The sequence below is a fragment of the Chelonia mydas genome, chromosome 7 (genome assembly GCF_015237465.2).
Source record: "Chelonia mydas isolate rCheMyd1 chromosome 7, rCheMyd1.pri.v2, whole genome shotgun sequence".
NCBI lineage: Eukaryota > Metazoa > Chordata > Testudines > Cheloniidae > Chelonia > Chelonia mydas.
The window spans coordinates 659,252-910,974 of record NC_057853.1 but is presented as its reverse complement, the minus strand read 5'-3'; the positions used below and the strand labels follow the sequence as shown (position 1 = coordinate 910,974).

The 251,723-nt window shown below is 60.0% G+C and overlaps 11 protein-coding genes and 1 long non-coding RNA gene across 41 annotated transcripts; 3 read left to right on the top strand and 9 right to left on the bottom strand.

Moving 5' to 3' along the window:
• Nucleotides 1-12,076: 12,076 nt before the first annotated feature.
• Nucleotides 12,077-33,782, bottom strand: IL17RE (interleukin 17 receptor E). Of its 2 annotated transcripts, none has more exons than XM_037905318.2 (16): nucleotides 33,584-33,782; nucleotides 30,208-30,223; nucleotides 29,462-29,617; nucleotides 29,086-29,192; nucleotides 28,632-28,755; nucleotides 28,078-28,217; nucleotides 27,777-27,845; nucleotides 27,342-27,408; nucleotides 26,271-26,452; nucleotides 20,072-20,119; nucleotides 19,374-19,419; nucleotides 16,265-16,413; nucleotides 16,049-16,117; nucleotides 14,576-14,627; nucleotides 13,874-13,981; nucleotides 12,077-13,481 (listed from the first exon to the last, which is right to left on the bottom strand). In XM_037905318.2, the coding sequence occupies exons 1-16, from the start codon at nucleotides 33,686-33,688 to the stop codon at nucleotides 12,766-12,768; spliced, it is 2,154 nt and encodes a 717-aa protein (XP_037761246.1). In that variant the 5' UTR covers nucleotides 33,689-33,782; the 3' UTR covers nucleotides 12,077-12,765. The 2 variants fall into 2 exon arrangements, with proteins under 2 accessions (XP_037761246.1, XP_043407788.1); XM_043551853.1 differs by lacking the exon at nucleotides 33,584-33,782 and adding an exon at nucleotides 31,385-31,573.
• A 1,573-nt stretch (nucleotides 33,783-35,355) lies between these two features.
• On the bottom strand, nucleotides 35,356-39,692 carry JAGN1 (jagunal homolog 1). Of its 2 annotated transcripts, none has more exons than XM_043550520.1 (3): nucleotides 39,551-39,692; nucleotides 37,488-37,596; nucleotides 35,356-36,570 (listed from the first exon to the last, which is right to left on the bottom strand). In XM_043550520.1, exons 2-3 carry the CDS (start codon nucleotides 37,574-37,576, stop codon nucleotides 36,108-36,110), a joined length of 552 nt encoding a protein of 183 aa, XP_043406455.1. In that variant the 5' UTR covers nucleotides 37,577-37,596; nucleotides 39,551-39,692; the 3' UTR covers nucleotides 35,356-36,107. The 2 variants fall into 2 exon arrangements, with proteins under 2 accessions (XP_043406455.1, XP_037761436.1); XM_037905508.2 differs by lacking the exon at nucleotides 39,551-39,692 and adding an exon at nucleotides 38,549-38,708.
• Nucleotides 39,693-40,142: 450 nt separating this feature from the next.
• Nucleotides 40,143-49,756, top strand: RPUSD3 (RNA pseudouridine synthase D3). The gene is made up of 9 exons (XM_037904666.2): nucleotides 40,143-40,298; nucleotides 41,191-41,342; nucleotides 44,889-44,933; nucleotides 45,139-45,235; nucleotides 45,622-45,729; nucleotides 45,992-46,076; nucleotides 46,233-46,359; nucleotides 46,583-46,722; nucleotides 47,610-49,756. Exons 1-9 carry the CDS (start codon nucleotides 40,231-40,233, stop codon nucleotides 47,790-47,792), a joined length of 1,005 nt encoding a protein of 334 aa, XP_037760594.1. The 5' UTR covers nucleotides 40,143-40,230; the 3' UTR covers nucleotides 47,793-49,756.
• Nucleotides 49,739-63,763, bottom strand: TTLL3 (tubulin tyrosine ligase like 3). Of its 14 annotated transcripts, none has more exons than XM_037904639.2 (16): nucleotides 63,647-63,763; nucleotides 62,356-62,441; nucleotides 61,456-61,557; nucleotides 60,767-60,876; nucleotides 58,723-58,888; nucleotides 58,056-58,117; nucleotides 57,327-57,455; nucleotides 57,024-57,138; nucleotides 56,496-56,696; nucleotides 54,951-55,143; nucleotides 54,723-54,871; nucleotides 54,110-54,353; nucleotides 53,591-54,026; nucleotides 52,183-52,705; nucleotides 51,882-52,086; nucleotides 49,739-51,133 (listed from the first exon to the last, which is right to left on the bottom strand). In XM_037904639.2, exons 2-16 carry the CDS (start codon nucleotides 62,417-62,419, stop codon nucleotides 51,013-51,015), a joined length of 2,820 nt encoding a protein of 939 aa, XP_037760567.1. In that variant the 5' UTR covers nucleotides 62,420-62,441; nucleotides 63,647-63,763; the 3' UTR covers nucleotides 49,739-51,012. The 14 variants fall into 14 exon arrangements, with proteins under 14 accessions (XP_037760567.1, XP_037760571.1, XP_037760570.1 ...); XM_037904643.2 differs by having other exon boundaries at nucleotides 56,496-56,630; XM_037904642.2 differs by lacking the exon at nucleotides 51,882-52,086.
• Nucleotides 63,764-65,108: 1,345 nt separating this feature from the next.
• Nucleotides 65,109-74,432, bottom strand: ARPC4 (actin related protein 2/3 complex subunit 4). Its single transcript, XM_037904670.2, has 6 exons — nucleotides 74,135-74,432; nucleotides 73,373-73,491; nucleotides 70,822-70,933; nucleotides 70,617-70,712; nucleotides 70,269-70,439; nucleotides 65,109-65,960 (listed from the first exon to the last, which is right to left on the bottom strand). Exons 1-6 carry the CDS (start codon nucleotides 74,243-74,245, stop codon nucleotides 65,955-65,957), a joined length of 615 nt encoding a protein of 204 aa, XP_037760598.1. The 5' UTR covers nucleotides 74,246-74,432; the 3' UTR covers nucleotides 65,109-65,954.
• Nucleotides 74,433-74,966: 534 nt separating this feature from the next.
• On the top strand, nucleotides 74,967-92,668 carry TADA3 (transcriptional adaptor 3). The gene is made up of 8 exons (XM_037904656.2): nucleotides 74,967-75,816; nucleotides 76,788-77,038; nucleotides 77,360-77,465; nucleotides 79,653-79,794; nucleotides 80,237-80,340; nucleotides 80,437-80,546; nucleotides 89,108-89,293; nucleotides 89,362-92,668. The coding sequence occupies exons 1-8, from the start codon at nucleotides 75,610-75,612 to the stop codon at nucleotides 89,552-89,554; spliced, it is 1,299 nt and encodes a 432-aa protein (XP_037760584.1). The 5' UTR covers nucleotides 74,967-75,609; the 3' UTR covers nucleotides 89,555-92,668.
• Nucleotides 92,669-93,970: 1,302 nt separating this feature from the next.
• Nucleotides 93,971-111,191, top strand: CAMK1 (calcium/calmodulin dependent protein kinase I). Of its 8 annotated transcripts, none has more exons than XM_037904658.2 (12): nucleotides 93,971-94,104; nucleotides 95,786-95,979; nucleotides 101,781-101,912; nucleotides 103,320-103,394; nucleotides 105,560-105,698; nucleotides 107,121-107,247; nucleotides 107,582-107,657; nucleotides 107,929-108,041; nucleotides 108,174-108,252; nucleotides 108,521-108,608; nucleotides 110,049-110,232; nucleotides 110,411-111,191. In XM_037904658.2, the coding sequence occupies exons 2-12, from the start codon at nucleotides 95,894-95,896 to the stop codon at nucleotides 110,476-110,478; spliced, it is 1,167 nt and encodes a 388-aa protein (XP_037760586.1). In that variant the 5' UTR covers nucleotides 93,971-94,104; nucleotides 95,786-95,893; the 3' UTR covers nucleotides 110,479-111,191. The 8 variants fall into 8 exon arrangements, with proteins under 8 accessions (XP_037760586.1, XP_037760591.1, XP_037760590.1 ...); XM_037904663.2 differs by having other exon boundaries at nucleotides 93,972-94,104; nucleotides 110,106-110,232; nucleotides 110,414-111,191; XM_037904662.2 differs by having other exon boundaries at nucleotides 93,972-94,104; nucleotides 110,106-110,232.
• OGG1 (8-oxoguanine DNA glycosylase) lies at nucleotides 111,148-117,806 on the bottom strand. Its single transcript, XM_037904657.1, has 7 exons — nucleotides 117,647-117,806; nucleotides 116,940-117,277; nucleotides 113,837-114,016; nucleotides 113,461-113,639; nucleotides 112,545-112,692; nucleotides 112,352-112,401; nucleotides 111,148-112,197 (listed from the first exon to the last, which is right to left on the bottom strand). Exons 1-7 carry the CDS (start codon nucleotides 117,742-117,744, stop codon nucleotides 111,904-111,906), a joined length of 1,287 nt encoding a protein of 428 aa, XP_037760585.1. The 5' UTR covers nucleotides 117,745-117,806; the 3' UTR covers nucleotides 111,148-111,903.
• Nucleotides 117,807-117,960: 154 nt separating this feature from the next.
• Nucleotides 117,961-140,330, bottom strand: BRPF1 (bromodomain and PHD finger containing 1). Of its 5 annotated transcripts, none has more exons than XM_037904637.2 (14): nucleotides 140,195-140,329; nucleotides 138,955-139,563; nucleotides 136,511-137,470; nucleotides 132,966-133,122; nucleotides 131,706-131,837; nucleotides 131,052-131,198; nucleotides 129,793-130,105; nucleotides 127,470-127,772; nucleotides 122,660-122,947; nucleotides 122,419-122,566; nucleotides 121,526-121,662; nucleotides 121,314-121,432; nucleotides 119,081-119,235; nucleotides 117,961-118,903 (listed from the first exon to the last, which is right to left on the bottom strand). In XM_037904637.2, the coding sequence occupies exons 2-14, from the start codon at nucleotides 139,551-139,553 to the stop codon at nucleotides 118,720-118,722; spliced, it is 3,642 nt and encodes a 1,213-aa protein (XP_037760565.1). In that variant the 5' UTR covers nucleotides 139,554-139,563; nucleotides 140,195-140,329; the 3' UTR covers nucleotides 117,961-118,719. The 5 variants fall into 5 exon arrangements, with proteins under 5 accessions (XP_037760565.1, XP_037760566.1, XP_037760563.1 ...); XM_037904638.2 differs by having other exon boundaries at nucleotides 131,070-131,198; XM_037904635.2 differs by having other exon boundaries at nucleotides 121,314-121,662; nucleotides 140,195-140,330.
• Nucleotides 140,331-144,276: 3,946 nt separating this feature from the next.
• CPNE9 (copine family member 9) lies at nucleotides 144,277-188,192 on the bottom strand. Of its 2 annotated transcripts, XM_037904654.2 has the most exons (21): nucleotides 187,992-188,192; nucleotides 178,991-179,031; nucleotides 173,283-173,329; nucleotides 171,830-171,933; nucleotides 168,682-168,721; nucleotides 167,926-167,928; nucleotides 164,039-164,115; nucleotides 160,042-160,105; nucleotides 159,608-159,711; nucleotides 159,381-159,485; nucleotides 158,641-158,682; nucleotides 157,862-157,937; nucleotides 157,442-157,495; nucleotides 156,131-156,192; nucleotides 155,417-155,463; nucleotides 154,055-154,236; nucleotides 153,494-153,621; nucleotides 152,877-152,979; nucleotides 151,865-151,922; nucleotides 145,271-145,344; nucleotides 144,277-144,789 (listed from the first exon to the last, which is right to left on the bottom strand). In XM_037904654.2, the coding sequence occupies exons 1-21, from the start codon at nucleotides 188,066-188,068 to the stop codon at nucleotides 144,637-144,639; spliced, it is 1,641 nt and encodes a 546-aa protein (XP_037760582.1). In that variant the 5' UTR covers nucleotides 188,069-188,192; the 3' UTR covers nucleotides 144,277-144,636. The 2 variants fall into 2 exon arrangements, with proteins under 2 accessions (XP_037760582.1, XP_037760583.1); XM_037904655.2 differs by lacking the exon at nucleotides 167,926-167,928.
• Nucleotides 188,193-188,900: 708 nt separating this feature from the next.
• On the bottom strand, nucleotides 188,901-242,665 carry MTMR14 (myotubularin related protein 14). 3 transcript variants are annotated; one of them, XM_037904650.2, is made up of 19 exons: nucleotides 242,434-242,663; nucleotides 241,896-242,044; nucleotides 233,187-233,295; nucleotides 224,900-224,975; nucleotides 223,740-223,800; nucleotides 222,164-222,286; nucleotides 221,355-221,428; nucleotides 218,415-218,485; nucleotides 217,185-217,259; nucleotides 214,023-214,089; nucleotides 212,770-212,855; nucleotides 212,250-212,326; nucleotides 211,924-211,960; nucleotides 210,799-210,869; nucleotides 209,918-209,967; nucleotides 209,572-209,710; nucleotides 206,113-206,280; nucleotides 193,522-193,677; nucleotides 188,901-189,260 (listed from the first exon to the last, which is right to left on the bottom strand). In XM_037904650.2, exons 1-19 carry the CDS (start codon nucleotides 242,563-242,565, stop codon nucleotides 189,080-189,082), a joined length of 1,902 nt encoding a protein of 633 aa, XP_037760578.1. In that variant the 5' UTR covers nucleotides 242,566-242,663; the 3' UTR covers nucleotides 188,901-189,079. The 3 variants fall into 3 exon arrangements, with proteins under 3 accessions (XP_037760578.1, XP_037760580.1, XP_043406997.1); XM_037904652.2 differs by lacking the exon at nucleotides 193,522-193,677 and having other exon boundaries at nucleotides 242,434-242,661; XM_043551062.1 differs by lacking the exons at nucleotides 217,185-217,259; nucleotides 218,415-218,485 and having other exon boundaries at nucleotides 221,317-221,428; nucleotides 242,434-242,665.
• LOC122466549 lies at nucleotides 198,088-200,562 on the bottom strand. The gene is made up of 2 exons (XR_006292161.1): nucleotides 198,914-200,562; nucleotides 198,088-198,341 (listed from the first exon to the last, which is right to left on the bottom strand). It is a non-coding gene; the product is annotated as an uncharacterized LOC122466549 (long non-coding RNA).
• Nucleotides 242,666-251,723: the final 9,058 nt, after the last annotated feature.

The window sequence follows — 251,723 nt, the reverse complement described above, 5'->3', positions numbered from 1 at the left end:
CGGCTGAGGAGCCTCTTTGGCTCCCTCCGGTCTGTCCTGCTCTGTGCAACGCAGAGCAACGTGCAGGACCATGCATTGCCCTAGACGTGCAAGTGTCTACAGTGAAACTTGCCGTCCCCCCCACCCCGATGGAAGGGCCCCGTTACGCCGCCAGAATAACGCCAGCTCCCGAGTGGCGCTGAGCCACACTCGATGCACCGAGGCTGACACTGCGTTACCTACGTCAACTCTGACAGGCCTCCAGCAGCTGTCCCGCAATGCCCCACGCTGACCGCTCTGGTCACAACTGTGATCGCCACTGCCCAGGGAGCCCCCTCCCGCAAAGCCCCTTTTCCTGGTTGTCCCGCTTGGCGAGAGCACCTCTATCTGCTCTCCAGTGATGTGCACAACTTCCCAGACGACCCTCTCAGCTCCGCGCTCCAGCCACGCTCTCCTGGCCCCGGGGGAGAGGCAGCTCCAACCAGCCGCAGAAGCAGTGACATCTAGGAGCAGATTGCACTGGGGATGCAGAAGCAGGGGCACGCCGGGGCTACCAGCCATGCCCTGTGACAGCCAAGGAGCTGCGGCAGGCAGAGCAGAAGGCCGGGGAGGCCAACAAGCAATCAGGTGCAAAGCACGCCATCCTCAGCAGAGCCCCCTCTGCCACCCCAGAGACCACTGGGAGCCCAAGTCCCAGGGCCCTGCTATGAACAGCAAGCAGGAGGAGGAGCATGTGTTGTGATGTGTATGTTGTAATATGCTAGAAGCCATATGGGCCTCGTATAAATGCTGTATGCTTGGCATGAGTATGTGAGTTGTGTGTTGGCAACTGAAGCAAAGATTTAAGGTTATGAGCTGTCAAGAATTGTCTGTGCAAAACAAACTTTGTCACGTCCATAAGAGAAAATGGAACGTCTTGGATTATGGCAGCCTGCCCGGAACTGCTGTCCTGGAGATATGGATGAAAGGCTTAGTAAACAGACAAACAGCTAATGACGTGATGGTCTGGTCTGTAGAAAAGGTTGCTGGCTATAGCTGAAGTTGGAGTCAGACTCCAACCCAGAGCGCTGAAAAAGAGGCGTGTACTGTGGGGCTCCCCACACCTTGTGATCAGACTGAATTTCAGCTGGCCATCAGGATTTCCTTCAGATCATCAGACTCTGGCGTAATGTGAAAGGAGTGGGAATGTGGACTGAGTGGGGTTTATATTGTAATCAATAAAAATATTTAGAGTATTATATACCAACACTGTGTCCGGTATCTGCCTGCTCCCGCATCCCGTAGGGAGACCTCTATCAGAGCCAAACATTTGGTGGAGAATGCGAGCAGCGATCCCGGTACCTCTCGCATTTGGCGGAGAATTGCAGAGGGGGAGGGAGAGATATAAGGAGTGCCGGATTGTGAGACGGGGTCTGACAGTGTTGGGGGAGTCTAAAGGGTGACTCCTTATTTGTGGGATTTGTAAGACTAAAAGTACGCGTGGGGAGATACTGCGTGGAGTTTTGGGAACGTGCTATATTAAGTATAAGTGAGTGCGTGCGGGGAGATACTGTGCGAGGTTATTGAGATAATGTTTAAAAAGCATAAAGGGGTAGAGGAGGCACCCCAATGGATTAAAGTTAAAGCCCTTCTACGTTAGAGAAGGAGATTATTGCATTTGGGACCTGCCCTTGGATGAAGGGTGCAGTGGAACCTGATGTGATAATCGATACATTAGAAAACATGTTGGAGAAGTGTGTATAGCTGTACAAGCCAAATGCCAGCAAGAAGCAGGCAGCTGTGATATGGCTGTTGTGGTGGGCTACGAAAAAGGTCATTGAATACAAGGGGGAGGCGTGTGCAGGGCTACTGACCCTGCAAGAACGTTTTAAAATCTGCCAGGAAATTTTAGAGAAGAAAGTGAGGCAAGCACAAGTAATGCAGACTCATTTGGAACAGCTGGGAAAACAAACTAGAGAACTGGAAAGGAGAAGGATGGAATGGGGACACGGGCAAGGCTCTCCAACATCAGCTGGGAAGGGAATATTGGGGAACAGACTCTGCCCGTGTGTAGCGCTATGAATATGTTTGCTTGGAATTAACCCCAATAAACATCATTTTGCCTGCACTTTGGACTTCTGGTCTCTGTCTGTGTAACAAGAGCCAGGGGAGAGGGTGAAGGAAAGGAGGCACTTAAGGCAAAAACAAAGTTAATAGACCATCTTAAGAGACAGGAGCTGTGACTTGCTCGGAGTGAAGAAAAGAAAAAAAAAAGGTTTTGAAGAGAAAAAGGGAGAGTGAATAGGCTAACCCCTGAAGTTGCTCAGAAACAATTAACTGCAACAGAGAATGGCACTTCTGCAATTCAACTGAGGTGCAAACAAAAGCAAAGAAAAAAAAGCACAGGGTAAGGCAGCTGTACTGCCCCTTAAAGAACCGAATGCAGAAGTGAGGGATTTAAAATAAGTGAAGAGTTACAAGTAGCTTTTGAAAAAATGAATACTACAGACTCTGTAGGGAAGGAAACACTTAGGAGTTGTGAAAACGTTAAAAAGTAACAGTTGTGGTGTTATAAAAAGGGAATTGATTATGTATTATTATTTTATGATGATTGATTATTGGTTTAATATAAAACCTAGTTATGTCAATATAAATATATGTGAGGTACAGTCACACTGAGTGGAACCGTGGTAGTTAAACAAATTATCCAAGGGGGTCAGGTAGGGTGGCTACTGCTACCAGGATGTGTTATCCCCAGAAGGCTTTACAATATTCTGAGGGGAAATGGGCCCTTTTCCCACAGGAATAGTTTGTAATCAAAATCACTAGATATGTATATATATATTGTGACGGAGCTGGGAGTGGGGCAGATTGACCTGGGAATGTCACAGGGAGTTTTACTGGGACTGTCTCCATGGGGGATGGAATAGCCGGGGGGGGGGCTTCACTTGAGGGACGATACCTAAGCCTGTAACCTGAGCCAGGAGGGGGGTTGGGGGCGTGGCGACACTTTTTGCCCTGGAAGCTGGACAAAGGCTGGAGGAGGAGCCGGGGGGAGGCTGGGGGAGTCGGCTGGAGGGGGTTTTGAGTTGGGAGTGGACTGGGGAAACGGAGGGGACCCCAAGTCTGAGGTCTAAGCTCCCTGCCCCCCAGAAGACCTGTCTGAGGGGTCCTACAAGCTTGTACCTACAAGCTCTGTTTGGGACTGTGTTCCTGTCGTCCAATAAACCTTCTGCTTTACTGGCTGGCTGAGAGTCATGGTGAATAGCAGGAAGAGGGGGTGCAGGGCCCTGACTCCCCCACACTCCGTGACATATATATATATATGGGTAGGGGTGTGTGTGTGTGTGTGTGTGAGGTTTTTATTGGAACTTGACTGCCTTTGATTATACAAGATGGAAATGTAATCTGGTACCGTATTATACAAAAATAATTAAAGCATTGCAAGTGATATTAGGCAAAAAAGAATTTGTGTATGTAAATATTTGTGTGTAATTATGTAAGGTTTTAAGGACCTAAACCAACACTCATGGTTTGTAAAATCCTGTTTGTAGGTTTAAGATAAATTGGGTTTGTTTTGTTTTTAAATAAAAAAATAATGCCACTCAAGCTCCATTTGAATCTCGCATCCAAAGTTGCAGCATTGCCAGACCTTTTGCCAGACAGGGCCAGATAGTGTGAGGTGGCTTTGGTATTAAGCATTTAGCCCTTTGGGTACTTCGATGTGTTTATAAAGTTTAATATCTTTTTAAATGAGGACCAAAGAATATGGCCATGGCAGGGGCAGCCACAACTGGGAAAACGGAGAGAGATTCTGGATCCCTTTTTTTTGTTTGTTTTTTTGTAATAAATAGCAGCTAAGTACTGCGGGAGGGGCACAAAAAGTTAAAAGACAGAGAGTGTTCCACCTCTGAAGCAAGAGCAGGGGTGAAATGCACAAGAGAAGCAATGTCAGAAACAGGAGCCTTGAAGTGGCGCTAAGTAATCAGACTGTCACAATGTTAAACCTTGAAATAAATCACAGAATCACAGAATCTCAGGGCTGGAAGGGACCTCAGGAGGTCACCTAGTCCCACCCCCTGCTCAAAGCAGGGCCAATCCCCAACTAAATCATCCCAGCCAGGGATGCTAGTGAGTAACCTTGGAACAATGTATAATGTGTGTAATTTTGGGGGGGAAATGTTAAGCATGCTAAAAATGGTAATTGAAAATAAATCTTATGTTCAAAGATCTCATAGTAATACTCTCAGTTATTACCTGTGAATAAACGTAAAGCTTTGCACAGCAGAGAAGCCATTACAAACCTGGTATGCTGTACAAGAAGGGAAACTGAGGTACACCACCTCATGAACTTCATAAATGAACAGTGGGATAATTCACCATTTTCTTTAAGGGTAAAAGCCATTTAAATCTGTCCTGTCTATAGAACAAATCACAGGAAAGTATGGAGATAATTCCTCTGTTTTTCTTGCAATCAGCAAAGAGATTTGTAAAAGAGAGAGAGATTTTTAAGCAATAATCTGTCCCCACGAGGGGTGGGGCTAGGAAAAGTTTATTTTGTTTTTCAAACACTACAGGCAAGCTGGTGCCAGCAGAACAACCCAGAAGGCCGGGTCTACTGTTGTGACAAAAATTATGTGGTGTGTTTTGTTGTTGTTTGTCTTGTTATTACCATGGTTTTGATGGATATTGTACAAGAAGCGTTAACACATTGCAGCAGGAAAAGTCAACGCATGGTACGATCTGCCTAGAAAGCAGATCATACCATGGTGGGAGCTTAACTGATACACCGAATTCCAGGAGAACACCATCTATTCCGAGCCTGCTGCTACTGGGAACAGAGAACGGGGGGTGGGAATAGGTTCCTTGTACACAGTGAACAACAACAACAACAAAAGGACAGGAGAGGTAAAGTGGAAAAAAAATGCAAAGGGAAGAAATGGTTAATGTCTGCCACTCCATGGCCCATCAAGGAATAGAGAATATGCTTTTTAAGGTAAAACAAATTGGAGTTTGGCCTAGAGTATGGGAAGATGTAGAGAGATCTGTTAAAAATTGTATAAAATGTGTGTCAAACAGCAATAAAACACCTAGTGCGGGGCCGTTGTTACATCAGAGAATTGTAGGGCCATGGAGTAGGATACAAATTACTCTATCGATAAGTTGCCGAAAACTTCCCGAGGAAATCAGTATTTTCTGCTGGTGGTGGATTCTTTTTCTGGATGGGTGGAGGCGATTCCCACCCGGAACCACACTGCAGAGACAACCGCTAAGAAACTGTGGGAAGTTGTTTTTAACAGGTATGGAACTCCGAGAGTAATTGATTTGGATAATGGACCGGATTTTGGGGGAAGTAGTGAAAAGCTTATTGAAAGCTTTAGGGATAAAGCAGCAGTTACACATTCCTTACCATCCTCAATCATCAGGATCAGTAAAGAGACTGAATCAGACAATTCAACAGGCTCTACGAAAGGTGGGACAGGAGACAGGTAAAGATTGGGATGAGAAATTGTTACGAAGCGTGGGGGAGTCAGGGTCCTGTACCCTTCTTTCCTGCGATTCACATTCACCGTGACTCTCGGCTGGCCAGTAGAAGAGCAGGTTTATTAGAGACGACAGGAACACAGTCCAGACCAGAGCTTGTAGGCATGAACAGGACCCCTTGGTAGGTCCTTCTGGGAGATAGAAACCGTAGACCCCCCACTCTGGGGCTCTCCCCTCTTCCCTAGCCCATTCCAAACTGAAAGAAAAACCCTCCAGCATCCCAACCAGCCTCCCCCCAGCTCCTCCTCCAGCCATTGTCCAGTTTCCCTGGCAAAGGTGTCACCTGGCCCCAACCCCCCTCCCGGCTCAGGTGACAGGCTCTGAGGTATCCCATCCCCAATGAAACTCCCCTGCCACGTTCCCAGGTCAACACTGCCCCAGGTCAACACTCCCCCCTCCGTGCTGGGTCACAGAAATTACCATTGGTGTTGGCAGCAATTCGAAGTAGTGATCGGTTAGGTACAGGGTACCAGCTGTACCAAATTCTCTTTGGAAAGCCTATGAGACTGTGGAGCCTTCTACTGTACCCAGGAGCGGGGGAAGTACCGGGGCTCTGAACTGCCAGGCCCAGAGGTGCCGGGGCTCTGACCTGCCAGGCCCAGGGGCGCTGGGGCTCTGAACTGCCAGGCCCAGGGGTGCCGGGGCTCTGACCTGCCAGGCCCAGAGGCGCCGGGGCTCTGAACTGCCAGGCCCAGGGGTGCCGAGGCTCTGAACTGCCAGGCCCAGGGGTGCCGGGGCTCTGACCTGCCAGGCCCAGGGGTGCTGGGGCTCAGCTCTGGCAAGTTCTGGCACAAAGTAAGCCCTGGTGCTCACCCCCAGCGTTCCACATAACCTCAGGGCCAGCACGCCTACCCTTGCCAGTCCACCCCGAGGGAAAGCATGGACAACCCAGCTACACCTACGCAGGCCTGGGAGAGCCGTAGTTGATGTATAAAAAACTAGCTGGTAACTAAATTGGCTGGCTATATAAATACTTAGAGCAGCTTGCTATTAAATAAATATGCTTAAAAAAAAATATAAAAGCCTGTGTAACTTCCTGCTCTGGGTGCAGGATTTGAGATTCTGTTCTCCCTGTACCTTGTTTGCAGCTGCAAATAAACTTTTCGGCTTCTCCACCCCGTTGTGATGATTGGGTGACGCACACCGGGCAACGAACTTTGCTGTTGTTCGCCTCTGGCACTGGGTGCCGGCAACAATGTTTAGCTACAATGGGCATCAGTGTTTATTACGGCTCCTGCATTTTTTAAGTTAAAACCTATTTACGGTTAATTCTTCACTTGTTTTATTGGAGCTGTTTTTGCAAGTGAATAAAACTTGTTTGTTTGGAGAGTGATTCATCCCTGTTAGTTCAGTGCACGTGTTGGCAGTGAACACAGTGCTCTTGTGCGCTCACAACGCCCTTGCCAATCAGGACAGTCATCACTGGTGTCCAGCAAGCAGCCCAGCACTGTCAGCGGCCCTGGAAGTGAGCTACGCAGTCTGCAGCAAGCACCACCCAAACTGCAGGGCCAGGGGAGCACAGTGCCCACCGCCGCACAGCACCTCGGTGAACTCCTCCGAGAGCCCTGGGGCCTGGCTGTTCAGACCCAGCAGGCAGCAGCTCCACCTCCACCCCAGGGCAAATTTCCCCCTTTGCTTCACAGATATTATGCAGCACACAACAGGCAGCTCTAACCATTAGGATCTTTTCTTGCAATGCCCAGCGCAATAGTGCAGCACCATGCAGACAGACTCCAGGCCCCTGTCAGCCATGGCAGGCAGCAAAATGTCCCACACGAGGGCATGAGAAATTGAAAATAGGAGCAAAATTTATGGGCTAGGGCTGATATTATGGGATGGAGAACACTGCATTATGGGAAGTTTACCCCTTGCTCCCCGTCATCCTGAACACCTCATTCTGCCCCATCATGCATTGCCCAAACTGAACGGCGGCAGGCTGCACACTGGGGTACCCCTGGTGCACTGCTCTGTGCATGGACATGGGCATGCATGCTGAGAACGAGCAGCACCGACACAAGGAGCCAAGCGTACACACGCACCAGCGATATACTAACCACGGCAGCTGTGTGCCGGCCTAACATGTCAGCAAACCTTTGCAGTGCAGACGTGGCCAGAGGAGGCTGTTAAACCGTCTTGGCTAGGGCTAAGCAGGCCTGGCTACTGGACCCTGCTTCTCTTAGCAATCCTGCTGGGCCCAAGACCGGCTAGAACACGAGGGGTCTGCAGCTGGGTTTGTGACCCACTCAGGTAAACTCCCTTGGGGAGCCAATTCTCCCCTTTCCCCGGGAGCCACTGAACTCAGGCTGGAGCACCCCTCCAGGGCAGAGGAAGCCAGCATGGCTCCCTGGGCCTCGGCTGGGGCGATCATGGCAGCTCAGTGCTGGCATGGACCAGTGGGTGCCAGCAGCGTGCCAGGTGTCCCACGACGCAGACAAGCGGCTAGGCCTTGCAGGCGCTAGCCCGGGTGGTTCCACCCACCCCTCAGACCAGGGCTAAGTGAGCAGGTCTCTCACTGGGGGCAAGCAAGCGAGAGGCTGCACCCACCCTAGGGACAGATATGTCAAAGGCCGCAATAGTGGTTCACGCTGGGCAACCCCAGGGCCCTGAGACCCAGCCAGTGCTCTGGCCATGCCACGGCCACGTGCAGGGTGCACGGGGCGCCGCTGGCTCACGCTGGCAGCCTGAGGGGCAGTGCCATGCCCAGCGCCCAGTGGTATCGAGTCTGCTGCAGTAGAGACAGCCTGAGACTTGGAGCCTGGTGCGAGGCCTAAGGCCCAAACTAAAGCCAGGCCTGGGTACAAAGCAGAGGCCTGCTTGCAGCGCCACTGTCCGGTACACGAACTTGGCAAGAAGAGGGCTGGCATTGCAAAAACCCTCCTCGTCACATTCCAGAACACCCCCATACAGGATTATGGGGTAACCAGTGGGTCTTAACCAGGGGTACGTGTCTTCCCGGGGGTACATCAGCTCACCTAGAGATTTGCCTAGTTTTACAACAGGCTACCGAGAAAGCACGGGTGAACTCAGGACAAACTAAAATTTCATACAATGACTGGTTTATCCTGCTTTATGTACTGTACACTGAACTGTAAATATAATATTTATGTTCCAGTCATTTTATTTTATAATTAGATGGTAAAAATGAGCAAGTCAGCCATTGTTCAGTAACCGTGGTGAGGTGTGAAGTGAAAGGCAGTCGAAGGTGGCCCAGGGACACAACGACCCCTGCTCAGGCCAAGGTCAGGATGACAGGGTGGGGGATGAAGGTTTTGGTGCAGGGTTAGGGTGGGTGCTGGTGCAGAGTGGTAACTGGCCCTGTCAGAGGGGCGATGCATAACTTGTATCAGGGTATAAAGAGGGGTCACGGGGGTGATTGTCCAGCTGAGGGGGGAGCAGAAAGTCCCATCGTTCACTGGGTTGTATCCATTGCAGCGGGCAGACACGGGGTGGACCGGTCACCATTAAGCCAGGCACTAGGAACGCGTTTCCTTGGCAATAAACTTGGTCGGGCACCTTCACCCAAGAGTCCATGGTGTCCTTGGGCAGGTCACTGGGAGCCCGCTCGACAGGCACCGCGGAGGGGGGCAGCACGCACGGAGAACACCCGCAGCCAACGGACATCTGCAAGCGCCTGGACAGAGGGGGAGGCACCCCCCCGCACCCGCGTCCCCCCCGTGCCCCGTCCCATCCCAGCGCCCATGTCCCCCCCCGGGCCCCGTCCCATCCTCAGTGCCCGCATCCCGTCCCATCCCAGCGCCCGCGTCCCCCCCGGGCCCCGTCCCATCCTCAGTGCCCGCGTCCCCCCGGGGCCCCGTCCCATCCCAGCGCCCGCGTCCCCCCGGGGCCCCGTCCCATCCTCAGTGCCCGCGTCCCCCCCCGGCCCCGTCCCATCCCAGCGCCCGCGTCCTCCCCGGGCCCCGTCCCATCCCAGCGCCCGCGTCCTCCCCGGGCCCCGTCCCATCCTCAGCGCCCGCGTCCCCCCCGGGCCCAGTCTCATCCCAGCGCCCGCGTCCTCCCCGGGCCCCGTCCCATCCCAGCGCCCGCGTCCCCCCCCGGGCCCCGTCCCAGCGCCCGCGTCCTCCCCGCGCCCCGTCCCATCCCAGCGCCCGCGTCCCCCCCCCGGGCCCCGTCCCATCCCAGCGCCCGCGTCCCCCCCCGGGCCCCGTCCCAGCGCCCGCGTCCTCCCCGCGCCCCGTCCCAGCGCCCGCGTCCCTCCCCCGGGCCCCGTCCCGTCCCAGCGCCCGCGTCCCCCCCGGGCCCCGTCCCGTCCCAGCGCCCGCGTCCCCCCCGGGCCCCGTCCCGTCCCAGCGCCCGCGTCCTCCCCGGGCCCCGTCCCGTCCCAGCGCCCGCGTCCCCCCCGCGCCCTGTCCCAGCGCCCGCGTCCCCCCCGGGCCCCATCCCATCGCAGCGCCCGCGTCCCCCCCGGGCCCGTCCCATCCTCAGTGCCCGCGTCCCCCCCGGGCCCGTCCCATCCTCAGTGCCCGCGTCCCCCCCGGGCCCCGTCCCATCCTCAGAGCCCGCGTCCCCCCCGGGCCCCGTCCCATCCCAGCGCCCGCGTCCCCCCCCCGGGCCCCGTCCCGTCCTCAGTGCCCGCGTCCCCCCCCGGGCCCCGTCCCGTCCTCAGTGCCCGCGTCCCTCCCCCGGGCCCCGTCCCGTCCCAGCGCCCGCGTCCCCCCCGGGCCCCGTCCCGTCCCAGCGCCCGCGTCCCCCCCGGGCCCCGTCCCGTCCCAGCGCCCGCGTCCCCCCCCCGCCCTGTCCCAGCGCCCGCGTCCCCCCCCCCCGGGCCCCGTCCCATCCCAGCGCCCGCGTCCCCGTCCCCCCCCGGGCCCCGTCCCATCCCAGCGCCCGCGTCCCCCCCCCCGGGCCCCGTCCCATCCCAGCGCCCGCGTCCCCCCCCCCCGGGCCCCGTCCCATCCCAGCGCCCGCGTCCCCCCCCCCCGGGCCCCGTCCCATCCCAGCGCCCGCGTCCCCCCCCCCCGGGCCCCGTCCCATCCCAGCGCCCGCGTCCCCCCCCCCCCCGGGCCCCGTCCCATCCCAGCGCCCGCGTCCCCCCCCCCCCCCGGGCCCCGTCCCATCCCAGCGCCCGCGTCCCCCCCCCCCCCCCCCGGGCCCCGTCCCATCCCAGCGCCCGCGTCCCCCCCCCCCCCCGGCCCCGTCCCATCCCAGCGCCCGCGCCCCCCCCCCCCCCGGGCCCCGTCCCATCCCAGCGCCCGCGTCCCCCCCCCCGGGCCCCGTCCCATCCCAGCGCCCGCGTCCCCCGTCCCCCCCCCCCCCCAGCGCCCGCGTCCCCCCCCCCCCGGGCCCCGTCCCATCCCAGCGCCTGCGTCCCCCCCCGGGCCCCGTCCCATCCTCAGTGCCCGCGTCCCCCCCCGGGCCCCGTCCCATCCCAGCGCCCCCCCCCGGGCCCCGTCCCATCCCAGCGCCCCCCCCCGGGCCCCGTCCCATCCCAGCGCCCCCCCCCGGGCCCCGTCCCATCCCAGTGCCCATGTCCCCCCCCCGGGCCCCATCCCATCCCAGCGCCCCCCCCCAGGCCCCATCCCATCCCAGTGCCCGCGTCCCCCCCCGGGCCCCGTCCCATCCTCAGTGCCCGCATTCCCCCCTGGGCCCCGTCCCATCCCATCCCAGCACCCGCGTCCCCCCGCGCCCCATCCCAGCCCCTGCGTCCCCCCGCATTCTCAGTGACCGCACCCCCCCGGGCCCCATCGCATCCTCAGTGCCTGCATCCCCCCAGGCCCCGTCCCAGCATCCGCATTCCCCCCCGGGCCCCGTCCCAGCGCCCGCGTCCCCACTGCTGCCCCAGCCTGGCCGAGCTCAGGAGCGGCCAAGGGCACAGGAGCAGTGGGCAGGTCGTGGTCAATGCCCACCCAGAGCCCACGAGGCAGTGGCTGGCTGGGCGCTGGCACCCCCGAGGAGTGCTCTGTGCCACTTCGGAGCTGAGGGAAGGACTCAAGCTCCAGGCAGTCTCCCTAAGGGGACAGCACCTGCCCTGGAGGAGGCAGGCAGGCAAGCTGGCAGGATGGGGGGAAGGCGACTCAGGCCAGAGCCCCCACACAGCTGGGTATTGGTGAGCCTGCGACAGACCCTGACCCGGGTCAGCAGTGGGGGACTGTCAGCAACATGCCCAGGGTGCACCATGATGGGGAGAAGGGAGGAGGTGTCCATCAATGCCAGAGCTCGCAGGAGGCTCGGGGCCATCTAGCCGGAGCCCACACATTCCTTGCGGGAAGCCATGCTCCCCTGAGGACACCTACACAGGAGACCAGGGCATGGGGCGGGTGCACAAGTGGCCCAAAGTCCCTCCCAGGATGGGCTGTGCCCAGCCCCAAATACAGGGATGGTCAGGGGCTCGTTCTGCCCAAGTCAGCCAGGGACTGGAGGCGAACGAGTCCTCGGGTGCCATCAGCCTCACCCCAAATCCCAGCCTCTTGGAGCAGCAGCACCAGCTGCCTGGGCACCCAGCCTGGCAGGACACCTCCTGTGGGCTGCAGGGCTTGGTCCAGCTTGGGCAAGGCCAGGAGCTCCACAACAAACCCTGCCCTGGGCCCCCCCACGGTCGGATGGATCAGCTGAGCCCTCACAGGTCATAAACTCATTTATTCAGTGTCCAGACACCTCCTGCACCCAGCCGGCTGGTGGCTCTGCCTGCCGCGCGAGCTGAGTGGGGAGCGGGTTCTTGCCTGCCGGGCCCCGGGCCGGCTGGGCGTGACGGGCACCGGCCATGCTGCAGGCAGAGCCCCTGAATTGGTCACCTCCGCCGCAAGCCTGCTCCCTCCGCTGGGCAGGGTCACAGGGACAGCATGGCAGGGGGCTCCCACAGGACTCTGCCCCCTCGGGGCCAGGGACAGGGCCAGCCCCACCCCCTCCACAGGGGCCCAGCCCCTCCCCCTCAGGGCCATAGAGTCTCTCCACCCTCACGGCCATGGCAACAGACCCCACAATGGTCACCAGAGGATGAGGCAGGCCCTGCCCCATCGCCCCTGCCAGACCTTGCCCCAGGCAGTTTCCCAGCCCCGAGCAAACCCAGGCTCACAGGCTGCCCCTTGTCAGGACACCTGGGTTCTCCTGGGCCCCGTGGCTGCCAGCCCCTTGCAGACACGTTTGGTCTCAGGGGAATGGATGTGGCACCCTGGAGCCCAGCCACGTTCCACCAGCCCCGCTCTGGCGGCTCCAGGGCCCCTGGTGAGGGCTCTGCCCCCTGCCAACCACAGCGCCCTGGCCCCTTCCCTGGCCCAGGGCCTTGGCACGTGTCCCACTGCAGCATGCTCAGGTGCAGCTGGGTCTCTGCAAGGTGGGCCTGGCTGGAGGGGCGCGGGGGCTGGGGCCCACAGATCCCACTGGGGGGGCTGGCAGCCTGGCCAGGGGCGCCCCCTTGGGCTGCTGCAGCCGGCACAGCTCCACCCTGCCTTGCAGGCCCTTCCTCTTCTCTGACACGAGCAGCTTGTGCAGCGGCGGGCGGGGCCAGGGGCAGGCGGGGGGCCGGGCGCTGCCCTGCAGCAGGCGTGCCAGGCCAGCCAGCTCCCGCGGCAGGCGGTAGCAGGGCAGGGGGCACAGGGCAGGCGGCACGTCTCGCCGGCTGCACAGCTCGCCAAAGTAGGCCAGCGCCCAGTCGCCAAGCTGCCCTGCCCCCGCGGCCACCTGCAGCTCGCTCTGCAGACAGGACATGGCTGCACCGAACAGGTCGTGGGGGTCCGGAGAGCCACTGCTGCCTGCGGCCGCCCCCCGCCACAGCCGGTACAGCCGGGCGCTGCCCTGACTCCACAGGAGCAGCACGGTGCCCTGCTCCCGGGCCACCACCTCCCGCTGGACGTGGAGCCAGGGCATCACGCCCAGCCGCCCCACGCTGCCCGCCTCCCACAGGTCCAGCCGCACGTCGCAGCCCAGCGCCGAGCGCAGCACGTCCGCCAAGGCGCAGACCAGAATCTTGTGCTCCTCTGAGTCGGGGGAATAGACCAGCAGGACGGGCCGACGGCCCCGCGGCGCTGTGGGGAGAGGGCAGGGTCAGTGGCTGGGCTGCCCCCGCCCAGGGCTCGGCAGCGGGCGGCTCCTGGGCAAAGTGCTCCAGGCCGCCTGGCTGAGCTCCCACGCAGGGCCCTCCCCAAGGGGTCACAGCTCCTGCTCAGCCAGCAAGGCCCCCACCCTGCTCCCTTCCTGTCCAACTGTGTCTACAGCCCCCCAGGACCCCGTCCCCTCCGCTCCCCAGATCCCAGCCCCCAGAGACTCGTCAGATCCCGTCCCCTCTGCCCCGCCCCAGATCCAGCCCCCTCCGCCCCCGGGATCCCAGCCCCTCACTGGCTCCTTGCCCCAACCCCCCAGGGATCCCAGCCTCTCCGCCCCCCAGGATTCTGACCCCACCCACTCTGGCACCCCTCACCTGTGGCGAGTTTCCGGAGGCTCCGGTAGTTCAGAAGCAGGACGGTTCCCAGCAGCCCCAGAGCCAGGGCCAGCCCCAGGGCGAGCAGCCCAAAGCGCCTGCGAGCAACTGGAAGAGAAGTGGGGTGAGAGGTGCTGCCCAGTGCTGCCCTCTGGTCCTACAAGCTCATGCTTCATCCCTGCAGCCGAACAGCGGCGGGGTCAGGAAGGGATCCCCTCCCCCAGCACATACTCTGGGGTTGGTGTTTTTGGCTCCTTCCTCTGAAGCATGGGGGTGGCTGTGGCTGGAGATGGGGGCACTGGGCAGGGCCAGGGCCCTGAGGGGCACCAAGCGGTCTCCGTCTCAGTGCTGGGCGGCTGGCTCTCGCTCACCTGCTCAGGGGCTAACCGAGCACTGCCGGGCGTGGGGAAGGAGTCTCCTGCAGGGCAGGGGGCAGTGACCTCGGGGGATTTCGCCTTCCTCTGTATGTGTGTGTGTGTGGGGGCGCCCTCAGGCACTGTTCTCTGCTGGGGGCACACGTCAGCCGTGCTCCTGCGGGCTGGGACACCTGGGTCTCACTCACCAGCTGGGTCAGTGTGTGGGGGTTGGCTGGGGTTGGGGCTGGTGACCTATGCGGGGGCAGACGGGCACATCTGCTTCCTCCTCACTATGACCTCTCTGCCTCTGGCTGCCCCCCGGGGTTCTGCGTGGGGCCATACTTACCATCTGGGCACAGGAGCTGCTTCCGGGCAAACTGCACGTCGGAGCGCCACACCTGCCAGGCACAGAGAGAGCACGTGGGGGGTTTGACACCAAGGGGCTCTGTGGTGCGGTGGGGGGAGAGGGGTCTTGTGACCCTGCAGGGGGAGGGGGGCAGGGGGCTGTGTGACGTGGCAGGGAGGGGGCTCTGTGACGCAGAGGGCAGGGGGCTCTGTTAGGATTGCCAGATGTCCGGTTTTCGACCAGAACACCCGGGGCCCTGGCGGCTCCGGTCAGCATCACCAACTCGGCTGTTAGAAGTGCAGTCAGAGATGCTGCGGGGCTAACGCGGGCTCCCTACCTGTCCTGGCACCGCGCTGCACCCCAGAAGCAGCCAGCAGCAGGTCCAGCTCTTAGGAGGGGGGGAGCCACCTAAGGGGCTCTGGCCTCCTGCCCCCCAAGACGGACCTGACTGAGGAGTCCTGTTCTCTGTACCTACAAGCTCTGTTTTAGACCATGTTCCTGTCGTCTAATAAACCTTCTGTTTTTCTGGCTGGCTGAGAGTCCCGTCTGACTGCGGAGTTGGGGGGCAGGACCCTCTGGCTTCCCCAGGAGCACAGCCTGAGCGGACTCACTGTGGGAAGCGCACAGTGGGGCAGGAGATGCTGAATGCTCCGAGGTCAGACCCAGGAAGGTGGAAGCCGGGTGAACTTCCTGCCCTGGAGACAGTCTGCTCACAGAGAGGAGGCTCCCCAAGAATCCTGCCTGGCTTCGTAGGGAGCAGGTCCAGAGCATCGCCCGGGGAATCCATGACAGGCGGTGCCTGCAGGCAAGAGCAGCGTGCGGAGCCTCCTGGCCCCCTCACCTAGGAGCTGGACCTGCTGCTGGCTGCTTCCAGGGTGCAGCGCAATGCCAGGACAGGTAGGGAGCCTGCCTCTGACCGAGAGCCGCCCGAGATCAGCCCGCTCCCCAACCCCGAGCCCCCCCACCCAAATCTGGAGCCCCCTCCTGCACCACAAACCCCTCATCCCCAGCCCCACCCCAGAGTCCGTACGCCAGCTGGAATCCTCACCCCCTCCCGCACCCCAACTCCCTGCCCCAGCCTGGAGCCCCTTCCTGCACCCTGAACCCCTAATTTCTGGCCCCACCCTGGAGCCACCCCCAGTTAGAGCCCTCACCACCCCCACACCCCAACCCCCACCCCAGCCCAGTGAAAGTGAGTGAGGGTGGGGGAGAGCGAGCCACCGAGGAAGGGGGAATGCAGTGAGCGGGGGCGCCTCGGGGAAGGGGCAGGGCTAGGGTGTTTGGTTTTGTGGGATTAGAAAGTTGGCAGCCCTAGGCTCTGTGGTGTGGCGGGGGTCCTGTGACCCTGCGGGGAGGGGGCTGTGTGATGCCAGACGCTCAGATACCATGGTGATGCGCACGAACATAAGAATGGCTGGCTAAGGTGAGGGCAGAGCCATCTGAACAGGGCAGCAGCAGGGGTGGGGGCCTTACCAGCACACAGCCCCCCAGGATCTGCACCGGCAGCAGCAGGGTCAGCTCCCTGGGTCCAAAGCTCTCTGGCTGCAAACCAAGAAGGACGCCATTAACCAAAGAGCACCCCCTCCCCCTCCCTGCCCCCTGGCTGGGCACAGGGGGCTCCGATCCTGCCCGCTGGCCTGCGAGCACACAGGGTCCCAGGGCGCCAGGCCCCTGGGCCAAGCCACTTACGCTTGTGACGGTGTAGACGGGCAGCTCTGGTTCACAGCGGCTCCCCTGCCACCGGCACAGGGCTGCGCTGAAGGATGCCGGGACAGGGGAGGTCACGTGCAGGAGAAGCTGCAGGAACTGGACGCTCAGGGACACGTTCCAGGCAGCGTCTACAGGGAGAAAACAGGAGGGGTCACTCATGGGCCCGCCCGGGGCCTGCTGGGCCCTGGCTCTCATGCGAAGCAGGGCCAGGCCTGGCCAGCACCAGCAAGGGAGAGGTTAGTCAGTGCCAGGGACGTGTAGGCGGCTGTGTGTTATTTGCACTTATGCTACGTTGTGTAACTAGGAGCCAGCCTCCCAGCAGGCTTTGCACTCATGCCAGCAGAGAGCGGGCATGAACAAGCAGGTGACCCGTGCAGGGCCTCCAGCAGGAGCGAGGGGCCAAGACGTGTGGTTTGGGAAGGGTCGCACACTGCAGAGCGTGCTCAGCACAACTCACAGAGACAACTGCGGGACAGGGGAACTAAGGCACCGGGACACAGGGCTTGTCCGTCTGCTGGAAACAAAGGGTAGAATATCCCGGGTTCCTGTGATCCCTTTGTAAGCTGCAGTGCTCCTCCCCAGATTGGGTAAAGCATTAACCCTTTCTGCACTGAGCTGATCTCCCTTGGTCAGACTGAGCTGAGCTGACAGCTTATCACTAAAATAAGTGAATCCTCAACGGAGACACCCAAGAAAAACACAGGCGGCTGCAGGGAGTGGAGCTCAGCAGGGGGCGCTCTCCCCCGGCAGGCAGGGCTGGCCCCAGGGGGCGCTGTGCTGAGGGGAGCAGGGGGGGGCTCAGCAGGGGGCGCTCTCCCCCGGCAGGCAGGGCTGGCCCCAGGGGGCGCTGTGCTGAGGGGAGCGGGGCGGGGGCTCAGCAGGGGGCGCTCTCCCCCGGCAGGCAGGGCTGGCCCCAGGGGGCGCTGTGCTGAGGGGAGCGGGGCGGGGGCTCAACAGGGGGCGCTCTCCCCCGGCAGGCAGGGCTGGCCCCAGGGGGCGCTGTGCTGAGGGGAGCGGGGCGGGGGCTCAACAGGGGGCGCTCTCCCCCGGCAGGCAGGGCTGGCCCCAGGGGGCGCTGTGCTGAGGGGAGCGGGGCGGGGGCTCAGCAGGGGGCGCTCTCCCCCGGCAGGCAGGGCTGGCCCCACGGGGCGCTGTGCTGAGGGGAGCAGGGCGGGGGCTCAGCAGGGGGCGCTCTCCCCCGGCAGGCAGGGCTGGCCCCAGGGGGCGCTGTGCTGCGGGGAGCGGGGCGGGGGCTCAACAGGGGGCGCTCTCCCCCGGCAGGCAGGGCTGGCCCCAGGGGGTGCTGTGCTGAGGGGAGCGGGGCGGGGGCTCAGCAGGGGGCGCTCTCCCCCGGCAGGCAGGGCTGGCCCCAGGGGGCGCTGTGCTGAGGGGAGCAGGGCGGGAGCTCAGCAGGGGGCGCTCTCCCCCGGCAGGCAGGGCTGGCCCCAGGGGGCGCTGTGCTGAGGGGAGCGGGGCGGGGGCTCAGCAGGGGGCGCTCTCCCCCGGCAGGCAGGGCTGGCCCCAGGGGGCGCTGTGCTGAGGGGAGCGGGGCGGGGGCTCAGCAGGGGGCGCTCTCCCCCGGCAGGCAGGGCTGGCCCCAGGGGGCGCTGTGCTGTGGGGAGCGGGGCGGGGTCTCAGCAGGGGGCGCTCTCCCCCGGCAGGCAGGGCTGGCCCCAGGGGGCGCTGTGCTGCGGGGAGCGGGGCGGGGGCTCAGCAGGGGGCGCTCTCCCCCGGCAGGCAGGGCTGGCCCCAGGGGGTGCTGTGCTGAGGGGAGCAGGGCGGGAGCTCAGCAGGGGGCGCTCTCCCCTGGCAGGCAGGGCTGGCCCCAGGGGGCGCTGTGCTGAGTGGAGCGGGGCGGGGGCTCAGCAGGGGGCGCTCTCCCCCGGCAGGCAGGGCTGGCCCCAGGGGGCGCTGTGCTGTGGGGAGCGGGGCGGGGTCTCAGCAGGGGGCGCTCTCCCCCGGCAGGCAGGGCTGGCCCCAGGGGGCGCTGTGCTGTGGGGAGCAGGGCGGGGGCTCAGCAGGGGGCGCTCTCCCCTGGCAGGCAGGGCTGGCCCCAGGGGGCGCTGTGCTGAGGGGAGCAGGGCGGGGGCTCAGCAGGGGGCGCTCTCCCCCGGCAGGCAGGGCTGGCCCCAGGGGGCGCTGTGCTGAGGGGAGCGGGGCGAGGGCTCAGCAGGGGGCGCTCTCCCCCGGCAGGCAGGGCTGGCCCCAGGGGGCGCTGTGCTGAGGGGAGCAGGGCGGGGGCTCAGCAGGGGGCGCTCTCCCCCGGCAGGCAGGGCTGGCCCCAGGGGGCGCTGTGCTGAGTGGAGCGGGGCGGGGGCTCAGCAGGGGGCGCTCTCCCCCGGCAGGCAGGGCTGGCCCTAGAGGGTGCTGTGCTGCGGGGAGCGGGGCGGGGGCTCAGCAGGGGGCGCTCTCCCCCGGCAGGCAGGGCTGGCCCTAGGGGGCGCTGTGCTGCGGGGAGCGGGGCGGGGGCTCAACAGGGGGCGCTCTCCCCTGGCACGCAGGGCTGGCCCCAGCATGGAGAAAGGGGGTGCTGTGGGGCAGGTGCCATTGTTCTCAGGAGAGAACCCCCCTCCCCCTTAGCCAGACACCATGGTGATGGGAAGCAGCCCCAACTCCTCGTGTCAGGCCCTGGTGCTTTGTGTCGTGTGGGGATGGGAGCCCTGGCTCCCCTCCTGCCCACAGGAGGTGCTGTTCTGTGCAGTGCTGCCAGGCGGTAGCTCCCGCCCAGAGCAGGCTGCATCCTGGGGCTGGGGGAGCCATTGCTGCGCTCAGGCAGCTCAGAGGCGTGGGTGGCGCAGGGAACGCAGCCCGTGGGCACTGGGGGACCTGGCACAGCCAGGTTGTGCAGAGGGAAGTTGTCAGTCTAGGGCTCAGCTGAGCTGCTGGTGTGCTGCACCCCCCCTTCGCTGCCCCCCCAGTCCCCGTGCCCACCAGACCCTGAACCAGCCCCAAGAGCCCTGTGGGGCACCAGGCCCTGTTGCCAGCCTGCTGCAGGCGTGTGGGGCAGCCGGCGACCACGGTATGGCTCTGGGCCCCCAGCCCCCCGAACACCCGGCAGTCCCCATGCAGAGCGGCAGGGCAGGCTCACCTGGCCAGTGTGGGCACTCCACGTGGCTGCTGTTGCCGTAGGAGAACTGGAGAGAAACAAGGAAAGTCACTGGAAAGGCCCTGCCTGGAGAGGGTGTTTGAGGGAGGCCGGGCCGGGGGTCAGCACTCGCCGGCGGGCCCCTCTGGCTGGGCACTGGGAGCAGAGGCTCCGCTGAAGGGCACGGCACGGGGGGCTGCCCGGCACTAGTGCACACCAGCCCGTGCTGACCCCAGCCCGTTCCCACGGACGCTGGGCAGGGCGGGGAATGGGGCTCGGGGGCCCGTCAGCCCCTCTGGGTCGGCTCTGGGGCAGGGCCGGAGCCATTCCTCTGTAAGGTGGCACCGCAAGGGCATCAACATGGGGCTGGGCTTCCCTTACCCACCGGGGGCTTGGCCAGCAGCTGCCTGCCCTGTGTGAGACGAGGGCCCAGCTCTGCAACCCCAGCCCGCTCTGCCCCGACAGCACGCGCCTGCCTGCCGCTTCCCAGCTGGCGACAGAGGGCAGGGGCCAGGCTCCGGCTCTTACCTGGGCAGGATCCCCTGCAAGGAGGCCCTAGGGTCTCTGGTGGGGGTGCCAGGAAGGGCAGGGTGGGTCGCGCTGGCACTGGGCTCAGCGTGTGGCTCAGGGGAGATCCCAGTGAAGCACCAGGACTCCTGCCAGTGGGGGGGCTCAGCCGGGGAGCGCGCGGGGGGGCTCACCTTGAAGCAGAGCAGAGGGTGAACATCCACCTTCTCCACGGTGTAGGCCTAGACCAGAGCAGAGAGCATGTCACAAACTACCAGCACCCCCCCACCTCCTGGGGGACTCCCCCACCTCCCTGGGGGGCCCAGCCCACCTCTTCCACCTCTTGGGGGGACCCCCCCATCTCAGCTCCCCCACCTCCCTGGGGGGCCCAGCCCACCTCTTCCACCTCTTGGGGGGACCCCCCCACCTCCCGGGGGGCGGTGCACCTGCCCACCCCACCCTGCCATCCTGTCCCTAGCTCCCAGAGGCCCCAGGCCAGCCCTGGGAGAAGCAGGTCACCTTGCAGAGCGGTGCTGCAGAAGCAGTTGGATGGGGAGAGGCAGCTGCTGCAGCTGGGGCACCTGGGGGTCCCTCGTCACCTGCCTCAGCCCCTTCCGTTGGGGGCGGGAGTCAGCCCAGGCCAAGCCCTGCCCCTCATGCGACATGGGGAGCCTGCCCACTCTGGTAGGGGGCCTAGGCTGGGGGAGACTCCACTCCACCTCCCTGGCCTGGAGGGGACAGCCCACAGGGGCCCCACCACTGGAGCCGAAGCCCATCCCAGCTGACCTACAACTGCCAGAGCCCAGGGACAGCTCTCAGGGGAAGCCCCAGGGGTCTGCAGCCCATCCCTTTGGGGGGGACAGTGAGTGCTCATGGCAGGGCCCCAGGGCCAGGCAGGCTCTGGGCCCAGCACTGGGGGAGAGGTGCCCGCAGCCCCAGGTACCGCTGGGGCAGTGGGATGGGACAGAGGCCCCTCCAGCTCGCCTCACCCTTCAGAGACTGAGAGATTCATTGTGATCCCCTCGTCTGACCCCTGCGTAACAGGCCAGGGCCCTGCCCCCCCGTAACTCCTAGAGCAGAGCTGTTAGCATTGTCCGCTCCTCACTGAACCAGTGCCAGGGATGGAGAATCTGCCACCATCCCGGGAAACTGGCCGGCAGTTAAAAACATACACCTCATTTCCCGTCTGACTTTCTCTGGCTTCACCGCGCGGCCCTGGGGCCGCGTCTGACCTCCCTCTGCTCGACTGAGCAGCCCATTAGCAAACCTGTTCCCCACAGAGACACTAGCTGACAGCCCCACAAATCTTGTTCTTTGGGGAATTCTGGGCACTTGGTTTTATCCACGTGGGGGTGGGGCAGGGGACATGTTGCAGAACAAACCCACATCTACCCTGCCGCAGCAGACCGTGTCCCGCAGGGCTGGGCCCAGGTGTGGGAAGCTGGGCCCGCGACCAGGTGCAGGGGGTGGCAGGGCTGCTTGGAGGGGGTGAGCACCTGAGCAGCCCTACGCACCACGTTACAACACCCAAAGCGGGGGCGGGGAGGAAGGTCTCCCTTCTAGCTGTTGTTTTGGTTTATATCGTGTTATTCGTATTTGCAATAACCACGGGACTGGGGTCCAGGCAGCCCTGAACGTGCTCTGTTAAGCTGCGTGGACGGAACTCCTTGAGCCATCACTGTAAGGCGTCTTGTGAGCCTTTAATGCCCCTCGTGGCTCCTCTCTGAGCCCTCCCCATTCGTCAACAGCCGCCTGGAACTCGCCCCAGGCCCCAGCAGCGGTCACCCCAGTGCCAAACATGGAGGGAAAATCACCTCTGCTTTTCCCCCGAGAGCGCCCTGTTTATGCACCCAGGGTGGCACTAGCCTGTTTGGCCAGAGCGTCACATGGGGAGCTCATGTTCAGCTGGTTACACCCCCCCCCAAATCTTTTCCAGCCCCTGCCCCCAGCACACAGCCCCCTAGCCGTGGCCGATGTTCTTTGTTCCTAGATACACACATTTACATGTAGCCGTACTAAAACCGCACAGGCCTTGTGCACACTAACGGTGGAGATGCCCACTGGAGAGTTAAACCAACAGAAGCTCGTAGTGGAGACCAAGCCACAGTGTTTGCTTGAGCCCACCTTGCCCCATGATCCAGACCCAGACTGCTCTGTATCAGTGACCTGGCCTCTGCGTTATTTATCGTTCCCCCAGTTTGTCTCATCTCCAAGCTTCATCAGTGATGATTTCATGTTTTCTTGGAGGTCATTAATGAAAATGTTAGTTAGCGTAAGGCCAAGAACTAATCCTTGCAGGACCCCATTAGAAACAGACCTGCTCACTGCGGAGTGCCCGTTTACAGTTACATTGAGACCTATCAGTTAGCCAGTTTTCAATCAATGGAACATGTGCCATGTTCATTTTATATCGTTCCTGTTTTCTAATCAAAATGTTGACACTCTAGAGAAGTCTAAGGGCTGGTCTACACAGGGAACTGACATGGCATAGCTGCGTCTCTCAAGGGTGTGAAAAAGCCACCCGTGAGAGATGTAACCATGCAGAGCTAACCCCTGGTGTAGACAGCGCTGGGTCGATGGAAGAATTCTGGCAACCTAGCTGCTTTCCCACGCTGCCATCTACCACTCCTGTCGGCATCGGTGGCATCTGCACTGAAGCACTACAGCCATGCAGCGACAGCCGTGCCACTGGAGCATGTTCAGCGTAGACAAACCCTTCGTCTGTTACATACGCTGGCTTCCGGTCGTCTGGAACTTGCCCACTGTTCCAAGAATTATTGAAAATCAGCGCTAAGGGTACAGTTTGCTGCTTAGCATGCTGTTTTAAACCTCTTGGATGTTAGTTACCTGGAACTGCTGATTTAAAAATGTCTAACTTTAGTAGCTGCTGTTTAACATCTTGAAATACTAGTGGAATAAAAGTTATCTTCATCGCGTGATATGACTACATCATCTGTTTTTTTCCCCAAATACAGAACAGAAATATTTATTGAACGCTTCTGCCTTTTCTCCATTATTATTAATAATTCTATCATTTCCATCTAGTAGTGGACCAATACCATTGTTAAAATTCTTTTGCTCTTAATCATCTTAAAAAACTCTCTCTTATTATCCTTAACTCTGCTGGCCATAGATTTTTCCTTGTGTACCTTTGCTTCCCTTATCAATTTTCTACAATTCCCAGCTTCCGATTTATATTCATTACTGTCAGCTTCCCCTTTCTTCCATTTGTTATGTGTATCTATATCATTCATTTTCTGTAGCTGCCATCATCTTCCTTCTAAACCAGGTCAGTTTTTTAACCAAGGCCTTTTGGGGCGTCTAACAAAGTGTTCTTAAACAATTCCCAGCTGTCATTCACATTTTTTTGATTATTCTTCCTCTCAGCTGATTTGGCTCATAATTATTTTCAGCTTTGTAAAATTAGCCCTTTTAAAGTACCAAGTATCTAACACACTGGTCTGGACTTTATTCTGTTTGCACATCATAAATGTGACCAGTTCACGCTCACTTGTACCCATTAATGTTTAGTGCTGTGATCAGTTCCTTTCCTCTGCAAAGACAAAGTGGAATATAGAACTCCCCCGATTGGATGCAAGGCTTTTCTGGTTAAAGCTCAACTCTTCTAAGTGTTCTAAAATCTACAGGATCCCTTGCATTGCCGTGAACCGTGGTGTACCTCACAGAGGAGCAGGGTTCTGTAAGCAGTCCACAGTTAGGGCCATTTGACCACGGAATTCCTGAGCTACAGCCCCAAAACTCCCAGCCTCTTTCAAAGTGGAGAGATTCTGACAACCTTTCTTGGCTCACAGCTAGAGCTCAAACCAGGGCTCAGATCACTGCGCCAAGGTGCCCAGCACTCGAGGGCCACCTCAACAGAGGGCACGGCCCACCCAAACTTTCAGGGCAAATCTAATTAAAACGTTGTTTCAAACAAATGAAGCTGGTCACGGTCAGCACATTGCAAGCCTCCTGTGCCGACCCCCAAGGGCAGATGTGGGGAAAGGAGTGAACAGGGCTGCTAGCCTTCAAAGCTCCAGGGGATGTGCAGTCATTCTTTGAACCTGAGCCAGCTAGCCACGTGAGGCCAGGCCCCAGGCAGGCCAGGCATCTGGAACAGAGGAGCTGGCGTATTGCCAAAATCCAGCTCCAGCAAGCTGCTTGTTCATTTATCGGGGGTGTGTGTGTGTGTGTGTGTGTAATCAAAGTATTTTTGTAATAAATAAAGTTCCCCCTGCGAATGCTTGCTGGCAGGGAGGGGCATTTTAGGGGGTGGAAGAGTGGGGGCCATAGGGGTCAGAGGGACTTGGGGCTGTATTGAGCGGAAGGGGAATAAATGGGGATGGGTGGTAGGGAAAGTGAGAGGAGCTGGGAAGTGAGGGACACATGGGGGTGAGTGATGGGGGGCCCCATATTCTCCCCTTTCAGGTGGGTGCCAGGATCTGGGGTGTCTGTGAGCTGGGATCTGGGGGCCTGTGACAAAGTGGAGTTTTATTCACCTTGTTATGTTGCATGTGAGTCTCACTGTCCTGTGCGAATACTGTGTGTGCCTCAGTTTCCCTGTGTGCTGCACCAGTACTGGGGTGGTGGGAACTGGGTGTGTGATTTTTGCTGAGGCCCTCAGGGAAGGTGAGTCTGCCCAGCTGTTTGCAGCTGTGTAACCTGAGACCCAGGAGGGGGGTGCAACCCGGTGACACCTTTTGCCCGGAAAGCGAGACAAAGAGAAGGGGGAGCAGCAATGGTGGGGGGGTGTTGGAGGTGGGGTGGCTGGAGGCTGGCAGTTTGGGTGGGGAGACTGGAAGAGTGAGAGTCCAGGGCGTCTGGCCCAGGACTCCCAAGATGGACTTCACTGAAAGTCACTGATTTCTGTGCTAACGAGCTCTGTTCTATGCTGTGTTCCTGTCGTCTAATAAACCTTCTGTTTTACTGGCTGGCTGAGAGTCACGTCTGACTGCAGAGTTGGGGGGCAGGACCCTCTGGCTGCCCCAGGACCACCGCCTGGGCGGACTCGCTGTGGGAAGCGCATGGTGGGGCAGGGGAGGCTGAATGCTCCGAGGTCAGATCCAGGAAGGTCTTGCCCTGGGGCAGTCTGCTCCGAGAGAGGAGGCTCCCCCAGAGTCCTGCCTGGCTTCATAGGAAGCAGTTCCAGAGCATTGCCCGGGGACTCCGTGACAGGGCCCCTGCCCCCGAGGTGTGTCTGAGCTCTGCTCCCTGCCCCCTTGTGTGTGCCCCACACTTTGGGGGATTCCTACCCACCTATGGGGGGCTGACCTGGCCTCTTACACGCCCTTGTGTCAGCCAGGGTCTCAGGGCCTGCCTTTCGTGGAGGGGGCTGAGCCCCTCTCTCTACCCCCATGAGAAATGGGATCTGTGGGGGGTCTCTGTGCCACTCTCCCAGTCTACACTGCATGCATGCCAAGATCTGGGCAGGCCTCTGCCCATCTATGGGAGTCAGCCCCCCCCACACACACACTTCCTGTGCTCCTCATGGAAACCAGGTTCTTCAGCTGGAGGGGCTTGCCTCACGGTGAGGATCTGAGCCCCACTCCGTACCCCCCCATGTGAGCTGGGAAACCTGCTGTCCTGATCTCTCTCTCTCTCTGTGTAAGTAACAGGCAGGCTCGGAGCACGTGCTGAGAGCACACTGCGGGGCGGGGCGGGGGGGGGGGGAGTGTTGGGGGGAGCTAAGAACAGGCACCCTGGACACATACCAGAAACGCTTACACACTGGAGAGGGGGGCAGGGAACCCCTGGGGGAAATCTGAGAATGAACCATGAACATCTGGGAACAGCTGCCTCCCTCGGTCACTTTATGATTCTACTTTGTTGTGGGGAAATCTGAGGACGGCAGATTCTCCAGAAGGGCCTGACATGGATTCTGAGAGGTGAATGCTTGCGGGGTGGGGAGGGGTGCCCTGGCAGGTGGGACTAGGAGAAGAGGGATTGGATCTGCAGCAAGGGATGGATGGGGCATTATGGGGAGGGGGATAAATGGAATGGGTGGTAAGGGACGGAGGAGGGGTTGGAGCCTCAGGCAAGGGGGAATAGGGCGGGATTGGGGGAATGGCAGGGGAGAAGACCGGAGGAGTTGGAGAATATAAGGGGTAGCAAAGGGGTGGGGGTGAGCCTGTGAGCCCTGAATTCCCCCCTTCCACATGTGTTCTGAGAGCTGGGGGACCCTGCTCCTCCTGGGGTGCTGAGCCCCTCTCCCGGCCCGCAGGGGGCTCTGCCCCTCACGCTGCAATGCAGCGGCAGTTTGAGCGTCGCAGGGCTCGGTGCTCTGGGGGGCTCGCAGGTGCACTGGCACCGCAGGACCCAAGCTTTTGCCCGACTCCCAGGCCGGCTCAGTCCCGGCAGCACGGGCCCCCCATGGGGACCGCTGTGCTTTCTTACCTGGTTGGACTCCATGGCTGTGGAGTTGGGGATACTGTGGCAGGCCCCAGCGTCACTCTCCTTCCAGCACAGGGTGGCGGTCGGGTGGAGCGGGCAGCGGGCACTCAGCACCATGGCCATGGTCGCCTCACTGCTGGCACTGTAGTCATGGAACTGCATGGACGCCCACAGTTCAGAGCCATCTGGGGGGCAGAAAGGCATCAGCCAGAGGCACTGGGAGGCTCAGCCCCAATTGCCTGCACAGCCCGACTACACCCTGCATCACCAGCACAGCCAGGGGCCCCAGTGCCTGGGTCTGGCAGCTACAGACTAGTTTGCCCTCGGGTGTCATGTGAGGTCTGTACCAAAGCCAGCGTCCCCCGGTGCTCACAGCCCCTGCGAGGTGTCTGGGCAGGCGACATGGATGGAGACCCGGGTATACGCTGAGCATTGCGTCCTAAAGCTCCGTCACTGCGGCATTGCTCTGGTCACCCGGACAGCGACTCGGCTCTCCCCAGTGCGAGCTCAGCGCTGATCGGGGGCCTGCAAAGGCTCCGGGGGGGCGCTAGCCAGGGGGTGTTGGGCTGGGTGCGAGGGCAGCGCGGCTCATCTCCCGCACGGAGCCCGGCCCAGCCTGTCGCTCTGACGGGATGCTGACCAGTCCAGCCAGGCAGGGCCCTGGCACGTTATGTCTCTCTGCTGTATGGCCCACCCGTGGGCACTCCCTCTGGGCGGGCCAGCGCTGCGCTTTGCTATGGTACCGCTTGGCACTGGACACCGGGCCAGGCCGCAGACCATGTGGGCGCTCGGGGCACTGCACCCATGGGAGCAGCGGAGCTGTGAATCCTGCCAGCGCCCAGAGGCCCAGGTGCCCGAGGGAGACGCTGGGGGCTTGGCGGGTGCCTTCGCCAGGCTACCGTGCTTGCCACGCTGCCGGCAGGGCTTGTGCTGCCAGGGCCGGGAGGTCGGGGTGCTGAGTCAAGCAGCACGGACAAGGCTCAGGGCAGGGGCAGACCCACCCCCTGGACTCCAGCCCCAGCCCCCCACCCAGGAACTCCCGAAGGCCGGCATGCCCCAGCCCAGGCCACTCACAAGCTGCCGGCTGGGCCTGGAAGGGGCACAGCTTGGTGCGGAGGCTGTCGCGGTGCAGGTAGGAGGCCTGAGGAGCCAAGGGATCAGATGCTGCGTAAGTGGCTGCACAGGACCCCCAGCCCCAGCGCCCAGGCCCCCCCCTCCCCAGACCCCCACACCTCCCCCCCGGCCCCAGTGCCCAGGCCCCCCCCCGGACCCCCACACTTCCCCCCCGGCCCCAGTGCCCAGGCCCCATCCTCCCCGGACCCCCGCATCTCCCCCCCGGCCCCAGTGCCCCGGACCTCCCCTCCCCGGACCCCCGCACCTCACCCCGCCAAACCAGCACCCAGGCTCTGTCCTTCCCGGACGCCTGCCCGAGTGCCCAGGCACCCTCTCCCCTCCCCCATGCGAGTCGCTGTCGGGCCAGACCCAGGGGCTGGGGGCCGGCAGACGTACCTCAATGCAGAGACAGGGCAGCAGGAACTCATAGGGCAGCACAACGCTGTGACCCCCCGACACCAGCGCCTGCAGGCAGGGAAGGAGGTGGCAGAGGGTGAGGGTGGCAGAGCCCAGCCAGGCCCCCAAGGGGCACTGGGACCCTGTGCCCACCCTTGGCACCCCCAGGTACGGCCGGGCTCCCTGCTGGAAGGGCAAGTGCTGGAGGTGCCCCCTGGCCCATCAACGGCGGGGCCCCTCCCCCTGGGGCCGGCCGCCCCCGCCCGGCATGGGGGGAGCCCCTTGGGGCCGTGCTCCTCACCTGTCGGGGAAAGGGGGTGGACAGCTCCTCGCACTCCAGGGCCAGCTGGTGGCACAGCCGCACTGTCAGGTCAGGACCCTCAGGCACCGACACCTCAATGGCCCGAGCCTCCGGGTGCCAGGCGTAGCTGAACTCGGGGCCTGCAGAGGCAGAGAAGGCAGGGGATGGGCAGCACAGTGCAGCTCGTGCCCACGTGCGCCAGCCTATGTGGGGCGCTGCCCCCCAGCACAGGGAGCCCTGACTCACACCGGCAGAAGAGCAGCCACGGGGGGCAGCCAGGAGCCGGGGGCGGCAGCTGCTGGGCCAAAGCCAGCTCAGCTTCAGGCCTGGGACCAGCAGTGCTCCAGGGGCAGCCTCAAGACACAGCACTGCACCCCCAGAAAGACCTCACTCACAGCCCCCCCGTGCTCCCCCACAGCAACCCTGAGAGACAGCCCCCTCAGCCCCTTCCACCGAGAGCTGGTGAGCAGCCCTTCCCATTTCTACCTGGACCCGGGTCTCTGCAGGGAGGCGGGATTTCCAGCGCCCGAGGAGGGAGAACCCCCTTATCTCACCTGCCGGCTCTGCAGGGACCAGGTGGCTCTGGTTCAGGCTCAGCCCCCGGTCAGGGACGGTGCCAAGCGAGACCAGAACACGGCGCCCGCTCTCCACCGGGAAACAGTCAAACTGCACCTGCCACTGCAGGGAGAGCACAGGGTGAGCCCCCGCTAGTGCCCCCCCCCAGAGCACCCCTCCCCTCACTCTGCAAGCCAGCCTTCCCCCACCCTGCCAGCCCCCCCACCTCCGGAGCCTCCCCTGCCTCTACCCCAAGAGCTCCCTTTCCCCCCCAGCACTGCCGTGGGAGCCCCACCCCACCCCAGGAACCCCCGCAATCGTCGTCCCCCGTCCCCCGCTGCAGACCCCATGAGCAGGCACGGCTCCAGGGGCACCAGGCCTTGGGATTGGCACCGCGCAGCGGCCAAGGAGGGAATGAGCCAGGAGCCCTGGGCGTGGTCTGCGCTGACTCACCAGGGAGCCTGCAGCCTCCGGGTGCCGCCTCCAGACCTGCAGCCAGCTGGCCCTGTTGGAGCCCAGCACCAGGAAATCCAGCTGCAGCCCACAGACGCTCCCCAGCCCTGGGGGAGAGAGAAAGGGGTGAACTCCAAATTCACAGCAGGACCTACCAAGGGCCCCTCTGCAACACCCCACCTCCTGGGGAAGCTCCCCAGCCCCCACCGAAGCCAGCCCTATGGGTCCCCCTCCCCGGGGTCATTCCCAGGAATTCTGTGAGTGTCCCTAGCCTGAAGGGGGGCTCAGACAGGGCCCAAACTCCATGGTCATGGGGCCAAGCAGGGCCCCAGGAACCCACTCTAAAACGGGGTTCAGGTGTGGCTGGCCCACCTACCTGCGGTGTGCAGGGCCAGGCGCACGCGCACACACGGCTGGCAGTTGCGGGAGGCCTGGCACAGCCGGGCTGTGCTCAGAGCTAGGGCTGGCGGGGACAGGGCTGCTCCATCCTGCTCCTTCTGGTGGCACCGGGGCCTGGGGAGGGCACTGTCCGCTGGAGGAGAGGAGAGCGGTTAAAGGCAGCCAGGACCCACCCGGGCCTTCCCATTGCAGCTGCCTCCCAGCCCTCTCCATGGCATGTGCCCATCACCATGCCCGCCGAGCAGGGATCTCCTGGTCACTCTCTGTGGCAGGCGAGGGCTGGCTGGGTCGTGCCCAGCACTTACATTCCCCAGCGCTCTGCACTCCAGACACGTGGGGCAACCCCAACCTCGCCAGACCCCCGCTGGGTCCCTCCCCTGGGGCCCCACCCCACCCCCACAGTGCAGGGACCCGGCGCTGCACTGGGGTCAGCACCCCACTGAGTCCCCCCCCTGCAGCTTGGCAGCCCCTCCGCCCCGCGCGCACTCCCGCAGCCCGGGACCCCTAGCGCCACGCCGGGGCCGGTGCTGACTGCGTGGCACTGGCACCACCACTGAACGCAGCGTCTGGTTTTCCTCCAAGTCTTGCCCCATCCCACCGCACCCCAGCTCGGTGGAGACGTGACCCAGCCCCAGGTGGAAGGAGGGAGGGACTGAGCAGTGCTGCCCCCTAGCACCCTGCCTGCCCCACAGCCAGCACCACTAACAGAGCGGATTTACTTACCCCTGACTCTGCAGGCCTGTGAGCAAAGGACAAGAAGCTGGGTTAGTGCAGGAGGCCTTGAACAACAAATAGCACCCAGCACCCCCGCCCCCCGGCAGTCCCCAGCACCCCTCACCCTGGTGGTCCCTGGCACTCAGAGCCACCCCCCACCCGATCCCAACCCCGGCGGCCCACAGGGCCCAGCACCCCCAGGAGTATTGTGCTCGGGGACAGCTGCAGTGGTTTATCTCCACTCCCAGCAGACTCCCCTGGCCGAGCAGTGCAGGGCTGAGACTGGGGGTTCAGCACTGCCTCCCCGGGCTCTGACCAGCTGAGCCGCCCTGCCCCACGCGGGGCTCAGGCCTCCTGCGGGGCCCACGGCAGGGCGCTGAGTGCCTGGCCCATGTTCTGCTGGCTGCCCTGACGGGCCTGCGGGTAGGCACCAGGCCGCGGGAGTACAGGCCTGCAGCAGAGCCGGGTGAAGGACAGCTCTCCATGCAGGTGGGATGCCAGCATGAGCGACGGGCCCCAGGCCCGTGGGCTCAGGAGAAGCAGGCACTGGGGTCCCTCCAGCAGTGACCTGCAGAAGTACCAGGCTTCCCTTATTTCCAGGTTGGGGGGAAGTGAGCGGAATCAGACACGGTTCATAGGTGCAGCCAATAACTGTCTGGGGAAGAGACTGGTCTCCTGGCCCTAGCCAAGGTCTGACCCTTGGTCAGGGCACCACCAGTTTGCTAAGGGGGTAAGAGGTGAACTCGTGCAGCGTCCAGTGCTAATTCCTGCCTGCCTACACCGGAGCGACTACCATGGGTCGAGGCACCCCACATTAGTGCCTGGATGTGGGGACCTGCCTTTAGGGAGCCACATTTCGAGCACCTGAAACACCATTCGGCCTTTGGAGCGAATCAAGACCTTTGTGGTCAAACTATCGCCGTCAACACCCTGTGCAAACAGTCATTCCAAGTGGGGAGCCCCCAGCGGGACCCCGGGGTGCTCAGGGCAGGGCCAACCCCAGCCGCTTTCTGGACTCATGAGCAAGCTAACAGGCCCCTTCGCTTCTCTAACTCCAAGCCTGCGTCCCAGACAGGGTCACTGCCCGCCTACCTAACGCAGGCGCCTGTGGGCCCCTTCTGCCAGCCACCCACTGGGCAGATGGCCAGGGGCTGCAGGGAAGGGCTGGCTGCCCCACACCACTTACTGGCTGTGGGGTGAGGGGCAGGCTGAGAACTGAGCAGGCCGAGGACAGCCAGGAAGTCCAGAGGCCAGGCCTGGCACTTAACCTGTGGAACTCCTTGCCAGAGGATGTTGTGCAGGCCAAGACTATAACAGGGTTCAAAAAAGAACTAGATAAGTCCATGGAGCGTAGATCCATCAATGGCTATTAACCAGGATGGGCAGGGAGGGTGTCCCTAGCCTCTGTTTGCCAGAAGCTGGGAATGGGCGAGGAGATGGATCACTTGAGGATTACCTGTTCTGTTCATTCCCTTTGGGCCACCTGGCACTGGCCACTGTCGGCCGACAGGATACTGGGCTAGATGGACCTTTGGCCTGACCCAATCTGGCCTTTCTTATGTTCTTATGGCATGGTCAGGCCACAGAGCCAGAAACAGACACACGGCCCCCTGGGAGCCCCCCCACAGAGAACAGTGCTAAACCACCTGTTGTGAGGAATCCATCCCCTCCCCCACATGGGGATCCCAGGGAATCCACCCCTCTTTTCCCCCCTCCCTGGCAGTACCCAGCATCAGCTGCTCCCAGGCAGGAACAGGAGCCCCCCTGGCATTTCTGGAACACTCCCCTGGCCCCAGCAGCACGTGCCTGGCTCACGCACAGCTCTGCCCACACACTGTAACCACGGGCACCCTCATTCTTCACACAGTGTCCCTGAGCTCACGCTTGGCTTCACGGATTCCATGTGGCAGTAAGTTCCACCGGCTAGTTACGCCCAGTGTAAAGAGGTTCCTTTCCTCCATTTTAACCTGCTGCCCAGGTTTCAGTCCTACGTCCCCAGGCCAGCAGGGACCACTGTGACCACCTGGTCTGACCCCCACACCCAGCACAGGGCAGAGACCTGCCCTCCAGTAACCGCTAGAGCAGGGCTGTTAGCAAACACCCGCTCCCCACTGAACCATGGCCAGGGATGGAGAATCCTCCACCCCCCCAAGGAAACTGTTCTAATTCATAGAATCATAGGATATCAGGGTTGGAAGGGACCTCAGGAGGTCATCTAGTCCAACCCTCTGCTCAAAGCAGGACCAATCCCCAACTAAATCATCCCAGCCAGGGCTTTGTCAAGCCTGACCTTAAAAACTTCCAAGGAAGGAGATTCTACCACCTCCCTAGGTAACGCATTCCAGTGTTTCACCACCCTCCTAGTGAAAAAGTTTTTCCTAATATCCAACCTAAACCTCCCCCACTGCAACTTGAGACCATCCCTGTCCAAAATTGGCACCTGGAGACGTGTAGCATCAGCCTCCAGCCGCAGGGTCAGGTACACCTTCGCTGCCCCTCGCCCACGATTTGTTCCCCAGTCGACCCAGACACGCTGGGGTCCCTCACCCCGGCCCGGCTTGTGGCGGAGTTAACCAGACTGAGCTCCTTGCCTCTGTCACCACAAGGCAGGTTTCCAACCCTCTAATCGCTGCCCTGGCGCTTCCCTGGCCCCTGCAATGTCGAGCTGACCTCTGCCCTGTGGCCAGGCAAGCGGATTAATGGCGCTGGGTCCCTCCCCCTCCAGAGTTTGTCCTGGTCTCATTTTACCCCATTTCTTGCTAGCTGCTAAACCAGGCGTAATGAAACAACCCGGCTGCTTACGGCACCTGCCACCCCGTCAACCAAATTCTCTTCATCCCTCCGACGGGACCCAAACCTGGAGTCCCGGGGCCCTGGCGCTTCCCTGGCCACACTGAACACACACAAGCAGGCCTTTTCGATCACCTGCTTTGGGGCCATGACTTCAGCTAACACCCAAACTCCACTTACACCCGCCCGTGCCCAGGTGGGGTCAGGCCTAGACCCCTACAACCGCGCCCCAAACCCCGGAGCCCCCCAGCGCCTCAGGGGCGCCCCCCGTTCCTTGCGGCCAGCGTTCACACGGGGCTGTGATCACACGCGGTTTGCCTGTGCCAGGTCACAAAGCGACACTTGACCCGGCCGCTGCACGACGCCGCCTCCCGCCCCAGCCCCCCGGGACGCTGCCCCAGCCCCGGCCGGTTCTCGTCCGGCGCCGGGGAGAGCCCAGCCCTGCTCCCCGGGCGCCGCTGGCCGGCGAGCTGGGCACGGCCCCTGCCGCCGCCCCGTCCGCGGGGTGCCCGGGCTCCGGCGGGGTGCCGGATTCACCCCCGGCCCGCGGGGGGCCCCGGGCGCCAGGACCCCGCGCCCCCTCCCCGGTCCTTACGAAGTTGGCGGTGACGCGGGGGCGCGGCGCTCCGGCGCGGGGCCCGGCCAGCAGCAGGGCGGCGGCCAGCAGGAGCAGCGGGGCGCCGGGCGCGGGGCGCCCCATCAGCGGGGCTGGCACATGGCGGCGCGGGGCGCACACGGCCCCGGCCCCGCAGCGCTGCGCCCGCCCCCCGGCCGGGCCGGCTCCGCCGCATTCCTGCCCGCCCCAGTTAATCATCGCGGGGCGGGGCCGGGCGGGGCCGCCCCCCGGGGCCCTCCGCCCCCGGCAGCCCCGGACCGGGCTCCCCCCGCCCCCGGAAAGCGGCCCCCGCCGCAGTGCTGCGGCCGAGCTACCTGGCGGCCCCAGGTGCGGCGGGGGTGCCCAGGGCGGGCAGCCCCGGCGGCAGGGGGCACAGCTGGTGCAAGGGGGACGCGACCCCCCAGGGGTGGCTGCTGCCAGGGATCTGGCCCCAAGGTGTCTGCCAGAAGCTGCCCCAGAGACCCAGCAGCTGCCCCAGAGACCCAGCAGCAGCATGCAGCTAACGCCTGGTTCCTGGCAGCTGGGACAGGGGGACCAGGCCTGGGACCCTGGAGTGGAACAAACATATGGGCAGGGGGTGTAGCCCCCTGCTTCACTCCAGGGCCCCTGGCCTTGCAACAGAGGGGGTCGCTCCCCCCGAGGGAGCGCCCCTCTCCCCCCAGGCCCAGTAGATGCTGATGAGAATTATCGCTAGCACCCAGCGGATCAGAGCCCCGGTGCAGGGCGCTGCCCCCCTCCCCCGGATAGCCCGTGCCCCATTAAGCTCCCTGTGTCCCCACTTCCCCCCTCCCCAGGGCGCTGGTCCCGGACAGCCCATGCCCCAGAAACCTCCCTGTATCCCCATTGCCCCCGCCCAGGGCGCTGGCCCCGGACAGCCCATGCCCCAGAAACCTCCCTGTGTCCCCACCAAGGGCGCTGGCCCAGGACAGCCCATGCCCCAGAAAGCTCCCTGTGTCCCCACTTTCCCCCTCCCCAGGGCGCTGGCACCAGACAGCCCATGCCCCAGAAAGCTCCGTGTGTCCCCATTGCCCCCGCCCAGGGTGCTGGCCCGGGACAGCCCGTGCCCCAGAAAGCTCCCTGTGTCCCCACTGCCGCCCCCGCCCAGGGCGCTGCGTGCGAGCAGGCAGCTGGGGCAATGGGAACACGGTGGTTGACCTGGTTTATTTCAGGCTTCCTGTGAGACTGCGGCAGCCTGCACAGAAACCCACACAGCTGGGCGGCACGTGCAGCTGCAGCCTGCTCCTCACACGCTCGCCTCCATTCCGGGCCCACATGGCAGCTGGGCTCTGTCCTGAAGGTCCTGCTGGGTGGGCAGCCTGAGGCACGGCATCCCCCAGACACAGAGCTGGCAGGGAGCCCCTTGTTTGACAGCAAACAGCCCAGCCCTCAGCACCACTTAGGGAGAAGTCTGTAACATTGGTATGAAGCCTGCATGCCTCAGTTTCCCCTATGCATTGTTGCAGGGAGGGGGAGGGCTGTGTGCTCTGGGGAAGGCTAGCAGACAGAGGGAGGGTGTCCCCAGCTGCTTGGGCCTCAATCCCCCTATCAGTGGAGCATGGGGAAGACAATGGGGAATCCAGCACCTGGCAACCAAGATCAGCAGGGGTCTAGGCACTGCCATTCCCAGGGTTTCTGGGAACCCAGCAGCAGGACAGACTCGGGGGGCAGCTAAGGGACACAAATCAATGCAGGGCAGTGAGGGGTATCGGCCCTTCCCCCACCCCCTGGAAGACAGAGTGCTGGAGGCTACATGCTCAGCAAGGCGGCTCTTTATTTCATCCCTTCTGGTCACTCCATGTAGGAGAAGCAGCTTGTGCCATCGCTGGGGGCAGGGGCACCTGGCCTGAGACCACTGGCTCGCTGGTGACCTGGAGCTGTTCATTCCCTGGCGGAGCATGGAATGCACCCGGCTGCGGGGGAAGGGAGAAACCTGCATGCCCCCAGGGCAATCCGGGCAGGGCACTGGTGCAGACTGGGCCTCAGACACAAACATCAGCCCAGCACAAGCCACTGTGGTAGTGGGCAGTGCCACGCCAACCAGCGTCTGCAGCCCTGGGGCTGTGCCATGTCATCAGACTTCAGGACAGAGGCACTGGGATCAGGGCACCTGTCTGCTCCATGAAATGGGGAGATCAGTAAGGGCTGGTGGCTGCCCCCCTTGTGCCACACCTGGGCCCCTCTCATCCCAGCCAACCGGGCAGAGGCACCAAAGCCGAGTGCTGCCGGGGACTTCTGGTGAGGGCACCCTGGTCGCATGGCGAGCTGCCCCCCTACCCAGCTCTGGCCCATGTTCGGTCACTGCAGCCAGGGCTAGGGTTGGAGGGGCCCTGAGCACTCTCCGGCTGGCTGCCTGGCAGGGCAGCCCAGTCTATAGGGAGCTTTCAGTGTTTACCAGCAGAGCTGCCCAAAAATGGGGACCCCCACCATGGTGCCATCCAGCCCCCTGGGGATGTGGCATCCCTCCCCCCCCAAGTCACGCAGGTGTGTGGCTCCCAGTCCCTCTTCATTTCTTCTTCTTCTCCTGCGTGCTGGCGAACCAGGAGTCCAGGAGCTTCTTGCTGTAGTAGAGTTGCCAGCCATGCACCTGCACGGCCACCACCACCAGCAGGTACATGACGGAGACGGCGGAGAAGCCGAAGATGAAGCGGTAGGCCTTACCGTGGCGGTAGAGCTGCTGCGCCATGGGGAACATCTCCATGCTGCCGTAGATGAGGGGTGCCACTGAGAACAGGCCTGTGCTGATCATGGACAGCACCAGGTAGCTGATGTTGTTGCGGGGGAAGGACATGAGGCCGAAGAGAGAGGGGATGATGCTGAGCAGATAGGGGTACTCCCACTGGTAAGGCATGGCCACCTGGTCATGGGGCAGCAGCTTCAGGTGACCCACACACATCTGGGCCAGGAGCAGCAGCCAGATGGCCACCTGCATGTAGATCAGCTTCTTTATCTCGGACTTCAGGGCCACACTGCAGAGAGGGAGAAAGCCAGGCTCAGGCTGGCGCTTCGATGGGCTCCCTGGCTTTGCCTACGGGGGCTGGGCAGGAAGGACTCAGACAGGAAAGGTGGCAGTCAGGCTGCCAAGAGCTGTGGACAGAGCCTGAAGCCTGCCTGAACCTCAGCTGGGCCCCAGGACCCCAACAGAGCAAGGCTGCAAACCAGCCCCTGGCAGCATGTGTCTCCCTGGGGTACAGCTGAAGTCACCAGCAGTGTGTGATCCTGGAGCACTAGCCTAAAGGCTATGGAGCAGGGTGAGCCCGGCAGGAAGGGCAGATTCCTCTGAGTAGGTCCCAGGGGGAAGCAGCTGCTGGGTGTGAAGCCCAACTGAGCCGCTTCCCCTGGCAGACGGGGGGCCTCTCCACCTGACTGGGGCTCGGGGCAGAGTGCTCCAGGACAAGCACAACAGAATTAAACTGCAGGTCAGCCCGGGCGCTCTCTGGCCATCTGCCCCCTGCCAGCCAAAGCCACAAGCAGCCTGGTTTGTGGCAGGAACACCTATGGCCATGGGGGCAGGGCATCAGCCTACAATGCTCACTCTGGTGGGAGCTGCTCGTGACCCAGAGCTGGTGTGCACAGCACCTCTGGCTTTCCCGTGGGCTGGGCAGGGAGGAGGCTGCACTGCAGCATAAGAGACCTGCCCTGGACACACACACCCTGCCCTGGCTTGGACCTTCAGCTGCTCAGACAGGTACAGTGACCCTTTGAATCCCAGCACACAGTGCCCTGGGGACAGACGTATTCCAGGGTCCAGGGAATGCCCAGCCATTCATGGACACCAGCTCGGCCCTGCTGGGCATCTCCGCACCTTCCCCCAGCTCAGTGGGCATGGACCCAGAATGGGGCGCAGGAACTCAAGGGGCTCAACCCAGCCTGCACTCAGACCTACCTCATCTGGTAATGGGAGGCCACCCTCTCGCGATGCTGGTAGTCACTGCCATCAGTGCCCTCAGCCCGGGGGCCCGCACGGGAGGCCATTGCGCTAGGCACCCCAAATCCTGCCAGAGAGATGGGCAGGGTGAGCCGGGGGACACGCTGCCGTTTGGGGTACGGACACCAGTACCCACAGGAGCTCTGTGCCCCGAATCACACGGGGAGAACAGGGCAGGAATCCCGGGTAGGCCCAGCTGGGCGCCACAAGTGAAAGCACATGAGATTACATGGATCCCATGACCGCAGGCAGCCACCCCCCATGGCTGGGGCTCCCCCTCCCTCCCCCAGCCAACCCCCCCCCCCCCGCACACAGCCCATGGCTGGGGCTCCCCCTCCCTCCCCCAGCCAACCCCCCCCCCCGCACACAGCCCATGGCTGGGGCTCCCCCTCCCTCCCCCAGCCAAGCCCCCCCCCCACAGCCCATGGCTGGGGCTCCCCCTCCCTCCCCCAGCCAAGCCCCCCCCCCACAGCCCATGGCTGGGGCTCCCCCTCCCTCCCCCAGCCAAGCCCCCCCCCCCACACAGCCCATGGCTGGGGCTCCCCCTCCCTCCCCCAGCCAAGCCCCCCCCCCCCCACACAGCCCATGGCTGGGGCTCCCCCTCCCTCCCCCAGCCAAGCCCCCCCCCCCCACACAGCCCATGGCTGGGGCTCCCCCTCCCTCCCCCAGCCAAGCCCCCCCCCCCCCACACAGCCCATGGCTGGGGCTCCCCCTCCCTCCCCCAGCCAAGCCCCCCCCCCCCCCCACAGCCCATGGCTGGGGCCCCCCCCCCACACAGCCCATGGCTGGGCCCCCCCCCCCCCACACAGCCCATGGCTGGGCCCCCCCCCCCCACACAGCCCATGGCTGGGGCCCCCCCCCACACAGCCCATGGCTGGGGCTCCCCCAGCCAAGCCCCCCCCCACACAGCCCATGGCTTGGGCTCCCCCTCCCTCCCCCAGCCAAGCCCCCCCCACAGCCCATGGCTTGGGCCCCCCCCACAGCCCATGGCTTGGGCTCCCCCAACCCCGCTCTCCCACCTGCCACGGACGCAGCCGGCGCGCCCAGGACACTCTATCACCTCGGCGTTACTCTCTATGGTGTGCGTCAGACCCTTCTTGCTCGCAGGAGGCCAACTCTATGGTTACCCTGGGGCGGGCTCGTCTCCACCACGTGAGTCCCGGATGTAGGATTGTGCCTCGTGCCCAGTACGCGGCAGGGGCGGAGCCAGGGCCGTGGGCCCTGCCCGGGGAGGAGCCGGGGGCGTGGGCCCTGCCCGGGGGCGGGGCCGGGGGAGGAGCCGGGGCCGTGGGCCCTGCCCGGGGGAGGAGCCGGGGCCGTGGGCCCTGCCCGGGGGAGGAGCCGGGGCCGTGGGCCCTGCCCGGGGGCGGGGCCGTGTCACTGCCCGGGGGCGGGGCCAGGGCTGCACCCAGTGCGGGCCACGCGGGAGAGCGGGCTCGGGCTGGGCACGGGCGAGGACTCCCAGCCCCGCTCCTCGGGGTGTGGGGATCCCGCACTCCCCCCCCAGCCCCCGACGCCTGCACTGCGCAGCCGCCCCCGCGCTCACAAGGGTTCCCCGATCTCGGACCGAAATCCGCCCGCTGCAGGCGCGCCCCGACCCCGCTCCCCTTCCCGACAGCCGGCACCGCCCGGGCGGCTGTGCTGAGCCCCGGCTCAGCCCTCCCCTCCCAGCGCTCCGGCCTTTGCCCACGGGCGGGCTGCTCCCGCTTTGAGCCTTTGCTCTCCCCTGGGCTCCCTCCCGCTTTCCGCACCCTTCCCAGTGCGCACCCCAGCGCGGCCCCGGGACCCGCTCCTGGGCAGACGCCCGGAACGGCGCGCGTGCTTGGCCGCCGGGTGACCCTGTTGGGCCAGCGCGCAGCGTGGCGTGGAGCCCTGCGGCCGGCGCGCTGCCCCCGGGGGGGACGCCCGCACCCCAGGGCGCAGGCTGTGAGAGCAGCTCGCCCCTCGGCGAGGGTCTCCAGGGTCTCGCCCGGACCGCGCCCACAGGGAGGCACGGGGCTGCAGAGAAAGGCGACTCCCACCGTGTCCCCTGCGCCGCGTTCACACCCGCTCCGGTGTGTCCCGCGGCAGGCGCCTGCCGCCCAGACCGCTGCCTTGGTCCGGAAGCGGCCCCAGGGCCGCCCCGGGGTCTTGCGGGGCGGACTGACACGGCCGCCCGCGGGCTGCTCGCTCTTGCCCCGGCCCCCCCGCGGGCTGCTCGCTATTGCCCCCCGCCCTGCTCGCTCTTGCCCCGCCCCGCGGGCTGCTCGCTCTTGCCCCGCCCCGCCCCGCGGCCTGCTCGCTCTTGCCCCGCCCCGCCCCGCCCCGCGGCCTGCTCGCTCTTGCCCCGCCCCGCCCCGCGGCCTGCTCGCTCTTGCCCCGGCCCCCCCGCGGGCTGCTCGCTATTGCCCCCCGCCCTGCTCGCTCTTGCCCCGCCCCGCGGGCTGCTCGCTATTGCCCCGGGCTTGCTCGCTCTTGCCCCGCCCCGGGGCCTGCTCGCTATTGCCCCGGCCCCCCCGCGGGCTGCTCGCTATTGCCCCGGCCGGCCCGCGCTGGGGCCGCTGCTCGGCGGCTCCCGGCCGGTCCCGGTCCCGGTCCCGGTCCCCTCTGGGTCGATGGAACTGGGGGGGGTGGAAGTGGGGGGCGGGGCGGGGGCGGGGGGGCCGATCTGTGCGGGCATTTCCGTCTCTCCAGCCGCCGCCCGGCACCGCGCACGCGCTAAATGGCGGCGCCCCGACTCCTTCTCTGCCCGGGGGGGCGCCCCCGCGCGGCCTGCAGCGCCCGGGCCTGGTGAGGGGGGCGGGGGAGGTTGTGGGGAGAGGGGCTGTGGGGGGCTGGGAGGGGAGCGGGGGGGCCGGGGGGCAGGGAAGGGGGCTGTGAGGGGAGTGGGGGGTTGTGGGGGGGGCTGTGTGGAGGGAGGGGGGCTGTGAGGGGAGTGGGGGGCTGTGTGGAGGGAGGGGGGCTGTGGGGGGCTGTGAGGGGAACGGGGGGGCTGTGTGGAGAGGAGGGGGCTGTGAGGGGAGCAGGGGGGTTGTATGAGGGCTGTTCAGGGGGGCTGGGGGGAGGGGAAGGGAAGGGGGCTGTGAGGGGAGCGGGGGGCTGTGTGGAGGGAGGGGGGCTGTGGGGTGCTGTGAGGGGAACGGGGGGGCTGTGTGGAGGGGGGGGCTGTGAGGGGAGTGGGGGTTGTGGGGGGCTGTGAGGGCAGCGGGGGGGTTGTGTGGGGAGCTGTTCAGGGGAGCGGGGGGCCCGGGGGGAAGGGAAGGGGGCTGTGAGGGGAGTGGGGGGGGTTGTGTGGGGGGGAGGGGGCTGTGAGGGGAGTGGGGGGCTCTGCGGAGGGGAGGGGGCTGTGGGGTGCTGTGAGGGGAGCAGGGGGGTTGTGTGTGGGGCTGTTCAGGGGAGCGGGGGGCCCGGGGGGAAGGGAAGGGGGCTGTGAGGGGAGTGGGGGGGGTTCTGTGGGGGGGAGGGGGCTGTGAGGGGAGCCAGGGGGGCTGTGAGGGGAGTGGGGGGCTCTGCGGAGGGGAGGGGGCTGTGGGGTGCTGTGAGGGGAGCAGGGGGGTTGTGTGTGGGGCTGTTCAGGGGGGCCGGGGGGAAGGGAAGGGGGGGTTCCCGTCTCCACCCCAGCAGGCCGGGCTCACTGGTTCTGCTGCTTGGTCCCAGCTCCCCTCGCTCTTCCTTCCCCCAGGTACCAGCAGCCCCTGAGGCCGGGGGGCCCTGGGAGGAAGGCGGCCGGTGGCCTGGGCAGAGGCAGCGGCAGCATCGTGGGGCAAGCCGGGGGGCCGTGGAGCCGGCAGGAGGCGCTGGGGCTCCTGGAGGCAGCGGTTGTGTACCGGGAAGGTACTGGGGTGGCACTAGGGGTCGGCGCTGGGCGTGGGGGGGTGTGGTGTGGAGGGGGGGCGGCGCTGGGCGTGGGGGGGGTGTGGTGTGGAGGGGGGGCGGCGCTGGGCGTGGGGGGGCTGTGGTGTGGAGGGGGGGGCGGCGCTGGGCGTGGGGGGGGTGTGGTGTGGAGGGGGGGCGGCGCTGGGCGTGGGGGGGGTGTGGTGTGGAGGGGGGGGCGGCGCTGGGCGTGGGGGGAGGTGTGGTGTGGGGGGGGGGCGGCGCTGGGCGTGGGGGGGGTGTGGTGTGGGGGGGGGCGGCGCTGGGCGTGGGGGGGTGTGGTGTGGAGGGGGGGCGGCGCTGGGCGTGGGGGGGGTGTGGTGTGGAGGGGGGGCGGCGCTGGGCGTGGGGGGGGTGTGGTGTGGAGGGGGGGCGGCGCTGGGCGTGGGGGGGGTGTGGTGTGGGGGGGGGGCGGCGCTGGGCGTGGGGGGGGGTGGTGTGGAGGGGGGCGGCGCTGGGCGTGGGGGGGGTGTGGTGGGGAGGGGGGGCGGCGCTGGGCGTGGGGGGGGTGTGGTGTGGAGGGGGGGCGGCGCTGGGCGTGGGGGGGTGTGGTGTGGAGGGGGGGCGGCGCTGGGCGTGGGGGGGGTGTGGTGTGGAGGGGGGGGCGGCGCTGGGCGTGGGGGGGGTGTGGTGTGGAGGGGGGGGCGGCGCTGGGCGTGGGGGGGGTGTGGTGTGGAGGGGGGGCGGCGCTGGGCGTGGGGGGGGTGTGGTGTGGAGGGGGGGCGGCGCTGGGCGTGGGGGGGGTGTGGTGTGGAGGGGGGGGCGGCGCTGGGCGTGGGGGGGGTGTGGTGTGGAGGGGGGGGGCGGCGCTGGGCGTGGGGGGGGTGTGGTGTGGAGGGGGGGGGCGGCGCTGGGAGTGGGGGGTGTGTGTGTGGAGGGGGGGCGGCGCTGGGCGTGGGGGGGGGTGTGGTGTGGAGGGGGGGCGGCGCTGGGCGTGGGGGGGGGTGTGGTGTGGAGGGGGGGCGGCGCTGGGCGGGGGGGGGTGTGGTGTGGAGGGGGGGGCGGCGCTGGGCGTGGGGGGGTGTGGTGTGTGGGGGGTGGAGCTGGGCAGTGGGGGGGGTGTGGTGTGGAGGGGGGGCGGCGGCGTGGGGGGTGTGTGGTGTGGAGGGGGGCGGCGCTGGGCGTGGGGGGGGTGTGGTGTGGAGGAGGGGGCGGCGCTGGGCGTGGGGGGGGTGTGGTGTGGAGGAGGGGGCGGCGCTGGGCGTGGGGGGGTTGTGGTGTGGAGGAGGGGGCGGCGCTGGGCGTGGGGGGGTGTGGTGTGGAGGGGGGGCGGCGCTGGGCGTGGGGGGGTGGTGTGGAGGGGGGGGCGGCGCTGGGCGTGGGGGGGGGTGTGGTGTGGAGGGGGGGGCGGCGCTGGGCGTGGGGGGAGGTGTGGTGTGGGGGGGGCGGCGCTGGGCGTGGGGGGGGGTGTGGTGTGGAGGGGGGGGCGGCGCTGGGCGTGGGGGGGGTGTGGTGTGGAGGGGGGGCGGCGCTGGGCGTGGGGGGGGTGTGGTGTGTGGGGGGGTGTGGTGTGGGGGGGGGCGGCGCTGGGCGTGGGGGGTGTGGTGTGGAGGGGGGGCGGCGCTGGGCGTGGGGGGGTGTGGTGTGGAGGGGGGGCGGCGCTGGGCGTGTGGGGGGTGTGGGGGGGGGGGGGGGGGGGGGGGGGGGGGTGGGGGGGGGGGGGGGTGGGGGGGGGGGGGGGGGGGGGGGGGGGGGGGGGGGGGGGGGGGGGGGGGGGGGGGGGGGGGGGGGGGGGGGGGGGGGGGGGGGGGGGGGGGGGGGGGGGGGGGGTGGGGGGGGGGGGGGGGGGGGGGGGGGGGGGGGGGGGGGGTGGGGGGGGGGGGGGGGGGGGGGGGGGGGGGGGGGGGTGGGGGGGGGGGGGGGGGGGGGGGGGGGGGGGGGGGGGGGGGGGGGGGGGGGGGGGGGGGGGGGGTGGGGGGGGGGGGGGTGGGGGGGGGGGGGGGGGGGGGGGGGTGGGGGGGGGGGGGGGGGGGGGGGGGGTGGGGGGGGGGGGGGGGGGGGGGGGGGGGGGGGGGGGGGGGGGGGGGGGGGGGGGGTGGGGGGGGGGGGGGGGGGGGTGGGGGGGGGGGGGGGGGGGGGGGGGGGGGGGGGGGGGGGGGGTGGGGGGGGGGGGGTGGGGGGGGGTGGGGGGGGGGGGGGTGGGGGGGGGGGGGGGGGGGGGGGGGGGGGGGGGGGGGGGGGGGGGGGGGGGGGGGGGGGGGGGGGGGGGGGGGGGGGGGTGGGGGGGGGGGGGGGGGGGTGGGGGGGGGTGGGGGGGGGGGGGGGGGGGGGGGGGGGTGGGGGGGGGGGGGGGGGGGGGGGGGGGGGGGGGGGGGGGGGGGGTGGGGGGGGGGGGGGTGGGGGGGGGGGGGGGGGGGGTGGGGGGGGGGGGGGGGGGGGGGGGGGGGGGGGGGGGGGGGGGGGGGGGGGGGGGGGGGGGGGGGGGGGGGGGGGGGGGGGGGGGGGGTGGGGGGGGGGGGGGGGGGGGGGGGGGGGGGGGGGGGGGGGGGTGGGGGGGGGGGGGGGGGGGGGGGTGGGGGGGGGGGGGGGGGGGGGGGGGGGGGGGTGGGGGGGGGGGGGGGGGGGGGGGGGGGGGGGGGGGGGGGGGGGGGGGGGGGGGGGAGGGGGGCGGCGCTGGGCGTGGGGGGGGTGTGGTGTGGGGGGGGCGGCGCTGGGCGTGGGGGGGGGTGTGGTGTGGAGGAGGGGGCGGCGCTGGGTGTGGGGGGGGTGTGGTGTGGAGGAGGGGCGGCGCTGGGCGTGGGGGGGTGTGGTGTGGAGGGGGGGCGGCGCTGGGCGTGGGGGGGGTGTGGTGTGGAGGGGGGGGCGGCGCTGGGCGTGGGGGGGTGGTGTGGAGGGGGGCGGCGCTGGGCGTGGGGGGGGTGGTGTGGAGGGGGGGCGGCGCTGGGCGTGGGGGGGTGTGGTGTGGAGGGGGGCGGCGCTGGGCGTGGGGGGGGTGTGGTGTGGAGGGGGGGGCGGCGCTGGGCGTGGGGGGGTGGTGTGGAGGGGGGGGCGGCGCTGGGCGTGGGGGGGGTGTGGAGGGGGGGCGGCGCTGGGCGTGGGGGGGGTGTGGTGTGGAGGGGGGGCGGCGCTGGGCGTGGGGGGGGTGTGGTGTGGAGGGGGGGCGGCGCTGGGCGTGGGGGGGGGTGTGGTGTGGAGGGGGGGCGGCGCTGGGCGTGGGGGGGGTGTGGTGTGGAGGGGGGGCGGCGCTGGGCGTGGGGGGGGGGTGTGGTGTGGAGGGGGGGCGGCGCTGGGCGTGGGGGGGGTGTGGTGTGGAGGGGGGGCGGCGCTGGGCGTGGGGGGGGTGTGGTGTGGAGGGGGGGGCGGCGCTGGGCGTGGGGGGGGTGGCAGCGGCCAGGGAGATGGGGCAGCAGAGCAGCCCTGCTGAAGCCTGGGCGGGAGGGCGCTGGCTGGCTGCGCGGCGGGGTGTGGCCACGGGCAGGGGGTGTGGCCGTGGGTCTGGGCTGGGGGTCTGGGACGCTGGGGAGGGCTGGCCGGCCTTCCCTGACCTCGCCTGTTCCTTTGTTTCAGGGCCACTGGTGGCCATCAGCAAGCCCCCGGGCCTGGCTGTGACCGGTGAGTGCTTGGGGTCCACGTCTCCCACATGTGCCGGGCACTGCAAGGCCGCGCAGAGGAAGGAGCTCGTCCCTCCACGCCCGGCCTGCGGGGGAGCAGGGGGTACAGGGGGTGTTCCCCTGGCCACCCACAGGAGTGACACTTGGGGCGGGGGGTCAGGCCGGCTCTCCAGGCTCATGGCTCCTTCCCTGTGCTCCCCTCCCAGGCAGTCCAGGGCAGCTGAGTGTGATTTCGCTGCTCCCAGATCTGAGCCAGAGGCTGAGCCTTCCCCATGAGCTCCATGTGGTCAAAGCAGCCGGGAAGTAAGTGACTGGGGAAAGGGCAGGGATTGGCTCCCCACGGAGAGGAGGAATGGGTGGTTGGCTGCTGGGATGGGGCAGGAGAGGGAGGGAAGGAAGCTGGCTGGTTTGTGGGGGGAATCGGAGGGCAGGGGCCTGGTTGGCATGGGTAGGGGAGGGAAGGGTGCTGGGCAGGGAAGGACTCTGGCGGGGGTAGGGCAAGGGAGGGTGCTGGGGGGTGAGGAGGGTGCAAATAGGCAGGCAGGAGAGGGAGGGGTTGGCCCTGGGGGGCGGGGAGGGGAGGGCGTGGCACTGGGGAGCAGGGGGCTGCCTCTCCGTAGCTCAGTGCTGTGTTCCCATCTCCGGCGCTGGCTCTGTGCCATGGGACTGAATCTGACGCCCTCCTCCAGGGACAGCTCTGGCCTCGTGCTTCTCTCCGGCTGCCCTGGCACCACGCGGCAGCTCCATGCATTCTTCACGCAGCTCCGGAGAGCAGGGCGCCCCCCCGCCACTTACCGGTGAGTGAGACCCCCACCCCTCCCACTTACCAGGGAGTGGGCTCCATCCTGCAGAGTGCTCCTGCCCCGTGCTGGCAAGTGGAGCGTCCCTCTCCCGCATCCCGCAGCAGGGCGCTTGGCCGTGCGCCAGAGACTGCACTGTCCTGCAGCCCCAGGGCGCCGACTTGTCTCCCATTCTCTGCCCCGCTCCCACCCCAGCCCATCGTGAGCCCCGGAGCCCAGAGAGCACGGCCACCCTGTAACTCCCTCTCCTTCCCCCCAGTGCTGTCACTGCCGGGGTCCCAGCTGCCGTGGAGGGGGAAATCCGCACAGGATTGAAGCTGGAGCAGGTTGGGGACCTGCAGCTGGTAAGGAAAGGGTTAACTGGGCTTTGTGATCCGGGGGACTGCGGAGCTCTGTGGGGCAAAGGGCTGTGGGGCCCCAGGGTGGGGATGGCTGCAGGGCCTGGCCAGTCCCTCCGGCTCCAGCCTTCCCTTGAGCGTGTGGCTCTGCTCTGGTTGCAGGTGGTGCCGGTGGCTGCCCCGTCCCGCCGCAGCGTGGAGAGGAAGGAGGTGAAGCAAACCCTGACCCACTACAGGGTGCTGGGCGCGGCTCCGGGCTGCAGCCTGGTGCAGCTCCAGCCCATGACAGGTGGGGAATGGGCCCCGTGAGGGAGCCCTGTGTTCAGCTCTTCCTGACAACCCTGCCCAGCGGGGCCCCAGATCGGGGGGTGAGGGGCTGAACTGGGAGGTCTCCTGCCATCCTTGCCAGGGAGGGGCTCTGGGCAGGAGGGGCTGAGGGTGCGTTTGCTGCCCGTGGATGGGGGCGGGTGGGGGCGCGGTACCCATATTAACCCCCACTCTCCTCGCCACAGCCTTTCCCAGCCAGCTCCTGGTGCACCTGACGCTGCTGCTGTGTCCTGCGCTGGGCGACCACGTGTACTCTGCCCGTGTGGGCACAGTCCTGGGGGAGCCCTTCCCGCTGCCTGCGGGGAGCGCTCTGCCCCACACACAGGTACCGGGCTCTGTCCCGCCCTGCCCCGGGCACCCCTTTGCTGGTTGCGCATCATGGTCCCACGGCTTGGGCTGGAGCTGTGGCTTCGTCTCAGGGGAGGCCCGTCATTGCTGAGCTCTGCATGCAAAGCCCCCTGGTCAGCCCGGCGTGCAGAGCACTTTGCCTGGCCTGCCATGGAGGGGGCCAGGGCTGGGATAGCAGGGGGCTGCGGGTCAGGAGTGAGGGGTACCTTGGAGTGAGTGAACAAAGGACTTGCCGGACTGGCTGAGACCTGGGGGTCACCTGGCCCAGCGTCCAGACCAGATGCTGCAGAGGAGGGGGTACGACCTGCCTCACACTAGGCCTCCTCCTGGTTTCTGGGAGCTGGTTGAATATCCCTTCTTCGCTGTCTATCGTCCTGTCCTTCTTGGTGTCCTCAGGGCCATCCTGTGGCAGTGAGTTCCACAGATGACGTATGCATTGTGTGACAGTGTTTCCATTTGTCAGTTTAGAACTTCATTGAGAGTCCCTGTGTTAGTAGCTGGGCGTGTCCAATCGACCTGTCTTCCTTCTCCAGACCCCTCTTACTCACCTCAGTCCGCACTAGCAATGCCAGTCTTCAGTCACTCTTCAGAGGAGGGTTTTCAGCCTCCGGTCCTGCAGCCTCTGCACTGTGTCGTGTGGGATGGGCTGAGGATCCCACTCAGGCGGCCGCTGATTGTACAAAGCAGTGTCCTCTCCCCACTTCTGTGGGCTGCTAGCTGGCAGAGCTGGGGCCTGGCCCTGCTCACTTCCTTTGAGTGCCACGTTCAGTCGCTGTTGGGGATCCCTGCCGTGCCGCGCTGGGGGGGACAACGACTCGAGGGCTCTTCGCTCCTGAGCCCCCATTTCTCTCTCTCTCTCGGCAGGTCCTGGGCGAGCAGCTGCTCCGCAGGCTGCGCCTCACTCAGGAGCTGCTGCATCGCCTGCCACTGCATCTCCACCTGTACCAGCTGCTCCTCCCGACAGCTAGTCTCACCGCGCCGCCCCCAGCCTTCTTCCTCCAGACGCTCCGTCTGCTGGGACTCCCTGGGGGCCAGCGTGTGCCGTGACGGGGCGCGCCCTGGCCCAAGAGGCAGGCCCAGCTCTGTGGGGGAGAGGGCGCTTCCCAACCGGGAAAGGAGCAGAACTCACCCCGGGGATGCTGCTAGCAGAGCTAGGCTCGGGTCTCCTCTGCATCCCCGCCGGTGGGACTCCCCGCAGGGGTGGCCTCCTGGAAGGCCGAATAGCCGTGAACACGCACCCTTCCCCCTCTTCCTGGAAGGCTCCGTGCAGGACGCTGCTCCGGACTCCTCCCTCTCGGTGTGGGGGCGCAGCTGGACAGCCCCCCAGTGCCCCAGCTAGTCTGTGCGCTGGGCTCTGTGCCACCAACAGACTGGTTCTCGGGTTTAGCCACTCTGTTCTTTATATGACCAAACAGTGGTGCTCCCGCAGCTGGCAGGGGTGTGGGGGGCACGGATCCTTCTGCCTCTCGGGACCTTTCCTGCTTTTCTCCTGGTTACAATATCCCAGCCTTGCCAAACGGTGGGTTGGGGTCTTGTCTCGTAGCTCCCTCTAGCTCTGTCAGCCACACCTGTGCAGGGGCCTTTGGCCTCCCTGGCCCAGCCCCCGCCCCACTCTGTCTCCTTGCTGAGCTGCCTGTGTCATGGGTGTTCAGGGTCGGGTGCTCCCCAGCGGCTGGGATCAGCAGCCCCTCCTTGGAGGAAGGACCCTCACGGCTGCCCCCCATCTGCAACTGTCACCCCAAACCAGTGTGTCCCCAGCTATGCCCCTGCGGTTCCCTGCTGCTAGTGGGGCTGGGGTTACTAGTCAGCTGGCTGAGCAGAGCGGTGCTGGCGCTGCCTGGCTGGGCTGCTCCCTGCAGCGAGCCTGGGGGTGGCCCGGCTGGGTGCGGACACAGCATAGCCCATCTCCCACTGGCGCTCCATGCAGCGACAGCACCTCACCCCACGCTCTGGGGAGGGGTGTCTTCGAGCAGCTTTAACGCCCTGCGTGTGCCGGCGCCAGCTCCTGGGTGGGTGGGGCTAGAGCCCGGAGGGAAGGGTCTCTGAGGTGCAGGCCCCCATCAGCCCCAGACCAGCAGGTTTCACAGGGGGAGATGGCAGCAGTGAGCATGTCCCAGAAGCCCTTGCACTGGCTGCCACTAGAAATAAGCTGTTGCAAGGAGCTGCCAGCCTGCGAAGGAGTCGTGAGCAGTCGCGGTTAATTTCCCCCTGCTTGTGTGTCAGGCTGTCCTGTGGGGCAGGGGTGGGGGGTGCAGCAGTAACCCCTCCCAGGCCCACTTCAGCTCAACCGGCAGAGGAGCAGGGCCCAGCTTCCAGGTGAACCCTGACGGGCTGCTGGAGGCCATGGCCCTGCAGGCCTCTTCCTCGCCAGAGAGCAGAAGCCACTTGAAGAGGCAGCTTCTCTGGCCCTGCCTGTGAGCCTGGCCTTCAGGGGCTTCTCCCAAGAGGGCAGACCCCCTTGTGCCATGTTCATGGCCACAGCGTCCTGCTGCTGGAGACATTAGAGCAACGGGGCCAGTGCATTAGAACTAGGGTATTTTCTGTGTTTTAAATGTGTACATGCCTAGACTGCATCCAAACCATGGCAAATCCTCCTAGGCAAGGGCAAATGCAGCTGTCGGGGGGCTCTCGTTTTCTGGTGTATGCACTCCCAGTGTACCTCCTAGGGAGATTTGGGGGAATCCATGTATAAAACATGATCATTGGACAGCTCTGTGTAGGTGGAGTTTGCCCTTGGCTGTCAGGGTGCCCCTTCCAGCCCAGGGAGAAGGGGGGCAGTGGTACCCCCAGGGACGGCTCTGCTAGAACAACTGGTACACTAAGGAGGGTATCTGCACTGGGAACAGTCTGCAAGGAGTGGCTTGGAGCAGTTGAATATCCTCAGAAGCAGCCTGAGGAGCCAGGTGTTGGAGGTGGGGTTTATAAACACTGAGGGGCTCGCAGGCAGGGCTGCCTGTTCTGGTTACATGTATTCATCACATGACAATCTTTAATTAAAGCTTAATCTTTAATTCTTGGAGATTCCAGGCCCATGCTGGGGGGTTGGGAACCCTGCTTCCAGAGTAGGGCCAAAGGGACATGGGGGTAGCATAGGGCCATTTCTGCCTGTAGGCCCAGCCGGTGGAGAGTGGCACTCCCATGATTCACAGCAGGCATGAGCTGCAGGGGGAGATCTTGGCCATTCAGAAGGGTGAGGAACTGAGCCAGGGGGCTCTGTGCAGGGTTTTATTTTGTCTGGCTGTAACTAAGAGTGACCGGTTTAGAACCCTTGTCTGGCTGCTTTCACTAGGAGTGCCCCTGAAGAGGTCAGCTGCATCCCAGAGTGCCCACTGGGCAGTCTGGGGGCTCAGCCCTGGTCTGGGGGCCTTGGGTAGCTGGGCCCTGGGGTAACAGGCAGAGTCTGTGCCGGTGAAGTCAGGGCGCTGCACCCCACTGAGACAAAGGGAAGCTGAATGCACAGGGTCTGGCAGGATGGCCCCCCAGAGCAGCCTTGGGTGCGCTCAGGTTGTGTGAGACGGTCCCCTGCTCTGTGTCCCCCGCCCTGCTGCGGTGCTGTGAAACCATCCAATCCAGCACTGGGGCGGAGAGCCCAGCCCACAGCTGGTCCCAATGCAGTGAAAACAAGGGTTTGCCCATTGGGCTGGGGGGCAGGCCCTGCCTTCCTTAGGGGGCAGCTTGTGGTGAAGAGAGCAGGGGGCAGGTCCTGGCCTGTCTGCACCGTCCCCCCTGCGCAACAGTGCCAAGGCTGGCTGCTTGCAGGGGCACTGGAGCAATGTGCACGGGGGGACTGAGCCATGGAGCCAAACTGCAAACCCTGGATATGATGGAAACCACGTCAAACCCCTGCACTCCTAGTTCCAGACCCTCTGGCCACTTGTGGCCTGTGGTCTCAGGGCATGACCAGGAGCTGATCCTACCCTCACCCTGCTTCTCAGTCGCAGCCCTGGGCGCTGCAGCCAAAGCACCAGCTGCTGTGACCATTCTCTGCCCTGCTCTGCCGCCTGCCCCAGCTGGTGCCTTTCCCCCTCTCTGCTTTCTGGGTGGGGTCCCTGGTGGGCTCCTCTGCCTTTGCCCGCAGTGCCAGGTGTCCTCAGATTTGCGCCCAGCCCCCTACAGGATGGCTTCACTGGCGGAGTCCAGCAGAATGGGGCAACCCACTGCACCCCTTGCTGCTGTGGGGCCCCAGCTGAGGCCAGTCCATCGGGAGGGTGACTGCAGGCACGGGCAGGTGCGCAGGGCAGAGGGCCGTGCCCCAAGCACTCGGGGCTCACTGCTGGAGGTGGCTGCCTTGCTGCCAGGGTGGGGCCAGCTGCTGAGCAGGTGCAAACCAGCCCATGGGTTTCCGGCAGGGCAGCAGAGGCCTGGGAGCTTGCCTGTCTCTGCAGGGCCTGGGAAGGAAAGAGAAATAGGCAGGGCAAGGCCCAATCTGGGGAGCATTGGCTGGGTCTGGTCTGTCCCTCCCCAGGGCATGGCCCTATTCAGCTGGGCCACAGGCCTCGCTCCCTACCCCACGCCCTGAAGCCTGCTGCCTCAGGGCCTCTTCACGGCCTCTGCCAGGGTGGTGGCTAGCTCCATGCCCCCCTTAACCCCCCCAGGGTGGTGCCCAGCTCTTTGCCCCTCACCACCCCCCAAGGGCAGTAGCCACCTTCCCCCCCCCAGTGGTGCCCAGCTCCATGCCATACCCTGGCCCAGGGTGGTGCCCAGCTCCCCCTCCCATCCCTGGGGGGTGTCCAGCTCTGCTGCCACCCCCCAGCACAGGGCAGCACTCAACCCACTCCCCCCCCGCCCCCATTCCCATTTCAGCTGCAGAGCTGGGCAGGTGTGGGAAGGAGAGAGAGGCCAGAGGAGCCAAGCAGCAATCCTGTGTGCTAAAGGTGAGGGGAAAGGGGGGCTGCCCCTTGGGCTGGGGCTCATCTGAGATGTGGGACCTGTTCTGCCTGCAACCAGCCCCAGAGCCCCCTGCCCCAGGCCCTGGCCCTGCCAGCCGCCCCCTGGGTGAAGGCAGCCCCAGGTTGCGTTTCCTGCCCACATCACAAACTCCAGCTCCTTCTCTTGAGCCCTTTATTGGAGGGCACCAGCCCCTGGCATGACTCCCTCGCTGCTGCCAGCAGCCCCAGGGGCAGCTCCCTCCATCACCTGCACATCCTGTCTCTCTTCTGCTTCCTTCTCCTGCCCACGTCCGTGTGCAAGGCCCCGAGCTCAGGGGCAGAGGCTGGGTGCGGGGCCCGGCGCAGCCAGCCCCTGGCACGCTGCTGGCCAGGCCCGGTAGGAGGGGCTGGGGGCCTCTCCCGCAGCGCAGCCTGGGCATGTTCCCACTGGTGCTCCGGCACACGGGGCTTCCCTGGAGAGCAAGCAAGGGAGTGAGTGGGGGTGGCAGCGTGCCCACAGGCCAGCTGGAAGGTGCATAAGTCCCGCACGTGCAGCTGCAGCTCCCTACCTGGCTGCCGGGCCGGTCTCTGCAGCTGCCCCTTGTCCTTGCTGAGCTGGAGGTGGAGCCGAGGGGGTGCCCTGGGGCTAGGGACTGGCACCTGGGAGCTGCACTTGAGACAGAGCCTGGGCTCGCGCAGCGGCACCAGCTTGTCCCCCAGTGGGGAGGTGGCCACGCTGTGCATCTCCAGCAACCTCGTCTTGCCTGGCTCTGCTCGCAGCTTGCTGAGCAGCTTCAGCCGGGTGCCAGCTGCAGCACAGGCCCTGATGGCTGCCCCCGTCTCCCTGGCTCTGTTCTCCTTGCCGCTGACCGGTGCCGGGGGCCTGGCGGCCCTGGCGAGCTGTGGAGCCCTAGGCCCACGAGGGGAGCTCTGGGGGAGTGCTTGGGAGTGCTGCGGGCAGCTGGGCACGCTGGGGCCCGGCCTGGGGCTGGCACTGGGGGAGAGTCTGTGGTTTGGAGGCCGTGGCTTTTTGACAGTGGATCCTTCCACCAAAAGGCTTATTCCTACGTATTGGGGCACATCGACAGCCGCCTGCGGGAGAAGGCAGGAGAGTGCTCAGTGCAGGGCCCCGCGGCCCTGCCAGGTCCAGGAGTGCCCACAGGGGCTGCTGGGGCCTGGGCACGGGTGCCCTGCTGGGCTGGGCTGCTGCTTTTGGATTAGTTCAGGGCCCCTGGGTGGCCGTTAGGTGCTCTCCCACTCTGGGAAGGGACAGGGAAAGTCCCCAGTACTGGGTTGGCATGTGGCCACTGTGCAGGCAGTGACAAGCAGCGCACAGTCCCTGGGACGTTCTGAGAGGCCCCAGGCAGGGCAAGGTCAGGCAACAGGGCTCGCTCCCCAACACGGGTGGGCAGGACTTAAGGCTGGTCTCTGCAGCAGCACAGGACCCTCTAGTGCCCATGGGGCAGCACTGACCCCAAGGACAGAGTGCCCCCTACTGAGCCCCGCATCAGTCCCTGCTGGTGAGGGTGGGGGGGGGGGGGCAGCCCCACAGCCACATTGGGGCCAAGCCTGCCCCTGGCTCGGCCTATGCTTAGTGGGACTGCTGTCCCCGACCTTGGGGCTGGCTTCTCCCTGGTCGCTCTCTGGGCCCTCTCGCAGCTCAGCTGGTCCATGCAGAGTTGGGCTCCCTGTGGGCGTTGTCTGGGTCCCCTCCCAACTCAGCTGGTCCGTTTGGGGCAGGGCTACCCCTGGGCACTGTCCAGGTCCCCTCCCAACTCAGCTATTCCGTTTGGGCTCCCCCTGGGTGCTCTCCAGGCCCTGTCCCAGTTCAGCTGGTCCATTTGGGGCTGGGCTCCCCCGGGCACTGTCTGGGTCCCCTCCCAGATCAGCCGGTCCCTGCAGAGTTGGGCTCCCACTGGGTGCTCTCCAGGCCCCGTCCCAGCTCAGCTAGTCCGTGCAGGGCTGCTGGGGACTCACCTGCTTGTAGATGAGCTCGAAGGCCCCTGTGTGGCAGCTGCGGTCGTGCTTACGGTCAATGACCACGCGGAGCGTGTCCTCCTGCACGCTGGCACACAGCTGGCTGGTCACGGCCGTGGAGGCCGCCATGGTGGGGCTGGCATTGATCTCGATCAGCCAGGGCTGGCAATTCTCCCCGAACATGAAGTCTGCCCCGTACAGCTCGAAGCTGCTCTTGCGGAACTCCACCACGTCCTGGGAGGTCTGCATGGCGTGGATGATGGCTGCCTTCATGCCCGGGACGATCACCTCCTGCCAGGCACCTGCCGTCCCCACCTGCTGCAGATGGGCCTGGAACTGCTGTGATGACCACATGTTGTCAGGGGGAAGCTGGGGGTGGCGGCTCAGCGAGTTCTCGTAGTGCCTCTGGATGGAGTTATTGCACAGGTGGATGGAGCTGGGACCGAGAGAAAGGGGCTCAGTGCCCGCAGCTGCACATGGCCAGCCCCACACTGCCCTCACCTGGGGCCTTGCACTCACGTGTCCAGGTTGTGCAGGGAGAAGGGCTGTGTGCAGAAGCGGAGGTAGCTGTCTCGGTAGAACCAGATGGTGAGCGGGTTCCAGTCCGTCACCAGGAACCACTGCCGCAGGTCGAACTTGGTGCCGTGGATGAGCAGGGGTCTCTCGATGTATTTCTGCACCACCCACTTGCCGTCCTTCATGATCATGGGGTCGCAATCCACCAGCTTCAGCATCTCCTCCAGGCGGTCCATGCAGATGATTCCTGGGGGCGAGCCCAGCAACCCCATGACACACAGCATGTGGGGAGTGGGGCTGCCCCAGACTGCACACAGCTAGAGCAGCACACAGGCTGCAGTCAGGGCCAAACAGAGCCCAGAGCCTCCCGCAGCGAATGAGGAGCCCCCACAGCAAAGCACAGGGCTGCCCCACGGGCTGTGCAGGCAGAGGTCAGGCTGGGGGATTGGTTTGGGGGAGGTCGTACCCATTGCTTTGCCAGTGTCTCAGTGCCAGGCTCCCTTGCAGGTGGGATGGGGGTTTCTGGCTTCGGCCAGGCAGGCCCCAGCAGCTCCCCAAATGCAGCAGGGGAAGCGGGACCGTCCCCACTCTCCATGGCCGCAGGACCAGGCCTTACCTCTGCCCCGTGACTTGGCTCCCGGCTTCACAATCCAGATGTTGCGGTCCCCCTCCATCTCTAGCTGTGGGAGCACCTCGGCCAGGCGCTGCAGGTAGTGCTCGCACTCTTCGACATAGGAGACCAGCTGGTCCAGCAGTGCCTCTTCGCTGCAGTCAGACAGCCCAGCTCAGAGCGGGGCAGGTGAGCTCCGCCTCCCTCCCCCGGGCACCGCCCCGCAGCACTTACTGAACCACCTGGTAGTAGGCGCGCAGGAAGTCCCCCCAGCGTGCCCCTGTCATGCACAGAGGGGACTCGGGCTCCCTGTCGATATCCTGGTGCCTCAGGCTGCTCAGGTGCTCCTCGCAGGCCTGCAGGGCCGTTTCGATGAGCTGCGGTGGCAGGGGGCTGCCCTTCTTCCCGCCAGTCCCTCTTGGGGACTCTGCATGGGGGAGAGCGAGCCAGCTGGCAGGGCTCATGGCATTGCACAGAGGGTGCATCGTGCGGATAGGTGCTGCCGGCGAGCCCTGGGGCTCTAGGGAGCACAGCAGATTCCGGCTGGGGGCGTCTCCCTCCCGTGGGGTCTGCACCGACCTTCCCCATGCTCCAGCACATAACCCTGCCCTCCTGCCTGCCTGGGCCACAGCGGCTGACAGCACAGCAGGGAGCCACCAGGTATGGGGAGTGTCCCAAGTTGCCTACAGGGGCTGGGCTGGGCTCTGCCAGCACGGGGGCAGTGAGCTACCCTGGGGCCTGGTCCCCTCAGAACTCCCCCCAGTGCTCTCACAGCCCAGGCCCCCTACACAGCCTACTCCCTCTGCCGGGCCCTCGCAGCCCCACTCTCACCCAGGCGGAGGCAGTGCTCAGAGTCCTGGCAGCTCAGCTCAACCTAACTGTGCAGCTGCCCCAGGGAACGCCACAGTCGCTGTGAAAGATGCTCTCAGAGCGGAGAGGCCTAGGGGGATGTGTGCTGCTTTCAGCGCAGGGCGCCGGTGGGGATGGGGATGGTGATGGGGGAGGATGTGGGGGGACTGGAGGCAGTGGGGGTGGTGGTGGGGATGGTGGTGGTGGAGACAGTGCGGGAACCGGTGGGTTGGGGGGGTGGAGATGGTGGGGGGATTAGTGGCAGTGGTGGGGGAAGTGGCGGCAGTACGGGCAGTGGTGGAGACAGTGGGGGAACTGGTGGCGGTGGAGGAGATGGGGGTGACCGGGGGCAGTGGGGATGGTGGCGGAGATCATGGGGGGATCGGTGTGGGGATGGAGGGGACTGGTGGCAGTAGAGGCGGTGGTGGTGGAGATGGTGGGGGGATAGCGGGGGACCGGCAGCAGTGAGGTGGTGGTGGTAGAGATGGTGGGGGGATTGGTGGGGAGATGGGGGGGACCAGTGGCAGTGGGGGTGGAGACGGTGGGGCGATCGGTGGGGGGATGGCAGGGACCGGAGGCCGTGGAGGCAGTGGGAGGATTGGTGGGGGGATCGCGGCGACTGGCGGCAGTGGGGTGGGGGTGGTAGAGACGGTGGGGCGATCGGTGGGGGGATGGAGGGGACCGGCGGCAGTGGGGGTGGGGGAGGCGGTGGGGGGATCGGCAGGGGGATGGCAGGGACCGGCAGCAGTGGAGGCGGTGGGGGGATGGCAGTGGTGTAGCCCAGAGGAGAGGGAAGGAGCTGGGGCTGCCTCCCCAAAGGCTGGGCAGGGCTGTTGCCCTCTGCCGCAGAGAGTAAAGCAGGCGGATTCGGCAGCGGGGCCGTGACCTGCTCGTCCCCCCGTGCACTCAGCTCTCCTGTCCAGCACCTACCTGCGGACTCGCCGGCCTTCACAGGTCCCTGTGCGCTGGAAGCCACCGCCGCCCCAGCCCCCCAGGCAGGTGAGCTCCAGTACCTTTTCACCACCACTTTGAGGATGCTCCGGGCGGCGGTGAGCCAGAAATCCTCTGTAAGAGATGGCGTCACCACCGCTGGTGGCCAGGCCCCAGAGCGAGGCAGGGCCATGGGGAGTGCTAAGATTGGGGGGAGGGAGGGCGCTAAGTTGGGGACAAAGGAGGCTGGATTTTCAGGGAGATGGCTCAATTTGCAGAATGGGCCCCTTGGGGCAGGTGGGGAGCCCCTGACCCCCGGGGCAGCTGGGAGCCCTCCCCATCCCCCGGACAGCCCTCTGCCTCCCCAGGGTCAGCTGGGAGCCTCTCCATCCCCCAGACAGCCCTCTGCCTCCCAGAGTCAGTTGGGAGCCCCCCACATCACCCTGGACAGCCCTCTGCCTCTCAGGGGTCAGCTGGGAGCTGCCCCTCCGCGGAGCAATATGCCCCCCAGCGCAGGGCAGCACTCACCGATGAAGGCGTGCTTCTCATCCTCGGCACCCAGCCGGTAGCAGCGGGGGAAGAAGGTGTCAGCATCGGCCTGGTCAAACCAAGGCAGGTTCCGCAGGTTCAGACACAGCCCCACCTGGGAGAGAACAGAGCTTGGTCCTCCCGGGCCCTCACGCCTGGGGACTGACTCCCGCATGGCCCCCGCCGCTCCTCGCCCACCAGGGCCATGTGTGCACACCCTCCCTGCGCAGGCCCCAGCCCCACACCCTGCCACCGCCGGCGAGGTTGGTGGTGGGACCCCCAGGCTGGCCGCCCTGCACTCACCTTGGTGGTGAAGGAGCCCGCCTTGGCATAGTGGTTCATCACCTGCTCCTTGCGCAGGAAGCGGCAGTCGATGGCGTCTCGCCGGTTTGTCCAGATAAAATAGGGCGTCTGGTTGCGAACCAGCCGTGACTGCCCATGGAAGAGGGGCTGGTGTGAGGGGCCGGGGAAGCCCAGGGGCACCCGGCCGGGTCCATCCTGCCTAGGCTTTCTCAGCAGGCCAAACACCGGGGCACCCAGAGCCTCCACGGTGCAGACAGGCCCGTGCCGTGCCCAGCAGCTGTCTGCGAGGGACGGGGCAGCGCAGCCCATAGCCCAGACACTGGACGTGCCAGCCCTCAACTCCCACAGCCAAGGGTCCAGCAGAGCCCAGGGCCAGCCTCACCAAGCTCCTCAGCCAGACAGCTCCAAGGGGCCGCCCCCGCCCTGCCCCAGCCTGAAAGTCCCCTGCTCTGCCCCCGCCCTTCTAGGGTGACCAGACAGCAAATGTGAAAAATCAGGACGGGGGGGGGGTTATAGGAGCTTATATAAGAAAAAGACCCAAAAACTGGGACTGTCCCTATAAAATCGGGACATCTGGTCACCTACCCCACCCCCATGCTCTGCCCCGGCCTGTACGCACGACTCTCAGCAGGCGATTCTGTGTGGAGAGTCCTGTGAGGCTGGCCTTCCCCATGTGCCAGAGGGTGCAGGGAGATGGGGTGACCTGGGCTCCTCCACCCCCAAACTAACCATGAGGTCGTAGGTGCCATCAGGGTCATCATCCTGTTCCTCCTCTTCCTCGTCCTCCTCGTCTGGGGAAGAAGAGCAAGAGCCAGAGGGAGGCCAGTGCACCGCTGCCCCGGGCACAGCGCTTGATGGCCCAGGCTGCTGAGTACTCTGACCTTGGGACCCACACGCTCCCGGGGACCTGGCAGGGCTGGGGCACTCCCGGGGACAGGGCTGGGGCAACCTGGCAGGGCTGGGGGAACCTGGCAGGGCTGGCACACTCCCGGGGACAGGGATGGGGGAACCTGGCAGGGCTGGGGGAACCTGGCAGGGCTGGTGCACTCCCGGAGACAGGGATGGGGGAACCTGGCAGGGCTGGGACACTCCCTGGGGACCTGCCAGGCCTGGGGCACTCCCTGGACCGGGCCAAGCGTATCTCAGAATCTGGAGCCACCCCACAACAAGGCTTCATGGTTCCCCAGCAGTCTCCTTAGGGCCAGGGCCCAGGCTGACCCTCCTCCTGTGCTATGGTCCCCTGAGCTTGCTGCCCCCAGCGAGTCCTAGGCCTGAGCAGGGACCTGCGCTGGAGAGCCCATGGCCAGAGCAGCTGGAGAGCCCTGGCACTGGGAGAGGAAAGATCTGCCCTGGGAGGGGGCCCTTTGTCGGGCCCCTCCACATGCCCAGCTCTCACCCTCCTCGGCGCCGTCGCTGTCGTCCCCCTCCCCATCCTCCTCGCCGTCGGGTGCTCGTTCCCGTCGGCATGCCACCTTGGGGGCCTTCTTCTCCACCCAGCCCCGGCCACGCAGCAGGCTCCGGATCACGGGGTACGGGCCATGTAGCATGAAGATCTTCCTTTGCTGGAGGGGAAGGAAGCTGAACGCTCCAGGCAACGGGGTCCAGCCTGAGGCGCAGCTGGGCCCTGGACCCCCTTAGCATAGACATGCAGGATAGGCACCCCAGGGGGTCAGACAGAGCTCAGGCAGGCAGGGCCACACAAGGCCTGTGTTGGGGGACGCCTGGGATATGTGAGGCCTCAGGGTGGGAGGGATGTGGAGGGCTGGGGGAATGGGAGGGAGGCCAAGGGCATGTGAAGCCTGTGGGGGTGTGTGACCAAGTGGAGTTTTATTTGTCGTTATGTTGCATGTGAGTCCTACTGTCCTATACCAATCCTGTGTGTACCTCAGTTTCCCTGTGTGCTGCATTAATACTGCAGTGGTGGGAACTAGGTGTGTGATTTTGCTGAGGCCCTCGGGGCAGGTGAGACTGCCCAGTTGTTTGCAGCTGTGTAATCTGAGACCCGAGGGGGGGAGGTGCAACCAGGTGACACGTTTTGTCCAGGAAGCAAGACAAAGAGAAGGAGGAGGGGCAAGAGGGGGTGTCTGAGGTCGGGTTGCTGGAAGCTAGGCAGTCCGCTTGCGGGAACGGAAGAGAGGGAATCCAAGGCATCTGGCCCAGGACTCCCAAGATGGACTTGGCTGAAAGTCACTGATTTCTCTGCTAACGAGCTCTGTTCTACGCTGTTTTCCTGTCATCTAATAAACCTTTTGTTTTACTGGCTGGCGGAGAGTCACGTCTGACTGCGGAGTTGGGGGGCAGGACCCTCTGGCTGCCCCAGGAGCCCCACCCAGGTGGACTCGCTGTGGGAAGAGCATGGTGTGGAAGGGGATGTTGAATGCTCCGAGGTCAGACCCAGGAAGGTGGAAGCTGGGGAAGCTTCTTGCCCTGGAGATAGTCTGCTCCGAGAGAGGAGGCTCCCCCAGAGTCCTGCCTGGCTTCATAGGGAACAGTTCCAGAGCATCGCCCAGGGACTCCGTGACAGGGGAGGACACGGGGGCTGGGGGCATGTGAGACTTTGCTGACACAAAGTAAAACTATTTCCCCTTGTTTATTCCCCCCCGCCCCCCTCCTCAGACGTTCTTGTTAACTGCTGGAAATGGCCCACCTTGATTATCACTACAAAGGGTTTTCTCTCCCCCGCCCCCCACTCTCCTGCTGGTAATAGCTCATCTTAAGTGATCACTCTCCTTTTCCACTGAATGCATCCGATGACTCACGAAAGCTTATGCTCAAATAAATTGGTTAGTCTCTAAGGTGCCACAAGTCCTCCTTTTCTTTTTGCGAATACAGACTAACACGGCTGCTACTCTGAAACCTCTCCTTACAATGTGTATGATAACACCTATTTTTCATGTTCTGTGTGTATATAAATCTCCTCACTGTATTTTCCACTGAATGCATCCGATGAAGTGAGCTGTAGCTCACGAAAGCTTATGCTCAAATAAATTGGTTAGTCTCTAAGGTGCCACAGGTACTCCTTTTCTTTTTGCTGGGGGAGAGTATGTCTGGGGGAGGGGAACATAGGGGATGGGGGAGTGCATGGGTCCCTGGGGAGGTTGCATGGGGTGGGGCAGGGAAGGGGAAGGCAGAGCCTGGCGTGCCCACAGGGCCTTTGGACAGGTGGGGATGTAGAGGAGGGGCAGGTAGGGCCGGAGGGAGGGGAAGCGGGGGGAGGGGCAGGCAGGATGGGGGGAGACAGGGAGGGGCAGGCAGGGCCCAGGGGGAGGCAGTGAGGGGCAGGCAAACGGGGGGGGGCAGGCTGGGTCGGTGGGGAGGGGCAGGCAGGGCGGGGAGGGGGGGAGGCCGGGGAGGGGCAGGCAAGGCCTGTGGGGGAGGGGAGGTGGGCGCTCCTGGGGAGAAGATGGGCTGCAGGTGGGGCAGAGTGAACAGCCCCTCACCTTGACGGCTCTCTCCACGTGCAGCCTGGCCTGCTTGAGGCGCTCTGGGTTGAGAGGGTAGCAGCCGCTGCTGCGCCGGGTGCGCCCCTCGCTCGGAGGGGCTGTGAGCCCTGGAATGGGAGAACAGCCCAGTGCCAGCTCTACTAGACACACTCCAAGCTCTGGGCCCAGCAGCGAGCTGCTGCCCGCATGCCTGCCAGGCCATGCTCAGGGGGCCCTCACCCATGGCACTCTGCTCTTTTGGCTGCTTCAGGGGGCCCTGAAGGAAGGGGGGTTGGCTCCTGGCAGTGCCGCTAGCCAGGAGGCTGGGCGACGGCCCCCTCTGTGTTGCCAGCCCTGGGCAGGTCATGTGCTAAGGAACAGTCCCCAGGACAGGCTATAGGGGGTCATGGGCTGAGGCACGCCCCCCTGCAGTGGGCAGCATGGGGAGAACTGGCTGGGGGGCTCTTGGTCAGGCAGCGGTTCACTCCAGGGTGGGGAAAGGGACCGAGCCAGGGACACTCTCCCCTGGTGCCAGATCCTGCGTGCTTCCACTGGGAGCCCAGGTGCCTTGGGCTGGCCCAGGCCATGCCCTGCATGCCTGGGGTTGCTCTGCTGCAGGGACTAGCCATGGCAGCCAGGTGCGCCAAAGAAAAGGGGCAGGGAGGGCAGAGAGAAGCGTTGGCCTGGACCAGCTGCAGGGCTCCTACCTTCCTGCCGCTGCCTCCTGGGGCCAGGGGCAGCAGGGCCCTTGCGGCGGGCAGGGAGCAGAGCTGCCTTCTCCGTGCCAGCATCCCCCTCGCCGTCAGCACCTGCGTTCAGCCAGGGGAGCAGCACATCAGGGCCAGGCCCTCACCCACCGAGCCTCTGTGAGCAACCTGCCAGGGTGTTTGGAGCCCACAGGAGGCTCCAATGGCTGCCACTGTCTCTGTGGGAGGGGCTGGAGGGAGTGGTCTGGGGGTCTCCTATGCTCCTGCTAAGGCCAGTCTCAGGCCCAAATGGCTTGGGCTGACCCTGCCCCACTGGCCAGTGGCTGATGGGCTCCCAGTGTGGGCAGAGGAGCTGGCAGAGGAGCTGGCAGAGTTCATTCAGTCCCTGGGACTGGCAGTGCTAGTGCCCCAAGGCCTGCAGGAGCAGCTGTCCCACCTCCACCTGCGTCAGACCTTTCCCTTCCCTGTCCCCCCACCCCCATGACTGTCACCTCCCGTGCGGCTCGCTGAGAGGGATGTTGATGCCCCTACATTTGGCTAGCGCCACCCTCCCAGCTCAGAGCCCCTGACAGACATTACTGAGTTCAGGCCCAGCATTCTCCAGATGGGGAAACTGAGGCACACAGGGGGGTGGGGGCTTTGCCCAAGACCAGACAGCCAGTGGGTGGCAGAGTCAGAACAACCCTGCAGTCCTGAGCCCTACACAGTCACTGCCTCGCAGTCCTTGAGCAGGGCTCTCGGGGGCTGCTGCTCGTCTCCGGCAGCCCTGACTTGGGGCCTTGCTGAGCAGGCGGGAGGGGCCATTTGCCTCCCAGGCTGGCATGCCACCACTGCTTCCCAGAGCTGCACAGAGCCCCCCGACAGCGCCTCCTCCGCTCGGCAACCCCCAGCTCCCCTCACCTGGGAATCCATGGGGCGCGTTGCTCTCTGCGCAGCCTCTTGGACAGTCCGGCTCTGTCAGCATGGCTCAGCTCCCAGCCAGCCACCTGATACGGAGAAGGAGAAACTGGTGCAGCTGCGCCTCCTTGCGCCCCACCAGCGAGTGCCAGGGCCCCTCGCGACCTGTCGACGCTCCCACAAAGCCGCACGTGGCCCCTGTGCAGCCTGAGACCCAAACACACCCTTCCAGCGGAGCCCCTGGCGCCACCCCCAGGGCACCAGCTCCCAGCGCGAGGGCCAAGCGCAGTCACGCATGGGGCAAAGCAGCCTCCCCACCTGTGGCCAAGAGAGCGGAGCCAGGGGGGCTCAGCAGCTTGACAGCCCCGGCCACGGCACTACCACAGAGCACATGGGGCCAGAACGAGGGCCTTGTCGCCAGCCCCATGGGGCCAGCTGGGGGACAGTAAGTAAGAGCCCGCACGCTGGCCAAGACAGCTCCGGTGCCCCAGGCAGCCAGCAAGGCCATGGAGCCCACCTCCGTCTCCCCGACTGTATCACCCCTGCCCTCCTCACCCCCCCCAACCTTGACCCCCACAGGCCCCCCTGGCTCCATATCGCCCCAATTCCCAACCTGACCATGACCCCACAGAGCCCCCCCATATCATCCCCAATCCCCACACTGACCGTGACCCCCCCGCCCTCTATATCGCCCCCAATCCTTACACCAACCCTGACCCCCCGGACCCCCCCGGCCCTCTATAGCGCCCCCCAATCCCCCCACCGACCCCACAGACCCCCCCACCCCTTATATCGCCCCAATCCCTGCACTGACCTCAGAGACCCCCCCCGCCCTCTATAGCACCCCCAATCCCTGCACCGACCCCACAAACCCCCTGCCCTCTATAGAACCCCCCAATCCCCCCACCGACCCCATGGATCCCCCCGCCCTCTATAGCACCCCCAATTCCCCAACCGACCCCACAGACCCCCCCACCCCTTATATCGCCCCAATCCCTGCACTGACCTCACAGACCCCCCCGCCCTCTATAGCGCCCCCAATCCCTGCACCGACCCCACGGACCCCCCGCCCTCTATAGTGCCCCCCAATCCCCCCACGGACCCCATGGATCCCCCCGCCCTCTATAGCGCCCCCCAATCCCCGCACCGACCCCACGGACCCCCCGCCCTCTATAGCGCCCCCCAATCCCCGCACCGACCCCACGGACCCCCCGCCCTCTATAGCGCCCCCAATCCCCCCACGGACCCCATGGATCCCCCCGCCCTCTATAGCGCCCCCAATCCCCCCACCGACCCCACAGGCTCCGGCCGGGCCCTGCCCCGCTCGGCTCCAGCGCCCCGCTGTGGTGCGGTCTCCATGGCGACGCGAGGGCGGGCCGGGGCCCTGTGACGTCAGGCGGACCCGAGCCCTTCGGTGTCGAGCCCGCCCCGCCCCCCGCAGGGCCCCCCCCAGGCCCCGGCCCCATCTCTGTCCCCCCAGGGCCCCTCCTCTCCCCCCGCTGTCCCCTCCCACACCGGCAGCAGGGTCTCCCCCCACAGGCCCCTCCTCTCCCCCTCCATAGCACCCCCAATCCCTCCACAGACCCCCCCCCGCCCTCTATACCGCCCCCAATCCCCCCACAGACCCCCCCGCCCTCTATAGCGCCCCCAATCCCCGCACCGTCCCCTCCCACACCGGCAGCAGGGTCTCCCCCCACAGGCCCCTCCTCTCCCCCCTCCATAGCACCCCCAATCCCTCCACAGACCCCCCCGCCCTCTATAGCACCCCCAATCCCCCCACAGACCCCCCCACCCTCTATAGTGCCCCCAATCCCCCCACAGACCCCCCCACCCTCTATAGCGCCCCAATCCCTGCACCGACCCCACAACCCCCCCGCCCTCTATAGAACCCCCCAATCCTCCCACCAACCCCATGGATCCCCCCGCCCTCTATAGCGCCCCCAATCCCTCCACAGACCCCCTCCCACGCCCTCTATACCGCCCCCAATCGCCCCACAGACTCCCCCGCCCTCTATAGCGCCCCCAATCCCCACACCGTCCCCTCCCACACCGGCAACAAGGTCTCCCCCCCCAAGGCCCCTCCTCTCCCCCCTCCATAGCACCCCCAATCCCCCCACAGACCCCCCCGCCCTCTATAGCACCCCCAATCCCCACACTGACCCCATCGCCCTCTATAGCACCCCCAATCCCCACACCATCCCCTCCCACACCGGCAGCAGGGTCTCCCCCCCAAGGCCCCTCCTCTCCCTCCTCCATAGCGCCCCCAATCCCCCCACAGACCCCCCCGCCCTCTATACTGCCCCCAATCCCCCCACAGACTCCCCCGCCCTCTATAGCACCCCCAATCCCCGCACCGTCCCCTCCCACACCGGCAGCAGGGTCTCCCCCCCAAGGCCCCTCCTCTCCCTCCTCCATAGCGCCCCCAGTCCCCCCACAGACCCCCCCCGCCCTCTATATCGCCCCCAATCCCCGCACTGTCCCCTCCCCCACCAGCAGCAGGGTCTCCACCCCCACAGGGCCCCTCCTCTCTCCCCCTTCTGTCCCCCCCACCCCAGGATTCCTCCTTTCCCTCCCCCCTCTGGGAGCAGTCCTGTCACCCCCCCACCACACCCCAACGCCTGGCAAGTGCAGACAGCAGGGCTTCAGCTGGTGCCAGCCCCCCGCAGCGCTGAACTGAGGGCCCCCCGGAGTGCCCCGGGCACCATGCCCTGCCCCTGGGAGCACACAAGAACCCCCCACCAGCAGGCCACCCTCAGTGAGGCAGGAAAAAGGCTTTAATGGGGAAGGTACCAGAGCACGAACAGCAAGTGCAATAGCAAAAGCAGCACCCGTTACAGATTCCAACTCCATCAGGAGTCCAGCCTCCTCCGCTACAGGCAGGAGTACATGCTGCCTAGTCCTGTGTCAGACAGATGGGGCTGAAGGAGAGCCGTGCTCCCTGCAGTTCTGCCCAGCTGCACCCCTGCCATTAGTGGGGAATCTCTCACCAAAGCAGCCCATAGAGCTGCAGCAGGGAGGCTGTGGAGATTGGGAATTGGAGGGTGCCAGGACTGGCCCCCGCGAACACTGCTGCCTTGCCCAGGACAGCTGCTCTCAGCCCCTGACTTGCTGGAAGTCGTAACGCTGGGATTAGGCTCAGAGTTGTGTCTCCAGAATGCCACGTGCATGAGCGCTGCTTTACAGCAGCTGGTAGAAGGGAACTGATAACTGAGTGGGCACTGTCCTCAGCTGGAACGCCAGCGAGCAGGTACCAGCCTCAGGGCAGAAGCTGCTCTTGCTGTCCAGTGCTGGAGCAGCCACAACTCCCTCCAGCCCCCAGAGCCTTGGACAATTACAGCAATGATTAGTCATTTAAAAAAATAATACAGAGTTGACAGTCTCAAACAAGCACAGAGTTTGGTTCAAACTATTAACTCCCCCCCCATCCCTTCCCCGGGGCCGGCGGAGAATCAATGTACATTCCACTGGGACAGCTCCCGAAGATCGGATTGCTTCTCATCTCTTCCAGATAGCAAGGCCCCGAGCATGGCCCTCCTTAGCAGGGCAGCTGTGCAGACGCAGGAGAGAATGAGAACCTGAGCTGTAGAGTCCAGCACCACGCTCTAAAACTGTAAGGAAGGAAAAAAGAAAGGTGGCCAGGTGCCCATTAGTCCCTGTGCACCCACCCATCTTCCCAGTCACATACCCAGCCTGTGCAGGGCCCTGCGAGCTACAGTGCCTTTGCACAGAATGTGCTGGAACCAGGCTGCCCTCGTCTCTACTAGAGAGGGGGCAGCCTATGGAAAGTACAGATCCCAGAACTGGACACTCCAGCCAGCTCATGGAGCATGGGCAGTTGGGACCTGTGCTCTGGAGATGGTCACTTCTTACCGCACAGCTCTTCGCCTGGGGAGGTTGAGCTGCCGGCCAGCCAACCGCACACATTGCGCGCCCGTGCCTGCCCCACCCCACTGAACTCACATCCCTGCAGGAGCCTGCCTGCTGCAGCCATCCAGTCACTTGGTACCACACTGCTCCCTCATGTAACAGGGTACCAGGGATGCCCACATCACCCAGCAGCAGGCCCTCATCCCCCATGATGAGTCCCACCTCTGGGAGTCTTCACATCATCCCAGGCAGGCCCTCCCCAAGCTGCACCCTCCAGGGATCATAGGAGCATAGCATGGCCATACTGGGTCAGACCAATGGTCCATCTAGCCCAATCAACAATGGCCAGTGCCAGATGCTTCAGAGGGAGTGATCCATCATGTCAACCAGCCTCAGCTTCTGGCAGGCAGAGGCTTAGGGACACCCAGTGCACAGGGTTGCATCCCTGACCATCTTGGCAAATAGCCATTGATGGACCTGTCCTCCAGGAACTGATCTAGTTAGCTTTTGAACCCAGTTATACTTTTGGCCTTCACATCCCCTGGCAATGAGTTCCACAGGGTGACTGTTGTGTGAAGTACTGCCTTATGTTTGTTTGACCAGCTACCCATTAATTTCATTGGGTGACCCCTGGTTCCTGTGTTATGAGAAGGAGTAAACAGCACTCATTTACTTTCTCCACAGCAGTCGTGATTTTATAGGCCTCGACTCTGTCCTCCTCCTCAGTAGTTTCTCTCCAAATTTGACCTGTCCCAGTCTTTTTAAATCTCCTGCCAAAGCTGTTCCAAACCCCTCACCAGTTTGGTTGTCCTTCTCTGTACTTCTTCCAATTTAAAAAAAATTTTTTTTTTGGAGATAGGGCAACCACATCTGCATGCAGTATTCAAGGGTCTGGGTGTACCACAGATTTATATAGTGGTGTTAGGATATTTTCTGTATTACCTATCCCTTTCCTAATTGTTCCTAACTATTGTTAGCTTTTCTAACTGCTGCAGCAGATGGAGTCATTGTGGATAGTTCTGACATCTGTTCAATGATCTCTTTCTTGAGGTGTCTAAATTAGCTGCAACCACATCATTTTATATGTAGAGGTGGGATGATGTTTTCCAACGTGCATTACTTTGCATTTATCAACACTGAATTTTATCAGCCATTTTGTTGCCTAGTCACCTAGTTTTATGAGATCCCTTTTTAACTCTTTGCAGTTAACTTTCAACTTAACTATCTTTAGTTTTACATCTGCAAACTTTGCCACCTCACTGTTTATCCCTTTTTGCAGATCATTTATGAATATGTTAAACAGTATTGGTCCCAGTACAGATCTTAGGGGGAACAAGCTATTTCTCTCCACTGAAAACTGACCTTTTATTCCTACCCCTTGTTTCCTATCTTTTAACCAGTTACCAATCCATCAGAGAACCTTCCCTCTTCTCCCATGACTGCTTACTTTGCTTAAGAGCCTTTGGTGAGGGACCTTGTCAAAGGCTTTCTGAAAGTCCAAGTGCATTATATCCACTGGGTCCTCCTTGTCCACATTTGTTGACCCCTCACAAAATAATTCTAATAGACTGGTAAGGCATGATTTCCCTTTACAAAACCTGCGTTGACTCTTCCCCACCATCTCATTTATCTATGTTTCATAAACCTGTTCTTTACTATGGAGTCAACCAATTTGTTCAGTACTGAAGTTAGGCTCACTGGCCTGTAATTGCCGGGATTGCCTCTAGAGGCTTTTAAAAAAAACCAACCAGCATCCCATTAGCCATCCTCCCGTCATCCAGAGCAGTGGTCTCCGCAGTGGGGTGCGTGGCAGGAGGAGCGCCGCTGGCACGGCAGCAGCAGTGCTCCCGGACCTTTGATTCTCTGACAGCACACCAGTGCCAGCTCTTTTTTTTTTTTTTGGGTTTCCTAGAGCTGGTCCTGGGGGTGCGCAATCCAAAAAGTTTGGAGACCACTGACCTAGACAGGCTGATTTAAGTGATAGGTTATATACTGCAGTTTCATATTTTAGTTCCTTCAGAACTCTTGGGTAAATACCATCTGGTCCTGGTGATTTATCACTGTTTAATTTAGCAATTTGTTCCAAAGCCTCCTTTATTGACACCTCAATTTGGGATAGTTCCTCAGATCTGTCACCTAAATGTAATGGCTCAGGTTTGGGAATCTCCCTCTCATCCTCTACATGAATTCCTTGCTTCACTTTTTCACTACAGTTTCTCTCCAGTGGACTTATTTTCCCTGTCTGCTGTTTTAGAACCTTGATTGTCCAGTGGCTTCTTGCTTCTGATGTACTTAAACACTTTTTGCTTAATGACAGGTTACAGACCAACACGGCTGCTACTCTGTATCCGCAAAAGAAAAGGAGTACTTGTGGCACCTTAGAGACTAACAAATTGGTTAGTCTCTAAGGTGCCACAAGTACTCCTTTTCTTTTTACTTCTTTTTGCTGTTAGCTTATGGGTCTTTTGCTAGTTGCTCTTCATATTCTTTGACCTGCCTAATTCTACTGTTACACGTGACTTGCTAGAGTTTATGCTCCTTTCTATTTTCCTCAGTAAGACTGGACTTCCAGTTTCTGAAAGATATTTGTCTCTAACCACCTCTTTTACTGTTTAGCCAGGGTGACCTTTTTTGGTCCTCTAACAGTTCTTTTATCTGGGATATACATTTAGTTTCTGCCTCTATTATGATTTCCACTGAATGAATCCGATGAAGTGAGCTGTAGCTCACGAAAGCTTATGCTCAAATAAACTGGTTAGTCGCTAAGGTGCCACAAGTACTCCTTTTCTTTTTGCGAATACAGACTAACATGGCTGCTACTCTGAGACCTGCCTCTATTATGGTTTTTTAAAAAAGTTTCTATGCAGCTTGCAGGAATTTTCATGCTTGTGACTGTTCTTTTCAATTTCTGTTTAACTAACTTCCTCGTTTTTGTATGGTTCCTCTTTCTTAAGTTAAATGCTACCGTGGTGATTTTCTTTGGTATTTCCCCTTCTACAAGGATGTTATATTTAATTACATTATGGTCGCTATTACCAAGCAGTTCAGCTACACTCACCTCTTGGACCAGATCCTGTGCGCCACCTAGTACTAAATCAAGAATTGCCTCTCCCCTTGTGGATTCCAGGACTAGCCACTCCAAGAAACAGTCATTTACCACGTCAAAAAATTTTCATCTCTGCATCCCATCCTGAGGTGATCTGTACAGTCAACATGGGGCTAGCTGAAGAAACCCATTATTACTGGGCTTTCTGATTTTGTATTAGCCAGGATGGGCAGGGATGGTGTCCCTAGCCTCTGTTTGCCAGAAGCTGGGAATGGGCAACAGGAGATGGATCACTCAATAATTGTCCTGTTCTGTTCATTACCTCTGGGACACCTGGCACTGGCCACTGTTGGAAGACAGGATACTGGGCTAGATGGACCTTTGGTCTGACCCAGTCTGGCCGTTCTTATGTAGCTCTCTAATTTCCCTGAGCATTTCCAGTCACCGGCACCATCTTGGTCAGGTGGCTGGCAGTATATTCCTACTGCTCTAATCTTATTATTCAAGTATGGAATTTCTATTATTTACTATATTTGACTCTTTCTTTCAGAGAGAGTGCCACGCCTCCCCCTCAGTGTGATGTGCTCCATCACTCCTACATATTTTGTACCCTAGCCCCTCCCCATGCCACGCTCCAGGCAGAGACCACATACATTGGACTGCCTGTGTTCTAACTAGACCTTTTTAAGAGGCAGAGTCAGGAGACCCAAATAGGCTTCCATGTGACCCTTTGCAAGGCCCTCTAAAGGGAACGTTGTTCCCATGCTGGTTCTGGCAATCCAAACTCCCCCTCCCCACACTCAGCCAGCATGGAAACAGACAGTGGGGATGTGCCAGGCCTCGCTTTAAGGCCAGGTTCCCACATCTCTGAGGAAAGGCCGTAGTCCCGCTTTGTCTAGCTGTTACCCCCAAAGCTCTCCCTGGTCAATAAGAGGCTGCCCACGAGCCCCTTCCTGCAATGGGGAGGGGAAGGAAGCTGCTGTTCCCCTGCTTAGGGGCTCACATTCTTGAGGAACTCCTCAGCAACGATGCGAGCCCTGGCGTTGACGGACAGCTTCATCTCACTGATCTCCTTGTCAATCTCTTCCATGAAGTGGATCACAAAATCCACTAGCTTGTGCTTGTACATCTGCTCCGTGTGGAAGTTTGTGATCAGGAAGCTGATGTCATAGCCCTAGTAGGGGAGAGGAAAGGAGCAACACCTCATCAGTGATCAGCACCAGAGCCCCTTTGCCCTGCCTGGCAGCTCAGCACCATGGCAAAGACGCTCACAACAGTGAGCTGCCAAAGCGGGCGAGTAGAAGTGTCCCTGTCTTACACCACAGGATTTGCTCTCCCCCAGTCATCTCACCTCCACGGGTTTCCGGCGCAGGATGAAGAAGTTCTCAGCCCTCATCATCATGAAGCGCATGAATTTGTGGCACAGGATCTTCTCAATCTCGTCTGCCTGAAGAGGGGAAGGGGAAGTCAGGCTTCCTCAAGCTGAGTGCAAGCCACCAACCCTTTCCCTCAGCTCCAGCTCCGTTTTCTCTCCCCCCCCCCCCAAGCAGGCTCACCTGTTTCACTGCAATGCTGACTCTCACGGAGTTGATGGACCCCTCGATCAGAACCTTCTCTTTCTCATTCCTGCTGATGATCACTGGCTGCAACAGCAGCTCTTTGCTACTCCTGCAAACCCAGAAAAGACATCAGCATGCATGGAGGAGAGAACACCCGTGATCCCAAGGCACATGCATGCCACAAGGGGCAGTCACCCACCAGGGAGTGGCTCGCTTACCTGGCCACTTGCGGCTGGGGAAAAGCGTAGGAACCTCATTGTAATACAGAAGCTTGCACTTTTGTACATAGCACTGATGCCAGATGTACAGCCCTCAGGACTGAACAGGTCCAGCCTGAGCAGCACTACCCCTGTCAACATGCCTCAGCTCTGTCCCACAGGAGCCACCCGCAAGCCTCCTTGGTCCATCCAGTCCTCAGCTTCCCTGATGGGACTGACCAGATGGGTAATTAGTGCCAGTTGTGCCAGCTGTGAGTTGTGTGTGTGGCACCGTGCACTAGGCACTAGACTGAGATTCACACCAGACACGGGCCAATTAGCAGCCAACACCCTTTGCTGTAGCCAGTGGCTTGGCAGAGGGGGAGGAGGGAAAGACCCCTTGCCTGCAAAGCGCTGTGTAAGGTCTTCACTACATGGGAATGTTTTCTTGATATAAACAATGCTTTAAATTCACACCTCTCTGGTTATCCTGGGGCAGCCTTCACATGGACATCCAACCCCCACTATCGCAAGGACTCTCTTCACTTTACATCTTTCTCCTGGTTAGGGGCTAAAGGTAAACTGAAGAAACCCCTGAGAGCAGAGTAACACACAGGGTTCCCCTGAGATCACAAGGCCTCCAGAGCCAGGGACCATCTTGCAGGAACAAAGCCTACTCCTCCCCCAAAGCTCCAAGACAGTAGCTGAAGGGAGCAATGCAAAGTGGTGCTTGCAGGGTTCCGGTCCCACTGGACAGCTGCAATGCAAGCTTTCCCCACACAGCCGGTACTTTGAACCCCCAAGGGATAGGAATATCTCCTAGGGATGCCAGGGCACTCTTTGATTTCCATTATTCAGAGCAGACTGGGCAGTACAGCCAGTCCCGTGGAGACACTCCTGGGACTAACTTCAGCCTCTCACTGAAACGTTCCAAACAACAAACATCTCGGCAACCTCAACCGTGCCCTTGACTGCATGACGACAATGCAATTTCCAAGCACTTTGCCATGGAAGAGCCATATATTCTTAATTAAAGCCAGGAAGGACTTGTCTGCTGAACACACATTGCTTTTCTCAAGTACGCAGAAATACATATTTCATGACAAAAATTAGATCACAACAAAACAACCTTAACTCTGACCCATGGATTGTTAGTTTAATTAAATTCTGTTACCTTGATTTAAGTAGCAACACATTTTCTTTTAAGGGACATTGTTAAATGGAAAGTCTGAGCAGTAAATATATTTAACAAAATTACCTTCTCAATTGACAGTAGGATCTCAATACTGGTTCGTGAGAACAACATTCTAGGTAGAGCTGGTATTGATGCCTATACTTAAGGCTGCCAAACACTTCCTATAAGACACTAATTTAAACTGCATATAAACTGGGTCAAACCGTAGCCACTTTCCCATGCTGGGCATCTTATTCAGGCTGAATATAAGTCTCAGCAAAAATGGTTCAACCGTCTGACCAAGTGTAGAGGAAAATATTTTGTGCATGTTAAAACAATTCTTAAATTCACTGAGACGCTCTAGTGCTTTGCAGCCGGGACTAGAAATTTGGCGGGGTGAGGTGTCAGTGAGGAGCCCATTTTGCTGTTCCTGTGGAAACCTGCTCAAATGTGTTCTAGCCTTTGAAAAACTCCGTTCACCCATGCTTCATGGAGACCTCAGAGTTCACCAGCCAAATTCTGCAAAGAGTTTATCTGCACAGACCATGCTTAACCCAGGGTGAGCAGGACTTTCCCGGCCACTGCTGCCTGGTGCACCAGAACATGCAGGGAAGGGGTAACAGTGGGGCAAAGTCAGGGCAAGTCTGGGAGCAGGGGTTGGGAGAGTCTGTTTTTCCTGTGCTGTTGGTGTTCCTCTGGGTGATGCCCAGGCAGCGTGGAGAAGAAAACACACTGACTCTGATACAGAAAGGACAAGGGCTGAACCTGGGGGCAGGATAGCTTGTGGGGGAGAGACAGACTGGGACTGAGAGCTGGCTAGAAGGCATGGCAGATCAGTCGAAGAGGGAGGGGGAACTGGGACTGGCTGGGCAAGAAGCCTGAGAATGAACTGAAGGGAAGGGAAGCCGACTGGGACAAGAACCTGGGGGAAGTGGGGGGGGAGGGGAAGAGATTACTAAGAAGCTGCTCGCTGCTCCATAACCCACGATGCTTCTGGCAGCCTTAGCCCCCCAGCCCCCGGGGTGACAGGCAGCAGCCTGAGCAAGCAGCCAACCCCCATATATTTCCCCTGCTGGAACAGGGGCTCCAAGCTCTCTGAGGCCCTCAGGGCATGCTGGGCTTCAGCAGACTTCAGGGTGCCCTCCGTCCATCTCGGGGTCCCAACCCCCCGCCATACCTGACTTCCACCTCCGGCTTGTTGTGTCGCTCCACCACCTGGGAGGAGAAGTTCTCCAGGCACAGGGCAGCCTGCAGCGTGGCGCGCACCGCGTTCAGGTAGGGGCGCAGGGTGGCGGTCTGGGGAGAGCAGGGAAGTCAGAACCAGGGCAAGAGCCACCAGCGCCCCTCCCGGGCCCGGCCTCCCCAGCCCCCGAGCGGCCCCGCCTCCCCACTCCCAACCCCCTCCCCGGCCTGACCGCGCCCCCAGGCCCCCCCAGGCCTCCCCAGCCCCCGACCCCCTCCCCGGCCCCGCATTCCCGACCCCCCCTCCCGGCCCTCCACCAGGTACGGCCCGGCCCTCCCCGGCCCAGCCCTCGCCTCCCAACCCCCAACCCCCGCCTCCCCACTCCCGACCCTCTCCCCGGCCCGGCCCCGCCCCCAGGCCCCCCCCGCGCCTCCCCAGCCCCCGACCCCCTCCCCGGCCCCGCATTCCCGACCCCCCCTCCCGGCCCTCCCCAGCCCCCCGCCAGGTCCGGCCCAGCCCGGCCCTCCCTGGCCCAGCCCCCGCCTCCCCACTCCCGGACCCCTCCCCGACCCGGCCGCGCCCCCAGACCGCCCCGCGCCTCCCCAGCCCCGACCCCCTCCCCGGCCCCGCATTCCCGACCCCCCCCTCCCGGCCCCCCCCAGCCCGGCCCTCGCCTCCCGACCCCCAGCCCGCGCCCGCGCCTCCCCACTCTCGGCCCCCGCCCGGCCTCGCCGGTCCCTTCTCCCCCGCCCCTACCATAGCGGCGGGTTCGGTCCGGTCCGGTCCGTCCGTCCGGCTCCCAGGAAGCGGAAGTGGCGGGTGCAGCCGCGGCGGCTTCTCTCTTCCGGGATGGGCGGCCCGTTCCATTACCGCCCGCGGGGGTCTCTCATCCGAGCCTCCCTCCTGGCCGGGAATGGAACCCGCCTCTCACCCCCCCACACCGGCTGCCCACGCGGGGGGAGCAGGGGCAACACTCGGCCGCTGCGGCCCCACCGGGAGTGCCGGGGCTCCTCACTCCCCCCCATCCCGCACTTGGTACATTCCGGCCGCTGCTTCCATATTAGGGCACGGAGAGTGAGCTTGTTCAGCCAGCGGGGCGGGGCCTCTGGGTGGCGCCCAGCCAATGGGGAGCGAGTATGGCTGCCCTGGGCTACGGCGGCCGGAAGGGCCGAGAGGATCGTTGCGCCGCCGGAAGTGCTGTGGGAACCCCCCTCCCCCGGCGTCGCAGTGGTAGCGGCCGCCTCGCCGAGCGGCGCCGTCTCCCTGGACCCGCGATCGCGGGCCGCGGCCTGAGGCCTCCGCAGCTGGGCCCAGCCCCCCGGAAGCGCCCCGCGTCCCGGCCCGCCCCCCGCAGCCCGGGCCCCCATATCCCAGCGCCCCCCCGGCCCAGCCCGCCGCCCCCATATCCCAGCGCCCCCCCGGCCCGGCCCCCCAGCCCGCCGCCCCCATATCCCAGCGCCCCCCCGGCCCGGCCCCCCAGCCCGCCGCCCCCATATCCCAGCGCCCCCCCGGCCCAGCCCGGGCCCCCATATCCCAGCGGCCCCCCGGCCTGCCCCCCAGCCCAGGCCCCCATATCCCAGCGCCCCCGCAGCCCGCCGCCCCCCCGGGTCCCCCATATCCTGGTGCCTCCGTGTGCTGGCCCCCCATATCACAGCACCCCCCGGGCCCCCATATCCTGGTCCCTCTGTGTGCCGGACCCCCATATCCCAGTGCCAGCCCAGATCCCCAGATCCCAGCGCCCCCCCAGCCCAGACCCCCCAGACCCCCAAATCCTGGTGCCTCTGTGTCCCGGGCCCCCCCAGCCCAGACCCCCATATCCCAGTGCCCCCCACAGCGTGGCCCCCCCAGGTCCCCATATCCTTGTGCCTCTGCGTCCCGGCCCCGCATATCCCGGTGCCCCCCAAGCCCGGCCCCCCCAGGCCTCCATATCCTGGTGCCTCTGCGTCCCGGCCCCCCATATCCCGGTGCCCCCCCAGCCGCCGTATCCCAGTGCCCCCCCAGCCCGGCGGCCCCCCCCCCCAGCCCGGCCCCCATAGCCTGGTGCCTCTGCGTCCCGGCCCCCCATTGCCCGGTGCCCCCCCCCATAGCCTGGCACCCCCTGGGCCCCCATATCTTGGTGCCTCCACTTCCAGGCACCCCCATAGCCCAGCACCCCCTGGCCCCCATACCCTGGTGCCCCCCCTAGCCCGGCGCCCCCAAACCCCAGTGCCTGGCGCGCTCGCGGCTGGGCGATGAGCGAGCTCAAGGACTGCCCACTGCAGTTCCACGACTTCAAGTCGGTGGATCACCTGAAGGTTTGCCCGCGCTACACGGCCGTGCTGGCCCGCTCCGAGGACGATGGCATCGGCATCGAGGAGCTCGACACGCTACAGCTGGAGCTGGAGACGCTGCTGTCCTCGGCTAGCCGCAGGCTGCGGGTGCTGGAGGCAGAGACGCAGGTCAGGCTCCCTAGTTCCTCGGGGCGGCCTGGGGTACCAGGGTGATGGGCATGGGGAGGCCAGGCCACCCAGCACAGCTGCAGCTGGAGTCCATCGGTCTTGGCTTCGCGGCCCTTTGCCAGGGACCATTTGGGCTCAGGAGGGAGGTCCCTTCTGTGGCAGATGGAAGAGGTACCCCATATCTGCAAAGCTCCCCCCACTTCACGCACAGCCGTTTGGGGTCTGCCAATCCATGGTGCCCATGCCAAGAGCCGCTTGGTGGCAGTGCTGACCCAGCAGCAGGGGGTAGACCCTGTGGGCTTCAAACAAGCCAGCTGTGGAATGGTTAACATGTTGGGGTTTGCTGAGTTGTCATTACTTTTCAGAGTGAACACTATAACAGAGTCCCAAGTAATGTCACAAGTTATTGGGGTGGCTGAGCGATGGTTAATGGCGAGGGCCTTGTGCTATACAGGAGGTCAGACTGCATGATTTCATAGCCCCATTTGGCCTAAAAGGCCAAGAACCTTTGCCTTGTGGTAATGGCTGCAGCTGGGTCACTTCTTGTTGCTCTGTGGGTTGGCTCTGACCGGGAGGCCTGTTGGCTTTTTTTCTCTGTGCCTGGAATTGCTTCATACAGGGCCTAGCCCCTGTTTTGTCCAATGTGCCATCTCCCCAGTACTGGTTCCTCCCTCCCATGGCAGACAATGCCACAACAGAGCCCTGCTTGCTGCCAGTCTTGCAAGTCTGCCCAGCTGTTTCCCCTTCCTTCTCTCTCTGTGGGTTGTGCTCCCTGTGAGCTGCAGAGGGGTGCCAGCTGCCAGGGAGAACAGGGCTTGAGGGGAAAGGGGATGGGGGGGGGACCCTTAAAGGGAAGGCACGGCTCACTGAGGGCAAGAGACCTGGATGGAACTAGACCCTTCCCTTTCCGCTCCTGGTTCTGGGCGCAGCCAGCTGCCTGTCTGGTGTGACACAGTGCCATTCTCTTTCAGATTTTGACAGACTGGCAGGACAAGAAGGGGGACAGGCGGTTCCTGAAGCTGGGCAAAGAGCACGAACTGGGCACCCCAGTTAAACACGGAAAGCCCAAGAAGCAGAAACTAGAGGGGAAGGGTGGCCATGGCACAGGGCCTGGCCCTGGGCGGCCCAAATCCAAGAACCTTCAGCCCAAGATCCAAGAATATGAGTTTCCAGACGACCCAGTTGACATGCCTCGGATCCCCAAAAATGATGCCCCAAACAGGTATGGGGTATCTGTGTGAAGCGACACTGGGAGAGTGGGGGTGGAGACAACTGGGGCAGTGGGCAAAGGGACACTGGGGGGTTCCTAAGGAAAACAAACTCATTTCCCTGTTGCTCCTGGTCAAAGCCACCAGCTGCAAAGCTGAATTGGAGCTTGGATGGCATGAGAGTGAAGTCTGGTCTGGCACTGAGCCGTCCTAGGGCACAGAATCCATCTCCTGGGTAGAGGAGCAGCCACAGCTCAAGTCAGCGGCTCTGTGCCCGGCTTGGGGTGGCCACCTGCCCCCTTCTCTCTGAGTGCCTGCTTTGCTCTGCCATGCAGGTTCTGGGCTTCAGTGGAGCCCTACTGTGCTGACCTCACCAGTGAGGAGGTGCGAACCCTGGAGGAGCTGCTCAAACCCCCGGAGGATGAGGCTGAGCACTACAAGGTAAAGACCTCGGCGCAGCCACCCTCCAAGCCCCACGCTATCCTCCTGCTGTCTGGACTCTTCAGTCCTGTACCTTGAGGTGGGTGTCGACTCCGCTGGGGCGAGGCACGCAGCAAAGGCCTGTGTTTGTGGGCCGTTCCCTCCCCTCTGGATCCAGGCAGGGCCATGGGGCCTCTTGTCTGTGCTCGGGCAATGCAGGCTGGGTGGGACCAAGCTGAGCTGGAGGCTGTATTCTCCAAAAGGCCCGTGCTGCTTTGCCCCCGTTCTAGGGCAGCAGAGCGGCGCTGGGCTCTCCATGGAATACAGCAACCATTTCGGTTTCATTTTCAGGGCACTAAGTGGCCCAGGCCTTGGGTATCTGAAAGCTCGTCCCCTGCTCCAGCAACTTGGGCCTCCCTCTGCTTTTCAGACACAATCAAACTGCCTGCTGCAAGGGGCAGGAGACAGCAGCCTCCTCACAGGCCGGCCCCGCACTGTGGCACTTGCGGCTGCAGGATCTGAACGAGCCCAGATCTCTGCATACTGCGGGCCATGCCCAAACCTCCTTCCTGTGCTGTGCCAGGCCCTGGCCCAGCAGGTTGTTTTCAGTGAGAAACCCCAGCGGAGAGGGAGGGCAGGGACAGTTAGTCCATGAGTGCTCAGATCCCCCACTGGGCAGCGCGGAACAAGAACCTGGCTGGAGCAGTGGGCATTGTGGAAGGGAGAGGAGAGCAGTACATTTGGTGGGGGGAGGATATTGTCACTGCAGATCAGCCCTGTTGTGTTGCCCTCGAGGCCGGACGTGGGGCCGGAATGCAGAAAGTCACCTCAAAATGGCACAGCCAAGCCCCACATCTGGAGAGCCTAGGGAACAGCTGCATGCACAGCCTTACCCCTGCCTTGGGCAAGCTCAGATACCACCACCAGCAAGAAGGTCCCAGATCAGGGGTTTCTCTCTAAGCGGCGACAGAAATGTGCAGCATCTCGGAGTGCTCAGCACAGCTCTGGGTAGGCCTGAGGTCACCCAGGACTCGTGTGCAGCACCATGGTGGACAAATGAATCAGGGAGACGGAAATGTGCTGGCCTCTGGAGGGGTTTAGTGTTAAACTGCAGTGTTACAGCAATCAGTGCAAATGCCTCTTAATCTGCTGCCGCTTAATGCAGTGAAAGCCGTGGCACCTGGAGACACAGTTTGTGTCCACTCCAGGGAAAACGGAGCCTGAAATATACTGACCACTTCCAAATCGGTGGCAAAGCAGAATTTCTGGGCCGAAATACCTGCTTTAACAGTGTTCCAAAGAGTGCCTGTCCCAAACGCTGAACAATTCCCCCCCTTTCATGCAAACAGACACACTCACTGGTCCCACTGCTTCAGGCAGGAGATGGGTGGGACACTACCCAATCGCTGTTCAGAGTCAGGGGTGGTACAGGGCTGCGGAGAGGAGTATGAAAATCCAGACCTTAGCGAGAAGCAGAAGTCCAGGGGGCCAGGACCCTGGCCAGTACTCACCCGCTGCCCTCCCAGCTCACACAGCGAGAGCGCCCGAGCACCGGCCCAGCTGCCTCTCCGCCCCATGTATGCGTGCAGGAGTGACAAATGGAGTCCACGACGCTCCTTGTGTAGCGTAGGCAGCAGCTGGCACCTGGCTCTGCTTGTGCTGGTCAAGCCGGTAACCTCAGTGTGTGCTGTGCTGGGGCGAGACCCGAGCTGTGAGGGACACTGCCCACGCGTGCTTTGCGTCTGACCTGGATCCATCATACCTGAGCTTCCCAGAGCTGAGATCAAGAGGAAGCTCTTCTTTCTTGTGTGCAAGTGCTCTGGCAGAATCCCTTGCAGCTGTCTGTCAGTGCGGGTGTGTCACACGGTAAAGGGGGAGGAGAGCCCCTAACCCAGCCCACTCCCCCAGCCTTGGCAGGGCAGGAGCTGGGACTGCCACGCTGTGCCCTTCCTCAGGCAGGAATTCTGAAGCTCTTGGCATGTGCCCAAGGAGTGACCCTTACAGGACACGCATCTGCGCTCTGCAGAGACTCCCAGCAGGGCTTGACCACAGCCAGCTGGCGCTGTGAGATGCTCGGCACTGCTCGTCAGTGTGGGGTGCAGAGGGCGGCATAAGGCCACGCTCTGCCACGTCTCTGGTGGGAGAGGGGCTGCAGGGGCTCTGAGCCCAGCTCCCTGAGCTCCTGCTCTCGCTGTCCTGCTGTTGTAGATCCCACCTCTGGGGAAGCATTACTCTGTGCGCTGGGCCCAGGAGGACCTGCTGGAGGAGCAGAAGGATGGTACCCGGGCAGCAGCGGCTGCTGACAAGAAGAAAGGCATCCTGGGACCACTAACGGAGCTGGACACAAAAGGTGCCTCTGCTCCCCTTCCCCAGGCAGCACCTCCATGGAGGGACTGAGCGACATGTACTGGAGGCGCGGGGGGGGGGGGGGGGGGTGTTCGTCCATGCCCAGCACTAGGGGGGAACGGGGGGGTTTGTCCACGCCCAGCACCGAGGAGGGTGGGGTGGGGGGTTTGTCCACGCCCAGCACCAAGGGGTGGGAGGCAGAGGGGGTTCGTCCATGCCGGGGGGAGGGGAGGCTGTGGTTCAGGCACGCCCAGCACTCAGGGACTGGTGTGGGGGTAGGGGTGTGTGCCAGCCTCGCCCATGTGGCTGGAGAGTCCCCGGCCCTGGTGCAGGGCGGTGGGGGACATGCCAGCCTCACCCTGGGCAGCTGGGGAGTCCCAGAGTGGAGGCTGTTAGGCCCCTGTTCTGCTGCAGCCGCTGCTCTGCTCACCGCTTCCTTCTCGCAGATGTGGATGCACTGCTGAAGAAGTCAGAGTCCCAGCAGGAGCAGCCCGAGGACGGCTGCCCGTTTGGGCCCTTGACGCAGCGCCTCCTGCAGGCACTTGTCGAGGTGAGTGAGGCTCCGGGGCGACCCTGGCTGCCGTACCCCGTGGGGTGTGGGTCCCAGCAGCTCGAAACTCACCTTTCTCTCCTTCTCTGCTGCTAGGAGAACATCATCTCGCCCATTGAGGACTCCCCGATCCCAGAGCTGGCGGGCAAAGACTCGGGAGCTGACGGTGCCGGTACTTCGCCCCGCAGCCAGAACAAACCCTTCAGGTGAGCAGCCCTATGCAGCCAGCCTGGTGGGCTGGTGGCCTGGCCAAGAGGCTCTTCTCTGCCTGGGAAACTGCTCCAGAACCTGGTCTGAATGTGCTGAGGTGCCCCCCAGGCCTGGGGTGGGTGCGCCGGCGCTGTAAGGGAAGAACATAAGAATGGCCAGATTGGGTCAGACCAAAGGTCCATCTAGCCCCGTATCCTGTCTGCCGACCATGGCCACTGCCAGGTGGCCCAGAGGGAATGTACAGAACAGGTAACCGTCAAGTGATCCATCCCCTTGCCCATTCCCAGCTTCTAGCAAACAGAGCCTAGGGATACCATCCCTGCCCATCCTGGCTAATAGCCATTGATGGACCCATTCTCCATGAACTTATCTAGATCTTTTTTGAACCCTGTTATAGTCTTGGCCTTCACAACATCCTCTGGCAAAGGGTTCCACAGGTTGACTGTGCGTTGTGTGAAGAAATACTTCCTTTTGTGTGTTTTAAACCTGCTGTCTATTAATTTCATTGAGTGACCCCTAGTTCTTGTGTTATGACAAGAAGTAAACAACACTTCCTTATCTACTTTCTCCACACCAGTCATGATTTTATAGACCTCAATCATATCCCCCCTTAGCCGTCTCTTTTCCAAGCTGAAAAGTCCCCTGTCTTATTAATCTCTGGTCATATGGTAGCTGTTCCATACCCCTAATAATTTTTGTTACCCTTTTCTGAACATTTTCCAATTCCAATATAGCTTTTTTGAGATGGGGCGACCACATCTGCAGGCAGTGTTCAAGATATGGGCGTATCATGGATTTATATGGAGTGTGACAAAGCTCCTGCTCTACCTTGGTGCGTCTTGCGCTTATTGGCAGATTTGCTCGCCTGGAGCTTCACGGCAGCCCTCAGTTTGACCCTTTTCGTGAACCCACAGTCCAGGTCGACTCCTCCTGTGTCTGACCAGGAGTTGGAAAGATTTGGGGGAACCCAGGCCCGCCCTCTACTCCGGGTTCCGGCCCAGGGCCCTGTGGAATGCAGCTGTCTAGGGTGCCTCCTGGAACAGCTGTTGGACAGCTACAACTCCCTGGGCTACTTCCCCATGGCCTCCTCCCAACACCTTCTTTATCCTCACCACAGGACCTTCCTCCTGGTGTTTGATAACGCTTGTACTCCTTAGTCCTCCGACAGTCCGTGTTCTCACTCTCAGCTCCTCACACACACACCACAAACAGAAGTGAGCTCCTTTTTAAAACCCAGGTGCCGTGATTAGCCTGCCTTAATTGATTCTAGCAGCTTCTTGATTGGCTGCAGGTGTTCTAATCAGCCTGTCTTAATTGTTCTGGAACCTTCCCTGTTACCTTACCCAGGGAAAAGGGACCTACTTAGCCTGGGGCTAATATATCTGCCTTCTATTACTCTCCTGTAGCCATCTGGCCCGACCCTGTCACATATCCCCCCCTCTGCCCAACACTATGGGGTTGGGCAACTTGGGACGTCAGGCAGTGTACTCGTGACAAGCCATCTGTATTGCCATGGTGACTTCCAGCCTGGTGTTGTATGGTGAATTGGAAAGGTTGTAGGGTCAGGAACCATCTGGTCAACCTTGCGTTCTTCTCTTTATTTCGCTGCATCCACTGCAGGGGTGCATGGTCGGTCACAAGTGTAAACCGTTGTCCCAGAAGGTAATAACGTAGTGTTTCCATGGCCCATTTAACAGCTAGGCACTCTTTCAACCTCGGCATACTTCTGCTCTCTCGGGAGGAGTTTCCTGCTGAGGTAGAGGATTGGGTGTTCTTCATCTCCGACCATCTGCGATAGGACAGCTCCCAGTCCTACTTCAGATGCATCTGTTTGTAAAATGAATTCTTTGTTGAAGTCTGGGGCTATAAGCACAGGCTTACTACAGAGGGCTGTCTGTAGATCCATGAATGCTCTCTCTGCGGCATCTGTCCACACTTCACCATGTCTGGACCCTGGGCTTTTATCAGGTCTGTCAGGGGACTCGCTCTGGTAGCAAAATGCGGAATATATCGTCTGTAGTACCCCACCACACCCAGGAATGCCCAGACTTGCTTTTTCTGATTCGGCCGGGGCCAATTTTGGATAGCCTCTAGTTTGTTTTGTTGGGCTTGACCATGCCCTTTCCTACAATGTAGCCAAGGTATTTAGCCTCGGCTAGCCCTACAGCACACTTGGCTGGGTTGGCTGTGAGGCCAGCCTGTCTTAGCGTGTCCAGAACCGCTTCCACCTTTCCTAAGTGGGTTTCCCAGTCGGGGGTGTGAATAATCACATCATCCAGGTATGCCACTGCATAACTGGTATGGGGCCGTAGGAGCTTGTCCATAAGACGCTGGAAGGTGGCAGGTGCCCCATGCAGTCCAAAAGGAAGAACAGTATATTGAAACAGACCCTCTGGGGGTAGAGAATGCCATCTTTTCTTTCGCATCTTTGGCAAGGGGAATCTGCCAGGATCCGTTTGTTAAATCAAGGGTGGTCAAAAATCAGGCATTGCCCAGGCGGTCAACTAACTCATCGATGTTGGGTATGCATCAAATTTGGATATCTCATTCAGCCGGCGAAAGTCATTACAAAACCTAGTGGTGCCATCGGGTTTGGGCACCAACACAGTCAGGCTTGACCACTGACTGTGGGACTCTTCGATGACTCCCAGCTCCAACATCCTTTTTACCTCTGACTTGATCTCCTCCCTTTTTGCTGCTGGGACCCGGCAGGGCCTTAAAGTTACCTTTGCCCCAGGGTCTGTGATAATATGGTGATATGCTTCGGTGGTCCGGCCTGGTTTGGTTGAAAACATGTCCTGGTATCGGTTGATCATCTCAGTTACCTCCTTCTTCTGTTTTGGTATCAGATCAGTGGATATCCTGATCTGCTCCTGCATGTTATTTCCCTGGATCGGGGTCTCTTGGGCCACTACACATGCCTCTTGTTGGTGCCAAGGCTTTAAGAGGTTAATGTGATACATTTGTTCTTGTTTCCGGCGTCCTGGCTGCAGCACCTTGTAGGTCACTTCCCCCACGGGTTCAACCACCTCATAGGGCCCCTGCCATTGGTCCAAAAGCTTGCTTTCTGCCTTGGGTACCAACACCATCACCCAATCCCCTGGTTGGAACAGTCGGACTTTTGCCTGGCGATTGTAATGGGTTCGCTGGGCCTCCTGTCCCTTTTCCAAATGTTCCCGTACAATAGGGGTGACCCGGGCTATCCGTTCTCGCATCTGCAACGGATGGTCAATTACATTCTTCCCCTCATTGGGTTCCTCTTCCCAGATTTCTTTTGCAATATCTAGTATGCCACGGGGGTGGCGTCTGTATAATAATTCAAAGGGGGAAAACCCAGTTGAGGCCTGAGGTACCTCCCGGATTGCAAACATAAGGTAGGGTAGTAGGGTGTCCCAATCCTTCCTATCCCAACTTACCACTTTCTACTAGCCCATCGGTCTGCGGATGATAGACAGAAGTTCTCAGGGTATGTATATGGAGCAGCGTACACAGGTCCTTCATTAGCTTCAACATAAATGGGGTACCTTGGTCTGTTAATATCTCCTTTGGTAGCCCCACTCGGGCAAAGATCCCCACCAACTCTTTAGCTAGCGTTTTAGAGGCTGTGTTCCGCAGGGGGACGGCTTCTGGGTAGCGAGTAGCATAATCCAGAACGACAAGTATATATTGGTGGCCCCAGGCTGTCTTCTCCAGGGGTCCCACTAGATCCACGGCTATTCGCTCGAAGGGGACCTCTATGATGGGAAGGGGTACTAAAGGTGCCCTCAAGTGGGGATGGGGACTGTGCAGCTGACACTCTGGGCAGGACGCACAGTACCCCCGTACTTCTTCATGTACTCCGGGCCAGAAGAATCGTCCCAGGACCCGTGCCAGGGTCTTCTCTACCCCCAAATGCCCCCCCAAAAAGATGACTATGGGCCAGACTTAATACAGCATTCTGGTGTTTTTGAGGTACTAGGATCTGCTGTACCTTCTGCCCCTGTACCGTTGCAACTCGGTATAAGAGATTCTTCTTCATTGTGAAGTAGGGTCCTGGTCCCTGGGTTTTCCCTTCCACGGGGACCCCATCTATTTCAGTCACCTCCTTCCTAATGTTGTCGTACCTTCGGTCTTCAGCCTGATCCCGTCCAAAATTTCCTCTCCCGGGGCTAATCTGCCCGAGATCTAGGGGGCCAGTCTCTGTTGCCTCTACTGGCTCAGAGGCGTTAGGGTGTCGGTCAGATTCGGGTGCTTCTCCCCCCTGGGTGGCCTCCTTTTCAGCTGCTCGGGTCCGCCTACCTACGAGAGCGACCCTCTGGCTTTGGGCCAGTATTCGGGTTCCCAAGGCCTTAGCTTCCCTTCTTTCCCTTTTTGTCTTTCTACGCTGTCTGGGAGTGGAGAACAAATCTGGGGATATTTCAGAGAAGGTTGGGGATTGACAGTCTACTGTGGATGCCTCACTACTTTCAGGGCTTCCCCCTTTCTCCAGTTCCCCTACCGGGAGTAAGTCTCCAAACCCTGGGAAGTCCCTCCCTATGAGCACCGGGTATGGGAATTTTGGGACTACACCTGCTGCTACCTCAGTAGTGTTCCCCTGAATCTCGATTTTTACTGGGATGGTGGGGTAATAACCAACTGTCCCATGGATGCATGTTATCCCCGTACGCTTAGCCCACAGCAGCTGACTACGCTTCACGAGCTTCCCCGAGACAAGCGTGATAGCACTCCCCGAATGTGGTCTCTACCCCATTTAGCTTCACTGGTCTAGTGTACATTTGTGGGGTTAGTGAGACCCCCACAAGGTGGATTAGGGAGCATGGGTCTGCCCAGTTCCCCAGGTCACACTGCATCGGCTCCTCGGCATTGGGACACTGTGCAGCTATGTGTCCCCACTCCCCGCAGGCGTAACATCTGTATGGAGCCCTAGGCGTTCCCCGGTCTCTTGGTTTGGGCAGTCTAACATCACGATCCTCTTCCCCCTCAGTGCTCCGACTCTTTGTGGCTGCTGGTGGCCTTCAGCTCCTCTCTTTTTCCCCCTGGGCTCTCCTGGTGGCCCAGTCACCTGAGCTCGAGGGCTTGGTGCTGCTAGTGTAACCCGGGGTGCGTCTTCCTTAACCGGTCAGGTCAGCTCCCTCGCCGTCCTTCGCCTCTCTACCAGCGCGACAACCTCGTCGTAGGGGGAGGGTTCGTTCTGGCTTACCCGGGCGCGAAGGTCTGGCTGTAGTCCTCTCCTGTACCGGTCGATGACCAGAACCTCTAGTATCGACTCCGGGACTCAGTTCGTAACCACTTTCGTGCGAGATGGATGAGGCCATATGATTGGGACCGCGGGGTTTTGTTTTCCTGGTACCTCCACTCATGATATTGCTGGGCCCGCACTGCGGTCGTTACCCCAGATCTGGCCAGGATCTCTGCTTTCAGCTGGGGGTAGTCTGCCGCAGCCTCTTCAGGCAAATCGTAGTAGGCCTTCTGGGCCTCCCCACACAGGAATGGAGCGAGGATGCCAGACCCCTGTTCTCAGGGCCAAGCCTCCCGCAGGGCTGTCCTCTCAAAGGCCAGGAGGTATGCCTCTACATCATCCTTCCGCGTCATTTTCTGCAGCCAGTTGCTGGCCCGCATGATCTGCGTCCCCTCACGGCCGCGGTTCAGCTCTGTAAGGGCCTTTCCCTGGTTTATCCGTTCCTGCAACATAGCCCGGTCCTGAGCAGCCTGGTCCATCAGCAGGCGATTAGTCTCTTGCTGCAGCCGCACTGCTTCCTGTTGGGCAGCTGCCTGGACACGAGTAGCCTCCTGCTGGGCAGCCGTGGCTTGTATCAGTGCCCGCACTACATCCTCCACTGTGGTGAGAAAAATAAAAATAGACCCTCTTCCCTTCCCCCGCACCAACACCCTCCTCCTCCCGCTGCGCTGTGCACACCAGATCCCACTGCTCACACCAGTTGTGACAAAGTTCCTCCTCTACCTTGGTGCGTCTTGCGCTTATTGGCAGATTTGCTCGTCTTGGAGCTTCACGGCAGCCCTCAGCTTGGCCGTTTTCATGAACCCACAGTCCAGGTCAACTCCTCCTGTGTCTGACCAGGAGTTGGGAGGTTTGGGGGGAACCCGGGCCCACCCTTTACTCCGGGTTCCAGCCCAGGGCCCTGTGGAATGCAGCTGTTTAGAGTGCCTCCTGGAACAGCTGTGCGACAGCTACAACTCCCTGGTCTACTTCCCCATGGCCTCCTCCCAACACCTTCTTTATCCTCACCATAGGACCTTCCTCCTGGTGTCTGATAATGCTTGTACACCTCAGTCCTCCAACAGTCCGTGTTCTCACCCTCAGCTCCTCATACACACACACACCGCAAACAGAAGTGAGCTCCTTTTTAAAACCCAGGTGCCATGATTAGCCTGCCTTAATTGATTCTAGCAGCTTCTTGATTGGCTGCACGTGTTCTAATCAGCCTGTCTTAATTGTCTCCAGAAGGTTCCTGATTGTTCTGGAACCTTCCCTCTTACCTTACCCAGGGAAAAGGGACCTACTTAGCCTGGGGCTAATATATCTGCCTTCTATTCCTCTCCTGTAGCCATCCGGCCCGACCCTGTCACAAGAGGCAGTACAATATTTTCTGTCTTATTATCTATCCCTTTCTTAATTTTATTTATTTAGTGTGTGCATAGTCATCTAGCCATTCCCAACATTCTGTTCGCTTTTTTGGCTGCCGCTGCACAACAAGTGGATGTTTTCTGAGAACTATCCGCAATGATTCATAGACTCATAGATATTAAGGTCAGAATGGACCATTATGATCATCTAGTCTGGCCTCCTGCACAGTGCAGGCCACCAAAGCTCACCCATCCACCCCAGCAATAAACCTCTCGCCTATGTCTGAGCTATTGAAATCCTCAAATGATGGTTTAAAGACTTCAAGGCGCAGAGAATCCTCCAGCAAGTGACCCGTGCCCCATGCTGCAGAGGAAGGTGAAAAACCCCCAGGGCCTCTTCCAATCTGCCCTGGAGGAAAATTCCTTCCCGACCCCAAATATGGTGGTCAGCTGAACCCTGAGCACGTGGGCAAGAATCACCAGCCAGATACCCAGGAAAGAATTCTCTGTAGTAACTCAGATCCCACCCCATCTAACATCCCATCACAGGCCATTGGGCCTATTTACCATGAATAGTTAAAGATCAATTAATTGCCAAAATCATGTTATCCCATCATAGCATCTCTTCCATAAAATTATCGAGTTTAATCTTGAAGCCAGATAGGTCTTTTGCCCCCACTGCTTCCCTTGGAAGGCTGTTCCAGAATTTCACTCCTCTGATGGTTAGAAACCTTCGTCTAATTTCAAGTCTAAACTTCCCAATGACAAGTTTATATCCATTTGTTCTTGTGTCCACATTGGTACTGAGCTTAAATAATTCCTCTCCCTCTCCGGTATTTATCCCTCTGATATATTTATAGAGAGCAATCATATCTCCCCTCAACCTTCTTTTGGTTAGGCTAAACAAGCCAAGCTCCTTGAGTCTCCTTTCATAAGACAGGTTTTCCATTCCGCGGATCATCCTAGTAGCCCTTCTCTGTACCTGTTCCAGTTTGAATTCATCCAAGATCTCTTTCTTGAGTTGTAACAGCTAATTGAGACCCCCATTATTTTATCTGTATAGTTGTGATTATGTTTTCCAGCATGCATTACTTTGCATTTATCCACACGGAATTTCATCTGCCATTTTGTTGCCCAGTCACCCAGTTTTGAGAAATCCTTTTGTAGCTCTTTGCAGTCAGCTTCGGATTTAACTATCTTGAATAGTTTTGTATCATCTGCAGATTTTGCCACCTCACTGTTTACCCCTTTTCCAGATCAGTTGGATATGAATGTGTTGAACAGCACTGGGCCCAATACAGACCCCTGGGGGTCACCACTATTTACCTCTCTCCATTCTGAAAACTGACCATCGATTCCTACCCTTTGTTTCCTGACTTTTACCCAGTTACCAATCCATGAGAGGACCTTCTCTCTTATCCCATGACAGCTTACTCTGCTTAAGAGCCTTTGGTGAGGGACCTCGTCAAAGGCTTTCTGACGATCTAAGTACACCATATCTACTGGGTCCTCCTTGTCCACATGCTCGCTGACCCCCTCACAGAATTGTAGTAGAAGCAGAGAAGAAACCTCTCTTCTCGTGTCTACATGCGTTGAGGAATTGCTCAGGGAGAAGTTCAAGGGTTAGAGAGCCTGGGGTGTTCAGCCCCTGAGCAGAACTCTCCTGTCCCCTCTGAGATCCAGCGCCCTAGAGCCTGGGCTCTCCTGTGCCTGGCAGGCAGCACCAGAGCCAAGGGAGAGGAATGGGCTCATACTCTTGCCGAGTTGGACTTGGAAGCAGCCAGCCTGTGGGTGAGATCTGGGCGGGGAGCCTGGTTAGTTCTCACTGCCTCCTTTCTGGAGCGAGGGCCAGCCCTGCCTGCCCCTGGGCGGAGGGGAGGGGACAAAGGGAGGGCCGGCCGGCTCTTTGCTGATCTAGCAGGTGTGCTGCTGCAGTAGCCGGGGTGGTGGGCTGCCAGGGCCTCACAGAAGCTCCCTTCTCTGCCCCTTGCAGCGTCCCCCACACCAAGTCCCTGGAGGGGCGGCTCAAGGAGGAGCTGATTGCCCAAGGCCTGCTGGAGTCCGAGGACCGCCCCCCCGAGGACTCGGAGGACGAGGTCCTGGCAGAGCTGCGGAAGAGGCAGGCCGAGCTCAAGGCGCTCAGCGCTCACAACCGGGCCAAGAAGCAGGAGCTGCTCAGGTGGGTGTGGGGCCGGAGGTGCTGGCGGGGGGCTAGGCCACAGCTGACGGCTCTGCCTCTCTCCCCAGGCTGGCCAAGGATGAGCTACACCGGCAGGTTCTGCGGCAACGCGTGCGCGTGGCTGACAATGAGGTCATGGACGCCTTCCGCAAGATCATGGCGGCACGCCAGAAGAAGCGCACGCCCACCAAGAAGGAGAAGGACCAGGCCTGGAAGACCCTGAAGGAGCGCGAGAGCATCCTCAAGCTCCTGGATGGCTAATGGGGAAGAGCCACAGCCTGCCCTGTCTCTCCAGACTGGCGGCCCAGCTGGGCTCCCTCGGCCTGCACAGACCGCTCCTCGCTGGGCACAGGGAGGCTCCGACCCTGGGCCTTAGCAGTGACTTCCCTGGCCTTGTCTCAGTGGGGCTGGGCACAGGCTCAGCTCTGTCTGCCGGGGGCCAGGCTGGAGGGGTTTGCCAGGCCCTGGGGAGGCAGAGCCCCCATGTGTGTCGCCCCCTGCGGCTCTGCACCTGTAGCACCTCCCCGAGCAGCTCTCCGTGCTCCCCCTCCTCCCTGGGGCGCTCAGCTTCTCTGTATCTCCCTTCCCTGCTATGCTGTGCAAGGTACGCTCTCCCTTCCCAGCCCCCGGTGGGCCTGCTCCCTGGAGCAGGTGATCTGCAGGGGTGGGTGCTGTGCAGGGCTGGGCCAGGGCCCCGGGCCCTTCTCCTAGGCCTGTTCTTTGGATCCCTGCTGCAGCCAAGGGCACCAGAGGGCTCCCTCATCCATCTGCCTGTAGGCAGCGCTCTTTCCTTTCTGGCCCATCTGGCCGCAGATCCAGAGCACTAGTCTGGCTGCAGGCGAGAGCCACCCATCCACCCCAGGACCACACAAGCACAGCTGCCTGTCTAGAAGGATCACTGGTCTCGGCCTTTCTCCTGGTCGCGTGGGCAAGGGCAGGGGCTGACCAGCCCTGCTAGCATAGCCCCAGCCTCCAAAGGGCCTGAAGCCAAGCAGGGAGCTGCTGCCTGGAGAAACCAGGGTCTGGGTGCCCTCCACGTGCCCAGCTGTGAGCAGCAGAGGGTGCTGTGACCCTGGGAACAGCCCAGCTTCCCTCGCCGGGTGCAGCTGGGCCCTGCTGTTATTCTTGGAAAGCCGTGCCAGCCCTGACATCAGCTGTGCTGCAGCCTCCAGCCCCACTGCCTGGGATGCCTCCATGGGGTGGGTGTGTAGCTCCGGGGCGTGGGGAGGACACAGACCTGCTGGACAGTGCATCTCTGTTCCACTTCCAGCTCAGTCCCCAGGTGCGGCGGGAGCTGCCAAAGCAGGGGGCTCTAGCTGTGTCCCTGTCCCCTTCCCCTGGGTGGGGGGCTGGCCCCTGGGGGAGCAGGGCTAGAAGTGCGGCTAGAAGTCTCCATGGCTGGAGGCTGTCCAGCCACAGGAGGGAGCTGCCGAAGTGCGATGGGAAGTTGAGGCCTGAAGCGCAGCCCCTCGCTTTGCCTCAGGCCAGCGCAGCAGTGGGGGCGGGCATGCAGCAGAGCGGAGGGGGCCTGAGGCAAAGGGGGAAGGAGCGCCCCCCTGCTGTACAGGTCGTGCCAGGGCAGATCTGGCGGTGCTGGGTGGGCAGGAAGACGGTAGCAAATGGAGGGGCAGGGGCTGGCTGAAGTGCAGGACCTGGATCTCTGCCTCTGTGCAGGGAGGGCCCCGCTCCACCTGGGGCCCCTGCAGTCCTGCACTCAGCTGCAGAGGTGCCCCCTATGAGGCTTGCCCCTTGCGGGGAGGCACAGGCTGTGCCTGGCTGGGAGAGCACCTGAGTCCTAGCTTGTGGAGCTCCTTCTGGCTGTAGTAGCCGTCTCCTGGGAGGGCAGGGACACCATGGCTGGGGCTGTGCCAACTGGGCAGAATCCAGAGGGATTGAGCTGGGGCCAGGGAGGGGTCCTGGGCTCCCCTCTGCTTAGCGGGAGTAGCCCAGTTGCTGCTGAGATTTGAGGCTCTGGGGGTCTCAGCACCAAGGCTGGGTCAGGCCTGGGCTGGGGGTGCCGCCTGCTGGGCTCTGCATGTGAATGACAGCTTTTAGCTGATGGGGCAGGGGAGGGATGAGGTGGCCGTGCACCCATCTCATGTCAGTGCCCAGCACCACTGCCCGTGGGTGGGTGCTCTCTGCACAGGCCCTGCCAGGGAGTGGGGGGCTGGAGAGCAGAGACCCTCCAAACTAGCTGCAGCCCACGGGGTGGGTGGGGAAGCTGCTACTTGCCTTAGTGGGGTGGGTTGGAGTTCTGCCAGCCCTGTTGGTGCTATCCCCAGCCCAGCACTGGGCACCTTCTGGGCTTCCCGAATGCCAGTTGTCTGCCCCCTGGCCTCCCCCAACCGAAGGTGCACAAGGATGGGTTCCAGCCAGAGGAACCTTTGTTTTCTCTCCAGCGGTTTCTTCACTCACCTCCCTGTTCGCTGGGAGACTGGGGCTGGCTCTTGGGCCCACTGGTCTGGGGGGTGGTCAGAGGGTCCTTGCACCACTTTCTCTGAAAGCTTGAATGGTCGTATCAGGGCATGGGAGCAGGTGAGGCCTGCTCCAGCGCCCGGCCATGATGCCAACAGCTCTGGGAGGTCCCTGTTGTTAGTGGGCTAAAACCGGAGCAAACCCATTGGCTGACACACGCAGGAGGGTTTCCATGTCATTCTGGCTAGGGCGGGAAGTGTGCCAGCTGAAGTGCTGGGACTATCTTGACTAGTTGAAGGGGAACCCCCAGGGTCTCCCTGGCCTCTGCAAAGCACTGTTGGGGGCGCTAGGCTGCTGGAATTCTGTGAGCAGCTCAGTCGTGGAGTGGGACTTCCAAAGGGCCTCAGACAGGGCCGGAGCCAGAAACCCCCGCCTAGGTTATCCAGTCTGGCAAAAGGTGGGGAAGGCCTGAGGCCATGAGCACGGTCAAGCTGTGGCTACATGGAGCTGCCTCGGTGGCTCACGGACTTTTCTACGCCTGCCTCGCTCCCCACACCCTCTTCCCGAGAGGACAATTGTAGAGTTGGAAAGTTCTTGGCCCATGGTTGGGTCCGAGGCTGGGTGTTCAGTGTATTTATTAGCAAGCGAGAAATTTAGCCACTGTTGCAAATGACACCAAATTATTTAAATAAAGATGGTGAAGACTGAGAGGAGCCTGCGGGGGTCTGACCAGCCAGGAGACCAGGCGACCCACTGGCAGATGGCAGTCAGAGCTGACAGACAAATGAACATTGGCAGGAATAAGTCAACCTGCTCGCTCGCTGTACAGGGCTCTCAAGGAACTGTAATGACCCAGGGAAAAGGCCTGGCTGTTCTTGGGCCGGATCAGTGGAAGCTCTGTTCTGTGTGCAGCCGCAGTGAACAAGCAAATAAACAGGTGGGATGCACAAGGATGAAAAAGCCTCCTCTGGGATGCTGTGATCAGTGCTAGTCCCCACGTCTCCGCCAGAAAGCAGCAGGAATCAAGGGGCTCGGGCAGAGGCAACGCGAATGGTCTGGGACTGGAAAGCCCCCAGGCAGAGAGCCTGAAACACTTGGGCCTGTCTCCATTAGAGAAGAGACAAGGGGGGAGCTGATTAAGGTGGCCTGGAGAATGAATGGGCTAGAAAAGGCAGAGTAGGCACCCCCGTTCTCCCTCTGTCCTGACAGGAGAACCGGGGCGTTTCAGGATGCTGACAGGTAGCATGTTTACAGCAGGGAGGAAAGAGCTTTTAGGCGACCCTCTGCTGTCCAAGGGTGGTGCCTCCGTAGGCTGAAAGGGGGGCCAGGAGGGAGCATCTGGGAGCATGAGAGAGAGAAGGGCCCCTGCAGCCTGAGGAGCTACGGGGAACCCCCCAGGACAAGTTACTCTGGGCCTGGGCCCGGCTGGCTGGTCCTGTGACAAGTGCGCCAGGGAGGGAGCTGGGGGCTGTGACGTGCAAAGGGGTGAGTGGAGGCCCCCGGGGGCAGGCATGAGGAAGGGGCCTGGAGAAATGGAATGGATTGGTGGGGGGACTCCATGGGGTGGCCTGGGGCTGGGGTGTGTGGGGATTCTGGGGGGGTTCCATGGGGTGGCCTGGAGCGGGGGTGGGGGGGGGTGGGAGGGACCCATGTGGCCGCTTTGGAGGAGGGGGAGGGCTCTCACGGGGCAGGAGTGTGGGGGGGCGTCCCGCAGGGTGGCTCTGGAGAAGGGGGGTCCTGTGGGGGAGTCTGGAGAAGGGGGCCCCGCGTGGGGCAATCTGGAGAAGGGGGGTCCTGTGGGGGGGTCTGGAGAAGGGGGCCCCGCGTGGGGCAATCGAGAAGGGGGGTCCTGTGGGGGGGGGTCTGGAGAAGGGGGCCCCGCGTGGGGCAATCGAGAAGGGGGGTCCTGTGGGGGGGGGTCTGGAGAAGGGGGCCCCGCGTGGGGCAATCGAGAAGGGGGGTCCTGTGGGGGGGGGTCTGGAGAAGGGGGCCCCGCGTGGGGCAATCGAGAAGGGGGGTCCTGTGGGGGGGGGTCTGGAGAAGGGGGCCCCGCGTGGGGCAATCTGGAGAAGGGGGCGCCCTGCGGGGCGGGGGCGCCGCCCTAGTAGGCGCTGGAACTAGGGGTTCAGGGGGGTCGCACCCCCCGGTCTCAGGGCTCTCAGTGGGTCCGGCTGGGGGAGGAGGCGGGATTGGGCCCCCCCCGCCTGTGAATGGAGCCGCCCCGCCCCTCCCCCCAGCTAATTTTAGTTTAATCCCGTCGCCAGGCAGATCCCGGCCTCGGATTGGCCGCCCCGCAGCAAGCCCCGCCTCGCTGTGACGTCACTGGGGCTGGCGGTGCTGGCCGCTGGGAGCTGCGGCCGCTCTCGGGCTCGGCTCGCGGGAGAGCGGGGCGCGCGGTAAGGGCCGTGCGGGGCCGTGCGCGCGGGGTGTGCAGTGTGCGTGCGCACAGGGTGTGCGGGGTGCGTGTGTGTGCATGTGCATGGGGTGCGTGTGTGTGCACGGGGTGTGCGTGCGTGTGGGGTGTGCAGTCTGTGTGTGCACAGGGTGTGCGGGGTGCGTGTGTGTGTGCGTGTGTATGCATGTGCATGGGGTGCGTGTGTGTGCACGGGGTGTGCGTGCGGGGGGTGCGTGTGTGAGCCGTTTGTGTGTGCGGGGGGTACGCGTGTGTTTGTGCACACTGTGTGTGCGGTGGTGGTTCTGTGTGTGTGCTTGCAGAGTGTGTGTGTGATGCAGGTGTGTGTGTGTGCACGGGGTGCAGGTGCGTGTGTGGGCACAGGGATCTCCGTGCGTGTGTGCTCACAGGCCTGTGTGTGCAGTGGTCTGTGTGCATGCGCTCAAGGATCCTTCTGTGTGTGCGCAGATATGTGCAAGCCTGTGTGTGCAGGGATCCCTGTGTGCGCATGTGTATATTTGTGTGTGAGTGTGTGTGCATGGATCTGTGTGTGCATGCATGTGTGGTTGGAGAGCTCTGTGTTTGTGCATGTGATCTGTGTACGTGTGTGCTTCCACACCCATGGGTATTTGTGTTTTCGTGTGCATGTATGGGGGGGAACTGTGCGCACGCCCCACTCCCTGTGGGCCTGCTACCTGTCTGGGTGTGCCCTCAGCCTGCTGGTGCCCTGACTGTGCCCCTGAGCTCCTTCCCGCTGGCCTGGCATGTTGTGCGATGCAGGGCCTGGCCGCCACTGGCAGGCGTGGGCGTCTGGCAGGTTCTGTGGGGTGTGAGCTAATGGGCAGGGACGGCTGGACTGGGCCCCAGGGCTTGGGAAGGGGCGGGAGGGCCTCGCTGGCCTGGCTGCTGGGGGGATCTTTGCCGGAAGCTGGGAATGGGCGAGGGGAGGGATCCCTTGCGGATTTCCTGATCTGTACAAGCCCTTCTGGGCCACCTGGCCCTGGCCACTGTCGGCAGACAGGACACTGGGCTGGATGCACCCTTGGTGTGACCCAGTCTGGCCGTTCTCATGTTCGTATGATTTGCACCTTTGCTCTGGGGCACTCCCTGGAGCGGCTGCTGTTGTCATGCCGACTGTGAGGGAATTAGTTTAAAAAAAGCAAAGTTTGATTTTTGGGTGGAAGAGGCTGGGAGCAGGGCTGGGGCCAGGGGCAGGACTGGCCGGGCTGAAGAGGCTGGGGCCAGGGCCCTGGCGACCCAGGGAGGTGGTAGGGTGAAGAGCCCCGTGCCCTGGCATTGCCCTGGGGCCCAGCCCATGTGGCTGCTGGCCATGGCCCTGATCTCTGCTGAGGCAGACTCCTACCCCCCTCGCCCCTCCCACCGGTGAGAGTGGCAATGGGTCTGGGCGCGTACCACACCGGGGGTGACCAGGACTCCTGGGGGTTCCCAAGGGGCTGAGCTTGTGGGCCCAGCCCTCCCAGCCCCTTTCCCTGCTCGGCCCGTGGGCCCGGCCTGGCCCGGCCCTCCCAGCCCCTTCCCCAGCTCGGCCCGTGGGCCGGCCTCGCCCTCCCGGCCTGGCTGATCCAGTCGTTGACCCCTCAGCTCTGCTGGTTCAGCTCGAGCTCCTATCCGGGCAGGCACAGGCTCTTCTGCTCTGATGCCACCCCCTGCTTGCTGCCCCGCACAGGCCCTGAGCGTGGTGCCGTCACGCTGCTGCTCCGCGCCAGGCCTGCTGGGGCGCGCTGCCCACTGCCCCTCCGGGAAGGCGGCTGACAGCCGGCCCGGGAAGGATCATGCCTCTGGGTGAGGATGGGCCGAGCTGGAAGAAGAGAGCCCAGGACATCCGGGAGATCTACGAGTTCCGGGAGACCCTGGGCACGTGAGTCAGACCAGCTGCTGCCCAGCCCGGTGCTCGGATCCGTCTCTGCACTTACCATGTCGCCCTGCCCGCCCCGGCCTTGCGGCCTGTCTGCCCTGGGGAGGGCTTGTAACCCCAGTCCTTCCAGCAGGGGGCGCTGTGGCGGTGGGGCAGGACGCTGGCTGTGGGGGGAGCTCCCAGCAGGGGGCGCTGTGGGGGCGGGGCAGGGCGCTGGCTATGGGGGGAGCTCCCAGCAGGGGGCACTGTGGGGGCGGGGCAGGACGCTGGTTCTGGGTAGCTCCCTGCAGGGGGCGCTGGCTGTTGGGGGAGCTCCCAGGAGGGGGCGCTGTGGGGGTGGGGCAGGACGCTGGCTATGGGGGGAGCTCCCAGCAGGGGGCGCTGGTTGTCGGGGGAGCTCCCAGGAGGGGGCACTGTGAGGGGGGTGGGGCGCTGGCTGTGGGGGGAGCTCCCAGCAGGGGGTGCTGTGGGGGCAAGGCAGGATGCTGGTTCTGGGGAGCTCCCAGGAGGGGGTGCTGTGAGGGGGGGCGGGGCAGGGCACTGGCTATGGGGGGAGCTCCGAACTGCTCCAGCCCCAGCCTGTCCCATTGGGGGGCACTGTGGGGAGCAGGGATGTCCCCGGGAGCTCTGGAGCCATTGCTTTCTCCCCAGATGGTGGCCCTGTGCCCCTCCCCCATGGGCTCCGCTGGGGCTGGGGAGGGGGGAGGGGGGGGAGGAACCAACACAGGACGGAAACCTGCTGCCTCAAATATTAGCCCAAGGCTCAGCACTGATGCCGAGTGGTTGGGTCAATATTGACAGAGCCCTTCAGTGTGCTGGTGGGGTGAAATGGGGCTGGGGCTGGCCAGGCATCCAGCTGGGCAAGAGATCCCCTCCTGGGTGGGGAACCAGCCATGTGCCCACCTGGAGTGGCACTGCCAGGCGCTGCGCTCCCTGGCTTGGCACGACACAGGTGGTTTTGGGGCTCAGCCATGGGGTTAGCAGGGTGGTGCCCTCTGAGGCTGGCTAAAGCTTTAACGCTGGATTAATGTGTGAATTACAGGCAGGAGTAGGGCAAATGCCTGGTCCACGCCTACCGGGCTTCTGTATCTGGGCACTGGCCTGACTCGGGCTGTGCCCCTGCTCAGGAGTGGGGCCATGAGCCCAGCTCCCTAGGCCCCGAGACCAGGCCTGACTCCCCCACCCTTCACGCCCAGACCCTAAACACATCCTCCCTAGGGGCACGTCCATTCCATGTCACCCTTCGGGGACTCTCTCACACACCCGCTTTATTCCTGGGGAGATCCATGCCAAGCCTGCATGAAACCCCTCTGCTCTGAGAGCCCTCCAGTCGCTCCGTCCTGCCAGGGCCCTCAGCCCACCTGTCCTCCAGCACCGCCTCCTGGTGCCCATGCTCCCTGCCCCTGCAGCTCTGGGTCTTTGACCTGCTCTCCTCCAGTGGGCCCCAACGCTCAGCCGGCCTCTAAACTCTCTCTTTCCCTGGCTCTGCTCCCTGCCGGCGGCCTGGGAGAGCTGGTCTCTTTCAGCCTCACTAGGCCTTTCAGCAGATCCTTTGCATGGCCAGGACTGAGCCATTCCATGTTCACAGCATCTTTGTCCCGGAGCCGCTCCCGGAGCCGCCCCATGGTCCCTGTCAGCAAGTGCCGGAGGCCGGGCCCTGGGCCGGAGTTCTCCAGAGAGTTCATGGAATCAGCCTTCACAAGCTGTACCCAGATCCCCCAAAGCCTCCCCCCAACAAATGGAGCAGGGCCCCAGTGCCCCAGGGAAGGCCCCCCCTCACCAATGGGGGTTACCTCCAACTAAGACAGGCCCAGCGATCACACTGATGGGCAGTGTCTGCACGTCTGCTCCAGGCTGATAGGGGGTGGGGGAGGGTATGGGGCAGAATTCATGGGCCCCAGGACTTGTGATTGCCTGCGGCAGCCATGAACAATGTGGGCCCTGCAGGCAGGCTTTTAGCCCCGCAGCTCCCCACCACTCGCAGGCTGGTCCCCAGCTCCTCCCCAGCTGCCCTGCCCCTTCACCAGCTGCCATTCTAGGCTGGGCAGGCTTTCCCTAGGCAGCTGCTTCGCTCTTGGCTTGGCCTTCCTGTCCGGACTCCAGGACTGTGGGTCTGGTGCCGTCACCCAGCAGGGCCTCCGCACAGACCGAGTTCTGCCCAGTGGCACTCAGCACCGATGGAGCGTCCCGCTGAGGGAAGCCAGCAAGCCCGTCTGTGGACCACTGGGGCCAGCCTTAGCAGTTTGCATCTGAGTCCTCTCGGTGCAGCCCCACAACTTCTGTACCCAAAACACAGCAACAGGAGTGTCCCGTAATATCCTGCCATGAGGGTCCCACAAACGGCCCACAACGGCTCGGGCTGCCAGCAGAACGAGGGGCTCCCAGAACCTTCCCCCCCGGGCTTGCTACCAGCTGGGCATTGCGTAGGGGCGGGTGGTGCCATCTCCCCCACTCAAACGACTGGCACTCCTGTGGGGGGCTCTCAGGGGCACAGGTGGCCGGGGGGTGCAGTCAGTTGCATGTAGGTCCTACTCCCCCTCTGTCCAGAGCCAGCTCCCTGGGCGGCTCTCCCCGCCGGCCCCGGCCCCAGCCGGCGTACCCCTCGGAGCCCCCAGCTCAGGGCTTGCCTTGCAGCTGCTCCTCGGGCTCCCGGCTCTGGTGAGCACCCGCTTGGCCCTCCTGGCTGCAAGGCGTAGGGCTGCTCCCCGTGGGCTGGGCAAGGGCTTGGGGCTTCCTGCAGGGGGGCTCCCACCAAAACCCCATCTGCTGTGCTGCCCCAGAGTCTCAGCTCCACCCCTGCCCATGGCAGTGCCCCTCCCACACAGAGAGCAGGAGTCACAGCGACCCCCCTGAAAGCCCCCCTTCCTCCTGCCTGTGGGCCCCCCTCCCTGCTGCCTTTAGCTGGGCAGGAAGCTCCTCACCAGGCCCCTGCTGAGCGCACTGGGCCTTGGGCCCTCGTTGCCATGGCATCTGGTCCCTGCACTGGCTGAGCCCGGCTCCGCCTGCCCCACACGTCCAGCTCTGCCCTGAGCTACTGCTGGGGGTGTGCCCTGGGGGGGGCTGTGAGCCGCTGGCTCCCCTGGCTCTACCCCATGCACCATGAGCTGGGTCTGCACTTCCAAGGCCCTTCGCAGTGGATCCCCACCTGACCCCCACTCTCTCTCTGGCTGCTGAGCAGACTCCTGCCTCTGAGCGGCCCCCAGGCCAGCCTCCCTCGTCCACTTGTGGGGTTTTCAAACCAGCCCCTTTGTTCTTTCTCCCCTGCTGCCCCTCCCGCAAACATCTCCAAAGCCATCTCATTGTCCACTTGCGCAGCCCTCCTTCAAACGCTGCTTCGCTGGGATGCCCCGAAACCCGTGGCCACGTCTCGGTTGCTGGTGCTGAGCTCGCCGCCCATCACGCTGACCAGTGGGGAGGGGGCAGCCCCCCGTCTGCGCTGGGGGAATGATGCTTTCTGCACTGGCAGGGTCCTGGGGCTGGTCTCTCCCCTCTGTATAATCCCCAACTCCCCTCGCACAGGGCTGTTTGCAGGCCTCTGGGGAGCCAGGAGCTGGATGAACGTACGCAGTGACTTCTTCCCTGGGCTGGGGTGGGGCAGTGCAGGGAACCCAGGGGCCTGGGATTTCCATGCGGCAGTGGGAGTAGGCAAAGCAGGGATCCTAGGGGCTGGGGTTTGCACAGGGGGGTCCATGGGTGGGGATCCTAGGGACTGGGTTTGAAAGATGGGGCAGTATGGGGCTCCCAGGGGACTGGGGTTACAGATGTCACAGTATTAGATAAACTATGTTTCACTTCCTGTCCTCTCCGGAAACCTGGGCCCTGGTGTCTCTGCCTTTTCCTGTTTACAGCCCAAGTGAGCAAGTCAAAAGAGAGCTGGCCATGGGTCAGCAGCAGGCAGGCTGGAGCTGGCTGGCTGGGGCACTAGGGCCAGCCTGCTCAGCAGCGCTCCAGCAGAGGTGCTGGCTACCAGTCCCTTTCCAAAATGAAAAAGAGTACTTGTGGCACCTTAGAGACTAACCAATTTATTTGAGCATAAGCTTTCGTGAGCTACAGCTCACTTCATCGGATGCGTTCAGTGGAAAATACAGAAGATGTTCTTATACATACAAACCATGAAAAAATGGGTGTTTACCACTGCAAAAGGTTTTCTCTCCCCCACCCCACTCTCCTGCTGGTAATAGCTTATCTAAAGTGATCACTCTCCTTACATTGTAATACATTCTGTATTTTCCACTGAATGCATCCGATGAAGTGAGCTGTAGCTCACGAAAGCTTATGCTCAAATAAATTGGTTAGTCTCTAAGGTGCCACAAGTCCTCCTTTTCTTTTTGCGAATACAGACTAACACGGCTGTTACTCTGAAACCAGTCCCTTTCCAAGTCATCCTAAGCTCCAGCCTCTCCAGATGGATGGTGCGTGAGTGCCAGACCTGGCGGGGCAGAGCCTGGAATTCCTGCTAAATCCCCCCATCTGAGCACCGGAGCAGCTCTGTGAGAGCACCAGTCCTGCGCTGTCCTGGGTGCCAGCCCATCATCTGGGCCTCCGGGTGCCGTCTTCTCCTCCCCCATTGGCCCAGCTGCCTGGCTTTGTGCGCCGGAGTGCCCTGTTCCTGGCTAGGAGGAGCAGGGGTCTGAGCCTCTGCAGGGCCCAGTGGGGTCTGGGGTGCGACTGCCTGGTACTGGCTTGGGTGGGGCAAGCCTGGTGCAGCTGGTTTCCATGCGCTCCCTGGCCGGGCCTTTCCCAGCTGCCACGGGCGGCTCCAATCCGCCCTTATCTCGGGCCTGGCCCCTGGGCTGGATCAGGATGTTCCTGTGCAAACAGCTGCCCAGCCAAGCTGTGTGGCATCAGTTTGGGCAGCCCATCTGGGCGCAGGCACCTGCTGCTTCTGAACCTGGCAGGGGAGCTCGCTGCCGGGCCCATGACGGGGGGCGGGCTGGGGCTCAGGGCAAGCCACGAGAGCGGCACCCAAAGGGAGCATGGGGACTGGTTATCCAGGGACTGGTTATGCAGGGACCCCTGCCTGGTGCCGAGGTGCAGCTGGCTCTGGGGGGGCGCGTGGGGACTGGTTATGCAGGGACTCCTGGCCGGGGGCTGGCTCAGGGCGCTAGCACTGGGTGTGGCCTGCCTGGGGAGAGCGGTGGGGCTTTCGCAGTCAGAGTGGAAGGGGATGAATTATCAGGGCTGGCTCCTTGCAGGCAGCCTGTGGGGGGGTGCGGAAGAGTGTGGGGCAAGGACGCAGTGCTGCCTGGCCCACTGTGACTTGCTTGCGTCCTGCTAGCCAGGCGCCACGGAGCCCAGCTAGGCCCCTTCCCGCGCTGGCCGGCCCGGCCTGGGCTCCCAGCACGCCCCAGCCCGGCACAGCAGCAGGGGAGGAGGCTCAGAGCTTGGCATCTCCGAGGGCGGGCACGGGGCCGGGCTCCTACCCCCGCTGTTTCTGGGGGAGCCGCCGGCCAGGGCCCAGGGCTCGTTCTGCTCCCGGATGGGCCCTCGGCAACAGCCCCGTGTCCTGACCCTGCCGCAGAGGGCGGGGGAAGCCCAAAGCCCTGTGCAGGTCCAGGCCCGGGTGTGACCCCCGGCACTCGGGCCTCGCATCTCGGCCTCCCCCTCCCCCCGGGCCTCCTTTTCTTCTCGAACTAGCTGGGGTTTCCGGCTGTTACCATGCCAACAGCAGCCAGCTGTGCTGCTCACGCCCGGGCTCCCCCCAGCTCCCCCCGTCCTGAGCGCCCTCTGGCGGCTCAGCCCCGCCCTGGGACAGCCAGGCACGGCTGCGGGGCTGGTCCCAGCTCACCCCCCTCTCTCCCCAGGGGAGCCTTCTCCGAGGTGGTGCTGGCCGAGGAGAAGACGAGCCGGAAGCTGGTGGCCATTAAGTGCATTGCGAAGAAGGCCCTGGAGGGGAAGGAGACCAGCCTGGAGAACGAGATCGCCGTCCTGCACAAGTAGGTGCTGCCGGCCTGGGCAGTGTGACTGCCGGGCTCTGCATGTGCCATGGGCGCAGGGCTGGCCTGGCTGACCCCCGTCCTCGGAGCATGCGCCTTCGTGAGAGTGACCATCCCTCCAGCACGCTGGCCCCATTCCGCCCGCGGCCGGGCAGCCCCGGGTCTGCACCAGCACGGCCGCCTGCCCAGCGCCTTGTGCCACGAGGGGCCAGAGAATCTCCTCTGGCGGGTCGCTCACAGAGCCCTGCCACTCCCCTCCGGGCAGCCACATCCAGGCATCTGGGCCGCTTATCAGAGTCTTTCTCAAAATAACCCCAGGCTGGAGCCGCGTGATGTCCCTGCCGTGCCTGAACCGGCCGTGTCCTGGGACTCCTGGGCGAGCGGCCCGCCTGGCCAAAACCCGGCTGCGACACCCCTGGTCCCGCCCGCTGCTGGGCTGGGGAGTGCAGCGGGGGGACCCTCTGGCAGCAGGTTAGCGTGGGGCCTGGTCTGCGTGTTCCAGCCAAAGAAACTCCTCTGCAGGCTGGCGCTGCCAGGCCCAGGGCCTGCAGGAGGAGTGGGGAGTGTCAGCAGCCTGGTGCTGCGTGGGCTGGGCTGCCCCTGCTAGGCACGGCAGCCTGCAGAGCTGCGTTCGCTTGGGCACGGCTGCCCATGGCCCCTCTGGGCCCCAGGAGCTGGGGCAGGACAGTCCTGACCACGTGGCCTCCTGCCCCCGCGCCCTGGCGCCAGGGGCCGGGCTGGGGAGCCTTGTACCCCAGGGCATTCCTGTGGGGCAGGCGACTGCCTCAGGGTGGTGGGGTGCAGAGCAAGACTGAGCAGAGAGCAAAGGTGACCCCTGCGCCACACCTCTGGTCCGTGGGAGGAGACCTGTGATGCCCAGGAATGGCCCCCAGGCTGCTCTGTGCCCCAGGATGCAGTGCCCCCAGCTCTAGGGACACCTGCCCACTCCTGGCTGGGCTGCAGGACCCAGGGCCAGGCTGAGCCATCTGCCTGGCCTGGCCTGTGACCGCTGAAGCCTCTGTCCATGCAGGAGCGAACAGCACCCCTGTGCAGGGCCTGTCGCCTGCGAGGGCCGGCCGCTTCATCGCTTCACCTGCAGCCCCCATCTCCCCTGAGGTCCCCCTGTCTCCATCTGCCCCATTTCCAGCTTCCCCGTGGCCCCCCCATCTGCCCCGTGGCCCCCACGTCCTACTCATCTGCAGCCCCCTGTCTCATCTGCAGCCCCCCTGTTTTCAGCACCCCCATCTCCAGCCTCCCGTCTCACTCGTGGCCCCCACATCTTCAGCCCCGTATCTTCCCCGCAGCCCCCCTGTCTCCAGTCCCCCATCTCACCTGTGGGGCCCCCTGTCTCCAGCCCCCTATCTCCAGCCCCCCATCTCATAAGCCGTTTCCCCGTCTTTCTTTCAGGATCAAGCACCCCAACATTGTGGCTTTGGATGACATTTACGAGAGTGGGGGTCACCTCTACCTCATCATGCAGCTGTGAGTGGGGGAATGGGGCTCCCTGGCTGGCAGAGGGGGGAGGGGACGCGCTTGTGTTGGTGCTGGAGGCAGCTGGGGCGGGGGCTAGTCCCTGACAGACACATAGAATCATAGAATATCAGGGTTGGAAGGGACCTCAGGAGGTCATCTAGTCCAACCCCCTGCTCAAAGCAGGACCAATCCCCAACTAAAGCATCCCAGCCAGGGCTTTGTCAAGCCTGACCTTAAAAACCTCTAAGGAAGGAGATTCCACCACCTCCCTAGGTAACGCATTCCAGTGTTTCACCACCTTCCTAGTGAAAAAGTTTTTCCTAATATCCAACCTAAATCTCCCCCACTGCAACTTGAGACCATTACTCCTTGTCCTGTCATCTGCTATCACTGAGAACAGTCTAGATCCATCCTCTTTGGAACCCCCTTTCAGGTAGTTGAAAGCAGCTATCAAATCCCCCCTCATTCTTCTCTTCTGAAGACTAAACATCCCGAGTTCCCTCAGCCTCTCCTCGTAAGTCATGTGTTCCAGTCCCCTAATCATTTTTGCTGCCCTCTGTTGGACGCTTTCCAATTTTTCCACATCCTTCTTGTAGTGTGGGACCCACAACTGGACACACTACTCCAGAGGAGGCCTCACCAGTGTCGAATAGAGGGGAACGATCACGTCCCTCGATCTGCTGGCAATGCCCCTACGTATACATCCCAAAATGCCATTGGCCTTCTTGGCAACAAGGGCACACTGTTGACTCATATCCAGCTTCTCGTCCACTGTAACCCCTACGTCCTTTTCCGCAGAACTGCTGCCGAGCCATTCGGTCCCTAGTCTGTAGCGGTGCATGGGATTCTTCTATCCTAAGTGCAGGACTCTGCGCTTGTCCTTGTTGAACCTCATCAGATTTCCTTTGGCCCAGTCCTCTAATTTGTCTAGGGCCCTCTGTATCCTATCCCTACCCTCCAGCGTTATCTACTTCTCCTCCCAGTTTAGTGTCATCTGCAAACTTGCTGAAGGTGCAATCCACACCATCCTCCAGATCATTTATGAAGATATTGAACAAAACCGGCCCCAGGACTGAACCTTGGGGCACTCCACTTGATACCGGCTGCCAACTAGACATGGAGCCATTGATCACTAACCGTTGAGCCCAACTATCTAGCCAGCTTTCTACCCACCTTATAGTCCATTCATCCAGCCCATACTTCTTTAACTTGCTGGCAAGAATACTGTGGGAGACCGTATCAAAAGCTTTGCTAAAGTCGAGGTATATCACGTCCACTGCTTTCCCCATATCTACAGAGCCAGTTACCTCGTCATAGAAGGCAATTAGATTAGTCAGGCATGACTTGCCCTTGGTGAATCCATGCTGACTGTTCCTGATCACTTTCCTCTCCTCTAAGTGCTTCAGAATTGATTCCTTGAGGACCTGCTCCATGATTTTTCCGGGGACTGAGGTGAGGCTGACTGGCCTGTAGTTCCCAGGATCCTCCTTCTTCCCTTTTTAAAAAATGGGCACTACATTAGCCTTTTTCCAGTCGTCCGGGACCTCCCCTGATTGCCATGAGTTTTCAAAGATAATGGCCAATGGCTCTGCAATCCCACCCGCCAACTCGTTTAGCACCCTCGGATGCAGCGCATCCAGCCCCATGGACTTGTGCTCGTCCAGCTTTTCTAAATAGTCCCGAACCACTTCTTTCTCCACAGAGGGCTGGTCACCTCCTCCCCATGCTGTGCTGCCCAGTGCAGTAGTCTGGGAGCCGACCTTGTTTGTGAAGACAGAGACAAAAAAAGCATTGAGTACATTAGCTTTTTCCACATCCTCTGTCACTAGGCTGCCTCCCTCATTCAGTAAGGGGCCCACACTTTCCTTGGCTTTCTTCTTGTTGCCAACATACCTGAAGAAACCCTTCTTGTTACTCCTAACATCTCTTGCTAGCTGCAAATCCAAGCGTGATTTGGCCTTCCTGATTTCACTCCTGCATGCCCGAGCAATATTTTTATACTCCTCCCTGGTCATTTCTCCAAGCTTCCACTTCTTGTAAGCTTCTTTTTTGTGTTTAAGATCAGCAAGGATTTCACTGGCACGTCCCACCATTGCTGGGCAGGGGGTTAGTCCCTGACACATGCACGTCTCATGGAGCGGGGGCTAACCTGGAGCTCTCCCCTCCACCTGCAGGGTCTCGGGTGGGGAGCTCTTTGATCGGATTGTGGAGAAGGGGTTCTACACGGAGCGAGACGCCAGCCAGCTGATCCGGCAGATCCTGGACGCTGTGCGGTACCTGCACGACATGGGCATTGTGCACCGGGACCTGAAGGTGAGCCAGCAGCTGGGGAGGGGCCCTGCCCGTGTGGCACTGCTAAACACGGCGGTTGAGTCACCAAAGCGTCACTGGCAAGTGCCTGCACCAGGTCTGCCAAGGCGTCACTGAAGGCCTGTCCCCTGGAGCCTGTTCTGGGGCAGGCTGAGCCCCAGGCCAGGGCTGCCTGAGGGCTCTGATCTGATTGCCATCCATGCCGGGCACCAGCTCTGCCTCTCTCCACCGGGGTGGGCACCGAGGAGTCTCCCCAGTCTCTGTGCGGGTTGAGTGAGGCTCTTGCTGACCGTGCCTTGTGTTCCAGTGGTGTGTGCCGTGCTGCTGCACGGTCCCTGGGGGTGGCTGCTGGATTTGCCTCATGCTGCTTGGCCCCTAGCTGTGTCCGGGGAGTCACCTGGGCTCTGCTGTGTCCTGCAGGGAGGTGTCTGTGGGTGCCCTGGCTCTGCTGGCAGCTGAGTTACTTACTTCCCAGTGGCTGGGTTGTTGGCCCCACGCTCGCTGGAAGCTCGGGTCCGGAGCGGTGTTTGCTGCTGTGGTCGAGGGCGGCCCAAAGACCTGCGGAGAGGAGCTGGCTGGCGGGCCAGGAGCCCCTGGGACCTGGGATCTGCTGGCAGTCACTGGGCGGCTGGTTTCGGAGGCTGTGTCTCTGCTGCCCGGTAGAACAGGGCAGGGGCCGCTGCGGAAGAGTTTTATGGCAGTTGCCTGTAGCCGTTTCCATACAGCACAAGGGTGCGTGGAGCTGCCTTCACAGGGATCCTGGGCCCTTCTCTTCAATCTGGACTTTCTGAAATACGCTGGCTTGCGTTTGTCCCGGGGTGCCCTGCAGGGCATGTTGGTTTCTCTGCAGATGCCAGAGGTGCCAGCCATGGGCAAGCAGCAGCCGATGCGTCTCCCAGGGGGCGGGCAGGGCTCAGAGCTCACGAGGCTGGTTTGGGCTCCAGGTGGTGTAGGGAGCTACGCTGGTCAGGAAGGTGGCCCAGTGCTCCGGCGTGTAACTTTGCCAGGCTGCACCTAGCCCAGGCCCCCTCCCAGCCCAGCCGCTACCGAGAATGAGCTGAGAGGAGCAGATGCTGTTTGCCTGGGCTTAGAAATGCCTCACGCAGCTCTAGCAGTCCCATGCCTGGGTGCTGGGATGGGAAGTTACGCAGCCTCGCGCTCCGGGGCCAAGGGGGCTCTGCCCGGTCTCAGGAGCCTGGCCCAAGGGTGCTGTGTTCTGAGCCGCAGAAGAGTTTTGGTCTCGTGTGTCTGCGAGATGGAGTGTCTGTGAATTCTCCAAAGCTCCTGTTTGCACTGAGTGCTCCAGCCCCTCAGACGCAGGAAATGCAGTGTGGGGCACACAGGATGCCCTGTCGTGTGGGGGGCCGTATGTGGCTGGGGAGCTGGAGCCAGCCGGGGCCTGGCTGACCCACTGGCTCGGTGCAGCCCGAGAATCTGCTCTATTACAGCCCGGACCCGGACTCCAAGATCATGATCAGCGACTTCGGGCTGTCAAAGATTGAGGGCTCTGGCAGCGTCATGTCCACGGCCTGCGGGACCCCCGGCTATGTGGGTGAGTGATGCCGGGTATGGGGGACGGGAGGGTGCCCCACCCTACCCAACCTTGGCTTTCCTGGGAGGGGGCTTCTGTGCCGGGTTAGGGTTTCCTGTCAGGGGAGGGGGGGAGTTCTGCCCTGCGTTTGGGGTTTTCTGTCGGGGGAGGGGGGGTTCTGCCCCCTATTGGGGTTCCCTGTCGGAGGCCAGGGGGAGGGGGGTTCTGCCCCATGTTGGGGTTTCCTGGCAGGGGGTTCTGCCCCCTCTGGGATTCCCTGTCGGGGGGTATCGTGTAATTAACTTTCTCGAAGGAGACCAAGCCCCATCCTCACAGCTGTCCCCCTCTCCCCCAGCCCCGGAGGTGCTGGCCCAGAAGCCCTACAGCAAGGCTGTGGATTGCTGGTCCATTGGTGTCATCGCCTACATCCTGTAGGTACTGCGGGGCTGCGGGGGGGGCGGTGTGGGTGGCGCAGGGATCTGGGGGGAATCCCCCTGACCTGGGTGGGTACATTACCTGGATCCCTCCTGTGATTCCCCCCCAGGCTGTGCAGTTACCCCCGAGCTGTGATTTCTCCCCCCACCCCCGATTGTGCGGGTCTCCCCCCATCTCTCACTTTCCCCCGAGCAGTGATCTCATCCCCCCCCCCAAGGCTGTGCAGTTTTCCCGCCCCCCCAGCAGTGATCTCTCTCTCCCCCCCAGGCTGTGTGGTTACCCCCCCTTCTATGACGAGAATGATGCGAAGCTCTTTGAGCAGATCTTGCGGGCCGAGTACGAATTCGACTCGCCCTACTGGGACGACATCTCCGAGTCAGGTGCGCGGGGCTTGGGTTCTGCTTCCCCCATGGGCTGCAGTGAGCGTGGGCAGGGGCCAGCAGTGACATGGGGCGGGGGGTGGGCAGGGCCCGGCAGGTGCCATGATGGGTGTTTGTTCTCTCTGGTTCTAGCCAAAGATTTCATCCAGCACTTAATGGAGAAGGATCCCAGCAAGCGCTTCACATGTGAGCAGGCCCTGCAGCACCCCTGGTAAGAGGCCCATCCCTTGTCCCCCCCAGGGATCCCCTTTGACAAAGTACCCCACCCAATGGTGTCCCTGGAGCGGGACAGGGACTGTCCCTCCACGGCCAGCTGCTCCAGGGGCTCGGCCACTGCTGGGTTGCTCTGCCCCAGCCTTCCTGGGCCTGCCCTTTAAGCAGTGTGTGTGTGTGTGTGGGTGGGTGGGTGGGAGGGGGTAGCTGCTGGGATCCTGCCACCCTGGGCACCAACTCCCCCCCCACCTCTGTGCCCGTCTCAGGATCGCCGGGGACACTGCGCTGGACAAGAACATCCACCAGTCTGTCAGTGAACAGATCAAAAAGAACTTCGCCAAGAGCAAGTGGAAAGTGAGTGCCTTTTCCCCCACCCCCACCCAGCAACCCACAGCTACGCCATCACCATCCCCACCCTGGCCGCTCCCAACTCCAGCCCTGGCCTCTCCCAGCAGGGGGCGCTGTGGGGAGTGGGGCAGCAGTACTGGCTGGGAGGGACCTCCTGGCTCCGCCAGTCCTGGGCTCTCCCAGCAGGGGGCGCCGTGAGGAGCGGGGCGGGGCGCTGGCTGTGGGGGGAGCTCTGGGCTCTCCCGGCAGGGGGCGCCGTAGGGAGCGGGGCGGGGCGCTGGCTGTGGGGGGAGCTCTGGGCTCTCCCGGCAGGGGGCGCCGTGGGGAGCGGGGCGGGGCGCTGGCTGTGGGGGGAGCTCTGGGCTCTCCCGGCAGGGGGCGCCGTAGGGAGCGGGGCGGGGCGCTGGCTGTGGGGGGAGCTCTGGGCTCTCCCGGCAGGGGGCGCCGTGGGGAGCGGGGCGGGGCGCTGGCTGTGGGGGGAGCTCTGGGCTCTCCCGGCAGGGGGCGCCGTGGGGAGCGGGGCGGGGCGGGGCGCTGGCTGTGGGGGGAGCTCTGGGCTCTCCCGGCAGGGGGTGCCGTGGGGGGCGGGTGGGGCGCTGGCTGTGGGGGGAGCTCTGGGCTCTCCCGGCAGGGGGCGCCGTGGGGGGCGGGGCGGGGCGCTGGTTGTGGGGGGAGCTCTGGGCTCTCCCGGCAGGGGGCGCCGTGGGGAGCGGGGCGGGGCGCTGGCTGTGGGGGGAGCTCTGGGCTCTCCCGGCAGGGGGCGCCGTGGGGAGCGGGGCGGGGCGGGGCGCTGGCTGTGGGGGGAGCTCTGGGCTCTCCCGGCAGGGGGTGCCGTGGGGGGCGGGTGGGGCGCTGGTTGTGGGGGGAGCTCTGGGCTCTCCCGGCAGGGGGCCGCCAGCTGTCTCATGTACAGGGCCCTACCAAATTCATTGTGCGTTTGCGTCAATTTCAGTCATAGGATTTTAAAAATTGTAGATTTCAGCTATTTAAATCTGAAATTTCACAGCGCTGTGATTGTCGGGGTCTTGACCCAAAAAGGAGTCGTGGAGGGGCGGGGGGATTTCTGGGGTACCGCTACCCCGTGTCCGCGCTGCTGGGGAGCGACGGCTGCTGGCCGGGAGCCCCGCGCTGAGGGCGGCAGTGCCGAAGGAGGGGTGGCACGGTCCAGTATTGCCCCCTCACTGCGGCCCTGCTGCCTGCAGAGCTGGGCCCTCCGTCAGCAGCCGCCGCTCTCTGAAGGCAGAGCAGAATTAAGGGTGGCAATACCACGACCCCCTAAAATAACCTTGTGACACCCCCCCCACTCCCTTTTGGGTCTCCCCTGTGAAATCTGTACCGTAGAGGGTAAAAGTACACAAAAGACCAGATTTCACAGTCCGGGACGTGTTTTTCATGGCCATGAATTTAGTAGGGCCCTGCTCATGTGCGTTTGCTGCCCTGGGGCTGGCGTTGGAGCCAGTCCCCATTAGCGGCACCCCTTCACAGCCCCCTGTCCTGGTGCAGCAAGCGTTCAATGCCACTGCCGTGGTGAGACACATGAGGAAGCTGCAGCTTGGAACCAGCCAGGAAGGACCCGGGCAAACCACTCCACCCAGCCCCTGCGACCTGCTGGAGGCTGGCACCAGCAACGGTGAGTCTCCAGGACACGGCCAGGCCAGGGACTCTGCCCGGGGGACGTTGAATTGGGTGGGTCCTGTTGGGTAGGGCTACATCCCCCTGTCCAGCCCGTCCCTGCCCATATTCCCCATGCCAGGCTGAGCCGAGCCCCCAGGCAGGAACGCTGCGTCTGATCGCCTCTTCTCTCCCAGCAGGGTCAGACTCCAGGGGCTGCGACAGGTCGCTGGGGCCCAGCTCTCACTGCCCGCCCCAGGACTGACAGCACCCAGCATGGCCCTGCCCCGTGGCAGGCTGGGCTCCGAACTTGGGGACGACCTGCCCGGGGTGGGTGGTGGCGCTGGCATCTCATTGCTGCAGCTGCCATGATCCAAGCCGGGTGACTGGACGCAGGCTGCAGCCCTGGCAGGGCACCGCAGAGAGCTGTCCCGGGCCGGAGCCTCCGCGGGAGACAGCAACCGCAGCTGGCGCTTGAGGCACGGACGCCCCGCTGCAGGGTCCAGGCTAGGAGCCTAGCATCTCCCCTGGGGCAGAGCCAGGGCCCAGCCTCCCCCCTGGGGCCGCACCTGGGCTGCAGCCCTGGGCCAGGCACACTGACCCCCTAACGTGCTGGGTCTTGCATGTACTTGCTCACGCCACTGCAGCCCCCTTCCCTCCCTCTCCGCTGTAGGGAGCTGGCGGAGCTGGGGCTCGCACTCCGGCTGGACCCCCAACAAGGGGCCCTGAGCAGGCTACTTGCCTAGCTCTGCTGAGGGGGTGGGGAGGGTAGGGCTTGGTGCAGCCAAGCTGCAGGGTGAGTGGGTGGGGCTGGGGCTGGCCTCTGCTGTGGAACAAGGGGCCTGGTTCACCTAGCTGCAGCCCCCATTCCTGCCCCCCACACCTGTGTCCCCAGCCCCTTCCCGCATGTTCAAGCAGAATTTCCACGCAAGGCTGTTTCTACATTGACGCTTGTATTAAAGGAAAGCAGTGAATGCAGCCCGGCAGCTTCGCTCACTGGGGCCCTGGCTCCGTGGGGGGAGACACGAGGGGTGCAAAGTCCCCCCCCATCCACTCGCACCATGGCTGGGCCAAGGCAAGGCTGTGCTGGGTCAACACCCCAAGCCCCCCAGCCTGTGACACCAGGCAGGGGGACCCGAGGGGAGAGGGTGAATCCATGTCACCTGCTGAGTGCACTGGGGAACGCTTGGCAGACCCAGCAGGGTAAATGCCCCCTCCCCCCATGCTAGGGGTTGCTCACAGCACCCGGGTCCCATGCAGCAGGCTGGCATATTGCGCCCCCCACTATCAGTCCCGGCAGCTCTGGGCAGCCCCCATGCAGCTCTCGTTGGCACCCCAGCTGCAGCCGGTCTAGAGCCTGGGCACCGGGGTTAGGGCCCAGCCTTGGCTTGTGCTGGCTCGCATGGGCTCTTCCCCCCACTCCAGGAGCCTCTGCCTGGCTTGTGCCTTGGGGCGCTGGGCTGAGCCAGGACTGGCCCTTTGCCCTGGTGGGTGCCATACCCACCGCGCTGAGTTCGCACTGAGCCCCCCACCCCAGTTTCCCCTCCAGCCGCTTTGGATGCTGATAATCGGCGTTACAGACCCTGTCCACACAGCCAGGCCGCCCCCCCCCGGGTTTGTCATCGCCCCCTTCCCCCATTGCCGGTGGCACGAGCAGCCCTCCCCCGCAAAGCTGCAGCCGGAGCTCCCCCTACAGCGCCCCCTGTGGGGAGAGGCTGGGGCTGGTGCGGCACTTTTCCCCACGGGGCCGCTTCCGGCTGGCCCCACGGTGGCATTTGCCAGTCAGGACACAAGTGGCTGGAGCTGCTTCTGTGTACAGAGTCCCTGTGGCCGCAGGCGAAGTCGAGTCCTGCCCCCCTGCGTCCAGGGCAGGGGTGGGTCTGCAACGGGACGGAGAAGCCGCTGTTGGGGATGGGCCCCCCCTTGCCCCAACACTTGTGCCAGGGTTCTGCTGGAACATCTTTAAATCGGCACAGAAGAGAACCTGTGAGACAGGGAGAGATGGGGAGTTTGGGGGTGGGGAGGGCACGCCTAGCCGTGGGAAGGGGGATCTGGCCTTGTGGGCTGCCCCGCTCCGCAGGCCAGTCCCGTGTCTGTGGGGGGGCCCCCTCTGGGGACATGCCCCAGGCACTACTCACCGCCTGCGCCCAGCCTGCGTGGGATCCCCAGAGCCTCCGGAAAAAGTCTCCTGAGGAGAGAAAACTCCAGTGAGGGGGGCGGGGAGCAGCCTCTGGGGCCACGCGGCCTCCCTGCCAGTCTGCACCCTGGGACCCGTCTCCTTGCTGAGCTGCTCCCCAGGGAGGGGGCCAGCGTGACCCCCCCGGCACTCACCGAGCTCACTGTGCACGCGCATCGTCACACTCCGGGCGCCTGAGCCCAGTTCCAGGCCGTAGTCCCGCCGGGCAATCTGCCACACGTGGGTGTCCACGGGCACAGCCTCCGCCTTGTCCAGCGCCATCAGGCACACGCAGTCCGCCACCTGCCTCCGGGGGGGAGGGGGGTGAGAGGGTAAGGCCCTGCCCCCTGCCCTCAGTTCCCCCCCCCGCCTCCAGCCCTCAGCTCCTGTCCGCCCCCCGCCTCCAGCTCCCCCCAGCCATCAGCTCCCCCTGCCTCCAGCTCCATCCGCCCCCCACCTCCATCCATCAGCTCCCTCCACCCCAGCCATCAGCTCCCGTCCACCCCCAGCTCCCCCAGCCATCAGCTCTCTCCCCGCCCCCGTTCCCAGCCATGAACTCCGTCCGCCCCCCAGCCATCAGCTCCTCCCACCCCATCCGCCCCCCACCTCCAGCCATCAGCTCCCTCCGCCCCCATCATGAGCTCCCTCTGCCCCCCGTCATCAGCTCCCTCTGCCCCCTGCCTGCCCCCACCCCCCATCAGTTCCCTCCATCCCCAGCCATCAGCTTCTCCACCCCATCTGCCCCCCTCCCGCAGCCATCAGCTCCTTCCGCTCCCTGCACCCCCTATCTGTCCCCCGCCTCCATCCATCAGCTCCCTCCCACCCCCACCTGCCCCCCAGCCATCAGCTCCCCCACTCCCATCTGCCCCCCTGCCATCAGCGCCCCCCTCTCCCAGCCATCAGCGCCCCCCAGCCCGCTACATTGAACTTCTCCTGCCATACACCTCCCTGTGGCCCCCCCAGCTCTCAGCATGCTGCAGGATGGGGCCCTGTTCCCCGGCCCAGCGCCTGGCGGCTGAGGTGAAAGGAGCCAGGTGCCTGCGCTGAGCCCCTGGTGGCCCCAGCACTCACCTTGGCTCCCACGCCGGGCAGGGCGCAGAGCAGCCTCCTGGCTTCCGGGTAGGGGGTGCTGCGCAGCTGGTGCAACCCCTCGGCCCCAAACTGCCTCAGCACAGCCTGGGCGCTCTGGCTCACAAACTTTGCCCGGTAGCCAAAGCCCAGAGCCCGGAGCCGGCGCTCAGTGTCAACCCCTGCACCAGAACAGCAGGTCAGCCACAGGGTGGGTGCTGGGCTGGCAGCCGGGGGTGGGGGTGGGGTGGAGGGGCACAGGGCTGCTGGCTGGGGGGGGAACAGGAAGGGGCGGGCAGGGGGCTGCCGGCCAGCTGGCTGGGGGGGCAGGAGGGGGTGGGGCTGCCGGCCGGCAGGCTGGGGGGCCGGACACACTCACCGGCCAGGGCCTGCAGCGAGGGGAAGGCGTGGTACGGCTCCGCGTCCAGCTGGCAGAGACGGCGCCCGAAGGCCCGGCAGAGGCGCTCAATCATGCCCGTGATGCGCGCCAGGTGGTTGTTGGAGGTGCAGAGGAAGGAGAAGAGGCACTCGACGGGGTCCTGGCGCAGCACGCGGACGCCTGCAGGCCAGAGGGCAGCCTCAGACAGGGAAGGTGCTGCCTGGCCTCCACATGGCAGCCCCACGCAAAGCCCTCATAGTCACCACCCCTCCCTGCGGCCAGCGCCAAACACCCAGCAGGACTCAGGCCCCCACAGCCTGTGACTAAACCAGCCTGGGCAGGCCCCAGCCCAGCTCCTCTCCCCAGCCACAGGCAGGAGCCAAGATTCACCCGAGCCGCGGGGCATAGGGCACAGCCAGGGCTCCACACGCATCTCCTCCCTCAGCCTCTGGCCTTTACAAGGACCGGCTGAGCCGAGAGATGCGACTGTATGCAGCACCAGAACCTCCTGCCCCATGTGCCCCACCCTGCTGAGCACCCCAACCCTGCACAGGCCCCTGGAGCAGCACCGCCCCACTGCCCCACTCTTTGCCCCTCCGAGAGCTCCCCCCTTGCACTGGGCCCAAGCCGCAGGGCGGCTGGTACACTGCTCCGGTAGCACATGGTGCAACAGGGCCAGGCAGCATTCAGACCGTGACGCGCCTCCGTCAGCAGGAACGCTACACTGACCGGGGCGGGCTGACAACGTCCCCCTCTGCAGAGCACACGCTAACAGAGCTGCTTGTCCCTACTGCGCCAAGCCGAGGGACGGGAGACAGAGGCAGAGACTTGCCCAGTTCTCAGCCCTGTGGCAAGCAGGCTCCTGCCAGGCTCACACGGACTGGGGGGAAATGCATGAGCTGGTTTATCTGTGCGACATGCGATGCCCGTTTGTTTCCCCCCGACTATTCTGAGAACCTTGAGTGAGCCGAGGCAGCCAGACACCCAGGGCAATCGGCACTGGGGTAGGGGAGGCAGACAGCTGCCCAAAGCAATGCTAACTCACTGTGACATGCACCAAGGGAGAGGAAAGAAGGTGGTGCCAGAACCACACTGGGGAGCTGGTGCTTTCGAACAGCTGATGCCCCACAACTGAGGAAGACTATGAGTGAAATAGATCAGAAGGAAAAATGTAGACTGAAAAAATGTAACAAATTGGGAGTGCTTTAAGAAGAGTTTATCAGGTGGCCAAAATGCCACGATTCTGCAGCTAAGAAAGGGCAGCTGTGGCTAGAAGGGCTTCACGGTTCATTGGGGAAGTCAAGGCAGCAACTAGAAATAAAAAAACAATAAACAAATGAGAAACATGGGGAAAAGACGGCAATTTCTATAACTGTAAAGTTATGAAATGTAGAAAATGAATAAGGGAAGCTAAAGAAACCAGGGAAAAATCCATGGCTGGCAAGAATAAGAAGGAGTTTTTAAGTATATTATGAATAAAAGAAAGAAAACCAATAGTATAAGCCCTTGCTAGACAGAGATGGTAAAACTGGTACTGATGCAGAAAAGGCAGAAGTGTTCAGTAAATATAACTGTTCTGTGTTTGGAAAGAAGCATATCACGTCACATGAAGATGATGAAGTACTTTCCAGTCCATTAGTAACTTAAGAAGGATGTTAAACAACATCTATTAGGGACAAACATGTTTAAATCAGCAAGTCTAGAAAACAGGCACTCAAGAGTCGTAAAAGAGCTGACTGAGATCTCTGGGCTACTGATGTTACTTTTAAATAAATCTTGGACGAGCTGGGAAATTCCAGAAGACAAGATGAGTGCTACGGTCAGGCCAATATTCAAAAAGCGCAAGCGGGATATCCTGCTAACTAGAGGCCAATCTGCCTGACATCAACCCCAGGCAAAATAATGGAAAAGCTGATACAGGATTCAGCTAACAAGGAATTAAAGGGTGGGAATATTATCAATGCCAGCCCCACGGTGTTTGGGACACACGGCACATGTCATTCTTTCAGGAGCTTCCATGTTTGACTGATACACGTAACTGTCGTAACTTTTGTAAGGTGTTTGCTTGTACCATCTCAATAAGATACATGTCAAGTGGAGTAAGCCCTGGCTAACTGCCAGCTCTCCCAGAGCAGATGTCCATGGGGGCCACCATCGAATGGGGGCGTTTCTAGTGGGGTTCCACAGGAATCAGTGAGAGCCAGATGCTGTTCAGCATGTTCATCGCTCCTCTGGCAGGAAATCGGCAATCCCTGCTGACCACAGATGGTGGGGGGGTAAATCTGCTGAGACAAGCAGGCACGTGGCCAGCTGGGCCCATTCACACAAAACGTGCTTTAGCTCAGCCAACTGGCAAGTTGGACATTGAGGGCCAAGGAGCACAGGCCCCCACAGACAGGGAACAGTGTCCTGGGAAGCAGGGAGACTGGAAAGGATCAGGACCTATGGGATTGGGTCCTACAGGCAAGAAAGGCCCCCAGGAGCTTAGGCCTGGTCTTACTACCTGGGAAAGTGACCCAGAGCCCACCAGGTACACCACCAGGGACCTGCTCCTGGGCGCCCCTCAGCGGGGTGGCTCAGCACAGTGTGACATGGGAGAAGCAGGTGGTGAGGCAGTGTGCCAAGCCCCTGCTGGAGGGGCGGCACCCAGACACCGCCCTAGGAGAAGCCCACTCAGCCCTGAGCAGAGCAGAACAGCTGGGAAGAGCCACGAACCAATCAGGAGCCAGCAAGCATATGGGGGGGCCCCGGCTGGGGCGAGGCACACAGACCAGAGGAGAGGAACTGCCCTTGGCCATGGCATCGCTCAGGGCTCGGCGAGCGGGAGCTGTGCTGACCGAGCAGCCCCGGCCCAGATGCAGCTTGGTCAACAGAAGAAGGCTCCTGCCCTTAGCTCAAGGTAGCCAGTGTCTGCTCTCCGGGTCAGGCCCCCGGAGCTCTGCCAGTCAGGCCCCCAGCGAAAAGCCCTGGTGGCCGGACGTGCAGAGCACTGGCCAGACGAAAGTCCCAGCGAGACATCGCGCCTGTCCCAGTCCGCCTGCCAGGCGAGCCATGACATGTGCGCGTTCCCCCAGCTCAGCCCTTGGCTCTGGCCCCCATATACCTGGGAAATTGGCAGCCACTTTCCGGAAGTGCGGGTCCACTGCGCCCCAGGCCTGGTACAGCCCGGCCAGGCCTACGTCCAGCTGGAAGTAGTCACGGAGGATCTGCTGGGCATCACAGCCGTCCGCGCCGCCCGGAGCCGCCCTGGCGGGGGCCTCAGGCTGCCGGCTCCCCGGGTCGCTTCCCCTGGGCTGCAGCTCCTGCCCCGTGGCCTCTGGGCGGCTGCCTTCCTCCTCCTCCTGGTGAACCAGGTACCAGAGCCGCTCTTCCGTCTGCCTGAGCGTCCACACGCGGCCCGCCAGGACCCCGGTCCAGTGCCCGGCGCTGCTCTCCCTCCAGCTGACACACACCCGCCGGTCAGGGCCAGGGCCAGGGCCAGGGCCAGGGCCGGCTGCGGCAGCTCTGAGCCAGGGCCCCCCCAGCCCCAGACTTCCCCTACTGCCCCCCGCCCCAGGGGCCCCCCCCAGCCCCAGACTTCCCCTACTGCCTCCCGCCCCAGGGGCCCCCCCAAGCCCAGGGGCGCCACCCCAGCCGCCTCTCCACGGTCCTCCCCAGCCGCCCCCCAGGCTCCCCCCTCGCCCCAAATTTCCCCTACTACCTCCCGCCCCAGGGCCCCCCCCGCCCCAGACTTCCCCTACTCCCCCAGGGCCCCCCCACGCCCCGGGACCCCGCCCCAGCCGCCCCCCGGCTCCCCCCGCCCCAGCTGACCGGAAGGCCTGGCCACAGCGCAGCACCAGCTCCAGCCGCAGCTCCGAGCGCCGGCAGGGCAGGTGGCCCCACAGCGCCGGGCCCCCGCCGCGCCCCATGCCGCCCCCCGCCCCGCCGGCGCTCTAGGCTGCCGCCGGCAACTCTATGGCGAGCCGAGGCCACCGAGCCCCGCCCCCCGCGCATGCGGCCCAGGCCCCGCCCCAGGGACGTGCCCTACCTAAGCCCCGCCCCTTGGCACTGCCCAGGCCCCGCCCCCCAGGGACCCCTGGGCGGACCACGCCCCCCCGCCCCCAGCACCAGGCCACGCCGGGGTGCCCATAGACGGTTTATTTTCTAAGAATCAATAGATTTTCTTCCTTCCAAATAAATACAAACGAGCGTCCGACCGCGGCGGGGAGGAGACGCGAGTCCAGGGGGGCGGGCAGGGCGCAGCCGATCCCAAGAGCTCCCGTATCAAAGTGTGCGAGTAAGAAGGTTACAAAGAGACGGCCCGGGCTAGGCAGGCTGGAAGGGCCCTGATAGGAAGCGCTGTTTAGTACCAAAATGCTTCCCCCAAGACACTGAAACGGGCTACAAATGAGAATAATTTAAATTCTCCATCCTGTACAGTATTTACAGTGCCCCTGCGGGCATGGGAACTTCACCCGCGGGAGGTGTGCTCAGTGAGCGAGGCACCAGCCCCAGGCAACCGGGCCTCGCTGGGCAAGGGCCATGCCCCTGGGAATGTGAAATTCGAGACCGAGCAGGGCCAGGCAGGGCAGCACAGTAGGAGGGGAGGCTCTAGCAGCGCCAGCTGGAAAAGAGGGAGGGTACAGAGGGCACTGCTGGGCACTGCCTTCTGCAGCAGGCTACAGCTCTGCCTGCTTCTGCTCTAACACACTCACTCCTGCGCTGCGAGCGCCAGGTGCTCAGCCACAGCTGCTTTCAGGAGCACGCTCTCTGTCCCAGTGACTAGGGCAAGCCCTGCTCCTGTGCAGACCAGCTGCACTAAGTGCCCAGGACCGAGAGCCCTGTTTGCCCTGAGACTGAGAAGCCATGAGCAGAGCCAGTGGATCAACGAGGGAGCAGCGGTGTCAGTCGCTCTCGCTGGAGTCACTGCTCTGTTCGCCTTGCACCTTGTTGCGATGCTGCATGGCACGGTGGTAGGCGATCTGCACAGACTTGCGGATGTTTGACTTGCGGCCCTCCAGCATCTTCTCCTTATCCAGGTCCTGGTTCACACCCAGTGGCACAAGCTTGGTCCGGGGCAGCCACTGCCTGGAGGAAAGGACATCACACCTCATTTGAGGCTTCCCATCATCTGCATACCCCACCCCCTCCCTGGTGGAGTTCACTGACTCGCCCTCACCGCCCCGTCCCCAGCAGGCCATGCTCTGTCTTGCTGGGGGTGCAGAGCTGGCACACATCGGGAGAAAACCCTGGCCCGGCCCTTACCAGGTGCGCTTGTTGTCAAAGAAGAGGACGAGGTAGAGATGCTCTCGTGCTTCCTGAGTCATCTGCTCTCCCAGCTTCAGCACCTCCAAGGGAGGCACGGGGATGGGGACGCCATGATGGAACATGCCCTCCCGTGGCATCTTCGGGTCAATGATCTGCGAAACCAGCAGGGAGACAAAGGTGAGATCCCAGGGAAGGGGCAGGAGGGGAGCACAGAAGCCCTCACCAGCCCCACTAAGACACTGAGGAAAGCCTTTCCTGGGGGGTATAAAGGCAGAATCAGGATTGGAACAAGCAGAGTGCTGCCCGGCCCCTAATAATCCGCTCTCGCACCCCCGCTCCCTCCCCCCGGCTCAGCTCTTGGCAGCAGCATCCCTTGAACCCCACCCAGCAGGACTTGGTTTGAACAGTTCATTCCTAAGTCTTGTGCTTAGAACCCAAAGGCCCCGTGTCAGTGATTGCACTGGAAAGAGGCTGGCTGACACCAGCTCCCTGAGCGCCGTGTCGGTCACCGTGACAACCCGAAGCAAAGGGGCTGCAGGTGTGTGCAAAGAGGCAACACCACAACCAGTTCAGGCTAAGCCACAGGGGCTCTCTCCAGCTCACATCCCCACTTCAGAAACAGCCTTAGCTCATGCCTGTGTTTGCAATTCCTTGCCTTCCGCGATGGGCCTCTGGCATCACTGACAAGACAGCAGCTAGGCAGCTGGTGTGCCGAGAGCACTGCCGGCCATGCTGACCAACAGACTCATTGTTTCCTTCTGTCGTCTCTGCTCTTCTGTTTAGACTGCGAGCTGACTGGGGCAGGCTCTGTGCATACAGCACCTAGCACAGCAGAGGCCTGGTCTGTAACTGGGGCTCCAAGGCAATGCCCCAATACTAACAAACCAATTATCTTGAGAGCCTCAGGGAAGAAGAGCCTCCAGCTCCCCAGGGGCTGCGCCTACCACTGGACTCACAAGTGAAGCCGTACTGGAGACCCTAGAGCCCGCAGCTCAGTCTCCCGTCACCTTGGGGACCAGATCTGCAGGGACAGGGGTATTTCCACACTCAGAGCTGAGGCTGGAGAACCACCTTCTGAGGTTTGATTGCTAGGTTTTAAGGCCAGAAGGAACTTTATAATCTGAGCACCTGCAAAACACGGGCCAGAGAGCGCCACCCAGCGATGCCTGCACTGAGACCCACCACTGGGGCTGACTAAAGCAGGACTAGTTAAGAACTGAGGAACAGCTGGGGCCAGGATCACTAGCCGAGGGAGCCAGCCAGCAGGCCACATTCTAAAGGGGTTCACATATCATCATCAGCAGGACTGTGCTGGGTCAGACCAATGGTCCAGCTAGCCCAGTGTCCTGGCTCTGGCAATGGCTAGGTGCTGTAGAGGGAATGAACAGAACAGGGCAGTTATCGAATGATCCATCCCGTTGCCCACGCCCAGCTTCTGGCAGTCAGAAGTTTAGGGACACCCACAGCCCGGGCTTGTGTCCCTCCCACCCTGGCAAACAGCTGTTGGTGGGCTGTCCCCCATGAACTTATATCGTTCTTTCTTTGAACCCAGTCATACTTTTCTTCACATCCCCTGGCAACGAGTGCCACGCAAGAAGTACTGCTGCCTAACCATGTTACGTGAAGGGGCAAATGATGCTTCCCTGTTCACCCACTCCACCAGTCACGATTTTACAGGCCTCTCTCCCATCCCCCCAGTCCTCTCATTTCCCAGCTGAACAGCCCCGGTCTTTCTGATCTCTCCTCATACGGAAGCCGTTCCATGCCCCTAGTGAAGACCATGCATAAGTGTTCTCTCTGGGAGGCCGGGGGCAGAGGAGACCTGAGGCCACCCCCAGATCTCAGTATAAGACCCAAGAACAGGGGTACCCCAGAGGATTTGCACACTGGAGCAAATGGCAGATGTGCTTTAGCCCTAATTGTTATGGGAAGCAGGAAGCCCCTTGATTCCCGCACTAGGCACAGGGCTCAGGGAGACTAGCCTACTATTGGCACAAGAGCAGCAAACCTTCAGCCGGACTGGCCCAAGGATGGCAGTGACATGGGGTGCAGATCATTTGGGTGCAAGGGGAGGGGATTCCCAGGGTTCTGGCCCATCCAGTAAGAGTGTCAGCTTGTTGGCCAGAGAGAGTCCATCCAGTCCCTCACTATGAGTCAGGCAAAGGTTCTGCCAGGCCCCAGATCCTGCAGGGGGAGCAAAAGGAGAGGACGCGCAGCCTGCTGTACCCACCAGTGCTGGGTACGATGGGTACCCCCGGCACTTAGCCCACACCAGGTCCAAGGCATCCAGAGAGGAGTCTTCGTCTTCCGACAACCACCCGGCTCCACGCCCAATGCTCTTCCGCACCACTGCGCCAAAGAAAAGGGGGGGAAGAATTAGCACTGACGCTTCCAGACAGCAACAGGAGCTGGAGGCTGCTGGCCGAGGCCCAAGATACTCACTGCTGTGACCCACCCCTCGCCCAGCACCAACAGAGTACGACTCGTTTTCCGTTCCAGAGGTATCCTCACTGCTGTCCTCCGGGAAGTTCACACGGGAGAAGGAGGGCTTCCCTCTGCCCTGCTTCGAGGGCGTCGTGCTGTGGGAAGGCAGGGGAGCAGTCCTGTTACTAGGCGCCACATTACCCTTCCAGGCACTGCATGCGTGTTTGTGTGATGGGAAGGGACCTTAGGACACCCACGCTTTGGGGAGGCGGCCAGCTAGTGCCCTCAGGAATAGAGCCCACAGCGCTCGGCAGAAGAACTGCCCACAATAGTGTCCTGAGATATGGGGCTCTCCAGGTGCCTTTGAAAGGGGGAGTCAGTGGTTAAGTGAGAAGAGTTCCCCAGATGGCATGGGGCCCCCCCACTCAGCCTGGGTCTTCACTCCAGGGCAGGCCTGGGGTCCCTCTATCCACAGAGGGAAAGGAACTGGCACAATCCACCCAGTCCATGCTGGCCTCCAGCAGACACACGTGCGGGAGCAGCTTCTGTGCAGGTCTCTGGTTCGGGCTCTCCAGCCATGGCCTCACCAAGAGGGCTGTTTGACAGCTACCCGCAGGGCAGGGCTGAGCGCTGGCAGACTTAAAGCATGCCAGGCCCAACGAGTCCCAGCGTCTGGGCCTTCTGCTCCTCAGCAGGCATGTCACAAACATGCGTGGCTTTGGGCGCTGCATGTGACAGGAAGGGGCAGCTGTGGTGGGTGCTGCAGCCTTGAAAGGGTCACTGCTAAAGGGCTTTACCAACAGGCTGATGGACCCACTCCTGGTACAGCCGCTGGGACAGAGCCCCTGGCTGGCCTAGTGCCCGGGCCCGGGCCCGGGCCCAGCCGGAGCAGAGCCGCCCGGGCACGGTACCTGGTGCGATCCGAGGCCGCGCTGCTGCTGCTGCTGCTGCTGGACTCCGAGTCAGAGCTGCTCCGCGGAAGGCTGCAGTCGTTCCGGTAAACCAGGAAGCTCTTTTTAACCGGCTGGCTCCCGCCACTGAAGCCATTGGCTGACAGGTCTGCAGCAGAGCCAGGCGAGGGACAACATCAGTCACACACACACATCCAGCACAGCCCCCTCCGACCCACGCTGCTGTCACGGCCACACTCACCAATGGGAGGGTCTTCGGTGGATTTATCGCTGTCACTCTCCGAGCTGGAACTTGGCCGTGGGCTCCTCCCTCTTTTCCGCTGGCGCTGCGACCCCTCCATTACTGGAAGCTGGGGGGGACCTATTGGGCTACTCCCATGCCCTGCAGCTAGCTGGCTGTCCCGGTTCTTGGGTGGGCGTCCGGGTCGTTTTGGGGGCCCTGCGGTTTTGGGGTTCTTTTTGGAGAAGAGCACGGAAGTCCTCCTGCCGACCTCATGCGCTGGGGTGGAGGAAGAGTTGGGGCCCAGACCTGGAACAGAGAGGATGAGAGAAAGCATGTTCAGAAGCTGGGCAGCAGGCTCCACCGCTCTGCCCCACTCCCAGCTCCCCAAGGGAGCTCTGGAGATCTGCCCCCACAGCTCCCACCGCCTCCGGTGAGGCCCTCGGGCAGCAGTGTGCACAAGCACGAGGGGAGAGCTGTGGGGAGCCCAGAGCTGGCACAAGAGGCTTCCGATCAGCAGCAGAGCTTCGTAAGGAAGGGAAAGTCCCATGCCTTGTCCCATCCTGCGGGAGCCTTGCTCGTGGGCCTTGCCACCACTGCCCTCACATCACCAAACCTGGGCAGTTAGCGGAGTTGCCGAGACTCCTCACAGGAGGGGATCTCTGGAGAAGACTCCACCCTAGCAGGTGCAGCCACTCCCTCGTGTTCAGAGACGCCAAATTCAACGAAAGGAAGCAAGATGAGCAGCAACAGCATCTCCCGAATTCCTCAGGCTCCAGCTGGGAGCTGCCCAGTCCTGCTGCACCCCTGAAAAGCTACTGACATCTGAAGTGCTTGTGAAAAAGCTTGCACTTCCCTGTGCTAAAGACCGAGCAAGCCTGCAGCAGGAAAGTCGTGCAGCCCCCCAGGGCCCCGGATTCCCACAGGGCCCCATGCCCACAGTCAATTCATGGCCTGTGGTTATTTCTGACAGGGACTGGTTTGAAGGATGGAATTTCTGCCATGCTCTCAAGGCAGCCAGACCCAAAGCCTCCTTCCTCGTGTGCGCCAGGGAAGGGGGAGCTTGTAGCTGGTCAGTGGCTCAGCCCCTAGCTCTTGGTTGCTGCACTGTTCTCCAGGCAGCCTAGCTGACCAGCCAACACTGCTGGCTGCCATCCACCTCTGACTCCGTCCTCTGCAGCCTGGCTCCAAGGCACAACGCAGGGAGCATGCCCTGTCAGCCAATTAACTGCCTCTTGGGGGAAAGCTGCCAAGCAAGTGGCAGCTGCAGGCAGGTCCTGGCACAGCTAGGAGACGGGAAATGAAATGCTGGGCACCTGGCGCAGCAAAAAGGGAATCCTGGATTGGAAAATGCCCAACTCTACACTCTGGAGTTGGCAGCTGTTCCATCTGAGACGAACAGGACAGGTCATGCCTGCCAAAGCTATTGATCCCAGCTTTCCTGACCTTCCTGGGTCACGCTCACGCATGGCCCTGCTAAGGAGTGCCAATATGTGGGGTGTGGTAACCCTGCCCTGGCACTAGGCCCCGCAAACAGCAGCACAGAATGCTGCCCTGGGGTGGGACAGCCAAGGAGGGGGGCACGAGCTGGGGGGGGCTCCGAACTCACCCGAAGGGGCAGTTGGAAAGAGCTATAGGGGAAGGAGGAGGATGCAGAAGCTGGAGCGGGTGGAGCTGGGGAAGAAGGTAGGGGATCAGATAACAGAAGAACTGGGAAGTGAGAAGGAGGAAAGCAGGAAAAGAGGAAAGTCAGACCTGGCTCTGGGACCAGACACTCAGAGAGGGAAGTGGAGGGAAAACATCTACAGATGTGCAGCAGAGAGCATCAAGGCAATCTACCTGGTGAAAACAGGACAGGCTCCAAAGACAGTTTAAACCAGACCCTGCAAAGGGTAAGAGAGACATCCCCTGCCCCCACAGAGCCTGAAGCACGTGACCAGAGATTGACACAGCAGGGAGGGGGGAGTGTTGACCTGGGAATGTGCCCTGGGGATGGGAGACCTGAGAGCCTGTCACCTGAGCCAGGAGGGGGAGGGAGAGGTAACACCTCTGCCCAGGAATGTGAAGACAGGCTGCAGGAGAGAGCCTGCTGGGGGGGGGTTGTTTAGTTTTCAGTTTGGGGCTGGGTGGAGGAACGCAGGGAACCCCAGGGCTGGGGTCTAAGCTCCCTGCTCCCCCAGAAGGACTTGACTGAGGGGTCCTGGTTGTACCCACAAGCTCTGGTTTGGACTGTGTTCCTGTTGTCCAATAAACCTTCTGTTTTACTGGCTGGCTGAGAGTCTCGGTGAATCCCAGGAAGAGGGGTGCAGGGCCTGGACTCCCCCACACTCCGTGACACAGTCTAGTGACACAATACAGGTCAAAGGGGCCCAGTGCCCAGGTGAAGGCCCCAAGTGAAGAAACCCGCTTGGGGACAAACTGGGTGCAAAGACAGCCCCAGGAGCAGCCACCCCAAGGAGAGGCAAAGAACAGGCCAGCGAGAGCGGAGCTGCACTGCCAGCCCAGGAGAGGAAAAGCTGCCCAGGCTGCTGGAGAGCGATCTCTGTTGCTAACAGCGCGGCTTTGGACCTAGCTGGGCAGCGTGGCCAAGGCCCCACGGATCCTGAGCAGGGATCCTGGAGACGCCCGTTCTAAGCATCATGCCTTGGCCACGACTGTGCAGTTTCAGCTCCTGCTGCCTGTGGGGCTTTCCCGTCTCACTTCTCAACATGTCAAAGGAGTCCTTGTCGTCTTGGTTTGCTCCACCTCCCCTCCCAGTTAGCCCAGCCGGGTCAGCCCACTCCTCCCAGCAAGTTCCTGTCCCCTCCCGCTCTGGCCCCGCCCCTCCTCCTCAAGGGCCCAGCCCGACCCCCATCCAGAACCCCACCCCCACCTAGGCTTCCCCCTGCTCCCATCCAGGCTCTCCTGACCCCACCACCACCTGGACTCCTGCCCTGCCCCCATCTAGGCTCTCCTCCCAGTTAGCCCAGCCAGGTCAGCTCACTCCTCCCAGCAGGTCCCCATCCCCTCCAGCTCTAGCGCCCCCACCACCCGACTTCGCCCCACCCTGGGCTCTCCCAGCCCCTCCCCCACCCGGGCTCCTGCCCTGCCCCCATCCGGCCTCTCCTCCCCAGGGGCCCAGCCGGATCCCCATCCAGAGCCCAACCCCCAGTTGGGCTTCCCCCCTGCCCCCATCCAGGCTCTCCCGGCCCCACCCGGGCTCCCACTCTGCCCCCATCTGGGCTCTCCTCCCAGTTAGCCCAGCTGGTTCAGCCCACTCCTCCCAGCAGGCCCCCTGTCCCCACCCACTCTGCCCCTGCCCCCATCCGGCCTCTCCTCCCCAGGGACCCAGTCCGATGCCCATCCAGAGCCCTGTCCCCATCCAGGCTCTCCTCCCCAGGGGTCCTGCCCCCACCTGAGCTCCTGCCCTATCCTCGTCTGGCTCTCCTCGCAGTTAACCCAGGTGAGTTGGCTCACTGCAGGGAACTGGCCAAAGGGTTCCATCAGCCTACAGGACAGGCCCCAGGTGGAGCAACGGGTAGTGATCAATGGCTGCATGTCTAGTTGGCAGCCGGTATCAAGCGGAGTGCCCCAAGGGTTGGTCCTCGGGCCGCTTTTGTTCAATATCTTCATTAATGATCTGGAGGATGGTGTGGATTGCACCCTCAGCAAGTTTGCAGATGACACTAAACTGGGAGGAGAGGTAGATACGCTGGAGGGTAGGGATAGGATACAGAGGGACCTAGACAAATTAGAGGATTGGGCCAAAGGAAATCTGATGAGGTTCAACAAGGACAAGTGCAGAGTCCTGCACTCAGGACAGAAGAATCCCATGCACTGCTACAGACTAGGGACCGAGTGGCTCGGCAGCAGTTCTGCAGAAAAGGACCTAGGGGTTACAGTGAATGAGAAGCTGGATATGAGTCAGTGTGCCCTTGTTGCCAAGAAGGCCAATGGCATTTTGGGATGTATAAGTAGGGGCATTGCCAGCAGATTGTGGGACGTGATCGTTCCCCTCTATTTGACATTGGTGAGGCCTCGTCTGGAGTACCGTGTCCAATTTTGGGCCCCACACTACAAGAAAGATGTGGAAAAATTGGAAAGCGTCCAGCGGAGGGCAACAAAAATGATTAGGGGACTGGAACACATGACTTATGAGGAGAGGCTGAGGGAACTGGGATTGTTTAGTCTGCGGAAGAGAAGAATGAGGGGGGATTTGATAGCTGCTTTCAACTACCTGAAGGGGGTTTCCAAAGAGGATGGACCTAGACTGTTCTCAGTGGTAGCGGATGACAGGACAAGGAGTAATGGTCTCAAGTTGCAGTGGGGGAGGTTTAGGTTGGATATTAGGAAAAACTTTTTCACCAGGAAGGTGGTGAAACACTGGAATGCGTTACCTAGGGAGGTGGTGGAATCTCCTTCCTTAGAAGTTTTTAAGGTCAGGCTTGACAAAGCCCTGGCTGGGATGATTTAGTTGGGGATTGGCCCTGCTTTGAGCAGGGGGTTAGACTAGATGACCTCCTGAGGTCCCTTCCAACCCTGATATTCTATGATTCTATGATCTTTCCCTCCCAGAAAACTGGGAAAAACAGCATCTCCAGTTGGTTCCCAATCCCCTTGGGAGGAGCCCCGCTGCAAGGGGGAGCTCCCAGCCATCTTCAGAGACACTAATGAGGAACCAAGGAAGGAGCAGGACCTCTCCCCACCCCAGCCTCTGCTCTGGGAGGGAAGATCCATGGCTGCTGATTCTGCATCCTCCAGCCTTCTCATGCCCTGCCCAGATGTGGGGTTACGCCAAGCCCTGGGCATAATGTGCTGTGCCAGAGCGTCAATACCACCTCCCAGCCAGTACCTTTGCCAGTTTCCTGGCTGCTGCTCTCCTCTGCAGCGCTGTCGGTCTGCATGTCCTTCTCACAGGGGTGGTGGGCCTGCAGAATCCCCCTGGCGGAGGGGCCGTGTCTGTCCAGCACATCCCGTGGGTGAGCCAACTTCCGGCGCAGGACTGTGATCTCCTTCTTGATCATCTTGGCACGGCGGGAGCGCCCGATGCTCTGCTTCCCAGCATTGACCTCATCCAAGTGCTCCAGCAAGATCTTAAGCTGCTCCTCCAAGGGCAGGTGCTTCTGGTTCTCTGACAGCAACAGCCGCACCTCCTCTGTGGGCACAAAGAGGGGCAGATAGGTGAGAGAAGCCAGGTAGGTCTTTGGAATTCCCTTCCTCCTGGACAGGGGACATGGCAATCCAGAGGGGATTAACCCACGGGCACAGAACAGTCACCTGAAGGGGCCCAAGAGATGAGCTCCTTGGGAGGGAGGAGCCGAACAGGCTTAGCCTCAGAAATGCACAGAGAATAATCCACATCATGCTGAATGGGCCAGGGACTGGCAAGAATAAGACAGGGGTTTGCAACTGGATAGAGCAACACAAGAATCAATTCATTCGGGGGTGTCCTGGAGCAGGGAGAGGAAGGTCGTTCCCCCCCGCCACCCCCAGCTCTGGGGAGACCCCACTTCCTGGGCCCTGTGCTCAGCTCCAGGCCCCTCAATTCCTCCGGCAGCCCAGACTGCAGGGACAGGGCCAGCCCTGCGGGTGGGTGGTCCAGGCGGTGGCCCAGGGCGGCCCGCCAAAGGGGGAGCTGTGCAGGGTTTGCCCGATTTCTACCTGACCTGCTGAGAGCTAGCTGGGCTAACAGAGGCAGCAGACAGGAAGGTGAAGCAGCTCTGGAGAGGGGGGGAGGGACCCGAGCTGCAGGGGGCAGTTGGACGAAAAGCTGAGCTAGATAACTCCTCCAGAGCCGGGGTGACCCTCCTCCCCCAGGTCCCACTGCTCCTGTCCCCCCCTCCCATTCCTCCCCAGAGCCCCTGGTCACTCTGGACTAGGCGTATCCTCCTGTCTGCTGTGTGCGGGGGACTGATATCAGGGTGTTCCCCCTCCCCACACCTGTGTACTGGTCTCTACTGAGCTGGGATGATGGGACGGGGGAATCGGTGTGATCTGCTGCCTCTATGGGTCCAGCAGCAGCTGCTTGGGTCTGAACAGACCTTCAGGCACCTGACCCTGAGTGCTTTCTTCAAGAGACAGCGTGCTCGCCATGCACTCAGCACACACACGGTCTTTCACACTCCCCTCAACACATACACCTCACAGCACAGACCTGATATCAGGAGCTGCTGCTCTTTTGCCCTTTCCTTACACAGCCTGCAGGGAAAGTGACCTGGATGCAGGGAGCCCGGATGTCGCTCCTTGCTCCCCCCACACAGCTCCTGTCACTGCATCCAGGTCAGTTTTCCCATGTGGGTGCAGAAGGGGGATGCAGAGGCTAGGGGCACAGGAGGGGGGCAGAGGTTGAGGTGAAGAGGGCACAGTGCAGGGGTTAGGGGTGCAGGAGGGGAGTGCAGGGGTTGGGGTCAAGGGGGCACAGTGCAGGGATTAGGGGCACAGGAGGGGCTGGGGGTTGGGATGAAGGGGGCACAGTGCAGGGGTTGGGGTGAAGGGAGGGTGTGGAGCCCATGGGGGCCAAGGGCAATGGGGGGGACCCACAGGGACCACGGTCACCAAAATGCAAGTTCACCCAGGGTGCCATGTTCCCTAAGGCCGGCCCTGTGCAGGAGCATGGGGATGGCCCTGATAAGGGCAGTGCCCTCCATTCTGCACCCTCACTGCTCTGCTGGAGGGAGCTGAGAGGGAAGCAGTGACTGAAGGGAAGAGTCTGGCTCAGAGGCACACAACAGCAGCTTGCCAGAGGCCCCTGCATGGCACAATATGCACGATGTCACCCCCGAATCCTTAGCACAAGACCACAAAAACCAGATTCTCTTGTTGCAGGCTGACCCTGCGCACCGACAGCACCATGGGGCAAGCCAGGAAGCCCGTCTCCAACTGGGCGAGCATGTCACAGCTGCCAACCAACAAAATGCACCTGACCCTCGGGGTCCAGAATTGACCTGGGACTGGCCCTGTCTCTTTGGGGAAAGGGCATGTGGGCTGGCTAGGAGACATAAGAGGATGTGGCAGAGACTGCGGGGGGAGGATGGGGGCACTAGATTATGTGCTGAGGAGGGGGGACAATCTTGCCCTGGCCTCCAATGATCTAACAGAAATTCTCAGCTGTGACTTCCACAGGTGACCCTCCTGCATGCAGCCTTTGCACCCTGGGAGGGGGTGTCAGTACCCACCCTCCTCTGTGTCTCGGTGCAGCGCTTCGTCCACAGGGATGCAGTGTGGAAAGTGCATGCCTGTCTCAAAATCAATGCCCATCTTCTCCGCTTGCCGGCGAGCCTGGCGCAGCACAGCTCCCCCCTGCTCTCGCAGCCGGACAGCCGCACGGTAAAAGATTGTGTCCTTGGCATTGTATTTCAAGCAATTGCTGACAATCAGGTTGAAATCTTCCTCAAAGTCATCAAAGTTCAGGTAACGATAGGCCTCCAGGTTCTGCTTCATGGTATAGAAATCCATTGGCTTCTTGATGTGATCTAGATAGTCTGGGACCTGCACAGGGAGAACAGTCAGAGCTGAGCCTGGAAGTCATACCTCAGAACTACCTGCTCCAAGAAAACAGCTGTTAGAAGAATCCAGTCCTGGTGCTTTGCCCCAGATGGCATTGCATACCCTGCAAACACTGCCCGCTCTGTGTAGACACAGGGAACGGCAATACCCCGGCACTACCAGACTGGGGCTAGACAAGCGGACCTGCATACTGCAGCCCAACCCAACACCGGGAGCAATACAATTAGAGATATTTCAGAGGTGCCATTGCACACCGCACAGCCCTAGCCCTCTCCTCCAGCCGGTGGCAAGCAGGAATCCGGCCCCGGCTCTGGAATTCCCCAGGGCATGGCAGAGGCTTGCTTTAATCCCAGATGGGTTGGAGGGGATGGAATTTCATAGCCCAGTTACACAGGGCTCCAAGACATACAAACACACAGAAGAATTGCAAGAATGGGACAGCGGGCACAGGCAGGCACAGTGCAACCCTCTCCCCAGCCCCTGGCAGGACAAGGCCGAGAATGACACAGCTGACAGACTCGGACAGTGTTTTCTGCTGCACCCGCTCGGGAGAAGTCTGAGGCCAAACTCATTTCATGTCTATGCCTAGACAGAGTGCTTCCAAGGGAACGGATGGGAGCGTGCTGCGGGTCCCACTGCACCTTGCCTTTCCAAGCAAGGAGCCCCGCTTGCCTGGCCTGGCCTGGCCCACCATGCACGCAGAGAGATCGTTGACAACCAAGAGGAAGACGGACCATTAATCTCTCTGCCAGTCCCTGCTCGATGCTACAGTCACAGCTGTGCTCAGCTCAGCTGCCCATGTCCCCACTTGGCTAACTGCCCCGGGCTGCCCGCTAGCTGTCTGGAGAGCACCATTTGCTGCCCTTGGCATGGGCAGACTGGGGTTGAGTTCGAGCGAAGTAGAAATCTGGGGGGAGGGGGTTCTTACTTCGTAGATTTCTGTTACCTCAGACAGAGGGACCGGCTCGCTGAAGATGTTGCCCGTATCCTTCTCCTGGAGCTGCTCGAGAGTCCTGCGGAGGAGGATGAGGAAGGGGGTCAGCTGCATCTCCAGCGCCACCTGCTGGATTTTAATCTGAAACACAAGAACAGGGCGGGACTGAGCCTTTTGCCCCCTTGACCATGCTACAGCCAGCCAGGACAGCTACTGCCCTTGGGACGCAGACAAGGCTCACAGGGTGAGATCTGGACTTCAGAGAGATCAGCTTTGTAGCAAAGAGGAGCCATTTCCCAGCTGCTTCAAGAGGCCAACCTCCCCGCGTGATGGCTGCACGCAGGATACTCTGACTGGAGAAACAGGCTCTGACTCAGCATGTCAATGCCAGTGAAAAGCAGAGATGCAGGAACTGCACCTGCACTTCCCAAAGCCCCACCCCCGTTCAGACCCTGCTGGGGCAGGGCACCGTGTAAGCACACACCACCGCACGGCATAGACAGGAGAACCAGCCAATACCCGCAGGGGGGACCTGCGCTCCCCTCCCTCCCCATACTCAGGTCAGGAATATGGGCTCGCCCCACAGCTCCTGCAGGATGGGCCTGCTCTGTCACCCCCAAGCTCCCAGGAGGGACACACAATGGTTACCGTCTCTCTCTTGAGCTTCTCCCGTTTGCGTATCAGCTCCACCAGCAGGCGCGCGCGCTCTAGGTCATGGCGGAGGCGCTGCCATGATTTCAGCTGCTCCTTCAGGGCCCAATTCTTATCCTCTGTCTCCCTCTGCAGGAACATCAGAGACCATGAGATGGAGGGAAGCAGCTCCCTGTGGCAGTGTGCTGGCACTCTTTCCCCCGTGAAGAGGGAGGGGCCTGACCTATCTTTATTTTAAAAACCCTGCCTACATTTTCAGAAGTGACTTGTGATTTTGGGTGCCCCGGCGCACCCAAAAATGGGTTGATTTCCAGCCAGTGCCAAGCCCCTGCGGTGTCTCAAGTTGGGCAGTCGCTTCTGAAAGTGCAGGCTCCTCGTCCCTGGGGCTAGAGAGACCCTTCCCAGCACTGACCCCAAGCAGCACGGCCTGCCAAGTCTGCAGGTAGAAAAGCTGGTGTGCCTCCGCAGCTGCTCAGAGCTCTGCTAAGGGGCAGTGGAGCAAAGCTAATAATACTCTGGTCAGTTTCGCTGCTGGGGCAGCAGGGAAATGGTGGATTTCACTCTGCTGGGGATAGCTGGGGGCAGGCGCTGGAGCTGCTCTCCAGGAGCAGCCCACAAACCTGAGAAGGAGCAGAGTAGGGGAGACCTCTGCCCCATCCCAGCACCCAGGGTGCCGGAGAAGAGGTAGGGTAAGAGACGCCCACGAGCCAGGAGGCTCTAAAGTGGTGAGCAGGGAGCAGAAACCCCCTGCTCCTTTCCAGAAACCAGAGGCACCCACTAGCGACAGACTGATGCAGACGGTAGGAACAAGAAGGGCCCAGAGCCAGAACTCTGCTAGGACCCCTGCATCAGGAATGGGGGACTGTGTTTCTCCTCGGGACACTGCCATGGACCTCACTAGTAGGTCCCCCACTCTCACCTGGCCTCTGGCTAGCGCTCTCTAGTAGGTTTTTCCAACCCCTGCCAGCTGGAGATGGGCAGGAGAGACCAAGCCAGCTAGACACACTCTTTGCATCCCTCCCCACGGCGAGCTTTGGAAGGTCATTGCCTGGCAAGTCTAGGATGCTGAACAGAGTAGAGAAAGGGGAAGCAGCTGTGGTGTGGAGCTGGGACTGCCCTTTCCTCCCAAGGACAGTTCGGGCCATTCTCCAGCATGGCTCTGAAATTGCAGGCACCACATACAAGAAATGCTTCGGCCCCAAGGCCCTGGGGTGCACAAAGCACACAGGGCATCAGTGCCCAGAGCCCACCCCGTACCTGGTCACAGTTCCTTTGTGACTGCAAGTGTGTCTGCAGCCGGCGCAGCAGAGGCACCCCATTGCGGGACTGTCTCTTCAGTGTCCAGTAGCTGTGAAGTCTCTGCATGAACTGGCTCTTCCTCGGGATGGTTAAACGGTTAGTGATCTTACTGAGCCTGGGGAGGGAGGGAAAGCACGTACATGATCAGCCAAGTGAGCCCTGCCACGGCCAAACCAGGCCCAGCAAGAGGGGCCTAGTCACACAAGCCAAACACCAGAGACCCAGCTCAGGGTTGGCTGGGGAGTTTCCTGCAAGGCAGCAGTCCAGCCGAGAAGGGCATGGGACAGACAGGCTTCTCTGCAGGACTGTGCTCCATGGCATTCTGAGGGACAGTTATCATCCTTCCTCCTGCACATCAGTCTGGCAGGCGGGGCTGGGAACTCTGCACAGGGGTGCTGCAGACAGGATGGGCCTTCGCAGGCCTCTGTGAAAATTACAGTTATTATGTGCACGGTGGTAGTGCCTGCAGCCCGGGTCTGGGCCCCGTTGCTGGGCGCTGCACACACAGCGAAGGTCCCTGCCCTGAAGAGCTCCCAACACACAGTGTGTGTAAGAGGAGGAAAAGGGGGATCACGGGGCTACAGGGGTTAGCACCAGGCCCAGCTGAGTGACAGGGCCCAGGGACTCCAGGGACATGGGTTTCTGTTGTCAGTCACCAGCTGAGGGGCCATCACTGGCCAGCCTCAGGGCCCTGTTTCTTGTGGGGCTCGCCACAGGGCGGGGCTTGAGGAGGGCTGCGCAGGCAGCAGCCATGTGGCCTGGGAGGTTGACCCAGCCATGGGGGCGTACAGGAAAATCTTAGTCCAGCAGTTCTCAAACACATAGTCCATGGGAGTCTGCCAGACACCTGGCGCTGACTCTCCTCAGTACTGCATGTGTTCCCAGTGCTTATTTCCCACCTGGGCATCCATCAGGCTCATGGCAGCAGTGGCTAAGGAGCTAGCAAGAGCCAGGTGCTGTACGAAGTCCAGCACAGAGCCACCCTGAAGAGCTTACGGTCTAACGAGAGCAGACAGACCCAGGGCGGGGGAAGGGGTCGAACGCCAGCTGAGTGACCAGTGTGGTGGCAGCAAACAGCATGCTAGGGCCATCACTTTTGGGGGGCAGTGTTAGAAGGAGATCAGCTAAATGGAAAGGAAAGGGAAAAGAGGGACAGAGGAGAAGAAGGGGAGAGTGAAGGGCCAGTGTGGCATAAAGCTGAGGTGAAGAGACTGGGGAGGGTTGGCGCAAACAGACAATCCGCACAGTCCAGTCCTCTAGACACCCAGAGTCCCTGCTTTAGCTACTCCTGCAGCTCCGCAGCTGGAGCTTCTGGCTGACTCTGGTCTGTGGGGAGCTGGGGGCTGGGCAAGGGGTGGAAGGTGCCCCTAACAGACACTCTGTTTAGATGTGATCCATTCTTCCCCGTGTGCCGCATGCATTTCTGGGGGAGCAGGGGAGGGCAGCCCTGTTAGATACTTGTTGCCACAGTTTGCACAGTAATAGCCAGCATTTTCACACACAGTTTCTCAGAAACAGGAGGGCCGCAGGCCAGAGCAATCACTTCTCCATGTGCTCCACTGGGACATAGTGACAGCAGCAAGCACACACACAGGCTGGCAGGGAGTCAAACAGAAGTCAAATCTCCAAAAGGAGAGACTGCAGGCCCAGAATCAACCAGGAGAAAGGCAGTGAGCCAGCCTAGTCGGCAAAAGGCCAGAACCCCAAGCCATCAGCTCAGGAACAGAGATCTCTCCCTGCACAATACATCGCAGCACTGTCTCTGAGCAGTCTACACCCATGTGAACCAAACCCCACCACTTCTGCCTATCCATCTGCCAGCCAACAGGGACCCAACACAGCCTCAGAGATCTACTATCAGCCTGAAAGAGAGTTGGAGCCAGGCTCTTCCTAGCCACAGGATGCGCTCCAAGGAGGAAGTAGACTCAGTAAATATTCAGTCCTATCAGGCATCCAGCGTGCTAGGATTTCACATGGTCACTGTCCAGGCCCTAGTTCATCCCTTCTCCCCATATCACAACACAAGAACAAAGAGGCATTTAATTAAACGGAAGACGGCAGACGGCATGAACTGGCTCTTCCTCGGGATGGTTAAACGGTTAGTGATCTTACTGAGCCTGGGGAGGGAGGGAAAGCACGTACATGATCAGCCAAGTGAGCCCTGCCAAGCCCAGCAAGAGGTGCCTAGCCACACAAGCCAAACACCAGAGACCCAGCTCAGGGTTGGCTGGGGAGTTTCCTGCAAGGCAGCAGTCCAGCCGAGAAGGGGATGGGACAGACAGGCTTCTCTGCAGGACTGTGCTGCATGGCATTCTGACCTCAACCCCAATAAGAGGAAACACTTTTTTCACATAACATGTAGTTAGTCTGTGGAACTCTCTGTCACATGATCTCACTGAGGTCAAGAACTTCAAGGCTTAAGCCAGTTTCTAACTATTAGAGACCAGGATAAGGTCTAACGTGGGGGGGCAGATCATCCCTAGTGTGGGATTCTCCTTCCTCTGAAGCTTCTGGGGCTGGTCACAGTCAGATACAGAAGACTGGATCAGACAGACCCTGGGTCTGATCCAGTCTGGCAATTGCTATCTCCTTGCAAAGCCCCACCGCTCTGCTGGTTACCAGCCCTTCATCCTCTTACCCAGCTCACTTAGCAAGGCCACCGTACAACTGGCATGCTCCCTGTCCTGCTTGGAAGGTAAACTGCAGGTCATGAGACAGCTAACAGGAGGTGAGAAACACCATGAGGACACCACAGATCCTGAGATTAGATGACCCTTGTGGTCCTGGCTAACCTTATGGGTCTGTGGAGCACAGGGGGTTTCCTAGTTCCCACAACTTCTACTGTGCTCCAGAGGAGTGCAGGTACCACTCCAGGCTGGGAGATGGGGCTGGTTAACAGCCAGCAGAAAGCATAAAGTTAGTGCCTTTCCTGGGACCCTCACATGATATCCCAGCAGCCAGCTCCATTCTGCACAGACTTCTTCAGCAGGATGGCCTTGGCCCTAACAAAGAGCTGAAAGAGCAGTAGGGCCAAGGGGAGAAATACAAACCAAGTCAGATAAATTAACAGTACCCCCTTTCTTCTACAGTGGTTTGTTCCAAAGTCCCTGAGGTTAACATAACAGGAAGGGAACCCTGGGAACCCCCAGCTGCTTCCTGCCGTTAGACTTACAGAAGCCACCTCCTGCTCCTGCCCCAGCCACCTTCAGGGAGTGGCACAGAGGAGAGGAGCTCAGCTTGGACGGAGGAAACTGGCTGCAAGCCCCAGAGTCACACTGCTTGCCGGATCCACCAGCGAAGCCACCGAGCACCGCGAACAAGGAATGAAATAAACCAGAGCTTGGAGGGGCTAATGACAGAGACACAGACTGTCTGGACAGGCGGGCCGTACCTGTGCGGGGCACGCAGGACCCCAAGGCAAGGGGCCGTACTTGTAGGGGGGGGCCACAGGACCCTGAGGCAAGGGACTGTCTGGACAGAGGGGAGAGTGCCGGGGGCCGTACCTGTGAGGTGGGATGCAGGGCACTGACACCACAGGTGCTGCCGCTCGCTTTTCTGCCAAGATCTTCCTTGCCTTCTTCATTTTGATTCTGGATTTGGCCTTTGCCTTCTTCACCTTCTCTGAGCTCCAGCCTTTGCCCTCCTCCTCCTCCTCCTCGTCCTCCTCCTCTCCTTCGCTGTGGGAGAGGGCAGGGAGCCTGCGCACAGAGCCGGGTGGCGTGTGGATGTCACAGTAGGCGGTTTTGCGCACACTGAAGGAGGTGCCGTTTGCTCCCGTCTCCCGGACGGGCTCCATTTTCATGTAGAGTCCAGCCTGCTGGGCACAGGTGACATGGAAGGCAGTGTAGCAGTTGGCCTTATGGCACTGGATGCAAGCCCCAGAGCCACGCTGCTTGCAGATGTAGCAGGTCAGCTTCCACCGGGCAGGTGGGATGTGTTCAATGCTGTCTATGGGCTCCAGGAACACAGTGTTGGCAAAGCAAACCTCTGGGATCCAGAGGGCACAGACCACATGTGCCCAGCGTCCATCGTCTGTCTGCTTGAAAGCACCACCCTTGTTCGGGCACAGAGCACAGTCCACTGCCCTGGAGGGGGACTGGAGACACCTTCTGCAGAGCCACTGGCCCTCAGGGATGTAGGGCACCCCATAGCACTCCTGATGGACAGCCAGGTTGCACATGTCACAGAAGAGGATGACATTGCTGTTCTGACACTCTCCATCGTTGCAGATGCAGCAGACTGCGTCCTCATCAACCAGGGCATTGGGGTCCCCCTTGTTGTGACTCTCAAAGTAGGACTCCTTCTCCAGCCGGTCCATTAAGTACTCAAAGATCTCCTGGGGAATGGGACTCACACCCTCTGTCTTCCGTCGGTCATTCATGATATCCAGCCAGATATAATCTTCCTCGTCCATGTCATACTCCACCTCCTCATCCAGCTCCTCTGCTGACTTTTCAATGTACCTGAGAGGCACATAGAGAGGGAATGAGTGACTGGGAGGGACCAAGAGCTAGTCCAGCCTAACCTTCCAAAGGGACGAGAGGGGGAGATTTTACCACCAGGGCCACAAAGCAGCAATAAGCCAGAAAGAAAAAGGAAGGGGAAGGAACCCACTGAAATGAGAGATATTGCCGCAAGCCCCTTTTCTCAGTTACTGAGCAGAACTACAGTATGCTGGTGCGGCCAGCACAACACAGCAAGGACACTGCACCAAACAATGCTCCTGCTTGGCAACTGATGAAGCTTGGGGTGTCTCACGAAGACAAGGCAATCACACGGAACATGGTACCAACCCCCAAGCAAGTTCCCATGTGTTCCGGGGCCATTTGACCTAACAATGCTGAATTCTGTGGTGAGAAGGCATAGAGCACAGTTTGGGTTTGTCATGACAAGGGACCGAATAGTCTCTTTCCCTCCCAATTGGGGGATTTGGTTTTTGGAGGAAGGGCTTGACCTTCTGGTTTCCTATTCCAGCAGCTAAGGGCAGCACTGACCTCGCCATTATCCTCACCTCCTCCCAAACAGCCACCCCGATGAGGCACAGGACTTGGAGATCTCTAGTACAGGGATCAGAAATTCAATAACGCTGGCCTCACATTCCAGAGACAGAACAGCAAAGTTCAGCTAAATGGTCTCCATTAGTCTGCAGACAAGTGGGGTAGTTCAGCTTTTCTCATGGGCTGGCTGCCACATCAAGTCCTACTTGGAATCTCATCTTCACACACATAAGAGGAGAAACTTGTATTGTGTTTTAAACGCTTACATTCTGGAGCAAATTCTGCAGCCAGTTACACGGAGCAGAACAGTGGAAGACACAGGGTACGTCTACACTGCGGCAACACACAGCAGCTGACCTGGGTCATCTGACTCGGGCTGTGAGACAGTAAAATTGCAGTGTAGACCTTTGGCTTGGGCAGGAGCTAGGGCTCTGACACCTGCAAGGGGGGAGGGTCCCAGAGCCTTAACGTTTACACTGCAATTTGCTAGCCCCCAGTCCAAGTCCGTTGACATGGCCCAGTCACGGGTATTTTACTGAAGTGCCGACATACCCTCAGGAACCGTCAGGCTCCTGTTCCTCCACCTGCTATAGGACTGTACCAGTGAGAAGGGATTTGATAACACGAGAGGTTTTGGCAGCCAGACAAGAAGTGGGAACCGAGTCTCCAGCTTACAGACCCCAGTCCAGGGCTAACGGGACACCACAAAGGGGAGAAAAGAAAAAGTCCCTGGAGCCTGAAACAACAGTGCAGCAGGATCTGTAGGATTCACCTCCCCAGACAGGCACCAGAGAGGCCCAGAGAAGGATCAGACAAGTACCATCTACACTGCGCCTGGACAAACTACTAGTAAATAGAATATGGGGAACAATCCTGCCCCAGCCCCTGGGGGACGGCTTAGATGAAACCTAGCAGGGAGTCCCCCCCGCCCTCCAACATGCAGATGGTACCTGTAGTAAGAAGTGGGGCGAGGTGGTGCATCAGGGGTGTCCTGCTCCAGCTCCCGGTACACCACCTCTGGGAGCTTGGGGGTGGTGCCTGCAGAGGCGCTGTGGTGATGGTGGTGGTTGGAATCCTTGCGCTTCTCCTTGTTCTTGTGCTTGCCAGCTTTAGGGGTGGTGGCCGGGGTCTCGGTGTTCTCCTTGTTGCTCCCATTCTCCGGCACCTCCTCAGGAGCCTCCTCATCCTCTGACACTACATCCAGGTTGTCAAAGATGCTGATGCGGTGCACGCGTCCATGCAAGTCCACTTCCACCATGCGCTGGGCCTGGGCGTAGGTCATCACTTCACGGCCCGGTGACTGCGAGGTCTCCGAAGGGCTGGGGGACTGCTTGTTGGCGGCGCGGGCCTGGCGCCCCTTCTTCTTGTGTTTGCGGATGGGAGTATGCTGGGGTGGAGGGGGGTTGTCATGGTCATAGTGGTAAAGATGGTACTCGATGCCGCTGTAGCTCTTGTAGATCTTGCGGCAGGTGCCCACGGGGCACTCGTAGGGGGGCTTGGTTGCCCGCAGATTGTGGCAGAATGTCTTCACGTCAAAGTCCACCCCCATGGCGTCACCTCTGCAAGGGAGAGGGGTGAGAGACAGGCATGGGGTGCTGTCACGTGCCCCCAAACCTCCCGAGCACTTGCCCCGCAGCGCTCTCACTACCCGCCCTACCCCCCTCCCTCATCCCCTGCGGGCTCGCCCCCCGGTGCCCCCCGCCACTCCCCCCGGGCTCGCCTCCCGGTGCCCCCCACACCCCGGGCTCGCCCCTCGCCCCCTGGTGCCCCCCGCCACTCCCCCCGGGCTCGCCCCACACCCCGGGCTCGCCCCGGTGCCCCCCACGCCCCGGGCTCGCCCCCCGGTGCCCCCCACGCCCCGGGCTTGCCCCTCGCCCCCTGGTGCCCCCCGCCACTCCCCCCGGGCTCGCCCCACACCCCGGGCTCGCCCCGGTGCCCCCCACGCCCCGGGCTCGCCCCTCGCCCCCTGGTGCCCCCCGCCACTCCCCCCGGGCTCGCCCCACACCCCGGGCTCGCCCCGGTGCCCCCCACGCCCCGGGCTCGCCCCCGGTGCCCCCCACACCCCGGGCTCGTCCCTCGCCCCCTGGTGCCCCCCGCCACTCCCCCCGGGCTCGCCCCACGCCCCGGGCTCGCCCCCCGGTGCCCCCCACGCCCCGGGGCTCCCGCGCGGGGCAGCGGCCTGGGACTCACCGGCCGCCCGGAGGCCGCGCTCAGCGGCGGAGCCCGGTCGCGGCGGGCGGGGGCGGCGGGGCCATGGCGGCGGCGGGGCCGGGCCGGGCCCGGAACAATGGAGGCTCCGGCGGCTCCTGGCGCGGGGCGGCCCCGCTGGGTAAAGCGCCTCGCGGCCCTTAGCAACCGCACTTTCGCCACGGCCGGGCGGGGCAGCGGGCGGGCCGGACGAGGCCGCGCCGGGCCGGGCGGGACAGCGGGGCCGGGTCTGGCTGGCGGGCCGGGGCGGGCCGCGCCCTACAGCGCCCCCCGGAGCCGGGCCGCGCCGGGCCGGGCGAGGCGAATCTGCGGCCGGGAATCACTGGCGGCTCCTGCCCAGCCAATGAGCGCGGGGGGCGCCGGACGCCTGGGTTCTCTCGCTGCTGGCGGTTCGAGGAGTAGGCCCCGCCCCCCGCGGCCAGCCCGGGATAGGCCCCGCTTGGTGGGGTGGGCAGGGGAATGGGGAGGGGGGCTGTGGGGGTGGGTAGGGAAATGCAGGGAGGGCTGTGGGGGGTCAGTAGGGGGACGCAGGGGGGGCTGAGGGGGGGCTGTGGGGGTGGGCAGGGGAATGGGGAGGGGGGGCTGTGGGGGTGGGCAGGGAAATACAGGGAGGGCTGTGGGGGGTCAGCAGGGGGACGCAGGGGGGGGGGCTGTGGGGGTCGGCAGGGGAATGGGGAGGGGGGCTGTGGGGGTGGGGAGGGAAATGCAGGGAGGGCTGTGGGGGGTCAGCAGGGGGACGCAGGGGGGATGGGGAGGGGGGCTGAGGGGGGTCGGCAGGGGGGATGGGGAGGGGGGGCTGTGGGGGTGGGTAGGGAAATGCAGGGAGGGCTGTGGGGGGTCAGCAGGGGGACGCGGGGGGGGGCTGAGGGGGGTCGGCAGGGGGGATGGGGAGGGGGGCTGTGGGGGTGGGGAGGGAAATGCAGGGAGGGCTGTGGGGGGTCAGCAGGGGGGGGCTGAGGGGGGTCGGCAGGGGGGATGGGGAGGGGGGCTGTGGGGGTGGGGAGGGAAATGCAGGGAGGGCTGTGGGGGGTCAGCAGGGGGACGCAGGGGGGATGGGGAGGGGGGCTGAGGGGGGTCGGCAGGGGGGATGGGAAGGGGGGGCTGTGGGGGTGGGGAGGGAAATGCAGGGAGGGCTGTGGGGGGTCAGCAGGGGGATGCAGGGGGGGGCTGAGGGGGGTCGGCAGGGGGGATGGGGAGGGGGGCTGTGGGGGTGGAGAGGGAAATGCAGGGAGGGCTGTGGGGGGTCAGCAGGGGGACGCAGGGGGATGGGGAGGGGGGGGTTGTGGGGGGTTGGTAGGGGAATGCTGTGGGGGGATGGTAGGGGTGCCATGAAAAATGCATTTTGGGGCCGCTTTGCTGGTAGGTTTCTCCTGAAATGGGCCGTGGTGGGTGGAGCCCAGTGGGGAGCAGGCCTGCCCTGTGCTGGGCCGGGCCTGCCCGCCCCTGGGGCCGGTAGGTGATGTTGTTGCTCCTGGAACCTGGGTGCTCCTCTCTGCCAGTCGCTTTGCCTGGTTATTCTGGGCTGGGCCTGGTGCCTGGGCTGGGGACAGGAAATGCCCCATGTGACACCCGCCTGACCCTGTTCTTTATTGATTCCAAGGCCAGAAGTGTCCCTGGTGATCCCCGAGTCTGACCCCTGTGTAACACAGGCCAGAGACCTGCCCCCCTCCGTAACCCCTAGAGCAGAGCTGTTAGAAAACAGCCACTCCTGGTTTAAACCCTGTGGGGCATGGAGAATCCACCAGGCCCCAGGGAAGTTGTTCCAAGGGTTAATTACTCCTCCTCTCAAACCAGGGGGTGTGGAATGATCCAGACCTAATGCAGGAGTTTCCATACCGAGTCCCCCCCCCCAAAAAAAACGAAACCCCGCCCCCCAATGGCCCTGGCCCCGGGAATTGAGTGCAAGAGGCAGCGGGTGGAGCCCTCCACTGAGATTCCTGGCTCTGCTGCTGGGTGGCTTTGGGCAAGTCCCTGCCCCTCCCAACCCCTGTCTATCTGGATGCCGAGCTCTTCGGAGCCAAGCTTGACTATCAATGTTCATCTTGTGATGCTTTCTGGTGGGGTGGGGGTCTGTCCCACGCCCAGCACAGTGGGGCCCTGATCTCTGCTGCGCGGGCAGGGTGCTGTACAGGTCTGGTTTGCACTGTGGGGCCCTGATCTTGGGGGGTGGGGGTCTGTGCAGCAGGTGGTACAATGACGCCTGAGTTCTGTCAGGGGGAGGGGAGGCTGGGGGCTGTGCAGAGCCCGGCACAGTGGGGCCTGATCTCAGGCATAGCCATAACATGAAACGCATTCAAGGCTTAGCAGAGAGGCAGGCCTGCTAGCAGCATGCTTCATCTATAATAGACTCCCCCGCCCCTCCAGCCCCCAGAGCTGTGAGGCACCCAGGAGTAAAGCCGTATCGGAGACCCTAAAGCCAGCAGCTCAAGCTCCGATTACGGTGAGGAGCAGAGCAAGAACAGGCCCGTTCCTAGACTCTGGAGTTTGTCTACATCTGTGCAAAGGTGACCTGGGAGTTGGGGGAGAGGGGAGGTTGGAGGTGGGCCCAGAGCAGCTCCCTCCATGCTGCAGTGCCAGAGCCCACCCAGGGGATCAGTGCTTCCTGCAGGGCGCAGCTGGGCCCCAGGGGTCTGTGAAAGCAGGTGGTTCCGGATGCTTCCCACCTACAGTTGAGCAGTGAGATCTGGAGGGGCTGCTGCCACAGGCCTGGGCTGGTGCTGTCTCGGCCCTGAGTGCTCTGTGTCCCAGGACTGGCCACGATCTTTCAGGTGGGGTGAGCCTGCGAGGGCTCGCAGCATAGCTAACAGGTTGCTGGGCGTGCAGAGGTGCTTTGGCCACACATGCCCACGCTGGTGAATGGCCCTCAATGCTCGTTTAGAGAGAAGTTAACACAAGGGACATTGCTCTTGGCTGGCAGAAGTCTCACCAAGCTGTACTGGTGACCAGGGACTGGCTAGGACGCAGCCTGCACTGACCTGCTACGGGTAGATCACTAAACCCTTTACTGCTAAACTACTTCCTTAGGTGTAGGCTGTGCCAGCCACATAATGCCTCATGGCGCGGCAGCACACAAGCGCCCAGCACAGAACCCCCCCAGGGGCAGCGGTGGTACTGTGTCGTGGCCCTTCCCTACCCCTACCGCACCATCACGGCATGCCCCGCCTGTCACCTGGGAGCGTTTGCACTAAAGTGTGTGTGTGTGGGGGGGGGGGGGGGGGGGGGGGGATGCAGCAGTCCCTGTAACTGGGGCAGCTGCTTGGCCCATCCAGAGCAGGAGGGCAGGCCAGCTCCATAGCTGCCTGCCATGACCTGCCCTGAACAGAGCTGGGCTCTCCAGCAGGGTCCACAGAGCCCAGCCGAGGCTGGCAGAGTTGCCCTGATTGATCGGAATAGGGACTGGCACCCACCCCCAAAAGCTGCAGGGTCCGTTTGAAGAAATGGCCTCGGCTAGGGTGTGCTCACAAATCCTGGGCTGGCTCCCTGGCACGTGCCCAGGGCCCCATGAGCCCTGCCCCCAGCTTGTCCCTCTGCCCGGCTCAGGCTGAAGAGCCTGGGGCAGGGGGGTGTCTGGGGCTCGATTTGACCAGTCCCTGGCAACCATTGAGCCAGGGATTTCCTGGGCAAGTGCTCGGCGTGAAGGAGCTGGTGGCCCAGTCGCCCTGTGCCCTCGCCCACGGTCCCCAGGTGTGATGGTGGGTGGGAGCCCCAGACAGGTTCGGAGGGGGGCAGCCACTGGCCGAGCCGTGCAGCATGGAGCCTGCTGCCCATGATCAGCAGGTGCCTGAGGAACAGCAGCCCCTGCCCGCAGCTCCACGTGGCAGGGCCCTGGGACCGGGTGCGGGCAGCTCTCACACCCCGCTGCCATTTCAGGCCCAGGCCTGGCTCTGCCGGGGACACTGCCCTGGCCTGGGCAAGGACCCAGGAGGAAGCCCTGAGTCCCAGCTGGGGGCGCTAGCCTGACGCTGCCGTGTCAGCAGGGAGCAGTGTGGGGGCTGGCAGGAGAACAAGCCTGCGAGGCCTGAGCCAAGGCTGCCCCGAGCCCCAGCACAACACAGGCACGGGGCACCAGGGCGCCTACAAAGCTTTATTGTCAGCGTCTGGACAGAGCAGGGCTCCGCCCCCTTACTGGGCCGGGGGGCTGACGAGACACTGCTGAACACTTCTGACCCCGCCGTGCTCCCAGGCCCCTGGGCTGCCTGCAGCTGGCAGGGAAGGGAGCCCAGCCACGGGAAGGGCCGTTCGTGGGGCAGCTGCCCTCCCGCCCGACGGAGGCGCAGTCCCAGCCCCGCGGGGCCGAGCCAGCCTCCGGGGGCTGCATCCAGGGGGCGACAGCCAGCCCGGCTCCGGTGGATGCGTGCTGGAGGGGTGCGGTCTCAGGCCCGGCAGGAGCAGCGGTGTCTGGCTTGGGCAGCACACAGGAGGAGCTACTGTGGGTCGGTAGGGCGGGGCTTGATGTCGTGACTCTTCATGTAGGAGAGCAGCTGCTCGGGGATCTCGGCCAGCACGTCCTTGGCCAGGCGCGCCATGCTCAGCACCTGGTTCCCGGAGCGATCCACGTAATCCCGGAACGGCACGAACTGCAACACGAGACAGGCAGTGCTGGGCCCCGAGCACCCCGCTGCAGCCACCAGGGGGGCAGTGCTGGGCCCCCCAAGCACCCTGCTGCAGCTACCGGCAAGGCAGTGCTGGGCCCCCAAGGGACAGGGCAGTGCAGGGCTCCCTCCCAGGGGACGGGGCAGTGCAGAGCTCCCGCTGGGACCTCCCAGGGGACTGGCCTAGAGAGTGGGAGCTCCGGAGCCATGCCCTCGGTCCTGGGCCACGTTCTCAGGTAAGCGACATCACACTCTGGCTCGAGGGAGAGACAATACAGCAGGTGCCGCCCTCCTGCCCCCTCGCAGCCCGAGGGCACTGTGTGAGGGTCAGGAGACGGGGGGCTGCATGCATGCCGAGGGGCCCGAGGTCCTTCCCCAGCCCTTGTGCCCCTCTCCACCATGCCGTCCTGAGGGCCATGCTGGGTTGGGGGCAGCCCAGGGGGTGCTGGGGGTGGGCGCGAGTTACCTGCACGATGTCCCGCTCTGCATAGCGCCCCCTGGAGGAGACCCGCACATCATCTCCATCCAGTTCTTCCATGGCTGGGGATGGGGACTCCAGTCAACATTTACAAGCTGTCACTATCGCATGCCCCCCACTAGCCTCTCATGCCTCCCCTCACACACCCGTCCCCATGGGCTGGGCTGGGCTACCCCAATGCTGTGACGTGGGGGTGCTGCCTCCCCCACCTCCCCGGGTGCTCTGTGCATCTGGCCCTGCTGCCAGCTTTTCCTGCCCTCACAGCAGACACATAGTGCCCTCGGACTCTGACTCCCCCACCCCCGCAGCACCCCCGGAATCCAAACCCCCTGCAGCACCCTCAGACTCTGACACCCCCACCACCCTACAGCGCACTTGGACTCTGACTCCCCCCCCCCCCCCCCCCGCAGCAACCTCAGACTCCGACACCCCCACCCCTGCAGCGCCCTCGGACTCCGACCCCCCACCCATCAGAGAGGAGACCTGCCCAGCTGAGCCAGTGCCCTGTGAGCGGCCTTGAGCCATGGCTAGTGCTGGATGGTGTGACAAAGTGGGACTGTTCTTAATGGTTCCTCTGAATAGTGTGGGGTGCCTCAGTTTCCCCTATGCAGTTCTTAAGTATCTAGGTGGTGGGATAGGGGTGTATGATCCTTGCAGAGCCCTAGAGGGCAGGTGTGTCCAGGGGTCTGGACACAGAGAATGGCTGACACCCTGTTTCCTGGCAACTGGTGGCCTGGGCCCTTCCCCCCTGCAAGGTGAGAGCTAAAGGGTTGGAGAACAAAGGAATCAGGTGACCTCCTGGCCTGGAAAAGGGACAAAGCCCAGAGGAGGAGGAGGGGCTGGAAGGAGTTTCAGTTTGGGGCTGGCTGGGACATGGAGTGAAGTGCAGACATGGTTGTCTAGCTCACTGCCCCCCCAAAATGGACCCAGCTGAGGGGTCCTGTTCTCTGCACCTGCAAACTCTGTTTTAGACCATGTTCCTGTCGTCTAATAAACCTCGGTTTTACTGGTTGGCTGAGAGTCACGTCTGACTGCAGAGTTGGGGGGCAGGACCCTCTGGCTTCCCCAAGACCCCGCCTGGGTGGACTCGCTGGGGGAAGCACACGGAGGGGCAGAGGGGGCTGAATGCTCCGAGGTCAGACCCAGGAAGGTGGAAGCTGTGTGAGCTGTGTGTCCTGCAGACAGGCTGCTCACAGGAAGGAGACTTCCCCAGAGTCCTGCCTGGCTTCATGGGGAGCAGTTCCAGAGCATCGCCCAGGGACTCCGTGACAACTGGTGGCAGTGGTGGGATCTATTGCACTCCGTGGACGGCGCTTCCTGCAGTAAGTGACTGGGGAGCAGTAAAACGAAGGGGGATTGACGAGGACCAGGCGTGCTGAAGATTCAGAGAGAGACGGTTTCAGGGGGCGGTTAACCCCTGGGAGTGTGTGACCAGCGAGAAGGACTTTTGCAGGAATATGGTCGCCCGGGGGATTGCAGCGAGCAGTCCCAGGGGCGGAGGAGTCTGCAGCTCGACCCTGGCAAAGAGGTTGTGACCTCGAGAAGGGCTGGCACACTAGGGGTTCTCCCTGGAGACCGTGGGGAGCTGAGAGCACACAGGCCTGTGAGTTCACAACAATTAAGGAAGAGTGGAGTGATGGCCTGTCACCGTCTGCTGAAGAAGGACATTGTAACCCTGTGCAGAAAGAGAGCGTTGCACATTGGAAAGTTCACCAAGGCACAGTTCATCGTGCAGCGGGAAGAGGATGACCGCTCTAAGAAACAGATTCCTGACCCCAAATGGGGCTATAGCAGGATCTGGGAGCAGCTGGAGTGGGAGCCAGGCACTCCCAAGACTCCTGTCCCCGACCAGACGAGGGTCTTCACGATCGGGTTCCCCATCGGGGGATCGGAGACAGATGGGACTGGAGCTGAGTCCGAGAGAGCAAGAGGACTGTGAGAGACAGCGAGAGCCCGAGAAAGAGCTGCAGAAGCAGCAGCAGCATGAACTGGCGGTGGGGGAGCGGAGAGGCCTTGGGGACCTCCCAGGGGTGAGTGGGGAGAGACCCCGGGGTGCCAGTTCCGCAAGGAACCTCGAGACTAAATTGCTGCCCCTGGTTAAGGAGGGGAGGATGTGGATGCCCACCTCACTGCCTTTGAGCAGGCTCGCGATTTGAACCAGCGGGACCCTGCGGAAAAGCCCCGGTGTCTAGCTCCCTTGCTGGGTCCCAAGGCCATAGACTCCGTCAGCCAGATGGATGGGGAGGTGGACAGGCTCCCACTCCTGACCCCAACCTATATGTCTGTGTGGAGTTTCCTGGGGCCAGGTCCCTCGGACCTCCTTTGGGAGCGGAAGGTGATGGTCAATGGGGAGACATTCCTGGGGTGGCGAGATCCTGGGACAGAGAGAACTGTTGTCAGGCCCCGGGTGGTGCAGCCTCAGAAGCTGAGGGGCTGTGTGAGCTGGGTGAGGGTCCCAGGGACGAAGCCCCTCGCCCTGCCTGTGGCCCAGATCCCTGTGCAGACCCAGGAGGGGTCAGGCTGGCTGGTCGTTGGGGTTCTCCAGGACACCAGCTGCGAGACCCTGTCGTGGGGTGACTGTGTCTCTTTGGAAGAGGATCCAGGCCCTGCTCCTGTAACTGCCGAGGGTTTGAATTTGAATCCAGGGAACCAATCAGCGGAGAGGGAAATGGTCAGTGAAAATGCAGATGATCTGGCTGGCAGCAGGGAGGAGCTGCTAGGCTCAGGATATCTGCCTGCCTGTAACCAGCCCCCTGGGGCTGGGTGGGACAGAGAGATGCTCCCCGCCCCCTTGCACACCAGAGAGGGGGCTCACGCTGGCTCTGATGCACTGAGGAAAGCAGGGAGCTCGCTGCCTACCCGCACTGGGACAGCAAGGGCAGCGCTGAGCACAGTGGGAGCTGAGACCCCAGCTGAGGGAGGGGCGACACAGGCAGGGCAGGTTATCTGTTGGGAGTGGCAAGGTGCTGGGTAAGGAAAGTCTGGATGAGCCTAGGCAGCCTTGTGAGCTGATGGCTGTGTCTAGTCAGCAGTGTGGGAAGGCGAGGAGAGTGGAAGATGAGTGTCCCTGTACCTTACCTGTTATCTGTGTCGAGAATTGTGACAGTGAAGGAAATGTGTCTGTGTCTGTCAGGGGTATTGACTTGCCTATGGAGGGAGCTACCCCGTCTCCAAGCAGTTGTCTGTGACCAGCCTTGTGTGCTGGGACCAGGGGAATGAGATCCCAAGCTGGGTGTCTGGGAAAGGAGAAAGTGTGTCCGGCTCTTCTTTGTCTGTGGAGCAGACAGAAGGGGCCTTTCAGCCTGTGATGGTTGAGGGTAGTGCAGTTGTCTCAGAGTTGGTTCTGGATTCAGCTAAAGCCCAGGAAGGGAATGGCCCTAAGTTTGTGTCTGCTCGGGAGAATGGCCCTGTAACTAGGTCGCATCCAGTTAGTGTCTATGCAAAATCCCAGAGCCGAGACAATTCTGGTGCTTGTATTTTGCCTGTTGCTAGTGTGTGGCTGGGAAAGGGTGGAGCAACTCTGACTAATCAGGGTGAGATCCTAGCCAGGGCACAAGGAGAGCATGAAGGTGATGTGATTGTGTTACCTACTGAGGGTGTGGAAACCTGTAGCAAGAAGGAAAAGATTCCTGAGCTTGTGTGTGGCAAAGGGAAGGAGAATGCTTCTGACCTGTTATCTAGGAAGTCTGTAAGTCTGCCTGAAAGGGGATTGTGTAGGAATCCACAGGATGGGCCAGAGGTAATTCTGGATGTAAGGGAGACCCAGAAAGAGTCTGTTGTTGCTCAGGAAAGTGTTCCTCTAGAGCAAGCCCTAGATAAAGAGGGTAAGAGCAGAATTTCTGTGAGGGGTGAATTGTTGCATAGAAAAGCCCCAGGGAAAGGAATCCTCATGGAGTCTTTGCAAGCAGTTTACTGCAACTGAAGGTTGTGAAAGTGATTTAATCAAGAAAGTTTCAGTTCCTAACGGCCAGAAATTTTCTGTTGTGAATGGATCCACTGACTTTCCTGTTGAAAGACCCAGTGTGGATAGCTTTGAGAAGGTCTCAGATGGAGTGAAAGCTGTTAAGAAAGTTAAACAGTCCTATAACCAAGTGGCTGTGTTTGGCCAGCTTGTTGGGGAGAAGACCCAATCCCAGTTTGACCCCCTGGGGCTTTGGGGTGGCCAAAGGGCACGGGCCGCATAAACCTTCCCACATGCTGCCTGCGAGTGCTATCGACCACCCCCGACCTAAGGGAGGACGTGAAACTGGAAGGGCCTGGTGTAACTCCTACCAAGGAATGGGAGAGATGCTGGGGCATCCATGGGAACGTTGGTGGTTTAGAACTTCCCCAGGTCACCGGCTAAAGTGACCCTGCTCAGTTCAATCTCGAAGGGGGGAGAGACGTGATGAAGTGGGACTGTTCTTAATGTTTCCTCTGAATAGTGTGGGGGTGCCTCAATTTCCCCTATGCAGTTCTTAAGTATCCAGGGGGTGGGATAAGGGTGTATGATCACTGCAGAGCCCTAGAGGGCAGGTGTGTGCAGGGGTCTGGACACAGAGGATGGCCGACACCCTGTTTCCTGGCAACTGATGGCCTGGCCCTTCCCCCCCTGCAAGGTGAGAGCTAAAGGGTTGGAGAACAAAGGAGTCAGGTGACCTCCTGGCCCCGGAAAGGGGCAAAGCCCAGAGGAGGAGGGGCTGGAGGGAGTTTCAGTTTGGGGCTGGCTGGAGACATGGAGTGAAGGGCAGACGTGGTTGTCTGGCTCACTGCCCCCCAAAATGGATCCAGCTGAGGGGTCCGGTTCTCTGCACCTGCAAACTCTGTTTTAGACCATGTTCCTGTCGTCTAATAAACCTTCTATTTTACTGGCTGGCTGAGAGTCACGTCTGACTGCGGAGTTGGGGGGGCAGGACCCTCTGGCTTCCCCAAGACCCTGCCTGGGCGGACTCGCTGGGGGAAGCGCACGGAGGGGCAGAGGATGCTGAATGGAAAAAGGCTAATGTAGTGCCAATCTTTAAAAAAGGGAAGAAGGAGGATCCTGGGAACTACAGGCCAGTCAGCCTCACCTCAGTCCTCAGAAAAATCATGGAGCAGGTCCTCAAGGAATCAATCCTGAAGCACTTACACGAGAGGAAAGTGATCAGGAACAGTCAGCATGGATTCACCAAGGGAAGGTCATGCCTGACTAATCTAATCGCCTTCTGTGATGAGATTACTGATTCTGTGGATGAAGGGAAAGCAGTGGATGTATTGTTTCTTGACTTTAGCAAAGCTTTTGACACGGTCTCCCATAGTATTCTTGTCAGCAAGTTAAAGAAGTATGGGCTGGATGAATGCACTATAAGGTGGGTAGAAAGTTGGCTAGATTGTCGGGCTCAACGGGTAGTGATCAATGGCTCCATGTCTAGTTGGCAGCCGGTGTCAAGTGGAGTGCCCCAGGGGTCGGTCCTGGGGCCGGTTTTGTTCAATATCTTCATAAATGATCTGGAGGATGGTGTGGATTGCACCCTCAGCAAATTTGCGGATGATACTAAACTGGGAGGAGTGGTAGATACGCTGGAGGGCAAGGATAGGATACAGAGGGACCTAGACAAATTGGAGGATTGGGCCAAAAGAAACCTGATGAGGTTCAATAAGGGTAAGTGCAGAGTCCTGCACTTAGGACGGAAGAATCCCATGCACGGCTGCAGACTAGGGACCGAATGGCTAGGCAGCAGTTCTGCGGAAAAGGACCTAGGGGTTACAGTGGACGAGAAGCTGGATATGAGTCAACAGTGTGCCCTTGTTGCCAAGAAGGCCAATGGCATTTTGGGCTGTATAAGTAGGGGCATAGCGAGCAGATCGAGGGACGTGATCGTTCCCCTCTATTCGACACTGGTGAGGCCTCATCTGGAGTACTGTGTCCAGTTTTGGGCCCCACACTACAAGAAGGACGTGGATAAATTGGAGAGAGTCCAGCGAAGGGCAACAAAAATGATTAGGGGACTGGAACACATGACTTATGAGGAGAGGCTGAGGGAACTGGGATTGTTTAGTCTGCAGAAGAGAAGAATGAGGGGGGATTTGATAGCTGCTTTCAACTACCTGAGAGGTGGTTCCAGAGAGGATGGTTCTAGACTATTCTCAGTGGTAGAAGAGGACATGACAAGGAGTAATGGTCTCAAGTTGCAGTGGGGGAGGATTAGGTTGGATATTAGGAAAAACTTTTTCACTAGGAGGGTGGTGAAACACTGGAATGCGTTACCTAGGGAGGTGGTAGAATCTCCTTCCTTGGAAGTTTTTAAGGTCAGGCTTGACAAAGCCCTGGCTGGGATGATTTGATTGGGGATTGGTCCTGCTTTGAGCAGGGGGTTGGACTAGATAACCTCCTGAGGTCCCTTCTAACCCTGATATTCTATGATTCTATGAATGCTCCGAGGTCAGACCCAGGAAGGTGGAGCCGGGTGAGCTGTGTGTCCTGCAGACAGGCTGCTCCCAGAAAGGAGACTTCCCCAGAGTCCTGCCTGGCTTCATGGGGAGCAGTTCCAGAGCATCGCCCAGGGACTCCGTGACAGATGGTCAGAACTGCACACCCACAATGGCCCTGGCCACCGAACTTACCGTCAAACTCCGCCGGGCCCACTCCCACGATGATGATGGACATGGGCAGGGCAGAGGCCTGCAGGGCAAAGGAGAGAGTTACTGCCAGCCCGGGGCCTGACACCTGTGGCTCCTCCATGTCTCGCCAGCCTGGGCCCCCCTGCTGTTCCCAGGGCTGACACAGAGCTCAGATGGCACAGGTAAGGCGCGGGTATCCCAGCCAGTATCCCTTCACTCCAGGGCCTTGCTGCCCAGGGAATGGAGCCCTCAGGCCAAGTCAGCCTGGCCCCGGAGCTGCGGCACTAGCCTCACCCCAGAGCTGGCGGTGCGAAGGTGGGGGAGTAGCACGCAGGGATTGGGCGAAGGGGGGAATAGCACAAGGGGGACGGCTGGGGGAAGGAATAGTTTGCGGAGGGCGGGGGGAATAGCGTGCAGGGTGCAGATGGGGGCAGGCGGAAATAGCGCACGGGGGGGGGAATAGCAAGCAGGGAACGGCTGGGGGTGGGTGGGGTGGGAATAGCACGCAGGAGCCGCCCAGGGGGAGGGAATGGGGGTGGGGGGGTAATAGCGTGCAGGGGGACGGCCGGTGGAAATAGCGCGCAGGGGATGGCTGGGGGGGAGGGAATGGGGTGGGGAATAGCTTGCGGGGAGCCAGGGCAGGAATAGCATGCAGGAGCTGCCCGGGGGGGAGGGAATGGGGGGTGGCCGGGCCGGGGGGGGAGGGGGGGAGATAGCATGCAGGAGCCGCCCAGGGGGAGGGAATGGGGGGGGGTAATAGCACACAGGAGCCGCCTGGGGGGTGATACTGTATAGGGATCGGGTGAGGGGGGGCCAGGTCAGACCAGCCTCACATGAGCGAGACTCTGCCACCCTGGGCAGCGCTGAGCTTGGGAGACCCAGGCCCATGGGAGGGCGCTGAGCCAAACCGCCAGATGCTGGCTCCAGCCCGGCTCCCCTGCGCGGGCTCCCTTGCCTGCAGCTGGACCGGGCTGCCCCCCCCCGCGCTGCCCCTGCCCCCGCCCACCCCACTCACGTTGACGATGGCCTCCTTGGTCTGGAGCATGTCGGAGATGACGCCGTCCGTGACGATGAGCAGGATGTAGTACTGAGATCCGTCTGTCACCTGGGCAGCCGAGCTAGGGCACAGTGCAGAGGCAGGGGACTCGTGCCAGCCCCACTCTGCCCCCATGGGGCGGTTTGCTAGAACTTCCCCCTTTCTCCGCCAGCCAGGCGTGGCTCCTTGGGGCCATGCTGCGGGCTGCGCCGCCTGGCTGCCCCTCAGGGTGCCCAGCCACAGCCCCACAGAGCCCACGGCTCCTCAAACGCCTGCTCAGCCCAGCCCTGGAGCTCAGCTCTCAGGCCCGGCCATGCCTGCTGCTTCCTGGCCTAGCCCACAGCTGCTGGGCCCCAAGCTCTGAGTGGCCCCCTGCCCCGCAGCCAGTGCCAGGCCCCAAGCTCTGAGTGGCCCCCCTGCCCCGCAGCCAGCGCCGGGCTCTGAGCCAGAGACACCCCCCCGCAGCCAGCGCCGGGCCCGAGCTCTGAGCCGGAGCCTCCACCCCACCCCCTGCAGCCAGCGCCGGGCTGCAGGGCTCTGGGGCACAGGAGGGCACCCTCCTGGTGTGCCCGTGGCCCAGCCTCTGCCCCACTCACCGGGCCACCTGGTTGATGACAGGGGCAAAGTTGGTGGGCCCGTACAGCTGCACCGTGCGCAGGCTCTGGAAGTAGGACTCCAGGACGCCATCGATCCCCACGCAGCTCGGGTTCTCCACATCACTGTTCTACAGGGGAGAAAGCCGGGAAGGCTGGGCTCAGCGCTGGGGCAAGGCCCTGGGTGTGCACGTGCTGGAGACAGCCATAGGGCTGGGCCCTCTCCAGAGCTCTGCACCCAGAGGGCTCTCCCCACAGGAGCCTGCAGCCAGCGGATCAGCCAGGACAGACCCATGGGATCGCCAGCCCATTCCCAGGGCCGGAGCAGAGCGTGAAGGCCTAGCGGGGTTCCCTGGAGCCTGCCCTCCTGCGTGGTGCCCTATCCCATTCCAAAATGCCCCATCTCCCCCCGGCCCGGCCTGCATGGTGGGAGCAGCAGTCAGGACCCAGGGCAACACCACTGCTGGGAGTCACCTCCCATCCCACCTGGTCCTGGGGGCCCTGCGGAGCGCCCCTAGCCCTGGGCTGTGTGGGGCTGGCAGAGGCCCTGGCACTGCCTCCTACCAGGGGGAACTGATGGGAAATGCTGCCGTCGGGTGGGACCTTGGCACCAAAGCCGTACGCGGGGAAGAGCTTGTCGCTGTCGTAGTCCTGGATGATCTCGCCGACGGCCTTCAGTGCCATGGCGTAGGCGCTCAGCTGGTATGGGCTCATGTAGTGCAGGGAGGTGGGCTGCGACGGGACCCCTGCCGGGCACACACAGCACCCACCTCAGCCTGAGCTGTGCTCCCCGGTCCTGCCCCATCCGCCCTGGGCCCCTCGCTCCTACCCCATCCACCCCGGGCTCCTCCCTCCCCCCATCTTCTTCAGGCCCCTCCCGTCCCTGCCTCCCACAGGGTCCCTCTGCCCCCCCTGCCCTCTGCCCCCATATCCTCCCCAGGCCCCTCTTCCCAGGACCCCCATGTGACGAAGTGGGAATGTTCTTAATGTTTTCTCTGAATACTGTGTGGGTGCCTCAGTTTCCCCTATGCAGTTCTTAAGTCTCTAGGTGGGGGGATAAGGGGGTGTGATTGTGGCAGAGCCCTAAAGGGCCAGTGTGATGGTGTCTGCACAGAGAATGGCCGACACCCTGTCTCCTGGCGACTGATGGCTTGGGCCCCTCCTCTGCAAAGGGGCGGACTGAAGGGGTTGGAGAACAAAGAGACCAGGTGGCCTCCTGGCCCGGGAAAGAGACAAAGGCCAGAGGAGGGGCGGGAGAGTTTCAGTTTGGAGCTGGCTGGGGAAATGGAGGGAGGCCAGAGGGGGCTCTGGCCTCCCTGCGCCCCAAGACGGACCTGACTGAGGGGTCCTGTTCTCTATACCTACAAGCTCTGTTTTAGACCATGTTCCTGTCGTCTAATAAACCTTCTGTTTTCCCGGCTGGCTGAGAGTCACATCTGTCTGTGGAGTTGCGGGGCAGGACCCTCTGGCTTCCCCAGGAGCCCCGCATGAGCGGACTTGCGGTGGGAAGCGCATGGAGAGGCAGAGGATGCTGAATGCTCCGAGGTCAGACCCAGGAAGGTGGAAGCTGTGTGAGCTGTGTGTCCTGCAGACAGGCTGCTCACAGAGAGGAGACTTCCCCAGAGTCCTGCCTGGCTTCATGGGGAGCAGTTCCAGAGCATCGCCTGGGGACTCCGTGACACCCCATCACTTTGCCCCTCTGACACCCGTTTGAGTGAACCCTGTGGCAGGCCCCCAGAATCTGGGGGCCGGGTAGCTGGGACTGGGGCGAGAATGGGCTGGAGAGCAGCTCCCTGGAGGCAGGACCCCCAGGCCCTTGCCGTGAGAAGGGTGGAGGAGGAAGGAGCTCGGGGACGACCCAGGGCTGAGCTGTCCCTCGGTTCCCGTGGGAGGCACCTGGGCCCAGCCCGTGCAAGTGGCACTCACCGTTGGAGGCCGTGAAATCGATGGCGACCGTGAAATTCAGCTGTGTCCTACGGGGGCAGGAGGGGAAAGTGAGAGAGCGCTCCCCCAGCCCCCCAACGACGCATTCCCAGCTCCCCTCCCCCCACCCCGCTCCCCCAGCCCCCCAACGACGCGTTCCCAGCTCCCCTTCCCCCACCCCGCTCCCCCAGTCCCCCAAACGATGCGTTCCCAGCTCCCCTCTCCCCACCCCGCTTCCCCAGCCCCCCAACGATGCGTTCCCAGCTCCCCTCCTCCTGCCCTGCATCCCCAGCCCCCCAACACATTCCCAGATCCCCTCCCCCACCCCACCACCCTCCCATCCCCCAAACCTGCTCCCCCAAACTCCCCTCACACCAGCCTCCCCTTCCCAGCCCCTGCAGACCCCTGCCACCCCTCCCCGCAACACCAGCAGCATCGGTTCCCTCTCCTGCTCTCTACCAGCTCTTTCCACCTCCCGCTGTCCCCTGCCCCCTCAGAGGCCAGGGCCCGACTCCCCGGCACGGGGGGGTGCACGACTCCCTTGGGTCTTCGTGCGGGAGGCTGGGCCAGGGCCATGGGGGCAGGGTGGGCAGATGCAGCCCATGTGGAATGGGGGGCACAGGGTGAGGAACAAACCCCAAAGGGGCTGAGGAGTGCAGAGGTTTGAACAGAACTGCCTGGGGGGACATGCGGGGGGGTCCCTGGGCACCCGCTCACCCGCCTCGGATGTAATCCACAAAGGTGAAGTCAGACTCCACGGCAAAGGAAAGAAGGGTCACCTGGCGGAGACAGAACGTCAGAGACCCCCGAGACAGGTCCCCCCCTCCCCACTGACAGACCCCCAAGACAGACCCCCCCCACAGACACAGACCACCGAGACAGGTCCCCCCAGAAAGACCCCCGAGACAGAGCCCCCCCAAGACAGACCCCCCCCAGACAGACCCCCCCTTCTCCCCAGAGACAGACCCCCCCAAGACAGGCCCCCACTCTCCCCAGAGTCAGACCCCGCTGAGATAGGCCCACCCAGAGTCAGACCCCTGAGACGGGGCCCCCCTCTCCCCATAGCCAGGCTGTGAGGGAGTAGGGAGTGTTACCCGGGAATGCTGCGTGGCACTTTTACTGATTCCTGTCTGCATTGGTACGAGATGGTGGTGGGATGTCAGGGGGTGACTTCACTGCGGGGAGATACCTGAGCAGGTAACCTGAGCCAGGAGGGGGTCGGGGCCAGGTGACACCTTCTGCCCAGGAAACCGGACAAAGGCTGGAGGAGGGGCAGGGGGTGGCTGGGTGAGGCTGCTGGAGGGGGTTTCAATTTGCAGTTGGCTGGGGAGATGGTGGGAGGCCCAGAACCCAGGTCTGGGCTCCCCCTGCCCCCCAAGAGGGACCTGACTGAGGGGTCCTGTTCTCTGTACCTACAAGCTCTGTTTGGGACTGTGTTCCTGTCGGCTAATAAACCTTCTGTTCTGCTGGCTGGCTGAGAGTCACGGTGAATCGCAGGAAGTGGGGGGTGCAGGGCCCTGACTCCCCCACACTCAGTGACACAGGTCCCCCCAGCGTCAGACCCCACTGAGACAGGCCCTCCCAGGGTCAGACCCCTGAGACAGGGCCCCCCTCTACCCAGAGACAGGCCCCTAGAGAGACATCTAGAGACACTTACTGGAAACAGAATGTCAGAGACCCCCACCAGAGACACCCCACAACAGCCCCGCTCTCCCCAGGACAGACCCCCCAACAGACCTCTGCCCCTCCACATAGAGACCCCCCCAAATACCCTCTGTCTCCCCAGAGACCCCCCCAAAGAAATCCTCCCCCACTCCACAGGGAGACAGAGCTGGAGAAACCCCTCTTCTGTCCCCCCCAGGACAGACTGAGGCTGCAGGGCAGGCGCAGGGCTAGTCGGAGCTGAAGGAAGGGAGCCGTGGGGTGCATCACCAAGGGGGCAGAGGGCAAAGAGGGAGCCGGGGGCACTGCCTGGTCACGGGGGGGTGGGGGCGCATTCCCTCAGGGGCCCCGGCAGGTTTCACGCACTGTTCCAGAGTTGATGTATTTCTTCTTCTTGCATTTCTTCTTTGGATTTAACACCTTATGGAAGCAGAGGAACAGTTCAGGGACCCCAACATCAGCACCTCCCCCGGCTGTTCCTGACAGCCCCCCTCCAGCTGCCAGCCCCCTGGCAGTTCCTGGCCACCAGCACCCCCCCACCCCGGCCATCATACTCTGTGAGTTAAATTCCTGAGCCCAGAATCTCGCCTGGATTCTAACCCTGCAGCAAACTCCACAAGAATGAGGCCCCCGCGAAAGCCACCTGAACCGGCAAACGCCCGCCAGCCCAGAGCTGCCCACTGGGAGAACTCCTCCGTGCCCCAGAGCTGGCCCAGGCCCCCAGCCCCAGTGGGGCTGAGCCAGGCATGGGGGGAACCAGGAGAGCTGGGCAGCAGCAGGCCTCACCTCATAGACAGTGAACTGGCTCTGAGCGCGGGAAAGCTCCCGGTAGCTTGTGGCAAACTCCCCGATGAAATCGTGGCTGTGGGGCAGAGAGCACAAGGCAGGTGGCAGTGGGCAGCACAGATACTCACTCAGCCTGTTGTGGGGGGAGAGGGCATGGGGGGCCTCGGCCACTATAACCTGGCACACCATGGGCAGAGCCTGCGAGACAGCCCCCTGCTCTGCCCTCTCAACCCCACTCCCCTCCCAGAACCAGAGAGAGAACCCAGGAGTCCTGGCTCCCAGCCCCACCCTCCCGATCAAACCCACGAGACCCCACTCCACTCCCAGGACTGGGATAGAACCCAGGAGTCCTGGCTCCCAGCCCAGTGCCCACTAGCCCTTGCTCCCTCACAGGCAGGGCAGAAAGGGGGTGGCTGGAGGATGAGAGAAGGGGCAGCCCTGGGGCCCAGCAAGGCGGAGAGGTGGGGCCCAGCAGGTAGGGGCAGGAACCCAGCCAGGCCAAGGGCTGCTCCGGCTGGCTGTGGACAGACTCAGGGACTGGCTCCCTGGGCCCCAGAGCATGGAGGCCGGCGGAGGAGATCCGCCGGCTGCAGGGTGGCCAGGAGAGCAGTGGCATGGGTACAGCCCAGGGCGAGCCCAGGGAGAGCGAGGGGGAGGGGGTTCTGGCCAGGGCAGGCCCAGGGATCAGGCCTAAGGCCAGGCCGTGGCTGGACGGGGTGGGGGCGGGCGCTGGGGACATGGCCCCGCCTGCCCCCGGGCTGCTAGCAGCCTGATCCCACCTTCCATCCCGGTCCCAGTCGTACACGTCTATCTTCACCGTCCTGAAATACAAGTGCGGGTAGCAGGTTAGCGAGCACCCAGGATGGGCCCGGAGAGCCCCACGGGGCCTGGCACCCCATGCTCCCCCATCCCTGCCCCTGTTCCCCTGCTGGGGCCCTGCTCCCCCATCCCCGCCCCCGTTCCCCTGCTGGGGCCCTGCTCCCTTATCCCTGTCCCCGTTCCCCTGCTGGGGCCCTGCTCCCCCATTCCTGCCCCCACTGGGCCCCCACTCCCCCGTCCCCACTCCCGGGCCCCCGCTCCTGCATCCCCTCCCCCACTCCTCTGCTGGGGCCCCCGCTCCCCCATCCCCACTCCCGGGCCCCCGCTCCTGCATCCCCTCCCCCACTCCTCTGCTGGGGCCCTGCTCCCCCATCCCCGCCTCCACCAGGGATCCACTCCCCTGTCCTCACCCCCAGGGCCCCGCTCCCTCATCCCTGCCACCCCGCTGGGGCTCCACTCCCCCATCCCTGCCCCCGGGGCCCCGCTTCCCCATCTCCTCCCCCGCTTTGGCCGTGCTCCCCGCTCCCCTCCTCCCCCAGGCCAAGCCATGCCAGAGAGCTGCCCCTCCTGCCCCCCACAGGACTGGCTGAGCTGCCCCTCCCCACAGGGCCTGGGAGTTTGCGTGTCTGGGATCTGCTCGCTCTGGCTCTGTGCTTGCAGCCCCCCCTGGCAGGACAGGGACACGTGTCTGGCTCCTGACCTGTCGTAGTCCCCGTTGCACAAGGCTCGCACGGGGATGGAGAAAGGCTGCCACACCGGGTTGAGTGTGTTTTTCACCACTTCTGTCTTGTGGCAAATTGTGAACCTGGAGGCGGCACCAGAGAAGTGGGGCTGAGGGCAGGCACTAGCAGGCAGGAGCCCACCCCAGCTGCCCCCCGCTGGGCGCCCGCCCGTGCAGAGTGGGGCGTCACACGGCCCCAAACGTACGTGCCGTCCTCGTTGCTGCGGTAGAAGACGAGGAAGGGGTCAGATTTCCCGAAGAAGTCCTTCTTGTCCAGCTTGTTGGCGCAGAGCTGCATGGTGACAATGTCCTGAAAGAAACGGACTCCGTCAGGGCGGGGGTCAGGATCCAGGCAGGGGGTGGGTGGCGAGGGGCAGCTGCCGACGCGGGCAGGCGGCTTGTTCAGAGCCTGTAGGGCAGGCCCTACCCGACCTGGGCCAGCCCACTGACCTGGGGAGAGCGGCGCCCCACCCAGCCCCATGCCTTCTCCACACGCACACCCCTTCGGCCCCCCCAGCACAGCCCCCCAGGTACACATGCCTCAGCCCTCCCCTGCCACCAGCGCCCCTGGGCGTCCCGTGGGTCCCGCAGCCAGCCCGGAGCGTGGGCAGCGTGGCCAGGCCAGCGGAGACGCACTCACCCGGCAGTTGCTGAGCTCCTCAGCCGACAGCAGGATGGTCCCACACTTCTTCCCTGGGACCCCCCTGGGACAAGAAACACCCCGTTAGGCCGGCAGGAGTGGACGGCAGGCAGCCCAGGGCGCGGCTGCAAGGGGTTTGGCTGCTCTCCCCACCACGTCCTGTGTGCCCCATTACAGCCCACTGAAGGGCCCAAGCCAATGGCCAGAGCAGAGCACTCTCCCAGCAGGGGGCGCTGGGGGAGCAGAGCAGGCACCAGATGTGGGGGGCTCCCAGCAGGGGGTGCTGTGGGGGGGGCGGGGCAGGCACCGGATGTGGGGGGGCTCCCAGCAGGGGGTGCAGGGCAGGCACCAGATGTGGGGGGCTCCCAGCAGGGGGCGCTGGGCAGGCTCCAGATGTGGGGGGACTCCCAGCAGGGGGCGCTGGGGGGGCGGGGCAGGGCGCTGGCTGGGGGGGAGCTGACACAGCGACAGGTGTGGTGGGTGGCGGGCGGGATGCTGGCTGGCTGGGAAGACGGTGGTGCTGAGGAATCGCTGACCTCGGAGCCCAGGGCCCTGCCGTCGCTCGCCCGCACTGCTAGGCAGGCTGCTGGCTGCAGCGGGAGCCATGGCTCATGTGGGGCAGCAGGCAGCGGGCGCTGGTGTCTCCCTGGCCCTCTACGCTGGGCACTTCCCAGCCACACTGTCCCTGGGAGAAGCTGGAGTGTGGCCGGCCGCCCCCGGCCAGGCTCGGCAGAGCCAGACTGCGCAGCTCCTTGCACTGTGTGCGGCTCGCACACCCCTCCCCTGGGCACCAGGGCCTGAGCCTGAGCCGGGTCACGGCCCCCTGCGCCAGGGCCTGCAGATTTCAGGGCGGGTTTGCTTGGCATATCCCCACTGCCCTCAGGAGGAAGAGCACGTGCTCTGCCGGCCGCGGGGACCCCTTCCCTCGGGGAGCTGCACCCCCACAGGGAACTGAGCCCATGGGGACTGGCTGCCCCTCCAAGCCGCCTTTCTGCCAGCAGGCAGGGCCAGGAGCCCTGGGGGCAGGGCAGGATGGTCCCTGGAGCTGCGGGATGTTGTTGGGGGTCCCCCCCTCAGCCCAGCCTCCCCCAGCTACCCCCTGAAGAAGTTGTCTCACTCCCTTCCTGGGCCTGTGTCTGAGTGCGGCTGGCCCTGCTGCTCCAGGCTCCATGAAAGGCCTGCCCAGACCCAGCCCCCCATGTGCACCCTGGCATGGGCCTGGCGGGCTCAGGGGCCTTTCCCCTCTGGGGGACACTGGCTCTGACCTGGCTCCATGGTAGGGCCTGGCTGGCTCTAGGGGAGACAGTATGTGGCGGGCAGGGACTGGCTGGCTGGGGGCAGTATGTGGGGGACGGGGGGACTGGTTGGCTGGCTGGGGGCAGTATGTGGGGGATGGGGGGGACTGGCTGGGGGTCAGTATGTGGGGGACAGGGGGACTGGCTGGCTGGCTGGGGGCAGTATGTGGGGGATGGGGGGACTGGCTGACTGGGGGCAGTATGTGGGGGATGGGGGGACTGGCTGGCTGGCTGGGGGGCAGTATGTGGGGGACGGGGGGACTGGCTGGCTGACTGGGGGCAGTATGTGGGGGATGGGGGGACTGGTTGGCTGGCTGGGGGCAGTATGTGGGGGACGGGGGGACTGGCTGGCTGGCTGGGGGCAGTATGTGGGGGACGGGGGGACTGGCTGGCTGGCTGGGGGCAGTATGTGGGGGACGGGGGGACTGGCTGACTGGGGGGCAGTATGTGGGGGACGGGAGGACTGACTGGCTGGCTGGGGGCAGTATGTGGGGGACGGGGGGACTGGCTGGCTGGGGGGCAGTATGTGGGGGATGGGGGGACTGGCTGGCTGGGGGGCAGTATGTGGGGGACGGGGGGACTGGCTGGCTGGCTGGGGGGCAGTATGTGGGGGTTGGGGGGAATGGCTGGCTGGTTGGGGGCAGTATGTGGGGGATGGGGGGACTGGCTGGCTGGCTGGGGGGCAGTATGTGGGGGACGGGGGGACTGGCTGGCTGGCTGGGGGGCAGTATGTGGGGGTTGGGGGGAATGGCTGGCTGGCTGGGGGCAGTATGTGGGGGATGGGGGGACTGGCTGGCTGGCTGGGGGCAGTATGTGGGGGACGGGGGGACTGGCTGGCTGGGGGCAGTATGTGGGGGACGGGGGGACTGGCTGGCTGGCTGGGGGGCAGTATGTGGGGGATGGGGGGACTGGCTGGCTGGGGGCAGTATGTGGGGGATGGGGGGACTGGCTGGCTGGGGGGCAGTATGTGGGGGACGGGGGGACTGGCTGGCTGGCTGGGGGGCAGTATGTGGGGGTTGGGGGGAATGGCTGGCTGGTTGGGGGGCAGTATGTGGGGGACGGGGAGACTGGCTGGCTGGCTCAGGGCAGTATGTGGGGGACGGGGAGACTGGCTGGCTGGCTGGGGGGCAGTATGTGGGGGACGGGGGGACTGGCTGGCTGGCTGGGGGCAGTATGTGGGGGACGGGGGGACTGGCTGGCTGGCTGGGGGCAGTATGTGGGGGACGGGGGGACTGGCTGGCTGGCTGGGGGGCAGTATGTGGGGGACGGGGGGAATGGCTGGCTGGCTGGGGGGCAGTATGTGGGGGACGGGGGGAATGGCTGGCTGGCTGGGGGGCAGTATGTGGGGGACGGGGGGACTGGCTGGCTGGGGGCAGTATGTGGGGGATGGGGGGACTGGCTGGCTGGCTGGGGGGCAGTATGTGGGGGACGGGGGGACTGGATGGCTGGGGGTCAGTATGTGGGGGACGGGGGGACTGGCTGGCTGGCTGGGGGGCAGTATGTGGGGGACGGGGGGACTGGCTGGCTGGGGGGCAGTATGTGGGGGACGGGGGGACTGGCTGGCTGGCTGGGGGCAGTATGTGGGGGACGGGGGGACTGGCTGGCTGGCTGGGGGGCAGTATGTGGGGGACGGGGGGACTGGATGGCTGGGGGTCAGTATGTGGGGGATGGGGGGACTGGCTGGCTGGCTGGGGGGCAGTATGTGGGGGACGGGGGGACTGGCTGGCTGGGGGGCAGTATATGGGGGACGGGGGGACTGGCTGGCTGGCTGGGGGCAGTATGTGGGGGACGGGGGGACTGGCTGGCTGGCTGGGGGGCAGTATGTGGGGGACGGGGGGACTGGCTGGCTGGGGGGCAGTATGTGGGGGACGGGGGGACTGGCTGGCTGGCTGGGGGCAGTATGTGGGGGATGGGGGGACTGGCTGGCTGGCTGGGGGGCAGTATGTGGGGGACGGGGGGACTGGATGGCTGGCTGGGGGGCAGTATGTGGGGGACGGGGGGACTGGATGGCTGGGGGTCAGTATGTGGGGGATGGGGGGACTGGCTGGCTGGCTGGGGGGCAGTATGTGGGGGACGGGGGGACTGGCTGGCTGGGGGGCAGTATATGGGGGACGGGGGGACTGGCTGGCTGGCTGGGGGACAGTATATGGGGGACGGGGGGACTGGCTGGCTGGCTGGGGGGCAGTATGTGGGGGACGGGGGGACTGGCTGGCTGGCTGGGGGCAGTATGTGGGGGACGGGGGGACTGGCTGGCTGGCTGGGGGGCAGTATGTGGGGGACCGGGGGACTGGCTGGCTGGCTGGGGGCAGTATGTGGGGGACGGGGGGAGTGGCTGGCTGGGGGCAGTATGTGGGGGACGGGGGGACTGGCTGGCTGGCTGGGGGGCAGTATGTGGGGGACGGGGGGACTGGCTGGCTGGCTGGGGGCAGTATGTGGGGGACGGGGGGACTGGCTGGCTGGCTGGGGGGCAGTATGTGGGGGACGGGGGGACTGGCTGGCTGGCTGGGGGCAGTATGTGGGGGACGGGGGGAGTGGCTGGCTGGGGGCAGTATGTGGAGGACAGGGGGACTGGCTGGCTGGGGTCAGTATGTGGGGGACGGAGGGACTGGCTGGCTGGGGGGCAGTATGTGGGGGTATAGGAACTCCAGCCCCAGGCCCTCCCCCCGCATGGAGCCCCCAGGAGCAGGTGAAGGGAGGCTCACGTGAGGGGTCTCTCCAAGCGGCTCCGCTGGGATCCGATCACTTCGCCCAGCGCCACGAACGCCTGGCCCAGAAAGTCCTGCCAACAAGGCTCGCTAGTTAGGGCACACAGAGCACTGGTCTCGCCTGCAGGTGGGGAGGGCAGCCCATGGCGTGCCTCCAGCCCCCACCCCGGGGTGCCTCCAGGGCAGGGCATCTCGGATCCCCCCACACCCCATCCTAGGGTGCCCCCACAGCAGGGAAGGTCAGAACCCAGCAACCCCCATATAGAATGATGGGGTCAAAATGAGCTGGGACCACTCGAGAGAGATCTCATAGAATCCTAGAATATCAGGGCTGGAAGAGACCTCAGGAGGTCATTGTGACGAAGTGGGACTGTTCTTAATGTTTCCTCTGAATAGTGTGTGGGTGCCTCAGTTTCCCCTGTGCAGTTCTTAAGTATCTAGGTGGTGGGGTGAGGGTGTATGATCATTGCAGAGCCCTAGAGGGCAGGTGTGTGCAGGGGTCTGGACACAGACAATGGCCGACACCCTGTTTCCTGGCCACTGATGGCCTGGGCCCTTCCCCCCTGCAAGGTGAGAGCTAAAGGGTTGGAGAACAAAGGAATCAGGTGACCTCCTGGCCCAGGACAGGAACAAAGCCCAGAGGAGGAGGGCCTGGAGGGAGTTTCAGTTTGGGGCTGGCCGGGACATGGAGTGAAGGGCAGACGGGGTTGTCTGGCTCACTGCCCCCCAGAATGGACCCAGCTGAGGGGTCCTGTTCTCTGCACCTACAAGCTCTGTGTTAGACCATGTTCCTGTCGTCTAATAACCTCTGTTTTACTGGCTGGCTGAGAGTCCCGTCTGACTGAGGAGTTGGGGGGCAGGACCCTCTGGCTGCCCCAGGACCCCGCCTGGGCGGACTGGCTGTGGGAAGCGCAGGGAGGGGCAGAGGAGGCTGAAGGCTCCGAGGTCAGACCCAGGAAGGTGGAAGTCGGGGGAGCTGTGTGTCCTGCAGACAGGCTGCTCCCAGAGAGGAGACTGCCCCAGAGTCCTGCCTGGCTCCATGGGGAGCAGTTCCAGAGCATCGCCCAGGGACTCCATGACAGTCATCTAGTCCAACCCTCTGCTCAAAGCAGGACCAACCCCAACTAAATCATCCCAGCCAGGGCTCTGTCAAGTCTGAGAGTCCTCGGAGTCCTTGTGGAGACTTCTCTGAAATCATCCACTCACTAGGCAGCGGGAGTCAAAAAAGCGAACAGAATGTTGGGAATCATTAGGAAAGCGACAGATAATACGACAGAAAATATCATATTGCCCCTATATAAACCCATGGTGCGCCCACATCTTGAATACTGCATGCAGATGTGGTCGCCCCATCTCAAAAAAGATATATTGGAATTGGAAAAGGTTCAGAAAAGGGCAACAAAAATTATTAGGGGTATGGAACAGCTTCCGTATGACGAGAGATTAATCAAGATTGGGACTTTTCAGCTTGGAAGAGACGACTAAGGGGGAATATTATCGAGGTCTATAAAATCATGACTGGTGTGGAGAAGGTAAATAAGGACGTGTTATTTACTCCTTCCCATAACACTCCAACCAGGGGTCACCCAATGACATTATAGGCAGCAGGTTTAAACAAACACAAGGCAGCGCTTCTTCGCACACCGCCCGCCCAGCCAGCCTGCGGAGGGTGCCACAGTCTCCATGCCAGGGGGTGCGAAGGCCAAAAGTGTAACTGGGTTCAAAAAACGAACGAGATCAGTTCTGGAGGCGGGTCTGTGGGGGATACTGGGAAACTGGAGTGTCTAAGGGAATTGCTCGTGTGACTTGGGGTGAGACCAAAGTCTGCTCTGTTTGGCTGGTTTGGTTTGCCTTGGTGGGCACAGAAACCCCAGCCTGGGGCTGTAACTGCCCTGCTTTGATTTGAACTGGGACCATATAGAACATCGTTGCAACCAAGGTCCCGTAGTGGCACTAAATCTTGTATAAAGGGGGTCAAATAAGGTGTCTCAGACAAGGTGATGGTTGGCTGGTTAGGATGATGCGTCTGTGTGCGTGTATCATTTTGTAGTTAAAGTTATGAATATTGGCTCTGTCCTGTCTGTATTTCAAACTTGTGCTCTGCTTCTGGGGGACACCCCAGACACGTTGGGGTCAGCTCTGCCTAGCCTGCTGGATGGCCCATTAAGGACAATCAGCGACACAACTGACCCATGGAGAGAAGGCAGACACGCCTGGGGACTCGGCCAGGCGTGCAGGGACCTGCCTAGGGACCGAACTCTGAGGTGTTTCCAGGCCATGGGATGGGCAGCTTGTCCTTGGGACACAGAAAGCAGAGACCACACGGCAAGAGACTTTCAAAAGCTGCTGCAGCTCCTCCAGCTGGTCTGCAGTCCTGCTTCTGACCTCTGGAGGGACTTGGCGACCCTGAAGCTTTGACCCAAGGACTGAAAGACCCATCCCAGCTGGGGATGTTCTCCAGAGACTGGATTTGAACCTGCCGTTTATTCCATCCCTGCTGCAAGCCTGACCCAAGAACTTTGCCGTCACTGGACGTCATTGATTCCATTGAACCCGTTCTAGCTCTCGTCTCTGTCTTTTCCGTTTATGAACAAACCTTTAGATTTTAGACTCCAAGGGATTGGCATCAGCGTGATCTGTGGGTAAGATCTGATTTGTGTATTGACCGGGGTCTGGGGCTTGGTCCTTTGGGATCGAGGGAACTGTTTTTCATTTACTGGGGTATTGGTTTTCATAACCATCTGTCCCCATAATGAGTGGCCCTGGTGGGGATACTGGGAAACTGGAGTGTCGAAGGGAATTGCTCGTGTGACTTGGGCTTAGCCAGTGGGGTGAGACCAAAGTCTGCTCTGTTTGGCTGGTTTGGTTTGCCTTGGTGGGCACAGAAACCCCAGCCTGGGGCTGTAACTGCCCTGCTTTGAGCAGTTTGTCCTGAATTGGCACTCTCCGTTGGGTCCTGCCAAAAACAGCCTCATTACAGGGTCCACCAACAGCTGTTAGCCAGGATGGGCAGGGACACAAGCCTGTGCCCTGGGTGTCCCTAAGCCTCCAATTGCCAGAAGCTGGGCGTGGGCGACGGGATGGATCATTCAATAACTGCCCTGTTCTGTTCATTCCCTCTACAGCACCTGGCCATGCCAGAGCCAGGACACTGGCCCAGACGGACCATTGGTCTGACCCAGCACGGCCCTGCTGAGGTTCTGGATTCCTGCCTGCACCCTTCCAGCCAGAGCTTGCTGCTGAAATGATGCCAGTGCTGCAGTGGGGAGCAGGTGCTATGGGGCACCCCGATGGGGAGGCATGGGCCATGTCTTGGTTGGCAATCTCCACCAGCCCTTTGTGTTCCGGAGCTGCGGGAACAACGGCCAGGGCCCAGGACAGGATGGGGGGAGGGATGTCCCCCGGCCGCCAGGAGAAGAGAGGCCTCCCGTGGCGGGAGGCATAGGTACCACGGCTCTGTGCTGCAAGGGCTCTAACTGCTTCCCTGCCCTGGAGGAGTCGGTCTATCCAGGGCCCCCAGGCCCTCCCAGCTGCCGGGGGGGGGAGGTGTGGGGCACTGCCTGCAGGGGTTACCATAAGAACGGCCAGACTGGGTCAGACCAAAGGTCCATCCAGCCCAGTGTCCTGTCTGCCGACAGTGGCCAATGCCAGGTGCCCCAGAGGGAGTGAACCTAACAGGTGATGATCAGTGATCTCTCTCCTGACATCCATCTCCACCCTCTGACAGACAGAGGCTAGGGACACCATTCCTTACCCATCCTGGCAACATCCCGGTTCACTCCCTGGTGACAAACGGCCCCTGCCCACCTGGGGCTCCCCCAGCCCAGTCCTCGCTCCCGGCTGTGCTTTGCCCGTTTGCCACGGGGGGCAGGAGAGGCACGTACCTTCTGTGGTCCCAGGGTGGGCAGCAGAGAGAGAGAGCAGGTTAGACAGGGTGAGGATGGAGCCCGGGCTGCCCCCCCGAGGGCCAGCAGCAGGTAGTGGGTCGCCCCATCGCTCACACAGAGCCACGCTCCTGGGGGCAGGCTCTGGAGAGCAGCAGGGAGGGGATGCCGGAGAGCTGGTGTCAGAGCCTGGGTGAGCGGGGCCAAGCGGCGGCCAGGGACAAGGCCCATGTTCTCTGTGCCAGACACGCAGTGCAGCTCCTTGGGCACACAGCGCCAGCACTGCGCTCTCCTGCCGGGACCAGATGGCCAGCTGCGCCCGGGCCAGCGCCCAGGGCACTGCCTGGAAACCGGGCTCAGCCCCTGCTCGGCCACACACGCCCTGGGCGGTCTCTGGCCAGTCCCTGCCTGTGCAGTGCGGCTGTGAGGTGCCACCTACAAACAAGGACAAGCTGCCTCTGCAGTCACAGCTGGGGAGACCCTGATACCTCCCGCCCCCCACCCCGTAGGCCACAGAGCCGCAGCATCTCACTGGTCCAGCAACATGGCAAAGCAAGTGACCTGCAAGGCACAAGGGGGAGGGCTGAGCCCAGGGAGGAGGCAGAGCCCGGGGGCTGAGTCCAGGGGAGGGAGGGCACAGCTGGGGGCTGAGCCCAAGGGCAGGGCTGAGTTCGGGAGGAGGGCGGAACCAGGGGCTGAGTCCGGGGGGGCAGAGCGGGGGGCTGAGCCTGCGGGCAGAGCCGGATCCATACTCACGTGTTTAGAGATGTTGCAGCTCTTGGAGTCCACGTTGTAGCTTGGGGGGAAGAGAGGAGAGCCGTGAGAACAATGGGTGCGGGACCCCCACAGTGCTGCTCCAGTCGGAGTCCCACCCCCCCCACCCTTCAGCCCTCCCCACCCAGGAATGAGCGCCGTCCGGGGCAGTCCTGGCACGAGACGGGGGCTATAGGGCCCCACATGCAGGGCCCTGAGCACAGCCAAGCCCAGCAGGTGATGGAGGCTGGCGCCCGGTGGCTGCCCTGACACCCAGCAGTGCCCGGAGAGGCCTGAGAGCCCGGAGAGGCTCCTGGACCCCTTCTCGTAGGCCACTGATCCGGACACACAGCTGGGGCTGCGCAGCTCAGCGACTGGGAGCACTGCTCCGGCCAAGGACAAGCACCGGCACCCATGGTGTCCTCCGGCCGCTGGAAGCTGGGCCCTCCTGGAGTTCACGAGCTGCGCTGGGCACTGCACAGACAGATCAGAGACAGGCCCAGACGTGCCCCCTGGCACCAGGCACAGCTGTTCTCCAGCCCCACCCCGTCTCATGATCTCGCCCACCCCGGGCGCTGCTGGGTGTTCGCACCACTGGGCTCCTACCCTGAGTTCCAGGGTCATGACGACTTCAGGCCGGCCCATGTTACACGCTGGCCCGAAGAGCTTCTGTTTCTGCCTACGGCAGAGTCAGGAACCCTGGGAGCAGCATGAAGAGCATTGCAATCGCCCGGCCTTGCTGCAGCCACCCCGCCACACCACCCCGCCACACTGCAACCGCCACTACCACCCCGCCACGCCACCCCCCACCGCCACGCCACCCTGCCACGCCACCCCCCACCGCCACTACCACCCTGCCACGCCACCGCCCACCGCCACTACCACCCCGCCACGCCACCCCGTCACACTGCAACCGCCACTACCACCCCGCCACGCCACCCCCCACTGCCACTACCACCCCGCCACACCACCCTGCCACACAGCAACCGCCACTACCACCCCGCCACGCCACCCCGCACCGCCACTACCACCCCGCCACGCCACCCCCCACCGCCACTACCACCCCGCCACGCCACCGCCCACCGCCACTACCACCCTGCCACGCCACCCCGCCACACTGCAACCGCCACTACCACCCCGCCACGCCACCCCCCACCGCCACGCCACCCTGCCACGCCACCCCCCACCGCCACTACCACCCCGCCACACCACCCTGCCACACAGCAACCGCCACTACCACCCTGCCACGCCACCCCGCCACACTGCAACCGCCACTACCACCCCGCCACGCCACCCCCCACCGCCACGCCACCCTGCCACGCCACCCCCCACCACCACTACCACCCTGCCACGCCACCGCCCACCGCCACTACCACTCCGCCACGCCACCCCGCCACACTGCAACCGCCACTACCACCCCGCCACGCCACCCCCCACCGCCACTACCACCCCGCCACACCACCCTGCCACACAGCAACCGCCACTACCACCCCGCCACGCCACCCCCCACCGCCACTACCACCCCGCCACGCCACCCCCCACCGCCACTACCACCCTGCCACGCCACCCCGCCACACTGCAACCGCCACTACCACCCCGCCACGCCACCCCCCACCGCCACGCCACCCTGCCACACTGCAACCGCAACTACCACCCCGCCACGCCACCCCCCACCGCCACTACCACCCCGCCACACCACCCCCCACCGCCACTACCATCCCGCCACACTGCAACCGCCACTACCACCCCGCCACGCCACCCCCCACCACCACTACCACCCTGCCACCCCCCACCGCCACACTGCAACCGCCACTACCACCCCGCCACGCCACCCCCCACCGCCACTACCACCCCGCCACACTGCAACCGCCACTACCACCCCGCCACGCCACCCCCCACCGCCACTACCACCCCACCACGCCACCACCCACCGCCACTACCACCCTGCCACGCCACCCCGCCACACTGCAGCCGCCACTACCACCCCACCACGCCACCCTCCACCGCCACTACCACCCCGCCACGCCACCCCCCACCACCACTACCACCCCGCCACGCCACCCCGCCACACTGCAACCACCACTACCACCCCGCCACACCACCCCCCACCGCCACTACCAGCCTGCCACGCCACCCCCCACCGCCACTACCACCCTGCCACGCCACCCCGCCACACTGCAACCGCCACTACCACCCCGCCACGCCACCCCCCACCGCCACTACCACCCCGCCACGCCACCCCGCCACACTGCAACCGCCACTACCACCCTGCCACGCCACCCCGCCACACTGCAACCGCCACTACCACCCCGCCACGCCACCCCCCACCACCACTACCACCCTGCCACGCCACCCCCCACCACCACTACCACCCTGCCACGCCACCCCGCCACACTGCATCCGCCACTACCACCCCGCCACGCCACCCCCCACCACCACTACCACCCCACCACGCCACCCCGCCACACTGCAACCGCCACTACCACCCCGCCACGCCACCCCCCACCGCCACTACCACCCTGCCACGCCACCGCCCACTGCCACTACCACCCCGCCACGCCGCCACACTGCAACCGCCAGTACCACCCCGCCACGCCACCCCCACCGCCACTACCACTCTGCCATGCCACAGCAGCTCCGTCACGCCTCCCCGCAGCCACCCTGCCATGTCCCAGGACACTGCAACTGCCCTGCCATGTCACACCATGGCCACCATGTCTGTCATACCACAACTGCCCCAGAGCTCTGCAACCCCACCTCCAGTTTCCCCAGTCAGGACTCCACTTTGGCCGGTTGGCAGCCATACCACAAATCACCTGGTCTCCGACTAAGGGCCAAGTGGGAAAGCAGGGAGTGAGCAGAGGCGAGGCAGGGTGGGGAGGGGGACCAGGTGTGGGGGGGAGCCGAGATGGGATTGGGGAGGGAACTGGGCAGGTGGGACCCGAGGCAGGGCAGGGGGGCCAAGGCAGGGTGAGGGAGGGAGACCTGGTGTGGGGAGCAGAGGAAGAGCAGGGGGACATGGATCAGGTGGGGGAGGGGAGCAGGCAGGGGGAAGCAGAGGTGGGACGGGGCAGGGGAACTGGGCAGGGGGGAGCCGAGGCAGGGTGGGGGAGGGGCATCGGGTGGAGGAGGGGGAGCAGGTTTCACTCACACATCAAAGCGCAGATTCTGCTTCTCCTCAAAGAAATAATCAAGGACGAACTTGCGGACGAAGTCGGGGTTCAGGGTGTTGTCAATCACTTCGGTGCGTCCAAACTAAGGGGAGAAGGGGGTGAGGGGACAGCACCCAACCCAGAGGGGCCACCTGGGGCCACGTGGCCATGGCCCAGGGGTCCCAGCATGTATGTGAGGAAGGGGCTGTCCCCCAGAGCCCCCCGTTTAATTTCTGCTGCCTCCCTGGCCTGTAATCCAGATTCCCTGGGATTAAGGCCAACGGCAGAGCCAGGTCATTAGCGTGGGAGCAGGTGGCCATATGGGCCCGTTTAGCAGAGCAGGGGATTAGGCGGCCCTGGCTGGGAGCCCCCGCAGGGATCAGAGTGGGGCAGGCCCAGCCCCGCAGCAAGGGGGCGCTGGGTAACCCCCGGCCAGGCCAGGGGCCGCGCTGTTGCCCCTGAGCCGGTGCCCGGAGTGCAGGGACGCGTGGAGCTATGGGTGGGCGCTGCTCAGACTGGCTAGTGGAGCAGGGGCAGCCCCCTGCAAGAGTCTGTTCTGGTCCCTGGGCAGCCCAGCCCCGAGGCCCCACCTCTGACTGATCTGTGCTGGGCCGAGGGCGGGCTGGAAATCCCCAGGCCTGCAGGGCTCAGCCCCGGCTCGGGGGGAGCAGCAGGAGACTTTGCTTCTGGCCACTCAGCCCCCCCCACCCCGAGACCTGAGCCCAGGGCAGGAGCCTGGGGCTGCCCTCCCCCGTCAGGGCCACTGGTGGAGCCCCTGCCCGACACAGCAGGGCGCATGGTGCTGCGCAGGGGAAGAGACACGCTGCTGGCAGTGCCCCAGGAGACACCCTGCAGCAAAGCTGAGAACTAGCCCCCACCGGAGCGAACAGGCTGCCAGACGGGCAGCTCAGTGGTGCGGAGGAGGGGGCCCAGGCTGAAGGCTGCTCACTGCACTGCGAGCTGCCCGCTCTGCTGCCAACACAGCACCCGCGGGGTGACCGGGGAGCCAGCGGCCCTGCTCAGCAGCCAGGCCCAGGCTATGAAGGAGTGAGACAAGGAACCCTCTCTGAAAACGACTCAGAGCCACTGGGCATGGGGCCGGGCTCCAGGGGAGGGGGAGGAGACAGGGTCAGGTGGCTAAGTCCCACCCTGGACTTCCCGCCGGTTGGTGGCCCGCTGGCCAAGAGGTGGGTGCTCAGCTCTGCTAGCTCCTTGACAAAGACCCAGCCGTGGCAGATGAGCCCACTGGCTTGCTTGGGGGTGGGGGGCACAGGGCTAGATGGGCACATTGGCAGTGGGGCTGGGGTGGCAAGCAGGTCTCCCGAGCCCCCCATAAGGAGCCCAGGGCAGCAGGGGTTCCTGTGCCAGAGCAGGACAAACATCGACCCCTGCTGCAGCGGGGGCAGAGTGCTGGCTCCGGGGTCTGGGACGGGCCCCACTGCGCTCACTCACCTCCCTCCACTCCTTGCTGCCGCTCCCGTGGATGAACAGAACCACTACTGCAGAGAGGAGAGCGCGGGGTTAATGACTGCCTCTGCATCAGAAGCCACCCCATCCCACTGCATGTCTCTCACACTGCACCCCCGAAACACCCCATCCCACTGCATGCCTCACACACTGCATCTGCCAACACACCCATTCCACTGCATGCCTCACACACTGCACCCCCGAAACACCCCATCCCACTGCATGTCTCTCACACTGCACCCCTGAAACACCCCATCCCACTGCATGTCTCTCACACTGCACCCCCGAAACACCCCATCCCACTGCATGCCTCACACACTGCATCTGCCAACACACCCATTCCACTGCATGCCTCACACACTGCACCCCCGAAACACCCCATCCCACTGCATGTCTCTCACACTGCACCCCGAAACACCCCATCCCACTGCATGTCTCTCACACTGCACCCCCGAAACACCCCATCCCACTGCATGCCTCACACACTGCACCTCCGAAACACCCCATCCCACTGCATGTCTCTCACACTGCATCTGCCAACACACCCATTCCACTGCATGCCTCACACACTGCATTCCCGAAACACCCCATCCCACTGCATGCCTCACACACTGCACCCCCGAAACACCCCATCCCGCTGCATGCCTCTCACACTGCACCCCCGAAACACCCCATCCCACTGCATGTCTCTCACACTGCACCCCTGAAACACCCCATCCCACTGCATGCCTCACCCACTGCACCCCCGAAACACCCCATCCCATTGCATGCCTCACACACTGCATCCGCCAACACACCCATCCCACTGCATGTCTCTCACACTGCATCCGCCAACACAGCCATCCCACTTCATGTCTCTCACACTGCACCCCTGAAACACCCCATCCCACTGCATGCCTCACCCACTGCACCCCCGAAACACCCCATCCCACTGCATACCTCACGCACTGCATCCGCCAACACACCCATCCCACTGCATGCCTCACACACTGCATCCGCCAACACACCCATCCCACTGCATGCCTCTCACACTGCACCCTTGAAACACCCCATCCCACTGCATGCCTCACCCACTGCACCCCCGAAACACCCCATCCCACTGCATACCTCACGCACTGCATCCGCGAACACACCCATCCCACTGCATGTCTCTCACACAGCATCTGCCAACACACCCATCCCACTGCATGCCTCACACACTGCACCCCCGAAACACCCCATCCCACTGCATGTCTCTCACACTGCATCTGCCAACACACCCATCCCACTGCATGCCTCACACACTGCATCCACCAGCACACCCCGTCCCACTGCATGCCTCACACACTGCACCCCTGAAACACCCCAGCCCACTGCATGTCTCTCACACTGCATCTGCCAACACACCCATTCCACTGCATGCCTCACACACTGCATTCCCGAAACACCCCATCCCACTGCATGCCTCACACACTGCACCCCCGAAACACCCCGTCCCACTGCATGTCTCTCACACTGCATCTGCCAACACACCCATTCCACTGCGTGTCTCTCACACTGCACCCCCGAAACACCCCATCCCACTGCATGTCTCTCACACTGCACCCCTGAAACACCCCATCCCACTGCATGCCTCACCCACTGCACCCCCAAAACACCCCATCCCACTGCATACCTCACCCACTGCATCCCCGAAACACCCCATCCCATTGCATGTCTCTCACACAGCATCCGCCAACACACCCATCCCACTGCATGCCTCTCACACTGCACCCCTGAAACACGCCATCCCACTGCATGTCTCTCACACTGCACCCCCGAAACACCCCATCCCACTGCATGCCTCACACACTGCATCCGCGAACACACCCATCCCACTGCATGTCTCTCACACTGCATCTGCCAACACACCCATTCCACTGCATGCCTCACACACTGCATTCCCGAAACACCCCATCCCACTGCATGCCTCACACACTGCACCCCCGAAACACCCCGTCCCACTGCATGCCTCACACACTGCATCCGCCAACACACCCATCCCACTGCATGCCTCACACACTGCACCCCCGAAACACCCCATCCCACTGCATGTCTCTCACACTGCACCCCTGATACACTCCATCTAACTGCATGTCTCACACACACTCCCCCATGGCACGCACACCTCATGTACCTGCCACTGTGCATGCATACTTTGCACATCACAGTGAGTATACGCACACCTCACTGCACATATACACCTCGCACCTACACACTGCACACCCCACTCCTCTGTGCACACACTGCATGTGCACTCCCCCAGCACACACTCGCACATGCACACCTCATGGACACCATCCCACTGCACACACACATCCCATCCCACCTATGATGCAGCAGGGACTGAGTGGGGCGGATTGACCTAGGAATGTGGCAGGGGAGTTTCCTGGGACTGTCTGATCGGTGATGAGATAGCAGGGGGTGACTTCACTGCCTGGGATGATACCTGAGTCTGTAACCTGAGCAGGGAGGGGGGTTGGGTCCAGGTGACACCTTCCACCTGGGGAAACTGGACAAAGGCTGAAGGAGGAACTGGAGGGAGGCTGGGGGAGTTGGTTGGAGGGGGTTTCAGTTTTTGGAGTGGGCTGGGGAAGAGGAAAGAGTCGCAGAGCGGGGGTCTAAGCGCTCTACCCCCCAGAAGGGCCTGACTAAGGGGTCCTGTTTATGCCTGCAAGCTCTGGTCTGGACTGTTTTCCTGTCATCTCTAATAAACCTTCTGTTCTACTGGCTGGCTGAGAGTCACGGTGAATCACAGGAAGTGGGGGTGCAGGGCCTTGACCTCCCCAATCTCCATGACAACTGGTGTCAGAGGTGGGATCTACTGCACCCCGTGGATGGTGCTTCCTGCAGTAAGTGACTGGGGAGCAGTAAAACGAAGGGGGATTGACAGGAACCCGGTGTGCTGAAGAGTCAGAGAGGAGTGGTTTTGGGGGGCGAAGGAGCTACGCTTAACCCCTGGGAGTGTGTGACCAGCAATAATGGGGTCCCCTTGGACACTGCAGTGAGCAGTCTCAGGGGCGGAGGAGTCTGTGGCTTGACCTTGGAAGGGGGTGGTGACCTGGAGAAGGGTTGGCACAGTAGGGGTTCCTCCTGGACACTGCAGCTCGAGCACCCAGGCCTGCTCATGGCCAGCAGGGAGATGTACGCTAAGCGCCTTAAGAGCAACCTGGTGGAGCTGAGCAGGCAGAGGGGGCTGCACCCTGGGAGGCTCACCAAGGAACAGCTGATTGCCCAGCTGGAGGAGGAGGATCGCTCAGATGCACCGATCCCTGCCTCTGAGGGAAGCAGCCTAGCAGATGCAGCGCAGGCCCCGGTGCCTGACCCAGCTGGGAGGGGTCAGATTGCTGCCAAGGGCATCCCGAGACCCCCCTACCTATGCCTAGGGGAGGGGCTGGGAGGAGCCCAGAGAATACCAAAGGCCCCCTGACCCCAGCAGCCAGCAGGGGATCCTCCGGCAGAGCTCCCCATCCCTGGAGCTGAGGCGGCTGGAATGGGAGAGGGAGATAAAATTGAGAGAGTTGGAAGATCGCGAAAAAGTGTGAGAGGGTCACGAAAAGCAGCGTCAGCATGAGCTGGAGTTGGCAAGGCTGAGGAGCAGCGAGGCCCTGGCTTTGGTGAGTGATGGGGGACCCAGGACTGCATGGAAATTTGATAAGTGCGTCCTGGCCCAGAGTAAGGAGGGGAGGACATCGATAGCTTCCTGAATGCCTTTGAGAACGCCTGCGAGATGCACAGGGTTGACCCAGCAGACAGGCTCCAGTTTCTCACCCCCTTACTGGACCCCAAAGCCGTGGAGGTGTACATCCGAATGAAAGGGGCGGAGGTAGGGGACTATGAACTATTCAAACAGACCCTGCTCTGCGAGTTTGGGCTGACTCCCGACATGTACCAGAGAAGGCTCTGGAGTCAGCATAAAATTCCTGAGGGCACATATCTACAACTGGCCCTCCAGATATAGAGATATGCCTGCAAGTGGGCAGATGGGGCCCAAACTAAGGAGGACCTGCTCGACCTAATCGTACTGGAGCAACTGTATGAGTGGTGCCCATCTGACCTGAGGCTGTGGTTGGTGGACAAAAAGCCAGAGAACCCACGACACACAGGGCATCTGGCCGACGAGTTTGTGAACAGTCGGTCGGGGAGTGGCAGGGAGGAACCCCAAACAAACAGGCCCCCCACGATGCAGAGAGAGAGAGTCACCATGGGACCTCCCAAAGGGAGAATGTAGAGCACCCCCTCCCAAGGGGAACATCCAGCATCAGGACCAACTGACCCACTCGAGGGCGACACTTCACCGTCTACACCGACCACTCTCCCCTGACCTGGCTGCACCAGATGAAAGGAGCCAACGCCAAACTCCTGAGATGGAGCCTGCTCCTGCAGGATTACGACATGAACGTGGTCCATGTGAAGGGAAGTGCCCTGATAGCGGATGCGCTGTCCCGGAGAGGGGCCCTGAACTTCCCCAGGTCACTAGGAAGAGTGACCCTGCTCAGTTCAATCTCGAAGGAGGGAGAGATGTGATGCAGCAGGGAGGGGGGCGGACTGACCTAGGAATGTGGCAGGGGAGTTTCCTGGGACTGTCTGCATTGGTGATGGGATGGCAGGAGGTGACTTCATTGCCTGGGAAGATACCTGAGCCTGTAACCTGAGCTGGGAGGGGGGTCGGGGCCAGGTGATACCTTCTGCCCGGGAATCTGGACAAAGGCTGGAGGAGGAGCAGGGGAGGAGGCTGGGGGAGTCAGCTGGAGGCGGTTTCAGTTTTTGGAGTGGGCTGGGGAAGAGGAGAGAGCCGCAGAGACGGGGTCTAAGCTCCTTGCCCCCCAGAAGGGCCTGACTAAGGGGTCCGGTTTGTGCCCGCAAGCTCTGGTCTGGACTGTGTTCCTGTCGTCTCTAATAAACCTTCTGTTCTACTGGCCGGCCGAGAGTCACGGTGAGTCGCAGGAAGTGGGGGTGCAGGGCCCTGACCTCCCCAATTTCCGTGACATCACCACCCACACTGCACATGTGCACACCCCCCACTGCACGCACATACCTTGCACATCACACTACATGCATACACACAGACATACTTTGTGCACCACACTTATACACATTAACCTTGCTCGCCGGGGCACCCCTTGCTCACCCCACGTACACATTAACCTTGCTCATCCCCACACTGCACTCTCCCCGTGCCCCTGCACACACTGTGCATGTCCCTTGTGCACCACACCAAGCATACACGCTGCACGCACGCCCCCATGCATCCCTTCACACACACACACACACACAGGACAACCCCACCCTGGACATGCAGCTCACCACGCATACACACTGCACGCACGCACACCCATGCCCCCTGCACTGCTCGCACTCACGCTGCACTCCCTCCCCAACCTCCTTCTCACAATCAGCTTCTGCCACGAGGCCTAGTGCTCGTCTCCGCTGACGGGGCCCGCCGGTCTGCGCAGCTGCCACCACCCCCGCTCCCTTGCCCCGGACAGGTTTGTCTCGGTCCCGGCTGTGCAGCTTGACGCAATCACACACCCCTGCCACCGCGCAGCACCAGGCAGAGCCCGCAGGAACCAGCTGCCCAGGCCTTGCTGCCCCCTCAGGACGTTGCCCGCCTGCCCTGCCAGGGACTTCGCCCTGAGGCCGGTCCCCTAGCGAGCTCCACTCCCCACACGTACCAGGGTCAGACTTGGAGAAGGTGTCCACGTCCAGCAAGTTCCTGGGGAGACAGACAGATGGACATGAGCCAGGCAGGAAGCTCGTCCAGCAATGGGAGAAGTGGGGGAATCGGGGTCTACGAACTACTGCAGAACCTGCAGCCCCCGAGCATTGGGCCCCAGCCCAGCCGCCCTCCCCGCTCCCAGCCCAGGCCAGGCCTCCCCTCCCCTCCAGAGCCGCTGGAGTCCATCCGCATCAAACCCGCAAGCGAGAACAGGACAGGTCAGTGGAATCTGCACCCAGGAACAGGCAGCCTCTCTGGAGCTCAGACACGGGGTCCCTGGGCTGTGGGGGAGGGCGTTGGGGGCTGGGAGAGGAGGCCAGTGTCTGTGTGTGGTGGGGGACCCACCCCGCCCCTCAGTATAACCTCTCCTCGTTGCCATGGCAGCTTTGCAGTGGCACAAACAGTAACTAAAATTAATACTTCTGTTAACAGCTGGTCCCTGCAGCCCAGCCCTCCTGGACACGTCCACTGGGGAGTCCAGCCCGGCAAGGGGCTGGAGCACCCCTGGGCGGTGTGGGGGCACAGAGGGGACTCAGTGGGGCAGGCAAAGTCACAGGCAGCCAGGGGACGGTTACTAGCTGGGGCTGCCCTGACCCTGCAGCCCCAGCGCTGGCTGTTTAGGCTCCTGTACTTGCCCTGGGGTCCTGTCTCTGCTTGTATCTCCCCTTGGGGCCTCTGGGTGAAGCGTTTGCTCTGTGCAGTGCGGGGAGGAAACGCAGCTGTTCCCTGTGCCCGGAGGGCTCCAGGTGTGCCCAGGCACGGGGAGCCCAGCCCTCAGCTCCCCGTCAGCCACCACCCTCCGAGGCGGCTCTTCAAACAAACAGAATCATCCACACGTTATAAACCATGGCAAGAAACCAGCATGGCTGTGGCCACGGTGCACTCCCAGCAGGGGGCGCTGTGGGGGCGGGGCAGGGCACTGGCTGTGGGGGCGGGGCAGGGTGCTGGCTGGGGGGGGGAGCCCCCAGCAGGGGCGACTGTGGGGGGGGCAGGGCAGGGGGTGGCTCTGGGGGGCTCCCAGCAGGGCACTGGCTGTAGGGCGGGGCAAGGTGCTGGCTGGGGGGGGAGCCCCCAGCAGGGGGGACTGTGGGGGGGGCAGGGCAGGGGGTGGCTCTGGGGGGTTCCCAGCAGGGGGTGCTGTGGGGGCGGGGCAAGGTGCTGGCTGGGGGGGGGGAGCTCCCAGCAGGGAGGACTGTGGGGGGGCAGGGCAGGGGAAGGCTCTGGGGGGAGCTCCTAGCAGGGGGCGCTGTGGGGGGCAGGGCAGAGGGTGGCTCTGGGGGGCTCCCAGCAGGGGGTGCTGTGGGGGCGGGGCAAGGTGCTGGCTGGGGGGGGAGCTCCCAGCAGGGGGGACTGTGGGGGGGCAGGGGAGAGGGTGGCTCTGGAGGGCTCCCAGCAAGGGGTGTTGTGGGGGGCAGGGCAGGGGGTGGCTCTGGGGGGCTCCCAGCAGGGGGCGCCGTGGGGACGGGACAGGGCACTGGCTGTGGGGGCAGGGCAAGGTGATGGCTGGGGGGAAGCTCCCAGCAAGGGGCGCTGTGGGGGGGGCAGGGCAGGGGAAGGCTCTGGGGGGGCTCCCAGCAGGGGGCGCTGTGGGGGCAGGGCAGGGGGCTGGTTGGGGGGGGAGCTCCCAGCAGGGGGTGTTGTGGGGGGGCAGGGCAGGGGGTGGCTCTGGAGGGCTCCCAGCAAGGGGCGTTGTGGGGGGCAGGGCAGGGGCTGGCTCTGGGGGGCTCCCAGCAGGGGGCACCGTGGGGACGGGACAGGGCACTGGCTGTGGGGGCGGGGCAAGGTGCTGGCTGGGGGGAAGCTCCCAGCAAGGGGCGCTGTGGGGGGGCAGGGCAGGGGAAGGCTCTGGGGGGGCTCCCAGCAGGGGGTGCTGTGGGGGGGCAGGGCAGGGGGTGGCTCTGGGGGGCTCCCAGTAGGGGGCGCTGTGGGGGGGCAGGGCAGGGGAAGGCTCTGGGGGGCTCCCAGCAGGGGGCGCTGTGGGGGGGCAGGGCAGGGGAAGGCTCTGGGGGGGCTCCCAGCAGGGGGCGCTGTGGTGGGGCAAGGCAGGGGGTGGCTCTGGGGGGCTCCCAGCAGGGGGCGCTGTGGGGCAGGGCAGGGCACTGGCTGTGGGGGCGGGGCAGGGGGTGGCTCTGGGGGGCTCCCAGCAGGGGGCGCTGTGGGGCGGGGCAGGGCACTGGCTGTGGGGGCGGGGCAGGGGGTGGCTCGGGGGGGGGGCTCCCAGCAGGGGGCGCTGTGGGGGGGCAGGGCAGGGGGCTGGCTGGGGGGAGCTCCCGGCTTCCCCAGCCCCGGGGTTTCATTCTTTCCCAGCAAGCCCACGCCAGGCAGCTGCAGAGCCGCAAGGGACCCGCGTTACCTGCCACAGCCAGCGAACCCGTCCCTTTGGGCTCCTTTTTATGCCTTCAACATAAACATCAGGCATCAGAGCTTCACGGCTGGTGGGTGCCGGCTCCCAGGCCGCAGCCCCAGGCCAGAGCCCGCGGGGAAGGGAGGAGTCTGGGACCCACCTGTGTGCAGGGGGCAGGTGCTGGTGCCAGGGGCTGGGGCGGTTCGATTGCTCAGCCCCTGCGGGAGCACGACTCCGCCAGACGCAGCTCGCAGGACGCAGGCGGCCCCGCTGAGGGATGCTATCTCCGGCCCGGCCGGGGGTCCTGCGGGCCGCGCTGACTCTGGCTGGGGACTGGGGACTCTACCCCGTAACAGGCACGAGCAGCTGAGTGGGAACAGCCCCCCTGGGTGCAGTGCCAGGGATGCTCCCGGGTAGGGTGACCATATCTCCCCAAAAGGAAAACAGGACATTGCACCCCCCCCCGCCCCACAGAGCTGGCCTCCCCACTTGCCCAAGCCCTCCTCCTCAAGAGAGGCTGGGGTCGCCGCTCACTCCAGCCCTGGCTGCCCCCCTGCACCGGGCTGGGGTCGCCGCTCACTCCAGCCCTGCCTGCCCCCCTGCACCGGGCTGGGGTCGCCGCTCACTCCAGCCCTGGCTGCCCCCCTGCACCGGGCTGGGGTCGCCGCTCACTCCAGCCCTGCCTGCCCCCCTGCACCGGGCTGGGGTCGCCGCTCACTCCAGCCCTGCCTGCCCCCCTGCGCCGGGCTGGGGTCGCCGCTCATTCCAGCCCTGCCTGCCCCCCTGCGCCGGGCTGGGGTCGCCGCTCACTCCAGCCCTGGCTGCCCCCCTGCACCGGGCTGGGGTCGCCGCTCACTCCAGCCCTGCCTGCCCCCCTGCACCGGGCTGGGGTCGCCGCTCACTCCAGCCCTGCCTGCCCCCCTGCACTGGGCTGGGGTTGCTGCTCGGCCCCCCCATGTTCCTTTGCACCGCACCACACATTTTTGACAAAAGTGGACATTTGTCCCATTTGCTCTTGCAAACTGATCTAGTCGGCAAGAACAAACGGGACCAACACCCACTTTTGCCAAAAAAGTTGGGACAGGGCTTAAAAAAGGGACTGTCCTGGCCAAAACGAGACGTATGGTCACTCTACCCCCGGGAGCCCTGGGGGGCGCCAAGGCCGAGGGTGCAGAGCAGGGAGAGGCCTTGCACCCACATCCCGGGTCTGGGCCCCGTTGCTGGGCGCTGCACACACAGCGAAGGTCCCTGCCCTGAAGAGCTCCCAACACACAGTGTGTGTAAGAGGAGGAAAGGGGGGATCACGGGGCTACAGGGGTTAGCACCAGGCCCAGCTGAGTGACAGGGCCCAGGGACTCCAGGGACATGGGTTTCTGTTGTCAGTCACCAGCTGAGGGGCCATCGCTGGCCAGCCTCAGGGCCCTGTTTCTCGTGGGGCTCGCTGCAGGGCGGGGCTTGAGGAGGGCTGTGCAGGTGAGCCCGGGGGGCCGACCCACAGGGACGCGAGCCGGTGCTGGGAAGCAGGTGCTTGGAGAGCAGCAGGGCCGTGCAGGGAGGGGGCTGCACTGGCATGGCTCTGCGAGAAGCAGGCTCCCGCTGGCAGAGCGCGCTCTGGGGGGAGGCAGGGTCGGCAAGCTGAATGGGGTGAGGAAGAAACAGCGTCTCTGGCCCAGACGGTGATCGAACGTGACAGGCAGCCCGTTTACTAGCGCACTTGGTGATGGCTGAGCGGCCGTTGCACCCCGGCGCGGGAGTGTCCGCAACGGAGAGATGGGCCGGGGGAGGCACAGTGAGAAGAAAAGAGACTTAGCACGGTCTGAGCAGCCTGACTGAGTGAGCGGGTGCCAGGGGCTGCTCCCCCAACCCCCTGAAACAGCAGCCGCCGCCGCACTTTGATCATTCCTGGCTGCGTAGAGTTTGACGCTGAAAAGCACCAAAGGCTGCTATCAAATCCTCCGAGCTCTCTCCTGCGCCCCATGACACCTGCTCTCACCAGGGATGGGAGACACCCCAGCCCGAGGCTGGTGGCACATTCAGAGCAGGGCTCTGCCCTGCCTGGTTCCAGGCCAGGGTCCCGGGGGTCTGAGTCCCCCACCCTCCTGGGCCTGCCCAGGAACTCAGCCAGAACAGAGGGTTTCCTCCACTCTTCCCCACCTCCGCTGGGAACACGGCCCAGGCCAGTGGAGCAGGACCCAAGGGTGTGTAACACTCTGCTGGGCAGAGCCACACAAGGGAAGATTGTTCGGCTGGAGAAGGAGCCCTTTTGGCCTGGGTTCCAGCTCACTAGAGACCCTCAGACCAGCTGCCAGCCCCATGCCAGGCATGGAGGCTGTAAAACACTAAGGGTCCCTGGCCCATCCCAGCACAGACACGCCCAGGCCCCTCCCTGCAACACTTCCAAAATTCTCACTGTTCCTTCATATTTGTTTGCAACAGGGCCTCCAAACGGGCGCGTCCCGGATCAGTCTGAGGACGGACGGGCAGGTGAGGGAAAGGGGAGTTCTGCACAAGTCACCTGGATTTGCCAGGAACAGCTGGGTCTGTCAGAGGGAGGTGGCAAAGGGCGAAGAGGGACCAACCAGATGAGCTCAGGTCACACCCTACACAGGAGGTCATGAGGAAGGAGACACAGAAGCGACAGCTCCAAGGATTGTTACCTGGCCTCCTTCCCGCTCCCCATCCTCAATCCCTATAGGTCTGACATGTCCATGCCCATGGCAGTGAAAGAGCAGACATTTGAGAGCAGGCTTCAAGCTATGGCCACAGAGATGCTGGAGCTGGGGGGGGGGGGGGGGGGGCTGCCTGACCCCCTGGCTTGAAGGGGTTTCCGTCATATCCAGGTTTTGCAGTTTGGTTCAATGGCTCTCAGCCCCCCCGTGCAAACTGTTCCAGCGCCCCACATGGCCATGCAGAGAGGAAAGGGCCCAAAGCCTTTGGAAGCCGGGGCCAGGCCCAGCAGATCCGTTTCCTTAGGGAGGTGATCTGGTGAGGCCCGGGGAAAGCTGAGAAGCTTGGGCGACAGCCTTGAGCTCTCTTGATCCAGAGAGCTCCCCTGGCTGATCAGAGGCAACAACTGCCGACCTCAGAACAGCTGTAAAGAGCAGACACGCCTCCCTTGGGGAGAGGATGCCATTTCTGCATCTCGCCCCCCCAAAGCACAGGGCGATGTGAGAGAGCTATCCCTGCTGATCCGGCCCATGCCCCCGCCTCCAGGGGCGAGAGCTTCCTCGCTGCCCTTCGAGATCAGAGAGTTAGCCCCTGCTCCCGCAGGAAGGGGGTGCGGGTCTCCGTCTGCTCCGAGCCCGTCACAGACCTGGCTCTGCGGCTGCTGGAGGCATAGGAGCAGGCAGCCTCGCCAGCAGCCAGGCGCTTCTCCCCGTCCACGCACCGAAGGCTGCAGCAGCCAGGCACCAGCACCCCTGCAGGCCTACTCCTAACCGGAGCCTCGAGGGGTCGCAATTCTTCAGTTCATTTCCCTGTTTTGGGGCTTCCCCTCGCACCAGTCACGCTGGGATCCCAGGGGTGCACACAGGCCCAGTAACCCCTCAGCCTCCCCTGGCGAGGAGCCGGGCAGACGGTGCCGCTTCCCAGCCCCCTCGTACCTTGGCCCTGCCTCACCAAAGCCCTGGTGAGCACACGGTGCTGTCAGACAGACCCAGCTGAAAACCAGCGATGAACATGAACAGGAGCCAGAGCTCGGGCACCTGGCCCCTGCACAGAGCGGGCGTGTTCCCCAGGACACCCGACGGCTCTGCCCGTGCAAAGGGGTGTGTCCCCTGCCCTCCGGCAGCCCACTCTGCCTCTCTTTGGAGCCAGACAGCCCTGAAAGCGCCTTCTGTCCCATCCAAACCCTGGGCTGGGGTCAGAACCAGGGACGCTCTGGAGACGTGGCAGGAACGTGAGCAAACGCTGCCCCTGGAGCCATGTGCAGCCAGGGACACCGCCCGCTCTTCCGCACGGACCTTCCCCCAGCTCGTTCCCAGGAGACAGCACGGGGGGCCAGGCCTGCCCACAGCAATTCCGGAGCGCAGGGCAGAACAGTCAAGGGGCCCCCAGCCTGCGCGGACGTGGTTAGCCTGGCATTCGGGCGGTGCCCAGCGAGCTGCCGGCTGCACTGCTGGGCGCACTCTTCTGGCACGGCCAGGGCTTCCACCTGCCCGCCCAGCCGCCTTCGCTGCCCTGGTACCACCCCACGGGCCCTAGGAACCTGCGGCCTGCCCGGGGCTCTGGGGCAGCCTGCCACAGACCCGCTGGGTGGGACTCCCAAGCTGCAAGCTAGGGAGCCACTGGGAAGAACCTCAGCTGTTGTCTTTGCCTGGGCCTGAGTCTATGGAGACCTGCCAGGGGAGAGGCACTGGGTGAGAGCGAGTGATGGGGGGGCTTACGGGGCATGGGCCAGCCCTATGCTGGGCAGGCCAGGCTCTTCCCCGAGCAGGACCAGAGGGAACAGTCTCCTACACAGCCCTTGCACCATGGTCCTGCCGACGAAGTCTCACTGAGCGGGGCTGAGGGCTTAGGGTGTCGCTCACACCAGCAAACAGCACGAAAGCTGCATTTACATTGGGGGGTTAAGAGGAAATAATCACTGAAGAGCAAGTTTGCTGCATGTTCGCTCAAACACACTATCCCCTGCACACACAGCAGGCACACGCTCACATACACCCACTCTATGCACACATAGTAGACACACATATGTGCTCACATGCACACACAGCAGGCATGCATGCATGCATTGCACACTCACACGCTCCCCACGTGCACTGGGTGGCTGGGCATTACATGCTCACATGCCATCATACACACGTGCATGATGAACATGCTTTGCACGCTCATATGCTGTTGCACGTGAACACATGATGGACATGTGTTGCATGCTCACATGCCTTCCCATGCACACACACACAATGAGCATGTGTTGCACACTCACACGCTCTCATATACACGCACACACGCTGTGTATGTGTTGCATGCTCACTTGCCGTCGCACTCATTGCACACTCACATGCCATCCCATGCACACACATAATGGACATACGTTGCTCACATGCTGTTGCACACGAACACATGATGGGAATGGACTGCACATTTACATGTCCGATGCACACACATGGCGGGCATGCATTGCACGCCCAGAGTCACATGCATGCACACTCAAATGCTATTGCACATGAACGCATGATGGAGATGCACTGCATGCTCACACGCTGCCCCCCCACATAAACACATGCACGCTCACATGCTGTCCCACACACACACACACACAATGGGCATGTGTTGCACACTCACACGCTGTCCCACACACACACTGGGGACATGCATTGCATGCTCACACACTATCCCCCCCCCACAATGGACGTGTTGCACACTCACACACTGCCCCCCACGATGGGCATGTGCTGCACTCACACGCTGTCCCACGCACACATGATGGGCATGTGTTGCACGCTCACACACTGTCCCCCCCAATGGACATGAATTGTACGCTCAGATGTTGTCCCACACACACACAATGGCCATGCATTGCATGCTCACACACTGTCTCACACACACACAATGGACATGAGTTGCACGCTCACACACTGTCCCCCACACACAATGGGCATGTATTGCATGTTCACACGCTGTTCCACACACGCACAATGGACATGTGTTGCACACTCACATGCTGTCCCCCCAATGGGCATGCCTTGCACGCACGCACACTGTCCTACACACACAATGGGCATGTGTTGCACACTCACATGCTGTTCTACACACATGATGGGCATATGTTGCACACTCACATGCTGTCTGCCACACGCACAATGGCAATGCATTGCACGCATACATGCTGTCTCCCCTACATATGTTGGTCATGCATTGTATGTTCAAACGCCGTCACACACACGCAATTGACATGTGTTGCATGCTCACATGCTGTCCCCACACACATACGATGGACATGTGTTGCACACTCACACTCTGTCCCCCACACACGATGGGAATGTGTTGCACGCTCACATGCTGTCCCACGCTCACATGACTGGACATGAGTTGCATGCTCAGACATTGTCCCACACACACACGATGGGCATGTGTTGCACACTCAGATGCTGTCTCACACACACATGATGGACAGGCGTCGCTCGCTCACACACTATCCCCCCACACATGATGGACATGCATTGTATGCTCACACACTATCCCCCGCACACAATGAACACGCTCACACATTGTCTCCCACACACACGATGGGCATGCGTTGCACACTCAGACGCTGCCCCCCACACAATGGACACGCGTTGCACGCTCACACATAGGCATGCGTTGCACAATCAGACACTGTCCCCCCCACGAATGGACACACGTTGCCGCTCACACATAGGCATGCGTGCACATCAGACACTATGCCCCCACGCTGGACATGCGTTGCACGCTCACACACTATCCCCCACACGCGACGGGCGTGCGTTGCACGCTCACAGACAGTCTCTCTGGCCAAGGAGCCCGCTCCACGCTGCCCGCCCCGCGCCCCTTCCCCGACGGACCCGCGCCGTGCCGAGGAGGGAAGGTGTGGCTCGGCCCCGGGTCCGGAGGCTCCCGCCCGCGCCCGGCGCTGCCCGCGGCCCCGCACCTGCAGGAGACGGTGAGCTCCAGCTTGGTGGCCGGGACGCTGGCGGGCGCCGGCTCCAGGGCTCCCGGAGACGCCATCCCGCTGCCGGCTCGCTGCGCTCCGGGCGCGCCGCGCTGAGGCAGGCGCGGGGCGGGCTCCACGGGCGGGGAAGCGGCGGCCCCGGGCAGGTCCGTGCGCCGAGCCGGAGCCTCCCGCGGGCGCCCTGCCTCCGCCCCCGCCTGCGTCCGCCCCGCTCGCCCGGCGCAGCGCGTCTGGCCGCGGCCCCCTCCCCGCCCGGCGCAGGGACCGGCCCCGGGGAGCCCGCCGCGCTCCGCAGCGCCCGCGCCCAGTGACGGCTCCACCGGGGCGCCCCCCGGGACCCCACCCCGACCCCAGGCGGCCCAGAACCGGCCCCGGGCAGGGCTGCCCACTCACACCCCGCCCCGGGCACGTGGGCCGCCGGTGGGGGGCAAAGGGCCGGGACCCCGCCCCGGGCACGAGGGGAGGGGCAGGCCCAGGCCCAGGCTGCTGGGGAAGCCGGGGGCAGGAGCAGAACCCCGGCTCTCCTGGCGGGATGGAGGGGCAGCCAGGCCCAAGGTCAGCGAGTGGTGTTGCACGGGACGCACCCCCTGGCCCCACAGTGCCAGCCAGATCGAGCCAGGGGCTACTTACCCCCCACCCCCATTTGCAGCCCTGCCCACGTCCATATGCTCCATGGCACACAGCCCTGCTGCCAGGATCCGGCCTGAGCTCAGCCTAGTGGCCAAGATGGCCTAAGCAGACTCGGGCAAAGATCATCTGCCAGCCAGCCACCAGGCTCAGGCCCCACTCAGACGACAGGGGATGCTAAGCAAACAGAAGCACCCACCACCCAAGGCCCCCCTCTCCCCGACTGCTGCCACGGCCTGAAACCAGAGGCAGGGCAAAGGCAGGGGTGCAGATGCCTTTACTGAAAAGGGCTGTCACAACCAGTCAGGGCTAGCCCGGGGGCAGAGCCCCTGCTGCAGGCCGCAGGACAGGCCCAAGGGGCAGCTCTGCCACTTGCATGTCTTTTAGGTTCCTTCTGCTGCTGGACACACACAGGAGCCAGTCCAAGGTGTACAACGTGTTCAGAGGGTGCTACTGCTTCCTCTCAGTCCAACGCCCCGTGCAAACTGCTCCAGCAGGCCCCCCAGGGCTCCGGCGGGACTGGATGGCACAGCCTTCAGGCCAATGGTGCTGCTGTAGGTGGCTAGGAAAGCAGAGCGCACCTCCTCCAGCCGGGACTCTCGGCCTGCCACTGGCACCAGCCTGCAAGACAGAAGGGGGAGGGGTCAGCAGCAGCCTTCCCTGGAGCTAGCTAGCTAGCCCCAGCTGTACCCCACCGTGGGTACACATCAGCCCTTCCCCCAGCAAGGCAGGAACTCCACAGCCCCCGACCGAGTCTGGCTGCAACCTGCCAGCTAACACCAGACAGCTCCAAGCCAGGTAGTTAGCAGCAGAAAGGTTCTACCTGGGAGAACTAGTTACTAACCAGTCCCTGGCAGCTGGTGCTAGAGTAGGGGATCCGGGCTGGTGTCCTGGCCCCATGCCAGCCTCGTCTCAAGGTTCCAAGCCCCAGCTCTCCAGCACCTGGGCCACAGTGCTGCGTTCTCCCCCGTATGAAGGCAGCAGAACCAGCCCTTCTCTCTGCTTCCCTCCCCCACCCAAACCCCCTCCATCACATCCCTCGTTTTTACAACAGTCCCAGACCTCCCAGCAGACAGCATCACAAACTGTCTCCCTTGGTCCACGCTGGCCTCAGCGGTTGGCTTTGCCGCGGATGGGCCAAGAGCTGGGCCTGCAGCTCCCAGCGTCTGGCAGAGCCTGGGTGTAGCTCCAAGTCTCACCCAGCCACGTTTTGGCCCTTGCCAATACCTCACTTTTTGCTCCTCCTGCCCGCATCTGCGAGGCCCTTAGAAGCAGTTTCTGAGGAAAATGGTACACTTCATTTCTGAGTTCACAGGTCAGATTTGACCCTGGATGCTGGCCAAATTTCAGCCTAAGTGGGTCCCGCATGCAGTTTAAGTGGATACTACTAAGCTTCACTTCCTCTGCAGTGAGCTGCAGTTGGGTGCATTGGGATCCTTCTGGACTGACGATTACAGTGATAGCATTTAGTGATCTTTGGGTATTTCCCACTTCTTCTGCCCCTCTCACCTCCCGTCCTCGTACAGCCAGCTCCGAGCACGGGATAAGCTAGGTTGGATTATGGGAGGTGGGTGAGGGGGTGAAATCCCTGAGGGTTCCAGCCACAATCACTAGAGCGAAGAGATTTTTCACATCTGTTCCACTGAAGCCTGCGCTGTGTCTGCGTCACTCTCCTAGAGCAGGGCCTGGTTCCCCTGAGACCTGCTCTCCTCTCCAGCTGCTCTAGGTACAGTTTCAGGTCGGGGGAGGAGAGAGAAGATAACAGGATATTCCAGATGAGAGTGATTACAGTTCAAAGGCAGCTGTTCTAGGGTTTAGGATTGAAGCAGTCCTTGCTGTGTCTCCATCAATGGAGCCGTGGTTCCCGGAGAGAATAAGACATTCTGCAAAGGTTATGCCAAGGGCAGAGCACAAACCTTCCTCTAGAGACTTCCCTTGATTCTTGCTAGCGCCTGGCTGGCTCTCCCCTGGCACAGTTAGTGAGTGGAAGTGTTAACCACCCACAGCCAACAGCATTCGTCCGGAAACAGCAGCAAGAGGGGAGATCTGGTGGGAGGCTTAAAAACCACCAAGTGATACTGAGGCAGCCAACTAGGCTGCTAGTTACTTTTCTAAAAGCCAAGCAGGAGGGCATGCTGGGAGGCAACACACTTAACAGATACAGAGGAAATACGTTAGCCTGTGGAACTCCGTGGCACAGGATATTAAGGCAACTTCTTAAAATTAAAAAAAAGAATTACATATTTATATGACAAATAAAAGTCTCCTAGTGTTCAGATAGTCAGACTGTCTCATGCAGCACAGAAACAAGGGCACATCTTTGGCTGTGCATCTAGCCTGGTCGTGTATTTACCTCCCAACTTTCAGCTGCTTACCTGCGCAGCTTTACTGCACTGCTTCATATTTAGATTCCCCGTTTATTTCTGAAGGAAAAAAAGGTGGCCTGGTTTCCTTCAACAGAGAGGTCAACTAATGCTTGTTAGTGCTGCAGACTAAGTCACGTACACAGCCACTGAGGAGCAGCCAAAGAGCTGAGGCAGGCTTTCAGCCAGGCCCCCAGGTTTGTCATAATAGAGAGGGTAGGCTTGGATACTGCAGAGATGTTAAAGCTTCACGGGAAGTTTAAACCCCAGCTAAGGGGGCAAGAGGATGCAGGGCATGAGCCAAGACTACGTCCAGGCCAAAACTCCAAACTGGAGCCTTTGTGGTAGAGGCCCACAACAGAGTCTGAGTAACAACTCTTTGGAAAATGTCCTGTCAGCAGAGAGCAAGCCTGCGAAAGCTCAGCCCATCAGGTGCAAGCTCCATACCCAGAGGGAATTAAAATGGAAACTCGTTTGTATCCTGAACTAAGAGACAGCTGCAACTGTTCCCAACAATGGCTGCTACTCAGCAGAGAAGGTAAGGACCTAAACCCCAGATCAGGTTTGGAGAAGTCACCTGGATTACCCCACTTGACCCAGAGGCAGACCATTCCAGGTGGCCAGTCTAGCCCCACCAGGTGGAGGTTAAGTAGGTTACGGGTCTGAAAGCCATGGAAACCCAAGGCAGCTGGACATCAGGGCCACGGTTTCAGTTGTGAGTATTTTGGGGGTAGCGGTGGTTAATCAATTATACAAATCTGAGGAAATAAGCAATTCTCCCTTGTCCATTGCCCTTGGCCTGGCTTGGCCCAGAAGTTACACTCTGAGCACTTCACACGCTCCAGATCCCAGGTGCAGACCTGTCCACTGCAGCAGAGCGACGCTGCAGGACCCACAAGTCACAGCTCTGGAGCTAGTGACTCTTCACACCGAAACCCCAACCAGAGGCAGCACTTCCAGGAGACGGAGCTGTCTTGAGGCCAGACCCCACCTGGGACTTCATGGGGGGCTGCAGCTGAGGCTCACTCTGGTTAGTGCTACCCGTTCCCAGACACTGCAGCGACCCCTAGCCCGGGGGGGAGGGGACGACTCAAAGGACAGACATGAATTAAGTTGTACCTTCAAATGGTCATTCATTGACACTAGGTCTTTCAAGATTTCTCCTCCCACCCCTTCCTGCCTGTCAGTCACATCTCAGAGCCACACAGAGTGCGCCTCGCAAAGGAGGACTTGTCACCACCTTGTGTGGTTGAAGATGCCTTTCTGAGGTCGTGCCCAGCATCCCTCCCAGGGTTTCTGGCAGTGCAGGAAGGTACAGAAGCTGCTGCTGTGGTTCTGGCCTGCAGGACAATAGATGGTCACATTTCATCAAACAGGGCTGGTCGCACGGAGAGTTTGTCTCAAAAGAAACGTGTTTTCCAGGTCTCCAACCCTCCACCTCCCCCCATTTTAGGAGGCTTCCTGAAGCCCTCACTAGCAGCACATTAAAAGGGTGCTAGGAGAGAGCAGCGCAGACGTCTGCAGAACGAGAGCAGTAAAGATTAGCTGACAGTTCAGCGCACACTGCATCCGCCACCGTGCAGTCACTGGATTGACAGTTCAGAGGGAGAGAGAGCAGCTGACATTTTTTAGTTGCAATTAAAATGCATTTCATGCCTTTGAAGGTCCCTCACAAATAACTTGCTGTCTGTGGGGCAAAGCGTTTGCTTCGGCTCAGTTCTATGAAGCGAATGTCAGGTGTTTATCTGGCACTGTGGCTTGCACTGAACCATGCTCCAATATGGCATGAGCAAGTGGACAGCTGTAAGTCAAGCCGAGGGTGGAGGGAAGGAAGGAAGGGGAAAAAAAGCAGCAGCTCAAATGTTTTGGAGGGTCTGGAATCCTTGAGTGCAGGGACTGGACTAGACGACCTCTCAAGGTCCCTTCCAGCTCTAGGATTCTAAAACATGGTAGAGATAAAGGGTCTCTCTACACAGCAAAGAAAAACCCACGGCTGGCCTGTGCCAGCCGACTCCGGCTGTTTCACTGCTGTGTCGATTTCCAGGCTCGGGCCGGAGTCCAGAAATCCACATAGCAGCGAAACAGCCCTGAGAGTCCAAGCCAGCTGGGTACTTCTTTGCTGGTTGGACATACCCGGAGAGGCTAAGTGGGATCCAGGGAAAGAAACAGGCCTGACTCATTCCTCCCATTCCCCCTCAGTGTTACATGGCAGAACTGCAACCTCTCTCCCAACTTGTGCCCAAACGGTGCAATCGCTCCAATGAAGAGCCCAGGATTCCTTTCCCTGCCTCAAGGCTGGGCACAGTTCACGTATAACTAAGCAAGCCTGGTAGTGCGTATGCCGTGGCTTAACTCAGAGTGCTCTGTGGCAGAATGCACTTCTGATAAGCGTTAAGGTAGGGGAGACTTCGGTAGCCCAAACGATTCTTGAGGCTAATGCAGCTCTCTGGCTTGTCCCAGTTTCATAGCCAGTCAACTGTTATGCACAGGGAGCCATCCTCTGTGCTCAGCACACTTACAGGCCACTGTTAGGGAGCTCATCCGGGAAGCTGCCAGGGAGAGCGGCGTCTGTGCTCAGGATTGCATGCTCCTGAATACTGCCACACCCTGTTACCATCTGCCAGCTGCCAAAGTCTGTAGAAACGGAGGATCCAGGCAGGGAGTGGTCCACTGATCTGGGTCAGAAAGAGAGAGGGGACATGGGGCAGTCAGTGAAGTCATGCAATCACAGGCTTTTCTGCTCAACTCTTGTGCCAGTGGGCACGGTGGGGCTGACTGCCAACATTTGTGCCATCACGTTCTGATGCTGGATGTGAGGGTGCGATGACAAGTGATTCTGGCACATAGCACAAGGCAAACCTTCCTTCCAAAAGCAAAAGGAGAAGCCAAGCTGGTTGTGACCGAGAAAGCAGTAGATTCATTTGTGAGCTGGTAGAGCAAAGCTAGCAAGGAACAGAGGATCATGCATGCAGGAACCGGGAAACCCACCAGCAAGATGCAACAGCACGTCCTGCCCCCAGAACCAGAAAAATGGACACTGCCCCACAAAGGGCATCCCTCCACAGCCCACTTCAGCTGTTAACACATCCAAATGCAACTGCGGGGACTTCGAGAATACAAATGTGGCTTATCTGGTGCCTTCATGTACTGGAGACTGTTTGGGAGAGTCCTCTGCTTCTGCAGTCAGTGGAATGCAAGTCCCTGAGGGAACACACCTGATCTTGGGGGAGAAGGTAGAGCAGCCACACCAGCGCCCAGTGTGCCCAGCGAGCCCAGAACTGAAGACCTATGAAGATGCTTTGTATTCACTCATCAGGAGCAGGATGCTGCAGGAGCAGGCAGTTAGGCAAAAGGCCCCAAGGACAGGAAAAGGAGCCCAGGAAAGAGGATGTACTCAATGCATGCAGCCTCCTACCAGAAAGAGAAACATGAGTGAACTGGAGGAGTTCCTCTGACAACCTCCACAAGCAGACGCCCGGGAGTGCCTAAGGTCATTGGGCCCTGCAACGTGGCAGTGTAGACACATGGCCCACGACACAGAGTTCTCAGCAACCTGGAAGGTGGTTCTGAGTTTGACAGCATGATTGGGGGGAGGGGGGGGGGGGAAGCTGGAGAGAAAACTGGTATTGCCATTTACTTGCTGATTTTACAGTAGCAACCTAAGGAAGAATTGAAGAAAAATCCCTGGGCTATTAGCATGACATCATAGCCTGGAGCTCGGGCAGCTGTGGGCATTGCCAAAGGCTGGAGTTTGCATTTGACCAGCAGTAACCATCCAGACTCTTAAAGGTCACCAGTACATGCAGAGAATAGTGTGTCTCCAGCTGTTAAAGGCCATGACACCTATATCAGAGACACTTGCTTGGTTCTCAATGCGACAACCTCTGGTTTCTTAATATGGCTCAGAATTAGCACAGGCCTCTCCCAGAATGGGGGTTGGCTGTTAAAGCTTATCATGTGCCTTTTACCTGGGTGCCTGTGCTGAGAGATGTATAGAACTCAGACCCAAGGCCACCCTGTCCACAGACTCTCCAGTTCATTGATCTTCCAGGGATTCTGCTGCTCTCCCCCTGGCGAGGACTCCTGTCCTAGCAGATAAGCGCTTATGGGGACACCCTTTCTGGAGAATGAAGATGCTATTTCAAGGTTGGAAGAAGGATCTCCTGGTACCCAGGAAAGAGGGCATGAATCCAAGCAGTAAGAGCTGTTGGTGGTAAGAGCAGAGCCCGCTCCGATGCTTCCAGTGAGCACTGGAACTCAGATGTCACAGGTCGAAACATGAAAGCCAGGTTCGGAGTGACATTTGCTACAGGGAAGAATTCCCTGCTGTGGCAGGTGGGCGTCACTGAAGCACAAGGTTTAGGAGACAAATGTAAAGAAGCCAGTTTGCTCCCCCAAGCCTACACTTACATGGTGCTTTGAAAACCCATAACAAGGACATCCCATTCCCTAGCCCCAAGGAGCTCCTTATACCCAGAGCCACAGTTCAGAGGTACTCTCCCCCTCCCCTCTTCGATCTCCTTGAGAGAAAGGAGCAGGGATCTGAAGGAAGAGAGGATGCTGGGCAGATGAGGATAGTACAATGCTGAGAGCCAGAAGAGGGGAGAGGATTGGGAAGGACACAGGAAGCAAGGGGAGTAGGGGAAATGAGAGTGGGACTGCAGGTGAGGGCTGGCAGCTGAGGGAGGACAAGGCTGTAGCAAGAGGCAGGATGGCAATGGGAATTCAAAGAGGTGAGGAAGGGGACACCAGCTGTCCCTTTGGAGGGCGTAAGGGGCAATCCGAGGCAGGGAGGCCAGACCCAGGAAGGCGACAGTAGCTAGGGTGCACTGCAGGCAGGAGAAGGAACGGTGAATTAGAGCTAGACAAAGCAGCAAGAGGACTTCGCAATTGGCTGTGGGGAGAGGGGACGTGAAATGACAGCAGGATTATGGGAAGCATTGAGAGTTGCCAATAGAGCCGGGCAAGAGGAGCAGGGGCTGGGCAGAAAGGTGAGGAGATCTATTCTGGAGGGGCTGAGTTTGAGAAGAAGCCAGGGTGGAGATGGATGAGACAAGTCCCAGCGCGAACGCACAGAAGGGAGAGCTGGGTACCAGCTAGTGAGAGAAGAGCCGAGGGTGAGGAGCCAGGGTGGATCTGAGCGTGAGGCCAGTAAGGCAGGGGAGAGCGAGGCAGTGATGAAGTGCAGCAGGGGCGTTACCAGGGAACACACAGAGGAGTGCTCTGGTGTCGCTAAGTCAGGCCAGGTTCAGGTCGAGGTGAGATGGTACCAGCTGCAAGAGACGTCCGGGCAGCGAGAGTAATGGCACACCACGGTTTTGGAGGCAGAGGGAAGAGAAGAGACTGCCTGGAGGCGGACAGGAATGTGCCCGGGGCTCTAGAACAAGGGGCGACTGTAAAGAACGGTCTTCTGCCAAAATCATGTGTTCTATAGCCTCTGCAGACCCACAATGAGATTGTACAGCCTGCCATGGGGGGGGGCGGGAGGGGGAACAGATTCAAACCTGGAGTCACAGGGACCACCCGAACGCTTGGGAAGTTGGGCCAATGGTTAATCACCCCCACTTAAAAATTTGCATCTTATTTTGAACCCAAATTTGGCTAGCTTCAACTTCCAGATAATTGCATCTTGTGCTTTTATCTGCTAGCCTGAAGAGCCCTCTAGTATCAGACGCCTCGTCCCCACGTAGGTACTTCCAGAATGATCAGGTCACCTCAAATCCTCTCTTTGGTAAGCTGAATAGGTAGAGCTTTGAAGTCTCCCTGTACAGCAGGGTTTTCAGCCTTCTTCTTGGAAGCCTCTAGGCAGTGAGGAGCTAACTACACAGCAGCTGTTGTGGTTATAGCCCAGCAGTGCAATTCTGTCCAGGCCACTGCCCCCTTCAGCACCGGCCAGGGCTAACGGAAGGGACAAGCCTGGAGCAGAACGACAGCAACGTGGCCACAAGGACTTCGCAGGCTCCTAGGGAAAATGGGGCTGCACGTCTATGGATTCTCCAAGTCCACCTGTGACGTGGACAAGGAAGATTCTGGGCCAGACTCCTCAGGGCTGTGAACTCTGACGTCCAAAACACTTGCACCAGGGAGCAATTTGCTCTTTTAGGTTTAGTCTTGTGGGGACCAAAGGTGTTCAAATGGTGCAAGGATGTGCCTAAAACCCTTGTATTCAGGAGGTCTTAAAAGGAGGCATTGCAGGCCAAAGAAAAAGACAACAGAAAGCACAAAGCATCAACTCCAAGGCCAAGGGGGAGACAAATACAATTTGAACTGGATCAGTGGTGTGGAGTCTCCTTACAGCCCATCCTGCCTGTCCCCTGCCCCAGAGCAGCTGCACCCCCAACTCGTGCTGTATCCTCCAGAATCTGAACTTCTTCCTTCTGCTTGCTAAGGTCAGGGTCTTCGCTACTTAGCTGAAGGCTCATCTGCTGCTGATTTACCAGAAGGAAGAATCTCATTCCCATTTCACGTGGCTATTACTGTGCTGCCACACAAAAGCTCTGTACAGGAAACGGAGAAGTTCAGAGCTCAGAAGTTCAGTATCTTCCAGTAAAGATATTGGAATGGAACTGGCATAGAGGACAGACAGGAAGCCACCCTCCAATTATGGTTCTGCTGAAACAGAAACAGTGGTTTGTAGCCCTAAGAATGCCAGAGAAGTGGCCCAAACACTTGTTTTTTAAGCTAGGTAGTGTGCAGCTCCAGACATCAATTTCTCCTCTTGTAGAGCAGATCCTAGCCACTCCAGAAGCTCCAAGTCAGAAAGCCAGCCCTGCACACTGCAATCAGGTTTGAGGTTGAGGTTCCGTCTACAATAGGCAGATTTGTGCTTTTGCTAACTATTGCTACAGGAATTGGGATATTCCTACGACGCAGACATTGCATGAGTACACGTCTGGCTTTTGGCAGACCTTGGTCTGGATACTCTGAATGGCACATCCCCACTCCATTACAATAGCCCTCCAACTCCTTTCCTTACAAAAGGGATGTGGATAATAAAACAAGTAGAGCAACATGCTGTCATGGCGTGTGGGGGAGTCAGGGCCCTGCACCCCCCACTTCCTGCGATTCACCGTGACTCTCAGCCAGCCAGTAAAACAGAAGGTTTATTAGATGACAGGAACATGGTCTAAAACAGAGCTTGTCGGTATGAAGAACAGGACCCCTCAGTCAGATCCATCTTGGGGGTCAGGGAGCCCAGACCCCAGTTCTGGGCCTCCCCCGCCCCGTCTTCCCAGCCAGCTCCAAACGGAAACTCTCCAGCCCCTCTTCTGGCCTTTGTCTCTCTTCCGGGTCAGGAGGCCACCCGATCTCTTTGTTCTCCAACACCTTCAGGTGGCACCTTGCAGGGGAGGGGCCCAGGCCATCAGTTGACAGGAGACAGGGTGTCGGCCATTCTCTGTGCAGACACCATCACACGGGCCCTCTAGGGCTCTGCCACAATCACACCCCCTTATCCCACCACCTAGATACTTAAGAAATGCATAGGGGAAACTGAGGCACCCACACGGTATTCAGAGAAAACATTAAGCACATTCCCACTTCGTCACACATGCCCTGTGGGAAGGCCTGACCATCAGCACCAATGCCTAAGCAGCCATTCCTCTCCAAGAGTTTTCTTGGCTAAAATCAGTTAAAGTTGGTAACAGCTGCATATCTTTTTTACCCAACCACACATGGCCACTTTTTGGAAGACAGCTGTACAATTTTTGTAAATTGCCAGACTAACCTTTTGGTGACTCCAGATAGAAACTGTGGCTTTCAAGTGTTTATTCCCAGTTGTAATCAGCCATCCATAATGCCTTAATGCATCAAGTTCCATGGCTGTAGCTCATAAGGGCCCTGGAAATCCCATGATGGCCTTTTGATTTTTGATGGAATGACCAAAGTTGAACTTTTGGAAACTCCTCTTACCCCAATCTACTTCCCAACTGTCTCGACTTCCTGGGCCTCCATGTTCCATCTAGGAGCTTTACAAACATCCTCTTCTCCTGTAACGGATCCATTCTTTCTTGGCTAAGCACTAAAGAGAGAGGTGGTGGCAGGCGTACGGAATGAGTATCCCAGACTGAGATGTTAGTTCAACAGGAATATGTCAGGCAGTCACCTGATACAATACCTAAAGCATAAATAATAAAGGCCCAGTTGGACCTAAATTCTGTAGCAAGATTCCTGGATTCTGAGACTCCCTGCTGCGCAGACTCATCGAGCCAAGGGTAGTTTTTAATTAAATGGAAAGTGAGTGGTGGGGGTACAACAGCCCACGTTTATTTTAATATTTCATTCAGGTTTGCACTGGCCCCACAGCTTTAACTATGTCGAAGAACTGAAATAATCCCTAGAGCACTTGGGAAAGAGGGACAAGAGATACATCCCTAGTGCAAAGCACACCCAAAACACAGGCACCCAGGTGAGGAGGGGGATGACCGGCAGGTCTCGTAGCCCCTGTCACAAGCAGTGGGGTACAGAAGTGTACCCCACAGAGAAGGAGAGGGGAGACTGGGTGGCATGCGAGCTTCAGGTCCGAAGAGGGCGAGAGATTCACTCGTTTAGAAACAAAGCTTTCTGCAGGGGATGCACACAATTATCTGCTATCATAGCAGGATCTGCATCAGAGCTGCGCTCTTCTCACAAACATCTGATGGCGGAGAGGGGACACGAGGATGAAAATGAGCCTCAGACCCCCCCGCGTGGGAGGAGAATCCCTCAGAAATAAGAGACAGGCTAGTGAGACAAGACAGACAGAATATAAAGAGGAGGGGCACGGCTGTCTCTTTACGCAAGTGCAGCAGGACGATTAAGTCTGCTGGCTCCCTAGGTGGGCCACAAACTAGCAACTGCAACCCTAAAATGGTTCCATGTAATTAGGTCATGGCTCCCCGTGCAGCACCTTTCCCCACAGAACGCTCTCTCTGGCTTCCTGAGCATGCAGCCTCCGCCTGCAAGGAGGGAGTCGAGGCTTTCAGCAGAGGAGCAGCCAAGACTAGCTCCTCGTCTACAAAAAGTGTGCAAAGACTCGTGTCAGCCAGCCTGGCTGCTTGGCTTGCATCTCACCCTTCTTCACATGCCACTTGTCCATGTAGTTATAAACCATTTGGAGAAGAGGCTGCATTTCCCTGCACCCTTACACTAGTGCAAGCATCACCAAATTCAGCTGCAAAGTATTAATGCTCTTCAGAAGGTTAAAACACTCACAAACTGGCCTAGAGCATCGATTTCAGAGGTAGGACAGGCAGGTTTCTTGCAGCCCCTTCCAGCCCTCGGATGGAAACGGCTGGCAAGCGGCACTTGGCAGCTAGTGGCATTTACAATATTGGCTAAATCTCAGGCACCTATTACCAGTCTTCTTAATGCTGTAGCATCCTGGAGCACAGTACGGCATGAGCACAATTCCCCTGCAGCATAAGCCACATGCCAATCACAGACCCACAGGTTAGCAGGGACCACAAGGGTCATCTAGTCTAACCCAGTGCCAAGGTGCAGGATTTGTTGTGTCTAAACCATCCAAGAGAGACGGCTATCCAGCCTCCTTTGGAAAACCTCCAGGGAAGAAGCTTCCACAGCCTCCCTAAGCAGTCTGTTCCACTGTCCTACTGTTCTTACAGTTAGGGGAAGTTTTTTCTTGGCTTTAATCTAAATCTGCTATGCTATGGTTTGAACCCATTGCTTCTTGTCCTGCCCTTGGTGGCAAAAGAGAACAACTTTTCTCCATCTTTTTCGTGGCAGCCTTTCAAGTATCTGAAGACCGCTATCATATCCCCCCTTCTCTTTTCCAAACTAACCATACCCAGTTCCTTCAGCCTTTGCTCATATGGGTTGCATTCCATCCCTTTGATCATCTTTGTTGCTTGCCTCTGGATCCTTTCCAGTTTCTCTACATCCTTTCTATACACTGGTGACCAAAGTTGGACACCGCTACTCCGGCTGAGGTCTCACCAGGGCTGAATAGAACGATACTATCGCCTCCCATGACTTGCATGCTATGCCTCTGCTAATGCAACCTACAATTGCATTTGCTTTTTTTTTTTTTTTTTTTGCAACAGCACTGCACTGTTGACTCATGCGGAGGCTTTGATCCACCACAACTCCCAGATCCTTCTCAGCAGTGCTGCTGCCAAGCCAGTTTCCCCCCATTCTGTATTTGTGCATTTGGTTTTTCTTCCCTAAGTGTAGCACCTTACATTTGTCTTTGCTGAATGTCATTGTGTTCTCTAGAGCACAGTTCTCCAATTTATCAAGATCCCTTTGAATTTTAGATCTATTCTCCAAAGTACTGGCAACCTCCCCCCACCCCTGCCAGCTCTGTGTCATCTGCAAACCTGATCAGTCTGCTCTCTGTATCTACATCCAGGTCATTAATAAGGATGTTAAACACCACCGGACCCAGAACAGATCCCTGTGGAACGCCACTTGAGACCTCCCTCCAACCCAACATCATTCCATTAATAGTTACTCTTTGTTTGCAGTCATTTAACTAATTATGTATCCATTTAACGGTAGTTCTGTCAAGCCTGCTTTTCTCCAGCTTACTTATCAGAATGTCCTGTGGGACTGTGTCAAAAGCCTTGCTGAAGGCCAGATATATTATATCCACCGCATTCCCAAACCAGTTTCCCTGTCAAAGAAGGAAATCAAGCTGGTTTGGCAGGGTTTGTTCTTGGTAAATCCATGGTGGCTGCTGGTGATCATCCCTCTGTCCTCCCAGTATTCGCACATGGAATGTTTGATATGTGGCTCTTGTCGCTGCCCAGGTATCGAGGTCAGGCTGCCTGGTCTATAGTTCCCCAGCTCCTCCTTTCCCTCCCTTTTTAAAGATGGGCACAATGTTAGCGCTTCTCCAGTCTTCTGGGACCTCAGTCAGGGTCTTGGCAACTTCACACTCTTAGCCACAGTATCAATTCAATTTGTAGCATAATCAGAGCTTCAGTTCTGGAAAAACTCCTCATTTCCTTCTGCAGCCAGGTATTTCAGTTCTGGTCCTGGCAAGTTTTGGGCCTGATTTCTGACACCTTTAGGACATAGAGAATGACAGATGCCCAGCACAGACATGGTAAAACCTCTAGCTACCAAGCACCTCAAAGCAAGTGTGAGAAAAATTTCCCAGTGCTGGCCGAACAGCATACATTATGGTTACCAACTACAGCATCCACAGATCCCACTGCGTAGCCGCACCAGGGGGTGCTGCTCTGTGCAGTCAGCGCACATTACTGAACTGGCTGCAGCAGCATTTAGGGCTAGCGTTTCCTGTGATTCACACAGCCGCCAGAACCCCGGGACTGGATTCCTTGCCTCACGACCGAACAGCACACCAGGGCTGGCTAACAGACACAATACAAACACAGGCAAAGTTTACCCAGTTTGCTAACCCAGCGTCATGATGTGTGCGCGCTTGCGAGTCAATGGCCCAACGCAGACACACTGCGTTTCGCTGCAGCTTCACCAGCTACTCCTCCCAGAAGTAGTGTGAAACACGAGCTCAAGGGCACTGTATCTACAGCTCAATCCACATGGGCACAAGGAGTTAGAGGCAACTTGTGTTGCTTTCTAGACACAAAGCATTCAGCTGGAGAGACCATCGTGTCCTGCTCTGCAAATAAATCCAAGGCATCTCCACAGACATGCCTAGCAAGTTTGGGAAGCACACCCTATGCAGAGATGTGGTGGGAAGTGGCTTTCTGTCAGCCAGAGACCTGACATCTGACTTTGCCTTTAAACTGGGTCATGGGCCACCAATCACATTATTAGTATGACAGAAGCTCCAGGGCAAATCTCTTGTGATCCAGCCCCTGGAGGAGCCCACACACTGGCCAAGTGTAACATACGCAACATTTCCCTCTAGGATGCCCCAGTGGAAACACCTGAAGGGTCATCCTGGCGTTCAATCTTTAGGTGTCCTGCTCAGGTGCCCTTCCCCTGCCTCCACGACAAGTTGGCATTACTCTGCTCTCCATTCCAGCTGCACCTGGAACAACGGAGATTAGCGGCTTGAAGTGCTGTTGGCCCACTAGGAACAGTCCATTTCTCCCCTGCTGCTGCTGCCGGGGCTAAGTGTTTTGTTGCCATGACCACATGGCCAGAGGATTAGATAGTCAAGTGCAGTTGTTTCCTCAGCTTAGACCTTCCCCAGGAACCAGCCTCCCGCTGTAGAGACAAGAGCATTTCTGGCAGCATGGTCAGCCAATGGACTCCAGCTGCTCCCATGAGGATACTCCAGCCAAGTATCTGGCTGCTGAACTCTGTTCATAAGGGGCCAATGGAAATGGCTTCCCCCTTGCTCTCCTCTCACGTATGCCCCTCTCGCTCCAGCGCAGTGATGCTGGATGGACAGGTCAGTGGATAGGATGTTGGCCTGGGCCACGGGAGCCCTGGGTTCAATTCCCCGCTCTGCCAGGGACTTCCCTGTGACCCGGGGCAAGTCACTTAGCTTCTCTGTGCCTCAGGGATAAGTACATTGATGAGTGGGAAGCACTTTGACACCTACTGGTGAAACACGCTATATAGGAAATAATATTGCCTATTTTGCATTCAAATGTACGTTCCCCCCAATCTCCAGGTAGAACTTCAGCTGGAGATTGCGACAGACCCTCTGTGGCTGGATGTGACCCGGATTCATGTAGCCAGAGGAAGCATTAGCAGTGCTGAGTGCGGCGATGCAATCCCTTCCCTTCCCCAGCCACAGGACACGCAGACACCATTCATGGAATTCCGGGCAAGGGGAAGGCCCCAGCCGTGTCAGTCTCTAATTGGGAGGGTGTCTTTGGACCATGCTCCCAGCTAGTCCAGTAGTGATCAGCTCAATCCCTGGAGAAGGCAGGCAGGCTGTATATGGACCAAGGGGTGGCTGGATTCAGCAGGGAAGTGGGAGCTGGAGCAGTGTAACTGGAGCCAGGGGACTAGACCAACTGCTGCCCTGCCAACTGCACCCCTTTCCCTAGGGCCACCCAGCCATGAGCTTACAGCTGGCTTTCGAGGGCGTGGGGGTGGAGAGGAAATCCAAGCTGCTTCTGTATCAAGGTAAGGAGCCAAGTCAAGGGAAGCACATCTCTACTCTTTGCTGGAGCTGCTGGCCGAGAGCAGAGATTCCAGCTGCCTGCACACAGCTGTCTTGATCCCCTCAGCCTTATTACTGATGCCCTCCTCTGTGCTCCTGGCTCCAGTATTTACCACTGCAGAGTCCAGCCCCGGTTCACCCCACCCCATGCTCTTGTGCGGGAGCCTGTATATTCCAATTGTCCAAGGGAACAAGAGTCCAACTCAGCCCATTACACACAACTGTCTCCACGAGGCAGCCAGGGCTGGAGACAGGATGAACAGGACGTGTCCCGTTAGAAGAGCTGTGCTCCGAGTTCTCAAGGCTCCTGGGGAAGTCACGGATCAGCATAATGATGAGCTGGAAGACTCTAGAAAGGGGAGGAATGTTCCTAGTGGAAATTGCAGTGTGCTTCTGCTTGGTCCCAGTTACCGGCATGAGACAGCCACCCCTTCTTGGGCATTGTTGATCAGGGCAGAGAAAGAGCTAGCAGCAGGGCTGATGGATGGACAGAACAAACTTTACCCTACTGGTTGCTACTGCCTCTGCCTGGCCGTCTCTTGGGACCGCAGAATCCAGCATGACTCTCTTGGGTGCTACCCTGAGTGGGAAAGGCATCCTTACCAGACAGACCCAGGGAGGGACATCAGCTGCACTGGCTTCTGCTAAATCCTGAACACTGGGGTCCTGCTGTCATCCCTCCCCAGGGTCACTTTTCCATCTCCTACCTTGTTTCTCTTCCCTCCCCTCTTATAAGACAGAGGCAAAAGTCTGGCTGAGCTGCCAAGACAGTGCCTCCTTTTACAACAGACTGGGAGCCTGTGACCAGAGAGGCAGCTTAGCCAGCGTCAGTGAGGGGCTACGCTGGGCCTCTGTTACTCCAGCAGGGAGGCTGCAAGCAAAAGCAGCCATCAAGAGACAGAAGCTGTATTTCTCTTTGCTATTTCCCCCTCCCCTTGGGCCATTATCTTCCCGTCATCTGATCCTGTTCATTTCAAGACAAAACGGCAGCAGCAGCTCGAGACCATCAAAATGACCGCCTGCGGCACAGAGAGGACCCTTCAGACTAGCTACGGAGACGGTCAGTGGTTTCTCTCTGTGACACGGACTCCACACACACACCAAGTGCAATTAAAGGCTCTACCTGTTTTTCTTCTGTTTCACTGGATTGAGGAGACGTCAATACAATTTAAATGGCGGCTGCTGTGATGGGAGTCACCAGCGACAACTCAGCAGGAAACCCCACATAATAGTGAACAAGGGCTTAACAACATCTTATCCCTCACAGGCCCTCAACACACAGAGTCCCTCAACATGCAGGCTCCTCCGCTCCATCCCTTGCTCCCCAGACTCCCCTCCCAAGTACCCCAGCTCACTGGTGCTGCAGAAAGGCAGTGATCAGACTCGAGGCTGCTAGAATGCCCTTCATTATGGAAAGCAACTCACTTGATTTTAGCCTGTGTCCTGGCAAACCCCCGGCTTCCCACCACGCCCCCCTGCGCTGTGGGAAAGCACAGCCATCACACAGCCCGAGGTTAGGCTGAGCCCGTGCTGTGCAAGCCTCACTGCCCACTCTTAGCGATTACATCTTCCTCTGCCATGGGCACCCCGGGGTTCAGGGGAACAGACTCAGATGTCAATGGGTGCAGTTCAGTTCGAGCAGGTCCCCATCCCCCTCTCCACATGACACTTCACTTCAAGTCTCCTCTGCACGCGCTGAACACTCACTGCCAAGCACAGAGCGCACTTCCAGCGTCGGGAGAGCTGAGCATGCAGGCGGGAGAGACCAGAGACCCTGTACTGACGGAATCAGCGGGGCTGAGACTGGCATGCAGTTCAGGTCAGGTGGGACCGCCACCACCAGCTCTGCCTCCGCACACTTATGTTATTCATGCATATGGACCGAGGCAAAAATCACCGGGAGCAATTCTCTGGCCTGTATTATACAGATAATGGCCCCCTTCTGAGCTTCAGTCTCTGAACCCACTGCACTCCAGGTCTCCAGAGCAGCATGAATACAGCTCTCTTTCCCTAAACCTGACCCTCATTTTGCTAAGAAATGGTCTGCTCTGGTGCACCTCACCTGGGTTTCGGGACCTCCAGTGGGCTGCTTCCGACCCTCAGGAAGGTGTCCGAATGGTTTGAGGAGGAGGAGCTAGAGGACTTTGCTTCCTGGTAAGGCAGTCTGTCTTCAGACTGTGGGGTCCGGCTCCAGAGCACTGTTTGGGGAGAGGATGTGCGGCTCTTCCTCCTGCAGGACAACAGGAGCCCTGGGTGAGAAGTCAGCTTCCCCATGCAAGAAGCCATTCCACCTCAGGGCAGAGATTCCCCCCTCCCCTGCCCCCGACTACAGAGATTCAGCTCCCTCCAAGCCCAGAAGAACGAATTAGTCAGGTGTAACTGCACCAGCAGAGTCTGCCAGACAGATGTGCCCTGCCCCCAGCATCTGCTGAGCTCTTGCCCCCCCGAGCCAGCTCACACTTCTGGAGTGTGGCACGTCAGAGAAGAGAGGGAGCAAGAGGCCACCTCAGCCCATCGCCTAGGGGCCAGGGCAGGATCGGCCCATCCGGGACCATCCTAATGTCCTGCCCCATCTCATTTTAACATGCCCTAAGCGCCAGGCCTCCCAGCACGTCTCTGGGGAAAGACGACTCCAGTCGAATGGCAATTCTCCAGTGAACGCCCATAGCTGCGTGCAGTGGTCATGAAGGGTTCGCCTGCACTGCAATGAAACACTCGCAGCTGGATCGTGTCAGCTGACTCAGCTTGCGGGGCTGTAAAATTGAGGTGTAGACATTTGGGCACAGGGACCCCTCCCGCCTCATGGGGACCCAGAGCTTGGACTGCAGCCTGAGCCCAAACGTCTACGCTGCAATTTTACTTCCCCGAGAGCTGGAGTCAGCCAACGCAGGCCAGTGGTGGGGGTTTCACAGCAGCGTAGACATATCCAGGGGAATAAACCTGTGTAAGCAGCTCAGAGGTGAGGGATCCGAGAGGACAGAACAAGTCAGCCAGCCGTGCTAGGCCTCTGATCACGGTCACTCCTCTCTGACATTCCTCCATTTGGGCCCCCTGCTGACAGGGGGCAGCTGCATCACAGCTCGAGACAGGGCTGCTCTCCCTACGTGGGTGGCATGTCTCTGCATTGCCCCTCTTCTAGTCAGATCACATGCCAAACTCCTGTCCAGTTTGCTGCCCACCACCGCCTCCCGGCTGACAGCCATTACTGCTTCCCTTATATGCCTGCCCACGAAGGGAGAGTTCTGAACTGATCCCCCAGCCTTGCAAGTCAATCAGGGTTCCCCTCAGACACCAAGGATTTTCTGGCAGGAGCGCCAGCTCCATTCTCCCAAACGGCAAGCAGTTGGCCAAAGCCCTCTCTAGCCCTTACTCTCTTGCTGGTACTGTAGTGTTGTTTTCAGTGCAAACCAGCAGAGCTAATGAAATGCCCCATATGGTGACAAGAACTGGGGCAGGCAGAGCCCTGAAGGAAGGTTTTAAATCCAAGGACCCCTACAAGCTAGTGTGGCCATCCTGGCTTCCAAAGAGACCACAAGCAAAGACAGCAGAGAATCCACAGCTAAACCCATCTCTTTGTACAGAGGAGGAGAACCCTCTCTCTCCTCCCTTCACCCCCCAAGGGCTTGTCTGCACCATGGGGGCTACCGTGCCATAGCTGGGGTGCCCCAGCAATGCTGCTGTCACAGCCACGGAGGGTTTCCATTGCTGGAGGAACTTCACCTCCCCGAGAGGCAGTAGCTAGGTTGAGAAGCATTCTTCTGTTGACCGAGCTGTGTCTACCCTGGGGGTGAGGCAGGCACAGCGATGGTGTTCAGTTTTTTCACACCTCTGAGCAAGTAGTTATGTTGATCTAAACATTTAGTGTAGACCAAGTCTCAGATGTCCCACACCTCAGCCGCTAACGGCGTGTTATGGACCTCACATCAACGCTCTGCCAACATTCCCCCCTGCATAACCTGCACGGATCTCTGTGTATAGCTAAGCAAGGAGCGCCTGGCGTTTGGCAGAACGCATGTACGTGGAATCGTTTGGCACCCACAGCAACGCCCCAGTCCCCCGGCACCCACAGTAAGTGAGCGAAGCAAAAAACACACAAGTGTGAGTCAACCCCACAAGAACAGCAGCTGTTTCCTCCTCTAGTTTTCCCAGTGCATCCTGGCTAGTCCATGTTTTGCTTCAACAGGAAGTGCCTGGGGGACGAACAATGCTATTTAGGTTTTGAGTCTGTGGCCTGCCGTTGTGGGTCCTATGAAGTACTGGCCATTACCCAGAGCCCTGGGGTGGGGGAGCTGCTTTGTACTTGTCGCGGTCGAGTAGCAGTGGACAGCCAGTCGCTTGTGTTAGAGGTGACCCTGCACTAGGTCAGGTATACAAGTGCGCTGTTTCAGGCTTCTCATCCCTGCTCTCATGGTCCCCAGGTTCGTTAAACATCTCACTGCACCAGGCGTGAGGAAACCTGGGCTGCCAGAAGCGTGCCGCAGGTTACTCTCCCCCAGAGCGTCTCCAGACGCCCCAAGCACAGCCCAGATTTAATTTAAAATAACTGCAGCACAAAATAGCACTGCTGCTCGCGTTTAGGGAGAGGAGAGAAAAAAATTAAACTCAGAGGGGCAATCCCAGAGAAAGGCTCTGAAATCCCCAACCCCAGCTGCCCCTACAACAATGAGCCTGCCAGATACCCCCCCTTTCCTGACCCCAATTTCACCATTGTGGCTTCATACCAGCTACAGGGTAACCAGACCTAGGAGAGACTCTCTCCCGTCACTTTTCAGGAGAAGTGGTCAGTGTTTTGCAATCTTTTTGGAGCCATCTCCAAGAGCTGTAAGTAACAGTCTAGCCAGCTTCCGCCCCAGGCCAGCCACTTGGCTTTACAGAGGCTGCTATTAGCTTGGGCAGGCCACTGTACAGGGTTAACCCGGCTCCAGCGGGCACCGCCACACTGCGGAAGTGGGAGGAGATGCCAGCTGGGTGCACAGGGAGGGAGGACTGCTCCAAGAAGTCCTGCTTTTGGAGGGATCATTCTTCACCCAAGTCCCCTGTGAGATGCAGAGTCACTAAGGGGAAGTAAGAAAGCCACTCCAGGTATGGAACCACTGGGCAAACGGACCCGCAGCTCCGCAGTGGGCAAGACTGCCCGAAACAACTGGCTTTGATGTGATTTCAGTGCATTTCAGAAACAAACAGAGCAGCTGCTCTGTCCTCAGATCATGGGCCAGGCTGTAGGCGAAGGCTCCTGCAGAAGCACAAGGCAGCCGCTCATGGCAGGAGCATTCTCAGGACCTGCTGTAACAGAAGGCCCTGGAGCTCTGTAGCACGGGTCCGGGTCCGTACTACTCACAGCTGAATTCCTTCCTTCTCTCTCCGCCGTGTCCCGCTGGTGCCTGCCCCACATGAGTGGGCGCTCAGCAAGGGGACGGCAACTCCCTGCTCAGTGCGCCACCTTCTGAGCACGGCATAAGGCAACACCTCGAACCTGCCCCTGCCTGCTATGCCCTGGCCAGGTGCTTGGGTGGCTTCTTACCAAGCGGCCTGGGTCTGCGCGCCAGCTGGCACCAGCTCCAGCACCTCAGAGGTGAAGCTCCCAGATGCTCCCGGTGAACTCTCCAGCACTAGGGAGAAGTCACTGCTCAGGCTTGTGGTGCTGCCCCGATCCCTCTGCTCTGCAAGAAGGAAGACAGAAGAAGACTGAAGCCAAGCCTGGAAGCCTTTGATTAGCCATGTCCCCATCCTACTTCCCCTCCCCATCCCTTGCTGGTGTCCAAGGGCTTCATGCGAACACCTCGTGGCACTTCCCCCACAAACCCACTCAGCCCTGAGCTCCTTACGCGCAGCCAGGGGAGCGGCCCGCGCTCCGGGACAGCACTCACTGAGCATGCAGATCTCCTCCACAGTGAAGCCAGGCAGCAGGCTCTTCCTCCTGGGGGGAAAAAGGAAACAGTTACACAGGATCAGAGCCATGGGGTTGTCCGCTGCCATCCTGCCAGGCCAGGCCAGGAGATCAAAGAGGGGTCCCAGAGCACTAACTGACCCTCGACCTGTCCCTAGCCCTCACGCCCTCTGCCTTCCGTCATGGCAGCAAAGGTTGCAAACAGAATGGGGCTTGTCCCTCTGCTCGCCTGGCACGCGACAGAACTGGTGTTTGGAGTGCTGTGGGTCCCAGTGTTCCCCTTCCAGGGACGGGGGCAGTGAATGAGGAGCCGACACGGAGCAGTCCCTGGCTGGGGTGATGGTAACGGACATGCTTCTACCCCCACTCCCAGCTGGGGTGGGAAGGGAGGAGAGCGCTCAGCTCCTGCAGCCTGGAGGGACCCGGCAAAACCCTATGCAGAGAGGTTTAGTTAAAGTCGTTAGAAGCCTCCCCCAGGAGGGGCTGGATTCCTGCCATCTCTACACACCGAGGGGCTATTGTTCAGCCATCTCTCCTCCCCCAAGGCTCTTGACTTACAGCAGCACAGACGGGACTTGCTGCGGGCCAGAAGGCGAGACAGAGCCCTCTCGGCCATCGGCTCAGCCGGGCTAATGGACCCCCCAGACACTTCATTCAGTGGAGAGCACATTTCAGCCTGGGCAGCTTTTTCAAGTGTGACGTGCGCACCTCACAAGCCTTGGCCCCATTCTTCAGCCTTCTGAGTGCAGAATAAATTAAGGGAAAGTGGGCCAGGACACGAGGGCTTCCATCTCCCCATGGTAACAGCACTAACGAGTCGTTTGGCTCTAGTCCAGGCAGCAGCCGGCGCAAGCTCCTTACCTCTGCAGCGTCACAGCAGAGAACTCCTCAGAGGTGATGTGCTTCAGAAAATTGAAGCAGAAAAAGAAAATCTGAGCAAAGGAAGAGAGAAGAGAAGCTTGAGAAAAATCCACAGGGGCTGCAGCCTCTTATTTTAATGGGGGGAGGATGCTGAGGGGAGGGGGCAGCAGTGCATCTACAGCTACCACCAAAGTCCACCATTAGCCACAGTCACATTTTGGGCCTTCTGTTTCAGAACCCTCTGCTGGCTTGCCCTGGATCGGAGTGTGGAAGCCCCCCAGGTGTGGCACCACCACCCTTCCCTGACCAAGGGGAGGTTGCCTTGCCCTCTGAATGGGCCAGCTGGGAGAGTGCATGTCAGAAGGCTCCTAACCCAGGCACACACCAGTCGAGAAGGCCAGGACAGCTTCTCTATCCTTGCCAATGCAGCACCAGTGGGCGAGGGTCACTCAGCAGCAGCTTGCCAAGAATAGGGATGCTCAGGAGAGCAGTGACCTCCCCAACACCAAATATCACGGCACAGCCTGCTCTCTGATCTGGCTGTGCCCCACATGGCTCCCACCACCCGGCACAAACGTCTCTTGCCAGAATGACAGCAACAGGACAGCTTATCTGCAAGGATCACAAGTCTCAGGACTGTGGTGCACCAGCCGACAGCTAAATAGCAGCTATGAACCCCCCGGTGCCAGAGCACCCGGAAGAGAGGCACGTGGTTTAGCCACCCAGTTTGTGAACAACTTCTCAGCTAACTATGTTTCAGCACTCCGAATTCACAAGCCTGAAACGTCCCTTCTCAGAGCTGAACCAAACCATTATGACTCCAGGCACTTTTGTCCGAGATGAGGTAAGGAAGGCCCTTACTAACAGCACTGACAGCGGACACATCGGGATTACAAGATCTAACCCACCCACATATAGTCCTTGGGCCCTGGGACAGCGTTCTTTCATGGAAGTAAGGAGCAGACGCAAGGTACAGTCCTAATACCGCCAAGGTCAATGAGATACCCAGCCAGGTCAACGAGACGTTGAGCTGCGAAGACTGCTGCTACCTTGAGCCTGCTGCCTAGTGGGTAGAGTACTGCATTCTGACCCTGCTCACCTACTGCCTCCTGCAGGGCCACTCACCTCTTCTCCTTTACTGAGCCGATCGACCAACATGTGCCTGGAAAGAGAGCAAGGGAAAGGAGATCACAAAGTAGGAACGAGAACGAGCAGTGATGGACCAGGCCATGAGCGGTCAGGGACAGCCAGCGGCCTTAGGCGTTGGGCAGAACCTGCACAAGCCCCTCCCGCCAAGCAAGGCGGCAAGCAGCTTAAAGCAGATGTGCCAAGTCCCCTAAGGAAAACCATCCCCTCAACCCAAGCAGGTCACCCACTAACCAGACCACGAGAGGGCCCCTCTGAGAGCCTGCCCACCCCTCGGCAGTGTCTGCACCCCTCAGTGAACCTACCCAAAAAGGAACCAGTCATAGGCCACTGTCAGGTAAAGAATCTCCGCAGGCTCCAGTGAGGCATGGATAAGCCCATCCTGGAAAGGAAAGAGGAGGGAAGCCTCAGGGATGCAGCAGCCACTAGAACTGGGACTGAGGGTGCAAGCCCCACTGGGAATCGCCAAGGAGAGTGTCTCCCAGCACCACACAGGGGGACGTCCAGCTGGCTCTGCCCCACTCCAGGTGCGGACCAGCCCCCATCTCCATTACATGGCATCTCATGTCCAAAGCAATTTCTCATCAGGCTGCAAGTGCAGATGCAGCCCTAATGCAGAGCTGCAGGTGCCCCCTGGGAATACTGGGCCTCAGTACAGGCCAGCACGCCAGGCTGTGCCTCCAGAGCCCGTTCCTACACCCCTCTCCAGACACTGCCCTGGTAGCTAGGAACAGCGACTGCTCTTCACCCTCTTTGGGTCACATGGCTGCTCCGCCACCCCAAGCGGTCACTCCCCGAGGCACAACAAGTCCGTTCCGTACTCACAGCCCACAAGGAGAGGCGCAGGAGGGCGACGAAGAGAGGGGTTCGGTCCCAGCCGGATATACAGTGTACCAGGAGCCCGCTGTCATCTGCTCCAGGGGCGGGAAGGAGAGGGAGAGAGAGAGCTTTGTAAGGAGAATGGAGCATTACTTGCACCGTATCTGTGATTCACTGCACACCACCCCCATGCAGCACCGAGGGCTGTTTGCAGGGGAGGGAAGCAGGAGCACAGCTGGTCTTACTACCTAGAACATCATCTTGGGAGAGGGCTGTCTCCAGAATAAAGAACTTGGAAGGTCCCTGATTCAGCGTGCCATGCCAAGCTGTAGCTATCCTAGTCTCCCCAGCTGCTAGGAGTAAGGAATCCCCATGACAGGGGACCAACAGCCTGCCCACAGCCTCGAGTTGCCCAGTTACACCGCCTCTAGCCCCTCACCAGTCAAAACACCAAGTCTGCTTGAGGAGAACATTTCCATCCTTTCCCCAGTCTGAATGAGCTAGACCTCAGCTCCAGGAGCAGCAGGTCCCCTTTCACCCCCGAGATGTGATGACATCTCCACAGAGCAGAGTGGCCAAGAACAGGCCACCACCACCTCCATTGTACAGACCGTTCACAGGGCATGGGCCATGTGGCAGGAGCACACAACTTGGCTGCTCCTAGGCGTTGGCAGAGATTGGCTGGATCTAACCCTGTGCGTGCTGGGTGCAGTGTCTGACACTGCCCTAGATCTACATGCCACCAGCCCACAGCCGAGGGGCTTGGCAAGAAGCAAATGAAAATGAAAACGGAAACAGACAAAAGGAGACCCCCCTTTTGGAGCCCCTTCTAGGCCATACCCAGAGAAACAGCCCCAGCAATACAGGAATAGCAGGGTTTCCCCTTCAGCATCTCCAAACCCTAGTCCTCGTGCACAGCTTGCAAAAGCACTGAAGTGACTTGGAGCCCATCTCATCACACCAGGGAGGTTCAGAGCTGGGGGAAAATGGGACCTTGGCCTTTGACAATCTAATTTTTACATAATCAGCCACACTGCCAGTGGGGGAGGAGAAGCCTCATCCAGGGGTTGGGATTTTCCTGGGTAACAGGACTCCCCTTTGAGTACTGAAGTCCAGGACAACACCCCACAAGGGGCAGGAAGAGAAAGAGTCAGATTCTCTACAAGGCCTGGCCAATAGCAGTGTTAAATGCCCTGGAGAAGTCCCATAAGCTCTGGCCACAGAGCCAGCTGGGAGTGCAGAGAAGGAACAAATCTCACCGTCCCCATTGATGAGTGAGATCAGCAGCTTCAGGTAGTTCTGTGTCTGTTGCACCAGGTCCCAGCTCTGTGGAGAACAGGAGGTGAGGCCCTTCATACAATTAACCACTGCCCTGCAGCATAGGGAGCTTGCTCTGCTCTCTCCGTGGCCGAGTGCAGGAAGAGGGCGCTAGGGCTAAGACAATCCCATGGCAATGTCCAAGGGGGCAGTCCTCCCGCTCCCTACCCAGCCTCCCACTGGCGTGCCAAGGTGCCAGCCGTGCCATCCAGGAGACCCTGCAGACAAGACAAAGATTGGGACCAGGGGCTGGGCTATGAAAGCAATTCTGCTGCTCACAGGACTTCCCCAAGAGGCTGGTCAAACCGCCGAGAACAGGTTCTTTTGACTAAAGGGAGGACACAGAACCCATTTTGCCATCACAACAGCAGGGCGAGCCAAGCTGCATAGGAAATACAGACATTCTGCTGAGCATTCCCTGAGCCACAGTATGTTCAGAACAACGACCCAGAGCCAATGAACTCCCTGTTGGTGCCGACCCACTTCTGCCAAAGCCCCAAATGCGTATGGGGAAAGGTGACTGAGCGGTGGTGTTCCAGCTGCAGAGCGTGCTGGTTCAGGCATGCCATGGTGAGGAGAGCCTCCCCTGCGACTGGAGTGCTCTGCCTGCAAGTCTCAGACAAGCTTAAGTGGCCCCCTTCCCTTGCTCCGCAGACAGGTAACAGACTGCAGGAACCACGGCATTCCCAGCAGGAGCACAGGAGGGTGGCTAAATCCAGAGAGCTCAAATGCTAAAGGGACACGGGAAGCAGATATTTTACCTCCCTAAACAAAACCCTTCCAGTGCCCTATTAGCACGATCACAGCCCATCGGCATTTGGCCACCAAGTGGTGACTGACTGCAAGAGGCTCTGCCTCTGCGGCAGCCTGCACTCCCCACCCCAGCAAGGCTGCATTGGGGGAATGCACGGATGGTGCAGGCAACCAAGCCTTCTAATCTCCCCCTGCCCTCGAATGAAAGGCGGCTCCTCTCAGCCCTGCTTCAGCAGCAGCAAGTCAGAACGCTGCAGCAGCACCCGAAAGCGCCCGGTGATGGTCAGATGTCCAAAGACACGTGCCCAGCTCTGCAAAGCCAGCACTCTCAGAAACAGATGAGTGGGGAGAGGGACACACCATATGCCTAGACGGCAGGAGCACATGTCCTCCCAACATTTTAGGCTGGGCCTTTCATCTGCTCTCCCCCCAGTCTTGTCAGGGTACCTGGGGTGAGCAAATCCCAGAGGTCACCCGCCTGCCCGGTATTCTGATGAACAGAGCCAGCAGTGCTCCAGGGCATCTCTGCTCCCACTGGCTCTGCTCTGAGACTGCTGGTTACTTTTGATTCATGTTGCTTATGTTGGTATTTTAATATTTTCGTTGCTGATCCTTTGACAAATAAGGGCACCAACTCTGAGGGGCTGAGAGAGCCTCTTAGTACTCCAGGGTGAGCAGTGGAGGATGGAGCGTGCCAGGCGCTTCCACGCTACAGCTTGCCATGGAAAACCGGAGAGGCTGAGGGAGCTCTGGCAGGTCAGGAAGCAAAGTGGAACAGCCTGCAGTATCGCTGTGCTCTAATGCAGCATGGAAACGCCAGCGTCAAGGAAGCCGTGGGAGCCTCAGTGGTAACCCGGGCTGCTGCTGCAGCAGTGAATGAGGGGAGCACACTGGTCAGGTGAAGAGTCGTCCACGTTCCAGTCTGAACCGACTACAGAACCCCTGCCAGGCTGAACCAAGAGCACTGACTCACCTGGCTCCGTGAAGGGCAGAAAGAAAGAAGCCCTGGCTAAGAATCTTTCAGTAGTAAATGAAATCTGTCCAGAAGTGCCATGGAAGGCATGCTCCTTCTGGCAGTGTCTAGCGAGCGCGGTAGGGTGTGCGCGCAATACTCGGCATTTACAGAGCTTTTGGCCCAGGTTTTGCTTTTTGCTGGTGATGCATCAATATAACAGGATGAAATGCCAGCTATGCCAGAGACGTGATAGCGTGGCATGTATTTTACAATCACTTGTATGTACACCACCTTCGCAGTACACCACACTGAACAATCGCACCTTGAGGGCTCTATGGAGCAGGAGGGGTCATCGCTTCAGCAATCAGTCAAACGGGAACACCTTCTCTGTGGGCCCATCTGGAGAAGCCAGGTCTCAAGTTCCTTTCACATGCATAACTGCACAAACCAACCCTGTGAGCCTACACAAGCTAGGCCTGTATAGCTAGGACTGGGTAATTTACTGCAGCTACTTTTTGGCTACTCTGAAACCGAGGGATGTAGTTTTCAAATCTAAAAAGGGCCTTGTTAGCCGTATGTGAGGGACCGTAACAAAATGGGGCATATTAGAACAGAACTGCCTATTTCTCTGGAGATTTTGAACCCATCTAGAAAACAGGCAGCCATTTTGCTGTCTCCCCACTGCCCAGTTTAATTTGCAATGGTACCTGTGCACGCAAGCAAAATGGCTGAGGCCAGGAATGCCCCATGTTAGTGACATTTCTGGTTTGTGGGTGTAAGTCAGCTGCTTTTCTAGGCAATGCTGCAAGGGGGTATTGGAGTGATTAGACCAGACAAAGGTGGAGGGATGATTCCACAAGGTGATTCCGTGCACACAGGACAGCATGGAGATGCTCAGGAGAGAAAAGAAAAGGAAGTGGAGGCTGGCGTCACTGGAAGAGTGGCGGGGACACAAAAGGAGGCCACGCAAGCACACACACTTTGAAGGTAAGAGCAAGAGCAGCTGCGAGGACCCCAATGAAGCAACACCGAGGGGGCAGGAGACCTGGAGGGCCGTGCTTGGAAGCAAAGGCAGGAAAGGATTTGGCAGTGGCATTTTGGATGGAACTGCCTCACCTGAAGTGATGAGAGGGGCTCATTCTGTACGTGCAGTTCCCTGCTCTTAGATACAAGGAGCGACAGCCTCATGATCTGAGTGCTTGCGTGACAGGCGTGTTCCTACTCGCAGGCCTCTGCTGCCAGGGAGCCATCCTAGCAGAGCATGCAGTTAAACCTGCCACTTAGACTCACTGGGTGACGCTGCACAACCTGCGCCATGCAAGAGGACAGACTAGAGAACCAGAATGGCCTTTTCTGGCCTTACTCTGAATTCACCAGTGAGCGCCCCACTCCTCACCTGGTACTCGCTCCAGTCAATGTTCAAAGATCGGGTCAGAGACACTGGGATACTTAATGGAGCATCTACGTAATCCTGCAAAGAGACACCTCAGTCAATCACAGAGTACTGCTGAAGAGAAGCCATTGGGAGGTAACTAGTTACAGACAGCAAAACAGCAAGAGACGAACAATGCTTCTAGCAGAACGGGGCCCAGTAGCACAAACTGCGGAGTGATTTGATCACTGCTCCTGTTCTGGATTCTACCAGTGCACGACTGTTTCTGGATGGGGACATATGCAGTGAGGTGAACAATTATAACCTGCTGGAGTGACTGGCATGCACCGTGACTGTTTCCCCGATCAGGAGAGGAGAAAGCTGGGGACAAAGCAGTCGCCAGCCATTTCCAAGAGTTCTCCATTGCAGAGCTGTCCCAGAGCCACACCCACCCAAGAACACAGGCTGCTTGAGAGCTGAAACCAGCTGTCTGCAGTGTCGCTCAGCACTCTGTGAACAAAGAAGTGATGCCCTTGCACAGTGCTTGGAGACTGGAAATATTTCAGCTTTGAGAGACCATTCCCCTGAAGAGAGCAGCATATTCCTTCCCCATACAGTACAGAGGAGCTCCCACAGATACTCCACACATCATAACGTGCTGCCCGCCGCCCACCACCCCAGAAATTCTCATGACTTGGGTTATTACCAGACCCCAACACACAGCTTCCCTCACGCTCTCACGCCCACATTCCCCTTGCTCTGCAGCATGCTTCTCCAAAACAGGAGACACCAGGACCGGTAGCTGCTAGGCATTCTTTCCCATTCTCCTTGCACGGCCAGCATCCAGGACAGACTACATCACTTCTGTTAAGCTCTGCCTGCCCCACGAGAGAGAGAAGCATTACAGTACAGCCTACAGCCAGGTGAGTTCAAGGGTCCCCAAGGCCTGTCCCATCCTCCCATGAAGGACAGACAAAGTAAATACAGAGGACATCTATTACATGATGACATCATGTTGCTGGATACCAGGACACCAGAACACCACACTTGCCATAGGAGGCTGGACCATTGGCCTGAGCTGCTCTTTAAGGAGTCAGCGTTCAGAGATGCCCTCCATTTGTTTGGTTTGAGGGCTGCTGATTCCCTTCCCATGCCAGGGAGGAAGCACAGACTTCACCTGCTATTTTGAAAGTCCAAATTCAGTTGCCAGACATAACAGACCCGAGAGCTACCCAGTCAGAAAGATCTTGGTACCTGCTTCCAGTTAAATACGAGACCCTCAGCTCTGTAATCCCGGTCTTTGTACTCCTTAAAAAATTCACAGCCTGCAAGAGAAGAGGTAATGAATGACAGTGCAGACAACTGATCACTAGCAGCAAAAGCCCCTGTGGGACTGGCAGCCTTAGCTCAGGAGCCAGAGGCCCCAGAGCACCAAGTGAATCAGCAGCAGTAGGTCTGCAGGAGTTAAAAAGCAGCAGTGATCCAAAGCACTGACTCGGAGAAAGCAAACACCAAAGACTGAGCACGTCTGGAGCTTGAGAGACCCTGATATTCCTCCCTTCCCAAACGGCACATTTCACAGAGTGAGCCCCAGCTCCCAGGACCAGCACAAGGCTGTATCAGGATATCCCAGCAGGTGCCTCAGCAGAGCCCTGGGGGAAGGCCAGGACTGAAGCGCCCTGGCACACTAGGAAAGAGGTCCTCTGCCACTGAGCACCAGAGTCCCACACCTGCAGTGACCTGAGGGGAGGTCAGCAGACGTGGACATGTGCCGTGTTCACAGGAGCACCTTGGTAAGTGTTTCCAATAGGACTTGAGGAGCACACCAGTGACTGCCAGCCAGCTCGTCACAGGGAAGTGGGGCACCGAGTCCCCACCCACACGAGCAGGTCCAGAGGCAATGCCCTGGGGGAAGCCCAACAAGTTTCAGACAACCCCATGTTTGGTCAGTGTAAATCCTTGGTACACACTGACTGTTGGCAGGGAAAGAGACCTCTCTCTCTTTCCCCAGAGCCTCGTGGACTGGGGAAACCCACTAGCCCACACCTCCTATAGCCATGTTTTTTGGGTTCTCTTCTCCTATGAGCCACCTTACTACTCTGCTGCCATCTGCACAGGTCACTACTGCCCAGAATTCTCAGAACCAAGCAGAGAGAGTCACTTCAACCTCCTGCTGCTGCTGCTTGGCAAAGCTCTGCATAGCAGCATTAACAGCTGTCTGCAGACTCCAGCAGACCACACTGCCCCAGGCAGGAGCTCTTCTGAACCACTGTTTGTACAGCAGTAGTGAGTAGAAACCAATCAGGGATCATGGCCCCACTGTGTTAGGCACTGCACACAAGATGGTCTCTGCCCCAGAGAGCTCTCATTCAAGGAACCAAAAAAGATAAGACGTTGCTTTTTTTTTTAAATAGAAAACTTATATCTGGCTTAAATGATGGCTTACCCAATCCCCCCACCCCAGTAAGAGGCTCCTAGACACTTTGTTGAGTTGTTAAGGGGGCTTTTCAAACATTAAACAAAAGAAGTCCAGAGAGCCAATTCAGAGTGATGGCAGTGAGAACTGGCACTTAAGTACCGCAGTGATGGGCACATCAGATGTCTGCGAATGAGAGGAAGCCATTTGAATTGTGGGAGCATAAGCATATCTACAGACCCCTCTCCTTCAACACACGTGCTCACTACATTCTGGAAACTCCAGATCAGAGCAAGCCAGGCTAAGAACCTGAAATTCTTACAATGCAACTCGTGATGCAACCTAAATTTGAGTATTTGCACAGAGTTTTATCACCCATTCGCCATGTTGCTCAGCTTGTGTATATATGCACCTGGCTTAACGCAATGCACAGTATTACTCTCCTTCCACACCACTACTGTGATCAGGCAATACTCTGAAAGAGGCGAGGCTGGTACTCTAGTTACATTAAGCTCAAGCATGGAAGCGAGGAGCTGTTAAGGGCAGCAGCTGCAAGGGCACGAGGAGAGGAAGGAGCATTTTGATGTTGCTGTGACTATTATAAATGGGGTGTGCCAGGCCCCACAACACAGCAGTATTTCATTTTCACAGCCTCCTGTACAATTCTCCCTCCTCTGTCTAAAACCTTCACAGAATTAGCCACCGGGCCTGGCCATGGGGACATTATGGCTGAGCCTAAACTCTGTCGCACACACAGGTACTCAAGTTGCGTAGAAGTGGCAGACAGATGTTTTTGGAGCTAATCCCAGAAGCCAGCGACATTGGCTTCACTTCTTGGCACCTTGACTATGTGGCATAGCAAACTCGGTACATAGCTTAGTTTACATAACTTATATTAATGAAGCCCCCCCCAGTTTTCTTTTGTCCCTGGTCTTTGTCTCAATCTGCACCTTCACTGTAGGACATCGGGGGACACACTGGGAGGTCTGACAAGGGAGAGGAGCGGGAGAGACAGTTTGGGTTTGGAGCAGCAGCTGGGGCAGCTGAGGCTTTGCAATAGGGGGAATGAATCTCCCTTTCACACACACACACCCCTTTGTGGGCAGGAGCAGGGGGATGGAGCCTTGAACCCCGAGAATTCCTCCCTTCCCCCTGGAAAGCAGCCATCTCACTCTCTGTACACTCAGCCATGTAATTGAATCCAGCACCAATGGGCAGGCTGAGCCCCTCCGTTTGTGTTTAGGTGATTAGCATTAACCAGTAACTGACAAGGGCCCTCACTGTGCTCCAGAGCTAACACAACCAGCACGGCCAATCGGAGCAGTTCACACCAGTTGGCAGTCTCGGGGCACTGCACTGCAGACACAGCATGGCAGTTCTCTTCAGAATGACAAAGACTAGAAACATTTTTAAAATCTTTTTGCGACAAAAGGCGGCTTCCATGGCAAATTCCCAAGCATGCAGCCTGGGGCGGGGCTGCAATACCCTGGCTGGATATGTAGAGGAAGCTTCTGAACCCAGCTACAGCTCTGGGACCTCCTCCCTGCACTGGAGACCCTTCTGCCACCACAAGGAGGGCTCAACGCAGATTGGTGCTGGCTGCATCCTCTAGTTCCTCCCCTGCTGCCCTCAGGAGAGGAGTTCCCCCTCCAGAGGAAAAAAAAAGAGAAACATCCAGCAACTCCCAGTTGCTTCACCACACACAGAGACAATTCCCAATCCCCACCAGCAAATTGTCACCTGGCCCTTGGGAGTCCCTCTGGACATCAGTCCTATACCTGGATATGGGATGGAGAGGAGGGTAAAATCGGCATAGCGCTGAGCTTTGTCCACTTTCTCGGAAGACGTCACACTGAGAAGAGAACGGTGCATGTATTTAGTGCATTCAACACAAAGGCACTAACTCCCAGAGGGCAGGAGAGCACTCCATCTGGCCTATCAGAAGAATCTGCCTAGCCAAGCAATTCCTCCTACAGTGCTACATGACAGAAGAGCCCTGACTCCAGTTGTGGGTTGTGGAGTAAGAATTCAGCTCACGGACAGTTACACCCTCAGCTCAGCTGAACCCCAGGGGAGGCATTCCCAGTCACTCATCCACCCACAGACTGGAAGGATGCCCCCACTCAAAAATGAGTCTCCTGATCATCGCACCAACTAGCCCCACAGGAGGAAGTCGCATCACAGCTGTGATGCCATGGGGGATTGTGCCCCATGGATCAGAACATCCACCCACTCACTCCCTACTCAGAGAAGCCATAGGACAAACAGGAACCTATTGTGACTGCAGAAGATGACAAAGTTAAGCAGCTACCATGGTCTTCACAAAGGTACTAGTATGCTTGACTTGGGTACGGAAGAGAGGACCTTGATGTATGGCCTTGTATACCACTGGGGTTTCACTTTAAGGCACTTGCTGAATGTCTGGATAACATCTCTAGAAGGCCCTGCCAGGAGGGATCTAGGAACTCCTTCTGGAACGCACTTAGGGGAAGTCAGACTTTTGTGCTTGCTTTAGTCGCTGGGCTGCACAATCTAAACAGCAGCTCCACTCCAAAGCCCACATGTGGGCAAAGGACGCCATACTCACTTTAAGCCAAACTTCACTTTCTTGTTCTCCACCATCAGGTCACAGATATATCTGACAGACAGGTATCGAAGCAGCTTGATGTCATGTCCTCTGACCTTGTCAAACAGCTGGGAGTCTGCATTTCTGCAACAAGGCACAAGAGAAGGCGAGATTCTCAGGGCCAGTCAGACAGATCCAGTTTCCTTCCCGGGCTGCAGGGAGCCTGGATCATACGTGCTGAAGCAGCACTCCACTAGAGGCACTCAAGCTGCCCTGCCCAGAGCTCTCCTGCCCTACCCCACAGGAACGCCTTCGGACCCCTTCAGCAGAACCCTGCAACCAAGAAGCAGGCTGGTGCCATTCATTCCTACAACGACTGCCCAGCTGCTCACTGAGCACTCAGAGGGGTTAAAGGGCTAATTTTATAACAAGTAATTAGGCAGAATCTCAGAAGAGCCATCAGAACCGGTGTGACTTTCTGTGATGTACTTATCCTTGAGAGAAAGTGCACAGCACCAAGCAAGAAAAGCAGGCCTCAGTTCCTCAAGGGCTGGAGGCCTTTCCCCCATGGACTTGGACACGCTCAAAAAGCAGATCCTCCTGGACGACCGAAAGCCAGTTTACACCCTGGAGCTATCCCATCTGCAGAGGCAGAGCCTGCATTCCTGCCCTTTTCTGAGGCAGCTACAAGCAGCCTCTTCCACGTAACTATAACATGCAAGCGTCAGAACCCCAGCGTGGAGAATTGAATGGAGTCCTCGAGCCATAGCCTAACAAGAGCTGGAAAGAAAGGGGCGAGCCACTTCCTGGTGTGATTCACATATGTTACAGGCAGATGGGACTCCTGATAGACTGGTCTGACCTCCTGCTCAGCACAGACCTAGGACTTACTTGAATTCATTCCTGCTTCAAGTCCAACAGTGTGAACGTGATGCCTCGTTTATACAGCTCAGAGTCACACTGACTTTGTTGCCATATTGTGCTGTGAACCTGTCTAGTTCTGTTCGCCAGCACCCATAGGTCTTTCTGCATTGCTGACCCCACATGGCTCTCCCACCCACCGAGTCTCAATTCGGCAGGATTTCCCTTCCAGGTACATCAGCTGCAGTTTGGCAGGCAGGCAGAACGGTGCTACTTTCAGTGTCCTTCTTCCTGCCCCAAACCATCACCATGCTGCAGTCACATATGCAGCCTGTTCCTCTCTAAGCAGAGGTCCAGAACCATTTCTCCTCGGTCTGGATTATACATCTCGTAGACCCAGAAGTACCACTTCTGCGTAATTTAGGAGCCTCTTTAATGACTTGGGATCTGCCTGCCCCAGACCCTCCCCCTCAGCCTCCAGTGGGAGATGGGGCAGCTTTAGGGAGCTAGTTGGCCCCAGTGTGCTAGCACATTAGGTTTTAGTTTTTGTACCTACACCCTGAGACGTTCTGAAGGGCTCATCTTTATGAACAAGGCAAACAAGAGCCCACAGCCTGCAGTGACCCCACACTGCGCCCACAGTTCAGTTTAGACAGGAAGGAGTTGGAAATTCAGAGACTGAACTAGCCAATCAGCTCTTAACTCCTCTCCCTCCACCCAAATACCACGTACAGACCTGAACGCAGAGTCTTCTTCTGAAAGGTCTTCGGTATCAGCCCAAGGATCATCAGAGCCCCCTGCAGGGAAGCCACAGCAGGGACCATGCATTAGTGGCCAAGGCTTGTGTAACAACTCCAGCTTCTCTCCCACTTCCCATCCAAGTGGGTTACAAGTTGGCTTTGTCACCTCACTTAAAAGAGTTCCCAGCTGTGACCATCTCCAGCCAGAAACAACCCTACTGTCCCACACACCCAGCCCATCAGTTTCATGAGAGCAAGAAAGGGTTTGGACAACCCAGGCAGGTCTGTTCCAGGATGGAATCCAGAGTGGAAAGATGCCATTAGATCACAGAACCATTCTCTGGCAGCTACGGCAGAAAAATTACCCACGCTCACTAGTGTTTTGTCCAGTCTAGTTTTAGAAGATCCAGGTTATGGGCTCCTGCCACTTCCCTTGAGACTCTCACAGACTAATACATGTTACCATTACCAGAGTTGCAATCCTAAACCTAGATTTTATGCCCTTATTCCTAGTTCCATTCCATGTAGTACACCAAATTTTTCACCCTTTTAGTGACAACACCCTTCAAATATTTGCAGATCAATGCTCCCCGCCAGCCACCCTTTAACCAAGCTAGATATACTGATCTCCATAATGACAGGTTTCAGAGTAGCAGCCGTGTTAGTCTGTATTCGCAAAAAGAACAGGAGGACTTGTGGCACCTTAGAGACTAACAAATTTATTTGAGCATAAGCTTTCGTGAGCTACAGCTCACTTCATCAGATGCATTCATCAGGTTCTCTGTGTATATAAATCTCCTCACTGTATTTTCCACTGAATGCATCCGACGAAGTGAGCTGTAGCTCACGAAAGCTTATGCTCAAATAAACTTGTTAGTCTCTAAGGTGCCACAAGTCCTCCTTTTTGATCTCCATAAGTCACCCCCTCCATCCCCAAAACATTTTTTGCTACTATTCATTGAACTCTCAACTGTGTCAATACCTTTCTAGAAATCAGGAGCCCAGAAACAGACACCATATTCCAGGTGGTACCATACCAGACAGGGATTATTACATACTGGCCCACACACCCACCCCCAAATATGCACAGGTGCTATATTCACACTGATTTTCAGGAACTGAATAGCCACTCAAGTATATATGCTTCCGCACTTACCTGAGAAAATGTAGTTGTACCCAGTACGTCCATACAGTTCTCCCCATCCAGCCAGGGTCGCTGACCTACAAACATGCTGGAGAAAATGTCGTTATTAACTACTTATAAAAATTGTATTCCTCTGCAGGCCTTCTGCCCATTTACACTGAAAGCTCATGCCTTGTTTCTGTCCACTGAGACCCCTCTATCTCATCATTCTCACTTCCCAGGTTTCTCCCTGGAACTGAGTCTCTATGGTCTGGATTATTTTTCATTAGCTTGTGTATTTTCCAGATGAATTTCAGGGTTATTTCTTACCACAAATCTGACCTCTACTGCCTGTATTTTCCTCAGCCTCACTAAATTAGTCATGCTGGAGTTCCGATAACATACTGGCTGAACCTGATCTTCCCAATCGTTCCCTCACTACCCTCCCCCCCACCCCCAACTGATGACATCGAGTCACTCGTTCTTAAGGGCCAGCAAAGTCCACAGGACAGTATCCTAGCCACTGGTATTTCAGGTAAGACATAATGAGCCAGAAGACCGTTAACATAGTTCTTCGAGTTGTGCCACACACGTCCTTCCACTGTAGGTGCATGTGCTACTCCTGGGGGAATTCTGTGCCACCGCGCAATGCAGAATTTGGCAGAAATTAACGTTGTGCGCGCAGAATTTCCTTTCCCGCATAGAAATGGACTGCAATGCTGCTAGCCGCCACTAGGGGCTGCTGGATCTGGCAGAGCCCAGCTCTTACATAGAAGACACTGTGTGTGGGGGGGATGGGGGGGGGGTGAAGCTAGTGTGTTCCTGGCAGCTGCACTTCCCAGTGTGCCATGAGGGAAGGAGAGGGCAGTGTCTGGGCTGGGGGGGCCTCAGCTGGGCTCTGGGTGGGTTAGGGGACGAAAGAAGAAGGTGGCAAAGAAACAGAAACTGGGTTGTCATAGGGGTTTCTTTAACTCTCTTCTCCTGGGAGAATTTGTGTGTGTGTCTGTATTGTGACAGGTCTCAGAGGAGCAGCCGTGTTAGTCTGTATCCACACAAAGAACAGGAGGACTTGTGCCACCTTAGAGACTAACCAATTTATTTGAGCATAAGCTTTCGCGAGCTACAGCTCACTTCATTGTTTCAGACATACTTGCTGGCAGGTATTTTGAAATAAATTACCAAAGTAACTGAAACTGGTGTGATTACGTCGTGTGATTTTGACAAATAAAATTGGCAGAATTTTAAAATGTCGTGTGCAGAATTTTTAAATAGTAGAGTGCACCTCATGTACAGTTGGAGATTTTCCCCTCCACAGCACCTGTCGGGGCAGCTTGAGCGCCCTCTTGTGCCTCACACCACTGCATGCAGCTACAGAGGACCACACTGTCCCCAACTCCCCTCAGTTCCTTGCCTGCCCAGGTAAGACTCCGACAGAGAGGAGAAGGAGGGCGAGTTGTGGAATGGGCATGTACAACACGTCTCGAAGAACAACCATGATGGAAAGATAGGGACCCGTTTTTTCTTCAAGTGACTGCTCACGTCTGTTCCACTGTAGGTGACTCTCACGCGGTTTGAGCTGGAGGTGGGCTTGGAGTCTACTCAAAGACTGTAGGAGCACTCATCCAAATCTGGCATTGCCTCTAGATTGATGGGAGATGGCCGAGTGAGATGCAAAACGTATGGCGTGCTGACCAGGTTGCCAACTTACAAACATCAGACAGTGAATACAAACCAGAAAGACCGCAAAAGCTGCCTGTGACATGGTCAAGTGAGCCATCACTTCACCTGATGTTCCACCTCTGAGTAATCAGTGGCATAAATGAATACAGGCAGAGACTCTCTGGGCGGCCCTTTACTCTGTCTGACACGGTGACGAAGAGCTGAGATCTAGTCCAATCCAATAAAAAGCCAAAGCTCTTCTAACATCTAGAGTATGGAGATTTTCTTCCCCTTTACTCAACTGGGGCTTTGGAAAGAAAGTCAGGAAATAAATTGTTTGATTCACGTGAAATTCAGAAACCATTTCAGACAGGAATTTAGGGCACAGTCGAAGGAAAACCTAGCCCCTCAGGAAAGTTGTAAAGAGAGGCTCTGATACTAAAGCTCTCAGCTCCCCATCTCTCCTGGCCAAGGTTATAGCAACCAGAAAACCCACTTTCACAGACAGATATAAGAGAGAACAACTTGCTAGTGGCCTAAAGGGGAGACACCCATCAACTTTTCTAGCACCAAATTTAAACTCTACTGTGGAACTGGGCTATGAACCTGTGGGTATAATCTGTGAAAACCTCTTAGAAATCTGATGGACATAGGGTTTGAAAAAGTTGACTGGTCATCCACAAGAGGGTGGAAAGCTGAGATGATATCCAGGTGGATGGTGATGGAACTATGAGCTAACCTTCCTGGCTCAGAAACAAAAGATAGTCCACGATAATGGCAATTTGGACCCTGAGACAGGAGGCGTGCCACTTTGTATGGCCCAGACAGAAAACCCCTTCTATTTAGCACGGTTATTCGACGTAGTTGAAGGCTTCCGGCACCCCCTGAGAGCAAACTCATTCGGGGTAGTCAGCCATGAAGCATCCAAGCAGTCAGGTGCAGGGCTTAAAGGCTAGGATGAAGGAAGTGGCCGTGGCCATGGCCCTGGGAGATCACATTCACATCTCTTGGGAGAGGCAGCGGAGGTCTGATCAGTGGTTTTCAATTCTACTAGTCCCAGTGTCGACAGGGCCATGCAGGGGCTCTTAGAATAAGGTGTGCGGTATCTTGCTTGACTTCAGATAGGACTTTGAGCAGGAGCGGAACCGGTGGGAAGGCATACAGCAGGCCTCTCAACCGGCCCAGGAGGAAAGCGTCTGTCAGTGAACCTCGGCTGTGACCCGCTTGGGAACAACAAAGATGACTTTTTTGTTTTCTCTTGTTGCAACCATATTGGGGAGTTCCCCACTGCTGGAAAATGGACCTGGATACATCTGGTCGAAGAGACTACTCATGGTGACCTGCCAACAACCTGCTCAGGTGGTCGGCCAGACGTTTAGAACTCCCAGAAGGTACGCAGCTTTCAGACTGATGGAACTGGCAATGCAGAAATCCCAAAGGAGGATCGCCTCCTGGCACAACTTTCACAAACCTCTTCTACACTCCACCCTCCATTGCTTGTTTACACAGAAGATGGCTGCTGTGTTGTCCATGAGTAACAATAAATTCCACCTCGATATGCGGAAGGAATGCCATAGAAGCCAAACAGATGGCCCAGAGCTCCTTGATATTTATATGGAGACTTAGATCCTGGAGAGACCAAAGGCCCCGAGTCTGACAAGGACCTAAGTGGCTCCCCAACCTATATCTGATGCATCTGTGACTAGGGTGAGAGTCTGCAGTGGAGGGGCAAAGGGAACTCCCCACAGATGTTCGTATGTTCTACCCACTAGTACAGGGAGGACAAGACCCAAGCAGGCCTATATAAAGACGAGCTGATGAGTACACCATGGCTAGCCAACCCTGTAGTGCTCTGGAGGTGCAGTCTGGCAGGCTGCATCATATAAGTGCATGCTGCTATGCGTCCTAGAAGACTGAGGCTGTTCTGAACCGTGGTGACAGGGCACCTCTAGATCTACTTGGCTCTGGCAGGAAAGCCTGGCCTTGATAGAATCCAGGACCCCCCAGTGAATTCTGTTCTTTGAACAGAAGACAGAATGGATTTCTCTCTACTGATTAGGAGCTCCAGCACATCGAACATGGTACAAATAGTGGCTACACTGGAGAGTACCTGAGACCTGGACCAGCCAGTCGTCCACGTAAAGAAATACGTGGACTCCCAACCTTTGCAGGAATACTGCTGTTACAGCCACACATTTCACGAATATGTGAGGGGCTACTGACAGTCCAAAAGGCAGTACTGCAGATTGGTAGAAGAATTTGTTGAACATGAACCTCAGAAATTTTCAGTCGCTCTGGTGAATTGCTATGTGAAAATAATAGGGCTGACAAGCAATTAAAAAAATTAATCGTGATTAATCGCACAATTAAAGTTAATTGCGATTAATCACACTGTTAAACATTAATAGAATACCATTTATTTAAATATTTTGGATGTTTTCTACATTTTCAAATATATTGATTTCAAGTACAACACAGAATACAAAGTGTACAGTAGCTCACTTTATATTTATTTTTATTACAAATATTTGCACTGTAAAAAACAAAAATAATATATTTCAATTCACCTAATACAAGTACTGTAGTGAAATCTCTTTATCATGGAAGTTGAACTTACAACTGTAGAATTATGTACAAAAAATAACTGCATTCAAATATAAAACAATGTAAAGCTTTAGAGCCTACAAGTCCACCCGGTCCTACTTCAGCCAATCGCTCAGACAGACAAGTTTGTTTACATTGGAGGAGATAATGCTGCCCACTTCTTGTTCACAACGTCACCTGAAAGTGAGAACAGGCATTTGCATGGCACTGTTGTAGCTGGCATCACAAGATATTTACATGCCAGATGCGCTAAAGAGTCATATGTCCCTTCATACTTCAACCACCATCCCAGAGGACATGCGTCCATGCTGATGACTGGTTCTGCTCGATAACGATCCAGAGCAGTGCAGACCGACGCATGTTCATTTTTACCATCTGCGTCAGATGCCACCAGCAGAAGGTTGATTTTCTTTTTGGTGGTTCAGGTTCTGTAGTTTCCGCATCAAAATGTTGCTCTTTTAAGACTTCTGAAAGCAAGCTCCACACCTTGTCCCTCTCAGATTTTGAAAGGCACTTCTAATTCTTAAACCTTGGGTCGAGTGCTACAGCTATTTTTAGAAATCTCATGTTGGTACCTTCTTTGCATTTTGTCAAATGGGCAGTGACAGTGTTCGTAAATCAAACTACATGAGCAATCATCCAAGATTGCTATAACATGAAATATATGGCAGAATGCAGGTAAAACAGAGCAGGGGTCATACAGTTCTCCCCCAAGGAGTTCAGTCACAAATTTAATTAATGCACTATTTTTTTAATGAACATCAGCAGCATGAAAGCATGTCCTTCGGAATCGTGGCTGAAGCATGAAGGGGCATACGAATGTTTAGCATATCTGGCATGTAAATACCTTGCCATGCTGACTACAAAAGTCCCATGCAAACTCCTGTTCTCACTTTGTAGTGACATTGTAAATAAGAAGCGGGCAGCATTATCTCCTTTCCCTTCAGAGCAGAGGCCTGGGGTCCCTGCCTCTCTCTTTCATGGGCAGCAGCAACGCCCAGGGAGCGTGCGCAAGGGTGGGTGTAGAACGGCTCACATCCGTGTGAAGGGACATAGTATTTCCTCTCCACCCTTTTAGCAGCGAAAGGAAAGGAAGATGGGGTTTGCCACAAACCCCTGAAAGGTTCCAGGATAGCCTCACTACTCGGGAGAGCTACCCCAGAGGGCCTGCAGAGGCTAAAACATCCACTAGCCTCTGGGACCTTCCCTGCACCTCTCCTGGTTGGCTATCCAGAGCTGCAGTCCCTCTCCTCCACAGGGGTTGTTGAGCTCTGAAAGCATCAGGGGACGCAGGAGGAGAGAAGTAGGCTCAGTTACTTCTGCCGCATCAGATGACGAAGAAGAGACTAAGGGTTGTTAATGAGGACCCTCCTCCAGTTCCTCTGCAGGAGAGTCCTGAGCAGGCAGTGCCGCCAGCAGAGTGCTGGTCCCGTACTGAAGGAGGGAAGGGGCTGACCTTCCTGTGGATGCTCCCAGCACCTAGCTGCTGTAGAAGGACAGGGAGGGAGCACTGATGAGGAGGCCAGCTCCTCAGGCCATGGGAGAGCTGGCCCCATGGGTCCGGGAGACCAGCTCAGTCTGGGTGAAATCATCGCCTCTCGACAGACTCCCACACAGAGGTGCCGCAAGAGTAGACACTGCCGGCACCAGTGTTGCTCTGGGGCTGGAGCTGGGACTGCAGGAGCCCATAGTTCCAGTACAGGTACTACGCAAGGCTCCCGAGTCACACGAGAAGCCAGCACCGAGTCCCTGGCTGCCTCAAAAGCCTTGGCTGTAGACGGCCCTGGAAAGGGCTCCTGAGCCTGCTCGTCCTTTGGAGAGCGTCTCAGACCCTTCCTGGGGTCTGGAGCCTGCAATCCCTCCTGGCTCACAGATTACTCCTGGGGACATGACTAAGTGCCCCTCCGAGGCCTTGCATCCACTTGGTGCCTCCTTAGTAGGGTCAAAAGCCCCAGTACAGAGTCTTTAAGAGACTTACGCAGCCTCTTCTTAGGCACCAGCAATGCAGATCTACCCGTGGACTCAGTCGCGGGGGAGCACTCCAAACCAACCTGATGTCAGGAGCTGTGGCTCTTGAATCTGGGTCCTGCGGGCTCTTTGGAGCTAGTAAGTTCCAACCTGGCACCCAGGGACCTGCTAACAGTTGCCAGAATAGAGGCTGAGCCCTGACAGAGGGCTCCAGCCCTGGACTCCAAATGGCAGAAAGCTGGGGGTCCTGACTAGCTCACAGCTTCTGTATAAACCCAGCACAGGAACAGGAAATTGTCCATGCAACTGGGATCCCCCTGCTTCGGGTTGCTTCCCCTACAATACCAGCTCCTGCTCCTTGCTACTGACCTCCTGGTAACCTGATCCTGCCTGACTCCTGACACCTGACTCTCGATTTTGTCCTCTGGCTTGCTTTGGACTCTGACCTCCTGGCATCTGACCCGGCCCGACTCCTGCTCTGACCACTAGGTCAGACCACCCACACTCCAGCTGTGACACGTGGACGTGCTCAGTCCCCATTCGGAGTGGGTTCCGACGGCGGACGAAGCACAGGCACCATAAGCAGGTACTTGAGACTGGAAGCCCTATCCTTTCTCGAGTGGGGTTTGAACCCTCTACAAAGGTGACATTTGTCATTTTCATGCACTTCTCCCCAACACTAAATGCAGCTGGGGTGTGGATCGCTCACTAGCATAGACCTGTTACATGAACAGCAGGCCCTGACGCCAAAAAAATGGGCCATCAGTCCAGTACTGAGCCCGGCACCCAACCAGGCACGGGTAATCCTATGCTAACAAATACTATTCTAAACTTAGTCTCGTAACCAACTATTTACAGATATACCAGACAAGACTGAAAACTGACACCACAGGCACCATGTACCCTAACGGAGTGAAGACATGTAGATACTAAGATCATCGCTCCAACAACTGTCACTGGCAGTAGGAAGGAGCTGAGGCAGGTCGGGGGCAGTGTGGCCTTTTATACCCACGTGCAGTAGCATGAGGTACCAAAGGGTGCTCACGCTGCCAACAGGTACTGCTGAGGGAAAAATCACTGACAACTCTGCACAAGGCATGCACACACCTACAGTGGAATGGACACGTGCAATCACTCGAAGAAGAACTGTGGTACGTACAGTGTTCCCACAAACTCCCTTCTATGTAATGTCTTTTCCAAAAACATCACTATTGCATGATCTCTTTGATCTTTGCCAATTAAGGAACGTTACAATTATGCTGAAGTCTGAACTTTCATTGTACTTCCAGCCCCATCACTGCTGTCAAGCAGAAGTTCAGGATGTCATTCCCTACACTGGCCACTTCAGACTATAGAGCTCATCCCTCCAGTAGCCCCATAATCCCTTTCCGTCCCCGTGCAAGAGATGAAAAGCAAGAGTCCTAGCTCCCTTGGGATAATGGAAATACAAGAATCAGGGACGCTGGAGACAAAGCTCCATTAGGCCATCTCTGTGATCTTGCCTTCCTCCACTGCATATACAGCAAGCTACTTAATCTGGTCAGGAACAACCTCTGAGGCACACCTCCAAAATAAAACTATTTGAGAGTATGTTTCCAGCAAAGACAGGGCTACAGAGAAGGGTAATCCTCCCTCTCAACCCCCTCTCCTGAAATTTCCCTAGCTCTTCAGGAAGAATCTGGCAATCAGCGAGATGCCAGATGAGGCTTTGTTTGGCACCCTGGCACACTAGAGTGGTTGCTTGATGAAGCAGTACATTGTTATAGTCTCCAATGCTGTTCTCAGAGTGAGTGTAAGAGCTCCATCCAAGAGCAGTGCTTCCCCCTAACCCCAGCTTGCAGGGTCCTAGCACAAATCCCACCTGTTTGGGGCCTGGCGCACCAAGCAGTGATCATCTCCATCACTGCTCCAAGGCACCTTATCAGACTCTTTGTCTGTGCCCAGGAGTAGACACGGAGGGGGCAGGAGAGCTGATGGCCCATAAAGACCTGCCTCTGCACAGCTCCAGTAAACACTGTTCAGAATGCCGGGAGAAAGGACATTCCTGAAGCTAAAGCAAACAAAGACAAATGTGCTTATGCAGCTTTACCTTTCCCTTGTACAGAATGACTGGGCAGACAAACCGTCCTCTACATCTGGCCATCTTACTGCGGCTGATGAGGTCCTGCAGTTTGCTGACCTGCACAGTGCTCTCAAACCTATCAGAGAGAAGAGTCCCCATTATCTCATATCACCATGGTGGTCACATTTTGGCTACAATCTCAGCACCCACATCCCTTTAGCTGAAAGGCCAGCTATGAAGTCAAGGAGCCAGGGGACTCATTGAGGAACTGCTTGGCTTGTAATCAGATGGATGTGCTCCCACCACCTGAGTCAATCTCTTGCTGCTGAAAAGCACCGGCCTGGTTTGCTCTTGAAGACACTCACTGCAGCAGGATCAGGTGTGCAGAAAGTCTGTTGCCACATGCGATGCTCCTGGGGGTATATGCAAGGCTGTGAGGCACTTTGCTACCACCTGCCCTGAGTGTGAGAGCATCTTGTCTGCACCTGCCAGGGGTCGGGTCCCTGACAACCCTAGGCACAGAAGCACAAACATTCCTCCGTCACCCCCAGCCTCAGCTCTGCTGCCCCTCTACAGGTAAGCGATAGATATACTCCAAGTCCTCCAAACAGCCCCGGAGAGCCCAACCCCTGCTCCACCAGACACACAAATTACCAGAACCGCTTTCTCAAAGGAACAGGATGCAACAGCTTATTAGCCCACCTTAGATTACAGCTCCACTTTAAACAAATCTAAGTGGTGTGTGTTTAGAGAAAGCAAGTATAAGTTTATTTAGCAAAGAACAGAGATTCATGAAATAGAAAACAAATACAGAAGAACCTCAGAGTTACAAACACCAGAGTTATGAACTGAGCAGTCAATCACACACCTCACTTGGAACCAGAAGTAGAGACCCAAAAAAAGCAAATACAGTACAGTACTGTGTTAAACTCGGAGGTTCTTTTGTATTGGAAACAAAAGGTTAAATAGATAAACTCATACCACACTTTCTATGGTTTAAACTCACCTAACAAGTTCTCCTCCTGTCCAAAAAAATTTCTCACCCAAAGTTCTTCGCAGCATTTTCAGACAAGCCTGGCTGAGATCCCCTTTTCATGAAGCAAACCCACTGTCAGTTTATTTCCTTGGTGAAGGATGCCAGGGTGTGTGTTTTCCACCCCGAGAAATACCAGATCAAACATCTGACCTTCACCTGAAAACAGAATTCCCTCTCCCATGTCCCGCTGTTTACCTCTCCCTGTTAACTTCCTTCTGAAATCTCCACAAGATCGCCATTAGCATTTGACTTAGGATGCTAACAAAGGTCTACTGTAACACAACACACTTTGGTACTCAGTGCTTAGCTAGGGCAATAAACATCTACCCTCCTGTCTGGCAACGTTTGTCTCAAAGCACGCTACCTTTGAGTGACCTGCCTAGAATTACAAGGCCCTAAGGACATAATTTCCCGTATATACATATATCTTCTTACACATTAAGTGCACACATCTCTCGCAATGCTTTCGCTGACCAGTGAGACACAGGCTTTCATTGGAGACCTTCCATGACATTCCCTGGGGGACTGGCAGGTAGACACCAATCCCAGGGGATCTCTGTAACCCTCAGGCACTCCTGGGCCCAATGCCAAAGAGGTCCCTGGGTCACAGCGTGACACTGTTTCGGGTTTACCTGACGTGTCTGGGGCAGATCCTCCCGCTGTGAGCAGGTGGCCGTGAAGGGCTGGAAGCCCACCAAAGGAAACACTCCCCTGCCACCGGCTGCTAGTGACACAGGTGTTCTGCTTCTGAGAATCCCCTGGAGCTCCGCTCCTTCCCCATTCAGGCTAGTAATTTACACACCCCACCTTGTTACACTTGAGAGCCCAATCCCCTATTCTGGACACCTGCAACGTGCACCAATCCACTGCCTCCATGGAAGCAAGCCTCCCAGCTCACTGGTTTCACCTCCGTGCAACCCTCTCCTTAGCACAAGGCACTTAGACAAGTCTGTAGTGAAACCAAACGGATGGGTATGTGACAGCGCTTGACCTAGAGATTCCAATATAAATGAGTATAAGGATTTGGAACATAAAATTACAGAAAAAACAAACTGCAATCTCTAGCCTATAATTATTACCAAGTTACTAACCTGTCTCAGAAGGTATTTCTCACCCAAGGGTGGTCTTTGCAGCACCTGTACAGCTCAAGGTGGGACCCACTTTTCATGTCACCCCTCCACCCCTGCTCACAGAGTCTCCTCCTGTAACGGATAACCATGTGGGCCATTTCTTCTGCGCTTAGACACTCAAGCTATTGTTTCTTAGACCAGGGCCCCCCTCTTCCGAGAACTCTCCTGGGTTTAGTTTGCCTTTGTAAATCTCCAGCCTGCATCTAGTACAGAGAGGCTGTCTCCAGGGACGGTCATTGTTCTCATGGGACAGGAGATCCTTGGCATGGCTACGGCTGGCCTGGGTCAGCTGACCAGGCCTCACACTGTGGGGATGTAAAATTGCAGTGTAGCTTTTCGGATTGGGGCTGCAGCCCGAGCTCTGGGACCCCATGAGGGGGCAGGGTACCAAAGGCTGAGCTCCAGGCCAAGCCTGAACATTTAGCCCCGCACTCCAGGCCCCATGAGCCCGAGCGATCTGACCCATGCCAGCCGTGGCCGGGCCACAGGTCTTTTATTCCAGTGTAGACGTATCCAGGCTGATTGGGTCAGCTCTCAGAATGCCCCTCCGCAGGTGACAGGTTTCTTTTCCGGCAGACTTGGAACAGAATATCCTACATGTTACACAACTCCACAATTGCTCTCCATACAAACACCTTGCACTAACCATTACAGTCGGCTAGTTCCCAGCTTTGGGCAGAGACCACACACAACCCCTTTCAGTAGGGCATTGAGAAAATGGTCCGACCCAGATGTAATATACCTGCCTGGGCACGTTTGGGCATGTCTGTTTCTTACATGGCTATCAGAATAGCCTGCAGCAGCATCGCGGTTCACTAGTTTAAGGCACTAGTAAATGATATGACCATGCCTTGTAAAAAATCCACTCTATTTTCACACTATTTTTTCCTCAGAAAAACCCAAACCCTCACACCCACTGTTCAGGCTGCATTAATGTACACAGATCAAAAAAGAGAGAACTCAAGCCTGAATGCTCACTGGACTTTAATGTTGATGACTTGTGCATTTACATTATAGCATAATTAGACTTATCAACAGTCTAAAACTGGCTGGAAATTGGAGTGCTAGGTAATTAGATTAATGAAGCATCTAGAGAAGCAATTCCACTGTCCAGGCTGCACTCAGCTATCCAGTTAAAGCAAAACTGAAATCCCAAAAGTTTTAGTCCTGAAGACACATCGACCACAAGCTAAACCTCTGTCACTTACACCCACATGAGAGTCTAGGGTTTATAAGAATATGAAGCTACGCCTCAATGGGTTCTGGATGACTCAAAATGATCCATGGGTAGAGTTTGTGGTCGGTATTTAACATTTTTCATATTCTTCTCATAGACAACTTTATTTCAGCTCTCCACTTACAAAGAATTTTGATATGCAGAGGATTTTAAAGAATTAAAAAAACCCAAGTAGTTGCCATTCTTTAACGGTTTGCATTCACAGCCATCTAGGGGAAGTTAGTAAAATACCAACATGCAAAATTATGCATAACAGTGGGTAAGCCTGTGTGAACCTTCGTACAGGGAAATGTTACCGAAAGATGTATCTGCCCAGAAGAGACTCTGCAGAGACGAGGTCCCTGTTTCAACAGAGATTAGGAGCTCTGCAAGGCAAGCACCTTCTCATGTACCTCAGAGTGCGCTCCTCTACTGCACACCAGAGGGGTACAGAGGGGAGAGCCTGGTGGCAGAGAAGACTGTGCCCAATACACAGTTTAATGAAAACCCAATTTAAATCTGGCAGTTAATAAAATTCCCAAAGTAAAAGCCTCTGTTACCTGATGGGTTGCGGAGGTAATATATAGCCTTTCTGCACAGGTATGCCACTACAGCATTTTCCAAAACAAAAATGTAATCCTTACAGGCTAGAAGCAATCAGTTAAGGTAACGTCCCTAAAATTCCCCACTATCCTTTATGGTTCCTACATCTGGTTGGCAATACAGTCAAATGAGACATCACCTAACACAGTCCGACAGACAGCGTCCGAGACGTATACATCAGGAATGTGTACGCTGAAAGAATTCATAGCGCACTTTGTTTAAACTGGATGTGTAATGTGAAAATTCACAGAGTCAGGAACTAATTTCACAGACCAAAAAAGCTTTCTTCATGCAGAGCTCAGGTGCCCGGTGGTATCTCGTGTCCTTTCAGAATGTCAAGCTCTGCAAAATAAACTTCCAAAAACCAGGAAATAGAGAGTTAAGGTAAATGCTTATGCAACCTTAACTCTGCCCCCACTGGAGCTGGCAGTGGCCACTGGCAGTTATCTGCATGCACTCCAACTGCATTCACTGTGTTAGGTATAGGCATTAGATAGAAGAGCTGGGACTATGATATGAAGTGATCTTGGGAGCAATGTGTGTGTGAGCCCCTCTTCCTGACCCCCTCATGTTGGTGGGGGGAGAGAGATGACACGAAAGAGGTACACATGTACCTTGAGAGATCCAGTATGCCTCATTTCAGCACTGTGCTATGTGAGTCATGGGCTTGGCAGCAGTTAGGTGGGAGAGGAGCATGGTCTGTGGGTAAGTGAAAAGCATTAGATGGCATTGTGCGTACAAGGGTGACGGGGTTGTAACAATTAGCAGATACGGTGTACAGTCTGTGGAGTAGGCAGAGTATTTGAGCATAGGACAGGTGAGGTAGCTGCTGCTCAGTACAGGGCAGAGGCAGATTGTAAGTATGTGTTATGAGCACATTGGGGCATTACCTCAATTAGGGCAGAGTTAAAGTTGTGTGTCTATGTACCTTCACTCTATATGTCCCGGTTTTCAGAGGTTTGAGATTTGCTCAACTCAATCTTCTGGAATGGTACAATATACCATTGGACAACTTTAACTGTATGTTACAATGTTTGTTGCCAGTGAATTTCCTAGGTGGGCGGTTTGGGGTTTGTTTTTTTTGGGGGGTGGGGGCAGAGAGTTATAACAGAAAGTGTGTTGTGGGTAGAAGTTTGCGGACATTTAGGCAGTTGTAATTCTCTTGCAGGTCTGCAACTGAGACTCTGCTGTGACCAGTTGATCATACCTAACCCTTGTATAGAAGTTTTCATCAGTAGCTCCAAAGGATGGAAACATCTCTGTGGTACAGATGAGGAAACTGAGGCAAAGAAATGAAGTGCTTCACCAAAGTCAACCTCCACGCCAGTGGCAGAGCCAGGAACACAACCCCGGTTTTCTGAGTCCCAGTAGGCCACAAAGACACTAGGTGATTGCTAGGTGCCCACCTCCCTCGGTGTACTTTCTTCTAGTGGAGTGGGGATAACCACTGTGCTTTGAAGTGTGGGTAGCATGCAATTGCTAACAGGGCCAATGCCAGAAATCTCATCTGTGGGCTATGTCCCAAGAACTTAACAGTTTGCTTATGTCATAAACATACAGCTACGGGTAGCATAAAATCCCTCCGTTACCTGTAAGGGGTTAAGAAGCTCAAATAACCTGGTTGGCCCCTGACCAACAGGACCAATAAGGGAAGAAGATCCTTTCAAATCTGTGGGGGGAGGTTTTGTTTGTGTGGTCTTTTGTTGTTCTCTCCGGGACAGAGCGAGACCAGGGCAGGAAAAAAAAAAACCTCTCCTAAAACCCTTCCTGAAATAAGCATCTAGATTACAAAAATTGTAAGTAAAGCAAGGAAATGCGTTAGATTATCTTTTGTTTTAGCTTGTGAATTTTCCCTATGCTAAGCAGGAGGTTTAGTCCTGTTTTTGTAACTTTAAAGTTTTGCCTAGAGGGGAATCGTCCGTGTTTTAAATCTTATTACCCTGTAAAATTATCTTCCATCCTGATTTTACAGAGGTGTTTCTTTTACTTTTTCTTTATTATAAAGTTCTGTTTTTTAAAAACCTGATTGGTTTTTAGTGTCCTAAAAACCCAAGGGTCTGGTCTGTGCTCACCTTGTTTACCTATTTGGTTGGTATATTATTCTCAAACCTCCCCAGGAAAGGGGGTGAGGGGATATTTTGGGGGAAACAGGAACTCCAAGTGGTCCTTTTCCTGAATCTTTGTCTAACTCACTTGGTGGTGACAGTAATCCCGGTGGCAGCAAGGAAGAATTTGTGCCTTGAGAAAGTTTTTAACCTAAGCTCCTAGAAACAAGTTTAGGGGGTCTTTCATGCGGGTCCCCACATCTGTACCCTAGAGTTGAGAGTGGGGAGGGAACCCTGACAGCTTACACGGTGGTTACAGGTTTCAGAGTAGCAGCCGTGTTAGTCTGTATTCGCAAAAAGAAAAGGAGTACTTGTGGCACCTTAGAGACTAAGCAATTTATCTGAGCATAAGCTTTCGTGAGCTACAGCTCACTTCATCAAATAAATTGGTTAGTCTCTAAGGTGCCACAAGTACTCCTTTTCTTTTTACGGTGGTTACAGGAACTTTAAGCATCTGAGAAAAGACTAGCGTCTCCTCCCGCTCTCACCACACCCACACAACATATAACCCTCCCCACACTATTTCCAGATCACCCTCCCTTCCCTAAGTCATTAGAAATTTAGAAGCTAGGTGCCCACAAAACGCAGTGGTAGAATGTGTGTGAACTTTACGAAAACCTGTTTTTTCAGGGGTTGTGTCTCAGGAACCACTTGCTCAAATGACCCCAAATTTGGATCTCTAACCCTACCTCACACTCCCATGAGGCACACCAAATTTCAAGACAATGCAAGTAAGCATAAGGGTTTTAGAGCCCTTAGAAGAATTCTTCTTTAAACACAGAGAAGTCTTTTCAATCGTAACAGTTCTAAACTACAGGCCCTCTTCTATAGCACGGTATGGAATTAACCATCAGCAGCTGCACTGCTATACCCAGATTCCCAGGGCCCCTGGTGAGGACATGCACCAACACGAGGAGCGCAGCATGGACAGGCAAAAGCAACTCAATTGCTGTGGTTGCTGTATGTCAACATAACTTTGGTTGACTTCATTTTGTCATGTAGACTTCCCCTTAGGAGTACTCAATATTTTCCTTTCTAGCCTATCCAATTATAGGACAAGGCCACCATTTTCAGAGGTCTTATTTCATTCTACAAATGCAAAGTATTTATCTCACTTATTCCCCACAAGACTAACGTTACACAACACACACCTCAATCACATCCAATCACTATTAAAAAGTTCACCATCAACAGCAGCCTATGTCTGGAGATTATTTAATAGGCTGTAACAAAGCTGTAATTGAAATTTCATCTATTAACATTCGGTTCTTCCACGTAACTTCCACATTAGCTGACGTCCAAGTCAGGGTGCTTTCCAGAGGTATGACCAATAAGGACTTAGCTCTCCTAGGCCCAACTGTTAGAACCTCCAACTCCACAGCGTTTAGTCCCACTCACATAGTTTCTGGGATAACTTTTTCAAAAGCTTTATAACTTAAGTCAAAATCAATGGTTTCCAACATATAGTAAGCTGATTCACTAATAGGTTACAAATAAAAGCACAGAGTTTGGGTTGTTGTATGTGGCTCAAAATTAGTATCTCCAATCCACGAATCCCAGAAGCCGAACAAGGTTTATCAGTAAATGATTGTCCAAAAACATATTATAAAAAGTTTGAGTAATTTTCATGTTTGAAAATTTTCAGTCATCTGATGAGGCAGCGCAAATACCATGGAACTTAAATAACCAGTCATAACAAACCTACCGCACATATGAAGAGAGCAGCTTGCTGACTGCCTGAAAGCAATTCACACTTTGGGACCTCAGAGCCAAGTACTGGCCTAGCCTAACTGTGCTTGGCGATGAGATCTGACACAATCTTAGCCCAAAGTACAATGAGTTTCTTACTCCCACAAGCCAGTCAGTGGCACAAGCCAGTTCACAGAAGCATTCTGCTCTCATCCACATGCTCCTGCCTTGCACCTACACTTTATTCAGCCTCACCCCCCAAAATAGGGTCAAAAGTCCAGTAGCATTTATTTAACACCAAGAGAGCATTCATCTCTATACAAATATGAAGAATGCTACAGTACCTACACCAGATAGTGTAATCTGAAAAAATTAGTCCACCCTTAACTGCTGTGCACCTAAAGCTGCCTTGCAACATATTCGGTTTTTCCCATCCAACAAATTGAAAAAATTTAGCTTATTTCTTCTCTTGCAGAAAAGCCCAAGAGTTTGAGGCAGCAGCTGCTCTGAAAGCGCCAGAAAGACTGCAAAGCTCCACAAGATTAGGGACTAGAGCAAAGTATCCTAAAACCATGGAACAGCCTCCCCACTGCCAACTTCTCAGTAAGGTGCAGAGACACAGTTCTGTAGGACAAAAGTAACCTAGTGGGTAACCTGCCTAGTTAAAAATAGGGAGTTTGTACATCCAGTAGGCAGTGTAGGCACAACTATAACTCTGCAAAGAGTGCATTTTCAGTTTTCTCCTGCTTCTCAAGAGCCCAGTCATGCAGGTAAGATGGGAAGACTAGCTAGCCCGCTGTGGAAATGCCACCTGTTGGAGCTACTCAACCTGGAGCCTGGGAGCACACTCAGTCTGTGTCTCTTGCAGGTGACACAGGGCTTGGGCAGCTCTGTATGGCTCTCGTGCAGCCAGCTCTCCTGGCAGGAAGGAGGGAGGCCGGGGCAGGAGTTACTTACATGTTCCGCTCCCTGTCAGTGCTCTCGTACTCTAGGAAGACGATCTGCCGGGGATAGTGGCCACAAATTTCCCCGTTCACATTCTGGATCAGGCTGTAGCAATAGTCCCTGCCAAACAGCTCCAGGCAGCGCTTCTCAATCCTCTCCACCTGCAAGACAGCCAGAATTACAGCTCGGGGGCTGGAGCTCAGGCTGCCCCCTCCCCTCAGGGCACAGGACACCTCTGCTCTACTCGCCACCACAGGCCTTGGCCTAGGCAGGAGGGGGCGGCTCTGGCCCGGCTGGAGGCGAGGTGTCTGTCAGGGGGTCTGGCCCAGCCAGCAGGGGGAGAGGGCGTCAGGGTCTCTCGGACCAGGGAAAGCCAGCGGGGTCCCGCGGGTGCCTCTCGGCACAGCCGGGGAAGGGTGGCGGGGGACGTGTCTCGGGGCCCGGCCCGGCGGGGGGGAGGGGTGTCGACCCAAAGGGGCGGGGCTCTCGGGTGCCGGGGGGGAGGGGCGGGGGCAGCGGGTCCCGCCGGGGCTTGGCCTCGGCCTCTCACCTTCGCGCTGCTCCCGGCCCCGCCGCCGCCCCCGTCCTTGGCCCGATACTGCGCCCGGGAGAACTCGAGCAGCAGCTCGGCCAGAGCCCGCTCCCCGGAGCCCGCCTGGGGGCAGCCCCGGGCCCCCGCCATCCCCGCCGCTCACGGCTCCCGGCCCATCGCGGCCCGCACTCGGCCCCCGGGCTGCGTCCGCTCCCCGCTTCCGGGGCCACGGCGCGCACCGGACATTCGCCGCAGGCCCAGCCAATCCGCTGCCGAGAGGGCACCGGGGGCACCGTCCCTTCCGGGCGCTGGCGTGACGTCATCACCTCGCGACGCCGCGACTCGAGCACCTCGCGCCAGGCCAGGCGCTCCCGCTATGGACGCGCACGCGCCTGGCGGGGTCCCTGCCCCGCCCCCCCTTCGGCGACGCTAAAGGCTCCCGCCCCGCCCGCTGCCCCAGCGGCGCCCGCTCCAGCCCCCCCCCGCTTCCCCTGAGCCTGCCCCGCCCCGCCCCCAGCCCCCCCCGAGCTCCCCCGCTTCCCCTCAGCCCGCTCCGCCCTGCCCCCGCCCCCCCGAGCCCCCCCCGCTTCCCCTCAGCCCGCCACGCCCGCAGCCCCCCCCCCGCTTCCCCTCAGCCCGCTCCGCCCTGCCCCGCCCCCCCTCCGCTTCCCCTGAGCCTGCCCCGTCCCCAGCCCCCCCCCCGAGCCCCCCCCGCTTCCCCTCAGCCCGCTCCGCCCTGCCCCGCCCCGCCCCGGCCCCCCCCCCGAGCCCCCCCCCGCATCCCCTAGCCCGGCCCCCCCTGCATCACCCCGGCCCCCCAGCTTCCTGTCAGCCTGCCCTGCCCCCCAGCCCCCCTCCCGCTCGTGCCCCCCCGGCCCCGCGGTTCGGGCTTGGCGGGTGTCCGCGTCCCGCCCTGGCTCTGTGGCCGGCTGGAGCCCCGGCCAGGCCGGAGCGGGACTGGGGCGCGTCTGCGGACACTCCTGGGGGGACTTTGCGCCAAAACATTAAACGTTCTGCGCAGGATATTTTAAACTTCTGCGGACTGTGTCTGTGAAATGAATGTGGGGGCTCCAGCGTGGCACTGGGGAGCACAGGCCCCTGGCTGCCCAGAGGCGGGAGATCACTGTGCAGCTCCCCCGGGGACACGGACTCAGCGACGAGGCTGCACCCAACCCTGACACAGCGCAAGGACTGGATCTGCCCAGAAACACCCCAGGGCCCTGCCCCTCCCTGCCAGGGGGCCAGCTGTGGGCAGGCAGCTCAGCAAGGCAGGATCTGAGTGTGGGGGGATCCAGGTGTGGGTCGAGAGGGTTCTGGTGGGACAAGCTGGGTGCGGGTGGCTCAGCAGGGGATCCGGGTGCAACAGTAATGGGACTCTGCAAAGGGCTCCAGTTGAAGGTGGTTGGGGTTCAGCAGTGGTCTGGCTGTGGGGCGGATAGAGCTTGGCAGGGGGCTTTGTTTGGGGGGGATAAAGCTTGGCTGGGGGGGCTCAGTTGGGGGTCCAGATGCTGGGGGAGTGGGGCTCAGGGGGGGTGGGGATCCAGGTGTGGCTGGCTCGTCAGGGTGATCCAGGTGCAGGGGGAGTGGGGCTCATCGGGGGGGTTCTGGGTGCAGGGGGGGGGTGAGGCTCAGCAGGGGGTTGGGTGGATGGGGGGTGTGGCTCCCTGTACAGGGATCCCTCCCCCTGCAGCTGAGGAACGATGGGTGCAGGAAGCGGGCGGGGGGGGGAGCTGGCAGAGCTTCCTGCAGCCAGGGGATAAATCGGGGCGGGGGGGGTCTGACACAGCCCCGGATGCTGTGCAAGGGAAGAGGAAGTCCCATCCTCCCCAGCCCAGCTGGGAATAGCAGCTGAGCCCGGGTAGGAGCCACCAGCTGGGTCTTTCCCAGTCCTGCTCCCTGCCCCATGGTGATTTACCCCTCTGCTGGCTGCCCTGGGCACCCAAAACATACTGCTGGGGGGTGGAGGGGGGGTGTCACATGACCGCTCTTGTGGCTTCCCTTTGCTTCCCTATCAGAAAGGGATTTTTCTGTGGGAAAGCAAAGAAATCTGTAGGGGACATAAATTCTGCGCATGCGCAATTGCACAGAATTGCCCCAGGAGTAAGTAGAACTGTGACTGGGCCATCTCCCGAGTGATGTAAGTTACATCCACCTCAGCAGTAGGTCTGGGGAGAGTTGCTCCCCTCAAGACAGCTACCAACTCTCCGACGGGAGCTCTCTCCCCTCGGCATAGAGCATCTTCACCCGACGCAGCGCTTCTAACGTGGACCAGCCTGGAAAGAAAGTCAGCTCAGGGTCCTGCTGGCTCAGGAGCTGGCAACCGCCAGCATGTGCATCCCTGCCTCTGCTGCAGCCCAGTTACACAAAGGGATGGGGAGCCTCTTTGTCCTGTGTCAGCGTTGCCGGCCATACTCCTTCACCTTCAGGCCAGAGTGGCTGCCGTTGGGAGGCCTCCAGGCTGCTCTCTCCAGCCTTTCCCCACCCTGCAAATCTAGTCACGTCACAGCATTATGCCTCCATACCAGGGTACATCTGTCATGCCCAGCTGTTTTGTCTCCGGCTTGTCTGAGCTCTGCTGTCTGTCAGACACTCACAGCAGCTGCCAGGCCTGGCATGGGGGCCTGCAGGGCTGCAGGAATCAGATGAGCCATTTTGTCAAAGCTTTTCATGCCTCACTAGGCTTCAGTTCGAGCAAGTGGTTCTGACATGCAGCAAAAAAAGCAGGAGTTTGTCCTAATCTGTGTATTGGCTGCAAGAGCGAGGAGGCAGCAGTGCACAGGAACAGCCAGGCTGTGACACTAGATAGTGGACTAGCCTTTAGCTTCATGAAAAGGGCCCTACCAAATTCATGGCCATGAAAAACACGTCAGGGACCGTGAAGTCTGGTCTCCCCTCCGTGAAATCTGGTCTTTTGGGTGCTTTTACCCTATACTATACAGATTTCCCAGAGGAGACCAGCATTTCTCAAATTGGTCCTGACCCAAAAAGTTTCAGGGGGGTTGCAAGGTTATTTTAGGGGGGATCATGGTATTGCCACCCTTAATTTTGCGCTGCCTTCAGAGCTGGGCAGCCAGAGAGCGGGGGCAGTTGGCCGAGTGCCCAGCTCTGAAGGCAGCGCCCCACCAGCAGCACCGCAGAAGTAAGGGGGCAACACCAGACGAGGCCACGCTTCCTTCTGTGCTGCTGCTGGGGGGCGCTCTGCCTTCAGAGCTGGGATCCCGGCCAGCAGCCGCCGCTCTGCAGCTGCCCGGCTCTGAAGGCAGCACCGCCGCCCGCAGCAGAAGTAAGGGTAGCAGTGCCTACAATAACCTTGCGACCCCCCCCCCAACTCCTTTTTGGGTCAAGACCCCTACAATTACAACACCATGAAATTTCAGATTTAAATAGCTGGAATCATAACATTTATTATTTTTAAATTCCTATGACCGTTAAATTGACCAAAATGGAGCAAGACAAGTCAGACATCGGCCAGGGATACAGATGAGCTCAGAGCCTCTCTCCACTTACACTTCACAGGGAAGGGGCTCTCCAGGGGGCAGAGCAAAGTCAACCGGCTCCCGAGGGCACAGACACATGCCTGCTGCTGAGCCAGGGGTGAGAATTCACAGCTGTCCGTGTGGACTGGGGGAAGGAGGCTGTGTCCAAGGGCCGGAACGGACACCATTCCTGAACCTGCAGTCATGGGGACCAGGATGTTTTCTGCTCCTGCTCCAATGCCCAGTGGTGCTGACTGGGGATTGCTTCATGCTGGTTGCCTAGCCCCTGGGGAATCCTTATCACAGCCCAGCTCAGGCACGTTTCAGGTCCTCCCCCCTTCCCCCGTTTAACAGGATATCTCCCTGCACGATTCCCTTAACTCCCTCCACGAACAGTCAGGACTTAACCCCCTGACAGCTGACCTGAGGTGTTTGGGGGTCACCTCTGCAAGACCTGAGATTTAGGGGTGAACGTCTTCCTCCCCCATTCTAATGACTGCAGAGGGCACCCTCTCCCACGCTGCCCTAGACAGAGAACCTGTCTGTGTAAATCAGCCACTATAAAGTGCTAACGCAGCATCACAGGAACTTGCCAGACCTTGCCTTGTGTCCTGGCGAGGCCAGAGTGGGATGGGTTCAGCCTGAACTGCAGGGACGACTGTGTGAAAGTGAAATAAGATGCTTTTAAAAAACAACCATTGTTTAGATCCTTTGATTGTTCATTAGCTCGACACGGGGGTTTCACATAGCACAGAAACACGCTACTGAGCGTGTGACCCCGTGTGCTGGGATCCTGATTCCCCCAGGTGCGGTGCAGGTCAGGTCATCGAAGGGGCGCAGGGAGAGCATGGTACATGGGCTGTATAACCAAACCCAGACTGTCCCACAGGGCTGCTGCCTCCCATGGGTTCCCATGTGCCCCTTGGGGAGCAGTGGTGCAGACTGGCTATCTGGGAACCAGGTCAGTCAAGCAGCAGCCAAGCCTGCCATTTCACACAGGTCAATCCCCACCGTATGTCTCTTCCAGGGCACAGTGGGGTCCCCTCCCCACAGCTAGGGTGTTCCAGGTACATGGGAAAGTCTTAAACAAGGGTTCTATAACTAGGTGCTTCATTGTTCCCACCTGGCTTGCCCAGACACACACGGCCCTAATGAACCTACTACCACAGCACACACAGCCTGGGAGGGGGAGGATTTTTCCAGTCCAAAGTTCTGGGTCTGGAATACAGCGGAGAAGGCTCAGGGACATTGCACTCCACTCCCATCTGGGGCCGTCTCCCTTTTTCAGCTCTCGCCTGCACTTCCCTCTCCTCCTGGCCAATCTCCTTTCCTCCTCGGCGTCTGTGCAGGCCCCGCCCCATGGTGGCACCGCCTGCAGCCCCTGGCCATGGCCTCCTCACCATAGCGCTTGCTGCCCACTCCACTTAGGTGCTGCAGAACGTCCAGGACCTGATTTTCATGTGGTGGGCCCTTTATGTTGGTCTAGCAGAGCCAATGTAATTTACAGTAGTGTTAAAGTCCCTTTATGTGGCTAGAGCAGGGCAAAGGCCACAGCGAAAGTGAAAATCTGGAAGGTCATATTTTGGAACCTGTGTGAAGTAAGTGGGACCTTGCAGAGTTTGCTCCACGTGCAGACTCCTGCCTCTGGCTAGCAAGTTGTTCCCGCCCCTCTCAAGCCTGGATGCTGAATTCACGCATCAGATGGGGCTAGGGCTTCTCTTTCCTCCACCAAATCAGCCAGTCTGCCCAGGCTCATGGTGAGCACCCATGGGTGCAACTCTCAGGAGCCAGATGCCACCCCGTGGCTCTGCACAAGGCCATCCTCACTCTCACTCCGTGCTCTGCCATCTCTCACCAGCTCAGCCACTTACACCTCTGCACAGCAAAGGGCAGGTTGGTGGGAAAGTGCCATTCCCACTGGCTAGCAATGACAGCGCAAAGGTGCAGGGCAGCCAAAACTCTGGCCCTTCCCACCTCCCTGTGCCTTTTCCCAAGATACCCCTGCAACCGTGCTCATCTCCTACAAGGCCTTCCTAATCACTCACTGCTTCTGGGCCAGGCCACCGCTCCCTGTTCTCTCACCTCCAGCACATACAGTTACTGTAGAGCTGCCAGCCAAACCTAACGAGGCCTGTGCCTAGGGCCTCCTGCTACCGTGCACCATTCCTGTGGCATGCATTGTCTAACTCGGAGTGTGAATTCATCTGACGGCTGGGTTCTAGGCAGCTGTGGGGTCAGGGGCTGGGAGTTAGGCCTTCTGGGTTCTATTCCTGACTCTTGCTGTGTCTGCATGATTGGAGGAGCACAGGGGTGGCCCTCTGAGTGTCTTTTCTTGTCACACTCACTCCAGGCCACCAGCACCAACAGGCCATTGGCAGCAGTTCTATTTATAGGTCCCAGCCAGCTCCCCCTCTTGCTCCTGGGGGGCAGGGAGCAGTACTAGCAGTCAGCTCTGCCTTCCTTCCTCCCCCCACTCCGGCTTCCTTCCTCTCTGCTCCCAGCTGCTGGGGTTGCTCCCCTCTAATCAGCCCTTCAGCTGTGGCTCTACTTGTTAACTAATCCTCTGTTTAGACCCCAATTAACTTATATTGGTGGGGATTTGAGTGGCAGGTACTGTCAACTCCTGACCCAGAACTCCTGTCACAGGGAGGTTTGCTTGCCCACATGGTAGCCCATTCTGTGTGACCCTTTGCTAGTCTTTCTGTGGGTAAACAGTCCTTGTGATCCATCCAAGAAATTCTTTTTCTGCAATCAACGGTCCCCCCCAGTGTCCATCAACATGCATTGCCCACGGAACCTCTTCAGCTGTGCCTCGCCACTCAAATCTCTCTTTCCATAAGATCTGACTGGCGTTGGCGGAGTTCCAGTCATCCCCAATGATCTGTCATTGGTTACTCAGTCTGTCCATGACATTTTCAGAGTTCTTCTAGAGCACCATAATTTTAATTATTGTAATTTATCATTGATTGTTTGAATGGCCGGGCTTCAATTTAACACAGACCAAACGTACATTTTTAAGAGTCAGAATCTAGTCTTCAGAGTCTGAACATATAAAGTGCTAACTGGTCTGTCAAATGAAGTTCTAGCTGTCTCAAATGGGCACTCAAAATTAGTGGACACTTTTGGCCTTAATCTCCCTGTGCCTCAGTTCCCCTTTGTAAAATGGGAATAATATCACCCTAAACTGGGGGTATTGCAACGAGAAATTCTTTAGTATTTGTGAGATTCTCAGACCCTGCAGCGAGGAGCCCCATTGAAACAGCCAGGAGGAAAGTAATAATTCTGTGTTCAATGGAGGATTTGGATGTGTGCAGAACACATGGCCTGGGGGCCACACACTGAATGAGAAGCATAAAGAGAAATATGGACTAGTCACCCATTGAGGGAGCACCACCCGCCCTGTGCCCCGACTGGGTTGATGCCCTGGGCAAAACCCAGGATGTGATCATGTAAAAACAGACTAATAATAATGCATACGCACTTGGAGTCACAAGCAACCTGCAGTCTGGCATTTTGTAACTTTTCAGTGCTTGACTCTGCAACCTTAACATTCTTTTAACATTGACTTTGTATGAAATAATAATTATTATAATTAGTAATAAATCATGACCATGAAATCTCTTCAGAGTGAGATGCCCCACTCCAGCAAGACCTGGCACTACCCTAACCAACAAGTAGGGATGCCGTTTTTACTGCGTGGCTGCCCTAGCCCTGGCCTTCCCAGTCGTGCTGCAGGTAGCTGACTTAATAGTAATTGTAAGCCAGGCACCCGATCTCTCTGGAACCTTCTTTTTCTCCAGTTCCTGTTTATTTCTCTGACTTGGCTCTGCTTGGGGACAGACAGGCCTTCCCAGCAGGCCTCGCTTCCTCTACAAATTCTTCTTTTTTCTCTCTTGGTTAGTGTCGTTTCTGGTCTCCTTTCTCCCCAACCCATCAGCAGCTCCCCCTCTGCAGTCTGATGGAGGGGGATGGGGGTCTCCTCTCCCTGACAGCTTCATCCAGGCTCAGCCCACAGTGAATCGGGTGTTCAGCAGCTCCAGTGTGAGATCCAGGAGCATCCACATAACCTTGGAAATTATGTGGTTCCCCCATCCATGTCTGACCAGATGATCAGCCTGGGGAGCAGCTTCCCCCTCCACCCCCCCAGTTCTCTCTGCTCCACCCACCCGGCACCACATCAGATCTCTTACAGAGAATGTTGTTTGGGCTAAAACAATACATGACAGATGATTTAACATGTCCTGTCCCAGCGTGAGTGCCAATCATATGGTCCATTCACCGCGAGGGCACCTCCTGGCCACATCTGGGGATTAGCTCCACTCACGTGTGACACCCCTTTCTGGTGCTTGGTGCGCACCCTACCATCACGGTCTCTCTCAGGGCGCTGTTTCATGGCATTTGATGTTTGTATTTTGTATAATTTAGAATGAAGGATAAAGAATAATAATGTAGCATGCATTAAATGTATTGACGTATGATTTGACCATACCCTCCCAGCCACCCTTTCTGAAAGCAGAAAGGAATGGCCTAGTGTGCCATTGGTAAAGAGGCATCAGCCAGAATCTTGTGTCTGAAGCTGATTTCAGGGTAGTGACAGACCTTTAGGGTCACCATTTTGTTGTAAATTTAGCATTTTGAAATAAGTAAAAGAATGTAATGATTGTTTTCTCCTGCATGGCAATTTGATGTTCCCATTCAAATGCTCTGTGTAAATCAATCCTGTTTTGTGTGTGTGAATGAGGAATGTGTGTGTTAGAAGACAAGCGTGAAGGCCATCACCAGACCAGATGTTCTAGGGAGGAACCGATGACAGACGTAAGGGCAGCGCTGAGAGTAACTGAGGCCACTTACCGGTACGGGGCGGGGCCTCGGGTGGAAGGGGCGGGGCTGGGGGTCAGCATCCCCCAGCCAGCCCTTCCAGTCCGGCTGGCCCACACCACCCAGGGCTCCCGTGTTGATTTAAAGGGCCCGGGGTTCCAGACACCGCTGCTGCCGTAGGGCAATGGCATCCGGAGCCCCGGCCCCTTTAAATCGCCGGCCCCAGGGCAGCTGCTCCCTTTGCCGCCCCCGCCCGTCGGCAGCACCAAAAGGGGCAGGAATGTTAAAGCGCAGCAGGGTCCTTCCCCCCCTCCCCCCCCGCCGGTAGGGTCCGTCCCAGCCTTGGGCTGCCGACAGGAGGCGAAAGGGGCAGGGAGGTGAAAGCGCTGCCGCGGCAACGCTTTACTGTGGGCTGGGTACGGGCCGGGGCGGGTTCTTACCGGTACGCGGTAACGGCCCCTCCCGGCCGACTTTCACCCCGCGTAAGGGCGCCAGGAGGCTGCACCACGCCCCTGTTGGAATGTCAGAGGAGGGCAGACTGACGACTCTAAAGAGGAGACAGGCACCTATCCATGGGGACAAGGTAGCGGTGATCAAAGCCAGCCTGGGGTAGCTCCCTGAGAGACTTGATGAAAGAACAAGATAAAGGCTGAGAAGGACAACCTAAGAAAACGAGCACTTGTCAAACAGCGATTGATTACAGCATGACAGTGCAAAACTCATTGGTCCCAATGAAGGAAAATCACTATAGAAACAGGGGGCCTTGCCATGAAACTCTGGGTTCGTCCTGCCAAGACTTCCCTGGAGCATCGTGTCATGACTGACAGAACCCGGCTCCTTTCTACCTGTGATCAACCTAGTTGGCCACTAGATGGATCCGAACTCTGGACTGGTAACTATAACATCGACTGATGGGACAGTGCGCGTGTGTGTGTTTGAATGCATATGCTAATTGTTGTATTTCCAATTAATGCAGCATATTGCCTTTTCCCCTGAAAAAAATCCTGGGTGCTT

Excerpts from the sequence above, each read along its gene's own strand:
- IL17RE (XM_043551853.1), bottom strand. The coding sequence starts at position 31,558 with ATGGATCTACGCTCCATGGACTTATCTAGTTCTTTTTTGAACCCTGTT. Across the intron at positions 29,193-29,461 it reads CCTGGCCCTGCACACCGCAG|GGCTGGGGAGCGTCTGTGGG; the intron begins GTAGGTGGGCCA and ends TCTCTCCCCCAG. Across the intron at positions 26,453-27,341 it reads CCAGGCCCAGCCGGCAGCTT|ATGGCTCTGAACTGTGGGCG; the intron begins GTGAGTGGCCTG and ends TCTGCCCCCCAG.
- JAGN1 (XM_043550520.1), bottom strand. The coding sequence starts at position 37,576 with ATGGCCTCCCGTGCGGGCCCCCGGGCTGAGGGCACTGATGGCAGTGAC. Across the intron at positions 36,571-37,487 it reads GCCTCCCATTACCAGATGAG|TGTGGCCCTGAAGTCCGAGA; the intron begins GTAGGTCTGAGT and ends CCCTCTCTGCAG.
- RPUSD3 (XM_037904666.2), top strand. The coding sequence starts at position 40,231 with ATGGCGGCGCCCCGACTCCTTCTCTGCCCGGGGGGGCGCCCCCGCGCG. Across the intron at positions 44,934-45,138 it reads CCCGGGCCTGGCTGTGACCG|GCAGTCCAGGGCAGCTGAGT; the intron begins GTGAGTGCTTGG and ends CTCCCCTCCCAG. Across the intron at positions 45,236-45,621 it reads GTGGTCAAAGCAGCCGGGAA|GGACAGCTCTGGCCTCGTGC; the intron begins GTAAGTGACTGG and ends GCCCTCCTCCAG.
- TTLL3 (XM_037904639.2), bottom strand. The coding sequence starts at position 62,419 with ATGCTGACAGAGCCGGACTGTCCAAGAGGCTGCGCAGAGAGCAACGCG. Across the intron at positions 60,877-61,455 it reads CAGGAGGCAGCGGCAGGAAG|GGCTCACAGCCCCTCCGAGC; the intron begins GTAGGAGCCCTG and ends CTCCCATTCCAG. Across the intron at positions 52,087-52,182 it reads GAGACCGGCCCGGCAGCCAG|GGAAGCCCCGTGTGCCGGAG; the intron begins GTAGGGAGCTGC and ends CTTGCTCTCCAG.
- ARPC4 (XM_037904670.2), bottom strand. The coding sequence starts at position 74,245 with ATGGAACGGGCCGCCCATCCCGGAAGAGAGAAGCCGCCGCGGCTGCAC. Across the intron at positions 73,492-74,134 it reads GGACCGAACCCGCCGCTATG|ACCGCCACCCTGCGCCCCTA; the intron begins GTAGGGGCGGGG and ends TGCTCTCCCCAG. Across the intron at positions 70,934-73,372 it reads AAGCCGGAGGTGGAAGTCAG|GAGTAGCAAAGAGCTGCTGT; the intron begins GTATGGCGGGGG and ends CTGGGTTTGCAG.
- TADA3 (XM_037904656.2), top strand. The coding sequence starts at position 75,610 with ATGAGCGAGCTCAAGGACTGCCCACTGCAGTTCCACGACTTCAAGTCG. Across the intron at positions 75,817-76,787 it reads TGCTGGAGGCAGAGACGCAG|ATTTTGACAGACTGGCAGGA; the intron begins GTCAGGCTCCCT and ends ATTCTCTTTCAG. Across the intron at positions 80,341-80,436 it reads TCCTGCAGGCACTTGTCGAG|GAGAACATCATCTCGCCCAT; the intron begins GTGAGTGAGGCT and ends CTCTGCTGCTAG.
- CAMK1 (XM_037904658.2), top strand. The coding sequence starts at position 95,894 with ATGCCTCTGGGTGAGGATGGGCCGAGCTGGAAGAAGAGAGCCCAGGAC. Across the intron at positions 107,248-107,581 it reads CGGGACCCCCGGCTATGTGG|CCCCGGAGGTGCTGGCCCAG; the intron begins GTGAGTGATGCC and ends CCTCTCCCCCAG. Across the intron at positions 107,658-107,928 it reads GGTGTCATCGCCTACATCCT|GCTGTGTGGTTACCCCCCCT; the intron begins GTAGGTACTGCG and ends TCTCCCCCCCAG.
- OGG1 (XM_037904657.1), bottom strand. The coding sequence starts at position 117,744 with ATGGGGCGCGGCGGGGGCCCGGCGCTGTGGGGCCACCTGCCCTGCCGG. Across the intron at positions 114,017-116,939 it reads AGTGGCTGCCAATTTCCCAG|GCGTCCGCGTGCTGCGCCAG; the intron begins GTATATGGGGGC and ends TCTGGCCTGCAG. Across the intron at positions 112,402-112,544 it reads GCGCGTGCACAGTGAGCTCG|GAGACTTTTTCCGGAGGCTC; the intron begins GTGAGTGCCGGG and ends TTCTCTCCTCAG.
- BRPF1 (XM_037904635.2), bottom strand. The coding sequence starts at position 139,553 with ATGGGGGTGGACTTTGACGTGAAGACATTCTGCCACAATCTGCGGGCA. Across the intron at positions 137,471-138,954 it reads CGCCCCACTTCTTACTACAG|GTACATTGAAAAGTCAGCAG; the intron begins GTACCATCTGCA and ends TGTGCCTCTCAG. Across the intron at positions 131,199-131,705 it reads AGAAGCTCAAGAGAGAGACG|ATTAAAATCCAGCAGGTGGC; the intron begins GTAACCATTGTG and ends CTTGTGTTTCAG.
- CPNE9 (XM_037904654.2), bottom strand. The coding sequence starts at position 188,068 with ATGGCGTCTCCGGGAGCCCTGGAGCCGGCGCCCGCCAGCGTCCCGGCC. Across the intron at positions 171,934-173,282 it reads GCAGCAAGGAGTGGAGGGAG|TTTGGACGCACCGAAGTGAT; the intron begins GTGAGTGAGCGC and ends TTCTCCCCTTAG. Across the intron at positions 154,237-155,416 it reads CGATTTCACGGCCTCCAACG|GGGTCCCGTCGCAGCCCACC; the intron begins GTGAGTGCCACT and ends TGTGCCCGGCAG.
- MTMR14 (XM_037904650.2), bottom strand. The coding sequence starts at position 242,565 with ATGGCGGGGGCCCGGGGCTGCCCCCAGGCGGGCTCCGGGGAGCGGGCT. Across the intron at positions 212,327-212,769 it reads TGCGCCTCTCCTTGTGGGCT|GATGGGCTTATCCATGCCTC; the intron begins GTGAGTACGGAA and ends TTTCCTTTCCAG. Across the intron at positions 209,711-209,917 it reads GGAGGAGATCTGCATGCTCA|AGCAGAGGGATCGGGGCAGC; the intron begins GTGAGTGCTGTC and ends TCCTTCTTGCAG.